The sequence below is a fragment of the Nannobrachium achirus genome, assembly GCF_963921795.1.
Source record: "Nannobrachium achirus genome assembly, chromosome: 24".
Classification (NCBI taxonomy): Eukaryota; Metazoa; Chordata; class Actinopteri; order Myctophiformes; family Myctophidae; genus Nannobrachium; species Nannobrachium achirus.
This window is the reverse complement of record NC_137831.1, coordinates 28434292-28722649: the sequence shown is the minus strand read 5'-3', so window position 1 is coordinate 28722649 and position 288358 is coordinate 28434292. Positions and strand designations below refer to the sequence as shown.

The following is a 288358-nucleotide window of genomic DNA, read 5'->3' as shown; positions in this document are numbered from 1 at the left end:
ACTTGCACTAATTGGTTTGGCCTAGTTTTATGTCTTTGTTGATTGATTGATTGATTTCGTGTGTGTGTGTGTGTGTGTGTGTGTGTGTGTGTGTGTGTGTGTGTGTGTGTGTGTGTGTGTGTGTGTGCGCGTGCGTGTGCGTGTGTGTGTGTGTGTGTAGAGAGAGAAAAAGAGATAGCTCTGTCACTCAGATATGTATGCTCAGAGACTTGCGTCTATCAGCGGCTGCTGTACCTATTTTCAATCAGTCCCCTGCTGCTATTCCAGTCTTCCAGACCTGTACTGATCCAGGAAAATATCAAACATGTTTGAAAAGAGTCGGGCAACCCCCGATCGTCCTCCGAGCCACTCGGCTGGGCTCCGAGTGGATCTGTCAGACCTCACGCTAGACGACGTTCATGCCCGATAGTCGGGCCCGTTTCAGTCGGAGGCAGCCCGATTGTCGGGAGGGTAATTAAATAGCCCGATTAAATTATTAGTGTGCGGCCAGCTTAAGGGAATTTGGTGGAATGCATTCAGTATATTTAATATACCTGCTACACCTGCTGCACCCATCGTGTAGTGTCCGACCGATTTTTTTGTGAACCGATACGATCCGATAGAAGAGAGGGGGGCCCATCACCGATACAGATATACAAAAAAAATATATAATATATAAAATAAATAGGCCTTTTACTCAATATGTGGATTGTGTAAAGGTTTTGCACCAATATGATTATGAAAAGGTACAGTGACAGTCATACTACAGATCCAGACAGCTGCTTTCTTAAACCAATGTCTTTATTAAATACTTTTTTTTTACTTGTCAGTCAAGGTACTGTTAACTTTTAACAATTGGCCAATTCAAATAGCCTACTCATATCTTGAAATGATCTGCTTTTTAGTTTGGAGATCGCGTTGTGACGACTTTGTCATTCACGCCGCGGCCATCGCTACACCTCCCCCTTATTAAGTGTGCCTGCCATGCAATGGCAAAACACTTATTGTAATCCGCCATACTTAAGTCAGTAAGTCGGTAATGTTCTTGCAAATTTCGGCACGTAATAACTGCCTCACAATTTATAACTCCATAACTCCACTTCCCAACATGTTAATGGTCTCAAACTCGGTGGGTGGTCCCACAGTCCCAACGGCTAACTGCTAATGCTAACCGCTACTTTTGCGAATGCCAAGCTGAAGATGCTAATGCTAACACATGCTAATGCTAACAAATGTTAATGCTAAAAATGCCAATGCTAACCCATGCTAATGCTAACACATGCTAATGTTAAAAATGCTAATGCTAATAAGCTAATGCAAAAAGGTTAATGGTAAAAATGCTAATGGTAAAAATTCAAATGCTAGCTAATGCTAAAAATGCTAATGTTAGAAATGCTAATTCTAAAATGCTAGCTAATGCTAAAAATGTTACCGCTAATGTAAAAAATGCTAATGCTAATGTAAAAAATGCTAATGCTAATGCTAAAATGTTAAAGCTGGTGCTAAAAATGCTAATGTTAAAAATACTAATGCTGATGTTAATGTTAATGCTGAAAATGTTAATGCTAACACCAACCACTACACAAGGTTGCACACACTTAGCGAGCTGCAGGCACACTTAAAATTAATTCGAAATTTTCTTTTCTAGTTTGTATTTTATTTTTTTGCGGATCTGCACTGATCTCATAAATAGCCCCTATGGAATCCTCAAGACTCAAATCAGTCCCCAGGACAGAGAACTTTAACCCCTGCGATAGCTGAAATTCCTGTTTCTGTAACATGAAGCAGCTTGATATTCAAGTACTGTACATGCCGTGGACATGGCACCAGTATGTTGCAGGGACTTACCCCGAATCCAACCCAGGATGCTCAGTGCCGATTGTAGTGATGCGCGGAAGCGGGGATTGAACCCGGTATTCCCACTTGCCAGTCCAATGCACAAACAGTCGTGCTAATAGGGCTCAGCCCGATTACCAGGGCTGTTGTCGCTGGTGGTTCATGGCTGGTACTAACTGTGGGGGCTACAATCACCCCCCGATCTTTAGAGGACGCCCTCGCGCTTCACACTTCACGCCGCGGACCGCCGCACACAACGTGGACCTGTCCCTCACGCGAGTCGCGAGGATACCACGCCCCTCATCCTGCCGACAACGCCAGATTGTAGTGATGCGCAGAAGCGGGATTGAACCCGGGACTCTCACAGTTAGTAACAGCCAGGGGGCAGCGACAACAGCCCTGCTGATCGGGCTCAGCCCTATTAGCACGACTGGTTGTGCATTGGACTGGCGAGTGGGAGTCCCGGGTTCAATCCCCGCTTCAGCGCATCACTAAACAAGCATTGGGACATTGGGTCTCATTTAGTCATTGGTTTTCAGCCCTACCCCCCCCCCCCCCCTGCCCCTTCTTTGTATATACTTACTGTTTGTTCAGACTCACTGTTTTCTTCTTTTTATCTTTCATTTTATTTTTTATTTACATATCTACTGCATAGTACTGTGTTCTATTCGTCTGTCATTCAAAGTTATATGAGATACGTAAATGGTTTCCTGTAGAAATAAGCTTAGTCTTTTCATGGATCTCCTTTTAGTAGACCTTGTACCAGTGAAATGTACCGTCATGAAACTGTACCTTTTCCTATGCAAACTTCTAATAAAGTCTTCAATCAATCAATCAATCAATGGTATGACCCAGACAGGGATCGAACCCTGACCTCCCAGTCCAAGGGGGGACGACATGCACCCACCAACGGGGGGATGACATTTATTTACCCCATAGCATGTTTTAAATCAAATAAAACAAACTAGAATAATCAATGTTTGACATTGCATCAGTGAATTGGTTTGGCATAAATATCATACTGTGTACTGTAGTACAAGATACAACCAGGAGACATGTGAGTGTGTGTGTGTGTGTGTGTGTGTGTGTGTGTGTGTGTGTGTGTGTGTGTGTGTGTGTGTGTGTGTAGCATTAACATTTTGAACAAGATAAGACCTGTCCCCCTCTCTCTCAAAGCACCCTGAGAAGCACAAATCCCCCCCACACACACACGCACACACACCACACACCACACACACACACACACACACACACACACACACACACACACACACACACACGCATTCTCTAGCAAGCAATACTTTATTTTGAGGTCGGGTCTATAATAATGCTTTATCATCACATTTAAAGGAGTAGTTCACCCCCAAAATGAATTGTTTTCTATTGATTAGTCATGCCATGGAGAGTAGAGTTCAATAATATTTTTATCGCATTCCTAAGACAACCCCCATTCGTTCCGGATGGGGACCCGTTTCGAAACGGGTCCCCATCCGGAATCAATGGGGGTAAATTTACTCAAATCAAATTTGTGTCTTAGGAATGTGACAAAAACCTAAAAATATTTTTGAACTCTACTCTCCATGGCATGACTAATCAATAGAAAAAAAGTCATTTTGGGGGTGAACTACTCCTTTAAGTGCCCTCCAGACGATACGCGGTCACCACCTCCTAGTAATTCATTTTCAATGAGAGGCGGGCGGCTATTTCGGCCGTGCAGCGAAGTTTAGAGGCGGCGAGGCAAGCGGGCGCAGTCCCGCGAAAATCCCCACGAGCGTGCTTGTTCGTGTATGCGCATGCAGGCGGTGAGAGATAGATTGTGTTCATCGTTGTGAAATACCGCGTGGCGTTTACTCACTGACTGACTCTCTATACCCACCCACCAGCTTTCAGTAACAAAATGTTTTATATCCACTACTAACGCTACTCCTCCTGAACATGAAATATGGATAACATGCTAATTTCAGCAAATTATGTTTTGCCAGAGAATACATTCATTCTTTAAATGCACACAGTTGTGCCTTATATAGGGATTGGTAGGTGGCTCCCTATGGTAATATGCAAATTAGGATATGGGGAAGGTATGGGGCTTGGGATTCTGTTTGGGTTTCGATTGTAATATAGTTCAGGCCTCTTGGAAAACTCCAAATCAGTGGTTCTCAAACATTTTCATATCAAGGACCCCCAAAATGACATGTATCTGCAGACCCCCATCTGAAATATTTTCTGCCAGGGAAGTTTTCAAGATTAATCAAAACGAAAATAGCCCATCTACAAGCTCAAACTGGGTAGTAATGGTATGCATTGTGAACTTGAAGATCGGCCATTTTCAAACAAATTATAACATAGGGTTAAAGTGGTAAAACGGTTCCTCATTTTTCTGTGGACCCCCTTGAACTTCCTAAAGAACCCCTGGGGGTCCCCAGACCACACTTTGAGAACCACTGCTCTAAAGATATGATAAAGATTTTATTGTAAAATTAATCATATATTACTGTAGAATTGAAGAAACTAAGAAGCGCCATTCCCACTGGGCACGACAACTATAAAGATAACTAACTATATCGTTCATCATTGTAGAATAGTTGAACACTGCCATTCACTTGCCTCAGAACGATTCTCAAAACAATATATTTTTCATAGTTATAGTTACTAGTCCTGTGCCCGGGGGTGTGCTATTTTCCCCCTCTGGCGTAAGTTTAAAAGTCTCTTTACGAGCATTATTGTGGAGAGTAATTCGTCCTCCTGTTGTGTGTCAAGGTGCTGGGGCCAGGCGAGTGATGTGATGACGACAGACAGGCAGAGCAGCAGTGGCAGAGAAGTATTGATGGGCTCACACTACTCTTTCTACATGCTGCATTCAAACCTGAAGCTATTTCTTTGTTTCTAGACGCCTCAATCGCTTCACTTTGGTCGTGCTGGTCAGCATTAGAAAAAAACATCAGAATCATATAGACCGTAAAAAATATGGACATGGGAACCGCCACGTGACCCACTGGTTTCTATCAAAGCGAAAATGAAGCTGTTTTTGCCCTAGTAAGGGGGTCCGCCATCATTGTATTAATGGTTCCCAGGGCTATTGGCTGCCAACAGTCACGTGCAACCGCAGGGATACTTGGGAGAATGACTTGAGCTTGCCGTAAATAAAGCACACGGAGAAGAAGCGTTGGATCAGAATCATCACAAGATAGCTCACGCCCCTCCTAAAGCACACTCTGCTTTAACATCAATTATACAATTAATGGGAAAATATTTTCACAAAACGCATACAGTATCATAGTGATTGAAACGAGACTTTAAACTAGTGACAGGAACCATACAGTATTTATGACTGTTTATTAAGGCAATAAAATCTAATGTAAAGTTCGGGTGAAAATTAATGGAGTCCCATGCTGCTTTTGGTACCAGAACAGCGCAAATAGCGGCCAATCCTTGGAACACTTAGTACCGTGTTTGCTTCATGTTAAATCTGGAGAACTGGCCCCCTGGTCAGAATCAAGGCGAAACACCTGGAAAAAAGAGAGTCCCAAAACCAAACTCAGGGGGAAGCGAAGGCCGCTCACCCCGCCCCATTCGTATGGTTCGCGACTAAGCGCCGTGCCCATTCACGCCGTGCCCGGTCGCGCATCGTCTCGTCTTTGCATTCACTTTGTGTGTAATCGCGCCGCTCGAACTATCCAGGTTTGAACGCGGCATAAAGGAAAGTTATCACGCCAGCGTGCGTGTGTTGTGCAGTTTGAAAGTGCCGGTTGTCATTCATACCGTTCTCCTCCTCCAAGAGCTGGCACTGGATTCGCAATGGATTCCGCGGTCTGAACTGGACTGGGCGCCTCCTCACTGCTGTGGTGAGACACAAAACCCGGGTCGGAGTCACCACAGGACTGGACTGAACTGTCGGTATTTCTAACCTTGTTTTGCTCCCTTCCTCCCAGTTTTATATCGAATGTTGCTTGTTTTTACATTGTTGCATTGATGATTTCAAAAGGTTGCTTGCTATTTTATTGATGTATTGATGAATTGAAAAGGGTACTCTTACTGTACATGCATAATTGTTTGTGATATTGTAATAAAAGGAATATATTTGTATACAATTCATTGAGTTGTGTCATTCACTCTGCATTGGTGCAGAGAGGTGTCCGAGTAGTAACAACTCTCACACAAAGACCTGTTACACACATGGCTTCCATTATAACGCAACTTTTCAGGAATAGAAAGCCTACAGTTTCTATTAGCTTGGATTCCCCATCGATGATGTCTCTATGTTAGACTGATTTCTGAACTGCCCACAGCCCTCCTATTAGACAGAGTATTTCTTTTTGACATTAGTATTTCTTTTTGACATATTATCATGAACATTGGTGAGGACATATGAAGATAGGTCGAAAAGTGGTTAAGTTGTCCTTTAAGGTGTGGAATAGGAGAATAATAATTGGACTAATTAAGACAGCACAGAATGACTAATTTTAGGACAATCCACATAGTCACCTTCATGACGTGAAGGAATAGCTACAGAGAAAAAAACAAAACAAACTACTGTAGTCCTTCAAAAATGATATAATTATTTTTAATGCGCTAGATGTGAGGGGAAAGTGACACGTGTTCGGAAAAGCGTTCTGATCAAACATTTAATCTAGCCGATTTTGTAGCTATATTGGACACAATGGACAGAGCCATCAAACCCATAATGCAGCAATACTGGCAGCACCTTAAAGGAAATGTTGCCTCACTTCCCTGAGGCGGATGCTGACAGAACACAACACAACACAACGCTCCATATGGCCCCAGTTTAGCGCAGCTACAGTATAGACCAAAACCACCACGGTGTCGGTGTGTGAATGATCATAACCCATGACCCACTTCACAATCACATTGTCCCGTTAGGCCTACTAACTAATACAAAACACATCAGAGCCAGTCATTTCATTTTAGTCATGTCAATTCTACCACTAAAATTACTCATCGTCATCATCATCATCAAACACTTGGATTGTGATTCATTCAAATCCAGACAAAGCAAAGAAGCTGTTTTTCTTCTTTTTTACCTTCATCTGCAGAGATGTTCAAAGAAATGATGCTGCTGAACTGATCCTCCTTCAACAATACAGAGCGTCTGACTTCAACTGTTGTCAGTAACATCCTCAAACTCCTACATACTGTGGAAAAAAAACACCCGCCTGAAAAGGCTGCTGACAATTTAACACATGAAGAGTTCATTTGCAAAAACAGATAAAAGCCATTTTGGAAAAAAATGAGATGACTATTGTAAATAACAGTTAAGTTAGAGTTTTATTAGAATATAAAATCAATTTTGTTGTTAAGGCAGATATATCCCATTCTAAACGCCCTCAAAGATCAGGTTTTGTAGCAAAAACAGACAAGTGACATAGCTCTTTGTTTGCAGAAACAGATACATCCATTGGGCAGCGTGTTTAGACCATGTGATCCAAGATGGTGCCCCATTATGCACCAAACTTGTCTCAAACATTGTTCAGGGGTCTGCCATGAGGATAGTCAAACCAGGGGCCATGTGTGGCCCCCAGGGGCCATGTGTGGCCCCCAGGTGCCTCTGGGTGCCACAGGCGCACTGTTGCCCCGTTTTGCACCAAACTTCTCTCAAAGACTGTTCCAGGGGTCTGTCATGAAGATAGTCACACCAGGGGCCATGTGTGGCTCCGAGGGGGCATGTGTGGCCCCCAGGGGCCTCTGGGTGCCATAGGCGCACTGTTGCCCCATTATGCACACTGTTGCCACCATTATGCACCAAAAGTGTCTCAAACACTGTTCAGGGGTCTGCCATGAGGATAGTCACACCAGGGGCCATGTGTGGCTCCCAGGGGCCATGTGTGGCCCCCAGGGGCCTCTGGGTGCGATAGGCACACTGTTGCCTCATTATGCACCAAACTTGTCTCAAACACTGTTCCAGGGGTCTGCCATGAAGATAGTCACACCAGGGACCATGTGTGGCTCCCAGGGGCCATGTGTGGCCCCCAGGGGCCTCTGGGTGCCATAGGCGCACTGTTGCCCCATTATGTGCACTGTTGCCCCATTATGCACCAAATGTGTCTCAAACACTGTTCAGGGGTCTGCCATGAGGAAAGTCACACCAGGGGCCATGTGTGGCTCCCAGGGGCCATGTGTGGCCCCCAGGGGCCTCTGGGTGCCATAGGCGCACTGTTGCCCCATTATGCACACTGTTGCCTCATTATGCACCAAACTTGTCTCAAACACTGTTCCAGGGGTCTGCCATGAAGATAGTCACACCAGGGACCATGTGTGGCTCCCAGGGGCCATGTGTGGTCCCCAGGGGCCTCTGGGTGCCATAGGCGCACTGTTGCCCCATTATGTGCACTGTTGCCCCATTATGCACCAAATGTGTCTCAAACACTGTTCAGGGGTCTGCCATGAGGAAAGTCACACCAGGGGCCATGTGTGGCTCCCAGGGGCCATGTGTGGCCCCCAGGGGCCTCTGGGTGCCATAGGCGCACTGTTGCCCCATTATGCACACTGTTGCCCCATTATGCACACTGTTGCCCCATTATGCACCAAAAGTGTCTCAAACCCTGTCCAGGGGTCTGCCATGAGGAAAGTCACACCAGGGGCCATGTGTGGCTCTCAGGGGCCATGTGTGGCCCCCATGGGCCTCTGGGTGCCATAGACGCACTGTTGCCCAATTATGCACCAACATTTTCTCAAACAATGTTCAGGGGTCTACCATGTGGCCCCATGTGGCGTGTGGCTCCCAGTGGCCCCTGATATACAGGGGCCCCTGATGAGGCCTGTGAGGTGGCCCCTGGTGTGACTATTGTCATGGTAGACCCATGGACAGTGTTTGTGCCATATTTGGTGCAGATCAGAGCAGCAGTGCGCCTTTGGCACCTGGGGACCCCAGGGGCCACTGATATGGCACACTGGGGCCCCTGGTTTAGCCCTTTGTGTGACTATTGTCATGGCAGACCCTTAAACAGTGTTCATGCTAAGTTTGATGCAGATTGGAGCAATGGTGTGCCTTTGGCACCCCGGGGCCCCCGGGGGCCCCTGATATGGTACACTGGGGCCCCTGGTTTAGACCTTTGTGTGACTATTGTCATGGCAGACCCTTAAACAGTGTTCATGCTAAGTTTGATGCAGATTGGAGCAATGGTGTGACTTTGGCACCCTGGGGCCCCCGGGGGCCCTTGATATGGTACACTGGGGCCCCTGGTGTGGCCTGTGAGGTGGCCCCTGGTGTGACTATTGTCATGGTAGACCCCTGAACAGTGGTTGTGCCAAGTTTGGTGCAGATTGGAGCAATGGTGCACCTTTAGCACCCCAGGGGCCCCTGAGTTGTCCCCTATTGTGCCCCCTGGTGGCTACATGTGGCCCCTATAAAAGTACAGACTACTTAAGTATGTTGTCAAAACTTTGTTTTTGCTCTCCTGTAAAATTCTGGAAATCTTTTTTGCGTCCTCGATATGGCAAAATTCAATGGTGAAACATCAATTGTGGAGTTATCTGTTTTTGATAAAAAACGACTGTTGGAGTTATCTGTTTTTGCCCAAAAAATAAGTTTAAATTAAAAGAAAAACTATTTTCTAATAAAGTTACATTTTTTATGATACATCTATTTTGTTAAGTCATTTTTACTTAGTCAAATCCACCCAACTTCAGTTTGATTGATATTACTTTGAGTGCACAATAAAAAAACTGGATTTGTGAACATTTATAAAAACGGAGTTATCTGTTTTTGCAAATGAACTCTTCACATTTAAAGCGTAGGCTACAATTTAGGCATTAGCAGATGCTCTTAACCAAGAGCGATTTACAATAAATAAGGACAACACAAGATAAATAGCCTAGTAACTTGGATCATAGGTAAACCAAGAACCCATCATCAGTATTTAATAGAACGCCCCAAAAATCTATAATCTGTACATGAGATAAAGATTAAAGATAAAGAAACTGTATTGTCCATTAAATTTAACATAAAATGAAAATGTGCCTTTGGCACAGATCAGGCAGTCAGTATACAACAATAAAAACAACAGTATACATACACACAAAATGCATAAAAAAAATACTATGCAACTAAAATGCATTCCCATAACACAGCAGCAATGATCATGGGCTGTAGGGATAGGTGGTAGAGCTATTTAAACATGTTCTTATTTAAAATGTCCACTGCTGTGGTTAGTTGGCACACGGCCCCTTGGGTTTCTAACAATGCAGCTCACAATTTAGCTGAATAGCCCTGCTGTAGATCATGTTTAGCACTGAGAATTGACAGATGTTGAAACCAAACTACACCCATCTCTCTGCACCATATCTGCAGTCTTTGATGACGATTTGTGTTGGCTGGGAACTCAACAACAAGTCACACACACATCAACCAAGTTGTAACCCCTTAATGACTGGCAGGCTACAGTTCTTAAGAGATGAGACCTTTTGTGACAGGCAAAGAATTCGGTCCCATCCTCTTTTACAGTACACTTTAAGACATAATAAGACAGAATAAGACAGAATAAAGCCATAATAAGAAATAATGTGTTGGTAATTAGAGCTAATATATTTTATTAGACAGAAACAAAGACAGAATAGTAGAAAGAGCGAATACATTCTCTGGCACCGTCACCTGCCGCAGAACTGCAGCGGCAGACACTGCCGCATGACCGCTAGTTCGACCAGCAGTCGCACTGCATCGCCGGCGATAGGACCAGCAGTCCCGCCAGTAGGACCGGCGGCCGCCGCACGGACCGGCAGGTCCCGTAGCGGTAAACTGCCCGTCCGTGCGGTGGTGGCTGAGACAGAATAGCAGAAAGCGAATACATTATCTGGCACCGGCATCGCTGGTAACTGCCGCGGCAGCCACCACCGCACGGACAGGCAGTTTACCGCTACGGGACCTGCCGGTCCGTGCGGCGGCCGCCGGTCCTACTGGCGGGACTGCTGGTCCTATCGCCGGCGATGCAGTGCGACTGCTGGTCGAACTAGCGGTCGTGCGGCAGTGTCTGCCGCTGCAGTTCCGCGGCAGGTGACGGTGCCAGAGAATGTATTCGCTCTTTCTACTATTCTGTCTTTGTTTCTGTCTAATAAAATATATTAGCTCTAATTACCAACACATTATTTCTTATTATGGCTTTATTCTGTCTTATTCTGTCTTATTATGTCTTAAAGTGTACTGTAAAAGAGGATGGGACCAAGAATTCTCTCTCTCCACGGCTTTGAGAGAGAGAGCGAGAGAGAGTTTAGGCTATATTTCAAGTCAAAGATAGAATTTGATTATTGGCTGATGATAAAACTAAACTGGCACTAGGAAATGTGTGAGTATTCAACGCATTCTGTGACCTGATGATTGTGCAACAGACAAAACGAAACTGCAGCTAAATGATCTGTATGGTGTGGTGTAGAGATAAGCATGAGAGGAGAGGATGTGGTCACAGAGCAGGCTGTAATAATAATAATAATAATAATAAAACGTTATTTATATAGCACCTTTTAAAACAGTGCTTAACAACATCAACAGTGAATCATAATCATAACAATTTCAGTAACAATAAAATAAATATAAAAACAACATACAGCAATGGTAACAGTAAGAAAAGATGCACTTTGCAGTTAGGGGGTTAGAAAGGCCTTTCTATAAAAATAAGTCTGAAGTTGAGATTTAAAAACATTTACTAGCAAATCTGAGGGCCACTGGAAGGCTGTTCCAGAGCGTGGGGGCCCTGACCGCAAAGGCCTTGTCGCCCTTGGTTACCCGGTTTGTAGTGTAGATCATGTGATGAGAAATAACAGAAGTGAAACCTTCAACCTAACCACTTCCCTGTGCCCTGCAAAGAACACTTGAGTCTCTGCAGCCACCATCTCTACAGTCTTCTGTACTTTTGAAAAGAGTGAATTGTTCAAAAGTACAAAGTTCTTTTTAATTTTGATATCAATGCATTGCTTTTTGTAAATAAATATGTGTTTTAGTTTACTTGGTATGAAACGCAAGAAACAGATTTCTTTGGTTGATGACTATTTTCAGGAGTACGTGCATATGAGTCATGAGCCCCTAGGCACGGATGTGTACTCCAGAAAATGTGTACTCCCTCCTGCACGCCTCCCTCCTGCACGCCCCATACCTTCCGCACGCACGCACGCATGCACGCACGCACGCACACGCACACACACGTAATCTAGTACAGCTTCTGTACCTCAACAGGATATAGTAGCCTACATACATACTATTGACAACAAACAGTCTTGTGTGACCAGACTGTTGCCCCACACAATTTGCAAACACTTCCGTCATACAGCTCTGATCATGAGTAGGCGATAAACAGATGTGAAGGATGTGAAATAAATAAAATTACAAAATAAATCTAAATTACAGCCCAACCCAAAAAGACCCGGTTGAGTTCAATCCCAAATCCCATATGTACCCCATAAACCCCCACCCCACCCACGCTCATCAACCTCCAGGTGGCTCCCTATATGCAAATTGGGATATGGGGAAGGTATGGGGCTTGGGCTTCTGTTTGGGGTGGATTGTAATAGTTCAGGCCTGTTGGAAAACTCTTAAGCAGTGGTTCTCAAACATTTTCATATCAAGGATCCCCAAAATGAGATGTATGTGCAGACGCCCGTCTGAAAATATTTTCTGCCAGGGAAGTTTTCAAGATTAATCAAAACGAAAATAGCCCATCTACAAGCTCAAACTGGGTAGTAATTGTATGCATTGTGAACTTGAAGATCGGACATTTTCGAGCAAATTATAACATAGGGTTAAAGTGGTAAAACTGTTCCTCGTTTTTCTGTGGACCCCCTTGAACTTCCTAAAGAACCCCTGGGGGTCCCCAGACCACACTTTGAGAACCACTGCTCTAAAGATGATAAAAACTTCATTGTAAAATTAATCATATATTAATGTAGAATTGAAGAAACTTCAAGAAGCGCCATTCCCACTGGGCACGACAACAATATAAAGATAACTATAACTATATCGTTCATCATTGTAGAATAGTTGAACACTGCCATTCACTTGCCTTAAAACAATATATTTTTCATAGTTATAGTTACTAGTCCTGTGCCCGGGGGTGTGCGATGAGGGATTGAATGTATGAGTCTCAGAAGTAATGTTGGAGAACCCAGACTGGGGCCCGTTGGGCACAATAGTCACCGACATCGGTGTCCAGTTGTGCAATACCCGTTGTATCCGTCTGTCTGGCTGGCACTCTTTTATGCCCAGGTGTTCCGTGTCCAGGACAGTCTGTGATGTCGTCTCCAAATCTGGGCACCGTAGTGATGTCAGTCAGTGATGTCAGTTGGGCTTTGTTAATGTCAGTTGGGAATTGTTACCATGGCGGTGGCACTGTTTAGTATCAGTGATGTCGGCATGACAGACGGTCAGACGGAGGACGGACCGACAGACATTCGGTAAATTAATAGTTAGTGCTCAGTGCGAATGGCCCCTAAGAGTGCTCTTCAGTGTGTGTAGATTCTGTTCTTACTATGCCAAAATCTTCTTAAACACTTCCTCTAAGAAGAAGAAATATCTTGGAGAATGAGGCCCATTGTGCATAAGATAGATGCAGTACTGTAGACAGATAGACTCACGCACGCACGCACACTCACACACTATAGCAGAAGCAAACATTGTAAGAGGAAGTTCATCACACTCAGCAGAGAACGCAGTAATGTGCAGTAATGTGTAGACAGAGCAGTTAAGATTGCAACTTTAAATTGTAAAAAAAGAAATAAAAATAAGAACATTGTACGTAAATTAGATACAGTACTACAGACTGACACTCTCTCTCACACACACACACACACACACACACACACACACACACACACACACACACACACACACACACACACACACACACACACACACACACACACACACAGTATGCTAATCAATGGTGAGGGGTGAAAATAGAACGGAGCATATTTATACAATCTATAAAAGTATAAACAATAGCAGAAGCAAAGTTTCAGACACACTCAGCAGAGACAAATTAACTAACATGGTTGTATAAGTGCATTGTGGTTATTGTACTATTTTATTCACTGATCTTTTGTTCTTGTCTCTAATATTTATCATGTTGCTCTTTTTCCTTGTCCTGTAAAGTACCCTGTAACGTGGAAAAGCGCTACAAAAACATTATCATCATTCATTTTGGCTCACTTAAACTCACAATCTCAGCGAGAAAAACTACCCAAAATGCTGTTACGGTGGTCAGACCAAGTTCAGATGACTGGGGTCAGATCAGTGGTTCTCAATGAATTTGGGCTCAGGTGACCCCTGTAAATATAATCTTTTCATTGTTACTTTATAGCACCTTTTGTGTTATTAACAGTGTAAATATTTAAATCTTTCACCAACAAAAAGAAGCCCTGCTCTATAGTCAGTCAGTCAGTCAGTCAGTCAGCCAGTCAGCCAGCCAGCCAGCCAGCCAGCCAGCCAGCCTGCCTGCCTGCCTGCCTGCCTGCCTGCCTGAACATTCAATGAATCATTTCCTGTTGCTGTAACATGAGGCAGCTATATACAAGTACATGGTACCAGTATGGCCCTGGACATGGTACCAGTATGGCCCTGGACATGGTACCAGTATGGCCCTGGACATGGTACCAGTATGTCGAAGGGACTTACTCCCAATCCAACCCTTGATGCTGAGTGCCAAGCATGAGGGCATTGGGTCCCATTTCTGTTGGTATGACCCGGACGGGGATCAAACCTCGACCTCCTATCCCAGTCTCAGGGAGGACGACATGTCCCCACCAACTGTGAGATGACATTTAATCCCCCCATAACATGTTAAATCAAATAAAACAAACTAGATTAATCAATGTTTTTAAAACATCATTGGATCAGTGAATTGGTTTGGCATAAATAAGCTATTGTGTAGTTGCGACCGTAAGGTCGCAGACGCAGTTACTATCAAAAACTTCACCGGCTGTCAGTCAGTCTGTCCGTTACGTCATGACACACTTTTGCCCAACTCATATCTCTGCCACCGTTGCCCCCATCCATGCCAAACTTTGCACACACTCCTTGGCTGCCAAACCACAACCTCCTCATTTGTCACATGGCCCTCTTCTAGCGCCATTTCCCATATTCCCTCCTGATTGGCTACCATTGCCTTCGAAAGGTTGTGTATGCGACGTGGAAGGCGCTTATCTCCCGATTAGGGAGATAAGACTATACTGGTATAGTCCAAGTTACAACCAGGAGACATGTGACGTGTGACCTGTGTGGCCTTCCACTCCAAAGTGCTCATTCAGCTCATGTGCTGAGGCTGCTGACATGAGGAAAGAATGAAAACAGAAGTGAGAGAATTGTTACATGAATGTCTAATTTCATCATGGGTTTTCCTGGAATAATCCGTTTCAAGGAAGAGAAGAGCAGCTGTTTCCACATGAGAGGCACTACTTTACATAATCTCTTTAGTTCAGGGCTCATCACCATGTCAGCTCCTGTTGGACATTTTTCATAATTTCATTTTTGCCACACATCCACACAAGTGGCCAATAATATTAGCAGAAACCAGGGGTCGCCAACATGTCCGTACACAGAAAGATGTGTCTCTACGGGGACTGCCCATAAGTCAGAATTGTATTAGTCCTACATCTCATTAGTCCGAATTTAGTTAGGGTTAGGATTAGGTTTAGGCATATAGTTTTATTGAGGTTAGGGTTAGGTTTAGGCATAGTTTTACTGAGGTTATGTTTAGGTTTAGGCATAGTATATTTCACCAGGTTACCATCACCAGATTCTGACTAATGGGATGTAGGAATGAGATTTCTGACCAATGCCATGGCACCGTCTCTACAGTGCGCGCTCTCTCACTATGTGTATTTTTTGCTTTGCTTTTTATCTGAGTAGCAAGCACTTTGTAACTTTGTTAAGAAAGGTGTGATGTAAATAAAGTGTGTTATCATTAACCCTACACTTGAGTTAATCTATGGTTCCCTTCCAGATGCCATTACAGTATGTTTTTGGTCCAATAGATCAAGACATCCTGCATTAGGCATCCTGATTAATGCAACATTTTGAGCTTCTAATCATCCAGTGGTCAAGCAAAGAGGAACCTTATTGTGCTCTTTGCTTGAGGACAGACAGCAAGAAGTAGTGGTTACACATCTGTGAATATTGCCACATTTCCTCAAAGTTACATATTTCAACACTCTTTAGAAAATTGACATTGACACTTTTCTTCCCTCTCTCTCTGCTGATATGCTGATCAGTCCATATATAAGTCGATATATATATAGTCTATAAATAAAACATTAATCATTTTGCAGTGGCTCAGTGCAGATTGGCAGGGTTGGAACAGAAATATTTACTCTGTTGGGAAGATGGGTTTTGAAACACATGTAGTGACATTACCAATTCTGGACTGAAAACTGTTGTAGCTTCTTAATTAGGTTGGTTACTGTACGTCCAACATTTAGTATAAAACAATAAAGAGACAGTGATTATCCTTTGGATGCAACCTGGTTTGTTTATTCACCATGGATCAGTCAGTCACATACTGGGGAACCCTGCCTGGCTTGTGTCGCCCTCTAGTGATTTATACAAGCACCAACAGGTGTCAGCAACTACAATCACTATAGAGACACAAGGGCGCCTACAAATATTGCCGTCCTATTGTAATAGCGGCCCCACTTCGGGTAAGGGAGAACGGTGCACTGCAAGCCAGCCCTGAGCCCATAGAAAGTCATTGCAATTCAGCTGTGGTTAGCCTAATATTAAAATAATCCTACACGAACTGCAGACTATCTTGATTTGAATAAAAATATGTTTCCAGATGTATGGCCTGACCCTGACAACATATCTTCTTGTTTTCTAAATACATGATGTGTGTCACATTTAATTTGCCACTTGAATGGATTACCCATAATGTTAACAGAGAAGAGGGGAAACGGCAGACACAGAACCTGTCGCTTTTCAGTGACATCACTGTCTTTACTGCTGTGCGTTTATGAGCGCCGACTTTGAAGATCCCGACCTTTTCAACTACAGAGTGGATTCTCCAGGTTAGTATTAATCCAAAAATAACCTGCAAGACTCCGTTTGGAAAAGGCGAGATGCGATCATTTCCCAAAAATAAACAGCCTAATTATACATGAGAGACGAGCGTATCTGGGTATAGAAAACCTCAAGGGATGCGTCCATGACGTGTGTACCATGCGACGAATACCAGTAGAGTCGCCGAAATGAAGGTGGCCCGGAATGGTCGCCGACAAGTGTCGCCGACGTGTTTGGAATAGTCGCCTGGCGTTATAGAAAACTCATCCAGGCAGTGAGAAATCTCATCGAGAATGGTCGCCGACGTGTTTGGAATTGTCGCCTATATTTATAAACCATTATAGACAACAAAGGTATAAAGGGAGTGAGTGAGTGAGTGAGTGAGTGGGGTATATATTTATAAACCATTATAGCCTACTTAGCATTTAAAACACAAAGGGAGCGAGTGAGTGGGGTATTCAAGTGAGTGTTCATATGTCATATGGGTAGGCTACCCTACCCATATGTCACCCATTCACATGTTACAGTAGTTGTACCTGTGCTATTTAGAGAAACTATAAGCGTATATAACTGTATAAGCTTATATAACTGTAGCTGTACCTGTCTTCTGTTAAACATCCAACTGCCCCTCAACGTGTTGCTTTAAACACATGAGCTAAATTGCGGTTACGACGCAGCAGCCAGCCAGCTTTGTACTATGACTTCTGTTAAACTACTCTGCATTCTGCCCTCCGTTAATCATCCAGACAACGTTGCAAAAGTTGTCTTGGTCCCATCACAGAAGCGAAGCCTACTCTGATTTCAGCCTTCCGTTGATTCCACACAACGTCGCGGAGGTAGTTCTCCTCACAGAAACGAACACAGACGAAGCATCAGTGGCTTTACCGTCTCAGCATCCCATCACAGCTGCGGAAAGCGAGCCAGCCAGTGGTGTTGCCAGATTGTCATTTGCGAGAGAAACAAGCAACCATGTCTATAACAATAAGCCAAAAATAAGCAACTAGGGCATGTCAGTCAAACAGGACACGGCAACCTTGAAATGATGCCTTCGGGCAGACGCTACAGGGCGCTACCCACGAGGACAAGTAGGTACAAAGACAGCTTCTACCCGAGAGCCATTGTGGCACTAAATGACAACTTGCTCTCTGAGAGGGGTAGGTAAGATCTGCAAGCTCGCAGCGCCTCGCATCGCGGGGCGCTGTGAGCTTGTAGATCAGCTGCCACCTTGGATGTGCACCTGGGTCTGAGTGCAATATACGGAAACCCTACGCTGGACTGTGGACATTGGCTGTGACAAAAACTGTGCAATACAAGAACTGTGACTGTAAGGAACCGTGTCAGCCGGGCTGACCAAGAGACTGTGAAACTGTGCTAATTGTTGGTTATTATTATGATCACTACGTGATTTTTAACTTATCTTTTATTCTATTATTATTATTTTTGCACTGTGTATGCACCTTGTGGGATTGGGCTCAAATTTCGTTATTCACTGACTTGTTCTGTGTAATAATGACAAATAAAACTCTATTCTATTCTATTCTGTTTTAGAACAATGGTTCTCAATCCTTTTCATGCCAAGAACAAGGACCCCCAATGTTTACAGAGTACTTTACAGAAAGAAGATGTACTTATAATAAAGAGATTTGGCAACACAGTATAGCCACAAATCCTCACTCTCTTCTCCTTCTAAATGTATTAGATAGTAACTAGGTACATAATAATGTTTGAAAAATAGCAGATCTTCAAGCTCGAGCTTGTAGATCGGCTATTTTCAAATAAACTAGGGCTTATCAAGTGGATTGATTGATTATGTATGTTTGTTAATGTCATCTATTAGTGATCTAAAAGCACAGTATTTTTTATTTGTGCCCATTCTCTCTCTCTCTCTCTCTCTCTCTAGTGACCCCACTGCACAGACCTGGGTGAAAGGTCCACCACTTTAGTGGTGTCTTACTCTTACTTTGCTTGCGCATATGGACAAAGCGCAAAGTGGCATTTGACATATTGAAATGTCTTTAGTCAAGTATCTGTTTCACCAAACAGAAAGATTAATAGCCCACTTTGAAATTCAAAGTAGGCCTAAATACAAAGTGCATTTTGTATGGACATTCAACAATCATAGGCCTATTAAGAAAACAATCCGAGGCCAGTATGAACATTAAATGAGAATAGGCGCAGTTTTTTTCTCTTTATTTTTTTAAGATTCGATTAATATATATACATCAATGCATTCTGATAGAGTCTCAGAATGCATGTCACTGGTATCAAATAGAAATAATTTACTAAATGCCACAACTTAGACCTGACATTATAGAGTAGGCTAACACATGAATATTATAGCTTTGCGAAGTAGGGATTAGGCAGGGGTTGACACTAAGGTCGCAGAGGAACTTGCCCATCGGGCAAGTACAGGTCATGTTCTACTTGCCCGAAGGTAATGCCCACTTGCCCGAAAAGTAAATCGTCCTTTATAAAATGATAGGTACGATTTTAATTACCGCTCAATTTAACACTTATTTCTTTACTTTCTGGGCCTGCGCGATAAAATGTCATACCTCAATACCTCCAAATACCAAATACTTTAGCTATGATTGAATATGTCTATGGGTTCACACTTGTTATTTTTTATTTTTAAATGTAGCAACAGTAAAAACAGCACATTATAGGTAAATAGTGCTCTTATTTTACATTCCACAGACCAGAATTGAATTGAATTGAATTGAAGACACAGCGCACTGGCCACGTTCAGGTGTTTAGACAGATATCTCATGTTTATAGACATTTGTGTCCCCTCTCAAATGAGCACTTGCCCTGTCGGGCAACCTGAAAGCCAACTTCACCTGCCCTGACGTTTTATTTACCTGCCGGGGGCAGGTGGGCAAGCCTTAGTGTCAATGCCTGGATTAGGGGAACGTTTAGAGTTCACATCATCACACTTGTAGACCTAATATTAGGCCTACATCCCAGCCAATTATTGTAGGCTATTACAATAGGCCTATAGACAATTTGTGTCGGAGATAAATCGCCGTCTGATATGACGGTAAAAAAACGATTCAAACTCAGCCTGCACAGGACCTGCCAAACTAAACGGACGTAGGTACCCTTTTAATTGATTGACTGATCATTTACAGCTGATGGCTTTGATTACTTCTACATGGCCCCGTATAGAGAAATCTCTCTGTCCATATGGCAATGGCAAAACGCAATTAAATGGGCTGGCATTACGCACGACGCGTAATGCGTGCCATGTCTCTCCATTAGTGTTCCATACATCATTGTTGCATCAATTGCTATAATATAACATGAATGCATTTTTTTTATAAATTCATAAGTAAAATGTATAAGCTAGTCATATCTGTCAAATATTGTTTTAGATCACTAATAAAAATAGTATGAAAGCAACTTTGTTATATAAGGTTATGCACACCCGTTGTCTTAAAATCTTTTGCAAGAAATATAGCCTAACCCCGACTGCAATAACTGTCGTCTGTCAAATTATCTTTTATTTCAAGACAAAAGCTAGGCTATAGCTAGGCCTATATATAGTACAACAGGTCCAGTGTGTAGGCTATATGATGCCTCCTCTGTGCATCAGTTCACCGATCGTCCGCATGATTATGTAGGCCTATTATTATTTTCAATCAAGCAAACACATCTAAGAAATTCCATAAATAAAAAAAATGAATTATGAAGTAGTGAAAATAGCCGATCTACAAGCTCACAGTCACAGCATCGTGAAGCGAAGCAATGTGTTTTGAGCATTCCATTTTAATTAAAAAGATCTTCTGTGAAATGTAATTTACTTATGTTGTATCAGCTATCATGAGTGTTTTATATGGATATGGGGGAATCACAAATAAAATAAACTCGTCCCTTGGTTGAAACATCAACAGAAATGTAGGCCTAATTATATCAAACTATATCCACAAAGTTTTATTTTACTGTCTGACAGCATCATGTTGCGAGCCGCGACTCAACACATATAGTGGCACGTGCACACATTAGACATCAAAGGGGGCTTGAGCCCCTGCCCTTTTATCCACCTGTAAAAAGTGCCCTCTCCAGTCTAGACCATGAATGCAGTTTTTATGGTGAAAGAAATGCAAGCGCCCTTTTCCGTGCCATACATGAATGCAGCTCCTGAACTTGAATGCAACATCTTATGTTGAAAGAATTGACCTATTTGTACCCTGTATATATATAAAATGTCACAATGCGATATAGCTCTGTTTACACAATGCTGTACCCCCTCCAACTGTATGTTCCCCATTTTCAACTGTTTTTATTTTATTTTATTGTATTTGTGATACTTGCTTTGGCAATGTAAACGTATGTTTTCTCATGCCAATATTTCATGAATTAGTAATTAGTAATTTCATATACTTTGAATTGAATTGAATTGAATTGACCTCCTTTAGAAGTGTCAGCCCCTGCCTCTCTAACATTCTCTGCACGTCCCTGGCACACACTGACAGCTGCACGCACAGTTTACCTTGTGTCGTCTTGGTCGGAGGCGCGAGCATAGGCTCGGTTGAAGTAGTTTGTGTCATGGAGGATGAAATGGATTGATTGAAGACTTTATTAGAAGTTTGCATAGAAAAAGGTAAAGTTTCATGACGTTTATTTCCAAAGCCACGTACCACCGCACCACTGTGGGAGTCGGACTACGAGCGGTTTTAATCCCAACGAAGCGATCTGTGCAGTCAGACATGCTGCTATTAAATCTACAGATCCAATACGTTGTAGTCGTTGGTCAGAGACAAAGTTGCCAGCAGCCAGCTTGTACAGTTATAAAGCTTATAGTTTCTCTAAATAGCACAGATACATGTTGTAGCATACTGTAACTATTATTTAGGGTAGGCCTAATTGATCTGCAAAGTGGTGGACACTTGTGCAAACGTTATGTGTGAATGGGTGACATTGATATGGGTAGGGTAGCCTACACTCACTTGAATACCCCACTCACTCACTCACTCACTCACTCACTCACTCACTCACTCCCTCCCTTTATAGTCTACCTTTGTTGTCTATAATGGTATAAATATAGGCGACTATTCCAAAAACATCGGCGAGAATTCCACCGAAATTGGTGAGCCTTCCTCGGCGACTCTTCCACGTTTTCCGGCGACCTTCATTTCGGCGAGTCTACCTGTTACCCCATGCGACCACCTAAACTTAAGATTTCCAATGCTAGCACTTTTGACTCACAGATGAAGTATATTAAAGCAAACAAAACGAGGAGGAAGGTCAACACGTCAAGCACTGAAAATGAAAGTATAACAATACTTTCCTGAAATACCAAGAGGACAACAGAACAGAACTGTCAGAACAGGCCAGTACAACAATCATGTCCACAGAGTAAGCCAAAACCAATGGGCTGAGGTAGACTATTCAGACCCTGACATGACCCAGGGGTTTATTATGCCCCATTCTTCTGGGTGTCACTAAATACAAGCACTGACAATCACAATACATGACCAAAACAAGTCTGATTACATTACTTGTTTAAGCACTATTTCAGTGGACTCCGATACAGCAAACAAAGCCAAAATGAATGTGTTCCCCCTGGACTTTAAAATGCCTTTATACCCCCCCCCACCATGAAATCAAATCACCAGTTGTTAGCTTTACCTGTTTAACTATTTTTAACCACTTTAAACCTTAATAAATGTACACCTTATTATGAAATCCATATGTAAGCAAGTACACAAAACAACCAGATGTCCTTTGTAATTTTATGTCAAAACATTAATTCAAATATATATATTTTTTTACAGGAAATACAAATAAAATGTGGTCAATCGGGTACTGGGTTCAGGTTCAATGCAATTCAATGCTTCACATTCAAGGAAAATGTACTTCAACACTTTTACCTCTGAATGTATTCAAATGAAATCACCTTATTGACAGCCCCCCCTCCCCCCAAAGGACTGATTGTCCACAAAATATAAAGCTTCACTCTCTGCAAGCAAAAAAGGGCAGCACTTACAGTCCAGGAGATGGCGTGAGGGCTCTGTGTGAGTGTCTTTTGTGCACGGGTGGTCTTACGTGCTGGTGGTCCGTGCGCACGGTACTTTTAGGAAGCAAAGTCTGTTAGAGATGAGGGGCGCCACAGCAGGTCTCCTCCTACTACTATATACTGTCCAGCTAACGCACATTCACCAGTCCAACACTTGTAACTCAGTCTACAGACTGCTTTGTCACCAATCTGAAATACACTGTTCATGAAATAAAGTGTGTTACGTTAATTTCCTCATCAAACATTTCTCTCCTTCACACACCGCCTCTGCTCTGTTTCAACTCCTCTCTCCATTCCTTCATTATCCTCATGCCCACACCTGTGCCCAATAGAGCATCGCAGCGGAAGTGGTTTACTGGTGCCACTTAAAAATCGTCATTAACTTTCCCCATAGACTTTTACAAAAATATTTATAACAATTATGTTAAGCCAGTAGAACCACGCCATTCATGAATCATGACCATAAAACCTTTGATCCTATGTGAAAAAATATTTTAATAATACATTATTTTATATACTGCATTTAATAACACTACCCTTTGTTTAGCGATTATTCAAAATGTTCTTTTCATAGAAACAAAGGTTGGATTTCACTGCCATCCTGGATGGCTTGGTTCTAGGCTTAACATAATTGTTATCAATATTTTTTTTAAGTCTATGGGGAAAATGAATGACGATTTTTAAGTGGCACCAGTAAACCACTTCCGCTGCGATGCTCTATCTCACACACGCACGCATGCACGCAAATACACGCACACACACCTTCCCTTCCCTTCCCTCAGATAAGTCAAAATAAAACCCTTTACAGTAACAGGAAAATAAAACTTTGCAAAAAAATAAATAAAGGGGTGAATATACACTTTTTAAACAACAAACATGAATCCCACACTTATAAATACCCAACACACACAGATATTATATAATTTACTGCTGGTCATAATGCATTATAAACTCAACAGAACAGCTCATTATAACTACCAGGTAACACTTTACTTAATTTAAAGGTCGGGTCTATAATGCATTATAATAACAATAACACTCAATGCACTACACTGGCAGCTGATAGACAGACCAGAGCTGACTTCAAGGTGCTGCTCCTGACCTTTAGCTCTAAATGGTCTTGCCCCAACCTACATGTAAGATTTAATAGAACCATACATCCCAGCGAGACCATTAGGATGCCGGTCTGCTTAAAGGGATCCCTGGCTAATACGACAAATATGCCTTAATACATTATAATTGTCCTCTATAACTACAATGTAAAATTAAAAACACCTCAATTATTTTATTTCTTCTAGAAAAAGCTAATCTTTCACTAAATAGGGGAAATGCCTGTCGCAAGTCGATGTCATAAATGTCATGTATGATCGATCCCTATGGAATGTATGGCATGCATGTGCAAATAAAACTAGACCAGGTCAACCTGGTTGTGCCAGACCCCGGTTCTGCCAACCCTCTGGGCCTATAAATTTAATGGTATTTATAGGCTGTCTGTCCCTTTATAGGCTGTCTGTCCCTCCCTCATGTCATCATCATTTGTGACATCATTGTGACCAAATATGGAGAAAAGAGGGAGGGACAGACCGACAGACAAAGCCTTTTGCTTTGTCTGTCGGTCTGTCCCTCCCTCATGTCATTGTGATGACATGAAGGCTTTGTCTGTCGGTCTATCCCTCCCTCATGTCATCATCATGTCATCATCATGACCATCTATGGAGAAAAACCGGACAGACCGACATTTGCTTATGTAGGCCTACCCATTTCATGGGTCTGGCAAACAAACTTAATACTTCCTATGGTTAATATGAACATGAAATCAATATTAGTTTGTGTTTTTTTTGCACATGCATTCCATAGAGATAGATCACACATGACATTTATGACATCATCAACCTGCGACAGGCATTTCCCCTATTGAGTGAAAGAATAGCTATTTCTAGAAGAAATACAATAATTAAGGTGTTTTTAATTTTACATTGTAGTTATAGAGATCAATTATAATGTATTAAGGCATATTTGTTGTATTAGCCAGGTATCCTTTTAAAGTCACAAATCACAACAAAGTAACAGTTGGGGGAAGAGCATTCACACATTGAGCCCCCTGTCTTTGGAATGCACTCCCTCAAGCTGGCAGGGATGCAGAGACTCCTTAGACATTTTTAAATCTAGATTAAAAACGTATCTATTTTGCCTACACTACAGTCTGCCTTAATCTCTGAACTTCACTTATATGACATAACCCTGCAGTGTCTTTTACATTGTGTTGTTTTATTTTATCCTTTATTTATTTATTTTTATTTTGTTTCTTTGCTAACTTATACATCTTCGGCTGTGTACTGATACATGGAAATTGTTTGACCATGTGTGCTGGCACTTTTTAATGTTTTTATTTTTTATTCTTTTTTTGGCTATTGTGTCTGCTGTTTGCCTTGTTGTGAAGTGCACAGAGCCCTTGGGGTGATGTTGCACTATAAATAAAACATAAACTGAAAATAAACTGAAACACATATAATGCTTCACAACATTCGTATAAACTTTATTATTGACTATAAGTCAAGGTTGTTATAATGTGATGTTTCACTGACAGTATGACCAGCACTTATAACACATTATAAACATTGTTATAAGAACCTGTTGCCTAAAAGACATCAGTTGTAATCTGTCTCCAAAATGTCTGTCCTGGCCAGATTCTCACTAGAGGTCAAAGATCATACACAGAAGCCTACTCTGACAGATAAAGAATGCTCAGAAATACACTCTCTGCACAGAAGACACACTGAATTAACTCCTGAACAATGATTTAAGGCTATCTAAACATTGTCATTCATTAAATTAAGGTATTCAGTTTTCAGGTTTTTTGTCATTCTGATTCTGTGTGGCTCTACTTTGTTCAGTCTCATGCTGACCTCTGGAGCAGGAGTGATAACTGATAATTACTTTGATATGAAACACATTGAACTGTGAGTATTATTTGATGTGTTAGGCCTACAGCATTACAAATAAAAACGTAATTGACTTGTTTATATAATGATCCTTGATTCATTATGACTGAGATTTTACTCTACATAGATATATTGTAGGGTAGGCTAATGTGTATGACTGTTGTTCTGTTTTATTTTATGATCACTAAGAAGACGTTTGTAGTGGCTCGGTGGAACTGTGCCAGGTGAGATTGTGCTTGGTTTAGAACACTGGTCTACACTAGATGAAGAAAAGTGACATTTTGAGGACAAACTATAAAATCTGGTCAAACATTGGCCAAATTGTCAAATAATATAAGAAAGAGGAAAAATTGGTGAAAGTAGCTGATCTACAAGCTCACATTGAAGGGTACCTATTGGTACCTATACCTACCACATCGTGAGAAGAAAAAGAAAAGAAAAAAGCGGGACATGACTTGTAGTATGAAGTTGGTTCTTAAAGTGGGGTCCTCCAGGAGGGGAGCGATCTTATCTCAGTCATGGGGGTCCGTCCGCTGGCTAATTAATATCAAGTTGGTGGTCCTTTACATGAAATCGTTTGAGAACCACTGGCCTATGAGAACAAAGACATTTAATATGAAGTCAGACAGTGCTGTGCTGTTTAGCTTTGGTGAGTAAAACTACTGTATTTACTCAACGTTATATTGCCCTCTAGTGGTAGAAAAACGCAATGAAGGGCCACATGCTGGTGTGATCATCCACACTGGATCTGACCTGCAGTGCCAAACAGTGGAAACCTCCATGACTTTATGTCTTATTGTAGGCTGCTAATTAGAATAATACAAACATAGAAGTGGTTAATTATTAAAAGTGCTGTATAAGTTTGTTTGTTTTTTAGTTCAAGTTCTATTTTCGGATAGAAACCAAATCAGAGATTAATATAAAGTGTTTGTTCAGTAACAGGGGTCCCAGACTCTCTTGCTCTTTAGTAAACAAAGAAACAAAATAAAACGTAGGCTTACATTTTCAGGTGGTTCACCTTTTTCATCCAATCAGGACTCAGAGAGTCCATTTATCAATCCAAATTGTGTCAGCTTATTTTTCCTGTCATCACTTCCAATTTAATTTAATTTGTTTATCCTGTGTCCTATACGGTTTTGGCTCCTGATTTAAAATGCATTCTGTTTACTGAAAAACTGAAGAAACAGAGGGACCCCCAGGCCTACTGGACCAACACCCTAGAACACTGGTTTTCAACCTGTTTCATGTCAAGGTCCATTATTTATTCAGCATTAGAGCCACGGACCACCAATTGATTACATTTAGCCTCTCAGACCCCAGATATTGTGTTGTCGTTGGATACGATTTTGTCCACAATTCCATGCTGTATTGATGTGGTTCCATAGGAGAGATAACAGGCAGACGTTGATCATTAAAAGAAGAAAAAGATAAATCTATAATATCTAATTGTGTAGACTTCTTTGTAAATCAAGTCATGCAGATGTTTAAGCATAATTTAACTCTTGAAAGTGTAAAATGAAACCAAATGGACCCGTAAGGTCCATTTGGTTTCATGTTACGCTCTCAAAGGTTAAAGATCTGTAAGGGTCCATTTGGTTACCAACTCTCCTTCATTTAGCTGGAGACCACCAGGAACCCCCTCAAGTAAATGGTGGTCCCCAGACCACTAGTTGAGAACATAATCTCGCTAGGCCAACCTGCTGTTTGAGGAGAAACTGTGTATCTTTGTATATGAGCTTTGGATATTTTCAATAGTTTTAAAACACTTTTTAAAGTTAACGTGAAAGTGTTTGCTGGGGGTCCCCGGTAAAAATAGAGTAAATACAGCATTAAATCATTTGAACCACTTCTATCCATTTATACGTTGTTGGCTATTCATAAATAGCAGATGTACAAGCTCACAGCGTGTCACTTTGTGCCGAACTGTGAGCTTGTATATCTGCTACTTTCTTTTTTTCCTTCCTGTTTTCTGGGGGTCCCTGGCGCTACACATTTTTCAGATGGGGGTCTGCGGCCAAACACTGTACAATGTGGGGGTCCTTGACATGAAAAAGTAACAGTTTTGGACATACAAGGTTTCCACCTGACAGCAGTGATGTTCAGCAGATAGTGTTCCTCTGAGGCCAAGGGCTTTCACACTCTTTATGGCAAGGACCCCCATAATTATATGGATTTGGTTGAGGACCCCCATCTCAAAGTATTTTGTGCCAGGGACCACCAGATGAGAAGACTTTTGTTAGAAATGTTTTGTTTATTTTTTTATATAAAAGAAATCTTCAAAAAAGATTTTTCAAAAATAGCATATCTTGTAGATCTGCTATTTTTGAATAGCCAAAGCATAAAATATGGTTAAAGTGGTTAAAATGATCGTGATGCTATATTAGCCAATTATACTGGGGACCCCCTCATTTTCAGGTCGGGATACCAATGTTATCCAATCAGGATAGAGAACTCAGTCAGGATACAGATTTAACAGCTGTAATTGAAAGTGATGACACCTAATAGACATGAGCAGACCAAAGTGGAAGTGGAACAGTATAAAATGTAGAGGGAGGTCAGTTCCTTTAGAAAGTGAAATATCCCTTTAAGCCACAGATCCTGCATGTTGCTAAGCCAGAGGCCTAGCCTAGGTCATACATTGCCCCTTCATGCCCTGAATGAATACTCTTTTATATTATTGACCTAAATAATGACAATATCATAGATCTGTAATGCTCTAAGAACGGAATATTATTTGTGATATGATACGTATATATCCTATGCCTAAAATATATGATGAGACCAAGACGTTTAATATGAAGCTATTGCTGTTCTGTTCTGTTTAGCTTTGGCTGAGAGTAACTATTTACTCAATGTTCTGTTGCCCTCTAGTGGTACCAAAACGCAATAACAGGCCACATGATCACAGACTCGTCTTCCAAGGCTGGTGTGATCATTCACACTTGATCTGACCTGCAGGGCCAAACAGTGGAAACCTTCTGTCTTATTGTAGGCTGATAATTAGAATAATACAACTAAGTGGTTAATAATTAAAATTAAAAGGTGCTATAAACGCTTTTTTTAGTTAAAGATCTATATTTTTGATTAGCCAAAGCATAAAATATGGTTAAAGTGGTTGACATGATAACCAATTATGCTGATTTTCAGGTTCGGAATACAAATTGTATCCAATCAGGATAGAGAACTGGTGACATTGGAAGTGATGACACCTAGAAATGAAACATTGGAACGGGAACAGTAGAAGGTTGAAGTTGCATGAACTCTTTTATGATTGGAAAATATATTTCTGTTTACTGAAGCGTTGGAGAAATCGGGAGACCCCTGTTATAACCCTCATCGATCCACATCCACACACTCTCGTTGCGTGGATCGCGTGGATCGGATCCCCCCGATCGCACTCTCCACCTCTTTGCACCCCCTCTAATGCTGATTAATATAAGAAAATACTGTAGCCTATAGTGCTTTAACCTTCTCACAAAATACTGTAAAGTGAGGTTTTGTTTTCACCAAAAAAATATCACTTACCCTGCAGTACCTTTACATTTATAATAGTTAAACATAATACTATAATTATTTTCATAGCTGGCATGTCCAAAGACGTTCCTTAGCAAAAAATAGATCTATAGGCACAGCACAAAGTGACGCGGTATGAGCTTGTATATCTGCCATTTTGAATAGCCAAATATAAAATGTGCTTAAAGTGGTTAAAATGATTGTGACACTATGTTAACTAATAATTAAAAGGACACCTGGGGGTCCCCAGACCCCACTTTGAGAACCAAATGCTTTCAGTTTTTAAATCAACAGACATAATCAGTACAAACTCTGCAATTCATTCTAGACAAAGGATATGAATTATAATTATATTAAAAAATACGCTTTTCAAAGAGAATTAAAGTTGGTTTATTGTCATAAAAGTTGATAACAATGTACATACATCTTTAGCAGTCATGATATTCTTGTCCAACTCAACATTTATAGACAATATTTACTCATTACATTTTCTACTGTCCTTGACACTTCAAGGAAAAATACATCCAAAACCAAGTACTCACACAACATGAATGTAGAAAATCAGAGCATCTTTATAATATAGAACATCATGTAGTTTATATATGACAGAGTTTAAAAAGCAACAGCATGGCATAATACATGTCTTATTGACTCTATGCATGCTTGATTCTTATGTGAACATGTGAAACAAACAGCAAACATCACATAATTGTAGCTCTGAACAACATATCAACCATCATTTACAAGCTCTATACAGTCTGGCTCATATAGTCTGGCTCCAGCCCAGGGGCGTCACAAGGGGGGGAGTGGGACTGAGTTACTAGGGCCCAAGGTGGAGGGGCCTTCATTATTTTATACTTTAGCTCTTGAAAAATAGCAGATCTACAAGCTCATAGCGCGGCACAGAGTGCCGCACTGCAAGCTTGTAGATCTGCTATTTTTTTAAACGTCGTGAAAATGTGTGCAAGTCTTTGAATATATGCATTTTTAAGGGAACATTTGTAAATTTTGCTTCTGGGGGGTCCCTGGAACGAAATATATTGACATGGGGGTCCGTGGCCAATCATTTTGGGGGTCCTTCAAAAGTTTGAGAACCACTGACAGAAACATAGGTTTTTAAAAAAGAAATTGAAGGATTTAGAAAACATTTATAGAATCGGGTCAAAAATATTCAAAGAGCTTATCTGCTATTTTTCAATATTTAAAGCATTAAGTAATGCATAATAATGCGTTCCCAATCTAAATGGGTTAAACCCCCTATGAAGAACATACATTGGGGCCCAAGGTGGAGGAGCCTGTAATTATTTTATACTTTAGCTATTGAAAAATAGCAGATACACAACCTCACAACCTTAAACGTTGTGAAAATGTGTGCAAATCTTTGAATGTATTTTTTAAGTGAACATTTGTAACTCAAATTTTGCTTCTGGGGGGTCCCTGGAACTAATTATTTTGAGATGGGGGTCCGTGGCCAAATACGTATCATTTTGGGGGTCCTTCACATGAAAAGGTTTGAGCACCACTGACATAGAAACGTAGGGTTTTTCAAAAAACCTTAGAAGGATTTGAAATATTCAAATACTAGCACAAACTTTCATGATTAAAAATAAATGAGCAGATCTACAAACTCGCAGCGCGGAACTCGGTGCCGCACTGTGAGCTTGTATATCTGCTATTTTTCAATAGTTAAAGCACAAAATAATGTGTAATAATGTGTGGGTTAAACCCCCTATGAAGAACATTCCCGCAGTGAATCCTTGTACCCAGGGCCCAAAATTTGGTGCGACGCCCCTATACGGTAGTTACTTTACAGATAAAATTATTACAAAACATAAAACGTAACTGAGTTACTAGGGCCAAAGGTGGAGGGGCCTGTAATTATTTTATACCGTAGCAATTGAAAAATAGCAGATCTACAAGCTCACAGTGCGGCACCAAATGCCGCGCTGCGAGCTTGTAGATCTGCTATTTTATTTTACATCGTGAAAATGTGTGCAAATCTTTGAATATATGTATTTTTTAAGCGGACATTTTTAACTCAAAGTTTTATTCTTGGGGGTCCCTGGAACTAAATATTTTGAGATGGGGGTCCATGACCAAATACCTATCATTTTGGGGGTCCTTCACATGAAAAGGTTTGAGCACCACTGACATGGAAACGTAGGGTTTTTCAAAAAACCTTAGAAGGATTTTAAATATTCATGAAAAAAAATAAATAGTTAAAGCACAAAATAACGCGTCATAATGCGTGGGTTAAACCCCCTATGAAGAACATTCATGGGGGGCCCGCAGTGAATCCTTGGTGACGCCCCTATACGGTAGTTACTTCACAGATAAAATGATTACAAAACATACTGTCAAAGGGTACAAATTAAACCAAATTGATCCTAACCTATTTATCAGAGGGTGCAAATTAAACCAAATTGATCCTAACCTATTTGTAAATGTCAGAGGGTACAAATTAAACCAAATTGACCCTAACCCATTTGTCAGAGGGTGCAAATTAAACCAAATTGATCATAAGCCATTTGTCAGAGGGTGCAATTTAAAACAAATTGACCCTAACCCATTTCTCAGAGGGTACAAATTAAACCAAATGGATCGCAACCTATTTGTAACCGTAAGAGGTTACAAATCAAATGGATCGCAACCTATTTACTGTCAGAGGGTACAAATTAAACCAAATTGACCCTAGCCCATCTGTCAGAGGGTGCAAATTAAACCAAATTGACCCTAACACATTTGTCAGAGGGTATAAATTAAATGAAATTCATCCTAACCTATTTGTAAATGTCAGTGGGTGCAAATTAAACCAAATGGACCCTAGCGCATTTGTAAGAAGGTACAAATTAAACCAAATTGATCCTAACCCATTTGTCAGAGGGTACAAATTAAACCAAATTGTCCCTAACCTATTTGTAAATGTCAGAGGGTACAATTTAAACCAAATTGACCCTAACCATTTTGTCAGCGGGTACAAATTAAACCAAATGGATCCATTTGTAACCCTAACACCTAACCACCTTGTCGTCGTTGTCGTGGCAACCCTAACCTAACCCTCCTCCTCCTGCTGCTGCTCCTCTCTCTGACACAGAGACACTGAGTCGCCTTTAGAATACACCCAGAACCCAGCATAGAGCGGTTCAGTGAATTTGGACTGGAAGGTATGTAGGTGTGTCAGTGAGTCAGACAACACTCTGTAGAAGGACAGAGTGCCGGCAGGACAGTCCAAATACACTCCTACTCTGTTGGAGCCAGAGGGTCTGACAGGGAGGACAGTGTACTTGTCAATGTGCCACACTCTGTAACTGTTATCATCACCATCACAAACCAGACTCCAGGACTTGTTATTGTGTCCAAAGCTACAGTTACCACCCTCACCCTGTCTTTTGATTCCTCTGTATGACACTGCCATCTCAACCCCTGAACCACTCCACTCCACCTCCCAGTAAGATCGTCCAATCAGACTCTCTCTACACATTACCTGTGGCCAGTATGTAAATCTGTCTGGATGATCAGGATACTTCTGATCCTCACCCACACTGGTCACCTTCCTGTTGCTGTCAGACAGAGAGAGCTCGCTGTGTGCCGTGTTTGGATCCAGTGTGAGTTCACACGCACCTGATGAGAGAACGAGATGCAACACAACAACAGTTTACAAACAAATACAACGTAATAATGACGTACAGATGTTATTATTAATAATAAATGAAAAGAAGATAATAATGAGGTACAGATGTTATGAATGCCCACAATTATCCATTTTCCAGTTGGCCAGTGCCCATCTATTTGACCAATTTGACTCATCTTTCAAAGCCTACAACCCATGTTGTACTATTACGATAATGCCATACAGGCATTCAAATGAAAGAGGAAAATGTGTACTTTCACCAGCAACAAAGAGCAAGCTTTTCGCTTTTACGGTTCTTGAGTTATTTAGCAAATGAAGATGAGTCGTTTCACCAAAAACGGAACATGAGGAAGTGTCCTCAACAGGATACATGAGATACATGACACAAAGCTGTACTCTGAGCCACAACAATGTTTATTTATTTACATTTCTTTGCATATTTATTTATTTATTTTTGCATTTCTTTATTTATAATTTCATTTATTTATTAATTCATTCATTTTGAATAAAGTCATTTTTCGTCCTCCATAGTTTTTACACTTTTCTTTTCGGGGTTGCGTGTGTGCCTTGCATGAGTCTGCCTCCCCTAGTCTCGCGTAGCCAGACAACTATTCCACAATCTCTGAATGCTATATAGAGTCTGGAACAGCAGCTTCCGAACGGCGAGTAATGGAAACGGGCATTACCGTTCAAGAAAATATATTTTAAAATGTAATTTCTGCTAAGCAGGCGCAGCACATGCTTATATGATTTTTATTTATATAATGATAAATGTGTGCGATGTGAGACTGAAACGGAAGTGACGTGGGGGCTTCACTTCCGCTTTCATCTCGCACTCATTTTTATCTTTCTGCTTTGCCAGACTGTATGCTGGGAGCATTTGACCAAATCTGGAGGGCACCGTCTGGCCACGCGAGACTAGCCTCCCCAGGCTCAGGGCCGCTCCACATACACACCCATTGTAACTTCAAACTCCCAAAATAATGGGTGTTTTCAATGAATCTATCATGGTTAACCATGATAGATTCATTGAAAACACCCATTATTTTTTTCTGGTGACTCATGCTACCCTCCTAATGCGTGAGCAGGCTGTGTTTTCTCAATAACTTTTTTCATTTATTTTTAATAATTTTGTTTTGTATTTAATTTTTCTAATTTTCCCAACGAATTATTAAAAAAATAAATGAAAAAGGTTATTGAGAAAACACGGTCTGCGCACGTATTAGGAGGGTAGTATGAGTCACCAGAAAAGAAAATGGGTTTCAATGAATCTATCATGGTTAAATTAAAATGGAGTTTGAAGTTACAATGGGTGTGTATGTGGAGAGGCCATGAGCCTGCAACATTTACATCAAATATGTAAATACTGAATATAGTAAATTAAAAACTGTCCAGGGTGTTCATAAAAGCCTGATTAGATGATAAAGTGACCAAACGTTCCCTTTAAGCTGTTCAAAAATAGCCGATCTACAAGCTCACAGATCGTCATACCGCAATGCCCTGTGAGCTTGTAGATCTGCTATATTTTATTTTGTTTTATTTCTTTCACCCTGAAAATGTAGAACTACCTTCTGTAAATTGTCTACATTTTCCATATGTACATATCACACCGTATAATCCTTAGTGTTAATTTTACTCTAAAAAGTAGCCTATGAATATTATGCTAACCCATGTTTAACTATGAGAGGGTAAAATGGAACCAAATGGGCCCTAACCCATAACTGAGAGGTACTCATTTTACCAAATGCACACTAACCCATTTACTTGAGAGTGTGCAAAAGTAACCAAATGATGCAAACCCATTTGTAACTCTAAATGGGTACAAATTGAACCAAATGGACCCTCACCCATTTGTAACTGACAGAGGGTACAATTTGAACCAAATGGACCCTAATCTTTTTGTAACTGTCAGAGGGTGCAAATGGGACCAAAATGATCCTAACCAATGCATGACTCTGAGACGGTACAAATTTAACCGAATGGACCTAAACCCGTTTGTAACTACCAGAGGGTACACATTGAACCCAATTATGGACCCTAACCCGTTTGTAACTACAAGAGGGTACAAATTTAACCAAATGGACCCCAAAAGGGTGCAAATGGAACCAAATGGACCAACCCATTTATACATCTGAGTGGGAAATGTAACAAAATGGACCCGAACAGCTCATCCGCCCTGCCCGTGACACGAGCGGCGCGATGCGACTCGAACAACGAAATCTCATTAAAACACGTTTGTTTCAATGAGACGTCGTCCACCCCTCCTTTTTGCTCACAGAGTCTCTATTGAGCAAGGTTTTGCGGCGATGTCCATAGAGGTAAATAGCCATGCCCCGCCCCCAAACACTTTTTATTATTGTTCATGTATTTGATTGGTTCAGGCTATGTCGCTCGCGCCGCAAGCACCCAGAACGGCTTGTAAATATTGAAGCAGCCGACCCCTACTGGCCATAGCTGGAACAGCAGGCGGGGGAAACTACATGCATGAGCATACGAGTTCAATGACGTCTAGTGACGTTCGTGTCTCGATGTAACACATTTTGGCACATTCAGATCCACATCCGGATTGGCACATCCATTTCAATTCAACTTGCATTGAAATTAGCGGGGCTATCTGCTCTCTATTATACTCTATGGCTATAACCCATATTATCAGGGGTGTCACAAGGGGGGGCAGGGGGGGGAGTGGGACTGGGTTACTAGGGCCCAGGGTGGAGGGGGCCTTAATTATTTTATACTTTACCTATTGAAAAATAGCAGATATACAAGCTCACAGTGCAGCACCGAGTACCGCGCTGCGAGCTTGTAGAAAGTCGTAGAAAAATGTGTGTAAATCTTTGAATATATGTGTTTTTTAAACGAGTGAACTCAAATTTTGCTTTTGGGGGTCCTTGAGATAATTATTTTGAGATGGGGGGTCCGTGGCCAAATACGTATCATTTTGGGGGTCCTTCACATGAAAACGTTTGAGCATCACTGACATAGAAACATACGTTTTTCATCAAACCTTAAAAGGATTTGAAATATTCAAAGACTTGCACACATTTTCAAGACTTTTAAAAAATAGCAGATCTACAAGCTCGCAGCGCGGACTTGGTGCTGTGCTGTGAGCTTGTAGATCTGCTATTTTTTATAATAATAATAATAAACATAGCTGCAAGCAGCGATAAAGTGGCCAAAACGCCTCAAATCATGAACACAGCCTGCGATGTGTGTGAAATTTTGCACGCACATTCCCACTAGGTCAAGGAACAGATTCCACCATTCTCACAGTGGCCTGTTATAGCGCAACCAGTGGGTCAACTTTTGCATAACAGGTTTTTGGAACAAAATGCCTCAAATCACGCATGGCCCAAGAACATGTGGCACCCTTTGTAACGGAGAAAACCTTTTATTGTGAAATGCCTGCCCGGGGGCACCGGAAGCGCACTAGCACATTGGAGCTAAATGACGGATGAGAGTCAGCCAGCGTCAGCTGTGGAGGAAAAGTTTGTGGCTGGTCACTGGTCCGAGCGACAGAAGCTTTTAAAAGTGTAATATGGAACAAGGAAAACGAGAATAAACGACTGGACCACCAAATGGAGGCAAGTAGGAGCAGCTAAAAATGGAAATGTAGTAACTTGAAATGAGAACGTTATGAGAAATTAAATGTATCATATTGTTTGTAGTGGCACACGGAAGGACGGACATGCCTAGAGTGGAACCCAGTCTCGGATATATAGCGCCTCGCTGGAGAAGGGAACAAGGTGAACATTATTTCTTAGTGGTTGGTTTATAATGTGGGATTTTATTGTTGGGCTTGTATTTTCCCTTTCTTGTACTTTGCTATGTTTTGTAGGTTTGATATATGCGCATTTTATTGTTTAATGAGGACAGGTGTTGACTTATTATTGTTATGTTTTTGTTTTTAGTTTCACATTGATAAATAAGGTAACTTCACATCATCAGTCGGACTTCAACTATTATTCCAGCTGGGGTTTGCTACACCCTTTTCACATTGGCCTATTATAGCACCACCAGGAGGCCAAAAAAATCTACCTGACCTGCCGGAGACCTGTTTTCGGAAGAACACTGCTTCTAGTTTTTCTTTGATTTCTTTTCCCAATTTTCTTGCTTTTCTTGCTTTTTTCCGCTGCTTTTTTGCTTTCCTACTTTTTCCTGGCATGGCCACTTTATCGCTGCCTGCAGCTATATTATACCATTGTTTTTTGGCTTAAAGCGAGCCCACAATTGTTTCAAAGGAACAATATTTTCCAATATTTGGTATTGAATGAAGGGGGAATTCTTCAGCAATCAAAAGTATCGAATAGGGTTAATAGGGTTAATACCGGGATCCTGGGATCCGGGCTCCCCCGCGGGCAGAGTGCAAGTAATATCCCGCCCAGGAATTGGCTGCGGGACCCGTCGTCCCGGAGTTTATGTTTTTTCTTGTTAGAAAATACAATTTACTAGAAACGCGGAGGCAATTAGACTGCCTGACACGTTATCCTCGCCAGCCATGCTTGTAGATTGGCTGTTTTCACTAGGCTAGGCTACGTCTTAAAGTGATGCAGATAAAATAAACACTGCCAGATGATATGATAATGACACATTTACTTTCTTATTGCTGCATTAATTATGCTCTTAACATTTTTTAGTTTTTACATGAGAATCTCTAGCTAAAAAGAAAAGGGAAACAAATATCCTACTACAATCAGCTAAATGCACGCACGCAGTTCGCGAGAAGCTGCGGTGCGGTTGCGGGTCGCGCCCTGTGAGCTTGTATATCTGCTATTTTTCTATAACTATGAAATGGGAGATTTGCCATAAATTGCCAAGATATATACAGTAAATGTAACCACCAATAACGCATGCATTATTGATGTGTCCTCTCCACTCCAATTGGACTCACAAATGGCCACTCTAAATATGAAATAGGCTTGCCTACTCTGTTGGTTTATATTTCCACACAATATATATTAATCAGAATTAAAATATCTGCCAGCACTTTGTGACAGTTTATGAATTGTATTGGCGTAGGCCTACCTTTCAAAATGAGTGGGATGGTTGCACGCTTATTTGCTTGAACAGAGAAGCGCTATTCTGGGCACAATGTTGCTCTCTGCACACGAAGATCATCTGCGTGATATTTTATTTTTATACAAGTGGGCGCAGAAAACGTCTTTTCACAGAGATACTGTATGTGGAAGGCAGTGTTGCCGTAGTATTGGGTCGCGCGCCCCCGACGACCAGTGATCATATCTTTCTAGTGGGCACTTTTTGTCTCCGCCAGGCCAAGAGGAATCGGAGACAGATTTGAGTTTTTTTAAATATAGATATTTTTCTTAACGGGACATCCCGGGAAGCCCGGGCTAAGGTCAGAAAACTCCCGGGATTTAAAATGAGCTAAATCCGGGAAAAATATTAAACCCTAGTATCAAATATGTTCATAACATCTGATGGGAGAACACAATACAATTTATACAGCACCAGTTTACAAAGTATAAATCATACTATATCCTATCCTATGTCCTACAAACCTATCCTAAAATTCCTACAATCCTACTATTAATTGAAACCTCTGGCTGGATGTGATAGCTGGATGTTGTGCTGTTTTGATTTAATGAATAAATCAATATACACACTTACTTGCTGGACACTTCTTTAAACCTCGTTTCAGCCAACACACTCCACCATGGTCAACACTGGGGGTGAGGGAGAGACATAGTCAGGACTGTCTTTTCTCTTTGAAAATAGTATCAATATTTTATAACAATTTCACACGATTAAACATTCAACAATACTATACAGCATTAGCGTACTGTAAACCTTCTAAGGCTGCGATTAATTTCATAATCGATTAATCTGAAGATTATTTAAACGATTAATCGGATAATGGCACTTTTTTGCAATTACCTTTACGATTTAGCTTGAAGTTGTTTTAGGCATTTTCTAACCAACAATAAAGACATTCAAAATTAATTCTTCCTTCAGAAATACTATTTTATTACAGCTTTCTTGACTGTACATATCGGTACTTTTTTATTACATTTGGTAAAAAAGGAAAGACATTTGTCAAGCTAAATTGTAACATATCTCTAACTCAAATATTGTATTTACGGTATTTATTATTCATTCACATATTTTATTTAACATTAAAAAGAATAATATTCTAGCCCAGTGGTTCTCATATTTCAGGGGTTCCTTTTAGGGGGTCTAAATTGAGTCTGTAACTCTGCATTAATTGTAAACAAATGAAACCAAATGAACCCTAACAGGTTCGATTTGAACACTGTCAGAGTTAAGGGGAGACCTTGAAATGTAAAGTTTTGAGAAACACTTCTAGTAATTTCATGTTCTTGATTATTTAATCCAACAGGCAGAATGGTGTATGTATTGCCTTGGCTTTAATATGCAGGAAAGCCTGGTTTCTAGTATTTACTGCTCAGCACTGAAATCCTGTCTAGAGCCTGCGTACTGTATCTGGTAAATTACACACCGACATTCGCACGTGTTTCCGCCCAAGACCAGATCAGCAACCTGCTAAGAGAATTGGTCCCATACTAGCGTTCGCGTTTCTTTCAATAGCGTAAATAGAGCACACAGGATGATTAATAAGACTGGACCTGACCAGTACTGGACGGAAAAAATAAACCAGGTGAAGAGTAGTTAATTTTAAATCCAAAGCCAAGACAACTCTGTCTGGAACCGGCAGGCAAGCTAAGTAGCTAAACAAGCTAACCAACACTCCGATGTGCTTTCTCTTGTTATGTTCATTCGTTGTGCTCCCATGCCAAGCAACGTCTATCTTGCAATGTTTGCATCTTACTGTTTTGCTTTAACAGTGAAATGCTCCGAGCTTTTAGACGTTTTTTTTTGCCGAATAATATCAATAATCAAATTTGTTGGCAACAAATTTTGTAATTGATTTTTATCGATTGAATCGATTGGTTGTTGCAGCCCTAAAACCTACTAGAGCACATTGACACTGAGTGGCATCAAGTTCCTCCATACCTAAGAGTCTCAAGGCTGCAGTGAGGATCATTCTGTCTAGCAGACAGCAACGCCACCCCTTGGTCTCCTGGATGATTTTTTCTGAGGTTCAACACTTTCAAATGGGAGGGGTTGGAGATCAGAGCTGAGTCGAGAGAAGAACAGCCTTTATCTGTGACCAGACAGCCTGACAAACTACACACACACACACACACACACACACACACACACACACACACACACACACACACACACACACACACACACACACACACACACACACACAGAGAGAGAGAGAGTAGTGCAGTAGTCAAATGCCTGTTGACTTGTTCTACCTGTCCAGGCCATGCTGTGTGTGACCTTTCACTGTGAGCTGTGATAAAAGCACACACACCCATGCACACAGAATATTTAATTACCTCAGAGTGGGTTATTATGAATGTGCACTTTATTTTTCTTTACCTTTGACTTACTACAGTTATAATTCTTAAATATCTTTGTTAGTGTTATTATTTCTGCTATAATAATGAGGAAGTGGCAAGAACCAAAACCACTCGTACTATGAGATGTACACATTTATCTTTAATCTTTGAATTATTTCATCTGGAGTACATAAACATTGCCTCCTCTACACTGACATGTTCCTATGATGGCTGTGTATTGTGTGTTGTGTATTTTGTGTATTGCAGTGTGTTGTGTATTTTTCAATTTTTGCCTGGCAGTCTAATACTACCAACATTCAATCTCAGCACAAATATGTGAGCATAAAATATGATCACATGATACTTACTGACCTGAGAGTTTCCAGTATACAGTCCTTACTCGCCAGTCCAGTAGAAAGCAGATCCACGCCATTATCCTGTAGATCGTTGTTACTGAGGTCAATCTCTCTCAAACTCAAGCTGGAGCTGAGAACTGACGATAACTCCTTACAACACCTCTCTGAAAGGTTACAGCCACTCAGCCTGAAGAAAAAAGAGCAGAAAAAAAAAACATTATTGTATTTTATTTTCTATTAAAATAAAACAACACAATCTTGAATCTAACAACTCATTGTCAATGCACTTACAGGGCTCTCTTGGAGGCTTTGACAACTGGCAACAGCCTCAGAAGACACTCCTCTGTAGCAGAGTATTTCTTCAGGTCAAACACGTCCAGTTCCTTTTCTGATGACAGCAAGATGTAGACCAGAGCTGACCACTGAGCAGGAGAGAGCTTGTCTGTGGAGAGACTTCCTGAACTCATGGACTGTTGGATCTCCTCCACTAGAGAATGGTCATTCAGCTCGTTTAGACAGTGGAATAGATTGATGCTCTTCTCTTGAGAGGGATTCTTCCTGATCATCTTCTTGATGTACTCAATGGTCTTATTATTGGCCTTGGACCTATTTCCTGTCTTCACATCAAGCAGTCGTAGTAAGAGAGTCTGATTGGACTCCAATGAGAGGCCCAGCAGAAAACGGAGGAACAAGTCCAAGTGTCCATTGCGACTCTCTAAGGACTTGTCTACAGCACACTGGTAGAAGTCAAATTCCTTGTCTCTGAATGGCTTTGGCAACTTGGAGGTTGCTTTTGGTTTTATCAGTACATTGTCACCTTTGTTGATGAATGACACATAGGCATAAAGAGCGGCCAGAAACTCTTGAACACTCAGATGGACAAAGCAGAACACCTGGTCCTCATATAGCCCATACTCCTCTTTCACGATCTGTGTGAAAACTCCTGAGCACACAGCGGCATCTCTGATATCAATGCCATACCTTTTCAGGTCTTCTTCACTGAAGATCAGGTTGCCATTTTCCAGCTGGTCAAAGGCCATTTTTCCAAGAGAGAGAATGACATCGCTGTTCTGTTTGCTGTTGGTATACTTTTCATCTTTCTTTTTGGATTGGTCCACTGTGAAATGGATGAACATTGCAGCCAGGGTGTTAGGTGTTGCTCCTTTCTCATCCTGTTTTCCTTCCCTTAACGCATTCTCCAGAACGGTAGCAATGATAGAGCAGAATACTGGGATGTGGCACAAGATGTAGAGGCTTAGTGATTTCTTGATTTGTGAGAAGATTGTTTTGGCCACATCCTTATCACTGAATCTCTTCATGAAATACGCTTCCTTTTGAGCATCAGAGAAGCCTTTGACCTCTGTCGTCCTGTCAACATAATCAGTCGGTATCTGATCAGCTGCAGCAGGTCGAGTGGTTATCCAGAGTTTAGCAGAGGGTAGCAGGTCCCCCCTTATGAGATTTGTCAGCAACACGTCCAAGGAGGCACGTTTTGTGACATCGGTCAAGATCTCATTGTCCTCGAAGTTTAAAGGAATCCGACTTTCATCCAATCCATCAAGGGTGATCATAACTCCGGACCCGTCGGGGCCACAGATTTCTTCCATCTTGGTTTCACCAAAGTACTGATGAAGGAGCTCCATCAAGCTGAAAACCTTGTCCTTCTTCTTATTCAGCTCTCGGAAAGTGAATGGAATCATGAAGAGGACATCCTGGTCGGCTTTGTCTTCTGCCCAGTCCAGAGCACGCTTATTTGCTAAGACTGTTTTACCAATGCCAGCCACTCCTTTCGTCATCACTGTTCTTATTGGGCCCTTTTCTCCAGGTAAGGTTTTGAACATGTCCTCCATGCTGATGATCTTGTCTGGTTCTGCTGGCTGCATGGATGCTGGTGCAATCTGTCTGACCTCATGTTCTTTATTGACCTCGCCACTCCCACCCTTTGTGATGTAGATGTCTGAGAAAATGTCATTCAGAAATGTTTTTTTCCCTTGTTTTGTAGACAAAACCTGAAACTTCTTCCTCAGTCTAGACTTGAATCGTTGTTGATACACAGCAGGAGGAGTTTCTAAAGGACCAAAGAGCAAAGGACATCATTAAGGGCATGTAATGGTAATTATGGAACTCAAAATGAGAAGGGTTGGTGATTCTCAATTTAACCACTTAAATTCTACTTAGTTGACCTATTCATATGACCTTGCAATTTAGTTGACCTGATTTCAGAGGGCTAAACTAAATTTTGCTTTGCTGAAAATAGATAGAAACTCACAACGCATCACAGTGGTGATGCTGTGCGGTGTGAGCTTCTACACTGCTCAAAAAAATAAAGGAAACGCATGATCATTGCAATGTAACTCCAAGTCAATCACACGTTTGGGATATCAACCTGGCCAGTTAGGAAGCAACACTGATTATGAATCAGTTTCATCTGCTGTTGTGCAAATGGAAAAGACAACAGGTGAAAATGAGGCAATTTGCAAGACAACCCCTAAAAAAGGAATGGTTTTGCAGGTGGTGGCCACAGACCATTTGCCTGTCCTCATCCTTTCTGGCAGATTTTTGGTTAGTTTTGGATTTTGCCAGTGCCCTGACCACTAGAGGTAGCATGAGGCGGTATCTGCAACCCACAGAAGTTGCTCAGGTAGTGCTGCTCATCCAGGATGGCACATCAATGCGCACTGTGGCAAGAAGGTTTGCTGTGTCTCCCAGCACAGTGTCCAGAGCATGGAGGCGATACCAGGAGACAGGCCAGTACACCAGGAGACGTGGAGGGGGCCGTAGGAGGACAACAACCCAGCCGCAGGACCGCTATCTGGTCTTTTGTGCAAGGAGGAACAGGAGGAGCACTGCCAGAGCCCTACAAAACGACCTTCAGCAGGCCACTAATGTGAATGTTTCTGCTCAAACTGTGAGAAACAGACTCCATGATGGTGGTATGAGGGCCCGACGTCCACAAGTGGGGCCTGTGCTCACAGCCCAACACCGTGCAGCCCGATTGACATTTGCCAGAGAACACATTGACTGGCAGGTCTATGTTGGGTTTTTTGGGTGTTCCTTTTATTTTTTTTCAAATGTTATCATGTGCTGCCGTCACTTTGTGATATTGTGATGAAATGCTGTAAATTAAGACGTTCTTACTGCTCTCGGCAGGCTTGTTAGCTTCGGATGGCTGTGCAGATCCTGCATATGGAGAAGACGATAATGATAATGAAACTCAGTGAGTGGACATGACAATCATGAAATGGGACTTTCTTCATTATGGCATTATGCCAATATGACATTCATATCTTAACAGTAGAAAATATCACATTAACCTACATTGTTCCTCTTGTGGAGCAGACTAAAATATGTACCTCTGTCTCCGTCTGATGTGGAGCTGACATTGATGTTGACAGAACCACCAATGTGACCAGAGATGTTAGGAGACATCACTATGCCTCCACTCTGGGCGTTGACTTGAGCTGGAGGAACTGCAGGTAACACTGAAGGACCTGCACAATACAATCATCAGTGTTAATAAAATTGTAAAAATTGTGTAAAGATTATCCCATTAAATGTCACAAACTTTCAGAGACACCAACTAAATGCAATAACTTCAGTTTTACATGACTAACACAAATGAATGCACTTTGTAAAATCAGAGGAGGATTTAAAACAACTTCTGGGCTGATAAAATACACATACAGACATTGAACAAGGGACACACACATTCATATGAATCCATGTAACTTATGTAGCTATACAGCATTTTTGAATAATTCATTTAACTGTTCCTGAAAGAAAATCAAACTCTTTCTTATAATAATGTGTCACAGTAGTCAGTAGTGTCACTAGGCTTATTTTATTCTTAACATAAGATAGGGTAATGTATTCTTTCTTTTCAAATATCATTGTTACCTGGACAGTCCTCATCTGACTTTTCAGAAAGTTGAAGTTGCTCCATTGTGTTCAGGATCTCCACTGAGGACAGCACTGCTGGTCACGTGTCTTCACTCTGTCACCCATTGATACACATTTACATTTACTCAATTGATCTCTTAGACATAATATAAAGGGGAAATAAATAGATATAATATATACAGGATAAAAAGCCATAAACAGTCACTCACTGTTTCCATTGGCATGATGTTTATTGTAGTAGGTCAGGTGGTGTAGTTCTACAATATGTCCACTAGATGGTGCACATTGTCTACATTGAATAAGAAAGATACAAATAGTGAAAGATCAAACAAAGTTATTTTTTAAAGTAGAAATATGGATTGTTGTTGAAGGGGGTTGTGTAACATGGTGCCTCTTTGGTCCTGAAGCACTTCTTATTTATATTTCAAAACCGTTCAAACAGTCATTAAATAAAAGCCTTATTCAAATATAGTGAAAATAACAGATCACAACTCACAATGTGAGGCGTTGCGAGCTTGCAGATCTGCTATTTTCACTATTACTGATTAAATTCCACCAGGAGTGTTGCATTGTGTCACCGCAATCGCTTCCTTTAACTTGATGTTCCACCTGCTCCTGTACTTTTTTCAGAGAAGGCACAATATTTATGGATTCATGCAGCTACAGCTTAATGTGGCCACATTGAGTGGTGCTAGTTGTTGTAATAAATGTATATCTACTTAATATACTGTACTTAAAGGACCTGTTCAACCATTTCCAAACTATCTTCATATACTGTTATTGGTCCTAATGCTCAATGTAAGATGGCATGGCACCCTTTTTGTCTTTCCACTCTGTCTCTGAGCAAGGCTGAAACCCAGGGCCGGTTCCTGGCATAAGCAAGGGCCACACCCACTAAGGGCAGCTACATCACAGGGAGAAGGTGCATGTCATTCAAAGATGCCCGTATCTGGCCGTATCCAAAAAGAAGAAACAAAGAGAAAACAAAAAAACTAAAACACAAACATTTTCAGTGGGGGAGCCACCGAAAATAATCCCCCTCTCAATTACTGACTTGCTACTGAGCTGAAACTATTCAGTAATAGAGGGGGGGGGGGGGATCTATTCCCTCCCACAGGGGAGAAATTCTGGGATCTCTGAGGTGTGATTTCTGACAGCAGCCCCAGCAGGGGGCTCACGAATACTAATGTTGGGTACATTTTGGGCGTCTGCTGAGCAGGAGATGGAGTTAATGGAGAGATTTAATTCAGTCTACACAACCGTAAACCTTGTTTTTTGCGCAGTGAACCTATCCTAGCCAACAACGTTTTACTCCAATACAATTATTTGACACCTTTAGTTTCTGCGTATTTAATCATTAATAGCATACAAAAACACCCATTAAACATTTAAATCCTGTTTTAAATGTTGGCCATCTGAGAATAGACAATCTTCAGTGCAATGTGTCCTGGGCTTGTAGATCTGCTATTTTTGAGAAGGTTTTGCAACTTTGGTGGCCTACATCTTTGACAAATGTGATTATTTTAACTTTGGTACTTCCACATTACAAGGACACTTTCTGGCCCCAGTGTGTGCTTGGACTTAATGCAAGTACACACTCATCAGCTCATGCATCATTCACTACATTTTTTAAGCGCTGCAAGCTTGTAGATCTGCTATTTTTGAAAAGTCGTGAAAATGTGTGCAAATCTTTGAATATATGGGTCAGTGACGTGACGCCCCAAAAAAATTGTTTTAAAAAAAACTTTAAATTGCAGGCCTAAAAGTTATTTACTTTTGTTCTACTCACTCTCAACCTTATGGAAATACATTTTGTTTTTAGATATTTTATTGGAATCAGACTTTATTCAGCAGTTTGTTGTACTTGTGCCTAAAATCGTCATATGGTGTGACATGAAAATAATTGTTCATAAAATGAAAATGGAGTACATCTTTCTTAAGTTACTCACTTTATCAAAGTCCTTTATCATAACTAACCAGTGATCCACTATAGTTTTTTGAAAATGTATTATATCTGTATATTTTTTTCATAATCGACACTCTGTGTGAGGCCCATGTTCATGATCTTACAACATATTTTAAATGTATTCTGTCAAAACTTTCTCTAAAATTACACAAATATTTGTGACTCTTCCTGATAATATTCTCTATGTAATCCATAAACATTTTTTTGGTTTAATCATTAATAAAGGTATGATTTTTCACTATTTGGAATGTCACACCAAATGATTTAGTGTCACACCGTATGATCATATCTTCATGTTTCAAAGCAAACTGTGTTTTAACCTACCTATTAGTGAGTACTGAACTTTACTGATTGATTAAACAATTACCCAGGATAACATGGCCTTAATATTTCTGAACAGGATATTATTGTAGGGCTTTAACATGGGATAAGAAATAATTGTAGTAGTAGATGGATGATGAGGATGTGCACAGGAATGCTACACACACCTAAGTCTTCTGCCGGCCCACGGCAGAAGGATCCTAAAGAGACAATAAGGCGCATAGCCACACTTGGAGCCAAGGCAACATTTTATTAACACCAATTAGTGGAAACAGAACTCAGCATTCAGGTAAATTGCTTTTTTCCGAAGTCTCCTGAACTTGAACACAGCATTTTGTGTTGAACAAATGTAATTAGGAATCATGACATTACACCACATCTCCACTAGCTAAAGAGTGCTGGGTTGCGCAACTCCGAAAATAGCTGATCTACAAGCTCTCGCAGCACAACGTGTTGAGAGCTTGTAGATCAGCTATTTTCGCTAGTTTTGTCTCGGGTCCTACCTTAACACTGTCCACTGTCCAGTCCAGTGAGTGAAAGTACAAAAGTATTAGATCAGATTAGATTATACATTTAGACTGTATTGTACATCAGCCAGTCGTATTTGGTGAGGGTAGCAAACCGGCTGCCTTGTTGCGGTTCTGCTATGCCACAGACAACCTCCTGCTCTTCGTAGAAAATGCAGTCTCGCCCCTTTGGCTCCTCTCTCCTTGCTGGGTCATTGTTTAGTTTCTCCCTGTACTTTCTCGTTCTCTCAGCACTTGTCATTTTCCAGCTGACAAAAGAAAATGGAATGTATAGTTTAAGACAAAGAGAAAATATTCTTTAGATTGAAACAATATGTTAAGGTTTCTGTGAAGGGGTTTCTGCTCTGTCTGATGAATTTGAAGTATCACTGAATGAAGCTAAATTACATTTTATGTAAAAATGTTTAAAACAAATGTTTAAATGTACAAAAGAAACATGGAACTTTGTTATTTATTGTTATATCTGTAGTTAAATACAGTATAAATCATATGGTGTGACAATCAAGTCATATGGCGTGACAAGCAGACATGTCACACCATTATGATTAAGTGTCACACCATATTACGTTTTCTGCATTTAGGTTTACCTTGAGGCTACTATGTACACATTAGCATGCTAACAGCATGCTAGCTATATCAAAGCAACCTAGATCTACATGGAAATATGACCAAAACTTCAAATAACTTAAGCTTTTTTTAATGAAAGGGTGTCACACCAACAGACATCCAAAGTGGTGAGTTTGTCAAAGTTTCAACAAGATGGCATTTCATGAAAATGTTAAAATCTTAACTCACCTCAGACACCTGTCTTGCAGTTGTGCTGGGAGTGCTGAATAGCCTTACAGAAGAAGGACCTCTCTAGCCAATAGGTGTCCAAATAATTGCCTGTTTAATTTGTCCAAACTAGTGTCACACCAAATGATTTTGGTTTGGGGGACAAAATGTTTTTGATCAGAAATGACTGAAAACATTATGCTTTGACTTTGAAAAGATATAGGCTCACAAATAGACATTTCTTTAGCCTAAATTCATTTTCAAATGATTTTTAGCAATTATTTTTCTTAGTTTTATTCAAGTTCCCACTTTGAGAAACAAGGTCAGGACAGTCACACCATATGAGTTTTGCCATGTTTGGTTGAAAATTCTGAAGAAATGAGGAATGAAATGTTTTAATCTTGAGTAAGTTCACATAAAGCTTAATGTCCTGCACAATATTCAGAAGGTTTTTGACAAATATATTTTTTATTTATACATGTTTGACACCGAGGACAGCGAAAACGTTACGTCACGTCACCCACCCATATGTAATTTTTAAGCGAACAATTCACCAGTACCGGGAGCTCCGCCCCCACCTTTCCCTCCACGTTACTGCTTTGAAGTCCGAAAAAAAAAACCTTTTCTTTTTCAAAAAAAAATAAAAATAAAATAAAATAAAACAGTAAGGTCAGTACTGTACTGTACTGACAGACAGGAACAGATCGAGAAGGGCACTGTTGTGCAGACTAGAGACACACACACACACACACACACACACACACACACACACACACACACACACACACACACACACACAGGGTATAGCTGCTCACCGCTCCACTTCAAACCGAGGTTTGATTTTTTTCTCTCTACAGACACATTTACAGAAAACATCACACTGATAAGAACCAGTACAAGCGCACAAGTCAGAGGCAAAAAAAAAAAAAAAAAGACCGCTCAAGTTGCAATGTAAAAGGGGTTACCAGCCTCATGTGTAAAAATGCATCCCATTAAACTTTCCGATACTGTTTTTTTCCCAGTGTGGAGGAAGAATGCTTTGGATTGAAATAAAATCCTTGGTTTCTGTTGTTTGTAAAAAATACTAGTGATTCAAAGCAGATGTTCTCAAAACCACTCCTGCAGTCACTGTCATCAGAACGGAGGGTGCGCTGCTCATGATCACAGCACCAGAGCTGCTGACTGTTGCTATACAGCTGGATCCCATCAAGCCTAATTTATGCTCCATCCGGCCGAGAACATCAGAAAATAGTAGACCTCCAAGCTCATAACACTCACATCTGTGACGCTGTTGTGAGCTTGTATGTCAGCTGTTCTCTGCACGGAATACCATTGCAGGGTGAAGTATAGCCTATACAGTATGTCTGCTAGCAGCGTCTCACCAGCCAACACACCAGAGGAGGTTGAATGAACATGAAACCAGAGATCCCCAAAACAACAGCTTTGGGGATCTGATGGGAACTGATTACATGAAACAGTCACCTGAAGAGGCATTACTTATGCTTACCTGCCACAGATGTCTTGTAACAGCTGCTCTGCATTAGCAGGGGTGTTGACATAAATCAGAATGGATTTCACAGAACAAACTTCAGAGGAAAAATGGTCCAACGTTCTGCTCTGTCTGCTGGTAGAAGAACAATGAGAAATGCTTTCGTTTTCAACACCACAGGATTCCCACACGATAGCAGGATGTCATCTCTGGCTGTTCCTGTGAACATTATGAATGACAGATTCATATGTAAATGTACACAACAAATAAAAACGTTTAATTAATCAACAGATCATGAATGGATTAAAAAAGCTGAGATTTATAAGTCTGATAATGATGTAGCCTACCTGTGCATGTTCACATCATGAGACAGACCATTTTTCAGATGATATATTTTTTTATCATTTTTGTATGTGTTTTTTTCAGACATTTAACGACTTAAAACTCAATACTTGACTTCACCTTTGCTCGGTTCTTGGTCTGCTCTTTTGTCCCAGGACACCTATTTGTTTGTGATAGACCAAAATTACTTTTTATTTACACGCAAAGTGTGAAAATAGCAAATCTACAAGCTCACAGCGTCTAACATTGTGTGATGTGTTGTTGTGAGCTTGTAGATTGGCTATTTTTAAAACATCCAAAGTATAAAATAGAGTTAGAGTGGTTACACTGATTTTGCTGGGGCTCCGTTGAACCCCCTCAAGGCCCCCGGGTGGTCCCCGGACCCCACTTTGAGGCCCATTAAGAGAATATATTCTTTCATACATGTACAGTATACCCTAGCATCTTTTCTAGGTTGTGGTCAGAGTTGGAAGTGGAAGTAGAAATGATCTGTAAGGAAACCACAAGTTGAGCTGCTTGTCTTTCAGCTCACTTCATCCTCCTGCACTCTTAACACGTTGCAGTCCGAAATAGAATGGGGGTTGGTAGATTAGCCGTGAAATTTCTATTATTGTATTGTGATCTGAGACATAATATTATGTTTATAAACATGACCCCGCAGCCCCTCCATCTTGAACAGCGCCGCTGTTTTTTCTTTTTTTTTTTCCCCCAGGCCAGTAACTCACCATGATTTTCTCGATCTCCGTTGGGATAGAATGGGGGTTTTGGCCGATCGTCGATGTCCCCGTGCGTTTCGCGTGCGCGATCCTTTCACGTAAATGTCCCCGCAAATAGTCCATGTGTGACTGAAGAACAGACCTGAAAAGTTTCGCTAGCATAGCCCCAAGCATGGCTGCAGGAGGAGCTCGAGTGTGTAGACAGTAAACGGATGGGTGGAAGGTGCCTTGGAGAAGGAGAGGCGCTGACGTCACCTCTGCTTCATGCACGGTCTGCATGAGCCATCAGTGCACGAGTGGTGACTAGGGAAGGTTAGACGATCGCCGATTTTCGGATCAAAAGCTTTTATTCCGGTTTTAAAGACAAAGTCCGGGAATGTGCGACGTGGCTGAGAGTCCCTGGGGGGATGTGCGATATAGTACGGTTTTAACATTAAGGGGCTCCCCTTGGCTTAGAAGGTGTTAAAAAAAAGCCAGGGCACTTTGCATTCTTCTGTGGAGGTTTAATATTCATGTGTGTGTGTGTGTGTGTGTGTGTGTGTGTGTGTGTGTGTGTGTGTGTGTGTGTGTGTGTGTGTGTGTGTGTGTGTGTCTCGCAGGGCCGGACTTACCATTGGGCTAGGGTGGGCCGGTGGGCACGCGCCCGGGGGCCTCAGGGGAGGGGGGCCTCAAAAAAGAATTTTTTTTTTTTTTTTTTCAAATTTCTTTCTGGACCCCCAAAAATGTAGTAGGCATGATCGCAATCGCGAAATTCCATGTCTAACCCCCATACCAACCCCATCTTTCAAACATGGCAGCCATGTTTGTTTACATTTCAAGAAAACATAATGGCTGCTAGCTCATGAATGCCTGAACGGATTTCCATTTGGATTTTTTGGTTTGAAGGCTGTGAACAGTGTGCACACACGTGGTGCATGATCTAGGCATGGGCGTGCATGATCCGTGCACTATGAATTACATGGAAGTCTATGGAGAGGGAGGCGGTGTGGAACTTGGAAGCCATTTTGAAAAGACCCTGAATGAGTTAATTTAATGATGACATTTTAAAGTATTGCAATCCAAATAAAGTGATATTTGTGTTTAGTTACAGTACATTTTGTTTTATTATTGAGAGCTTCTGCTCTGCTGGCCGCACTGCATATAGCTGCTCTGAAAACTTAGTGCAGTCTAAAGCCCGCCCACTCTATGTATCCGGTACTTTCCACACACGTAGGCTACACACATGCACGCAAACTCCAATTCTGTATCTGTGTGTGTGTGTGTTTCGCTGCATGCTAAATAAATAGTAACAGCTATCTGCAGCTCCTTGTTAGACTGTTGTGTGGGGAATAAACACCCGAAATTGATATAAAAAGCACCCAAAAACAGGTAAAACCCCAAAAAATTCGCACCGGCCCTACGGGCGGGTGGATACACTTCATTCCTTGCAACACCCTAGATATTAGTCAAATTACGCCTCTGCACACAGTCACATTATGCATGGGCCGGTCCGGAGGTGAGGTCACGGTGTGGTCAGGTGGACCGGAGGTGGAATTTTTGCGCGCGCACAAGGGCCTCTTTATTTCCCCTTGCCCAGGGGCCTCATGTCATATAAATCCAGGCCTGACCCAGAGCCTCGAAATCTCTTCCAAATCCGTCAACAAGACCTGGCATGAAATTAGAAAAATATGTAGCCCTATTAAAACAAAGCAGCAGAGAATACAGAAGCTCTCTGCTGGTTTCAGAGCCGTTTTACACTGACTCGGAAAGATTTAAATATGAATACACTGTATTGGCTAAAAATGGCTCATGACTATAACACCAACACCTTATTTGTTATGTTAAATAGCTACTGATTATCCCCCTTGGGATAATAAAGATATCTATCTATCTATATATCTATTAAGTGGCCTGCCTAACATAAGCCATAAGCATACTACCATCATCATTATCAGCACAGACTTTATTTGTTTAGATCGATTCATGCCATTATAATGATTAGTGTTATTGACCTGGGCAGAATATGAGTTACTTTCATCAAGTCATATGAACTGAGAAAATATGTGTAGGCTACTCATTTATACCAACACAAACATTGTATGTGTTTATATCAAGAAGCACCAAGGAATAGGCTACTTCATCTGATATAAAGCAACTTATCACTGGACTGGACAGTTGTGTACATAAGGTAAGAAAGACAACAACCTAATAAATATACCTACCAGTGAATTTGACGCCTAAACGGCGTGTTAATGTATTTATTTGATCTGTGATGATGGTGTTTAAACTTTAAACAGCCTATAGCGACGAATGAGGTAGGCAGTATCCTACTCTGTCTATTTCTCTTATTTCACAACAACCAGAATAAACTGCTTCAAATGTAGGCTAGGCCTACATGTTTCTTATCATGCCGATTGCTTATAAATGAGATCTCTGGCGTTAAAACGTCTTGATTCCGAAAAGTTTTAGAGTCGCAAATATAGCCAAGGGTGTCGTCGCACCAAATTCTGGGCCCTGGGTACAAGGATTCACTGCGGGCCCACATGAATGTTCTTCATCTGGCGATTTAAAAAATAGCAGATATACAAGCTTGCAGCGCGGCACTCTCGAGTTTATATATCTGCTATTTTTCAATAGCTTAAAGCTATACTGTGTAAGTTGCTCAACTGGTGGTCTGTAGCAGTATAGCAAACCGCGGTTGCGTTTGCTTTTTTCTTTCTTTTTTTCGCCGCGGACGGGGCCGTCAGACCACCGCGTCCGCCTCGCCTCGCCGAGACGCTTTCAATGAGGTCTCCCGTGTCTGTCTACGAGCAGCGGTTGGGGAGTTACATGCTAGACTCCTCCAGTGTAAACACTGCAGTGTACTTCCTGAAGGCGTGTTTCCTAAACCCACCAGAGAGCCCGGCAGTGTATAATCTGCGCTGTGATTGGCCGGCATTGTATAACCCTCGCTGTGATTGGCCGTTAGTGTGATGACACAATTTTCCCGCGAAAGACCGCCCCGGTCACTGCCCAGTAGAAAACATATAAAGAAAAGGCTTTCAGAGCTGAAATTCACGGAGTGAGGGTTCTAAAACTTTAGCGATGTAACAGTTAGGACAATTTTAAGATTTGTTTTATAAAAAAAGTTACATAGTATAGCTTTAAGTATAAAATAATTAAGGCCCTTCCACCTTGGGCCTTAGTAACTTAGTAACCCCCCTCTTGTGACGCACCTGCACACATCCTGCTGCATGTCAGAAATACAATACTTTGCGTTGTTCATTCATCATTAGGCTACTTTATCAGTAGCTATTTTACATAACAAATAAGGTGTTGTAGTCATGGGTCAATGGCCTTTTAGCCAACACAGTGTACAGGTATTCATATTTAAATCTGCTTTTTTATATAAAAAACGTCGATCTGTGGTCCAGCAGACAGGGGCTTCCTCATTCCTTTTTTTCAAAACCGAGGTTTGATTTTTTTCTCTCTACAGACACATTTACAGAAAACATCACACTGATAAGAACCAGTACAAGCGCACAAGTCAGAGGCAAAAAAAAAAAAAAAAAAGACCGCTCAAGTTGCATTGTAAAAGGGGTTACCAGCCTCATGTGTAAAAATGCATCCCATTAAACTTTCCGATACTGTTTTTCTCCCAGTGTGGAGGAAGAATGCTTTGGATTGAAATAAAATCCTTGGTTTCTGTTGTTTGTAAAAAATACTAGTGATTCAAAGCAGATGTTCTCAAAACCACTCCTGCAGTCACTGTCATCAGAACGGAGGGTGCGCTGCTCATGATCACAGCACCAGAGCTGCTGACTGTTGCTATTAGTAGAGGAGCCTATCAATTTCCGTAATTTTGGAATGTTAATTTTTGGAGACATGTATATCTTGATTCTTGAGGTTCTCAGAATGCCAAAAAAACATGTCTCCAATTTTTATTTTGGGGTTTAGCATGTGTAATTAGCATAATTAGCCAATTTATTGCCCAAAACAGGAAATGGCAATAACTTTGCTTCTAGGTAACTTATAAAGGTGATCTAAGAGTCTAAGTCCATGTTTGTGAGGTCCAGAAATTCATCTGTTACCATTGTGAAGTCATACAACCTTTCCTAATTATCATAATTAGCATACATTATTCAAAAACGGGTGAAAATAAGTAAATTGCTGCATTTTAGTCAACTTTGAAAGCTTCTCACAAACTCTAAGATGTATTTTTTTACAAGTCATCAATTATCATCATCCTATAAATAAATCATGTAACCCTTTGTCTGTGTAATAATTATGTAATAATCACACCCAAACGAGAAATAGCTATATTTCTTTGCTTTAAGTTAATTAATAAAGATGATCTTACAGACAGTGTAAGTCTGTTTGCATGTCTAGAAAATATTCTCTTTCCATAACTAGGATATCTAACCTTTCATTATTAGCGTAATTTGCATATTTATTATAACGACCCTGCAAGAGATCGGGCCGTAACTCGCCATGCCAAGCGAGCTGCTTGCCTTGTCTGCTGAGTGGGGGGCTGGGGTTCGCTTCCCGGTTTGGGAGCGAACCGCCTCACTCAGTCTGCAAAACGCTACATTAGTCAGACGGGCAGGCACGTGGAGCGTGCCTTTGCGTGAGGGACGTGAGGGACTCGGCCGTGGGCAGTGAAGCATGAGGAGGGGGTAGTGTAACGACCCTGCAAGAGATCGGGCCGTAACTCGCCATCTTGGCGTTGCGGGTTGCTTGCCTTGTCTGCTGAGTGGGGGGCTGGGGTTCGCTTCCTGGTTTGGGAGCGAACTGCCTCACTCAGTCTGCAAAACGTTACAATATATATAGGCCTATATATACTGTATATCCCTCATATAAAATAAAGAACAATATGAGAAATGGTCACCGATTGATTGATTGTTCTAATATTTACAGAAAGTTTTGTAAACACATTTAAATAGAAGGGTCTCCATCTTTGTTGTCATCATCATCAATCCCCAACAGATGTGCCTTGCTTACATTACAACACACCTATTCATCTGCCCCACACATGCATATCTGAGAGCAGTTACACGTTTGAGATCGACAAGAACAATGTGACATGCACTGGGATTTCAGTTGGGTAATGGTGGCTCGAGCTGGGGGATCATGTGTTGTGACTAGCACCAGTTGATTTCCCTCAGCCTCCCATCCATATTCAGTTGCTGGTGGTATCTGTGGGTGTATGTGGTCCTGACTCCTCATACCATACAAATGCCTGGTAATGGGCACGGGCAATGGCTTGATGTAATGCTCCTTGTGTAGGTTGCAGCTTATCTGCTTCTAATTGTTTCTTTGTGAATAACCTCCACCTGAGCTCACCAACATCCACAAGATTTGTACCGGGATTGTATTTGTAGCTGGAAACAATGCTTCAATCTTTTTTTCTGTGTCAGAACTGAGCTTGTTTGCAGTACCTAGAGTAGCAAATGCAGATACCACCTCCACAGGACACGGGTGTAGGGCTTGCCAACAGGTTAACTTTCCCTTGCCAGCAAAATGGCCTGGCTGGTCAGCTCCAGAAATAGCATGTAACCCTGGTAAGGCTGAAGTCCTTGTTTTACCCAGTGCACTACTGGCTCCAGTGAGATGATACGTTTTTTGTTCCCCACACCGGTGATGAAATGGGGGTCCTTGTACAGCTGATGGTAACCCACACACAGCAGGCTGTGCAGGATTATCCTTGTGTCAGCCTCTTCCTGTGAGCTGTGGAGATGTTTTACATTGATAGAGTTTGAGTGGACATGTTGCCTTGACGTGATTATGAAAATGTTGGGTTTCCCCTGGAAGTGTTGGAGGGCTTTCTTAGCCAGATAGACAGTCAGCTCATCTTTGGTGTGGATACCTGACAGTTTTTCTGACTCCTTCCCTATCAGTGTGTTGTCTTCCACATGATAAGTGGTAGGGGGCTTGCCACCCTGGCATCTCTTACATGTGGCCTCCCCCAGTGAAGATGCAATGTCATGGCGGTCAAATACTACATGGGTCTCACTATGTTCTTTGGTCTTCCTGTCCAGTGTGGCTATGAAGTGGTCAGCCCACTGGGAACATCTCTTGATCCATTATGGCTTTCCCATTTGCATTTGCTACTCTAGGTACTACAAAAAAGCTCAGTTCTGACGCAGAAAACAAGATTGAAGCATTTGTTTACCAGCTGTACGAGCCCGGTACAAATCTTGTGGATGTTGGTGAGCTCAGGTGGAGGTTATTCACAAAGAAACAATTAAGCCGAGAAGCTGCAACCTACACAAGGAGCATTACATCAAGCCATTGCCCGTGCCCGTTACCAGGCAATGGTATGGTATGAGGAGTCAGGACCACGTACATAACCCACAGATACCACCAGCAACTGAATATGGATGGAGATCAACTGGTGCTAGTCACAACACATGATCCCCCAGCTCCAGCCACCATTACCCAACTGATCAAATGTGTCTGCGAAAAATCCCAGTGCAAGTCACATTGTTCTTGTCGATCTCAACATTTTAACTGCTCTGAGATGTGCATGTGGGGCAGATGAATAGGTGTGTTGTAATGTAAGCAAGGCACATCTGTTGGGGATTGATGATGACAACGACGAAGATGGAGACCCTTCTATTTAAATGTGTTTACAGAACTTTCTGAGAATAAACAATCAGATAATTCTGTGACCATTTCTCGTATTGTTCTTTATTTTATATCACTTCACTGCCCACGGCCGAGTCCCTCACGTCCCTCACGCAAAGGCATGCTCCACGGGCCCGCCCGTCTGACACTAATGTAACGTTTTGCAGACTGAGTGAGGCAGTTCGCTCCCAAACCGGGAAGCGAACCCCAGCCCCCCACTCAGCAGACAAGGCAAGCAGCTCGCTTGGCATGGCGAGTTACGGCCCGATCTCTTGCAGGGTCGTTACAATATATATGCAAATTAAGCTAATAAGGAAAGGTTAGATATCCTAGTTAAGATTATCTTTATTAATTAACTTAAAGCAAAGAAATATAGCTATTTCTGGTTTCGGTTTGATTATTACATAATTATTACACAGACAAAGGGTTGCATGATTTATTTTAGGATGATGATAATTGATGACTTGTAAACATACATCTTAGAGTTTGTGAGAAGCTTTCAAAGTTGACTAAAACTAAAGAAATGCAGCAATTTGCTTATTTTCGCCTCGTTTTTGCATTATTTATGCTAATTATGCTAATTAGGAAATGTTGTATGACTTCACAATGGTAAGAGATGAATTTCTGGACCTCACAAACATGGACTTAGACTCTTAAATCACCTTTATAAGTTACCTAGAAGCAAAGTTATTGCCATTTACTGTTTTTGGCAATTAATTGGCTAATTATGCTAATTACACAAGCTAAACCCAAAAAGAAAAATTGGAGACATGTTTTTTTGACATTCTGAGAACCCCAAGAATCAAGATATACATGTCTCCAAAAATTAACATTCCAATATTACGACCAACAGAATCTGCTCGATTGGCTCCCCCACTATATACAGCTGGATCCCATCAAGCCTAATTTATGCTCCATCCAGCCGAGAACATCAGAAAATAGTAGACCTCCAAGCTCATAACACTCACATCTGTGACGCTGTTGTGAGCTTGTATGTCAGCTGTTCTCTGCACGGAATACCATTGCAGGGTGAAGTATAGCCTATACAGTATGTCTGCTAGCAGCGTCTCACCAGCCAACACACCAGAGGAGGTTGAATGAACATGAAACCAAAGATCCCCAAAACAACAGCTTTGGGGATCTGATGGGAACTGATTACATGAAACAGTCACCTGCGTGTGCAGTCTCGAATGTGTAAACAATAAATCCGTCTATAACTATCATTCTTTCCTCCAAGAACATGAGAGACAGACATTTTGTTTCAAAACTTTTTTCAGCCTCGCCCTTCACTGGCAGTAAGATAAATGTAAGTAAACATCTTTAAAGTGAATGAAGAGGCATTACTTATGCTTACCTGCCACAGATGTCTTGTAACAGCTGCTCTGCATTAGCAGGGGTGTTGACATAAATCAGAATGGATTTCACAGAACAAACTTCAGAGGAAAAATGGTCCAACGTTCTGCTCTGTCTGCTGGTAGAAGAACAATGAGAAATGCTTTCGTTTTCAACACCACAGGATTCCCACACGATAGCAGGATGTCATCTCTGGCTGTTCCTGTGAACATTATGAATGACAGATTCATATGTAAATGTACACAACAAATAAAAATGTTTAATTAATCAACAGATCATGAATGGATTAAACAAGCTGAGATTTATAAGTCTGATAATGATGTAGCCTACCTGTGCATGTTCACATCATGAGACAGACCATTTTTCAGATGATATATTTTTTTTATCATTTTTGTATGTGTTTTTTCAGACATTTAACGACTTAAAACTCAATACTTGACTTCACCTTTGCTCGGTTCTTGGTCTGCTCTTTTGTCCCAGGACACCTATTTGTTTGTGATAGACCAAAATTACTTTTTATTTACACGCAAAGTGTGAAAATAGCAAATCTACAAGCTCACAGCGTCTAACATTGTGTGATGTGTTGTTGTGAGCTTGTAGATTGGCTATTTTTAAAACATCCAAAGTATAAAATAGAGTTAGAGTGGTTACACTGATTTTGCTGGGGCTCCGTTGAACCCCCTCAAGGCCCCCGGGTGGTCCCCGGACCCCACTTTGAGGCCCATTAAGAGAACTAGAAGCTTCGGGCGGCCCAGCGTCTAGTCGGCGACCTGGCCAACTCGGGAACGATGTAAATAGGGAATGAATCCCCCGCCCTTTAATGCAAACCCCATTATACCTGTTGTCATAGAACCCGTTTTGACCATCTGTTTGCCTGTGTCCATTTATGCCCATATATGGAGATATCTGTATCTGTCTGTCTGTCGGCGTCCATTTTATGTCCATATATGGAGATCACTGCAGATATAGTTCTGGGTCCATTTTATGCCCATATGCCCATATATGGAGATATCTGTCTATTTGTGTCCATTTTATGCCCATATATGGAGATCTCTGTATCTGTCCGTCTGTGTCCCTTTATGCCCGTATATGGAGATATCTGTTTATCTGCGTCCATTTTATGCCCATATATGAGATCTCTGTCGCTTTTTGTTTGTTTCTTCTTTAAGCAGAATACACAGCCTGCTTAAATCTGCATCATTCAAGTCATCCTCCCAGTCCCACGCTTTGTCGCTTGTCTTATGTTTGTTTTTGTCTCTTTTATTTTCTTTTTTGGAGCGGACCCCATGAATGCCCCATCCTTTAATGCAAACCCCAATATACCTGTTGTCATAGGACCCGTTTTGACCATCTGTTAGCCTTTGTCCCCACCCTTTAATGCAAACCCCAATATACCTGTTGTCATATAGGACCCGTTTTGACCATCTGTTTGCCTTTGTCCCCTTATGCCCATATATGGAGATCTCTGCACACACAGTACCGGTTGCGGAAAACTCTGATGTCAGACATCAGCTCCGCATTCGGGGATTCATTTTATGCCTATATCTGGAGAAAGCGTGTGCCGGTGGGAAGAACGGTTCTCGAGATTCACATACATACATACACATTCACAGAGATTTTTTGTTGACTCATGTGGCGTACGTGATGTCACAGCCTTTTATGAAGTGATGTCACAATGAGTCAGCGCTTGCGCCGATTTCCTCCGGAACAGCCTGATGTCAACAATCAGCTCCGCATAAGGAGATTCCGAACGTTTTGCGCCGGTTTCGGAAAACCGCGAGTCGGGTCGGGTCGAGGCCCTGCACTGCACTCCGCGCGGCGGCGGGGAACGCGCGTGCCGAATCTGAAGCCGGTGGGATGAACGGTTCTCGAGATACGTGGATTACAAACAAACAAACAGACAGACAGACAGAGATTTGTCGCATTTATAGATAGACTAGAAGCTGGGCCGCCCTTCGGGCGGCCCAGCGTCTAGTCGGCGACCTGGCCAACTCGGAACAACGTAAATAGGGAATGAATGCCCCGCCCTTTAATGCAAACCCCATTATACCTGTTGTCATAGGACCCGTTTTGACCATCTGTTTGCCTGTGTCCATTTATGCCCATATATGGAGATATCTGTTATCTGTCTGTCTGTCAGCGTCCATTTTATGTCCATATATGGAGATCACTGCAGATATAGTTCTGGGTCCATTTTATGCCCATATATGCCCATATATGGAGATATCTGTCTATTTGCGTCCATTTCACGCCCATATATGGAGATCTCTGAATCTGTCTGTCTGTGTCCCTTTATGCCCGTATATGGAGATCTTTGTGATTCTGCGTAAATTTTATGCCCATATATGCCATTTGCGTCCATTTTATGCCCATTTATGGAGATCTCTGTATCCGTCTGTCTGTGTGTCTGTCTGTGTCCCTTTATGCCGTATGAGATCTCTGAATCTGTCTGTCTGTGTCCCTTTATCCATTTTATGCCCATATATGGGGGCATTCATTTTATGCCCATATATGGAGAACGCGCGTGCCCGTGGGACGAACGGTTCTCATATGGGGGCATTCATTTTATGCCCATATATGGAGAACGCGCGTGCCCGTGGGACGAACGGTTCTCGAGATACGCGGATTACCTACATACATACACACTCACAGAGATTTTTTGTTGACTCATGTGGCGTACGTCTGCCCATATATGCCCATATATGGAGATATCTGTCTATTTGCGTCCATTTCACGCCCATATATGGAGATCTCTGAATCTGTCTGTCTGTGTCCCTTTATCCATTTTATGCCCATATATGGGGGCATTCATTTTATGCCCATATATGGAGAACGCGCGTGCCCGTGGGACGGAACGCGCGTGCCCGTGGGACGAACGGTTCTCGGAGATCTCTGAATCTGTCTGTCTGTGTCCCTTTATCCATTTTATGCCCATATATGGGGGCATTCATTTTATGCCCATATATGGAGAACGCGCGTGCCCGTGGGACGGAACGCGCGTGCCCGTGGGACGAACGGTTCTCATATGGGGGCATTCATTTTATGCCCATATGGAGAACGCGCGTGCCCGTGGGACGAACGGTTCTCGAGATACGTGGATTACCTACATACATACACACTCACAGAGATTTTTTGTTGACTCATGTGGCGTACGTGATGTCAGAGCCTTTTATGAAGTGATGTCACAATGAGTCAGAGCTTTCGCCGATTTCCTCAGAAACAGCCTGATGTCAACAATCAACCCCGCATAAGGAGATTCCGAACGTTTCGCGCCGGTTTGGGAAAACCGCGCGTCGGGTCGGGTCGAGACCCGGCACTGCACTCCGTGCCGTGGCCATATATGGGGGCATTCATTTTATGCCCATATATGGAGAACGCGCGTGCCCGTGGGACGGAACGCGCGTGCCCGTGGGACGAACGGTTCTCGGAGATCTCTGAATCTGTCTGTCTGTGTCCCTTTATCCATTTTATGCCCATATATGGGGGCATTCATTTTATGCCCATATATGGAGAACGCGCGTGCCCGTGGGACGGAACGCGCGTGCCCGTGGGACGAACGGTTCTCATATGGGGGCATTCATTTTATGCCCATATGGAGAACGCGCGTGCCCGTGGGACGAACGGTTCTCGAGATACGTGGATTACCTACATACATACACACTCACAGAGATTTTTTGTTGACTCATGTGGCGTACGTGATGTCAGAGCCTTTTATGAAGTGATGTCACAATGAGTCAGAGCTTTCGCCGATTTCCTCAGAAACAGCCTGATGTCAACAATCAACCCCGCATAAGGAGATTCCGAACGTTTCGCGCCGGTTTGGGAAAACCGCGCGTCGGGTCGGGTCGAGACCCGGCACTGCTTTCATACATGTACAGTATACCTTAGCATCTTTTCTAGGTTGTGGTCAGAGTTGGAAGTGGAAGTAGAAATGATCTGTAAGGAAACCACAAGTTGAGCTGCTTGTCTTTCAGCTCACTTCATCCTCCTGCACTCTTAAAAAAAAGCCAGGGCACTTTGCATTCTTCTGTGGAGGTTTAATATTCATGTGTGTGTGTGTGTGTGTGTGTGTGTGTGTGTGTGTGTGTGTGTGTGTGTGTGTGTGTGTGTGTGTGTGTGTGTGTCTCGCAGGGCCGGACTTACCATTGGGCTAGGGTGGGCCGGTGGGCACGCGCCCGGGGGCCTCAGGGGAGGGGGGCCTCAAAAAAGAAAAGATTTTTTTTTTTTTTTTCAAATTTCTTTCTGGACCCCCAAAAATTTAGTAGGCATGATCGCAATCGCGAAATTCCATGTCTAACCCCCATACCAACCCCATCTTTCAAACATGGCAGCCATGTTTGTTTACATTTCAAGAAAACATAATGGCTGCTAGCTCATGAATGCCTGAACGGATTTCCATTCGGATTTTTGGGTTTGAAGGCTGTGAACAGTGTGCACACACGTGGTGCATGATCTAGGCATGGGCGTGCATGATCCGTGCACTATGAATTACATGGAAGTCTATGGAGAGGGAGGCGGTGTGGAACTTGGAAGCCATTTTGAAAAGACCCTGAATGAGTTAATTTAATGATGACATTTTAAAGTATTGCAATCCAAATAAAGTGATATTTGTGTTTAGTTACAGTACATTTTGTTTTATTATTGAGAGCTTCTGCTCTGCTGGCCGCACTGCATATAGCTGCTCTGAAAACTTAGTGCAGTCTAAAGCCCGCCCACTCTATAGCCGTTTTCCAATCCGAAGGGTTCGCACTTTGAAGTGCGCATATGAAGGGCTATGACGTCACTGGGCCGCGCCTAGTGCTGTCCCATTTAGTAGACTGCGTTAACCTAGGGTAACCTACCCTTGGAATGTGCACTACTCCACAATGCAACGCGCCTCCACGATTCAACCCGGATCAAAACAAAAACAACAGTGTCTGCTGTCCATCGCATAACTTCTTTTTTATCCACTTTCATCCAGCTCTCTAACTTCTTGTTTGGTGCCACAGAGTTTAATTGTAAGGTGTTTTAGGTATAGTATTTAGTTGTATAAACTTCATAATTAATCATGACAGAGCCTATTTAAAAATATGATCGGCGTTGTCGGAAGGTTCCGAGAACCGCAGTGTCTCGTCTCGGGGCGGGCAGCTCTACGCATCGAATCCCTCTGAAGGCAACTTGTTCTCGGCTCCACGGCTCTGCTCCCCTCCCTTGGAATTGGTGGTGGAACATGACTGACAGATTTGTTGTTGTGGCTTAATTAACAGGCAATCCATCAAATTGTTTTCTTAATATGAATAGATATGAAAGAAACCGCCTCTGTATAATGCTTGGTTGAATGTTTTGTTTTCAATGTTTTCAAGTAACATGACGAACTCATATACCATTCATTGCATATTCTACTGAGCATACCGTTATTAATTCAGATTGTCCAGTGTATTGTATATGTGCGTTATGTTATTTCCAATTAAATAAACAATCTAACTACCACTGAGTTCCCGTGGCAAAGAACTTCGAGCATCAGGTTTGGTATTTGAGTGTTGTTTAAAATAATATAGGTCTATAGCCTATAACAACGTGTGAACGTGTCCACTAATAAACGAGGAACCAATTCAGAATATAATCAAACATCAGAATGAACTGTAAATAGAAATGGATAGAGAGTAGGCCTACTAGGCTATGGCAACATCAAATCGGGAATAGAGTATTTCCCTTAATTACAGATGTTATGAATAGGCTACGTGAAACAATAATAGCTATTGACATAATGTGTGATTTAGTCCTAAATTCGCATAGGCTATAAATAAATAAACGTTAACGATGGGGGAACAATTATTTTTGCTTTATTCTCCACTGCTCTGTAATATACAAAACAGAGGCTCAGAACTCAAATGACATTTAGTGGAAATGTTTTATTCTCTCACCTTCACACACTTCAGAACATTTGATTATAGGCCTATCCTAGTGTAATATCTGTGGGTTAGAACTCGGCATTCAGTCTTCACTATAATAACTAAATAAAGCTTCAGATCTTTGTCATATTTCCGTAAAAAGAATTACCGGTACATTATGCGTTGAAGCCATTTGAATGTTTGCTTTATGATTTACTATGAATTATGCCTGACCATGATATGAAATGTTGCATTTTTATTTTGGGGCTTGTATTGCTTAAAATTGCTGCTATTAATGATGATGATCAGATTACGGTGATGTGACAGAAAGGCAGGGCAAACACATTTTCAACCACAAACATATCACAGAATATACGAATCATTTTATTTTGTTTAAAACGAAGGTCGGGCTTTTCATATTTCTCTCTGTCAATAAATGACCTGAAATGATGTTAATTCCGAAGCCGCTTTTACATTATGCATAATATGAATATCATGAGATACATGTTGTTACAGTGTGAATTGTAATAGAGCGTGTTAATAAACTGTTATTTGATTTCATGATCTTGTGCTTCAGAACAATCTCATCATACAATTATGTGACTGTCAGACCTCAGACCTTTAATTATGACAAAACCAAAGTTTCTTTAATATCTAATCAACAGAAAACTATTTGAAACGGGTTGTCTGAAAGTTGTAGCCACAATAAATCATATCACAATCATGTATAGGTCTATAGCCAGTGTTTCCCAAACTTTTTAGCCTGTACGTGACCCAAAAAATAAATTAATTTGCCCTGGATTCAAACTAGTGAAAACAGCAGATCTACAAGCTCACAACGCGTCGCTTTGCACCGCGTTGTGAGCTTGTAGAGCAGGTAAGCAACAGGACATGCAACGCTCATCCCAAGCCGAAGATCGAATGCCTTGGACGGATGACATGACTCTCACTGCCTGCCTCGGTTCGAGTGATGCTGGTTCTCAATTCTCCTCGAACGTCAAAATAGCTGTGAATTATTAGGTGACCCCCCAAAAAGTTCAAAATATCCTAAAATGTCTTAAAAGTTAATTCCGCCTCACAAAAAAATAAGTTTGGACGTTTAAGAAGGTAAAATACGTAGTTTAAAAGCACCACGGAGGAAAAAATGGCGGAGGAATGATTTTTGCAACCGGAAGTTCTCGGCTATGGACTTGGTAGTGCTGTCCCATTCCACAGGCACTGTGGAGTGCACTTCATAGGACAAGCCCTACACATGGCACGGCCCAGTGACGTCATAGCCCTTCATATGCGCACTTCAAAGTGCGAACCCTTCGGATTGGAAAACGGCTTATGTATCCGGTACTTTCCACTCACGTAGGCTACACACATGCACGCAAACTCCAATTCTGTATCCGTGTGTGTGTGTGTTTCGCTGCATGCTAAATAAATAGTAACAGCTATCTGCAGCTCCTTGTTAGACTGTTGTGTGGGGAATAAACACCCGAAATTGATATAAAAAGCACCCAAAAACAGGTAAAACCCCAAAAAATTCGCACCCGCCCTACGGGCGGGTGGATACACTTCATTCCTTGCAACACCCTAGATATTAGTCAAATTACGCCTCTGCACACAGTCACATTATGCATGGGCCGGTCCGGAGGTGAGGTCACGGTGTGGTCAGGTGGACCGGAGGTGGAATTTTTGCGCGCGCACAAGGGCCTCTTTATTTCCCTGTGCCCAGGGGCCTCATGTCATATAAATCCGGGCCTGACCCAGAGCCTCGAAATCTCTTCCAAATCCGTCAACAAGACCTGGCATGAAATTAGAAAAATATGTAGCCCTATTAAAACAAAGCAGCAGAGAATACAGAAGCTCTCTGCTGGTTTCAGAGCCGTTTTACACTGACTCGGAAAGATTTAAATATGAATACACTGTATTGGCTAAAAATGGCTCATGACTATAACACCAACACCTTATTTGTTATGTTAAATAGCTACTGATTATCCCCCTTGGGATAATAAAGATATCTATCTATCTATATATCTATTAAGTGGCCTGCCTAACATAAGCCATAAGCATACTACCATCATCATTATCAGCACAGACTTTATTTGTTTAGATCGATTCATGCCATTATAATGATTAGTGTTATTGACCTGGGCGGAATTTGAGTTACTTTCATCAAGTCATATGAACTGAGAAAATATGTGTAGGCTACTCATGTATACCAACACAAACATTGTATGTGTTTATATCAAGAAGCACCAAGGAATAGGCTACTTCATCTGATATAAAGCAACTTATCACTGGACTGGACAGTTGTGTACATAAGGTAAGAAAGACAACAACCTAATAAATATACCTACCAGTGAATTTGACGCCTAAACGGCGTGTTAATGTATTTATTTGATCTGTGATGATGGTGTTTAAACTTTAAACAGCCTATAGCGACGAATGAGGTAGGCAGTATCCTACTCTGTCTATTTCTCTTATTTCACAACAACCAGAATAAACTGCTTCAAATGTAGGCTAGGCCTACATGTTTCTTATCATGCCGATTGCTTATAAATGAGATCTCTGGCGTTAAAACGTCTTGATTCCGAAAAGTTTTAGAGTCGCAAATACAGCCAAGGGTGTCGTCGCACCAAATTCTGGGCCCTGGGTACAAGGATTCACTGCGGGCCCACATGAATGTTCTTCATCTGGTGATTTAAAAAATAGCAGATATACAAGCTTGCAGCGCGGCACTCTCGAGTTTATATATCTGCTATTTTTCAATAGCTTAAAGCTATACTGTGTAAGTTGCTCAACTGGTGGTCTGTAGCAGTATAGCAAACCGCGGTTGCGTTTGCTTTTTTCTTTCTTTTTTTCGCCGCGGACGGGGCCGTCAGACCACCGCGTCCGCCTCGCCTCGCCGAGACGCTTTCAATGAGGTCTCCCGTGTCTGTCTACGAGCAGCGGTTGGGGAGTTACATGCTAGACTGTAAACACTGCAGTGTACTTCCTGAAGGCGTGTTTCCTAAACCCACCAGAGAGCCCGGCAGTGTATAATCTGCGCTGTGATTGGCCGGCATTGTATAACCCTCGCTGTGATTGGCCGTTAGTGTGATGACGCAATTTTCCCGCGAAAGACCGCCCCGGTCACTGCCCAGTAGAAAACATATAAAGAAAAGGCTTTCAGAGCTGAAATTCACGGAGTGGGGGTTCTAAAACTTTAGCGATTTAACAGTTAGGACAATTTTAAGATTTGTTTTATAAAAAAAGTTACATAGTATAGCTTTAAGTATAAAATAATTAAGGCCCTTCCACCTTGGGCCTTAGTAACTTAGTAACCCCCCTCTTGTGACGCACCTGCACACATCCTGCTGCATGTCAGAAATACAATACTTTGCGTTGTTCATTCATCATTAGGCTACTTTATCAGTAGCTATTTTACATAACAAATAAGGTGTTGTAGTCATGGGTCAATGGCCTTTTAGCCAACACAGTGTACAGGTATTCATATTTAAATCTGCTTTTTTATATAAAAAACGTCGATCTGTGGTCCAGCAGACAGGGGCTTCCTCATTCCTTTTTTTTCCTCCAAATATTCCTCTGCGGTTTTGTTCCATTCGCCGTGTAGGCTACTACACCTTCCTCCAACGCATGCCATGCCCTGCCGACAGACCAGGAAGAGATTTCGAAGCTCTGGGTCCAACACTGAATTAGTATTTAATGTGTAAAATGTGTGTACAATCCGCCGTATTTCCCATTCAGGTGAATGAAGCCAATAGCGGCGCGCTGTGATAGTGTCGGGCGTAGCTTTCGAGTGCTTGACAGCTTGCCTTGTATATCTGCTATTTTTCAATAGTTAAAGCACAAAGTAATGCGAAATAATGCGTTGGGAGAGTGTTTTCTGCTGGTGTTTCAGTCCGAGTGTATCATTGCGCTTGGAAATGCGCACCGGGTGTGTGCTCAGTGTAGTGAGTGCCTAAACCTAACCCTAATCCCAACCCTAACCTCAGTAAAACTATGCCTAAACCCAACCCTAACCCTAACCTCAGTAAAACTATGCCTATAACTAACCCTAACCAGAACCAGTGCGCATTTCCGAACGCACCCTTTGATACACTCTGACTGAAATACCAGCAGAAAACACTCTCCCATAATGCGTTTCCAGTCTAAATGGGTTAAACCCCCTCCCCCCATGAAGAACATTCATGGGGGGCCTGCAGTGAATCCTTGTACCCAGGGCCCAGAATTCGGTGGGACACCCCTGGACTCAGCCATGATCAAACCCAGCATGGCAGTAGGCTATTTTTACATTTAAAGGGAACAATGCCTCACTTCCCTGAGGCGGACGCTGACAGAACACAACACAATGCTCCATATGGCCCCAGTGGAGCCCTGCTACAAGAACAAAACTACCACGGTGCAGGGGGGCAAGAGGGGAGTCGCCAGCTCACATGGACCACCTTGCCACTCCCCCACGTATCAGTGAAAACGGTTATACCGAGTTGCAAATAGTCGAAAACAAAGGCGACTATACAGCAGGCGTTGTAGGCGCAACGTGGAAAGGGACCTTCTGGCGTAGTACAGCCGGCTGCTACGGCGGCAGGTTGATCTATCGAGCACTGATCATTTCCGGTTGGCGTTGTCATCTGCCGTCACCGTATTAAGCTTAAATAGCCTACTGTCTTCTGGCACCGGGCCTGCCACGGTGTAGGTGTATGAATGATCATTACACACGACACGAGCCACTTCACAATCACATTGTCCTGTTAGGCCTACTATCTAACACATGTACAAAACACATCGGAAGCAGTCATTTCATTTCAGTCACCATTCTACCACTTAAATAGGCTACTCATCATCATCGTCATCATAGTGATCATCAAACATTACATGTGGACCGTGATTTATTCAAATCCAGACAAAGCAAAGAAGCTTTGTTTTTTAACCTTCACAGTTAGCCTACTTTTAAAATAATCCTACATGAAATTAATTTAGACAATATTGATTTAAATTCAAATATGTTTCCAAATGTATGTACTGACTCTGCCAACATTTCCTCTTGTTTCCTAGATAAATGTCACATTTAATTTGACACTTGAATGGGTTACCCATAATGTTAACAGAACAAGACAGCAGACAAAGAACCTGTCGCTTTTCAGTGACATCACTGTCTTTACTGCTGTGCGTTTATGAGGGCCGACTTTGAAGATCCCAACATTTTCAACTACTAGAGTGAATTCTCCAGGTTAGTATTAATCAAGAAGTCTTGCAAGACGCCAGATGGAAGAAGCAAGATGCGATGATTTCCCAAAATAAATAGCCTAATATACATGAGAGAAGCGTATCTGCGTATTCAAAAATCAAGGGATTTGTCTGTGACGTTTTTACCATGCGACCACTTAAATTTAAGATTTCCAAAGCTAGAACTTTTGACTCACGGATGAAGTATGTTATAGTTGTTGTGGGTTGTATATTGTGATGACAGTTATATCACTTAAAAACTGACATATCAAACAACTGTGACACATTATTTAGAACACAAATAAAATCCCTACAACCTCAGTATTCAACCAGTGAAATTACGGTATTTTACAATGCCTCTCATAAGGATCGCATTGACATCTGCAGAACACTGTTGTCCCTTACCCGAAGTGGGGTCGCTGTCTCACTTGTGGGCGTGAATTTGTAGGCGCCCGTGTGTCTCTATAGAGCATCGCAGTGGAAGTGGTTTCCGGGCTCCACTAAAAATCACCATGTTAGTGTGTCCTTAGACTTTTACAAAAATATAACAATTATGGTAAGCCTAGAACCAAGACATCCAGGATTCCAGTGAATCACAACCATAAAACCTTTGATCCTATATAAAAACATATTTTTATATTTCATTATTTGATATACTACATTTAATAAATACCCTTTGTTTAGCGATTTTCTAAATTTTCTTTTCATAGAAACAAAGGTTTCTTTCTTTCTTCACTGTCATTCTGGATGGCTTGGTTCTAGGCTTAACATAATTATTATAAATATTTTCATGAAAGTCTATGAGGAAATGAACAGGAAAATTAGTGGAACCAGTAAACCACGCCTACTGCGATGCTCTATTCACCTTATTCCTGGCCCCAGAGGGTGCCATTGCCTTTTACAGAGGGCGCTAGAGAGTTTTTCTCTGTGTGCTGCTTCAAAAACATCTTTTCACTTCCTCCCAAGAAAGGGAGTGACAGGGAATTGTCTGTTGCCAGATTTTACCAAAGAAACAAGTGGCCAGGTCTATGAAAAGCTACTTTGCATTCATTTGAAAATAGCAGATCAGCAAGCTCACAATGTGTCACATTGCGACACATTGTATATTTGCTATTTACATATATATATTTTTGAAACATTTTAACAACACAAATCTGTGTGGAGGTCCCTGGCACCACATATTTTCAGATGGGGGTCTACGACTGTGGACAAATATGTTAATCTGGGGTCCTTGATATGAACATATTTGGGAACTGGTTTAACATATATTAGAAAGTAAGCCCAATAAGCAACTACACTATTAGCTTAAGCAGACATGGCAACACAGGTTCATTCAGAGACCAGAACACCATCTACTGACCCATGAATGCAAGGACACAGGAAACCAAATTATGTTTAGGGAAAGAGGCAGTATGTCACAAGAAACACTGGGGATAATAATTGTTTCCTTTAGAACAGACTGAAAATAACTTGTTTACTTGGCGTTTAAAGGAGGCATCCAGACCAAAACACATATAGGGTTAAATCTGCCTTTTATCTTACACCTTCATACCTGCTTTAGTCGATTTCTTTTCATAGCTGCCCCTGTTGCTAGATTTCGGCTGCCCCTGTTGCTAGATTTTGTGGGCCCTCTCATAACTAACACAGTGGATTGTCCTCGAGTGCGGTTATATCTTTAGCTTCAAAGTTAGTATTTTTCTATTGGATTGTGTTTAGACAACGTTCTGAGACCAACAAAACCGCTGTTTGGTTGGTCTCTCCTCTCCGCTCTCCTCGCTCCAAGACTACCTGGCTGCAGACACTAGGGTCCTGTTGATGTCCACGGGAGACAGGAACATCAACAAGTGGCAGGAAGTGACCTCACACCTCTTTCTTGCTCTACCCCATGGAGGTTCTGTTTAGGGTTAGGGGGTAGAGTTGGGTTGTCTAAAAGATAAAAGATAACATGTACACATAGCGACAATGCGGCTCAAAGGGACTGTAGTGCCTTGGACTGCAAGGCAGAGACGTCACGTGACCTCCACAAGCGGCATGAAGTCACTTGACACTGTGAGGTCACTTCCTGCCACTTGTTGATGTTCCTGTCTCCCGTGGACATCAACAGGACCCTAGTGTCTGCAGCCAGGTGCTGCTCCCTCTCTCTGCTCTGGTGCAGAACAGAAGCTGTTTGACAAGTAAGGGTGCCTGTGAGGTCAAAACAGCGGTTTGGTTGGCCTCAGGACGTTGTGTAAACACAATCCAATAAAAAAATACTAACTTTGAAGCTAAAGAAATAACCGCACTTGCCTGAGGACAATCCACTGTGTTAGTTATGAGAGGGCCCACGAAATCTAGCAACAGGTGCAGCCGAAATCTAGCAACAGGGGCAGCTATGAATCGACTAAAGCAGGTATGAGGGGGTATGATAAAAGGCAGATTTAACCCTGTATGTGTTTTGGTCTGGATGCCTCCTTTAACCCCTTGAACGAAAGCATTCATTTTCAGGGGGTAAAATTCAGCAAACAGCAGATCTACAAGCTCACAACACGTCACGCTGTGACGCATTGTGAGCTTGTTAGATCAGTTATTTTAGAGACTATAGGTGTAGCCTACCATTGGCTGGAAAAGAACATATTAATAGACAAGTAAATAAAACAATAAAATAATACAGTACAAAACACAATTGACCAAAATAAGGGGAGCAACAGGAACATAAGAAATGAACGTAATAAACAAACAAATAAATAATGCACCAGCCAGGGCAGGAATTTCAGGGAGGCCATGAAGGCCATGGCTGTCGTTGCCCCTCAGTTTGGCCTTGTGCCCCTCAAACCAATGGCATGACCTGAGGCCACAGTGGCCTTACTCCAGCTGACTGTACCCCTATCCCTATAAACTTCTTTGCCTTTTTTTTTATATTTTGGAAAACATTTTAAAATACTTCAAATAGCCGATCTACATCGGCAGGGGTCATCAACATGTCTGTACACGGACAAACGTTTCTGTGGCAGGACATGGACAAGTCCGTGGCACATTTAGTATTTTGGTTATCATGTGTACATAATCTATCCTAAACATTCAATAATAATAATAATAATAATAAAGCATTTGTTTGAATTATTTTGGGGACTGGTAAAGTGTCAGGATGATTAATAAGTCGTGTTGGCTACATGATTGCATCAGGTGAGGATGCAATGCAAGACAAGACAAGACATGAGTTTGGCAAAATACAAAAGAATAAAACAATATTTGTTGATGGGTCAATGAATTGCAAAAACTATGCCACGATAGTGAAGAAAGGGAACTTGGAAAGACTCTTTCTGACCAACCACAAATCATTTGACTGCTAGAAGGAAGTGAAGCCTTACGTATTTGTGTACCATACATGGAACTGGATGGAGCTCTGTCAAGTATTTGTCTCATCAGCAAGATGGTGAAGGAAGAGAACTTGCGGACAAACCACACATCATTTGACGAGACATTTCCAGCAGACAGAGAACTGAGAAAAATAAATAAACTAAGGAACTGAAATTTCAACCATTTAGCCAAATATGATACAGTCTTTTGTAAAATTATTGGACAGATATTTTGTATGTCCGTGACATAAATAAAATATTTATTAAAATGTCCATCACAAGCTGACATGGTGATGAACCCTGTACATCGGCATGTTGTGAGATCAGCTATTTGAAATATTCAAAAATGTTTTTCAAAATGGTAAAAAAAAGGAAAGAAAGGTTTAGTGATCTTGAACCAATGCTAACACATGTTAATGCTAAAAATGCCAATGCTAACCCATGCTAATGCTAACACATGCTAATGTTAAAAATGCTAATGCTAATAAGCTAATGCAAAAAGTTTAATGGTAAAAATGCTAATGGTAAAAATTCAAATGCTAGCTAATGCTAAAAATGCTAATGTTAGAAATGCTAATGCTAAAATGCTAGCTAATGCAAAAAATGTTACCGCTAATGTAAAAAATGCTAATGCTAATGTAAAAAATGCTAATGCTAATGCTAAAATGTTAAAGCTAATGCTAAAAATGCTAATGTTAAAAATACTAATGCTGATGTTAATGTTAATGCTGAAAATGTTAATGCTAATGTGGCATAGTGGTATATTTAAGTTAATTGCCAGACAACGCCACCGGTGGAATTGCGCCACCAGAAATAGTTATTATTAAACACCTTAAAGTCAATATAGCACACAGGTTCGCTTTACAGTAAATCAGGCAGAAACGTGTTCTACAAAAGTACAAAACCGTTCTTTATTTAGATTAGGCAGCTTATTTCAGTCAGCAGATCATATATTTCTTTTAATAGTCAGTTTAACAATAGAGCTGGTAATGGTTTAAAATGGGAACAGTGACATGAAGCGAATCAACAATAAAACACTATTGGACTATCTATGGGCCAGGTGCATAAGGCAGGGGGAGTAGGGACAAGGCGACCGCCCCAGGGCAGTGGCTCTCCAACAAATCACAGCAAATTAAATATAAACAAAATCATATAAATCAAACACAGCAAACGGGGGGATTACCACAACCCTGGGCGGCCGCCCCTGTCCCACCGTAAGGCCCCAGCACCGTGGCCTGCGTAATAGAAAGAGACAGGTGTTAGAATGAATGATTCACAGTAGTTTCAATATAGGACTGGTTTCCTAGTGAAACTAAATATTGCCGTCTATATATATATACTGGCCTAGTGCCGGATAGTTGTCAGTAAATGAACCAAATAAACAAAATAAACTAAATAATCCAACACAATAAACCATAAAGCAAAATAACAAACATAAAGCTGGCCTTAAAGCCGGGCTATGGACCGCCGGGTAGGACGGCTGTAAGGAGCCGTACAACGGCGTGTCTTCGTGCCGCCCGCCAGCAACTTTATGAATGGAGGAAGAGTGGTATGGTATCAGACGTTGGCTTTCTTTAATGGCTGGTGACCGTAAAAGGTCCGCAAAGCAGCAGCTGCCCTGGCCCTGAAACAGGCAACAAGCGGCCCGGTTAGTTTACTAATTACACTATAAAGTTCACAGAAACAGGAACAGAGAGATGCACACCTACCACTTTAATGCGAGCGGCACTCACAGAGTCCCGTCTCCGCAGCGGCCCCCGGGAGGACGTTAGTAACTGGAATAATACAAATACCATGTTTAGTCTGGTGAAGACACCAAACAAAACTATACTGCGGAGAGGGAGGACTGTACACCTACCTAATGTGCGTGGCACTAGATCGCCTCACAACCAAAGCTCCTGACAGAGCGTTTGTATCATCAGTAGCATCAAGGCTAAAAAGACAACAGTCACAGTCAAGTTCAAGTTCACCATGCAACGTACAAAGGGTATTTACTTGAACAGCAAAACCTGGGAACGTACCTTTACTGAGCAAATGAATGTGTAGCTGCTGGAGCCCATCAGGCCAGCGCGAGCTGGAGGGCACCTTCAGTGTGCCCCACCAGCGAGAGGAGACAACCATCTAACTCACAGCTGAAGACCATGCTGCTTAAATACTGGTTTCAATCAGGCAGCTAACAAGGGGGAGGAGGATGGGCAATGGGAACCGACGCCCATACTGCTACACTAACACCAACCACTACACAAGGTTGCACACACTTAGCGAGCTGCAGGCACACTTAACTCATTGAGTGCCAATCCCGAACTAGTTCGGCTTTATTAGCGTATCGCAGAGTGCCGATCCCGAACTAGTTCGGCTTAAAAAAAAAAAAAAAAATGTTTTTTTTTTTTGAAAAAAAAAAATTTGATTTTTTTTTTTTTTGGACCCCATCAAATCTAGTGAACATGATTTCAATCGCGATTTTGCATGTTCCACCCCCATACAACCCCATCTAACATACAGGGCAGCCATGTTTGTTTACATAACATGTAAAACATAATGGCGATTATCTCAAGAATGCCTGAACGGATTTCCAATCGGATTCTTTTGTTTGAAAGCTGTGAACAAACTGCACAAATCCACTCCAATGCAATCCAGGATTGCATTGGATTTTTTAGAGCTCATTCTTCTCTGTTTTTTTCCCATGCATGAGGTGTGCAAGGTTTAATCATGGCTAAGTTGACGAAAATAAGGCTTCTAAAATGCTTGGTAGCCAATAGCTAACTTCAAGCTAACTTCATCCTCTTCCTGTACATGCACAAAGGAAAGTGTTCAGGCAAGTCATGGCTGCAGGGCTTCTGCATATACCAGCATATCTCTATGGGATTTTCTATGGCCACTGGGCGCCCTCTAGTGGTGACTAGGGTGGCACTCAAAGAGTTAAAATTCATTCGAAATTTTCTTTTCTAGTTTGTATTTTATTTTTTTGCGTATCTGCACTGATCTCATAAATAGCCCCTATGGAATCCTCAAGACTCAAATCAGTCCCCAGGACAGAGAACTTTAACCCCTGCGATAGCTGAAATTCCTGTTTCTGTAACATGAAGCAGCTTGATATTCAAGTACTGTACATGCCGTGGACATGGCACCAGTATGTTGCAGGGACTTACCCCCAATCCAACCCAGGATGCTCAGTGCCGATTGTAGTGATGCGCGGAAGCGGGGATTGAACCCAGTATTCCCACTTGCCAGTCCAATGCACAAACAGTCGTGCTAATAGGGCTCAGCCCGATTACCAGGGCTGTTGTCGCTGGTGGTTCATGGCTGGTACTAACTGTGGGGCCTACAATCACCCCCCAATCTTTAGAGGACGCCCTCGCGCTTCACACTTCACGCCGCGGACCGCCGCACACAACGTGGACCTGTCCCTCACGCGAGGATACCACGCCCCTCATCCTGCCGACAACGCCAGATTGTAGTGATGCGCAGAAGCGGGGATTGAACCCGGGACTCTCACAGTTAGTAACAGCCAGGGGGCAGCGACAACAGCCCTGCTGATCGGGCTCAGCCCTATTAGCACGACTGGTTGTGCATTGGACTGGCGAGTGGGAGTCCCGGGTTCAATCCCCGCTTCAGCGCATCACTAAACAAGCATTGGGACATTGGGTCTCATTTAGTCATTGGTTTTCAGCCCTACCCCCCCCCCCCCTGCCCCTTCTTTGTATATACTTAATGTTTGTACAGACTCACTGTTTTCTTCTTTTTATCTTTCATTTTATTTTTTATTTACATATCTACTGCATAGTACTGTGTTCTATTTGTCTGTCATTCAATGTTATATGAGATACGTAAATGGTTTCCTGTAGAAATAAGCTTAGTCTTTTCATGGATCTCCTTTTAGTAGACCTCGTACCAGTGAAATGTACCGTTATGAAACTGTACCTTTTCCTATGCAAACTTCTAATAAAGTCTTCAATCAATCAATCAATGGTATGACCCAGACAGGGATCGAACCCTGACCTCCCAGTCCAAGGGGGGACGACATGCACCCACCAACGGGGGGATGACATTTATTTACCCCATAGCATGTTTTAAATCCAATAAAACAAACTAGATTAATCAATGTTTGACATCATTGCATCAGTGAATTGGTTTGGCATAAATATCATACTGTGTACTGTAGTACAAGATACAACCAGGAGACATGTGAGTGTGTGTGTGTGTGTGTGTGTGTGTGTGTGTGTGTGTGTGTGTGTGTGTGTGTGTGTGTGTGTGTGTGTGTGTGTGTGTGTGTGTGTGTGTGTGTGTGTGTGTGTAGCATTTAACATTTTGAACAAGATAAGACCTGTCCCCCTCTCTCTCAAAGCACCCTGAGAAGCACAAATCCCCCCAACACACACACACACACACACACACACACACACACACACACACACACACACACACACACGCATTCTCTAGTAAGCAATACTTTATATTGAGGTCGGGTCTATAATAATGCTTTATCATCACATTTAAAGGAGTAGTTCACCCCCAAAATGAATTGTTTTCTATTGATTAGTCATGCCATGGAGAGTAGAGTTCAATAATATTTTTATCGCATTCCTAAGACAACCCCCATTCGTTCCGGATGGGGACCCGTTTCGAAGCGGGTCCCCATCCGGAATCAATGGGGGTAAATTTACTCAAATCAAATTTGTGTCTTAGGAATGTGACAAAAACCTAAAAATATTTTTGAACTCTACTCTCCATGGCATGACTAATCAATAGAAAAAAAGTCATTTTGGGGGTGAACAACTCCTTTAAGTGCCCTCCAGACGATACGCGGTCACCACCTCCTAGTAATTCATTTTCAATGAGAGGCGGGCGGCTATTTCGGCCGCGCAGCGAAGTTTAGAGGCGGCGAGGCAAGCGGGCGCAGTCCCGCGAAAATCCCCACGAGCGTGCTTGTTCGTGTATGCGCATGCAGGCGGTGAGAGATAGATTGTGTTCATCGTTGTGAAATACCGCGTGGCGTTTACTCACTGACTGACTCTCTATACCCACCCACCAGCTTTCAGTAACAAAATGTTTTATATCCACTACTAACGCTACTCCTCCTGAACATGAAATATGGATAACATGCTAATTTCAGCAAATTATGTTTTGCCAGAGAATACATTCATTCTTTAAATGCACACAGTTGTGCCTTATTTGGTAGGTGGCTCCCTATGGTAATATGCAAATTAGGATATGGGGAAGGTATGGGGCTTGGGATTCTGTTTGGGTTTCGATTGTAATATAGTTCAGGCCTCTTGGAAAACTCCAAATCAGTGGTTCTCAAACATTTTCATATCAAGGACCCCCAAAATGACATGTATCTGCAGACCCCCATCTGAAATATTTTCTGCCAGGGAAGTTTTCAAGATTAATCAAAACGAAAATAGCCCATCTACAAGCTCAAACTGGGTAGTAATGGTATGCATTGTGAACTTGAAGATCGGCCATTTTCAAACAAATTATAACATAGGGTTAAAATGGTAAAACGGTTCCTCATTTTTCTGTGGACCCCCTTGAACTTCCTAAAGAACCCCTGGGGGTCCCCAGACCACACTTTGAGAACCACTGCTCTAAAGATATGATAAAGATTTTATTGTAAAATTAATCATATATTACTGTAGAATTGAAGAAACTAAGAAGCGCCATTCCCACTGGGCACGACAACTATAAAGATAACTATAACTATATCGTTCATCATTGTAGAATAGTTGAACACTGCCATTCACTTGCCTCAGAACGATTCTCAAAACAATATATTTTTCATAGTTATAGTTACTAGTCCTGTGCCCGGGGGTGTGCTATTTTCCCCCTCCGGCGTAAGTTTAAAAGTCTCTTTACGAGCATTATTGTGGAGAGTAATTCGTCCTCCTGTTGTGTGTCAAGGTGCTGGGGCCAGGCGAGTGATGTGATGACGACAGACAGGCAGAGCAGCAGTGGCAGAGATGTATTGATGGGCTCACACTACTCTTTCTACATGCTGCATTCAAACCTGAAACTATTTATTTGTTTCTAGCCGCTTCAATCGCTTCACTTTGGTCGCGCTGGTCAGCATTAGAAAAAACATCAGAATCATATAGACCGTAAAAAATATGGACATGGGAACCGTCACGTGACCCACTGGTTTCTATCAAAGCGAAAATGAAGCTGTTTTTGCCCTAGTATGGGTGTCCGCCATCATTGTATTAATGGTTCCCAGGGCTATTGGCTGCCAATGGTCACGTGCAACCGCAGTGATACTTGGGAGAATGACTTGAGCTTGCCGAAAATAAAGCACACGGAGAAGAAGCGTTGGATCAGAATCACCACAAGATAGCTCACGCCCCTCCTAAAGTACACTCTGCTTTAACATCAATTATAAAACTAGAAATACTGTTCCTTCGAAACAGTGTGGGCTCGATTCCAACCCAACAAATAGGATACTTTAAGGTACTGTAAGGTACAGTACCCTACAGTATTGTACTGTACCTTACTATACTGTACTGCACCTTACTGTACTGTACTGTACTGTACTGTACTGTACTGTACTGTAACTTACTGTACTTTACTGTACTCTACCTTACTGTACTTTACTGTACTCTACTGTAACTTACTGTACTTTACTGTACTCTACTGTACTTTACTGTACTCTACTGTACTTTACTGTACTCCACTGTACCTTACTGTACTTTATTGTACTTTACTGTACTTTATTGTACTTTACTGTACTCTACTGTAATTTACTGTACTCTACTGTACCTTACTGTATTGTTTTGTACTTTACTGTACCTTACTGTACTTTACTGTACTCTACTGTACCTTACTGTACTGTACCTTACTGTACTTTACTGTACTCTACTGTACCTTACTGTACTGTACTGTACTGTACCTTACTGTACTATACTATACTGTACTCTACTGTACCGTACTGTACCTTACTGTACTGTACTCTACTGTACCTTACTATACTGTACTTTACTGTACTCTACTGTACTTTACTGTACTCTACTGTACTTTACTGTACTCCACTGTACCTTACTGTACTTTATTGTACTTTACTGTACTTTATTGTGCTGTACTGTACCTTACTGTACTTTACTGTACTCTACTGAACCTTACTGTAATTTTACTGTACTCTACTGAACCTTACTGTACATATTCTATGTGTTTCAGAGGTGTATATTGAGTGCATATACTGTAGGTTAACAATCCCAGATCACATCTGTCCTCCACTATGTCTATAACCAAGGCGTTCTTCTATGTGGCCACTCCAGACTGAGGAGTGGAGCATGACTTTTATTGTGTTTGTGGATCTGATTTGAAAATGCATTGGTTGTGATATCTCCCTGAAAACCAACAACAACCACTAATACGGCTGATTGTCCCTGCGGGTTCTAGGATATATACTGTAAATCCCATTGCCCGGGATCCTAAAACCTTATTCTTTTTAAGTAAAATTTCTAAAACACTACAAAACATGTCTCAAAGACAAATACAAGCAAACGTCTCCACAGTAACACAGTAACAGTTGTTTGTGTGTGTGTGTGTGTGTGTGTGTGTGTGTGTGTGCGTGCGTGCGTGCGTGCGTGCGTGCGTGCGGGCGCACATTGTAGATCAACTTCATAGCAGTATTAAGTGGTCCATCTATGTTTTTTATTAATAATAAAATCTGCAAAGTAACAAGTAACTGAGGCTGTCAAATGCTGTATTTATAGTAGAGTATATGTAACAAAAATGGAAAGTAGAGTAAAAGTACCTCAAAATTGTACTGTAGGTACAAGTACTTGTATATACTAGAGTAAATGTACTTGGTTACTTTGCAGCACCACAGAACAGCCAATGACAGACAGGCCTTTAATCACAGCTGTCTCAATCAGTAGAGTGGAGAGGGACATTTATAGATATTTGTAGTTTTAACTCAGAATATATACATCACAAAGCTTAGATATTTGGATCAAATCAGAGAGCAGACCTGTGTGAACGCAATGATATAGATAGCATATCTGAAGTGTGAACACTGCAGCCACAGCGCCTTAACATAAACATGGGTCTATTATCCTTCTCTCTACTCTGTCCCCACTCACTAAACCCATTGGAAATGCATTGGGTGCTTAAAGTTAAACATTTTTATTTTTTTATATTTATACTACAAAACATTTCAAAACCAAAAATACAAGCACACTTGTCCTCAGTAAGCTGAACACATAAAAATTTGAATGGTGTTGAAAGGTGTAAGCGTTTAAGAGATGAAGCGCGCCAAAGTTTTGAGGAGATACTGACTAGTATATAAATAAATAATGAAGATAACATACGTGTGCTCGCCTTCCAGGCGAGCCCACAATTAATGGGAACATATTTTCACAAAACGCATACAGTATCATAGTGATTGAAACAAGACTTTAAACTAGTGACAGGAACCATACAGTATTTATGACTGTTTATTAAGGCAATCAAATCTAATGTAAAGTTCGGGTGAAAATTAATGGAGTCCCATGCTGCTTTTGGTACCAGAACAGCGCAAATAGCGGCCAATCCTTGGAACACTTAGTACTGTGTTTGCTTAAAGGAGCTATAGTCAAATTTTTCTTGAAAAACGGATGCTAAAATAAAAATAATGTTTCGAAAATATTTTATAAAAAAATAAGCTTCATATATTATGTGTTTCCATTCAAAAATGACCACAAAAAGAAAAAATTATGATAAAATAATCATTTTGGCCATTGTCAGACCAACACTTTGTTTACATCCTAGTCTATAGACTAGGATGTAAACAAAGTGTCGGCCCTACAATGAAAAAGTTGACTATAGCTCCTTTAAATCTGGAGAACTGGCCCTGGCCTGGTCAGAATCAAGGCGAAAAACCTGGAAAAAAGAGAGTCCCAAAACCAAACTCAGGGGGAAGCGAAGGTCGCTTCCCTTGGATTTTTCCAACTGGGGGCGAAGACACCGAGGCGACCAGTCACGCCGTTCACCCCGCCCCATTCGTATGGTTTGCGACTAAGCGCTGCGCCCATTCACGCCGTGCCCGGTCGCGCATCGTCTCGTCTTTGCATTCACTTTGTGTGTAATCGCGCCGCTCGAACTATCCAGGTTTGAACGCAGCATAAAGGAAAGTTATCACGCCAGCGTGCGTGTGTTGTGCAGTTTGAAAGTGCCGGTTGCCATTCATACCGTTCTCCTCCTCCTGGCACTGGATTCGCAATGGATTCCACGGTCTGAACTGGACTGGGCGCCTCCTCACTGCTGTGGTGAGACAAAAAACCCAGGTCGGAGTCACCACAGGACTGGACTGAACTGTCGGTATTTCTAACCTTGTTTTGCTCCCTTCCTCCCAGTTTTATATTGAATGTTGCTTGTTTTTACATTGTTGCATTGATGATTTCAAAAGGTTGCTTGCTATTTTATTGATGTATTGATGAATTGAAAAAGGTACTCTTAATGTACATGCATAATTGTTTGTATTTAGATATTGTAATAAAAGGAATATATTTGTATACAATTCATTGAGTTGTGTCATTCACTCTGTATTGGTGCAGAGAGGTGTCCGAGTAGTAACAACTCTCACACAAAGACCTGTTACACACATGGCTTCCATTATAACGTAACTTTTCCGGAATAGAAAGCCTACAGTTTCTATTAGCTTGGATTCCCCATCGATGATGTCTCAGACTGATTTCTGAACTGCCCACAGCCCTCCTATGAGACACTGTAGGCCTATTTCTTTTTTGACATATTAGTATTTCTTTTTGACATATTATCATGAACATTGGTGAGGACATATTATATGAAGATAGGTCGAAAAGTGGTGAAGTTGTCCTTTAACCCATTCAGGCCGGGTACACATTTTAGTGTATGGGAGGGGCTTACAGTACAGTATGTATCAAAATATTTGTTTTTGTAGGCTAATTTCTGATTTGGGCCTAACTATAGGTTAACTAAATGGGTTAAGGTGTGGAATAGGAGAATAATAACCAATTAAGACAGCACAGAACGACTATAACTTTAAGACAATCCACACATAGTCAACCTCATGACATGAATGAATAGCTACAGAGAAAAAACAAAACTACTGTAGTCCTTAAAAAATTATATAACTATTTTTAATGCGCTAGATGTGAGGGGAAAGCGTTCTGATCAAACATTTAATCTAGCCGATTTTGTAGCTATATTGGACACAATGGACAGAGCCATCAAACCCATAATGCAGCAATACTGGCAGCACCTTAAAGGAAACGTTGCCTCACTTCCCTGAGGCGGATGCTGACAGAACACAACACAACACAACGCTCCATATGGCCCCAGTTTAGCGCAGCTACAGACCAAAACCACCACGGTGTCGGTGTGTGAATGATCATAACCCATGACCCACTTCACAATCACATTGTCCCGTTAGGCCTACTAACTAATACAAAACACATCGGAGCCAGTCATTTCATTTTAGTCATGTCAATTATACCACTAAAATTACTCATCGTCGTCATCATCATCAAACATTTGAATAGTGTTGTGATTCATTCAAATCCAGCTTTTGTTCTTCTTTTTACCTTCATCTGCAGAGAAGTTCAAAGAAATGATGCTGCTGAGCTGATCCTCCTTCAACAATACCGTCTGACAGTGTCTGTTACTGTTGTCAGTAACATCCTCAAACTCCTACATACTGTGAAAAATAACACCCGCCTGAAAAGAAGGCTGCTGACTATTTTACACATTTAAACCGTAGGCTACAATTTAGGCATTAGCAGATGCTCTTAACCAAGAGTGATTTACAATAAATAAGGACAACACAAGATAAATAGCCTAGTAATAGGATCATAGGTAAACCAAGAACCCATCATCAGTATAACAATAGATGCCCCAAACATCTTTAATCTGTACATGAGATAAAGATTATAGATAAAGCAACTTTATTGTCCATTAAATTTAACATACAATTAAAATGTGCCTTTGGCACAGATCAGGCAGTCAGTATACAACAATAAAAACAACAGTATACATACACACAAAATGCATAAAAAACTATGCAACTAAAATGCATTCCCATAACACAGCAGCAATGATCATGGGCTGTAGGGATAGGTGGTAGAGCTATTTAAACATGTTCTTATTGAAAATGTCCACTGTTGTGGTTAGTTGGCACACGGCCCCTTGGGTTTCTAACAATGCAGCTCACAATGTAGCTGAATAGTCCTGCTGTAGAATCTACAGCAGGACTATTCAGCTTGTGTGCTAAACATGATCTACAGTGTAGATCATGTTTAGCACTGAGGATTGACAGATGTTGAAACCAAACTACACCTGCCTCTCTGCACCATATCTGCAGTCTTGGATGCCGATTTGTGTTGGCTGGGTACTAAACAAGTAAGTAAGTAAGTAAGTACATTTTATTTATAAAGCACCTTTCAAAACAATGTTACAAGGTGCTGTACAATGGACATCAATAAAACAAGCAATACAAACAATAAAAACAAGCAATAATAACAAATAAATGGTTAGAGCAAGATAAAACAAAGACAAAAAACAAAGACAGGGCCCATAGGGTATGTAAAAACTTCATGACAAAAAATGCATACGAAACAAGTGAGTTTTCAGCAACATCAATTGACTCAGCATTTTTTACCAATAGCGGAAGGTCGTTCCATAAAGTGGGAGCAACAACTGCAAAGGCTCGGTCACCCTTGGATTTTAGGTTGGACCGAGGGATGTCCAGAAGGCCTTTGTTAGAGGACCTGAGGGATCTAACATCAGATTTTGCGTGTAACAATTCAGTAATGTACAGTGGGGCCAGTCCATGTAATGCTTTGTATGTTATTAAGAGGATTTTGAAGTTAATTCTGGATTTTATGGGTAACCAGTGAAGTGCAGCCAACAAGTCAAACAATCAACCAAGTTTTAACCAATTTAATGACTGGTAGGCTACAGTGTTCTTAAGAGACGAGACCTTTTGTGACAGGCAAAGAATTCTCTCTCTCTCCACGGCTTTGAGAGAGAGAGAGAGAGAGAGAGAGCGAGAGAGAGTTTAGGCTATATTTCAAGTCAAAGATAGAATTTGATTATTGGCTGATAATAAAACTAAACTGGCACATTAGTCCGTAGGATAATGACCAGATTTTAGTTGAATCGTTCACTTTCTCATACAAACGTGAAAATTGGTACACTTGTACAGTTTGGGGCCCTGAACATTTTCAGATATGGAGCCATCGCAAAAACGCCCCCTGGTGGCGATGGCGGCCATTTTACTTTCCGCCATTACCAATTAATGTATTTTACATCATAACTCCTGAACTAAACATGATAATACCGAATATATGAGGTCTAGACCTATGTTTTGATGGTCAAGGATTCCATTGATATCATGTACAACATCATAAACTGTTCAGGTGAATAGTTAATGGTCATTTCGGTGATGTTTTGAGGTAGTCTGCTGGTTTTGGTCGAACATTTTTCACTTTTTCATAAAAGTATGAAATTTGGTACACTTGTACAGTTTGGGACCCTGAACATTGTCAGATATGGAGCCATCGCAAAAACGCCCCCTGGTGGCCATGGCGGACATTTTAATATCCGCCATTACCAGATAATATATTTTGCGTCTTATCTCCTGAACCATACATAATAATACAGAATATGTGATTTCTACACCTATGTTTTGATGGTCAATGATTCCATTGATAATGTGTACAACATCATAAACTGTCCAGCTGAATAGTCAATAGTCAATTCAGTGATGTGAGGTTTTTAAGAACTTTGATTACATTGTGTTTTTTCTAGATATATATACATTTGCATTTGTTATATTGTTGATGATGTACTGACATATTATCTTGTTTATTATTGTGATGTTATCTGCTTATTGTAAGTCGCTTTGGATTAAAAGCGTCTGCTAAATGCCTAAACTGTAAACTGTAAACTCTATGTGAGATGGAAATCACAATATTTCGTGTCTGTTGCATACATGTTGTTTTAGAGTTTTAGCTTTGCCCCTGATAATACAGTGAGAGCAGAGCAATATTCAATATGACAATAACAAATTAGCTTTAAATAATGTATTATTATTATTATTATTAAAGGTTTATTTAAAAGATTTTATTTCAGAAATAGTTGGTTTTGTTGTTAGAACATTTTGGTTTCCTTGTCTTTCTAATTGATTTCTTAAGCACATATATTTCATTTCATATTTTTCCTAGTATTGATTTCATGTTTCATGCATGTTTTTATGTTTGACTGATTTATTGTTGTCGTTGTTGATGACAATGAATATATTCTTCAATCTTCACTGTCTTCTTCACAGCCTCCTCCACATTGACACTATGCTGTGCACTAAGGAGGCTTTTTTGCATTTATTTGCAGCCTTTCTTGCAGCCACAACTCAAGAGCTCAAGAGCTTGGCTTGCCTGTGGAAGAATTGACCACAATGGTCTCCAATTAAGTGGGTACGTCCAACCCTAGTCTGTTGGAGATGGTATATCTGGTGCCACCTCAAATGTTTGTCCCCAACAGTGTACTCCTTGGTACACTGTTATTTTGAGGTGCTGCAACAGTGCATCCTTAGTTGGGGGTATATGCCCCATCACTCTTCCTTTTTTTGTGAATAATTCAAGATGAGCTTGATTGATGTCAAGTTGGCTGCTGGTGCGATCGTAGGCGAGAATCCAGCCTTTGTTAGCCTCCTGGTTGGTCCCTGACTGACCAACCAGCAGGCTCTAACTGCCTTGTCCCGCCCTGGTTCCGCCTTTTTTATGTTGAATTAGCTAAAACATAATTTTTGGAGAAACAAAAACATTTAAAAACATGCTGATTCACTATGCTGCCACTGAGCAGCTCCAATTGACTGAAACAAAGTTTGAAATTAGAATTGAGCACACAGAATAACAATATGAAGCAACTGAATTAACATGGCAGTGGATGGAATGTCCCACTGAATGTCCCACCAAGACACAGCAACCAATGGGTGTGGAGAGGGGCAGGACAATGGGCGGGACTTGACAAAGGGTGAATTGTGTAGCGTTCCATAACGGAAAGGACTTGCTCTGGAATTGGTTTTAAAGCCTTTGACAGAGCCATGAAGGCCTCTGTTTCCATGTCAAAGGCATTCCAGGTTTCCCATGCTTTCTTCTTTCCCCTGGTTGCAAATGCAGATACTGTGTCACAGCCAGCAAAGGCATGGAACACAGGAAGAGTTTCATCAGATCTACCAGTAAGATTCCCTAATCGGGAGATAAGCGACTGTCAGTCGGTAAGGTTGCCTTTAGAAGGCAATGGTATCGTAAAAGAACATATTAGTACAATATGTACTATAATGTTAGTACATGTTAACTCTGGTCTGTTTTCCAAGTATAGAGGGTCTAAATGGTTAAACTGAATTGATATTGATACATTCCAAATATTATGAAACTAATATTAGGTACCCCTGGACTTGCATCAAGGCACCCTAGGGTGCCACGGCGCCCACTTTGAGAGACCTGGCTCTATAGATATTTAATTTGACCTATTAGTATTGCCTGCATCCATCATGTGCTGTTTGGTGCTGTTGCATGTCTGTCTGTCTGTCTGTCTGTCTGTCTGTCTGCCGATAGCTCAACATTCGATGAATAATTTCCTGAGTGAGATGGTCCTGTTGCTGTAACATGAGGCAGCTTGATATACTAGTAGGCCTACACGCCCAGGACATGGCACCAGTATGTCGCAGGGACCCCCAATTCACCCTTTGTCAAGTCCCGCCCGTTGTCCCGCCTCTCTTCACACCCATTGGTTGCTGTGTCTTGGTGGGACATTCGGTGGGACACTCCATCCGCTACCATTGTAATTCGGTTGCTTCGTATTGTTATTCTGTGTATTCAATACTCATTTCAAACTTGGTTTCAGTGAAATAGAGCTGCTCAGTGGCAGTATAGTGACTCGGCATGTTTTTAAATGTTGTTATTTCTCCAAAAATTATGTTTTAGCAAATTCAACATAAAAAAGGCGGAACCAAGGCGGGACAAGGCAGATAGAGCCTGCTGGTTGGTCAGTCAGGGACCAACCAGAAGGCTAACAAAGGGTGAATTCAACCCTTGATGCTGAGTGCCAAGCAGGGAGGAGATGGGTGGGGGCAGACCTCCATTCAGAAACACCCCCACTTAGAAACGTCCCCATTCAGAAATACCCCCACTGAGGTCAGGGTTTCGGTTAGGGTTTAGGTGACACCTCCATTTAGAATGATGGAAGTCATGTGTAACCGCGCTGGGTCCCATTTGTTGGTATGACCCGGACGGGGATCGAACCCCGATTCCCCGTCTCGGGGGGGACGAAATGTACCCACCAACGGTGAGATGACATTTAATCCCCCCATAACATGTTTTAAATCAAATAAAACAAACTAGATTACCGGTAATCAATGTTTTTAAATCATCATTGGATCAGTGAATTGGTTTGGCATAAATATCATATTGTGTAGTAGTCCAAGTTACAACCAGGAGACATGTGACGTGTGACCTGTGTGACAGTGGGGTTGACGTTCCACTCCAAAGTGCTCATTCAGCTCATGTGCTGAGGCTGCTGACATGAGGAAGGAATGAAAACAGAAGTGAGAGAATTATTACATAAATGTCTAATTTCATCATCTGGGGTTTCCTGTAATAAGCCGTTTCAAAGAGAAGTGCAGCTGTTTCCACATGAGAGGCACTACTTAATAACCAGTAAGACTCCCTAATCGGGAGATAAGCGACCGTTGGTCGCTTATCTCCACAAATAGGGCAAGAATTTGTTTTTCCAAAATCTTCCTGATCCATGTTGATGACATGAGTGTAGACATACTGTGTAGTGGTTTTCGTGATTTTAGGGCAAAATCTGTAGGAGCAGTGTCCAAAAATGTGTTTTTAAAAATCGGCCTGAAGGTGGCGCTATATGGGACAGATTCATGTTGATGGGATGAGTGTAGACATACTGTGTAGCGATTTGCGTGATTTTAGGGCAACAATTGTAGGAGCAGTGGCCAAAAATGTGTTTTAAAAATCGGCCTGAAGGTGGCGCAATATGGGACAGATCCAAGTTGATGAAATGAGTGTAGACATACTGTGTACCGATTTGCGTGATTTTAGGGCAAAAATTGTAGGAGCAGTGTCCAAAAATGTTTTTTTGCAAGAATCAGCCTCATGGTGGCGCTAGAAGAGGGCCATGTGAGAAATGAGGGGTGGGGTCTCCGCGTTGCCTTGGCGGACGAATAGGTACCGGCCCCGGCTCTCCCGGACGCTCCTAGCCCGAGTTACGGCATTTTATGTGAGCTGCAGTGGAGGGGGTCCTCCACTGGGGGCGTCACCACTTTTGCATCCGTTCTGGAGCACCAGGAGTGGGTGGTCCCCGGGAATTCCCCGTTAGCAGCCCCGTTGGGGTTGTCATTTGGTCATTTTTGCACATTTGGTCATTCTTTACAACTGGGGGTCCCCCATGAACCTGGGGGTCCCTGGAGCTCCGGGGGTCCTTGGAGGTTGTAGTTTGCCAGGTAAGGAGTGTGTGTAATCACTTTAGTTCAGGGCTCATCACCATGTCAGCTGCCGTTGGACATTTTTCATCATTCATTTTGCCACACACATCCACAAATCACAATAATCAGTAATTTTCAAGTAGCTGATGCGGCGATGCGTATAGTTTTAAAGTGCTCGTGTGGCCTAGATATTGTAGATGATATCACTTTTTTGGGGCTTATTTTCATACACCTGGTCCTTACTGTACTGCAAAACGGTGTGTTTTCCGGCTATACCCGCATTTTTGCTGCCAATGAGGGCATGTGAAAACACCCAAAAAACTAAACTCCCGGAAAGTTATGCTAATTATTTCACAGGAAAATGTCCAGAACTGTAGTGAAAACATGCCTTAAGTGGCCAATAATATTAGCAGAATGCAGGGGTTGCCAACATGTCCATGTCTCTACAGCGCGCGCTCTCTCAGTACTATGTATGTGTGTTTTGCTTAGTTTTTTTTTTATCTGAGCATGCCATGCAAGCACTTTGTAACTTTGTTAAGGTGGGATGTAAATAAAGTGTGTTATCATTATCCCTATTCTTGAGTTACAGTAATCTATGGTTCCCTTCCAGATTCCATAACAGTACGTTTTTGGTCCAATAGATCAAGACATCCTGCATTAAGCATCCTGATTAATGCAACATTTTGAGCTTTTTATCATTCTTAATATTGTGGTTATGTTTTTACCCTGCACCTGAAGCCATGGGGGTTGAATGCGCACATCACTTTTTCCAGCTGTCTCTGTCTGTGTGGTCAAGCAAAGAGGAACCTTATTTTGCTCTTTGCTTGAGGACAAACTGCAAGAAGTAGTGGTTACACATCTGTGAATGTTGCCACATTTCCTCAAAGTTGCATATTTCAACAAACACTCTATAGAAAACAAATGAGGAAGAAACATTGACACTTTTCTTCTTTCTCTGCTGATATGCTGATCATATATAGTCTATAAATGAGACATTTGTGACAAAACAAATCTACTATCTACTGAACGTAGCATAGGCTGGTACACGCTACATCATCAGCAACCTGGCTAGAGTTTTCAAATTCTGCCGAACCCGACCCTACCCGACACACACACACACACACACACACACACACACACACACACACACACACACACACACACACACACACACACACACACACACACACACACACACACACACACACACACACACACACACACACACACACACACACACACACACACACACACACACACACACACACACACACACACACACACACACACACACTTTCAAATCTAGATAAGTCAGAAAAAATACTTCAGGGGCAAACAAACAAAATGTGGATTTTGTAACCTAAATAATTTATTCTCAACCTTAACTGTGGTTTGTGCATTAATTGTCCATGCTGAGACATATATATCATAACACACAATATTAATGCCATTATTGTTTGTGTCCAGCTGTGTTTACTTGTCTATGAAGTGGTGTTCTGATGACACCTGGTGGCTTAATAGGGTAACAACAGCCTACAAGTTGATAATCATTGCTGTATAGACTGTAGTAGAGCTTTTACTCAGTAACAGTGTGAAATAGTGTTAAACATTGTGCTAGTAATCATTGCTATAGACTAGAGTTTGTTCAGAAACAGGGGTTTCCCCGTCTCTCCCACTCTTAAATAAACAGAAAATACATTTTCAAGTCAGTATACCAACTTTACTCAGAGAGAACTCACACATAAATTGGCATACAACATTGGACCTGGAACACGTATGAAACTGAAGAGATCAAAATAAAAAGGAAATGTGGCAGTCATCAGGGATATTGTAGACATATACATTAAAAATAAAATAAGGCAAAATATCTGCCATTAAGCTGTATCTCTCACTAAACAGTAAACAGACTAACAGTATCAGTGTAAGGCATCTGTACATTTATAAAGTCACCATTTAAAGCAGTAGGTTCACCCCCCAAAAAAAGACCATCCTGTGCACCCTACAAATCAGAGGCTTCAGCCTATCAGCACCCGGGTATCACCCTGTGCACCCTGCTGATCAGGACCTCCAGCCTATCAGCACCCAGGAGACACACGTCCAGGACCCACACCAGAGGGGTCTCTTTCAGGTCCTCTGCCGTCGACACGATGTCCTCTGCAGGAAAAAAAATTACAAATAAATCAGTCAATAATAATAATAATAATAATAATTAAATGCATGCATAGGAGTCAGACATTGAAATTGAATGAACAACAAAAGGACTGCTAACGACCTCTCTTGCTCCCTCCACTCCATATATACTGCTCAAAGAAATGAATTAATTTATTTGAATTTATTTGAGTATAGTAGACTGTAGTAGTGCTGAAAGAAAGCTCAAAGAATTAACATTTTGTAAAATACAAGGTAACCACAAACCTCTTGTGACATTTTGTTCCCTTCATTTCTTTGAGCAGTGTAGTATGGGCAGTCCATAGTTTGCATACAGCACGAAGCTGCTAGGAGTGTCACAGAAAAAGTGAAACCAAGAGCCACTTTTCCAACAGACAAGTACATTTTTAATGAGCTTGTCCTGAAGCCTGAAGGATTTATTACTTGTCCCGGACAACAGGACAAGCATTAGTGTCATGCCCTGCCTGGTGTATCTTCCTAAATTACAAATATTTTCCTGGATGTCACTATGATGTCACTTCCTGGGACAGCAGTGAGTACCTGGGTGAGGAGGGGTCTCAGGGTCACCCGGGGGGCGCAGGAAGCCAGACATGAGGCAGGACAGCAGGGTGTTGGGCTGGGGGTCCTCCGGGGGGTCCTGAAGCATCCCCACAGCTCTGGGGTCCTCACAATTCACCACGGGAAGGAAGGCAGCGTCTACGGCGATGTCCCTGTTCAGGCCTGTTCAAAAACACACACACCATGGAACAGTGATATATCATCTTACACTAAATACATCCAAGATAAACAGTATGCAAGGCACTCCTGGTTAGCGTATGCGTGTGACATCATCATCATACCTGGAAGTTATGCGGGAACGCCTACTGAGTGGCAAAAAAAACGTCTTTCTGGCCTTGACAGCCCATACATCTAAATAGAAAAGTCCTATCTGATAGAATTAAATGACGTTAAACAATGTTAAACTGACTTTGCCCCTCACTTTGCCTCTCGATTTGCCATTCACTTTATGCATGCACATACCCTCTATACTGCCTCGTCAAAGTTGTTATGGTGACTTTATACATTGTCAGATACTTTAACGTGTCCTTATATTATCATCACTTTAACCAATTACGGCTCAAGTGGAGGTTTTTGACCAGTGAATGTGGAGATAGTTGTTCTGTCCATCATTGATTAGATTGATGTCAGACGGGAAAAAATAACCCTGAGTTGGAGTTTGACCGACAGTTTGAGGAGTCAGAAGTGCTTTTTTATACATCTTATTGGTTCAATATTTGTCAAATCTGCACACACAGAAGTAAATGGTGTTCAATAGCACTAAAATATATTAACCCTCGTAGGATCCTCGTGTTTTAGTCACACCCAGGGCCTTCGGGTCACTTTGACCCGGCTCATATTAAACCATTCTAAAGTATTTAGAAATCCCCAAAAATCATATTAAACACAATTTGATTGTCATTATTAACTACTTTACTAACAATTCAATAAATATTTTGTATTATCCCTGCCAGGCCGGGATGGCCAAAGGTGAGGGATTATGTTTTCACTCCTCTGTCTGTGGACAGCTAATCTCAGGCAAATTGGACCAATTAGTGTGAAACTACATACATACACTCCCGGGAGGCCTAGGAAGAACCTCCTCCCCTAATTCTTCACATTTGCCTCTTATAGCGCCACCATCAGGCTGTTGTGTGAACAGCTAATCTCAGGCACCACTTCAGCATCAAACTTGGCACACATACGCCCAGGAGGCCTAGAAAGAAACTCCACTAGAAATCTTTTCCATCTGTCATTTATAGCACCACCATGAGACTGATCTTTGCAAAATATCTTGTTGGTATTACAATATAGACTTTGTCCAAATCTCACACCAATTGGTACATATTATCCCTATTGTCATTTGATCAAGAACTATATGTCAAATATTTCTTGTCCCATTCTGATTTGCACAAAGTGCTACAGGTGCTCTGATGGCACAGTGTCACTGCCACAGAGGTTGTGGATTTGAATCAATCGTGGGGCATCTATGCAAACACAATTGTTGTTCGAGGGAAGGGAAGCTGGGCGGAGAGGTTGATAATTGTACATGTATTCCTACAGCCAGGCTGGGCGGCAGCTGGTTTTGGGAGGGAGGAGTAGGACGAAGGGCGAAGGCCCTACGTCCACTCGGTGGGGGGTCCTCACTGTCAGGTGATTCGGTAGGATACAACAGCAGTGACAACATAGGGGAGGAATCAATTGGCATAAGGACTGGATTGGGGAGAAAAAGAGGGTAAACCATAATTGGCTACTCAAAAAAAAAAAAAAAAAAAAAAAGAAATGCTACAAATCACGTCGGAATGCTGTGGAACTTGGAATTTGTAAAGTGGCATAGGGATGAAGTTCCCATTTGGTAGCAAAATGTGCCACTCCCGCAAAAATCGTAAGCATCTTTGGAATCGTGGCCAATCTGAATAGAAAATGTGACACATACTGTAGGCCATGACATTGATCAAATGACCAGAGAAAATCGGTATTGTAAATATCCCCCAAAACTTGTTTTGCTCAATTCTGCCTCATGGTGGCGCTATAACAGGACAATTTGGGGTTCTTCCTAGGCCTCCCGGGGGAGTACATGTAAAGTTTCACGCTGACTGGTCCAGCGGTGACTGAGATTAGCTGTTCACAGACAGAAGCAAGGAAAACATAATCCCTCACCTTTGGCCATCCCGGCCTGGCGGAGATAATATTGAATGAATTGTTATCAATGTAATTTGTAATGGTGAGCAAATTATGTACTCAAAAATCCATATGTCCAATGTTTTTTCAGAAAGAAATGGTCTAAATATTAGCCATTTAGCATACACTTTGAATGGCCGGGTCAAAGTGACCCGAAGACCCTGGGTGTTATATGTTGATACAGGGGGGTGTTGCAAATGCATGACATGTACCATTTTCATATCACATGTTTAGTACAGTAAATAAGCCAAGCAGAAGAAGTTTCATGGATAAAAACATATTTTAACATACTTTTTCTTGATGTTGAAAATTGAAAACCGGGTCAAAGTGACCCGAAGACCCTACGAGGGTTAAAAAAATAATAATAATAATTGAGAAACAGATCTGCCTGACACAGTTTGTAGGCATCGGGCATTTGAGGCATGAGCTACACAGCCAAATGTGTGGGTAGCGCTGACCAAGATTTTGCCAAAATGGCTTGCAATACTGTTCTGCTGGCATTTACTCTCATTTTGGGCTTCCCTGACACCGAGCTTAACATTAACAAAGGGTAAAAATGGCCAATATGTGTTTTTTTTTTCTTTTCCTTATTACTGTGGGAGAGAGCAATCACTCTATGTTCCAAGCAACAAAGGTGAAAACCAAAATAACAGTATTGCAGGCCTGCCAGGCCATTTTGACAATTTTTGGAGGGGAGCTAACCACACGTTTGGCTTTGTTGCTCATTCCACGAATGCCAGATCCTTACAAGCTGTACCTCGTTGTAAAGGTGACTAATCAACGATAACAATGCAAACAAATCAAACACAATACCATTTGGCATAATTAAAGAGGGGGGGGGGGGGGGGGGTATAATGTTATATATAATGTTACCTAGTATAGTGACTTGGTAGTATTCCGGACACTTATATAACATATAAAAAGTATAATGTTACCTAGTACAGTGACTTGGTAGTATCCAGGACACTTAACAACATATAAAAAGTATAATATTACCTAGTATAGTGACTTGGTAGTATCCAGGACACTTAACAACATATAAAAAGTATAATATTACCTAGTATAGTGACTTGGTAGTATCCAGGAGAGTTATACATAAGTAATGTTACCTAGTATAGTGACTTGGTAGTATCCAGGACACTTAACAACATATAAAAAGTATAATATTACCTAGTATAGTGACTTGGTAGTATCCAGGAGAGTTATAAATAAGTAATATTACCTAGTATAGTGACTTGGTAGTATCCAGGAGAGTTATCCATAAGTAATGTTACCTAGTATAGTGACTTGGTAGTATCCAGGAGAGTTATCCATAAGTAATGTTACCTAGTATAGTGACTTGGTAGTATCCAGGACACTTAACAACATATAAAAAGTATAATATTACCTAGTATAGTGACTTGGTAGTATCCAGGAGAGTTATAAATAAGTAATGTTACCTAGTATAGTGACTTGGTAGTATCCAGGAGAGTTATAAATAAGTAATGTTACCTAGTATAGTGACTTGGTAGTATCCAGGAGAGTTATCCATAAGTAATGTTACCTAGTATAGTGACTTGGTAGTATCCAGGAGAGTTATCCATAAGTAATGTTACCTAGTATAGTGACTTGGTAGTATCCAGGACACTTATATAACATATAAAAGGTATAATGTTACCTGGTATAGTGACTTAGTATCCAGGAGAGTTATAAATAAGTAATGTTACCTAGTATAGTGACTTGGTAGTATCCAGGAGAGTTATCCATAAGTAATGTTACCTAGTATAGTGACTTGGTAGTATCCAGGACAGTCCACATTGGAGCAGAAGTGTGTGGGCTGCCCCGGGGTCCAGTGGGCAGGGTGCAGGTTGGTCCAGTGCAGCAGACAGTCCTTGTCATCGTAGTGGAACCTCTGTGTGAGGCTGTCCTGGAACAACCCCCCTCTGCATAGGTGGTCCGACAGCTCTGCTCTGTGCCGCGGCCACGAGGCACTCTCCCAGGACGGCCCGCCGTCACCTTCTGTACAAAGACGCACACACGCGCGCGCACACACGCACATATAAATACCATTACAGTTGAATGAAGTGCACAGAAGAATCTGGGCCAATGTGAATACTGGCCGGCGGGGAACAGGCAATCGTTTTCAGGAACAGTTCGAATCAAGAACAGTTCGAATAAATCGGACTGCAGTGTGAATCCGTCCTTAATTACAGAGGTGATGTGTCTGTCTGTTGCTCGGTTGCGACGAGTGAAAAAGTCACAAATTGACACGGAACCAGATTATTATGAGCACAGTATTATGGTGTAAGTAAAGGCTGGGAGAGTGGGTTGTTACTGTTGTGTTATGGTGGTTTGAATTATAGTTTGTGTGTCAACACGACTGCCGTAAAATAAGAATGGATTGATGAATTAATTACAAAATTGGGGTGCACGTGCCCCGCACAGGGTAGCCAAGGAGTAGGCCACCAGTAGGCCAAGGAGGAATCTCCACCCATCCTTGGGTTCTTTTAAATGTGCCAATTATATAACATCTATAGCTAAAATCTAAAATGTCTCGGGTTCAATGTGCTTCATAAATACTGTATATTTGACTTGACAGCTGAGGTCAGAGGTCACAAACCTCCTGGGTCTTCTGTCTCCCTCCTCCACTCTTCCTGCTCCTCACCCTCCATGCTGTGGCTGGAAATGGAAACGAGTTAGAACAACCTGATGGACTCGCTGGTGGAAAGTAAGGAAGTACATTTACTAAAAAAAAAAAAACCTTTGGTGTCATTTTGGACACAGCTTTCAAATTGGATAAACAGGTTAGCTCTGTTATCAAAACTAGCTTCTTTCACCTTATATTACTAGCAAAGATCAAACCATGCCAATCCTGCAATGACCTTGAGAAGGTCATCCACGCATTTATTTCATCCAGATTGGACTACTGTAACTCCTTGTATGTCGGAATAGATCAATCATTACTCAGACGCCTACAGTTGATCCAGAATGCTAGAGCCTGCCTTCTCACCCGCAAAAAGAAGTCTTAGCTCGCTCCACTGGCTCCCTGTCTGCTTTCGAATTGATTTTAAGATCTGAATGTATGTTTTTAAAATTATAAATGGGATGGCACCCCCCGTCAGTTGCCGATCTCATTACCAACTACTCTCCAGTCATAGCTTTGAGGTTGGCTGACCAGCTGCTGCTAAAGGAGCTAGCTCTGGAATAATGTTATCAGAGCCGCCCAGTCGATAGCTATTTTTAAATCCCTGCTAAAAACATATTTCTTCTCCCTGGCTTTTAGTGACGCTTGATTTCCCTCATTGGTGCTAATGTTTGTCTGTGTGTGCTTAATCCTACGGTATGCAATAGTTTTGTTTTTTACTGCATTGTTGCTTTTTGTTTTAGCTTGTACAGCACTTTGGTCGACTTGTCATGTTATATGTGCTATATAAAAAGTTGAGTTGAGTTGAGGGCCTTTACGTCATTTGCGGAGCGGTTGCAAACACACGTAACTTGGTAACTCGGTAACTCGGTTTCATTTCAAGCACAAATGAAGCCCTGGTCGTGGCGAGAACTGAGAACTTTAATCCAGGTGACACTGACCTGTTCTGAAGTTTTCGTTTTTTCGCCAAGACGTTGTGGGTTGGGGGCTCCTCTGTCCTCTGGTCACCGTGTGGGGGGGGCGACACCCCTCCTGACTGCTCTGTCACCTGGAGACAACAAGATGCTTTCATACATAGAACAGGGCTCTTCAACAGGGGGTCCGGGACCCCTAGGGGCCTCCAGGGATGGGACGATATGAACATTTCATATCACGATTATTGTGATTGCGATTTACGATATGTTTTACTCAAACACGGATGTGCCAAATTTAGTAAAAAGGCACAATGCGATCTGCAATGTGAGGTTGATGTTAAAGGGTAAAAAATACATTTGTAGTTGAGTCACACATAGATGTGCGTGGGGAGGAATCCAAATTACCATAACAATTGGGGAGAAAAAAAGAATACAATGATAAAAAAAGAAGAATACATTTTTTATCTAATCTAAATAAAATATAAATAATAAAATGCCTATAAATCAGGGGTCTTCAACAGGGGGTCCGGGACCCCTAGGGGTCCTCAGAGTTACTACAGGGGTTCCTCCGTGTGATAGAATTTTTTTTCTCCTTTATTATATGCATACACTTGAACCCTAACATCCATATTCTGAGAACTTTAGACAAAAATAGCAGATCTACAAGCTCACAATGCCTCGCGCTGCCAAGGCGTTGTGAGCTTGTAGATCGTCTATTTTTGACAAAGAGGTTTGGTGTATAAAAAGGGCAGACTAAGTATAGAGTGAAATGTCAAGTTTTGACGGTTCAAGTGGTTAATTGAAAACACAAATTTACATGAATCCAAAATACACGATGATAGATAGATGATTAGATAGATGATTCTGCTGTCAAACTATATGGAAACTATATGGAATCTGAAGAGGTTGTGGGGGTCCCTGCTTCATCTGTCTCTCAACTAAGGGGGTCCTTGGCCTGAAAACGTTGAAGACCCCTGCTATAAAATGTACACAATACCTGGTCCTGGTCAGGGCTCTTTGGACAGGTCAGGTATGTGACAGCCATGATGTGTCCCTGAACTGCAAGTCTTCTATGCTCTCTGTACTGAAGAGATTCTAACTCCAGCTTCAGCTCAGCTGCAGACACCAGAGGAATAGCAGCTGGAAGGAGAGAACAGAACCCTTAAAGACCTGGAACGCATTATTACTTTAACCATTATTTTATGCTTTAACTATTCAAAAATAGCAGATATACAAGCTCACAGCGCGGCACTCTGCGAGCTTGTAGATCTGCTATTTTAGAAAATCCGCGACAATTTTGTGCAAGACCTTGAATATTTTTGACCAGATTCTATAAGTGTTTTTAATAGTATAGTTTGTTGATTACTTTTGATGCTGTAATGGTATTTCTTCCCTTTTAGGCAGTGGTGCTTTGGGATTTTTTTTCCGGGCGGACGGTCATTTATTGACGTCACGTGCACGCGCCTCTAGAGGCTATTTAGATTAGATTGAAAGGATGTCAGCAGATCTAATGGTGGGAAAACAATAGTTTTCTAGTCTTAATTACATTTGCATTGTTACTTAAGATTGTATGTTCTACTTTCTTTAAATTCATTTAGAAAATACAGCGCTGCAGTAGGATAGAGAAACAAAGTTTGCCTTGAACGAATCTCAAACACTAAATACCACAGTAATGGATGAGGACACCGACACACACACATCGACACATGCACATGCAGTCACAGCTGGAAACCTAAGTAGGCTATATATCCATATGAATAGAGGCTTGAGGACGCTCACACATTCACCACTAGAAACCTGTTATGCATAGTAGTAGCCACTGATTAAAGTATTGCTTGTAGTTATCGCGGATTCGCGGGGTGGGGGTTGTCGCGGCTCTCGCGGGGGGGTATGCACGCGTTTACACGGTCGTGCACCGTTCGGTGCCGTCCGTGCGCGTGCATGTGGGGAAATATTTCCGGCCACACGGCGTCCGGTCGCGTCCGGCCCCCAAAGCACTACTGCTTTTAGGTAATACAAGTTCTTAAGTCTTTAAATGGTCACTTCACTGTCACCTGGGGACCCCCCCTAAAATCATGACTAGGGAGGGACTTCCCTGGGGTCCCGACCCACAGGTTGAGGACCCACTGACATCAGAGTACTGAAGTCGAACCCTGGGTCACAGAAGTATTTTTATTTTTGTTGTTTTTTATGTTTTTGTTTTTTGTCGCATTCCTAAGCCAATAGTTTGATGACCAGCAGTGGTTCCCTATGGAGACATAAAGAGCCTGCTTTGTTCCCTATGGAGACGCAAAGAGTCTCCTGCGACAAAATCCATGAATTCTAGTCTCCATGACCCCATTGAGTAATCGATAGAAAATAATGTAATTTTAATTTTAGGGGTGAACTATCCCTTTAACGCAAGGATACCAAAGTTCTGTATAAATAAAAAAAAGCTAAATCCACTACATAAGCTAAAACACATACACAAAGAAAAAGAACTACAGCAATAAACACAGCAAAATAAGAAATACGATTAAACAACAACAAAAAGAGACATCAGACATTCTTTTGAATGGGATAATCTGTGTCAAAGCTAACCTGAGCCACCGTCCACAGGCTGGGTGAAGGTCTGCGGGGGGTGAGGGAAGCAGTAGTGACCTCCCAAAACGCACTTGTTAATCATGACGCTGTCTTTGAGGGTCTTGGTCCACTGGAGGAAACTCTTCACCCTCTGGTCTGACACGTACGCCTGGCCTTTGTGACCTCCTGTTGTAGAACATATCATCATTGTCAGGCAGAAACCTTGTATCTCCACGTTTCAAATTTGTATGTTTTTTCGCAAAGTAGTCCTGTTTCATCATACAAGGCTGTCGCACAAAAGTTGTGAAAACAGCAGATCTACAAGCACACAACGCCTCGCGGTGCGAGGCGTTGTGTGCTTGTAGATCGGCTGTTTTCACTAGTTTAAATCATTTTAAAAATGATAAATACAAAACAAACGGTTTTGGACATACAAGGTTTTCATCCGACAACGACGATATACTGTATCAGTCACTGTTCATTTCATCCACTAAAACAGTGGTTCTCAACCTTTTCAGGGCACAAATCCCATACTATGAACTGGGGACCCACCCCAAAATAATCATGTTTGAACTTTACGAAGTAAACGTTATCGAGTAAAAACGTACTCTTTGGGAGCAGCAAATCGGTGTACACAGCAGACTCTTATTTCTTTTTTTCGTACACTATTTATTAGTCCATCCCCCAGCCTACATGGCCTTGGATGTGCATGACCTTTTGGTTGTATTTCAGCCTCTTTATCAACAGGGGACTCCCCCCAAATAATCATATTAGAACTGGGGAGTGGGGACCCTAGACAAGCACTTGGAATTGCAGGTGCAATGAGGCATTAAGTTTACTTTACATTTTTGTCGACTACCTTTTTTCACCGACTTAAGCTAAATAATAATAACTAAAACTATGACTGAATATATTAGTAATTTCATCAACAAATAAAAACCAGACTAAAATGTTAACACTTATGTTGCAATGATTTTTTCTCTTCAATGTCTCGCGTTGCCATGGTTACCATAGACTTCCATGTAATTGTGCAAGTGTGTAAAAAGTGCACGCCCATGCCTAGATGATGCACCACGTGTGTAGATGCTGTTCACAGCTTTCAAACAAAAAAATCCGCTTGGAAATCCGTTCAGGCATTCATGATTTATCAGCCATTATGTTTTCTACAGATGTAAACAAACATGGCTGCCATGTTTGAAAGAATGGGTTGGTATGGGGGTTAAACATGCAATTTCGCGATCGCGATCATGCCTAATACATTTCTGGAGGTCCAAAAAAAAATTTTGAAAAAAATATTTTTGAAAAAAAATATATATTTTTTTTTCAAAAACGGCCCAAACTCGGGAAACTCGGGGTTGGCACAGCACTAGTACCAATACAAACTCGGGAAACTCGGGGTTGGCACCATATGTGTTAAGGGGGGACTAGAAAATAGAACCAGTAGAACTAATATAAGTCATTCTATGCTTGGTTGCGTGCAGGTGCCAGATTTAAATGTACTAAAACTAGACTAAAACATTTCAGATGACTAAAATGTGACTAAAACCTAAATGGAATGACAATGACAAAAAAAACTAAATCTACTGTACATGTGCCATAAGAATTAACACTGTATCAGTGTGCTGTCACACATACCTCAATATTATGTTAAATCTTACTTACCGGTAATGTACATTTCGGTCTCACAGCTGCTTGTCAGGTACGGCAATGATCCATTCACCGGGCAAAGCCTCATCTGGGTGCAAACCAGGTATGTCACTGATAAGAAGAGTAAACAACACATAACAAATCATGTACAGTATGTCATTGACAGAGTAAATAACACATGACAAACTAGTGGAGAAGGGATCCAGTACAACTAATCCATATTTTGGGGGTCTAGTGGAGAAGAGATCCAGTAGAACTAATTCAAGTCATCATTGGGTGCGTGCATACATGATGCCATCGAAAATTAGCCATTAGCTAAATACATTTTATTCGACTAGAAGAAACTGTAGATTTACTAAAAGTAAAACACTTCATTCAGGTGTCAAATCATGACTAAAACTAAACGGAACTGTATTCAAAAGACTATGTGACAGCACACTATCAGCATGTGCTGTCAGAATTACTAACACCGATGTGAGGTCAGTGTTACATACTGGGACAGACGGCGTTGAAAACATCTGGGCGAGAGGGAGAGAACAGCTGTAAGATGAAGGGATGCTGGGACGTGCCGTCCACTGCGTGGACCCAACGATACGTCCAGTATTTGTCTGGACCTGAAACAAACACATCCATTTTATTTCAAAACATTTTCAAAAAACTATCCCCAAAAAGCTAAGGTTTCCATGATTAATAATAATGAATAAGAAAATGCAATGATTTTCCTGAGTAATTTCATTCATACAATGAAAGCAATATCTAAGAAACTCCATAAATTAGAAAACAAATGTTTAACAAGTAGTGAAAATAGCTTATCTGCAACCGCGTTGTGTGCTTGTAGATCTGCAAATTTCTCTTTTGGGTCACAGGCTAAAAAACACTGCTCTAATAACCCATTAAGAACTGAGGCCAAAAGAAAAGTCTTTCAGAGAAAAAAAACATACTATATATATATATAAAGTGCTAAACAGAGCAGCTTACAGCTTAATGTGATGTGATATCCTACCTGTCTATATAATCAACTTAGACCTACTTCTAAAATACATACAGTACATATAGTACGAGACATGCCACAAGAGGGTGCTATTAAGGCTCTAAAGCCAAAACAGGGTCAATGCAGTTGATGAAACAGGCTGCCAGATCAGATTACCTCCTTTTCATTCAGTGCAAACAATCAAATCCTCTCAATTATAAAACATTATATTGCCAGTGCACTTTCTTTACCGTGAGCTACCGACAGACAACCACAAAGACCACACAAGACAGAACATACAACAACATAACATAATATACTTGAGCAGTGGGATGAAGAGCCCAACATTGTCATAGGTAAGAGTAAAAAAATAACAAAAAAAAACAAACAAACATGGAAAAAAGAAATGAAACGCAAGGAGAACAACAGTAGGCCTATTAATAACAACAACCATAAAAGAAGCAGAGAGGAGGGGGTGATCTCTCAGCGCATAGGGGTCAACTATAACATACTAATCTTTACTACCAACCGACGCCGGTGTAGGTACAGAGGCATAATAATCCATTTGGGGTTGCCAAACGTGCCGAAAGGCCTGCTGTTTATTCTTAATATTGTAATGAATTTTGTCCAGAGGAGTGTAACTGGATAGTTCATTTAGCCAATGTGAAAATGTAGGAGGAGGGATAGAAGACTTCCAATGTATGGTAATACATTTCTTCGCTGACAGAAAATCTAAGACCATGTATTGCTTTTGGTGTCTGTTCCAGCCATCCTGCCGGCCAGTGCCAAAAAGGCACAGGCGAGGGGAGTGGGGGACAGAAATCCCCAAGCAAGATGAGACTGCATTTACAACTGAGTGCCACAATGATGACACAACACTGCATGACCAAAACATGTGGATTTAATTCCCGCCTACCTCTGTTTTTTACACTTCCGGCAAAGAAAAGACATCTCACTGTTCATCTTATGCAACTTCTCTGGCGTGTAATAAACTTGATGTATAGTTTTGAAATGGGATAACTCATGGCAGAGTCCTATGGGTTATACTAGGAACAGGTATGTATTTTACCAAGACCAAGAAGACCAGCTGATTATTACTAAAGAAAAAAACTAAATCAAGTTTCAAAAGACAACTGAAGAGGCATCTGGTAGAAACCCAAAGATTGTAAGGCAATACATTATTACACATTTAACACGCACGCACGCACACGCACGCGCGCACACACACACACACACACACACACACACACACACACACACACACACACACACACACACACACACACACACACACACACACACACACACACACACACACACACACACACACACACACACACACACACACACACACAGTGACTCTGAAGAAGCCCCTGTAGTAACTCTGAGGACCCTATAACCCTGATGAGGGGATGTAAACATGAACCCAGTTCTTACCCTCGTTCCCTTTAGTCTTGCTGGTGTCCCTCACTCTCTCAACTCGACTTACAAACGTCACCAGACCGATGACATCACAGGCGGAGCCGCTGGACACACTGTCCAAGTCTGACCTGAAAGGAGCGAGCACGCACACACACACAAAACCAAACCATTAGTTCTGAAACTTTTTTGCAATTAAAATAATATTAAAAAAACATCACACAACTGTTAAAAGATCTACATGCTACATGCTCACAACGCCTCACAACGCAATGTAGATCTGCTATTTTCACAATAGAACCGTGTTATACAAAATGTAATGCCTCAACTCTTGTCAGGGTGGGGCTGGGGGGTGATTATTTTGGGGGTTGGCCTGAAAAGGTTGAGAACTACTGCTCTAGAACAGGCTATAGTGGGATGAGAGGAGGGGGGCCTCATCCTTACCTGCTGGTAAACTGGTAGGACACCTCAGGAAGACCCCACTGAGACGGAACACATCTGGGTGGGACCACGGTAATGGTTGCAGTTGGACTCCAAGGATTCAGGCCGATCTCTGCCACACACACACACAAAGAGATATTACACTGGGGTGGGCCTGGGGGGACAAGATCCTACTATTGTCATAAACCCAACAAGTCATTTGTGGAAGGTTTGTAGTATGTAATTTAGTGCTTACTGCGCTTTCATTTTGAAAGCATATTTTTACTTCAGTCAGTCTATTGAATGAAATTCCATTTGGTTTTAGTCATATGCAAGTTACTATCAAAACCTCCACCGGCTGTCAGTCAGTCATTCAGTCAGTCTGTCAGTCACATGTCATACTTTTCCCCTACTCATACTGTATCTCCGCCACCGTTGCCCCCATCAATGCCAAACTTTGCACACACACTCCTTGGTTGCCAAACCACAACCTCCACCCCTCATTTCTCAAATGGCCCTCTTCTAGCGCCACCATGAGGCCGATTCTTGCCAAACACATTTTTGGACACTGCTCCTACAGATTGTGTCCAAAAATGTCCCATATTCCCTCCTGATTGCCTACCATTGCCTTCTAAAGTTTGTGTATGCGACCTGACGGTCGCTTATCTCCCGTTTAGGGAGTCTTACTGATTTAGATTTTTTAATAGCAGATCTACATGCTCACGTTGCGAGGCATTGTGAGCATGTAGATTGGCTGTTTTCACAATTTCCTTAAATTGTCACTTTAGAAATGTGCATATACCCTCTCTGTACACTTAAACTGTATGTTGGTTTGTTTACTGTTGAGTGAGAAAACAATGTTGCACATGAAGTTAATCATCTGGGGACCCCCACAAATTATTTGGGGACCCCCCCCCCCAATTTGTCACGGACGCATCAAGGCTATTTTTGCTGCGGAGCATTTCTTCCATAGAAGACATGCTGGCTTCTATGGAATCCAAATTCGTCGTGGCGACTGAGAGATTTCTTCCATGCATAACGTACCTACTGAGTGAAAGATCTTCATCCGGTGATGCTGCATCTGAGGCCGGGACCTCATGGCGTAGCTCTCCTTCAGGATGTAGCCCTGCAGATACACCACCGTCCCCACGCCCAGCCTCTGGTACCACTCTGGACACAGCTCATTCCACATGACCAGGGACATGATGCCACTCTGGTCTGCAACCTCAAAGTACGCCTGAAATAAAAATAGAATGATAAATGATAATATATTATGATATAATAATATAATACCAGTAAGACTCATATGTGAGCTTGTAGTTCGGCTATTTTCAGTAAAGAGGTTTGGTGTAGAGAGGAAACAAGACCAGACCAAGTACAGAGCCAAAGGTTAAGTTTACTAAGAATTGGTGGTTTATAATGAATTGCATTTTTTTTTATGTGCAACACAATTTTACATACAACAGTGGGGGGTCTCTGCTTCATCTCTCAGCTAAGAGGCCCTTGGTCAGGAAAAGCCTGACTGACAGTAGATCTTCAAATAACCCATTAACACTGGTAAAGCATGGGCCAAAATACATTGTGGGGGTCCTTACCTAGAAGAAGTTTGAGAACTACTGATTTAGAAGGCATTATCTAACTTTTTTGCTGCCATTTTAAACATAGCTGAACTAAGCAACTGCCAAACTGTCCTTACCTTTCGACGGTGGTAGCAGGAAATTAGTTAATGGATTGAAATGAAATACTCTTTGATTTCATGCACCTTACCTGGTAAGGGTAAGGGATCTTGTGTCCAGGCTTTCCATAGTAGCGCAGTCTGGACTTCTGTAGGATCCTTACGAGGAGAGGAGGCATTTTGCGCTGGTATCCTGCACAGGACTCCAGCTCACTCACCAGGATGATCTTAGACACTGTTGAAGGACAGACCAGGGACGTGCAGAGAATGTTAAGAGAGGCAGGGGCTGAAACTTCTAAAGGGGCCTTTTGGTGAAGATATCGAAAATAGCAGACCTCCAAGCTCACAACCGGCAATTTTTGGTACTTCATAACACACTAAACTAAGCATAAAAAAGGCAATACTGGAGATGTGGTGTGGATTTCTGGACAGTGAGGGCAATTCTTTCAACATGAGATGCTGCAACATGAGAGTTTGCCAAAAAATAGCCAATCTACAAGCGTACAACTCGCCACAACGCAACGCCTTGTGAGCTTGTAGATCTGCTATTCTTTTGGCTAATGTTCCGCCCCTGGATAATGGATGTTAGGGATATTTTGATTATCGTGATAATATCGTAAATCGCAATTTCTTCGGTCTACAATAATCGTGACATGACATTTTCACATCGTCCCATCCCTACTACCCATCCATTCATTGGTTCACATCATCTCACCATCCAGCACCACATCAGAGGGGGGTCCGTCATGAGAAGCCCCCCACCACATGCTGCCTTCAGGGTCCTCGTCGTTCCACAGAGAGAGGTAGTGCTTCCTGCTCACCTGGAGGGGCGTGCTGTCATGCTGCAGAGCCTGTCACACACCACAGCATTTCACCTGTTAAGACCTTAGGCCTTCTCGAAAAATGTCAGTTTTCTGTTCAAAGATTTGTACAACTTTTTATGATTTGTCAAAAATAGCAGATATACAAGCTATAGCGCTATGAGCTTGTATATCTGCTATTTTTGAATAGCTAAAGTATTAACTGCTGGTTAAAGTGGTTAAAATCTAAAGTGACACAGACAGATGATTTCCAGATTTAAATTGGTTCAGATCTGAGGCCGACTCTACAAATGTCTTCTAAATCCTAACCGTTTCCTGAAAAACCTGTGTTTCTATGATAGTGGCGCTGAAACCGTTCCATGTCAAGGACCCCCCCCCCCCCCCACACACACACACACACACACAAGATTTGTGTTAAAAATGTTAGCTTTTAAAATATCCATCCAGGCTAATATTCGCAACAGCCAGGCCTTACCCCCGCCGACGTTCCGACACCGTTCCCTCTGGCCGCCACCAGGGGGAGCGAGTTCACGTCCGTCACGGTCGGCAGCACAGAAGACGAAGCACAGACCGTGAGCTTTGTGATGCAGACGTGACCTTGTTGGCCCACTCTCCTCTCGTCGTAAACGAATCGGCTCTCAGTGACGATGACGTCGATGCCGCTCCGCAGCGCGTTGGTGTGAACCAGGCGGTTCAGGCTGGGATGGAGGAGGCATTTGGCTCGACACGCGCCGTCGGTGAGCGTCACATCGTAGCAGGTGTGGGCGGAGTCAGACTGGTGCTGCTGAGGCCTAGGGCTTTGCAAACATTTACAGTTGACGATTAATATTTTTCATACAAATAACTGCGATTATGACGATTATATGCAAAAGTAACTGTGATCATCTCAAATGATTGCAATTAGACGATTGTGTAATAGTTGTGACGTACTGAGGCTGAGGAGGGGACAGGTATCTGTGGAGCCCGATGACAGCCACAGGAACCTGATGCTCTGGTTCCGTACGCAGTGACACAGAACCACTGGGACTGGAACACAGCCAGCGCTGCAGGAAAGACACGGATGCTGCTGCTGCTGGATTATCTGGAAGCTGGAATGGATGGGTGGATGAATGGATGAATTCATTATTGGGTGGGTGAGTCTCTCTGTGTCACCTAAGCGGATCAAGTTTTTACCCCTGTCAAATCCTTTTTGAACACAGCTCATGATGAGGGGCAGTAGAAAATAAAATGGGATTCTATCTCAACGTCATTAATGGCGGTGGTTCTCAAGGTGAGGTGTGGGGAGCCCCAGAGGGTCTTTGAGGGGGGGGTCCAGCAGGGGGTCCCCGGCGAAATGAAATGATAGATAGTTAGGAACCAAATGGACCCTTACAGTTCTGTAACTCTGAGCGTGTATAAATGGACCCTTAAGCCTCTATCAGAGTCCAGGGTGAAGAGCTATTCACTTCACCGCGTTGTAGTTTCCTAGCCATCACCTAGGCTTTGTTATGTATTTTCAGGTGATAGCTAGAAAACTACAACGCGGTGAAGTGAATAGCTCTTCACCCTGGACTCTGATAGAGGCTTTACAGGTCTGTTCTAACTCTGAGAGTGTACAAATGGAACCAAATGGACCCTAAAGGCTCATTCATACATTTTAGTTGAGTAGCAACTCACCGTGGTGTAGTTTTCTAAAGTCAGAAAACTACTGCAACATTACGTCACTCACCACAGTGAGTAACAACTCACCTCTCACCCTGACAGGCTGACACATCTCTCTGTTTTTACTGACCGACACAAGGTGAGTAGCTACTCAACTAAAAGTGAGTAGGCTAGCTACTCAGCTCACCTTTGAGTGTGAATGAGCCTTTACCGGTCTGTAACTCTAAGATTTGACAGTATAAGCTGAAGTCTAAGCTATAAAGAAATGCTACCAATTGGGGGTATGTGGTCTAATGAATCAAACTGGGGGACCTTTGGTATTGTGGTTTTCTTATGGGGGTCCCTTGCGTATCTTTTCAAATGGGGGCCCGTGGGCTAATACATGTCAATTTGGGGGTCCTCGACATGACTGTTGTAAAGTAACAATAGTAAATGTACTCATACTGTACAAAATATTGTACTTTTAATAAACCTAGACTGTGATCATCGGACTCACCTGTAGAGCCAACAGTTTATTTTTTATGGACTTTTACTTGCAACAGATTATTTCCACATTGCTGTATTGGTAAGAAGAGATGTGACTCATGAGTACTTTTCTGTGTGAAACATACCTGGAACGTTCCCTCCATGTTTACAACTCTGCTTCAACAGTAGACTACAGTTGTAGTATTATATAATCCTCCTCCTGCAGGTATGTAGTTGTTGTACAGTCACACACACACCCGCACACACAAACACGCATTCAAACAAAGTACACGTTTATAAGTTTTAACAACACGACTCATATCTTAATCTAGTTTTCTTTCTTGTTCTCAGTGTTTTTCTTTTTGTACCATCCGCCATAACAACAACGCGACCGCCTACCGGGCGCAGTTTGTTGGCGTCACGTCCGGCTTTCTAAATGTTCTTTTGGCGAATATAAGCTGGAGAATATCAGAATCCCGTTGGTCAATCTCTTCAGAATAAGAGTATACCTGAGGCAGTTGAAAAACGATCAATTTGCCCATGTGCACATAAGCGCATTACAATATAGATTAATCATTTAAACGAACATATTGATAAAAAAAATTGATAAATGCTGTTCATTGGACTGGAGTGCATAGCCTTTACAAACTGGACGCTGGAACGGACAGACCCGCCCCCAGCTATTCAATGCAAGTTGCTCAGTGACGTTTCGAAGCACCCAGAAGAAGCAAATCCAGGTACTTATGGAAATAAGAAAATTGAAGGTCCAGACAAACCCAATCAAGATAAGTATTCCAATTAGTTTCTCATGCTCTGAAGCCAGCGGCGGGAACATAGGGGGCGCGTGAGTGCTTGAGCGTACTGTTATGAGAGCCCATTGATTCTCAGTCGTTCGCCCCAAACTGGCCAAACTGCATTCCTGGCACTCGGCCGATATCACACGTCGGCTTTGTCCCTTTCGAGGGCGTCACCCAGCGTCATAGCCCGCCTCCACATCCTGGCTGTATGTCTACTCTGTGTGATGTAGCCATGTAGCTCTACAGTATTCTACCCCCACCTCCAAAATAATAAAAAAAAAATCTCAACTGAACTGTTCTTATGCCTCATTCACATAGGGAGCAGCAAAGCTAAAGTTTTGCTTGCTTGGTCAATGTTATCTCAATGGAAACCAGCTTTAAAGATACAGGAGATACACAGAACAAAGCTTTGAAAGCTTTAAAGCTGGTTTCCATTGAGATAACATTGACCAAGCAAGCTAAACTTTAGCTTTGCTGCTCCCTATGTGAATGAGGCATTATAGTATTTTATCATGCCAGTAAAGCTCCTTTGAATTACATATAATTGATGTAGCCTAAAGCCTATTTGATTGATTGAAGGCTTTATTAGAAGTTTGCATAGGAAAATGTACAGTTTCATGACGGTACAGTTCACTGGTACAAGGTCTACTAAAATGAGATCCTGAAAAGACTAAGCTTATTTCAACAGGAAACCATTAAAGTATATCATATAACATTGAATGACACAGACGAATAGAACACAGTACTATGCAGTAGATATGTAAAGAAAAGAAAATGAGAGAGAAAAAATATATAATAAAAGAGAAAACAGTAAGTCTAAACAATCAGTAAGTATATACAAAGAAGGGGAAGGGGAAATTAAGTCACCCAGTTAAGGTTACAGGACAGTAAGAAAAATAAAAAGGACTGTTGTGTACAGCCGAGTGTCGAGAACAGTTTGAAAAAAAAAAAAACACAACACAACAAAGAATAGTAGTGCTTAACGTTTCTATAATGGATTGCAATTTTAAGTGACTTTTCTAAGCATATTGCAAACTCAAATAACTTACAATGGTCCATTCATCCAAACATTAGGAACTACTTATCAACACAGTGCCAAAAAAATATAAATACACAAATATACAGTAGGTCTATACAGTATAGACCTAAAGCCTAGCTTTTCCTTTTTGTAGGCTTTTTATGTTATACCAATACTTTTGGACTTTTACTCAAGTAAGCATGCCAGCATTTTTAATTCAGGACTTATATTTGTAACAGAGTATTTCTATATTGTAGTGATAGGCCTACTAACTAAAGTGATACTAAATAAAACTTTTTCCCCCCACTGATCAGCAAAGCAAACTAGCGTCCAATCCTGTGCCGAGGTGCCCTTGTCCTTTAGAAATGCTAATGTATGGCATTGTCTTAACCTGGCAGGTAAAGGATAAAAAGACAGCAGTGTAGCCTATCTCTCACACATTATTGTCCAGCTGACTCAGCAAGACAATATGCCTCCAGCAAAGAAGAAGCAGAGATTCACCCAGAAGACCCTACTTTTCACCACGCCTGCCAGCCGGACCCCAGGACCTGTCGAGGCGGCAAAGAACAGCAGCGACGCCGGCGAGACCAACCTGGCACCACCAGACCTAGAAGAACCAAGCGCCGGGCTGCCGTCGAAGACGACACATTCCTTCTTCGCACCCAGGCCCCTCCTGCACAGCAGCAGCAGCAGCAGCAGTGCCCGACCTCTTGATGACCCCCCTGTCGAGGCTGACAGCACCACAGCTGAAACAACAAACGCCCCTTCTGTACCGAGCGACAGCAGCAGCAGTGCCCGCAAAGACGTGCAGAGCAAGGGACCAAAAGGCCGTACATATCAACTGTCCTGGAAAGAGAAGTTCCCGTGGATCACGTATGACTCAACCAAAAACAAAGTTTTTTGTGCGATTTGCACCCAAGCTGCAGAAAAGAACGCCGCACTTCCGAACCAGATGCATGACCAAGAGTCCTTGAAAGCATTTACAATCGATGGATTTTCCAACTGGACTAAAGCACTCGAAAGATTCCGTCGGCACGAAAAAGGTGAGCTGCATCGTGCTGCTTCTATTTTCGTGGCAAATGTTACTGCTGGTGTAAACGTTCTCGCTGCCATGTCGACTGGTAAACAACTGCAGATGGCTGATGCAACTATAGCGTTACGGGGGACGTTATCTACTCTTCGGTGGCTGGCAACCCAGGGACTGGCCATCAGAGGCAAAACAGATGAAACGTCAAATTTGGTCACAAATTTAGAAATGCGTGGCGAAGAAGCTGAGCCACACCTCCAAGCATGGCTACAACGCAAGGAGAATAGATGGTTGTCTTCTAAGATCCTCAACGAAATGCTCGAAATTATGGCTCATCATTTGCTCAGAACACTAGTTATGGAAATACAGTCTGCTGAGTGTTTCTCTGTGCTGATGGACGAGACAGCCGACATTACAGTCAAGGAGCAAGTGTCAATCTGTTTTCGTTTTGTGGATGAGCAGCTGGACACTCAGGAATATTTTGTTGGATTTTATGAGACCTCAAAGACCACAGCAGACACACTGTTTCGGCTGTTGAATGACGTCTTTGTACGGCTGGGACTGCCAGTAAGCAACTGCAGAGGACAATGTTACGATGGTGCTGCAAACATGTCTGGCATCAGAACAGGATTACAAGCCCGCATGCAGGAACTGGAGCCCCGAGCACTGTACGTTCATTGCACCGCACATGTTTTGAATTTAGTTGTGCAGGATGTAGCCCAAAAAATTCCATGGTGCACTGTCACATTGGGAATTGTTCGTGACCTGGTAACCCTCATCAGAGATTCGCCAAAGCGACTTGCCTGGTTTAAGGAATACCAAGACGAAGACGCACCGTCTCTACAGCCCCTGTGCCCCACACGCTGGACCACGAAAACGGCATCGCTGCAGTCCATTGCTTCCAACTACAGTGCACTCATGGACTTACTCGAGGACATGGAGCTAAGCGGGGATAAGGCAGGCAGTAAAGCCCGTGGCACGCGTATGCAGCTAGAGACTTTTAGCACGTTTTTTGGTTTGAAACTCATGCTGAAGTTTTTCTCTCGTGTGGAAATGGTCAACACGTCACTTCAACACCACCAGTTGAACCTCAAGAAAGCTAAAGAGATGGTGGACTCACTCCGAGGGGGAATTGCATCTCTTCGTGAGGATTTCCAAACGTTTTGGGAAACCACTACTGCAGAAGCTGAAACACTGGGTTTGCAGAGCCCACAAGTGCCCAGACTAAGGAAGGTTCCCAGCCGCTTTGACGATGGAGGCGCTCCTCCACACATCCAAACGCCAGAAGAAATGCACCGACAGCAATACTTTGAGGTGATGGACACAGCATCATCATCTCTGGACAGCAGATTTAGTGCTGCTGTATACACACACATGCAAGATGTGGAGGATTTTGTTGTCGGAAACAGCGACTGCAAACGCATGATGCAATTCTATGGAGACGACTTTGATGAAGCCAGGCTGACACTGCATCGTGACGTTTGCCTGGAGATGGCAAAGACCCAAGGACATCGCCTGTCTACCTTCAATGATGTCGTCAACTTTTTGAAGGGTGACCAGGGAGGCACCAGGAGAGGTGTTTGTGAAGAACTCACAAGACTGGTGAAACAAGCACTGACTATCCCTGTGACATCATGCAGCTCAGAAAGGTCATTTTCTGGCCTACGGAGACTGAAAACCTATCTGCGATCCACAATGGGGCAAGGAAGACTCAATCACCTTGCTCTGTTAGACTGTTACAGTGATTTGGCAAGGAAGATTGACCTGGATGTCATAGCCAATGACTTCATCTCAAGAGGAGCCCAGAGGAGAAACACGTTCCTGATAAATAAATGGTAGGTACTAAAAAACTAAAAAATACTGTACTGCATGATGCAAGGTTTACTATAATAGGCTAATTGTAATTTACTGTAGCAATATTGTTGTCAATGTCATGGTTGTAATACTTTTTTTTTTATTCCCCTCTCCCCCTTTTCATTTATAGAGATCCATGATGGCCAAGCAGCACTGCAGCAGGCACAGTGAAGGTGACAGACCGCGATCAGGGAGGGAGAGATGTTTCATCCACATTTTTTTTGACAATATTTATTAGGGTTTTTTTTTTCTTTTTCTTTTTACACAGAAAATATTACATAAAAAAAAAAAACATGTTCCTCCACAATTAAAATAGACAAAGATCTTGGGAAAAAAAGGTCTGTTTCTGCTTGTAGCATGTTAATGTAGGTGCAATATCATGCATTAATTACTGTGTTAAGATGTTGAAACACACTGATTGCTGAAAAGTCATGATTGCTCGTGTGTCATAAAAAATTCCTACAGTGCATTCATTTTATGACATCGTTATCGTACCACTGTACTATTGGCAAACTGTAAATAAAGTACTCAATGATGGAAAAAAAAATGCCTTTTCTTTTGCTGACATGAAATGGGATATTTTGATACCAATACGTTTGTACATTTACAGTTACTCAAGTATAGGCCTGTCTGCATTTTTAATTCAGGCTGCTCTGTTTCATTGGTTTTCAATTAAATTCAAAGGAGCTTTATTGGCATGATACCAAAGTGTCACAAAACTGCTGAAAATGGGGAACATATTAGCGTTGTGGGTTTTCAGTGCCCTCTAGTGGCCAAACATAGCAATGGTCATTATCATTTTGTCTAAGCGGCTGGCCGAGCAGGCAGGCAGGCGGGCGGGGGCGGGGGCGGGGGGGGGAGGGCGGGGGGGGGGGGGGGGGCGGGGTCAAAAACGAGCACCCATTTGAATATTGAAACGTCACCGCCCCTGTCTGAAGCCATGAAACAGACACCAAGTTTGTATTTCTAGCCTATCTGGTTCAAATGTTATCGCCAAAGCTATTTTCTGATAGGGGCCAATATTGAGGCGGCCACCAGCAAGTTGCTGGGTCATGGATATTACTATAATCTTATTTTGAAGGCAAATCAATCAAACCGGAAGTGTTATATTCTACCTGCTCATAAACCGGATGTCCTATATTCGCCTAAACCTCTGCATGCAGCAGAGAATTCAGCAAAGTCATTTTCGCAAAGTAAAGACAAGGTAATATGATCTATCTATCTCTCTCTCTCACACACGCAAAACCCTAGCCTAGGTCTGAAAAGACACCTACAAACGGCTACTATTCGAAACTTGTAATAAACTAAACCCATACCAACCTTTTTCCTTTGTAAATATCCCCTATTTCACTTTATTAGCCTACTATTGTTTCTTTTTCCCTTGTTGTTTTATTTTTTATGAGTGCTTTTTATTTTCTCCCATTGTGTTACTGACAATTCCCTATGCAAAGTACAGACATCCGTCTGTAGGCCTACATGTTATATGTTATGAGATAGATAAGTGGTTCCTGTGTAAATAAGCCTAAAAGCTTAATAGGATCTCCTTTTACCTTGTACCTTGTACCAGTGAATTGTACTGTCATGAAACTGTACTTTTCCTATGCAAACTTATAATAAATTCTATAATCAATAAAAACACACACACACACACACACACACACACACACACACACACACACACACACACACACTTTTTTAATACCGTCTGTCCGTCCATCAGGTTGTATCATGAATCCCGTGATTGGTTTGGGATTTGGAAATTAAAAGTCCATGGACAGGAGCGGACAGAAGCAGGTGTGTTTTATATCAAACAGCAGAAACAAATGCTACCAGTCACAGACTGGGAACAGTCTTGCTTTGCTCTTGCAAGTCAAAGTACACGCCTATTTCCTAAACAAGCCTGATCTACAAGCCCTAGGCCTACAACGTGGCACAGATGGAACACGTTGTGGTCCTGGAGATCTTGTATGTTCTGCGTGCTACTCAGAAGAGGCCTTCACGGGTCCAATTTGACCTACCCGAACCCAAATCATATTTCGAATTATTATTATTAGAAATATGAGAACCGATACCCGAGCAGCACCGAGAGATGTCGGAACAGAGCCGAACAGACTCAATTTCCCCTGCCCCCTCTTTGTATATACTTACTGTTTGTTTAGACTTACTGTTTTCTCTTTCTTTTTTTCTCTCATTTTCTTTTATTTACATATCTACTGCATAGTACTGTGTTCTATTCGTCTGTCATTCAATGTTATATGAGATACTTTAATGGTTTCCTGTTGAAATAAGCTTAGTCTTTTCAGGATCTCCTTTTAGTAGACCTTGTACCAGTGAACTGTACCGTCATGAAACTGTACCTTTTCCTATGCAAACTTCTAATAAAGCCTTCAATCAATCAATCAAACTCAACGGAACCGGCCATTATTAGAATTATGAGATCCGATACCTGATTAGCACCGAGAGATGTGAGAGCCGAGATCCGAAATGACCGAATGCCAGCGTTATTATAAAAAGTTGTATATTATCATTAAATAGGACTTTTTCTTTCTTACCGTTGCTTGGTGCTGCTTGCCCCTGGTCATTAACATATTTCCCATTGACGTTGAATAAATCCACATTTTCTTTAGATGTGTAATCTTTCATCTGTCATACGACGCAGCAGCAGTTATTGTAAAATATTAAATCTCACACATTCACAAAACGTGATCTCGATATGCCTGTTGCAATCAATCATTAATATATAGGACAAATTGTATTTGATTTTAGTTCTTTTGAAATTGTTCGCCTATCCTGGCACACCTTAAATAGCGATTCCAGGTTGAACGTAGTCAAGTATTGCTGTCTACTTCAGGGGGGAATGGTCCATATACCCAGGGGGCAAAGGAAGGTGTGCTGCATTTGCCCCGACATACAAAGTTGTCCACCAGAAATATTATCTATGACCCAGTAGGATCACAACCTATATGGACAACCCGGTCAATTTGTACAACAAAGTCCAATATGGCCGCCTTTAGTTTTAATGGGGGGTGAATAGGGCAAAATTTTAAACTGAGGGATATTTCCACGAAACTTCACAGGGTGATCAATGGTATACATATGAACATTTTTTTTATTGCAAGTTTCCATGAAATCCAATATGGCCGCCACAATATGGCCGCCATAATGTAAGGACCCAGAAAATAGATTTTGCCTCTAACTTCTGAACCAGATGAGCTAGAAACGCAAACTTTGTGTCTATTTCATGGTGTCTGACCATGGGAGACTCAATGGAATAGCAAATATTATTATTGGGTGTGTCTGGACCTTTATTGTGCATATTTGCAAGATGGTGGACTCCCAAAATAGAGCTTTAACATAATTTCTACCATGATTGTTGACTGCTTTTGCAAATACATGCAATATGAATCCATTTGCTAAGATTTATGGCACAGAAGGGACTTATACCTGTATTATTCTTGAGTTTGCATGTTGTCAAAATGGCTGTAAACGAGATATTATATTTCCTGTCCGATTCTACTGTATGTAGTTGGAGCAATGACTTCAGATAAAATCAGAGACCAAAACAATGTATCTTAGAAATTATTTTTTAATTAAAAAAAAGAGAGATTATCTCAATGAAATGAATGCAACTGCCTTTTTGGGTCTTTCACACATAGACATGCACATGCTTTCCAACAACTTCAGCTTCAGGGAAATTATAATGAACACATGATTAAAACAGGCTGTATTATAATGCAAATAATTGCTAGTCACTATCACTGTCATGTGTACCGGTACCTATCCTGCTGCATCTTGTCTCCAGTCCTTGGCAACGACACCCCAAGTAGCATGCAATTCCCTTCTTCGCACATGAACAGTTTTTCTGGCAGCCTTTGATACAGCTACATGATATTGCCTTGTCCATTGATATAGGCCAGGCTGGCTCTGTAGATGGACAGGGGACTGCCTTCCCATCACTGAGAGACCATATTCAGTGAAGCAAGGGATGTCTGGCTTCGCGATGTGTGCAGTTTTATCTATTATGGCTGCTAGAGCAGCTCTTTTCAGGTGCAGGCCAAAGGCATTTTCTGTAGGTGGCAGCAGCTTCAACAGGGTTGATCGGTTATTTAGGAACTTGTACACTCTCAGCTTTGCCAGGTCAAAGTCCTCCGAATGGTCAGCTTTTGATGCATATACAGCTATTGTGAGGTCTCTAGCCTGATTCTTGACATCCTCTGAGAGGGAATAAGAGGAATTTTCACCAAACTCCTGAAGTGCAGGGAGATCTAGACCCATGCTGGTCTTGAACCATGCCTTCTTTCCAGTGAAAAAGGGATAGCTGGTGGTATCTCTGCCACTCAGGCTGTGAATAAAGGGCAGGGCACGACACTGTGCGAGCCCATGGGCTGAGACCATGTGATGGATAGGAAGATATGCATCCTGCTCTGTTCTCACCCACAGCTCTGGAAGGTCTAGGAGGTGGGTGGCAGCATGATATAGGCACATGATGATGATGTCTGTGTCATTAGCATGGATGACAACAACTTTGTGAGCCTGGACACTGTAGATGGTGTGTAGAATTACCCTTGTGTCGGCCTAGGGTTAGGGTCAGAGACAGCAAAAGGATGCCATGTATGCCATCCGACATTGGTCCTTTCAGAAAGGTGAAGCCTTTGGAGCAATCGCTGAACGGTACCAACGTCTGCTGTTAAAGGATGTGCCGGCCAACACAGACATCATCAGAGTTGGGATCCGTTACTCCAAAAAGTAGTGCACTACATATTACATATTACCTCTGAAAAAAGTAGTGCCTTACACTACTTCATTACTTCCTGGAGAAAGTAACTCGTTACACTACTCGTTACACTACTTTTGTGTTACTCCATAAAAAGCCTGAGATGCATTGCCAACATATATTAGATGTATTAAATATTTATTATATATTATTATAATATCTAATACAATACAGTTATGTTGTTCAATGAAGTGAGCAGGGCTCACTGGTGGTCATTTGAATGAGTCTAATAATAATAATAATATTAATAATACGAAGTTATAATAATTAATCAAAATTATAATAATTAAATTATTTCTGAGCCCCTGTGGCCTTATTTAGCTCACATATGAGTTTATTCATTTATTTATGGACATACATGGTTTCCACCTGACATTATAGCCTATAGTTCTGTATCCATATGTCAGTCAGTTTAAGCAGATTTCATTCCATTTGGCTCCTATGAATTTTCCAGTCCAGGGGTGGACATGACCTGGCGGAGATTCTCCCCCCACAGAGCGCAGCAGGTCATATAGTAATTATTATAATTTGTATTAGTAAGTAGGTAGTTCTGTAGTCAAATACAGCTGGGGAGCTTATTACCCCAGGGGGGGCCTATTCCCCCACTCTACCCTACTGTAGCAGGCGAAAGTGATGGAACTACAATGAGATGACTCCGTGTGCAGCAGAAGCACTAAAACAATGTCAAACTAATTCTAGCAGCGGAAAACTTCCCATTTGCTTAAAAAAGCAACATGCAGCGATGGTTTTGCATAAGGAATTATTAATTGTCCGTCATCATCAGCTCATGTCAGAGTCTCAGAGCAAAGGTGAGGTGCTCTTTTTCCCTCTCTCTCTCAGCCTACCGTACATTTCCAGTAGGCTAATTCATTCTTGTGGCTCGCTGGATATTTAATACTCACTATTTGGGGGTTTTAATGTATCTTGTCACGTGTAGGATATTAATCTAGGCTGTGATTCAAACGTCGGCTTTGCGCACCTCGTGATGCGCTGCCGTGCCACTCTTTTTTTCTCTTTTCTCTCTCTCTCTCCCTTTCTCTCATGGGCAAAAGGTAACTCATTTCTTTGCTTGATATTATAAATATCCGTATTTGGGGGGTTTGCTGTTTTTAGTCCCTTGTATTAATCTATATGCGATGGTTATCAAATGTCGGGTGGCTGCTGGCTGCGGCTTGATTGCCACAGTGTCACCGTGACCTGCTGCTCGCTGACAATCAAATGTGTTATCAAATGTGTTTGATTACCTCTTCTTTGGTTAGTTATTTTAGATAAATGGCAGTTCCAATGTTTTAAAAGACAAGTGATGATGTTTACAATCGGTTCCTGCTGAAGGCAGAAGCAGAAACTGCAGGCACGAAAGTAGCGAGTAGCGAGTAACGCGACCAGGCAGTATTTGTAGTGTTATTATTATTTCGGAGGAGTAGTACCGTTACACTACTCGTTACCGAAAAAAGTAGTATTATTACAGTAACGCGTTACTTTGTAACGCGTTACACCCAACTCTGGACATCATACACTTTTGCTGTGACCGGTACAGTGGACCCAGTTTTAAGACAGCTGAGCAGGAAAACAGGTATGTCCATTCAAAACCTGCAAAAGAATATGAAGTCTCTGCACAATATACAGCTCCTGATCCTCAAGAGTTTTTTGCTGTCTCTGAAAACAAAGCAAACCTTCTAAGATTCCTCTGTGAAGAATGGTGTCAAAATGAGACACTTAAGTCTGCTCTTGGTACAACCCATCTTTACCTGAGTGGAGGATTTAAAGAAGAGAAAAGGAGTGTGGTGATCAAGGAGGGGTGTGTTGTTGATGTCCCTGCACTAGAGTCAACACAACAGGAGGCCGACACAAGGGTAATTCTACACACCATCTACACTACAGTGTCCAGGCTCACAAAGTTGTTGTCATCCATGCTAATGACACAGACATCATCATCATGTGCCTATATCATGCTGCCACCCACCTCCTAGACCTTCCAGAGCTGTGGGTGAGAACAGAGCAGGATGCATATCTTCCTATCCATCACATGGTCTCAGCCCTTGGACTCGCACAGTGTCGTGCCCTGCCCTTTATTCACAGCCTGAGTGGCAGAGATACCACCAGCTATCCCTTTTTCACTGGAAAGAAGGCATGGTTCAAGACCAGCATGGGTCTAGATCTCCCTGCACTTCAGGAGTTTGGTGAAAATTCCTCTTATTCCCTCTCAGAGGATGTCAAGAATCAGGCTAGAGACCTCTAGCCTGAATAGCTGTATATGCATCAAAAGCTGACCATTCGGAGGACTTTGACCTGGCAAAGCTGAGAGTGTACAAGTTCCTAAATAACCGATCAACCCTGTTGAAGCTGCTGCCACCTACAGAAAATGCCTTTGGCCTGCACCTGAAAAGAGCATAATAGATAAAACTGCACACATCGCGAAGCCAGACATCCCTTGCTTCACTGAATATGGATGGTCTCTCAGTGATGGGAAGGCAGTCCCCTGTCCATCTACAGAGCCAGCCTGGCCTATATCAATGGACAAGGCAATATCATGTAGCTGTATCAAAGGCTGCCAGAAAAACTGTTCATGTGCGAAGAAGGGAATTGCATGCTACTTGGGGTGTCGTTGCCAAGGACTGGAGACAAGATGCAGCAGGATAGGTACACATGACAGTGATAGTGACTAGCAATTATTTGCATTATAATGCAGCCTGTTTTAATCATGTGTTCATTATAATTTCCCTGAAGCTGAAGTTGTTGGAAAGCATGTGCATGTCTATGTGTGAAAGACCCAAAAAGGCAGTTGCATTCATTTCATTGAGATAATCTCTCTCTTTTTTTCTTTTTTTTTAATTAAAAAATAATTTCTAAGATACATTGTTTTGGTCTCTGATTTTATCTGAAGTCATTGCTACAACTACATACAGTAGAATCGGACAGGAAATATAATATCTCGTTTACAGCCATTTTGACAACATGCAAACTCAAGAATAATACAGGTATAAGTCCCTTCTGTGCCATAAATCTTAGCAAATGGATTCATATTGCTTGTATTTGCAAAAGCAGTCAACAATCATGGTAGAAATTATGTTAAAGCTCTATTTTGGGAGTCCACCATCTTGCAAATATGCACAATAAAGGTCCAGACACACCCAATAATAAAATTAGCTATTCCATTGAGTCTCCCATGGTCAGACACCATGAAATAGACACCAAGTTTGCGTATCTAGCTCATCTGGTTCAGAAGTTAGAGGCAAAACCTATTTTCTGGGTCCTTACATTATGGCGGCCATATTGTGGCGGCCATATTGAATTTCATGGAAACTTGCAATACAAAAAATGTTCATATTTATACCATTGATCAACCTGTGAAGTTTCGTGGAAATATCCCTCAGTTTAAAATTTTGCCCCATTCACCCCCCATTAAAACTAAAGGCGGCCATATTGGACTTTGTTGTACAAATTGACCGGGTTGTCCATATAGGTTGTGATCCTACTGGGTCATAGATAATATTTCTGGTGGACAACTTTGTATGTCGGGGCAAATGCAGGTTTCCTAAAAAAAGGCTGGTTTGCCCCCTGGGTAATATTCATAAACAATATACTTCTCTTTCAGGTATCACCATGGATTCCAGGGAGGTTATCGTACGGAACAAGATAGAACTTCAAGACATTCTAATGGCCCACATTATCTTCGTCATAGATTGTGTATACCAAGCAACTCTACTCACGAACAGGCAGTACCTCGCACTGAAATGCTGTGCTCAGTCTCTACCAGTGAAGGCAACCACCGACCTTGTGGACACAATGCACGGCAAGGGGGAAGAAACTTGCAAGTCGTTCCTGCGTCTGCTACAAGACACAAAACTAACCGACGTGCTTCCTGCTCTGCGGACAATGCCATGGTACAGCCCCCCTGTCGCCACTTCAACTGACCCGAACACAACTTGCCTTGATGCCACTCAATGTTGTCGTCCTGTTCAGGTCGTTGATAATGTTAACACGGCTCCTAAGGCAGGCCTTGGTACAGGTATAGCAACTTACTAAGTTTTCTACCATTCTTACTTTGTGTGCAACTTGTATAATGTTATTACCAAGGAATATATATTTTTGTATAAGTATAAGTCACATTTTTTTTTTGTCATTGTTCCCGTTGATCCTGTATCTCTATTGAACACCTGGTTGCACATTACAGTAACCCTGATTGTGTTGTCCTTTCTTTCCCCCTATGGATTAGGTACACCGATCCAAGAAACTGGAAGATGGTAAACTACAGTATACAGTAGAAGTCTATAGCCTCAAAGCAAATGCTTCACTTTTTACTTTGCAGTTTATGTTTGTGTGGATTTACTTTAGACATTTCACAGTATTTTTGGGGCTGATATCGATCACCGATCAACTGGAATCAGTATCTGCCGGTACCGATATTCCCGTTCACAGTGTCGAATCCATAGATTATTATTTATTGTGTTACTGTAGCATTATTTATATATTTAATGATTCTTCTTAGAAAACATTGACATTGTATTTAAGTATAAACATTAGGAGATTGCAGGCTGAGGTCCTTTAGTATCCAATTAAACTTGTAGGAGTTGAAGCTGAGGTTACATTCATTCTCACAGATAAATATTGTGAAAATAGCTGATCTAGCTTGTAGATCGGCAAAGCCGATAGAGGCAAAGGCGATACCAATCAAAGCCGATAGAGGCATTATCGGCCGATCGCGATCACTCACCGATCAATCAGCAAATCTCTAGTTGTTTATAGCCTGCTCACGGCCATCAAAGTAGCTTAGCTTTGCGATTTTATAGAAAAATAGCCATCCATTATTTCCAATCACGGTCTTGTGTAAAAGACGCCCATTACGAAGCGAGACACTCCTCTTCCCCCCGGTTTGCTCCAGTTTTCAGACATAGAAAATAGAGAAAGGCTGAGATCCAGGCTGAGAAAACGACCAGAGGAGTGATCCCGGCCCGCGCGCTGAAGATAGCAGACTAGAGTTTACTGTTGCGGCTTCTGCTGCAGACACCCACGCCACCCTCTGATCTGCTCATGCATGCTCTGGCGGGGAAAAGAACGAACGCTCGGTATGGCACAGAGGACCCGTGAAAAAAGAAACAAGGGCTCGTTCGGCGGCAAAAGAGTTTTTAATATGTTTATGTGTTTGTTTGCGTTGCGTAGGGTCAGTGATGGGCAAGCTACTTGGAAAATATAATAAGCTACACTACTAGTTACTCTTGATTAACACATCTGGTGCCAACCCCGAGTTTCCCGAGTTTGTATTGATACCAACGCTGTGCCAACCCCGAGTTTCCCGAGTTTGGTCCGTTTTTGAAAAAAAAAACATTTTTTTTTTTCAAAATGTTTTTTTTTCAATTTTTTTTTTTGGACCTCCAGAAATGTATTAGGCATGATCGCGATCGCGAAATTGCATGTTTAACCCCCATACCAACCCATTCTTTCAAACATAGCAGCCATGTTTGTTTACATCTGAAGAAAACATAATGGCCCATAAATCATGAATGCCTGAACGGATTTCCAAGCGGATTTTTTTGTTTGAAAGCTGTGAACAGCATCTACACACGTGGTGCATCATCTAGGCATGGGCGTGCACTTTTTACACAATTGCACAATTACATGGAAGTCTATGGTAACCATGGCAACGCGAGACATTGAAGAGAAAAAATCATTGCAACATAAGTGTTAAATATAGCTCAACTACACTACAAGCTATCCCCAGAGAAATTAAGCAAGTTACACTACAAGCTACAAAAGTAGCTAGCTACATCAACACTACTTTTTCTTTTTTTTTCAACTTTCCACCAAACAAATGGGCAGGCAAAAAAATGCAAAGTTTGATTGTTTATTATAAAACAGACTGAAACAGAAAACCCTCTGTCTGGCTTTAAATTAAATGTATACCCCTACTATTTGGGACACTATTGTAATGACTGGTCTATTTATTTATTTATTCATCCTGACCATGATGGCCCGGATACTAGTAGCTACACTACTAGTTACTCTTGATTAAATATAGCTCAACTACACTACAAGCTATCCCCAGAGAAATGTAGCAAGTTTCCGTTAAGCTACTTAGAAATGTAGTTAAGCTATGTTGCTAAGCTACTTGTAGCTAGCTACTGCCCATCACTGCGTAGGGTAGAGTGACATGTCAACTGAAAAATAGTGAATGCTTAGTTATGTTATTTAAGCTGATTGTGTAATTTATGTTTATATTTTACTGTTTCACTCACTTGTTTGTAAAAGTTGACCACCGGAATTCATTAAAAGCAAACTGAGATTAATCCTGACCTTTATTTTTTAGCAGAGTTTGGCTGAGTGTTGATTTGTGTCAACACCCTGAGAACATACAGTGTTGTATTGCTCAGTCTGGTCGTGTGGGTTGTCGCCGTCCCGGATCTTTTCTGAGCACTCTCACGCCTCTCACGCACACGGACATACATTGATGCCAAAACAACCCCCAAGTTCACACCTTGACAACGCTTTAGTGTCACAACAGGGTGTTTTAACAAAGAAACAAGCCTGTATGATGTATGCATATCAACAGACCTGTAATGACGTCATGAAAGTGTGTGTGTGTGTGTGTGTGTGTGTGTGTGTGTGTGTGTGTGTGTGTGTGTGTGTGTGTGTGTGTGTGTGTGTGTGTGTGTGTGTGTGTGTGTGTGTGTGTGTCTGTGTCTGTGTCTGTCTGTCTGTCTTTACGACATCCAATGGGGAAAACCCTTGAAAAAACACAGGTTGACGTCATCCAATGGGAAACCCCTAGAAATAACAGACTGTTTCAACTAGGTGATGACATCACCATCATCGCCATTAACAGCCAATCACCATTCTTGGTGATATGGAAATATATGGTCATCATAAAAGGAACAAACAGACAGTGAAAGTCCTTTTCACACGTTTTTGAGATGTAGGTGCGATTAGTACCGCTCAGAAATCGTTTGGGCACAACATCGAATGGAGAGGAGGAAGAAATACCTAATCTATATTCTATCTATAATCAGGGAAATCTACGTCTGTGTGTGTGTGTGTGTGTGTGTGTGTGTGTGTGTGTGTGTGTGTGTGTGTGTGTGTGTGTGTGTGTGTGTGTGTGTGTGTGCGTGTGCGTGCGAGCGTGCACTGACGTCATCCAATGGGAAAACCCTTGGGAAAGCACAGTGACGTCATCCAATGGGAAAACCCTTGAAAAAACAGAGTGATCATCGGGTGATGACATCATCACCATAAAGGCTAATGAGGGACCACCATCAATAAGTGTACCCTGATATAAACGTAGAGGGTGATGTCATAATATTGAGGGATATAGTATATAAGGGCCATGAGAGGGGCCGTCTATGCCCATAGCATAGCATATGCCAGATGGGCATAAACAAATAAAATGGTGCCATTGTTGTGCATGATGCCCAAATATGTGTATTTTTATTTACTAATTGTAAGCCTTGCTGCAGGCCTTTGTTTAAGCAGCATAAATGTGACATGGTCACTGGTGTCATTGACTGCTATTGCTCTGTGCAGCTATCAGTTCTTACGGGAAACGTGGAAACGGGACGCTCAATGTAACCGGCAGGTCTGTGTCCTCGTCCTGGGGGACATTGGACGCAGTCCTCGCATGCAGTACCACTCCCTGTCCCTCAGTAGACATGGATACTATGTCAACTTTGTGGGGACTTTAGGTACCAAACCTCACCGGAACATACTTCTAGATGAGAGGATAAGGATAGTACCTATTGCAGAGGTGAATGGCATTCGAGTGGGACCCAGAATCATTACATATGTGACAAAGGTCATTCTTCAGTCACTACAGATTTTCCATGTGCTGATGGGTATGGACTTACAATCACACATTCTCATGCAGAATCCCCCAGGCTTGCCTAGCATTGCTGTGGTGTGTCTGGTGTGCATTGTGCGTGGAAGCACATTCATCATCGATTGGCACAACTATGGCTACACCATCATGGCGCTCTCCCATGGACAGACACACCCTGTTGTCAGACTGGCCAAGTGGTACGAGCACTTCTTTGGCCCCCTGGCCACCCACCACCTCTGTGTTACCAACGCCATGAAAGATGACTTGCTGAAGAACTGGGGAATCAAGGCAACCACTTTGTACGACAATCCTCCTTCCATATTCAAAGAGACTCAAGTCAATCTCCAGCATAAGCTCTTTGTGAGACTAGCCGAGAGCTATCCTCAGTTTCAGCCTAGTGGCGTCAAGCACGTGGAAGGGTCGGTGGAGAGGACGGCCTTCACGGGTCGCAACCTTGCAGATGACACCGTAACCCTGGCCTCAGACCGACCTGCACTGTTGCTCAGCAGCACCAGTTGGACGGAGGATGAAGACTTCTCTATTCTTCTGAAGGCTCTTGAAAAGTACGAAGGCTTTATTAGAAATGGAGCTTCCCTGCCATCTTTGCTCTGCGTTATCACAGGGAAGGGCCCACAGAAGGAGTATTACAGGAAACGGATAGACACTCTAGTCTTTGAACATGTGAAGATCTGTACTCCCTGGCTGGAGGCAGAGGACTACCCTGTCTTGTTAGGTTCAGCTGACCTGGGCGTCTGTCTCCACAAGTCCTCCAGTGGTCTGGATTTGCCCATGAAGGTGGTGGACATGTTTGGCTGCTGCCTGCCCGTCTGTGCCATCCGCTTCAACTGTTTACACGAGCTGGTAAAGCACGAGGAGAATGGACTGATCTTCGAAGACCATCAGGAACTGGCTCGGCAGCTGAAGTCCCTTATGTCCGAGTTCCCTAGTACTGAAGGCAGACTGGCCATTTTCAGGAGCAACCTCCGAAACAGCAGAAGGCAGCGCTGGGAAGACAACTGGGACCAGAAAGTACTGCCTCTGATCAGTGGACAGGGACCCAAAATATAACAAGCGATATTCCTTAAGTGATATATTCCTTTGTTAAAATAAGATGAACTAGTACTGCACTCTGTCAAGGTGCCAACTGCACAAGTAGGCCATCTATGGCCTACCTGTACGCCAGCAGAGCGCGGCGCCATGAGGTGCGCTCACCACTGGCAATGCTGGTGATATCACCACTGGCATGCTGGTCCCTCATTGGCTGTTAATGATGACGTTGCCAGAAATGCTAGTCCCTGTTTGGGCTACGGGCTTAAACAAAGAAGGACACCGACATACATACGCAGCCGAATGCAATACGCAGCACTCTGCTGGTGCAAGTAATAAGAATTAATAACTTGATTACCATCAGAATAATAATCATCAGAATAATCATTGCTATATAGAGTGTTTTTTCAGTATATAAACCTGCCACAAAAAGTTCGGAAATCTAACTTTGGTCAATTATATCTCCCCTTTAATAAACCCAAATGGTATTGTGTCGTTGTATCGTTGATTTGTCACCTTTACAACGAGGTACAGCTCGTAAGCATCGGGCATTCGAGGCATGAGCTACACAGCCAAACGTGTGGGTAGCGCCGACCCAAAATTTGCCAACATTCGGTCCATTATATCCCCCCTTTAATTGTGCCAAATGGTAGTGAGTTTGATATCATTGTTATCGTTGATTTGTCGCCTTTACAATGAGGTACAGCTTGTAAGGATCTGGCATTCGTGGAATGAGCAACACAGCCAAACGTGTGGGTAGCGCCCCTCCAAAAATGGTCAAAATGGCCTGGCAGGCCTGCAATACTGTTCTTTTGGTGTTCACCTTTGTTACTTGGGGCATTGAATGATTGCACTCTCTCACAGTAATAAGGAAAAGAAAAAACTACATATATTGGCAATTTTTACACTTTGTTAATGTTAAGCTCAGTGTCAGGGAAGCCCAAAACGAGAGTAAATGCCAGCAGAACAGTATATTGCAAGCCATTTTGGCAAAATTCTTGTCGGCGCTACCCACTGTGTTTGGCTGTGTAGCTCATGCCTCGAAAGCCCGATGCTTACAAGCTGTACTTCGTTGTAAAGGTGACAAATCAACGATAAAAATGATACAAAAATACAATACCATTTGGGTTTATTAAAGGGGAGATATAATCGACCAAAGTTAGATTTCCGAACTTTTTGTGGCAAGTTTATATGGGCAGTATATATAAAGAGCTGGAGAGACAGGTGGACTGTCTCTCCAGCTCTTTAATATACAGAAAATGCATTTTCAGGTTGGTATACCAATTATCCAACCAGGAGAGAAAACCATACTGGATACAAGATAAACTAAATGCACTCTGTTGAGGTGCCAACTTGCACCTCGCTCACAAATAGGCCAAAATGGCCTATTTGTGAGCGCTGCAAGCAGAGCGTGCCATGAAATCACCGCTGGCATCACTGCTTCCAAAAAGGAAATGATATATTATGACCAATGGCATCACCAGGAGTACTGGTGGTCCCTCATTGCCACTAATGATTATGTTGCCAGAGATCAATCAATCAAACATACATACATACACACATACACACACGCGCGCGCGCACGCACACACACACACACCCAGCCGATCACCGTACTTGCGTGCTCTGCTTGCGCAAGTAACAAGTGATATTGGAAGTGATGACACAGAAATGAGCAGACAAAACTGGAACAATATGATATGAACACACATGAACATTTATTTTCTGTTTATTAAAGGGCTGAACAAACGCTCTAACAATGATTACTACTAGTACTAAAACTTATCACTTACCTTTAAATACATAGGCCTATGTGTTTATGAAAAACATAAGGTGGTATATAACCTGGACTAGTGTGGTGTTACTTAAATCAAATAGAGTAGTATTGTCTGAACTCTGAAGACCAGCACACACTCACCAAACAGTGTAGGCCCAAGCCTTTACACACACTGGGTGTGATTTTTGGATGTGAAGGTTGGATGTGATGGTCTACGAATGGAAATGCCTGCTTGATAGTGAAATATAAGAAGCACGATATTTAAGCCATAAGAGAGTGACAGTAAATTAGTGATACCAGTGGTTCTCATAGTAGATTCCAGGGACTCTGTGGGTTCCTTTAGGGCAGTGGTCTTCAACAGGGGGTCCGGGACCCCTAGGGGGTCCTCAGAGTTATTGAGTCATAGAAACTTTTTTCTCCTTTTTTATAATAACCGCTTGAACCCTAGTGTCCATATTCTGAGAACTTTAGTCAACAATAGCAGATCTACAAGCTCACAACGCCTCGCACTGCGAGGCGTTGTGAGCTTGTAGATCGGCTATTTTCGGCAAAGAGCTTTGATGTAGTAGGGAAAAAGAGCAGACTAAGTAGGACAGAGTGAAAGGTCAAGTTTACTAAGTATTGATGGTTCAAGTGGTTAAATATCTGAAAACACAAATTGACATGAATCCAAAATAAATGCTGTCAAACGATGAAACTACAGTAGGCCTATATGGAATCTGGGGGTCCCTCCCTGCTTCATATCTCTCTCAGCTAGGGGTCCTTGGCCTGAAAAGGTTGAAGACCCCTGCTTTAGGGGGGTATAAATTGACCCATAGGCCTACAAGTCTGAAACTCGGATTTTGATTCCATTTGTACACTGTCAGAGTTAAGGAGAGACCCTTGAAGGTTTGAGACAGACCCATTATTTCCTCTGCCTCGTTTCTGGGAGATTTCTTTGACCTTTTAAGGAGACTTGCCAACATCCACCGGTAGGTGTCACTGTTTTGCCAACCAAGGCGCCAGCATCAGACCGGGAGGATACGGTGTCTGAAATGGGACACGTCGCGATTTGATTTAGGCAAAACAAAAATTTTGAATAATACACGTTACGAATTCTTAAGGACGACTTTGGGTTTATTCACTCAACCTTAAATTCGCCCTAAAGCGGCGTCACAATGACCTGCTAAAGCGGGGCTGCGAGCTCTAGCAAGCGAACCAACGTCCTCTGACTTATAACCACCGGTAGTTTTTCTTTTTTCCTTTTTTTTTGGAGCCTCTTTGGACTTTTTTCTTGAAGCGAATCAATCGATCAGAGAGCGTCTTCGAGCCGTCCATGCAGCCTGTGTGTGTGTGAGTGTGATAGCACTGCACGGGAGCGGCGGCAGGTAGGCTATGCACCGTTATAACGTCTAAAGTCACTGCAACACAGGCTCGTAAAAAAAAGCTCCCCAAACAATAACCTGGCGTTAGGTTGGTGTGTTTATAATAGCATGCTATGCTATATGGCTAACATTAGCAGGCTGGAAGCTAAAAGGGCTAACCAGAATAGTCATTTGTTATGATAACAAAGCATGTATAGCGCTATAACAGTATAATAACGTTACATAACCGACCAATGGATGCGTTTAATAGATGGATATGCTGTTTGATGTGAACGGTCCTTGACTGTTACATTGAAGCTGGCTTCCTTTGGATTAACTTGAGACTGTCTGAATGACTTCCTATGCAACTGTTTAGTGAAATGTTTTGGTTTCTTTTTCATTGTAATGTAAACGTGTGTGTATTTAGGGATTGCCTCCTATTTAAATTCATGACAGTTGAGCATCCATAATGTTTATTATTTTTGCACTGTATCTCTTAATGCTCTCTGCCTTGTGTAAAGCAGTGTTTCTCAAACTTTCAAATTTCAAGGTCTCCCCTTGACTCTGACAGTATGCAAATGGACCAAATGAACCTGTTAGGGTCCATTTGGTTCCATTTGTACACTGTCAGAGTTACAGACTTGTATGGGTTGTATTTAGACCCTCCTAAAGGAACCTACAGAGTCCCTGGAATCCACTTTGAGAAACACTAGCACTTTTAATTGACTTGCTCTTGAAATAAACCCGCCTTGACTTGCAGGAGCACAGCCACTGAAGAATGAAGCGAGGAAGGGGAGCAGCCCTCATCCACAGGACATGTCCAATCCCCACACTGGCTGCAGTTGAACTATAAGATAAATAAATTGTTGCACAGAATAGATATCCTCCAGACATCCCTCGACGGTTCACCGCACCCACCCCACCACCACCACCACCACACACCCCAGAGAGGCCTGCCATTGGTGGGTGACTGGGACTGTGGGGCAAAACGACTCGGGTTCGAGAGTGCTGGGAGGGGGAGGAGAAGAAACCCCTGGAAGCTGCCGAGGTTGTGGTCTTGGAAGGTTTCCTGTGCGCCAGAGAATGCTGCGCACGTGCCGGCCCGCGCCAGAATAATCTTAAAAGTAGTCTTCAAGAGACAAGAAGGTAGCCAAAGTGCCAATACTAAAAGTACAAAAGGAATAGGTATATCGACCTTCTTCAGGGGCGTTGAAGGTTCCCCGCGCACACACACACAGTGCGGAGTGAGTCCCCCCGTGGCCCTCGAGTCCGCCGAGCACCACGGAGGCGACAGGCAGCGGCGGAGGAGGAGGAGGTGACCTGAGCCGCGGCGATGGAGCAGTGCGTGGAGCAGGTGATGCAGAAGGACCTGGGCAAGAGGCTGCAGGCGGGCCAGGAGCTCATCGACGGCATCCTGGACGAGGAGAGGACGCCCGACCTGGAGCAGGACCAGACGGCCCTGGACAGGATGGTGGACGGCGTGGCCAGCTCCTGGGTCAACGCCAGTAACTTCAAGGTGAGAAAGGGAATGTCACAAGGGCGGGGGGAAAAGTGGGACTGAGTTACTAGGGCCCAAGGTGGTGGAGGGGCCTTAGTTATTTTATACCTTAGCTATTGAAAAATAGCAGATATACAAGCTCACAGTGCTGCGCTGCGAGCTTGTAGATCTGCTATTTTTGAAAATTCGTGAAAATGTGTGTGCACATCTTTGAATATATGTATTTTTTCAGCGACTGTAACTCCGATTGTGCTTCTGGGGGTGGGTCCCTGGAACGAAATATTTTGAGATGGGGGTCCGTGGCCAAATACATATCATTTTGGGGGTCCTTCACATGAAAAGGTTTGAGCACCGCTGATGTAGAAACATGGGTTTTTCATAAAAACCTCAAAGACTTGCACAAATTTTCAAGATCTTTCAAAAATAGCAGATCTACAAGCTCGCAGCGTGGCACTCGGTGCCGCGCTGTGAGCTTGTATATCTGCTATTTTTCAATAGATAAAGCACAAAATAACGCAGTGAATCCTTGTACGCAGGGCCCAGAATTTTGTGCGACACCCCTGGGGGAGAACCACGGTGGCTTTTGGGGCAGCGCTAGGCAGCCTACTGGTCCTTGCTAAACACTGCCGGTAGCAGTACCGAACAGAACAGTGGTTCTCCTCTAATGTTTTCATCTCTCAAGCACCTCCATAGCCTCCATTTGTACTTCTCAGTTGCCCTCTCTCAGAGTTACAGACCCGTTTACGGGTCAATTTGTAACCCCCCTCAAGGAACCCTGAGGGTCCCTGGCCTGGACCCCTGCTTACTTCCCCCTACAATGAATACGAATAGCAATTATAGCCGGTCTACAAGCCCCCCCTCCCCCCCACACACACAACACGCTTCGCATCACGCTGTAAGCTTGTAGATCTGCTGTGTTTGACAATGTTTGACATGCCCAAAGTAGGGATGCCAGGTCGAAAGTGATTAAAAAAGTGGTTTGATTCTTCACACCTTCCTGACCCCCCCCTCTTGTCCTATCTAAATATAGCAAAAGCAGTGTTCAAAAAAAGAAAAGAACGTCTGTGAAAATCTGCTGGGATAGCGCAATTGTTCTATTTATAGCAGCCAAAGTGCTCTTGAGCAAAGAACGTTACCCCCCCCCCCCCCCCACACACACACACACACACACACACACACACTGCAGTGACGACTAACAACAGTAGAATACTGTACAGTCTGTTTACATTAGTGATGTAAAAACAGCTGCTTGTGTCATCATGGCAAGTTGGCAACACAACCTTTATAACCGAGAAATAAATGTAGAGAAATGAATCTTAAGCATTTTATGATGTATGTGTTCACTGAATAGCAGTTTGCTATGTGATGTCACTAAATTGCGTAAAAGAGAGTGATTTTATAGTCATATTATGCCAATTACTACAGAGCTGTCATGTTTGCACGTTAAAACATCTGCATCGGCATCGTTCTTTAAAGCCACTTGGGCTGGTAACTCCCTGATGTTGCCGGAAAAAGTGCAGACAACCTTTTTGGGGGGCATTTAATCTGCTGCAATAGAATTTTCCTGTTACAGAATATTAAACAGACCTACTGAATAGGTTGCATTACATAATAATGCACACTTGGGAGCAGCATGCTAGTTGTGTACCTGTGTAGTAGGTAGGTAGCTTGAATATTTCGGACACTGTCACCATCTTCAAAAGTTAGGAGATACCCCAAGATCTATACACTGATGAAGGCTTTTTAATAATATTTGACATTTTTCAGAAAACTTAGGTCACCAACACCAACTCTTGTGAGCTTGTAGATGGACTATTTTCAACAAAATGTTTCCCCCAGGACATGGACGCTGTAGGGTTCAAGTGGTTCGATCACATTACCCAAAACTTTCCAAGTCAAGGAGGACATACCGGTAATTCTTTCTTTACTGATATTCATAGAAACACACACTTTGTCTTGGTGTTTCAGCAAAGAGCCCTCAGAGTTTCTTCAAATGCTTCTTGACGAAAAACATTTGCATTTTTGTCTAACGATTGGCTAATGATTTAGATTACATTTGTGGCGATCGATCGAACCTGCCGTGGCTTCCTGATTAAGGCTACAATACAGCCCTAAAGCAGCTAGGGGTCTTCAGCGTTTTCAGGCCAAGGACCCCTTAGTTGAGAGAGAGATGAAGCAGGGACCCCCACAACCTTTTCATAGATTCCATATAGTTTCATCCTTTGACAGCACAATCATCAGTGTATTTTGGATTCATGTTAACGTGTGTTTTCAGATACTTAACCACTTGAACTGTCAATACTTAATGAACTTGACCTTTCACTATTTAGTCTGCTCTTTTTCCCCCTCACCAAAGCTCTTTGCTGAAAATAGCCGATCTACAAGCTCACAACGCCTAGCAGCGGGAGGCATTGTGAGCTTGTAGATCTGCCATTTTTGGCTAAAGTTCTCAGAATATGGACATTAACTTAGGGTTCAAGTGGTTAATATAAAAAAAAGGAGGAAAAAAAAGTTTCTATCACACAAAGATTTGGAGGACCCCCTGTAGTAACTCTGAGGACCCCCTAGGAGTCCCGGACCCCCTGTTGAAGATCCCTGCCCTAAAGCACCTTGTTACGTTGACTTTTATATTCTCTGCTTTTACCTGACACTCTCATCCAGTCAGAGGGCCTCAGAGCCAGTTGGCAGGAAGGATCTTGTCAAGAGGGAGATGACAGTGTCCTGGTCAAGGACACATTACCAGGCCACATACACTTTGATGTTTGCTTCTCTCTTATTACCACTACAGGGTTTCCAGGGCAAAATAGTTGAGCGTGATTTATACTTCCCCGTACGCTGACGTGAAAATAGTCAATCAACAGTACACTAGGTTTGCAACGGGACGCGTGTGAGCTTGTAGATTGTCTATTTTCGGCGCACGACACCCGAGTCCTATGACTCTTCCTCTCTTACAAACAAAGATTTCTCATTGTATTTGAGCGCAGCTTGTACAGCTAAAGGCCAATTCGTCTTTTTCATCACTTTTGAAATTACATCACTTTCTTCAGTCTTTTAAGTCAGAGCAAGGCAGAGCTCTCATTTGTAACTGAGAGCCTTGACCCCCCCAGAATCCCCCTCTGAGGGTGGGTAGGGGGGGATGGTGCAGCTCTCATGCCGCACTGTAGCATGATTGGATTTGACTGCAGCCAGCGCTCTCACCGTGGCGCGTTGACCCACTGGAGTGGTATGATTGCCATCGCTCCTTAACTGGATTCAAGTCCTCTGGACAAACTGTCCCCTGAGGAAGGCTGCTCACTAGCTTAGCTTGCAGAAAAGGCTTTTTTCATAATTGATGGGTTGTCTGAGTGGCAACAGTGGTTGCATGCAAAGCATGCTGCACACAGAGGCTCCTCCTGGCTGTATGGTTGCTATGGGTGGATAATTCAAATGCCATTTATCTTAGTGTGTGCCTGTGTGTGTGTGTTTAATGTATGCTGATGTGATGCTGCCGCTGCCTGTTAATCAATACGTTGAGATCAAAGTAGCGAGAGAAGCTCAGCAGCACTCCAGTGTATGTCCTATATGACCATATATAGGGGATGATATGCAGTGAATCGTCTATGTGTACTATACAGTAGCTTCACTCTGGTATATCCACATGAACCGTAACGTATCTATTCTGGGAGTGGGCGAACATTCAGCGAAAACAAGACAATCTACAAGCTCGTAGATCGTCTATTTCTGACGAAGAGATTTGTTAGAATAGATCCCTCCCCTGGGGGACTCTGGTCAACAAAGAATACAGGGTTCAAGTGATGTGTCGGCACTCAGCAGACAGTATCGAGGCACTTCATGTGACATTAGGATGGCTGAGTGGGACAAATGATTGTGAGTCATAACAGTACAGATGGGTTTTATATTCAGTTAACTAACAATCAGTTTACAGTTTCAGGCATTTTAGCAGACGCCTTTGTCCAGAGCGACTTGGACTTACAAGGGGCGAAATCAGAGTAAATGTCTTGAAGCCTGGTTATAACAAACGACAGGGTAAATAGTCACGCAGAGTGCAAAGAGAACAATGTAGTGTAGTGCTTCAAAGACACTAGGATACCAGCCACCCTATCTGTTTAAACAACTTGCTATCTAAATAACATTCTTAACAGTTCCTAAAAGCCTCAGTCCTCCGGAGAATCCCAATGATATCTCGTAGCTGTCGTGTGGAAACCTCCTATCGCCGTTTTTAATTTTTCCCTTCTGTTTAACGAATCAACGCTATTAGTGAACCTGTACGTCTGTCGGTAGGATTTACAAATATTTAACCGGCGAAAAGTATCAGCTCTTGTGACTAAATCTCATAACTCCCTTAGAGCCATTGGGACAACACTGTATTTATTTCCTGAAAAGTAGAGAGGTTTCTCTACCAGACAGAAATGATGCGCGAGTCTCGATGTGCATCTGTTTTTGTTTTGGCGCTCGCTCCTAAAGATTATCTGCCTCATTAGCATGCACTTGACTTTTCTTAGGGTGGTGAACTATTTCCCTCTTTTATCATTGTATAATGTGTGCAGTATTATGCATGCGTGGTAGTTATGAATATATGAATATTGAGGAAGTAAACTATGGTTTACGGAGACTGAAGAGCTTTGCATGATCACTGAGAGAGGTGTGCGCAGACTATGCACACAGCAAAGAGGAACATAGACACAATCACACCTACACACTCGCACACACAGGCATGGATGGGCACACACGCGCACACACGCACTCACACACCACATCACACATTATCCATACATCCAATCACAGCACTGCATTCTGCGCTGTCCTGGAAATGCAGCTCTCTCCGTCTCCAGTCGCCCCGGTGATGGCTGTGTCCCAGTTATAGGGACCAAGCTCCCATGTGATGAGGGAGAGAGGGAGAGAGAGAGAAGGGAGAGAGTGGTGGTGATGTGAGCTCAATTTACCGGCACTATTAGCCCAGATCTGGTTCTGGTATCACTAACACTTACGCGCGCACACACACACACACACACACACACACACACACACACACACACACACACACACACACACACACACACACACACACACACACACACACACACACACACACACACACACACACACACACACACACACACACACACACACACACACACACACACACACACACACACACACACAGAGCCTTGTGAAGCATGTCATAGGAAAAGGTGACCTACAGTACGGTCCGATTTGTCTGGGAAGAGAAAAGGGGTGGAACAGTTAATTGAATCAATCAGTTTGAACTATTATGAAACAATCAATTTGTGACATGTTGAGAGATGAGTAAGCAATGGAATAATTGCTAAGAGAATAATTGGTAGATGCATGCAGCCCTATTTCAGTTGTTAGTTTTAACTTTAATTAATTGTGAACAGTTATAATTAAAGTTGTACCATGTAACTTTTTTTATAAAACAAATCTTAAAATTGTCCTAACTGTTAAATCGCTAAAGTTTTAGAACACCCACTCCGTTATTTTCAGCTTCTGAAGCCTTCTCTTTATATGTTTTCTATGATCCTGGCCGTGGACCGGATTTCGCGCCAAAATGACGTAATCTGCATCATCTGTATACGTTGTGTATACGTTGCCCAATCACATCGCCGATCATGCACACATGGTACACTACCGGCCAATCACAGCGCATCTTGAAGTGGGGTCGCCATATTTGTAGTCACCCGTGTGTCTCTTTACTCAAAAGGTAATCTCGCCTACCAGGCAGGGTGAAGTAGTCCGTTTCTCCGGAATGCCTGAACGCACAGGAACCAGGGACCCCTCTAAAGATAGCTCTCGGCGTTGTGGAGGCAGACGCGGGGGTGTGAAGGTACGAAAAACGGGCGAAAGACGCGAACGCGACCGCGGTTTGCTATAGGGCTACTGACCACTAGTTGAGCATCTTACACAGTATAGCTTTAAGGTAGATACTATGAATAAGCCCCTCTGGGTTCCTTTCTTGTCTCTCCCTGAACTACAGACAAAAATGGCAGATCTACAACGCCTGGCGTTGTGAGCTTGTAGATAACAGCTTGCTATTTTCCTTTTTTCTTTTTTCCCCTAAAAATAAACTAGACAAGTGGGCATCAAGGTATGCGAGTGCTGCACCCAGTAGTGCTTTCGAGGCTGGACGTGACCGGACGCCGCCAGGCCAATATATTTTGCACATGCACGTGCAGGAACGGCACAGAACAGCGCATGCTAGAACCATAGTTATAGGGTTATTTAACACCTACTGTAGGTTTCCAGCGGTGACTGCACCGTTAATAGGAAAAGGATCAAGTCACAGTATTGACTGCTGCAAAAAAAAGCTGCAATCTTTATTGTGGAAAAGGAAAACTGAAGCGGGTGGGTATTTAAACTAAATTAATTGGGTGGCCATAGCTGAGAGGTTAGTGAGCCCGCCTGGGGAGCCAGAGCCCCTGACTGTCCCAGGTACGATTCCAGACCAGGCCGGCAATGGCTGCTCACTAGGGATGGGACAATATGAACATTTCATATCACGATTATTGTGACAAAAGAAATCGCGATTTACGATATTATCACGATAATCAAAATCCATTATCCTGGGGCGGAACAAAAAATTGCAGATCTACAAGCTTGTAGATCGGCTATTTTTTGGCAGACATTTGATAGAGAGTGGGAAAAAAGGCTGTATTAAGTACGTATATTATATTATTATTTGACCAATTATAGAGGGTTTAAGTGGTAGCGGATATGCAACTCGGCAAATAAAAGGTGAATTGATCCCAGTGCATGACGGAGGACGATATCACGATGAATTACATCTCCACGATACGATTATCGTATTATCACGATAAGCGATAATATCGCTTATTGTCCCATCCCTACTGCTCCTAGTTGCTATATGATGGGTAGGTGCAGAGGAAGAATTTCACATATGTGCATTATACACAGTGAAACACCACAAGGAGTGGGGACTATTCTACTATCCAGTTCTCAGAGTTCAGATGAGTGTGTTTTGTGGTTTTAGGGTGGATTGATGTGCTAATAATAAAAATTCTCCCCACTCAATATTGTCTCTTAACGGCTCTGTGGCTCACGAGAATGTGGTCAGACTGTCTGGGCTGCGTCCCTTGCTTGCCTGCAGCTCTTAAAACGGTATACTTGCAGTAGTTGACCGGTGTCCCCCTCAGGGCTCTATGTTAGGGCCGCTCCTTTTTTCCCCCACCTCAACACTCATTGCCTAAAATAGCAGATCTACAAGCACACAACGCGTCGCAACGCGAATGTTATGGAGGACGTCCTGGGTTGATGTGGTTAAAATTCTGTTGTTAATGACAGTGTACCACTCATGCTCGTGGAACCACAGATTATGCAGCGGTTGCACTCATTTCTCTCAGCCTGAAATGTAAAACGAAGTTGCGTGCATCAGTAGTCCAGCACATGTCAGATTAAAGAGAACATATCTTTACGGGGCTTATGTGTTGTCTGGCTTCCTGTTATGCAGCCCCGTCTGTTCGAATCAGGTTTTAAATATATAGAGAGAGAGTCTACTGACTGGATCGGCAAAGCATGCCCCAACACCAGAGCTGTATTTCTGTGTGAGGGGGAGAAAGAGAGCCTGGCTGCCCACTCAATACGCTAGCATGAAAGGGACGTATGTGTTCATGTCTGCAGAACATACGCTGCAAGCGTGTGTGTGTGTGTGTGACATGAGTGGGAGGTGCATGTAGTGGGCGGATGGTGAGAAGGATTCACTGCAGCATGTTCACATCAGCCCCTGTGTGTGTGAGTGTGCGTGCGTGCGTGCTCTGTGTGCACTCCCGCCTCATTTGATGTGTGAGTGATATTGCTGCCGTCTGTCTGATGCTGTGAGGATCAACACTGAGGCTAATGCTAATTGCTAAACTGCGGGCATGCAGCCAGCACTGTCAGATAAATTCAGGCTGTTTTACTACCAACAACAAGACGAGATGAGCTGCAAACCCCTCCTCACAGCAGCAGTAAAAAGCATTTCCTTGTAATCCCAGTGGCACACACATCACATTTATATTTCCATAAAGATGCCATATTACTTTCCAATCTAATCTATTTTGTTAACGTGATGGAGGAAGACTGCAGTATTTTACTCGTATTGTGTACAAATATGTAGATTGGGATGGTGCTAAAAGACTATCAGAGGTCTGCTTGTTCAAACACTACACTATGTCATCCAGTTGAACAAAAAAGATACATGTTGTAATATTTAGAGCCCGACCTACGGCAGAATTTTGGGTCAGATGCAAATGCATATGAGCTTTTAACCTCTTATGTATCTCCGGGTTTCTCTGGTCAGCTGACTTGAGGCTACTGTAGTTGTCACAACAAGAACTGTACACACGCTCAGGGGTGACCACGCCTTTGCTGTCGCAGCCCCTAGAGCCTAGAAGACTATTCAGCATTCTCCTCCATATCGGTTCTGCTCCCTCCATTGAATCCAGGCTCCAAGACTATACTCTGATTCACTCACTAGCTTTTGAATTCCACTGATATGGTTGATTTTTCAATGATAGTTTCTTGTTGTTGGTGTTTGGTTATAATGTATTTTGCACTAGTACTAAGCATAATGAGTACTATTGCATTTAAAGTAAATTGGAAGTATATTTATACTGTTACTTGTATTTACTCAAATTCCTCTTGTATAAAGTGGAGATTTAAATGCAGTTTCATCCATCTCCCAGTAGATGGCAGCATTGCGCAAGTATAATTATCTTTTGTCACATTTTTAATGATTCTCTTATTATTAAGAGGTTCCAAAAATTGCATCATAGCCCAGACACAAGGTCCAGGTGATGCGTAAGGTGTTGTTATCATGGTGTTAGCATGGTTGCTCTCGCTATACGCTCATTGAGTAACCAATATCACCCCAAGACAAGGAAAGTTATATATCTGTCCGTGGAGTGAACCTATGACATTCTGTGTAACAGTTTCCATTATGGTTGCTCTCAGTGGCCGCAGTTCATCATCCATAATGAAAGATCTTACATATGTCTGTGCTATTTGAGTGATTAAAACCATAGATCTTGTTTCCACAGTGTGATATAAGAGGAAAATGTGTGGTTTTGTCAGGTTACCCACAATGCATTGCAGCGCCTACATTAGAATGCATTGCTCTCATTGGTCTGACTCCATCTCATGTTGAATTTAACACAAATCCTCTGTTTCCTTTCTTTCCTTTTGGAATTTGTTTGGCAAATATGCATTTTAACGTATTATTTTGTGCTTTTCAGGTTGTTTTGTTGGGGATGGATATCTTATCAGCTCTAGTCACGAGATTACAGGAGAGGTTTAGGACACAGATTGGAACTGGTAAGATGTTGCTCACTTCCATAATTCCTAAACTAGATTAATATAACTTACTTAAATATGATTTATTTATTGATTTATTTCACACACTACCCCAGGGGTCTTCAACGTTTTCAGGCCAAGGACCCCTTAGCTGAGCCTGAGAGAGAGATGAAGCAGGGACCCCCTCTACATAATGTATAAATGTTGTGATGGAGATTCTCATCGATTTCATAGATAGATTCATAGACTTGTTTGACACTTAATCACTTAGAATCTTAAATCGTCGATACTTAGTAAACTTGACCTTTCACTCTGTACTTGGTCTGCTCTCTTTTACCTCTACACTAAACCTAATTGCCAAAAACAGCTGATCTGCAAGCTCTCAACGCCTCGCAGCGCGAGGCGTTGAGAGCTTGTAGATCTGCTATTTTTGTCTAAAGTTCTCCTCAGACTCAGAATATAGGGATGCAAGGTTTCAAGTTGTTCATATAAAATAATTATCTTATCACACAAAGATTTGGCGGCCCCCCTGTAGTAAGTCTGAGGACCCCCTAGGGGTCCCGGACCTCCTGTTGAAGACCCCTGCACTACCCGATAATAGTTCTCTCTCTCTACCACTTTTTCTTTGAAAATGTGTCTTGGAATTGAAGTTGTAATGTTTGATTGTGTAATACTTATTTTCCTTGCTTTCTTTTTTCTCTCCTCTCCTCCTCCCTTCTTTAATGTTATTATAGAAAGCTAGTGTGTGTTCCAGTGCTGTACTAATATGACGTGTTTGCGTGTTTGTGTTTGTAGTTCTACCCAGCCTGCTAGATCGTCTAGGAGACTCCAAGGACCAAGTCAGAGACCAGGACCAAGCTCTGCTACTGAAGATTATGGACCAGGCTGCTAACCCACAGGTACTTGTACACGAATGCACGCACGCACGGCACACACCCGACTTAATTATTACAAAAATATTACAAAATGTCTTCAGTATATTACTCCACAATAGAATATATCAGCCAGGTGCAAACCAGTAACCAATAACCTCTGTTCGTCTTTCTCTGCCCCCCCCATCTCTTACTCCTCCCTCTCTCTCTCTCTCTCTCTCTCTCTCTCTCTCTCTCTCTCTCTCTCTCTCTCTCTCTCTCTCTCTCTCTCTCTCTCTCTCTCTCTCTCTCTCTCTCTCTCTCTCTCTCTCTCTCTCTCTCTCTCAGTACGTGTGGGAGAGAATGTTGGGAGGCTTCAAACATAAGAACAACAGGACCAGAGAAGGCCTCTGTCTCTGCCTCATCTCCACATTGAATGTGTAAGTAAACAATGTTCACTTAATATATGGGTTTTGTAGAAGTAGTCGTTCGCTGAAAGTTGCCATTCTGTGTCTAAAACACAGGCTTGTCATAATTATCCACCAAGGAATTGGCAGGCCTGCTGGCTCAGCCAGTTAGTGTAGTAATTAGTAGAAACAGTTGTTTTTCAGTCTACTACTATATAATACACTATGTATAAACAATATAGACAGTATAAACAAAGTCGACAGTCTATGTATTTAGTAATGACTGAAAAGGGACAGGCAGAAGCAAAATGCTTATTGTACAATATATGCCTGTCCTATATTTTCATCAAATTAAGCTGCCCACCAGAAAAAAACATTAAATTATTCACTATTTTTACGCTCAAAAATAGATTTTAAAATAGGGGAAAACAACAAAGAAATGTGTTACGCTTTCTCATGTGTATAATAGCACTAGTCCCTGATTTAAACCCAACAACAGAAACATTTGAATATACCTCCTCTTAAATCTCTTTAGCTTTGTGTGCAATAAACGTACAAACATCTCTTGCGTCGGCCAGTGCACTGATCATGTGCTCCTTGTGTGAGTCATGAGGACAATTGACATTTTAGTCATTTAGCAGAGACCCTCATATGCAGAGTGACTTACAAGTGCAAGATTGGAATACACAGAGTAAGCATGAACTCAAGTGAACAAACAACAAGGTAAATAGTCACATAACGAGAGCGCAGAGACGACATTGTAGTGTCTCAGAAGTAGCTAGGACACCAGCTAAACAGGTAATATCTAACATAGCAATGTGGTCATCTGTCACTTGTTGGTCAGTACTTTGACTGAAAGCCATCATGTGAGAAAACAGTTGTTATGGAAACGAGACTTTCTTTGGGCAATACTATCTGTCTGTCTTGTTGCTGGTATATATTCTTTATCCTTGTTTTCCTCAGTTCACTATCGGCTGGAAAATTGTTGTCAGATCGTAATTTTCCATTTAATATAACTATTAAAACAACAACTATATCTCGGTTCTGCTAGGATATAGATGTCTTCCATCTCATGGCGTCTCATCTCGAACTAATTCTCAATACTGTTTGACTTGTTTCGTTATCTGTGGTTGAAAAGTATTAGTAGCCTATTACCCAATCTACTAAACAGTAAACACACAGGACACACAGTATTATGCTAATTTTCGCTGTGCCACTCCCAACTCCCCTCATATGAGTGGGTGGGCGGTTCACATTCAAACCAGCACGCTTGATTGAAGGATTAGATAGAGGATTATATGAATGGATATTTTGTCTTTTGTTGTTTTCAAATTGCTGTGTTTGACCAAAAAGTCCCTCAGTATTGACTAGTCAATCTTGAAGACATACTGTAGATGTCCACAGCCATACATGTGTATAACCAAGGATTTAAAATAACTTATTGTACTAATCTTAATTAAGTTTTAGGATAACTTTATTTTTTGCCTATTTTTTAATTTTAATTAATATTAGACATTTGAATGGAAGGTTCCAAAAATTGCATCATAGCCCAGACACAGGGTCCAGGTGATGCTAATGTGTTGGATATGGTGTTAGCATGGTTTCTCTCACTACACGTTCATTGAGTAACCACTATCACCCCAAGACAAGGAAAGATAATGTAGGGGGCACTGGAGTGAAGCTATGAAATTCTGTGTAACACTTTCACTCACTGGTTGCTTTCCATGACTGCAGTTTATCATACATAAGGAAAGGTCTTACATACTGTATGCCTGTGGTCTTTGTCTGATTGAAACCATTAATTTTGCTTGTGTGGTATAAGAAGAGAAAGTGTGGTTTTGTCAGATTACCCACAATGCATTGCAGCGCACTTCATGAAATAGAATAATTACTCTCATTTGTCTAACGACTCTAAGCCTATCTCATGTTGTATTTGTATAGACTACTGTATGTTAACATACTGGACTGGTAACATATATTGCTGTATTGTTTATGAAGTCCCATAGCTGGATTTAGTTTTACAACATAAATAATAAGTACCTGAGACGAATAACAGTCTACGTCCATATTTGGATTTGTTTGAATAGTTTTTGATTTACCAGACTATAAACCACAAACGAGTCATGCTTAATCTGTTAAAGTGTTAATGCACTCCCCTCTCATTTTGTTCAATTGTCTGTTTTAATGTTATCTGCTCCCTTTGTCTACTGAATATTGCTTGTACAGACTTGTTGGAGATATACTGTTTTTCCACTTTCCAGAAGAATTGTCTTATAATTCCTTCTATATATGAGTTAATAAAAAAAAATCTAATTTAACAAAATGAGGGGGGAGTGCATTAAGAATTTAACGGATTAAAAACTTCTAGTTTGTGGTTTACAGTCTGGTAAATCAAAAAAAATATTTTTAAAATATGGACTAATGCCTCATTCACACTACAGATATATAGTTGAACGTTTTGCTTGGTAATTCAATGTAATCTCAATGGAAACCAGCTTTAAAGGCTGGATTCCAAGGACAGCCGACACGCCCAGCCTTTAAAGCTGGTTTCCATTGCGATTACATTGAATTACCAAGCAAAACTTTCAACTATATATCTGTAGTGTGAATGAGGCATTAGACTGTTTTTCGTCTCAGGTACTCTATTGTTAGAGAGTTAGAGAGTTATATGAATAAAAAGAATTTGCCTTTTTGTCTTAATGGTGGAATGGAAGTCACTTAAAAACAAATAAAACAAACTAAAACAATTATTATATGTCCTTTCAGCTATGGATCTCAAAGCCTGACGCTCAGCAAAATTGTGCCGCACATCTGTAATCTCCTGGGAGACCCTACGAGTCAGGTTTGTGCTGCTTCGTGACATTCATAACCATGAACGTTGACTGGTCAATTTGGGCATGCTTGGATTGTTGCACACTGCTTACACAGGGATCCTCTGTGCAAGGCTGGCGAAGTAGGGGAAAAAAACGCCTTTGAAATGGAGAGAATATTAATATAACCGTTTATCTTCCTATCATATCGTCGTTGTAGGGTGGAAACCTTGTATGTCCAAAACCGTTTGTTTTGTATTTATCATTTTAAAAATGATTTAAACTAGTGAGAACAGCCGATCTACAAGCACACAACGTTTTCTGCTTGTAGATCTGCTGTTTTCACTACTTTTGTGCGACGGCCTTGTATGATGAAGCAGGGCTTTGCTTTGCGAAGAAATGTACAAATTTGAAACGTGGAGATACAAGGTTTATGCCCGACAGTGACGATTTGAACCAGACACTGCACTGAGCAGGCTCAACCAAAATCTTCTCATCTAGTCAAGAAGAGTTACCATGAGGAAATGGGGGAAATTTCACTCTTTCGAACGACCATCATTTCGACAACGGGAGGGTTAGCCACTCACCTCACGGAGGTTAGGGCTAGGGTAAGGGTTAGGTTTGGGTGTCAAAAAGATGACACATAGAAACAGTGAAACGCTCCAGAGGACATGTAGTGATAGCTGTATTATTGGAGATAGACTGCCATCTACGGGTGAATTGCTGCTACAACACTTGACTGCACTGCACTTGGATGATGAGGCTTTAATAATCTACTTTAAATGTATTGCATTGTATTAATATTGGGGCATTTCTCCTCAAGACATGCAACTTATTCAATCCCTTGCTCAGGGGCACCTCGGACAAATAATTGTTGATGGCTGAACGAAGTATTTCTGGAAGCGAACGCGTGACCTCCTGAGTAGAGGACAGTCCCACTTTAACCCGTAGGCGACATTGCTTATGAATCTGCTGTCCAATGATAAGCTGAAAGGACCCATCATCACCGGACAGACTCTTCCTGTCCAGAACAGGAAACCATGCCCAGAGACTTCCCTTTCTGACTGTGCAGCACACACTCAGACACAGACGCAAACAGACAAAAGCATTTTTCTTGCTCATTTTGCAAATAAGACTTTTTCATCCCCTTGGTGGGCGCTAATATTCACCATTCAGCATTTGGCTGGCGTTTATTGCCCAGATACATTATAAATGTATATATTGTGAGCTTAGACACATTTCTTTCTTTCAAAACAAGTCTCCTTTTCACATATCTTTGAGCCATACATTCATTGCATCAATAAAAGTATAACATTTCATATTTGGTTGCTTCCAAAAGTGCAATGTGCTTCAGGCGTTTAAACATAAAACGGTTTGCCTTTGTTTTCTCTTCTACTCAACACTGTTTTGTGTGTGAGGTTAGACACATACTGTAGGAGCATTTACACACATTATTACAGGAGTTCCCAAACCTTTCCGTGTCAAATAGCCATAGCCTCAGGCCGTGGCCCCCCTAATGCGAAATGGCTTTTTAAAACACACTGAAAATAGCTCATCTAGTTAGTGAGCTTGTAGATCTGCTATGTTTGACAAATTTGGAAAATGTTTGAACATTTTGGAAAACGTGGGATATTGCCAACAATCTTATGAATTTAATTTCATACATTTTCATCTCCTTTCCAATTGGCACCCCTGTGGCCCCCACTTTGAACACCACTGCATTGTAGTGGTGTGAGGTCCAACAACTAGGGGTCACTGGCAAAGATTGTAAACATGGACTGTTATCGGGACATAGCATCAATTACCGTATATCAACCAAAACAACATGCGATTCATGTTGTTTTGGCTCAACTAGGAAAAGGCAAACCTAATGGTTGGCAATCCCTCACGTCCACCACTCTTCATTGAACTCGCGTTCCCCTAGGAGGGGCTGTAGGACGCCCAGAACAACAAAGACATTTTTTTAAAGCGTCCTTCATACCTCAGTCACTGTACTTATATTAAAAGAACAAAGGCGACCTGAGTGCACTAGTTTAGAGTTCAAAAGGTGACAACAACTCCAGTCCAGGTGGTGAAGAGGTTGCTTGCGAAGTCAAAAACGAATCGTAGATGAAAGGAAGCCCCATGGGCGAACTCGAAGCACACTCCAGACAAGCAAGGACATAGGGCTTTAATGAGTCAGGGCGAGTGCGAAGACAGGGGTGTCGCACCAAATTCTGGGCCCTGGGCACAAGGATTCGTGAACATTTGTGCAAGTCTTCTAAGGTCTTTTTTGAAAACCCTATGTTTTTATGTCAGTGGTGCTCAAACCTTTTCATGTGAAGGACCCCCAAAATCAAATGTAATTGGCCACGGACCCCCATCTCAAAATATTTAGTTCCCCCAAAAGCTAAATTTGAGTTACAAATGTTCTACAAGCTCGCAGGGCAGCACTCGGTGTCGCGCTGTGAGCTTGTATATCTGCTATTTTTCATTAGCTAAAGTTGATATAATTAAGGCCCGTCCACCTTGGGCCCTAGTAACTCCCCCACTCCCGCTCCCCCTTCCCCCCCTTTGTGACGCCCCTGTACAAAGAAATATGGACGTTGGACTGTGAGTGACGTGAACGTGACGTCACCCATTGATTCCTACAGACCCGTTTTGAAGCTGCTAGTTCAACTAAAAACGTCTACGAGTGCAACGGCAACCAGTGTGTGCTATTGTTGTGAAAGGGAGCGATGTATCAGTAGAACCCGATCGCAAGCCCTGAAAGCATAGCCTGATTTATCATCAATTCTAAAATGAATGGGACCATGATTTACAATAACGCATGTCGTGCGGTGTGAAGGGAGACTTGAAATAGCGATTGAAAACATGAAAGTCTTTATGAAAAGGTGTAGGCCAGGGGTTCATTGAAGTTCCCACTGACTTCAATGAGTCAGTGGAGTTTGCCCATCGGGCTTCGTTTCATTACTATTCTGTGTTCTCATTGTTAGGGTTGTATCAGTCTGGCTAGCCATCGTCAAAGAAAAGTTCGGTCCACTTTCACTTGCAGCTCTGCAGAAGTCTGTAATCGAGAGACTAGGGTTGTATTGACACAGGCCTGCAAATTGTATATTGATTGTGTACCGCTGTGTATATCTTTTGGATGTAGCCTACTAACTGACTACTTTGATTACTGCTGTGGACAGAGCAGACAATAACATTCCTATCTTACGTTAATAAGACACATGTAGTGCAAATTGTTTTGACACAGTCCAGCTATACAGTTTCAGTTTCATCTTACAACGGTCTGATTGATTTGTGTGTGTGTGTGTGTGTGTGTGTGTGTGTGTGTGTGTGTGTGTGTGTGTGTGTGTGTGTGTGTGTGTGTGTGTGTGTGTGTGTGTGTGTGTGTGTGTGTGTGTGTGTGTGTGTGTGTGTGTGTGTGTGTGTGTGTGTGTGTGTGTCAGTCATAGTGTCTGATACAGTACAACAATATAGGCCATCTAGAGCAGCAATGTATAAACATTCAAGATTGTTACCAAGAATGGTTTAATTTTACTTGTGATTTCTTTGCTAGCATCCCGAATACAATTACCTGTTTTAAAGGAGTAGTTCACCCCCTCTCCATGGGGTGAGTAATTGATAGATAAAAAGTCATTTGGGGGGTGACTAATGACTATTCCTTTAATAAGTTGTTTTTGTTGACACCAGTCACAATTCACCAATAGGTCCTGATTCTAGAAGCAGGCTGTGTTTTTGATTTTCACATGGGCCAGGCATTCCAAGATATACATTCAACAAGTACCAACCATTACTTAGAATCATAACAAACTTTGGTACTAGGGAATGATGTAGACCAGGGTTCCCCAAATAGTTTCCCCCAAGGTCCGAATTATGTCTAGGGTACCAAGCAGAGGGCCACAACATTGCAAGGGGCGACGGTGGCGTTCCCACTACTCCAGTGACAGTTCAGATATCGTCGTTGTCGGGTGAAAATCTTGTATGTCCAAAACCGTTCGTTTTGCATAAAAAAATGATTTAAACTAGTGAAAACAGCCGATCTACAAGCACACAACGCCTCGCACCGCGAGGCGTTGTGTGCTTATAGACCTGCTGTTTTCGCTACTTTTGTGTGACGGCCTTGTTTGATGAAGCAGAGCTTTAAGGCCGGACTACACCAAAAAATGTGCGCATACGCGCGTACTGTCCGTGAAGACGCTCGCGTATGCGTAAACGCTCCAGGCTACACCAAGGAGGGAATATATGTGAGGAAGGCCAGATAGTCTGTGTACAAAATGCATACGCGTGCTTAAAAAATAGAACCGATCCTATTTTTAGGGAATGCGTATCCGTGGTTTGCGCTATCCGTACGCCTGGTGTAGCCGGCTGAATTAATATACATTGGATCCATCCAAAACGCGCATACGCGCGCACGACCCGCATACGCACGCATACACACTGACAGGCGGAAAACGGCTTGGTGTAGCCCGGCCGTTACCTTGCGAAAGAACGTACACATTTTGAGATGTGGGTTTTCCACCCGACAATGACGATATACAAGTTTTGTACTGGGGTTGGTGGGGGCCAGACAGTGGCCCCCCGCGGGCCGCCTATTGGGGAACCCTGATGTAGACTCTGCATACTCAGTGTGTTGTGTGTCCATCCATCCTGCAGGTGCGAGATGGAGCCATGAACTGCCTTGTAGAGATCTACCGCCACGTAGGGGAAAGAGTAAGGATGGACCTGGGCAAGAAAGGTCTACCTCAGTCACGGTCAGTTCCTCTACTGCAGCCTCTGTGTTACAGCCAGGGGTGAAGTGTTTTTTTTTTTTTGCAACCTCACCTCCACACAGCCACACTCATGCACGTACGTGCACGCTCGCTGATCGAAATAACTAATTTAATTTGTAGGCCTATTAATTATTAACCCACAATATACTATACGGTATATCGAATTGTATTCTCTTGTACTTGCACAATGTGGATGCTTTACAATGTTGTCGTCTGTACCGGACAAAATAATTATCCATTTGACCTGCAGTGCTCTGTAAATGCAGGTCATTCATAAATCCATCAGCCACTGCACGTTAACCAAAATATCCTTGGACTGCTTAAAACACACTTGGTGCCAAACACGAGTTTCCCGAGTTTCGGCCGTATGTGGTCACTCACTGGAAGATTGATATGCAGCAGTCAATCCTGTGTTAATTAATTTGCCCCGTTGTCACTATGCAACTTTTGTCAGCCGGTGTGAGTTGATGTTTTTGACCAATATGGGTATGCATGTGTGCATTTGTGTGCGTGTCAGGTAGAAGCTATTGTTAGAAGTAGGTTGAATGAAGTCTCACCTGTGGGCACGTGCCTGCAGCTCAGTGTTGATTTCATAGACTAAAACTATGACGAAATATCTTTGTCGACTGCCTTTTTTTCACTGACGAATACTAAATAAAAACTAAGCTATGATGATAAAACTAAGACTTTAATTAAAAATGTAACTTTTCCCAAATATGGAGATGGCTGACATCATAGATGTCTGACATCATAGACCACATGAGACTGACACAGTTTGCCCATATATGGGCTTACAGGCTTAATATCGATGACATCAGGGATCTCCATATATGGCCATTAATTTTTTCGTGAATACATTTCCCCCATTGACTTGAATGGGGAAAATGCAACGCAACCCCACACATATTTCTAGTTGTGTACCGTACCTTGGCGTGAAAAAATAATTAAATACTGACACCACTGTCGCGTGAAGCAGCCGACCAGTGCACCTCTGCCACCGGCTATGGCAACTTGCCTTACTGCAGCCTCATCAGTGCGTAGCTCATTCATCTACTGCAGACTCTGTTATCAGTGCATAGATCATTTATCTACTGCAGTACAGCCTTTGTTATTGCAGCCTGTGATTATGGGGACACATAATGAAGAAGCAAGGTTTTTGGGGATTATTCTCTCCTTATTATCTAGTATAAACTAGGGCATTCACGAATAGTGATTTTTGGTATTCGAATTATTCAACCTCAAAGTATTCGAATAGTCGAATATTCGACAGGACTGGCCAAACTGTCAAATATTAAGTAAGCAAGAGGCGAACATTGTGAAACTTTGTGAAACTTTGATATTCGAAAATTCGAATATTCGAATATTTGGTGAATGCCCTAGTATAAACTAATCGACACGAAGACATATTAATTATATATTTACATTTTAATATCTACTAAAACAAGTCTTCTTCCTTCGTGTGTCATCGTCGATGATTGGGTGGCGACATTTGTTTCACAAGATTTTCTTGTTACTTGAAGGGGAGGCCACATAGAGGCTGTCGTCTTCTCCCCAACAAGTCTGACTACCCACATAATGCTGCATTATACGTGGTCGTAATGTGGTGTTGGACAAAAATAGTGAAAATGGCAGATCTACAATCTGCTATTTTCACGCACAAAAAGAATTGTTCATTAGGGCCTAATTGTAATCGAGGTAAACATCGTGATATCGATTTTAATAGCAGATATACAAGCTCACAGCGCGGCACCGAGTGCCGCGCTGTGAGCTTGTAGATCTGCTATTAAAAGTCAAATCATCCAGCCCTAGCGTGAATCATTGCAAAATGCAGGGAACTCACTTCAAAAGGCATCGCATGAACACTAATGTTAAAGAAGCATTTAGACATTTAGGAATTACCACAGCCCAAATGTTCCTGCTAGTATGAATATCCATTCTTATTAAGTGGCACAGCAAACACTTTTCACACACACATTTGAATACATGAGGTCAATTATTAACCCAGGAGGGTTAAATGCAACTACGTTGAAACACGATTCAAGTTAACCAAGTTAAATAAGTAAGTATTTTCAATCCTGATATGAAGTCAACCTGTGCTTACATTTGACCCTCACACTGGGTTAATTCAAGAGTGAAAATCCTACTGGTGGTGCATGGCTCAACCACTAAATGTGTTGACCACTTAACTTCTGGGTTCGAATCTGGGTCAAGGACCCTTTTCATGTCATATGCAGTGATGTTACTAGGTTTTCAATGTAATGGGTCCCGGGGCCCACAGGTGGTCATTCAAATGGGTCCCAGAAAAGTTTTATGAGTCCGACCTCAATACAATGTTTTCGAGCGCTGTGAGCTTGTAGATCGGCTATTTTCAAAATGTTTGCCTATTTCTTATATTTATTTTACAATTTGGCTAATATTTGAACTTAGAACTACTAAAACTACTAAAACATGTGCCCCTAATGAATTCGGGCGCGCAAAATGGCGTCTGACGTCGGTGGAATCAAAACATTGACATTTCTATCGCCTGTTTAAGACTTTCTACTTTTAAAATGTTTTTCTTTTACCGCGACCCGGTAAATTATTTTAACATGGACTCCAATGGAGGCGCATCCCCGGGACCCCAGGACCATGACATGAATGAGTCCCTGGGCGACTTGAATGAGTTTTTGATGCGGGATGCGCACGTAATGACATCACTGCATATGACATATTTTATCCCACCTGAATATTTCTCAGCACCTGTCTAAAAACCGTCACTATTCAGATTGGTTTGACTGGTGGCTAGTATTAAGCACTGAAGCACTGTATGCTTTGTTGTACGTCAATAGCAAAAAGTCCATCCACTAGCCGATCTAAGGCGCTCTACAGACGGACAGCGGTTGCCGCCGGGGCTCCCGCTTGGATCTGCGAGGACCGCGCCGCGGTGATACACAAACACACTCGCTCTTTGAGTAAACGCTGCGCGGTATTTCACAAAGATGAACACAATCCATCTCTCACCGCCCACGTACGCATGCACAAACGAGCACGCTCGCGGGGATTTTCACGGGACTGCGCCCGCTCGCCTCGCCGCCTCTAAACTTCGCTGTGCGGACGAAATAGCCGCCCGCCTCTCATTGAAAATGAATTACTAGCAGGCGGTGACCGCGTACCGTCTGGAATCCCCTTAAGTATGGTCTAAGTATGGTTTTAGATGGCTATTGTCACCAAATGGTAACCTGCCTTTGCCAAATGTTCACCTATTATGACGTGACCAGAATCGGCATGCTGGGGTTCATGTGGTTAACTTTCCACCTCACATTGTGTCTTCCGGAGATATGAGCCAGAGTGTTTTCCTTTTTTTTACACGGGTCCAGGAAATAAGTCTGTGTATTTTTGGACACACAGACTCTGTTGGTGATGAGTACAGCGTCTTGACCTATTTAATAGTTCTCCTGAGAGCCTCCAGCTGTCAGGAATGAGCCCGTTTTGTGTGACAGAATGACTGCCGGACCCAAAGGCATTCTGACAATTCCTATTGTGATTTCAACTTGTTAGGTCTTTACACGCCGGGGGTGGGGTTTTTTTATGCGATCAATTCACCAGATTTTTTTTCCAAACTGTTGTGTCACACTGTTGTTAATATTATATTATGCCGTAAAAAAATGCCTTTATGCTTACATAAAGACATCAACCTGTATGAACTATGTGAATAGTTTTGATGTGAAATACTTTCCAGTGAGTTTAACATTATTGTGACTTGAGAATGTCAGAGTGATATTAATATTGTCGTGATTTGAAGTTTCAACATGTTAGAGTGATTTTAAAAGGACGTTAACTGACCCTTGCCCAAATACACTATCTTCTTACTTTGTCACAGTTAATTATATAAACATGCTATTATGTTATGTATTTCTGTTTCATTTAGAAAAGTAGAGCTCTCACTCCAACTTCATGGTAAGGAACAACTTCAGGTCAATTCCAAATCGACCTGAAGAAGAAGAACCATTGTGTTGTTTACGTTGTCAAATGTATTCAACTTAAGTTGTTCTTTAGAATGAAGTTTTGGAGTGAAGAGTCTACTTTTCTAAACGTTAGTCTTTTTGGCCCAGCACCCATTGTCGATGAGCGTACATTTAACAGGGTTCCCACGGTCATGAAATTCATGGAAATATTTTGAAATTAGATTTTTCCAGTACTGGAAAAGGTTTGGAATTGATCAAGGGTAGTGGAAGGTCCTGGAAAAAATAGCTATGCATTGTTTTTGGTTATTGATTTTGTTAATTTACTGCCAGTCTGCCAACATGAATCGACTTTGAGGGTTCCCTGTCACGATTTTCTTTTGACGTGTGCACGTGCACGATCTGCATGCACGCCACGGTCCGTTCGCACTGCCTGTCTTTGGGCATTGCACATAGGAGTAAGCGACTTGTTATTGTCCTGGAAATTGGGTTAAATATCCTGGAATAGTTTTGGAAATTCATTGGTAAAAATGTGTGGGAACCCTGATTTAAGCATGCTTTGTGTTTCATAGCTGCATCTGTATTCTTTTTCTTCAAAATCTTAATCGTCAACTGTCTTGTCATTCTTCGCCCTCAGGTTGAATGTGATCTTCAGTAAATTCGACGAGGTCCAAAGATCAGGGAACATGGTCCTGTCTCCCGTCTCAGGTACGTCGGAACCCTGCTTCTTCCTCGGCTCAGGGGCGTCACAAGGGGGGGGTAGTGGGACTAAGTTACTAGGGCCCAAGGTGGAGGGGCCTGGAATGATTTCATACTTTAGCTATTGAAAAATAGCAGATATACAAGCTCACAGCGCGGCGCCGAGTGCCGCACTGCAAGCTTGTAATATTTTGAGATGGGGGTCTGTGGCCAAATACATATCATTTTGGGGGTCCTTCACATGAAAAAGTTTGAGCACCGCCGACATAGGTTTTTTCAAAAAAACCTTTGAACTATTCAAAGACAAACACACATTTTCAAGATTTTTCAAAAATAGCAGATCTACAAGCTCGCAGCGCGGCACTCGGTGCCGCGCTGTGAGCTTGTAGATCTGCTATTTTTCAATAGTTAAAGCACCCAGGGCGGCAGGGCCCAGAATTTGGTGCGACGCTCGGCTCTCTTGTCAGGCACCAGGCCAGTAATGATCTCATGCAGGCTTTTGTGTAGGGTGCGTTTGATGAATACCTCCGAACAACGCGCCGCGTATCCCCTGTGCACGGCATGGGCCTTTCGTCTTGGTTTCTACCGGTCAAAACAGCGGGGCGTGTTTGACGTCTTTCACTCAGGGGAACGCAACCCGATCCCGCGTCTTTGTGCTCCTCCGGGAGGCGATGAGGCTTTCATCCCCTTCTCGCTGGCAAGAAAAATGACCCCGCACAACTGTGCCGGGGGGGTGGTGTTGAAAGGAGCCTGAACACAAGTGCAAAACAGTCCCCGTTCCCCAATGTACAGTATTTCATAAAGCATTGTTAAACACTTTTTTTTCAACCTGGCATCTCTTTTTTTGGGGGTGCATGTCATTTTCAAAATGTTGAAAGTGCATGAAAGTGGCATGACCGCGTTGTCGCCTTGTAAGCTTGTAGATTTGCATTTTCGTGCGACGATGTAGTGAAAGACACGCACGCACAAACGTGTGCGTGCATTTGTGCATGTACAACTGGTTTGGCCCAAGTCGACCCTTGTGGGTCGGTCGGTCCGTTGTTGCATTCTCAGAGTCACTCAGGGTCTTTGCAGCGTACACTTTCCCCAGAAAGTGGTGTGTGTGTGAATGGTTTGAGAGTTGGATTCAAACTTTAGGAGTAGACCAACCTGGTACAAAACTTCATCTGTTGAACCGTCATGACATGACCCCCAGTTTGCATAAAATGTAATCATCATGCACCCCTTTAGGGTTGCAATAGTCTATCGAACTAATCTATTGAATCAATTCAAAAAATAAAATAAAAAAATAAATAAGATTTGGGGGTGAAAATTTGAAATGTAAAAAAGAAAAACAGAAATTTGTGTTGTGATCTTGAAGATTTGCTCTTTTCCCCTATTTTTGCTCAACACCTTTGTGCAAAGTCCCCAAAATAATGCTTCACGAAAAGTAATCAGTTGAACGATGGCTAAGAAGATAACCGACGGTTGCACGCCCTTAAGGCTGGAACACACTGCAAGATATGGAAGTGGTCGGGGACCCATCGGATCGTTAGTGTCCTTCTTGAAAACGGCTGTCATAATATCGTTGTGGTTTTTCACTACACTATTGATCCCAGAGAAGGGATCACACATTGCACGACATTTCACAGGACTCATAGCTGAGTTGTAGACGAGGCGAGAGCTTTTGGCCAATGGGAGGGGGTGATGTTGGGAGAATGGACATTAGCAGAATGACGCTAAGGGATTTGGTTGTTGAGAGGGATGTTTTGGTGTCTGCGCTCAGCCGCTCACTCAGTGCGCTGCTGGAAGTTTGTGTGAAACTCAGTGAATAAAGTTGGAATGATAAACTGAGCTTAACATCTCTGCCAGACGTCAACCTGTCGATCCTCCTTTTCTTGTGTCCATGATGTGTTATTGTGTTTTTTTTTTCTGCGTCGCTTATTTTGGAAACATGCTGCATCGTCTTCTCCCCTGTTTGTTTTGGTTTTGATGCACAAAACAACACATGGACCCAAGGAAAGGAGTAGGATCGGCTGGTACTGTTCTTTCACTGGTTGAAACTGATGCTTCTCGCTGCGCTTATCGCAGCCCAGTCGGCGATAGAGCCAAATATCTAACCTGCCATATATTCAGAAAGGCTCGGGAAGCTCTCGCCGAGCGCCGGAATCGTGCAATGATCTTGATCGCAGAGGCTTTCACACACAACAATCCCGATCTTGCATCAGTTCAGGGTTTTTTTTTTTCTTTCGGCAAGTGCCAAAAATGGTCAGCGACAGCATAATCCTAGAAAATATCTTGCAGTGTGTACGAGCCCAAAGTCCATCCACCGCGCTCCCGACCTCCGGTGTGACCATCAGGCTGTCCCCGCGGGGAAGCGCTAACCCCCGGTCGGCGGCCGGTCGGCCGGTCGGCGGCGGCAGCGTGCAGAAACCCTTGCTGGGTGACACAGGATAGGCCTGTGAGACCTCTCTCTCACCCTATTGTTCACTTTCCACCCTGAATCCCCAACCCTGAGCGCCGGCATAATCTCTGCGGTCACAAGGCTCGGCTTTCATCCCCCCAGGGGCCCCTCCTCACCCCCCACCCCCACCATTAAAAAACAGAGAGGAGACGGGACACTTGTGTGCCTTTTTGGACGACACCTTAATGTGGGTTAATTTCTCCGCGCGCAGCCCGAGGACCCGGGGGGGGCGCACAATCAATGCGCCTCTTCTCTTGCCTGCAAATGGGATAATTTGATTTGGACGACTCTGTTTCGCACCCAGCAACAACAAGGCTTTAACTCTCTGCCAATAGCTTGTTTGTCTACAAGGGGTGTTAAACATGTAAGCTCCCTCTGTGCTCTATTTAGTGTTTATGACCTTGTGTGTGTGTGTGTGTGTGTGTGTGTGTGTGTGTGTGTGTGTGTGTGTGTGTGTGTGTGTGTGTGTGTGTGTGTGTGTGTGTGTGTGTGTGTGTGTGTGTGTGTGTGTGTGTGTGTGTGTGTGTGTGTGTGTGTGTGTGTGTGTGTGTGCGCGTGTGTGTGTGTGCGAGGAGTCCTTTCACACCAAGAGGCCTCCGGAAGCCTTTTCTAAAGGTCTGTATGTATGCGGTATGTCAGGACCGCTAGACAAAATGACAAGGTCCAGAGACATGACCTGAGCAGGGGAATGGAAAGAACCAGGATTGTCTGGAGTCCAGGTTAGAGAGAGAGACAGAGACCCAGACCCAGAGAGAGAGAGGGGGGAAAAGGAGAATTTGATAGAGGGAGATGAGGGGCAGAAGAATATCGTCGTTGTCGGGTGGAAACCTCGTATCTCCAAGTTTCAAATTTGTATGTTTTTTTTTTCGCAAAGTAAAGCCCTGCTTCGTCACACAAGGCGGTCGCACGAAAGTAGTGAAAACAGCCGATCTACAAGCTCACAACGCCTCGCGGCGCGAGGCGTTGTGTGCTTGTAGATCGGCTGTTTTCACCAGTTTAAATCATTTTTAAAATGATAAATGGAAAAACGAACGTTTTGGACCTACAAGGTTTTCACCCGACAACGACGATATAATACAGAGAGAGAGAGAGAGAAAGTAAGGAACAAAAAAAAAAACATCAACACGAGAGAGAGAAAGAGTCAAACGCACTCTGACGGCAGCACCACCACAGAGGAAACCCAGGACTCTTTAGTCACCAAAACAACAACCGGCCGGGGGCGGCCTTTTATTTTGAAGGAGGAGGAAGGGGGTGTGACAGCAGCTGTCGGACGTGCAGTCACAAGACCAGGTTGTAGCGGAGCGGAGAGGAGAGGAGAGGAGAGGAGAGCAGAGGAGAGGGGGAGAGGTGCAGGGACATTGCAGTCAGTGCAACAGCAGCACCACGGGACGGCTACATTTCCTCTCCGCTGGAGCTGTCAGCTGTGTGTGTGTGTGTTTGTGTGTGTGTGTGTGTGTGTGCATGCGTGTGGGTGTGTGAGGAGTGGTGTCGAGCAGCTCTGTTGCAGCCATGACCACAGGAGAAGGTACTGTCTGTCTGCCCTCTGCCGGGGTTTATTTTGCTCATTAACGATTGACGCCACTTGTCAGGTCCTTCAAGGAATGCTGGTCAGAGTCCAGCTGACCCTCTCTGCAGGTAAACGCAACGCGCGTATCTGTCTTTGTTCTACGAGTGTCGTCGCCTCGTTCCGGCGCTGTTCTGGCTCGTCTGGGACGTGTTTGTTGGTGTCGTTTGATAGGAGCATACTAGCTAACACGTTGTGTGTTGTTGTTGTAAAGAGGAAAGGTGCTACATGAAGTTGAGCTCGGATCCTGCAGGTAAATGCATCGATTTTCTCATACTTAGTCATTCTTTGGCTGCACACATACGTCTCCTATAGTTATATATGCATGCAAGGCAGTTAATGCATTTCACCTCTCTGGTATACATAACATAGTAGTAACTGTAATGAGACTGACCCTTTTTTTTAGATTCTATGGAGAGTTGTTCATATAATGGACAAGGTATTTGCCAATATGCTTCATATTTTTATGCACCACACTTTAATGAAGGTGAGGCGAGCCTCTACAGGTGAAGAATATCAGTTATACACAATGCATGTGTTTTTGTGTTGATGCAAGCCTTGCTACAGTAATTTACTCAGACGGACCTTTAGTTAATTGAGTAACTGAGTTGAGGTGAACCTCAGTCTTCTTGTATAAGATATCAGTGGTTCCAGCAGGTAAACATATCAGGTCGTGGTGGTTAATATTTGATACGGCTATGGGCCTTTGCGTCATCACCTAGGTATTCCTAGGTGTTTTTTCTGCCCTTTTCCCACTCCTTTCTGTTTCAATTGTTGTTGCCGTGATACAGCCAGAGCTAATTACACCGGAATTACCATGTCGCACTTTAGTCAAACATAATTCATTTAGCAGCTTAAATTATGTCACATCCGTATGCCATTTAAAGCCGGCACTGGACCGAAATAAGACGGTAATAAAACGTGAAACGAGGTCTGCACACTGTAGATCTAGTTTATTGGCACAGCCACCGCTGGTGGCTGTGCCAATAAATTCACATTCACAGTGTGTAGACCTGCTTTCATGTTTTATTAAAGAATACACAAAAATGCCAGCCATGCAAAAATACTGCATATTTCTGCACAGATTAAAGAAACAGAGTCCATGCAGAAGGTCTTCACGATAGTATTCATGAAAAAATACAGTATAGAGAGGTCTTTTATTAGTGCAGGGCGATATTAGAATCTTCTGTTCAGTCCGTCTTTGTGGTGCTCAGGGGACAATGTGCCGTCTTCCTGGCGAGTCCCTCCAGTGTACCCCATGGCACTGGGAAGCAGTGGTGGATAGTAACTAAGGACTTTTACTCAAGTACTGTGCTTGAGTACAATTTTGACATACTTTTACTTTACTTGAGTATTTCGATTTTCAATTGGAAATTCTACTCCACTACAACTCAAGAGGCAAATACTGTACTTTTACTCTCCTGCAATTATTTGAAAAGTTAAGTTACTTAGGAGTTAGATTTTGAATATTATTACAAAAAAATACAGTGACCACTTCAGCCCTATATACATTTTGGGCATTTGAAAATAGACGCTGCGACTCGATTAACCCTTACTTTTGTACTTTTACTCAAGTAGGTTTTTTATTATGGACTTTTACTTTTTCTACACTGCAGTATTGATACATTTACTTATTAAGAACATCTGAGTACTTTTTCCACCCCTGCAGAGAAGGACATAGAAATAGCTTGGAATCCAGCATACATTATGCAGGCTTGCCTTGCCTTCCAACCCTCAGGCCAGAGTTTCCCAAACATTGTCATGTCAATATGTATTTGACAGTGGACGTCCGTTTGAAAAGATTTGGTGTCAGGGACCTCCATAAGAGATCATTTCTTTGTCAATGACCCGAAATACATTGCATCGTGACACATTGTGAGCTTGTATACCGGCTATTGTCGAAAAGCTGGAAAATTAAGTACGCTTTTAATACTGTTCCTGATTTTGCCCTGAGGCTCCCCGGACCTCACTTTGGGAACCAGTGCCTTATGCTGTGTTGTGTGTTTTTGTCCTGTTTACATGACGACATTAGCGTACATCCATTGTCTCATACAATGATCAATATTAGATAAGTTCAATGGGGCCGTGTTTGCTGCATGTGCTCATGCCGACAGCCTTGACTTGTCTCGTGATTATCGATCAAACATCATGGCCAACAATCCATGAAGAATTGAATGCGTAAACTGATTACGCTCACTGTAGGCAGAGTACTGGATCAGTGTTGATCAAACTCGTGGCATGTTTGTGGCGGATGGACATTACAGTAGGTCGCTGGGCCGTTGCTGTGAGCTCGCTGCACGCATTGATTAATTGACCACAGTGTGGGTCATTGTTCGGTATTGATCGGGTGTAAATGACTGGAGGCTGCTGTCATGCCGATGCATGCTGGTCACGCAGAGATAAAGCGACAGACATCTTAACCTAGATATCGTCGTTGTCCGGTGGAAACCTTCTACTATGTCCAAAACCGTTCGTTTTGTATTTATCATTTTAAATATTTAAACTAGTGAAAACAGCAGATCTACAAGCACTTGTAGATCGGATATTTTCACTAATTTTGTGTGACAGCCTTGTATGGTTGGTGAAGCAGGGCTTTACTTTACAAAAAGAAAAAAACATGCAAATTTGAAACTTGGAGATACAAGGTTTCTGCCCGACAGTGGCCGGCTAGGGCAAGTGCTAAGGGCTAAGGTGGCATATGAAGAGATGGGTCTTGACTCTTCAGACCACGTCGTAAGATTGGGGGTGTGTCTGCAGTTCTAACTGCAAATGGGAGTTCATTCCACAGTTTGTCATTCCACAGGAGGGAGAAGAGTCTGAGAACAACAAGAGACCCTAACCCTGACCCGGGTGTTTTAGCGTAGGTTCTGGCAGTTTCCTTGTGTTAGCAGGAGGGGTTGTAGGATTGGATCAGGCTTTGAAGATATGGGGGTGCCATACCATTGTACAATTTAAATGTGGTACAAATGTGGTTTCAGATAGCAATCATTGCTATAGAGTGATCAGTAACAGAGATCTCCTCATCTCTTATATAATGTATAAAGTATATTTTTTTATTTAACAGAAAATATATTTTCAGGTGGGACACCAATTTCAACCAATCAGGTAGAAAGAACCCCACAAAGACCATTCTTCAGCTTCAATTTGATAGCGTTCCAATTCACTTTCTTTCTTGCTCATTTGTGTTTCATCACTCCCAATTTAACTAGTTTATTGTTTTTTCGTATGAGTTATCTCTCTTGATTGGATGTAATTGATATCCCAACCTGAAACGGTATCTCTGTTTACTAAAGAGCTAGAGAGATGGGGAGAGGAGACCCACTAAACAAACACTATAGCAATGATTTTGTAAACAAAACATATCGCTTCCAGTTCTGGCACCAAGTTCAGAATATGGAGCTATTTAGCACTTACTTTAACAGCACCGCCCTTTAACTGGACCTGAGATCTTTGCTGAAGCGTAGCCTATACCCGCTGGGTCTGAATAAATAAGCTGCCGGGTCCAGATGACGCACACAGCCCCAGGAGGGCCTGTGGTGCGGCGGTGAGGGATGACAGGAGCTGCCCAGGGCCAGGCAGGAGTGTCGTACCAAATTCTGGGCCCTGGGTACAAGGATTCACTGTGGGTTCAACCCATTTAGACTGGGAACACATTATTACGCATTCTTTTGTGCTTTAACTATTGAAAATAGCAGATATACAAGCTCAAGCTTGTAGATCTGCTATTTTTGAAAAATCATGAAAGTCTTTGAATATTTCAATGTTTCATGTTTCTATGTCAGTGGTGCTCAAACCTTTTCATGTCAAGGACCCCCAAAATGATATGTAATTGGCCACGGATCCCCATATCAAAATATTTATTTCCAGGGACCACCCAGAAGCAAAATTTCAGTTACAAATGTTCACTTAAAAATACATATATTCAAAGATACGCACACATTTTCACGACTTTTAAAAAATAGCAGGTGCCGCGCTGTGAGCTTGTATATCTGCTATTTTTCAATAGCTAAAGCATAAAATAATTAAGGCCCCCTCCACCTTGGGCCCTAGTAACTCAGTCCCACTTCCCCCCCCCCTTGTGACGCCCCTGGGGCCAGGTTGCAGACATGGTGCCCTCTTGAATAATGGACACCGGGCAGGAAAGGAAAGACTGAGAGCTGAGAGCTTTTCACTCTGCCTCTCTGGGGTTATTCTCTGGCCAACGACTGACCTACACAAACTCGGGTCCATTTTACAGTTTTCGTGCAGGCTTGTTGAGAGACGGACATCTGCGGCGCTACTGTTGGAGAATTGATCTTAATCAGTTCAGAGTCTGTGTTGTTGGCATTAACTATGTCGCCATTAGGTGGCAGCAATCCTGTGATTTGACACTGGTAGTGAGAGATACACACGGCAAAGCTTCCCTATACATTTTGTCGTATGATGAATAGCAGAAATAGCTGACCTGCAAGCTCACAACTGTGCTGTGATCTTTGCTATTTTGTCATTTGGAAAGATTTTGCCGATGAATGATTATATCTATAACCAAAATAGGGAGTCCAGGTTGAAAATGCTTAATCATGTGAGGACATTTTGTTTGCTGGGAAACCCATTATCCGTTTGTTTATCATCTTTGTGCCTGCTTTTGAAATCGAGTCAACGCATAATAATACACATTGTCTCATATGTATTCTCCCTCTGTCCTTGTGGTTTCCCCTGAACTCCTTTCTCCATTAAAGCAGTGTAGAAAAGCGTCCTGAACAGCATTTTTTACTCCATAACAATGAAACGCTCCAGTTAAACCGGGCGCTAATGACATTTCTTACGGTGGGGGGTGTTTTCTCACGTATTGAGTCAGCAGCTTTGGCTGTAACCGAAGACGTTCTCCTGCGTCGGATCGCCCGGTTGCATGAATGGATGTGTACGTGTCGGAGGAGGAGGAAACCGTGAATGGGAAGCTTGAGCTATGTGAGAACCTCGTCCTCCCAGATGACTGTGCTGATCCTGGGTGAATTACTTGGGCGTTCCGTGCCAAGCTTTCTCCTTCTTCTGTATTGTTCCATAACTGTAGTGTAGGTATATGGTGCGGTATCGCCGAGAGAAAGAGAGACGTCCCGGCTTTTGGAAGGGAAAAACAAACCTTACCTAATCCAGGGGACTTCAACAGGGGGTCCGTGACCCCTAGGGGGTCCTTAGAATAACTGCATAGGGTCCACCAAATCTTTCTCTGATGAATTGAAAATAGTAGATTCTCAAGCTCACAACGCCTCACAGAGAGAGTTGGTGTAGAGGGGGAAAACAGCAGACCAAGTACAGAGCCAACGGTCAAGGTTTGTTTCACGTGATTACCTTGCCCACTTTGCAGACGAGCTCGTCGCGGAACGTTCAGTGCCGTTGCAGCCGATGCCGATGCCAATTATTTGTGTGACACTTAATCGTTGCGTAAAAATGTCATAATCGTGACAGCCCTATGTGCTGCACATGCTCCCTGTCCACACAATAGGACACAATCCCCTGTCGGTTTCTCATTCGCCGACACTGACAATATTGTGTTTTCTGGAGTGCCCGGCCAATCTGACTGAGGAACTGCAGGCCTCTTAGGCGGTGTTCTACTACGCTACCCCGGACGCCCCGCGAAACGACCACCGCTTAAAAACATGTTTCTCATCTCACATACCTGATTATAATCTCATAATCCTACCTCTCTGGCAGGGGGAGCCTTTCATCCCTGCCCCAGTGACGCAATGCAACGCCTCACCTCTTCCTTGGTCAATTTTGTGAATTAGCAGCAGAGAGATCTCCTGTCAGAGTCTGTTAGGGCCCGTTCCGCCGGGCTTCCAGACCACGCCAGGCTGCGAACTTGTGACCTACAGTAGCCGCTGGCATTCAAAACAGATCTCAGTTCAGTGTTTTCATAACATGGCTTCGAGTTGTGCGGAAGACAAACCATACCATATGATATGGGTTTATTGTAAGGCGTACATATCTCCTTACATACCGTATCTCAGTGGAAGGATCAGTTTCCCTGAAGAAGGCCATCTAAGGCCAAAACATGTTTTTTGTTGTTCTGTGATGAAGTAGCCTTTTTTTATTAGAGCTAGTTTGCTTTATGAAGAGTACATTTGAACGTTTTTATTATTATTTTAACTTTAGAAGCTTACCCTTTTGAACCAAAGTACTTTCCAAAAACATTTGTATCTTTCGCTAGTCAGCAGAACGGCACAAACCTCCTCTTTTTCTGTTTTCATGTTGGAAACACACGTTCATGCTTCTGGTGAATGATGTAGTCTGTCTAATGCATAAGGAGACCATTTTTAGATTAGTCATTTCATGCATGGACTTACGCGACTCCTTCATGCAACATTGCATTCCAAAAAATATTAACAGCAATCACAACATGATTCAAAATCCATGAGAAGGACAACGTCAGTCACTGGAAGCAAGGATGTTTGTTTTACAACGAGTCTCACATGGAGTTTGAAGTTGAAGGGGCAACCGGCTCAGTGGCCTTATGAGTGAGATTGAGAGGTTGTGGTTCAATATACCAAAGACTATAAAAAGATGGTACCCAAAGCCTCCCTGCTTGGCACTCAGCATCAAGGGTTGAACTGGGGGTAAGTCCCCTGTGTTATAATAGCGTCATGTCCAGGGGGTGTACTTGTACAACATGCCCGGGGGATGTCTTGTACTGTACATCAAGCCGCCCCACTCTACAGAAACAGGCGATAAGCTCCTGAGTCTGACCATATGGGCCACATGGCTCTGGTTCCCAAGGCTATAGGAGGGGGCATGTCTGATCAAATGAATCTAAATGCTGAACCATGCAACTTAAAAAAGCAACTTGGGGTGCACACAAAAGAGTAGATTTGAAAATGACCACTAGAAGTATTTTTAAGTGAAATACCCCTTTAATTGTGAGCTACTGTAGTAAACGCTTGTTGTCTAATAAGAGATATATTTATTCTATTTATGATTGAGTAAACAGTTTGTTTCAGAGACCATAGCTGTTTGTCACTGTTTTATGTTACCCTGTAAGACAAAACAACATGTAAGCAGTGCCATCTAGTGGATGAACAGGTTATCTGTCAATAGGACTGTTGCTGTCCTTATATTCTTATTATCAACACACATTAAACCAGATCAACGGCCTTGTAGTTAGGAGTGTCTGCCCTGAGAATGGGAGGTCTGGATTCAAACCCTAGCTGGATCATACCAAAGACGAAAAGAAAAGCCCAAGGCCAGTGCCTCGCTGCCCAGGGTGACGAGGCTTTCTCAGTTGCAACTCGTCCCCACCTTGACCATGTTAAAAAACCTTTTCAGACTTGCATTTTCTACCCAAGTCAAGACAACTCTCTCTTTTAATATTTTACATTTTAGTGTTTTTTACCTTTTTAACTAGTTATTTTTAAGGAAGTTGATCTTATTTCTTTTGTTTTGTAAAGTTACTTTGAGTATTTAAAAAGTATATAAATTGCATTTTATTGTTATTACCTCAAGCTGCCTCACATGGCTCTGGAACCCTTGGTTTTCAAGATTATACTTTCTTTATAATAATAACAACACAGTTAAGTGTTATGAAAGCAGTGAGTCATTATTATCTGTATGAACATAGCATGGTCCTGTGTTGACCATCTTTCTCATAGATTGTTATCTTTATAAAAACACACACGGCATGGTGCTGTGGTTATAGAACACATAGATTAGGATCTGTATGAAAAGTCACAGCGCGGTTATGTGTAGTTATCCAACACATAGATCAGCTGTCTGTAGTGTTGATTTTGGCAGCAAATCTTCCGTTTAGTTATTTTAAATATAATGTCATTTAGTTTTAGTCATATTTTAGTTATCTGAAATGTTTTAGTTTTAGTCTAGTTTTGAAATGTTTTAGTTTTAGTCTTGTTTTAGTCGACTACATATCATAAGATTTTAGTTTACTAAATCTACAGTTGATTTTGTTGACAAAAAAAATGGCGGGCCTTGATGGCATCGTAAGATGTGTTGTGAGCTTGTAGATCTGCTATTTCCAGAGCCCAACCAAACATAAAATGACTTCTCTTTTAGTTCTTCTGGATCTCTTCTCCACTAGACCTCCCTAACAAGTTTTTATTTGTTGACAAAATTGTCTATATTTAATCTTAGGTTTAGTCATCATTTTTTTATTTAATTTCTATTTAGTTTTTGTCAGTAAAAAAAGGAACGAACATTTGTGTCATAGTTTTAGTCGACAAAATCAACACTAGCTGTCTGTCTGTCTGTCTGTCTGTCTGTCTGTCTGTCTGTCTGTCTGTCCATCATGCCTCCACTCTCCCTTCCCTCTCTCCTGAGTCATGATGACATCACAGCTGTCCCGATGCACCGCCCACATTCTCCTCCTCTGGGATTCATCCCCTACATCTCTCTCCTCTCCTCTCCTCCCCCTTTTCTGTCTGTCTGTCTGTCTGTCTGTCTACCCTCCCTTTCAGTCTGTTCTCTCTGTCCCAAACATCCATCTCTATTCCTCTGTATTGTCCCTCGTTCTATTTGAGAGGCAGCTGTATCAGTCACCTACTTTTTAAATAAATTGACACCTTTGTAGTTTTTCCTATAACTTAAATATGATCTAATGAATGAATCACATTTACAAGTGAAATACAATCTATAAACTGTGCAAAAGACGCCTGCATAATACATTCCCCAGGCAAATGTATTATTTCATAAATGCTGGCAGATAAATGGGACGAAAAAGGAAACAGTCTAAAGTGGCCTAAAAGGATTTTCTTTCTCAATAAAACCGTGGAGAAAGACTCAATAGTCAGCAGACTTTCTACAGGCTCTTCCCGCACAGCGAAGCATTCTCTTCTCTTCTCTTCTCTTCTCTTCTCTTCTCTTCTCTTCTCTTCAATTGTATCATGTTGCACGCTGGTCTTGAGGTGTCCCTCAACGCTGGGAGTCAAGCGACCTCTGCCTCTCGGCACACAACAGCCACAATGATGCCTGTGTTCATTATAAGCAGAGAAAAAGTGTGTGCGTGTGTGTGTGTGTGTGAGAGTGTGAGAGAGAGATACAGAGCGAGAGGGGAAAAGTGCAAGAGAGAGAGATATGGGGTAGTAAAGGAGAGGGGAAGAGGGAGACATGGAGAAAGGGAGGGTGAGAGAAGGAGGAGAAGGATAGGTATTGTGCGTGTTGCCGGCGCACACGTGTGTGTATTTATGCACGCACGCACGTATGTGTGTGTGTGTTTGTGTGCGTGCTCAGCGGAGGAGGGGAGGATGTGACACGTGCTCCCGGTCTCTGTCAAGGGAGGGAGGGGCAGGCGAGCGGATCAGTTCCCCTCCCTTCTTCTCCCTTCCTCTCCTCTCCTCTCATCCTCTCTTCCGCTCGCGTCTCCTCGGCTGCGTGGCCGCTCGCCGGGGCCCCTCCGTCCCGACACAACGATGTGAGGACCTTAACGGGAGCGAGTGCTGAAAGGACCCCGTCGTACTTGTCTGCGTGTCCGTCCGTCTGCGCGTCAGTCCGTCCCGTCTGTGTCTCTCTGCCGGCATGTTGAGGAAGCTGGTCTGCCGTCGCATTTGCTCCTGTAAGACTCTTGTTTCTCTGTGTGTGGATGGAGGGATGAGAGGAAAGGAGGGATAGAAAGAGAGAGAGAGATTGAGAGAGAGAGGGGGGGAAGGAAGGAGGGGTTGTGGTGAAGAGGAGGAAACGTCGGAGGAGGAGGTGGATACGGCGATCATTGATTAATGCAAGCTGCGGTGTGTGTGCGTCGTCCGGTGATGAATGAGAGAGCGAGCAAGGGGAGTCACCTCTGTAACAGAGAGAGAGAGAGAGAAAGAGAGAGAGAGAGGTATGTGTATGTGTGAGAGGGTGTGTACAAGCAGCATGGCAGTATCTGTAGATGAAAGAGATTCATGCCACTGACCGTCGTAAATGTAAACACAGCATGGCCTGCTTCTGCCGGCGTCTAGAAACAACCAGCAGTGTAATGGATCTGTCCCTCATGGTTATAGGAACAACTAAATTGCATAGCAATGTAATGGAACTGTCCCTTGTGTGTGTGTTTTTTGTTTGTTTTTTTAACTAGAAGTCTATGTGCAAAGGTGTGGTGCGGGATGCATTGGAATGTGTTATTACTAATGTTGCAAACTGTAAACATTGCATGTTAATTGAATCAGTGGGCTTATAGATGGAGTAGGTAGGTAGATGGGTAGATTGTAAATACATCAGTGCCTACTGCCTACAGCGACCACGGTTTTCCCAGTGAACCTGAGCGCAACGGTGGGGGCCGATGGGCAAGGAGGGTCGCGAGCTTATGAGAAACAACTAAATTAAGATCTTAAAACCTGGCGAAAACAGTTGTGTTCATTAGCGCAAGATGACGATAAAGGAAATCATTCAATGGAAAACATTAAATTAACTTCTGAAAAGCGTACTAGGCCTTAAAACCTGGTGAAAACAGTTGCATGCATAATTGCATATTGCAAGATTAGATGAGTATAAAGGAAATCATTAAATGGAAAACATTAAATTAACTTCTGAAAAGGCTTCTAAGCCTACACTAGCCTACTAGTAAAACTAGTGGAACGCAATCTTGCCACACGTGAATAATTGTGGTTGTAAACAATAACACAGACAATATAAATCCTTAGTCTAGTAGTGGGAAGAAGAGGTTATCATCATGGCCCCAAATAACTTTAAAATATCTTGCAATTGGCGACGAGTCTCTTACGAAATCGGTAAGAGTGCCTCTCAATACATAAAGCTATATACAGTAACCTCTCCATCATCGGCAATAGTCAGTGGTGTGTGTTCCCCACACTACCGCGCCCCCACCGTTGCGCTCAGGTTCACCGGGAAAACCGTGGTCGCGTGCCTACTTTGTTGTCGTCCTTTTGCTGAAGTGACATCAGGGACAGCACATGTCCTGTAATTGTCCCTCCCTTACTGTATGCTTGGAAACTAGAGTGCCAACTGTGTGCAGAGCCCTGGCTTTGTATGTACAATAAGGAAAAAGAAAGTGTATGTATTGTAAATGTGAGCCATGCTGTATAACTTACTGACCTGCTTTTGCTCTGCTGTAGAGTATAATATATCATTGCTGTCACGTGGAAACCATGTATGTCCAAAACCATTCCTTTTAATTGTTGTTTTAAAAGAAAACATGTATATTTAAAAAAGTGAAAATAGACAATCTCCTGTAGATCAGCTATTTTCACTCCATTTGTGCGACGAAGTACAATATTTATTTACGGGGGAAATACGAGGTTTGTGCCCGACGGCATACATTAACTCTGATGTGAAGTGTGGGGGGCGGTACTGGTTGTGGCTGCTCAGGAGGTACAGCAGCCGATTGGGAATCGTAAGGTTCCCGGTTCGATGCCCCGGCTTCCCCTGGGTTAGGGACGAAGTGTCCTTGAGCAAGACACTGAACCACTAATTGCTCCCGATGAGGGTTGGTGCCTGCCTGGCATGCATTCCTCCGTTTGTTGTCGTGTGAATGGGTGAATGTAACCGTAACGTACATTGTAATGGGAGTTGGATATAAAAGCACCATTTACCGTTGGGTATCCAGTACCTACCAGTGCTGTTAAACTAAGACGTTTGGCTGTTCACCCATTTAAAGCCAGGATAGCATCTGTGTCACTTTAGGTTTTAACCACTTTAATTTTTTTTTTTTTTTAAACTATTTTATACTTAGGCTACGGTATTCCAAAAATAGCAGATATACAAGCTCATAGCGCGTCTCTTCTTGCCACGCTGTGAGCTTGTACATCTGCTATTTTTGAAAAATCATGGAAATGTGTGCAAATATTTTAATAGATTTATGTTTCATGAAGCGAACAAATCTTTGCTTCTGGGGGTCTCTGGAAGAAAATATTTTGATGTGGTCGGCCAAACACGTATAATTTTGGGGGTCCTCAACATGAAAAACTGACACCACTGATATAACAACCTATGTTTTTTCAGAAAACTGTTAAGATTTAGAAGACATTTGTAGAACCGGCCTCAGGTCTTAATGGGTTAAACTAAGACGTGTGTATGTGCAACCTAGCCTGGATGCTCTTGCTAACAGAGATCAGGGTGGGTCAGAGACAGAGACATGTCACTTGTTGTCCTGGAGTGTGAACCTAAACAGAGCACGATGGCCTCCTGGCTCTGCCCTGCTGCTGTCACAGTCCCTTTTTAACTGTCACCATGAGTAGGGCTGTCACGATATGACATTTTACATGACGATTAATTGTCATTCAAATAATTGGCGATTAGCTATTTAATTGTGTTTTTGTCGTTGATAATTAAATTTCTGTTTGGCTTTTAGGCTTTGAAGTTGCATATGGTAGATATGACACATAACCTAAATATACAAAGAAATTACTAACATATTTGACAACTTTATACTTAAAAAAGAACATTGATAGTGGAAATAGCCGATCTACAAGCTTCTGCTATTTCCACTATTTTTGACATGGAAACGATTATGACGATTATGAAAAATAATCACGATTATGTCAAATAATCATGATTAGACGATTATGTAATAATTGTGACAGCCCTAACCATGAGGCTTCATGGAGCACCAGCGTAGCAAACCTGCCTCGCTGTATGTCAGAGGGAAACTGTAAACAACACGACACGTTTACCTGAGAGTGTTTGGGATGTACTATTATGACAGCTGGTGGATGCTTTTATCCAAAGTCTTCTGGTTCAGTTGCTTTATTGTACCGAGTAATTTCCTCTAGCAGCCAGGAGTAAAAACTTTCAATACAACAACATAAATTATTTACAATGTACGCACTAGTACACACTTGCCATGTCATGGAGGCCTGCCCTACACTACATAAACTGAACTAAATACAATCTTAGCCGACTGTTAGTCATAGGAATTTGTTGACCATATTGATTAATTGTTTGCTGCATGCAGTCATGCAGAGAGCAGCCTATTCAGGTCGAAGAGATTGAGAAGTGCGGTAAACATTCTGATGTTGATTTCACGATCACTACTGGCTATTGAAAGTTATTGACTGGCTGAGGGTTACATCTATGCATGGGGAAAAAAAAGACAAATCAACTAACAAAGCCTTGGTCGACTAAGACCAAACTGGCGATTAATCCATACATTGACTAAAAAGAGGCATCCCTAGTAAGCAGTACCACGAAGGCATGTATTTATAGCACAGACAATTCACAAATGTAATTCCACCTCTATAACACGGTTCTGTTTAACTACTTAAACCCTGTATACGGTGCCTTCTCCTCTTTTCCCTCTACACCAAACTCTTTGCTGAAAATAGCATCTACAAGCTCACAAAGTGTTGCAACGTTTGTATGTTGGACGAATGTTGTTGGCCCACCAGAATAGGGACTCTAGGTGTTGTTGGTGTTAAATCTTCTGTGATGGATAAAGGAAAAAGGATACATGTCTACATATGACATAGACAGTCAGGTTTATATGACACCAGAGAGCCTATACTGCAGCTCTCTGCTGAGGGACAGGTGACAGGCAGCTTTGTACCTTATGTCATTTATGAGCTGAGTGAGTTTCGTGACCCATAAAGTGACACAATTTGATAGATCTCTCTCTGTGTGTGTGTGTGTGTGTGTGTGTGTGTGTGTGTGTGTGTGTGTGTGTGTGTGTGTGTGTGTGTGTGTGTGTGTGTGTGTGTGTGTGTGTATATATATATATATATATATATATATATATATACGTTTATACCGACTGTGACATGGAAAAGGATATCTGTTTCTTTGTTCCTGTGTTTGGTCCTGCGTGCGTGCGTGCGTGCGTGCGTGCGTCTAACTGTATGATCACAGACCTGTGCCCATAAATCCAGATACCACATTTCCACTGCTATTACTGACGGCCTATGGTGTAATTATTGACTTCACTGGACTCATGTTCGGATCCATTAATAAGTACTCCGCAAGCATGCATTAGACGCACATTATGAATGTTTTGGTTGATATTCAATCAATTTCCCTCCATTAGAGAGTTGTAAACATTCTTCTCTCTCTGAAAAAAAAATAAAAAAATCAAGTTGTGTTTTTCTTTTATGTTAAGTATGTTTCCTGGAGACTGCCAGGTTTAAGTACCGGCAGAGTTTTCTCACACAGACAGACTTGGCATTTGGCCAGCGTCAATGTCGGTTGCACTATCGATTTGGTTTCATTTGTGATTTAAGGGCACCCTTAGCCAACTAGTTTAATGTTGCTGGGTTTTACGTTTGTATCTGTCCTACTGCCTGCAATGCACTTGAAGCTGCAACATACTGTAGGTTCAATACAAAAACAAAATGTTTATTTAGACATTTCAATCAGAGGATAAGCCCCTTGATATGCACCATCTCATTTTCAAGGGTAGTAAGAGGGGGTCCGAAATCTCATTAGTCCTACATCTCATTAGTCCGAATTTAGTTAGGGTTAGGTTTTAGGCTTAGGTTTAGGCATAGTTTTACTGAGGTTAGGGTTAGGTTTAGGCATAGTTTTACTGAGGTTAGGGTTAGGTTTAGGCATAGTTTTACTGAGGTTAGGGTTAGGTTTAGGCATAGTTTTACTGAGGTTAGGGTTAGGTTTAGGCATAGTTTTACTGAGGTTAGGGTTAGGTTTAGGCATAGTATTTTTCACCAGGTTAACATCACCAGATTCTGACTAATGGGATGTTGGAACAATGAGATTTCGCAACCAGGCTAGTGTTACAGAATGTACACTCTTACTGGTGCCATGGCATTGGTCCGAAATCTCAATGTTCCTACACTCCATTAGTCAGAATCTGAAATATGATAAACCTTTTTTTCATCTTTCACTTTTCATAATATAAAGGTGCAATGTTGACTTTGAAATCAGGGCACTTTGATGACCCCCCCCCCCCTCTCTCTATCTCTCTCTGTCTCTGTCTCTCTCTCTCTCTCTCTCTCTCTCTCTCTCTCTCTCTCTCTCTCTCTCTCGCTTTCTCCTACTTTAATGTTTAAAGCAATGTTCACTGTTCATCTGCTTAAAGCATGAAATGCCCAAAATAAAAACCTCCCTTCGGGCGACCACTGTCGCACTGTGCTCACCCTGTCAGCTTGTGTTAACGTTTAGCAGTTTTGTCCAAACCATGTGACGTGGATGTTCGGCAGCAGGTTTTCATTGCAACCAAAACACAACACAATGACCGATGAATTCAGCATTGTGTGTTATTGTGTGTTGGGGGGTTAAAGCTCTATTTTATACTTCCACAAATGTGCAAAAACAGCTAGAATAGCTTATGTTCTATTTTGAAAATCACTGAAAATGTTTATATAATAATTACATTCCCAAACTAGGGACGCCAGTTTGAAAGCGGTTAGAGTTTTCAAACCAAATCTGTAAAGCCTCGTCAGAAATAATGAATTGGGCTTTAATCTACGCTATACTGTGATTGTAATATATTCAACAAGTGACTGCTTTTAACTTCTCTCTGTTTGGAAGCAGCTGTGTGTGTAGTGTAGTGTTTGGGTGGGTTGAAAAAGCATGCATGCTCTCGGCTCCCTGGACACCTTTGTGTGTGTGTGTGTGTTGTGTGTGTGTGTGTGTGTGTGCGTGTGCGTGTGCGTGTGTGTCACTGTTGGTGCGCCTTGTGTGTGTGCAGAGGGCACGGTGTCAGATCGGGGCTGTCGTCACACACACACACACACACACACACACACACACACACACACACTCCTCGACAGAGCCGGAGAGTCACCTTGCATTGATATTGAGCGGGGATGTCGCACCGTGCTTTGATAGCACACAGGGGGATGGGGGGGGGGGGGGGGGGGGGGGCTGCTTGCTGATGGCCGAAGACTGAGAGCCTGGCACGCTACCTTGCTTGTGTGAGACAGCAAGAGAGAGAGACTGTGATTGTACGGTATGCTTGTGTGTCCATGCAGTCTCGCGTTTACAGTATATACGGAGCACGATGGACGATATGCTGTATGCCGGGGGGTCTTCTACGTTTTCAGGCCAAGGACCCCTTAGTTGAGAGAGAAATGAAGCAGGGACGGACCCCCACAACCTTTTCGTAGATTCCATATAAATTAGTTTCATCGTTTGACGGCACAATCATTGGTGCCGTCATCAGTGTATTTATGTCAATTTGTGTTTTCAGATATTTAACCACTTGGACCGTCAATACTTAATAAATGACCTTTCACTCTCTACTTATTGCGCTCTTTTTTCCCCTCTACACCAAACCAAAAATAGCAGATCTACAAGCTCACAACACCTCGCGCTGCGAGGCGTTGTGAGCTTGTGTATGTGTGTGTGGGTGTGTGTATGTGTGTGCGCGACTGCGCATGTGCATCCTTCAAATAATTCATGAAGATGGATTGCTGGCCTGGCAGATTCCTGGGCCTGAGAGACCCACGTGGTTTGGGTTGTCCAGGATGGGAATGACTTCCTCTGGGTTTACCTCTCTCTTAGAGCGCCACAGAAATCACAACGGTCTTGTCTGCCGGTCCTGCCAAATCATTCACCTAGGGCTGTCACAATTATTACATAATCGTCTAATCGTGATTATTTGACATTATCGCAATTATTTTGTCATAATCATGAATGTTGAAAAATGTCAGAAATAGTGGAAATAGCAGGTCTACAAGCTCACAGCGCGTCGCATCGCGACGCGTTGTGAGCTTGTAGATCGGCTATTTCCACTTTCAACGTTATTTTTTAAGTAGTAAGTTGTCAAATATGTCAGTAATTTCTTTGTATATTTAGGTTATGTGTCATATCTACCATGTACAACTTCAAAGCCTAAAAGCCAAACAGAAATGTAATTATCAACGACAAAAACACAATTAAATCGTTAATCGCCAATTATTTGAGTGACAATTAATCGTCATGTAAAATGTCATATTGTGACAGCCCTAGTAGAGAGAACTTAGAACTTGTTGTTTAACTTGTCATTTTTTAGCTCGGATGCATAATGATAATTATGATGAACGATACAATGCAGGGGTCTTCAATAGGGGGTCCGGGACCCCTAGGGGGTCGTCAGAGTTACTACAGGGGGTCCTCCAAATTGTTGTGTGATAGAAACCTTTTTCTCCTTTTTTGTTATATGAACCGCTTGAACCCTAGTGTCCATATTTGGAGAACTTGAGCCAAAAATCACAATGCAAGGCGTTGTGAGCTTGTAGATTGGCTTGGTGTAGAGGGGAAAAGAACAGACTAATTACAGAGTGAAAGGTCAGGTTTATTGGGTATTAACGTTTCAAGTGGTTAAATATCTGAAAACACAGATTGACATGAATCCAAAATACACTGATGATTGTGCTGTCAAACGAAGAAACTATGGAATCTACAATATGAGAAGGTTTTGGCTTCATCTCTCTCTCAACTAAGAGATGGTGAAAATATTGAAAATTGAGCTTGGAGGTCGGCTATGTTCAGTACTTGTTACCACACAAAACTAAGCATAAAAAAGGCAATATGTCTTACAGCATGGGTTTCTACACACAGAGAGGGCAATTCTTTCAACATAAGATGCTGCATTCTAGTTCAGGAGAGTTTGGACAAGGCAATTCTTTTGAATGCAGCCTTCAGTTGCATTTCTTTTGAATGCTGCCTTCAGGTCTTTTGCATTTCTTTCCCCACAGTAAAAACTGCATTCATGGTCTGGAGAGGGCACTTTTTACAGACGGATAAAAGGGCAAGGGCTCAAGCCCCCTTTGATGTCTTATGTGTGCACGTGCCTGAGCCAGAATGTGGCAGACTCCCAGGAACGCTAGTGGGTCTTTTTCTTAGACTCCCCTGTCTTTGATTGATTGAAGACTTTATTAGAAGTTTGCATAGGAAAAGGTACAGTTTCATGACGGTACAGTTCACTGGTACAAGGTCTACTAAAAGGAGATCCATGAAAAGACTAAGCTTATTTCCACTGGAAACCATTGAAGTATCTCATATAACATTGAATGACAGACAAATAGAACACAGTACTATGCAGTAGATATGTAAAGAAAAAGAAAAAAGAAAACAGTAAGTCTAAATAAACAGTATATACAAAGAAGGGGCAGGGGAGGGTAGGGTTGGGCTAGGTTAGTTTTTTACCAGTTGCGAATGGCTGCTGCCTGTAAGTGATTCTTCAGGGCAATTTTAAAGGATGCTAGTGATCCACACTCCTTTATGACCTTCGGTAAGGCTTTCCACATTTTGGTGGTATAGCAGAAAAAGGAGTTTGACCCTTTGTTGGTTTTGACTCTGGGTTGAAAGTGATCTGTGGCGCTGCCTCTGGTGTTGTAATTATGGACATCCTTAATGTTTATAAAGTATTTTGACAGGTACTTGGGTATCATAGTGGTGTAGTGTATCTTGTACACCAGGCCCATTGCAAGTTGCTGTACTCTGTCATCTACTCTGAGCCACCCCACTCTTAACTGGTGAGTAGCGGTGAGGTGAGTCTGATAGGGAAGGTGAAGTAGGACCCTAATTAGTTTATTTTGGGCTGTTTGGAGTTTAGTTTTTAGGGCTTGTGGGGCGTCACGATACCATACGTGGACTCCGTAGTCAAAGAGGGGCTGGATTATTGCACCAGCTATGGTCTTCAGTGTGTTGAAATTGACCATTGGGGCGATCCTCTGTAGGAAACGAGTTCGTTGGTTGATTTTATTTATTACTTTAGAAGTCATCTTTTCACTGGAAAGATTAGCTTCATGTCTCATTAGACATGTATTACTGGAGGCGCTGATCATCCATACATGCGCCTATTGTTGTCAGTCTTTGTATTTAAAGTCATTCTGCTGTTTAGCAAGTCGCTGCGGGATGAGATTTGTCAAACTAAAATGCTTCCGAACGCTGAATGTGACAAATGGAATGACAGTAATGCCGCGTCCCAGGACCACCTCCGCCGACCAATAACCCTGACACAGCATCTGCCATTCAGTGTGTTCAGGGGCGTCACAAGAGGGGGCAAAGTGGGACTGAGTTACCAGGGCCCAAGGTGGAGGGGCCTTAATTATGTTATACTTTAGCTATTGAAAAATAGCAGATCTACAAGCTCACAGCGTGCTGCGAGCTTGTAGATCTGCTATTTTTGAAAAGTCGTGAAAATGTGTGCACATCTTTGAATATCTGTATTTTTAAGTGAACATTTGTAACTAAAATTTTGCTTCTGGGGGGTCCCTGGAACGAAATATTTTGAGATGGGGGTCCGTGGCCAAATACATATCATTTTGGGGGTCCTTCACATGAAAATGTTTGAGCACCACTGACATAGAAACATAGGTTTTTCCAAAAACCTTAGAAGGATTTAAAATATTCAGACTCCGCACACATTTTCACGATTTTCCAAGAATAGCAGATCTACGAGCTCGCAACGCGGCACACGGTGCCACGCTGTGAGCTTGTATATCTGCTATTTTTCGATAGTTAAAGCACAAAATGTGAGTGAATCCTTGTACCCAGGGCCCAGAATTTGGTGCGACACCCCTGAATGTGTGCGCAACGTTGTGGAGGAGGATGGTCACAACAATGTTATGGAGTAGGAGTCCTGCCTCCTCAGTCACATCGTTGGCATTGCTCTCCCATAATGGCCCCCTTTGTGTTCTTGTCCTAAAGCGGCCAGCAGCGCTAATGTCTCTCTTTGTTTGATTAAAATGTCAAGCGTCTTGGCTGCGGGTCTTGAAATGACAACCAAGAGCACTTGTGAAAGATGAACTCTGTGCTCCTCCATGCCAGCCAGAAGCATCTCGACGCTTAGTTGTCGGGCGGAAACCGCGTATACATGTCCTCCTTATTCAGTCACAAGCTCTTGTTAATAATTTGTATTGATTCAGTCGTTACAGTACCGTATATAAAACCCACAGACAGACTTAACCGCTTTCACTTAAACAGATCTAAAAGCTCGTAGATCGGCTATTCTCGCTTACTTGACATACAAGGTTTCTGCCTGACAGATATGGTTTGCCATTATGTTTCAGCTACGTACCGTTGTTCCCTATCGAGCTTGGCAGATTTCCTGGGGCAAACTGCCCAGATCACACGTGTCAAACGTGTCTTCTTATGTTTTCACTCTCAAAAAGCTCCTGAAATGTAGTGCATTTGACACTACATTGCAGTGCACATCATGGGGTGATCACTGCTTGCATCCTGTGAATTGTTTTAGTTTATTTTTTGTTTATTTTCAGTTTATTTCGTTGCTGAGTGTGGTCAGCAGGCAAAGTGACGTGAGTGAGATGAAGAAACATGGGTGAAATGTGCTAATCTCAAGAGGAAACAACGGTACATGTCCTCATCATCAGGCGTTTGTCGTGACGAGTTGGGTTGTTTCTGAGTAGGGGTGTAACGATACATTTTAATAGCGATTCGATACATATCACGATACATGGTTGACGATACGATACATGGACGATATTGATTTATTTATGGCGATACGATACGATTCGATTCAATGATTTAAAATCGATATAGTAACTATTTAGCAAAGAAATTAAATCTGTGTGAAAGGTGTGGATAGTGCAGGTTTTTAAGGGAAACATGTATTATTATGGATATAAATAAGTAAACGCTGTGATTATCTGCCAAATACATCTACATTGTATATTGACAAACCTGCACCTTGACATGAACCCAGAGATTACACAAATGTATCGATAGACCAGTGTAGCTATATGGAAAGGAAAAGTAATTAACCCCATCCTTTTAATTTTTTCTTCTTAAAAATGATAAATACAATGCAAGTAGGTAGTATCTATACAATCGATTCTTTGCACTGCCGATTCGATACGATACAAAATAAAACGATACGATTCGATTTTAGCAGTTTTCATTTAGATATACTTCGATTTTTTAAGTTAAAAACGATATTTCGATACAGTTACTTTATCATTACACCCCTATTTCTGAGCCAGGAGTTCTCAAATCCTTTCATTCCAGGACATTCAGTACATGCTTTAAACAGTGGGAGCAGATTAGCAATGTGCAGACTATTGTTTAAATGCAGGTTTTCTTGTTTGTCCTGTCTGCACCTGGATTACCTTGGAGTGGATTTGCATGATTGTTGTTTAGTTACCTTGCAATGATGTAAAACTATTGAAGATATCTTCAATAGTTTTTAAAATTGTATGCCGGTTTTCTTGTTTGTCCTGTCTAAACCTGGATTACCTTGGAGTGGATTTGGATTGTTGTTTAGTTACCTTGCAATGATGTAAAACTATTGAAGATATCTTCAATAGTTTTTAAAACATGATGATCCAGCATATTCTCCCCATTTACTGTGCACGGCGACACTGGTCTCAAATCCTCAATTTCAGCAGATAAACAAAGTGGATTCTGATCATGTCTCGGTGTGTCTTTTTCCTTCTGTTTATAGTGATTGGTAAAGCTATTATGTTGTTTCTTATACGTACTTGCAGTAACAAACATGATGTGATTTGGTCAGATTGAACTGGAAACAGACAAATCTGCTGCCAAGCTAATCAAATGAAGCTTTAGGAAATATGACCAGGAACAGGAACCCCGGGAATACACTTGTGCACAAAGACAATTGGATCATTGCGGAGACACACCACCAGTATTTGCTGTTGCATCATGGCAGTGTAACTACACAACCCAAACCTCTACCAAAGTTTAAATTGGTAGATCGGATGATTAGATTTAGCAGACCTAAGGGCTTTGCACACAGGCGCGATTTTCAACCATTGTGTTTTTTTTTTTCCGTTTGCTGCATGATTAAAACGCATTGGATTTGGTGTGCAAGGCTGTCCGGAATCCACACTGCGGATCCAAAAGGGAGTCATAAAAGGAGTCAATGATTTTTTACCGCATGCGACAAGACGCACGAATCGAACTCGGTTCGATCGTGGGAAAAAACACACTGCTGCGGCCACCTGTCGCATGGCAAATTCAGAGCCGGTGTGCATGAGGTCATAGAGAATCATTGTTTTCTTTAAAAAAATGAAATCGTCCGTTTTTTCCATGCGGAAAAAACGCGTCTGTGTGACCCTTTACTCACTCAGCTACTGCTCTTTGGGCCTGCCAGGGAAGTTAACCCCGTCAACCCTGGCATCCCTGTCCTGACTCCTGAGCATGACATAATAGGCGAAAATCTGGCAAAAATGAGAGCTCTACAAGCTCACACTGCGGTTGCAACATGTCGCGTTGTGAGCATGTAGATCTGCTATTTGTTTGCAAAGAGATTTGATGTACATGTGGGTAAAGTCCCTGGTCAATGAAGAATATTGCATTTAAGTGGTTAACAACATTATTAGTGTGAGAATAAACCAACATGCTGATGAATGAATGGCGTATTCACTGTATAAACCACCCCCCAGTGACTAGAGCGCTTTGTCTCTCCTATCTCCCCTCTCCCCTTCCTCCCGTCCCCTCCTCTTCCTCCTCTCCAGATAAGAACTTTGACGATGAGGACTCGGTGGACGGCGGACGCTCCTCGTCTTCCTCCAAGGCCGCCTCGGTGTCTGGGAGGAAGAGCGTGAGCATGGGCTCCTTCCGGCGGCCCGCCTCCTCCTCCAGCGCCAAGTCCACAGGTCAGCGGTCCTTATCCACGTCTCATGGACCGTTGTTTTCAACTCTCCTGTATTCTGTGATCGTTTTACTTCAGTGATGCTCGACCTGGATATTGCAAGTGGGACCCCAAATAATTGGAAAACACAAAATATTTTAGTAAAAACGTGCACGTGTAGACGCTAGGGCTGTCACAATTTTTACATAATCGTCTAATCGTGATTATTTGACATTGTAGCAATTATTTTGTCATAATCGTCATAATCGTGAATGTTGAAAAATGTCTGAAATAGTGGAAATAGCAGATCTACAAGCTCACAAGTTGTGAGCTTGTAGATCGGCTATTTCCACTATCAACGTTTTTTTTTTTTTAATATGTCAGTAATTTCTTTGTATATTTAGGTTATGTGTCATATCTACCATGTGCAACTTCAAAGCCTAAAAGCCAAACAAAAACACAATTAAACCGTTAATCGCCAATTATTTGAGTGACAATTAATCGTCATGTAAAATGTCATCGTGACAGCCCTAGTAGGCGCTATACAAAGCCGGATGCACCACGGTGGATTCGACCTCTGCGGCACGAAATGACGTGCTATGTATATCTGCTATTTTTGCCAGACCCAGAGGGTCGGCCTACAAAAGGCTTTGTCTGTCGGTCGGTCTGTCTGTCGGTCTGTCCCTCTTTTCCTCACTGTGCACACACAGGTGACGGCACTCAAGGCAATCAGCCGAGCAAGGGAGGGGCAGATGCGTGTGTGTGTAACACACACACACACGCACACGCACACGCACACACGCGCACACGTGCACACGCACACACGCACTCACACGCACACACGCACGCACTCACACGCACGCACTCACACACACACACACACACACACACACACACACACACACACACACACACACACACACACACACACACACACACACACACTCACACACACACACACTCATAGTGTGCACACACAGGTGACGGCACTCAAGGCAATCAGCCGAGCAAGGGAAGGGATGGGCAGATGCGTGTGTGTCACACACACACACACACACACACACACACACACACACACACACACACATAGTGTGCACACACAGGTGACGGCACTCAAGGCAATCAGCCGAGCAAGGGAAGGGAGGGGCAGATGCGTGTGTGTCTCACACACACACACACACACACACACACACACACACACACACACACACACACACACACACACACACACACACACACACACACACACTCATACACAGCTGCACCCCTTCCTTGCATTCTGATTTTCATTGCGGGTCTGGCAGAACCAGGTGACCTGGTCTAGTTTGAATAGCCAACCAATGTGCTCTAAATATAGCTAAAATCTAAAATGACAGATGCTTTTTTGAATTGGTTTAACGCTTGGTGCAAGCACTCTGGACGTCATATCCAAAGTGCTCCTCCACTCACGAAAGTATGTCTGCGAACACGGCCCGTGAAAGATCCTAAAATACGGTGATTACTAAACCTGCGAAAGGTGCAGTAAACACATTCATCAGCCAGTATTTCCAGTAGGAATACTGACTGATAACTTTGTTTACTCGGAGACGCCGCACAGTAAAATCCACAGTGTTCATTTAACGCAGGTAGTCGGTGTACACATGGAACAAAATTATACCCACTCAGGATTTGACTGTGTGGGACAATTCCCACTGTATTCCCCACTGGTGGAGAAGTGTCAGCCTTCTGCAGGTGTGTGGCGTTGATGTTTCTTCCTGCTATGTGTCTGCAGGGAGAGATGGGACCAGCGTGGGGGCGGTGGATGAAGAAGACTTCATCCGTGCCTTTGAGGACGTTCCCGCCGTGCAGGTACCGCCATATCGTCGTTGTCGGGCGGAAACCTCGTATCTCCAAGTTTCACATGTGTTCGTTCTTTCGCAAAGTAAAGCCCCGCTTCATCACACAAGGCCGTCGCACAAAAGTAGTGAAAACAGCGGATCTACAAGCACACAACGCCTCGCGGTGCGAGGCGTTGTGTCCTTGTAGATCGGCTGTTTTCACAAGTTTAAAATCATTTTCAAAATTATAAATGCAAAACGAACAGTTTTGGACATACAAGGTTTTCACCCGCCAACGACGATATGGATAGAACGTTGCAACCATTACCAAACTGGTTACAAACCAGTTACAACCAGGGGTGTGGTGCTTTTATTTTTTACTGGTGGAACGCTATTTTAATGACCTCTCAGATGCACACCCGCATGGCATGCACATTTTATTTTACCATAATGTGTATACACAGTTGGAGGCATCATTGTATAGGAAATTATATTTTTAGCTTAGTTTGTACTTTGTAAATCTTCTCGAGGAATGCCTTGAATTATAGGAGCTGAACACACAATGCACACAATGTTAGCCTATATTGCTTCAAGGCATATATGGGTTCAAACTTGTATTGCACTGTGTTAAGTGTGACCGTTCTTAAATTCTCTTTTGAGAAACAAATCTTTTTTAAAGACACATGTATGCATGTCATTTCAACCAACTTATGTCCTCACATGAACTTATGTCCTCACAGAATGAAGGACATGGATAATATGGATTAAATACAAGGAATAATACCCTCCCCCAACTCTCTTCTCTCTCTTCTCTCTCTCTCTCTCTCTCTCTCTCTCTCTCTCTCTCTCTCTCTCTCTCTCTCACACACTCTCTCCATCCCTCCAGATCTATTCCAACAGGGAGGTAGAGGAGGCCATGACGAAGATTCGAGACGTGCTGTCAGATGACAAGAGGGACTGGGAGCTCCGGGTGGCTGCTGTAAGTCATTTAATCTCGTATATGCAACGTTTTGGTACAAGGCCTCCTTCAGGGATATCATGTGCCTGAACAAGGTCTTGTGCCGAAATGTTGCTATCAAAAATTAAACAGGTTATCTATTGAGCAAGCTTAGACAACGTGTGGATGGTTTTTATTTATATTCATTTTCGTAGAATCTTGGCTCCAGAAGAGGGATGCTAGGGTTCATGTTGTTAAAGAAGGCATCCAGACCAAAACACATACTGTAGGGATAAATCTGCCTTTTATCAGATCCCTTCATACATGCTGCAGTTGTTTTTTGAGCGGTGGTAAACCGCTCCTAAGAGTGGCTGTGCGTGTGTCTGTAGCCACTTTTCCTCAGCGTTTTGCCATAGCAATGTGTTTTCCTCAGCGTTTTGCCATAGCAATGTGTTTTCCTCAGCGTTTTGCCATATTACATCACCAATTACATCCTAGACCTATATCCTAGTCTTTTTCTCAGCGTTTTGCCATAGCAATGTGCGTGTGTGTAGCCTGTATTACATCACCAATTGCCAATTGAAGACGTTATGCAAGCACGACCACCGCTCACTTCACATTGGGTGTGATTGCCAGACCCATGAAATGGGTAGGCCTACATAAGCAAATGTCGGTCTGTCTGTCCTGGTTTTCTATATAAAGGGTATATATGATGATGACATGATGATGACATGCCTACAAAAGGCATGATGTCATAAATGATGATGACAGACAGGGGGTCTGGCACAACCAGGTTGACCTGGTCTAGTTATTTTATATACATGCCCCTGTTCTGCATTTTCCCCAACCATCCACAGCTAAAGTGTGTATTTGATGAGTAGTACTCGTCATTTCTGCATGAACGGCTGCTAGGGAGGGACAAACAGTGCATCTGTGAGTCTCATGAGACGGTAAATACACAATCCATTAAAAAAAGTGAAGTTTGGATGATAGAAATAGCCGCACCTCTTCAAATACCCCCGTTTTAGCTGTGGAGGGGTGGGGAGAATGCAGAACAGGGGCATGTACCTCCTTTAATAGTTCAATAAAACATGTCTGCACTATAAGTAACAAAATAAAGAACTGGTTGATTTGACCATTGCCAATAGCAATTCATTGGTTTAATAATATATTTGCATTTATTTATTGTTATACCGCAATGGACACAAGCTGTAGGTTGAGAACCACTGACCTAGAGTATTAAAATAAGACTATATAAAGACTTGACAGTGCAGCACTGTAACATGTGTCATGGCGACTCTTTCAGCTGAAGAAGATCCGCTCTCTGGTCCTGGCCGGTGCGGTGGAGTTCGACTGCTTCTCCCAGCAGATGCGGCTCATGGAGGCCGCCTTCAAGCTCTCTGCCAAGGACCTCCGCTCGCAGGTGGTCCGAGAGGCTTGCATCACCCTGGGGTACGCCGGCGCCACATCTCTACTCTACTCTAGTTACTGCAAAGCAAAAACCCTGCGCGTAGTCTTAGTTGAACTCTGAGAATGCCCTTGTGTAAATGGACCCTTGCCCTAAGTGTTATTTTAACTCGGGAGAGTTTGAAAATGGATCCTTGTGAAAAGGCCAGTGGTGGAAAAAGTACTCACATTTTGTACTTAATGGGGCACTCCACCACTTTTCAACCTACGTTCATATAATTGGTCCTCACTCAAAAATACTTTTTTTTTTTTTTTTTTTTTCTCAGAGGAGGGCTGTGGGCAGGTCAGAAACCCATCGTCTTGTGACATCATCGATTGCCAATCCAGCTTATAGAAACTGCAGGCTTTCTATTCCTGAAAAGTTGCAATTTTAAAGTGGAAGCCATTGTTTGGGGGGGGAAAATGATGATGTCACAAGACGATGGATTCTGAACTTCCCACAGCTCTCCTAGGAGACTTGGACTGAGTAGATTTTTTTTTTAATATTTTATCATGAACATTAGTGAGGACCTATTATATGAAGACAGGTTGAAAAGTGGTGAACTACTCCTTTAAGTAAAAGCATCAATACTGCAATATAGAAATGATGTTACAAGTCTTGAATGCAAAATTGACTTGAGTAAAAATATAAAAATATTGGTTTAAAAATGTAGTCAAAGTACCAAAAGTAAAAGTAGAAAATGTTTGAAAATAGCAGATCTACAAGATGCGTTGTGAGCTTGTAGATCGGCTATTTTCAAATAGCCTAGATATAAAATAGGGCTAAAGTGGATTAATGTATGTTTTATAATATCATCATTTATATCTGCAAAGTAACTAGTAACTAACGTTTTCAAATAAATGTAGTGGAGTAAAAGTACAGTATTTGGATCCGAGATGTTGTGGAGTAGAAGTACAAGTATTGGAAATTGGAATTACTCAAGTACAAATAACTCAAAAGTGTACTTAAGTACAGCACTTGAGTAAATGCACTTTGTTACTTTACACCACTGGAAAAGGCCACCCTTGCAAAATAGTGGTTGTTAATTTAAACTCTGATAGTTGGATAAGAAACCCTTACAGGTAAATATTTGCAGATTTTTGCATTTTTTTGCAGTGAGTTGAATCTATGCAACACAACAAGGTTGTTCCTCTTTGTCAGACACCTGCAGACAGCTGGTACACTGGGAACAATGGTTAGCAGTGTTGTGCTGTAGGTCTCAGCCCACAGCACAGCTGGTTTTCTATCAAGCTGGATAATAACCAAGGACTACTTTAGATCTGGGACACCAGCTGAAATTAATTCCCACCCGTCTAACGGTTAGTTAGACTGGGATATACTGAAAACTAGAAAATAATAATCTGAATAAGTTAGCTACCTCCTGGACTTTGGAAGATTAATATCTAATGGTGTAGGCTATAATTAGCTTATATGCATGGCTCCAGCAAAGAGCAGTAGTTCTCTACATTGGTCCTACATGATGGTTAATTGCAATTATTACCCTATAAATTACATGCGTAACCCAGGTCTAAATTGCCCCCAGACCAAATCCAATGAGACGGCAAGAAAGAATTAAAACTAAGTTGGAAGGTAAACAGTGTCAGTTTTATGGCACTGATAGTGAAAATTATATATTAAAAAAAAACTTTAATTAGTAGTTACTGTCAATGTTAAATTCCTTGATCAGTAACAACATCTGAAGCTAAATCATAATACAGCATTACAATAACTGTGCATCTGGGAAAACTCGAACTGACAGGAAATGCATGTGTCTCTGTTGCAGCCACCTGTCATTAGTCCTGGGCAGTAGGTTTGACCATGCAGCGGAGGCCGTCATGCCCATCCTGCTGAACCTGGTCCCCAACAGTGCCAAGATCATGGCCACCTCTGGCATCGCCTGCGTTCGCCTCATCCTCAGAGTAAGTGACAACATTCTCTCTCTTGCCAAAAAAACCCTGATGTACAAGCGGCAAGTGACAAGTTTTGTACATATTTGTGACTGGAATGATTGAACAGAGCTCTGCAGTGTTTATATTCATGTTTGCACCTCACTCTTCTCTCTCTCCCAGCACACCCACTACCCTCGTCTCATCCCCATCATCACCAGTAACTGCACCTCCAAGTCTGTGGCCGTCAGAAGGTAAAACATCATGCTTATTAATCTGTCTGTGCATAAATGTATGCCGCCGCTCGTTCCAAAAGGGTCATCCACGATCCAATTCAATTCAATTCAAAGGAGCTTTATTGGCATGAGAAAACATGCAGTAGGTCTAGATGTCAATCCATGGTTTGTAGTCCTTAGGGTGGTTGTGTTTCTAGCCTTCTTTTGTCGCAACGGTTCTTGATGCTGTGTTCGTTTTATTTCTCCCAGTAGGTATGGGAATTTTTCATCATTGAGTTTTTCATCACCGGTACAACATGAGTAATATCCTGTAGACAGTTGAAACCTTTGACACAAAGTAATGATGACAAACCCATTGAAGAAGACGGATTAGACTCTGTTGGTGTCTTTAAAAATGAATGAAGTGCGTGTGCGTGTGTGTGTGTGTGTGTGTGTGTGTGTGTGTGTGTGTGTGTGTGTGTGTGTGTGTGTGTTTGTGCGTGCGTACGTGAGAAAGAGAGCGAGAGAGCTTAACTGAACATTTACAGTGATCAGGTTTCAGTTTTCGTTAGGATCATGATCACATGGCTGTTATTGTAACCATTCTGTCCCGTGAATCCAGGCGAAGCTACGAGTTCCTGGACCTGGTGTTGCAAGAATGGCCCACCAACTCTCTGGAGAGGTAACGTTATTATGACAATTACAATTACAATTTAGCAGACACTGACTCTTATTAATATATAAGTGAGATTAAATGACACAAACCCTAATCAACAAACCACAAGGTAAATAGTCACATAAGTAGAGAGCAAAGAAAATAGTTTTAGTGCTCCATAAAACTAGGATACCAGGTAAACATCTAAATACAATGTTTAGCATTTGTAGAATAAATCTAAATATCAAAACATAATGTGTACAAGTAACCAACATCTTGGCATTTGGGCTTATTGGTATAGAGGCAAACATTTTCAAAAATGGAAATAGCAGATCTGAAAGCTCACGATGCGTGTTTAGGATTGTGATAAAAAAAAAGTTATTAAATGTTTTTGTCGATCGATTCATTGATATATAAAAACTCATATGAATTGTATTACAGTGTTTTTATACTGTAAAACCGTGTCTCACTTTTAAAATACTGTATCCTACAGTATCCTGCCCTGTATATAAAACCCTATAGCAAAGCAGTGCACACACACACACACACACACACACACACACACACACACACACACACATACACACACACACACACACACACACACACTCGCACACACATCAGGGAATCCGAGACGAGGCTAGCCGAGGGTGTGTGGAGTCTGGCTCAGCAGTTGCCATGGCGATAGCCACGGGTTGTCATCTCAGACTGTCTCTGAAGCGCCCCGGTGCGTTCCGGTGTGACCACATCCTGCTTCCCCAGTGGTCACACTGAGGGAAACCCGATCTGACCGGGCCGCACCGGGGGAGCTCTCCTCTTCTCATTGATCTGACCCTGCCTCTGTCTCACACACTCTCTCTCTCACACACACACACACACACACACACACACACACACACACACACACACACACAAACACACACACTCCAGTGGTGCCATGTCTGCTTATAATCGACTTTTGTGTCGTTAGAATATTCTTCCAAATCTTCCACATTTAATTTCAAGATTAAATACCAGATCTACAAGCTTGCAATGTGTCAGATCGCAACGCGCTGTAAGCTTGTTTATCAGCTATTTTCAAATATTTTTTCTAATGTATGCATAGGTTTAAAGTGCTCATGTGTTGCCTATAGTCGCTTCTTTTTGGCTTGTTTTTCTAGACCTGGTTGCTTATTTCTCTCACAAAATCTGGCAACACTGACACACGCACGCAGGCATGCACGCGCGTGCGTGCGTGCGTGCGTGCCTGCGTGCGTGCGTGCGTGCGTGTGTGTGCCTGTGTGCACACAATTAGGATACACCACTTTTTGAGATTGTGATAGCCCAAAGTATTGATCAGATCCATTAGTGTGCTTTTAGTAAATACAATGTTTTTTTGTGGTCCACACACTTAGTTGAATTTGATTAGTTTGCATTTTTTTGTATTTAGAAAAATCCTCCAATAGTGAGTGATACCATATTTGGGGCTGGACTCTATTTCAAGTGTTTGTGATTGTGAGATAATCCTTGTAATAATCTTTCAGTCAGTAATTGTCTTCTTGTGTCCTCCTCAGACATGGGACGGTTCTCATGGAGACCATAAAGAAAGGGATCCATGATGCTGACGCAGAGGCTCGATCTGTAGCCAGGAAGTAAGTCAAAACCCGCACTTTGGTACTGTACTTGCACAGTAAAATCCACCACTCACAGAGGCTACAAATCGTTGTTGTCGGGTGGAAATCTTGTATGTCCAAAAACGGTTGTTTTGTATTTATCATTTAAAAAAATATTTAAACTAGTGAAAACAGCGGATCTACAAGCTTGTAGATGGGCTGTTTTCACTACTTTTCTGCGACGGTCCTGTATGATGAAGCAGGGCTTTACTTTGCGAAAAAAGGTACAAATTTGAAACTTCGACGAAATGGTAAATTTGTACCCTCTGGGAGTTACACATGGATAAATCTACCCTCTCCCCTAGAAATCATGTTGTTTTCTTTTAAGCTTTCCATGCAAATCGTGGCAGTTTCTTGTGCTCTACATACCTAATAATAATGATAATACAATATGAAAGCATGAGCTTTATAACTAAACTAAAACTCGGACGGTCATAGGTTGAAGGCCTATTAGAGCGTCGCTAAATGCATGCATTAGTCAATGCGGATTATTAAGTGACTGGCTTCTTATGTCTTCACCACGTTGCGCTTGGTGTTCATATTTGGGTGGATACTCACTGGATCACCCAAATGTTGGAAGATCAAATATATACATAGGTAATGGGTAGGGCTGTCACGATTATGACATTTTACATGACGATTCATTTTCTCTCAAATAATTGCGATTAACGATTTAATTGTGTTTTTGTCGTTGACAATTACATTTCTGTTTGGCTTGTAGGCTTTGAAGTTGCACATGGCAGATGTGACACATAACCTTAAATATACAATGAAATTACTGACATATTTGACAACTTTATACTTAAAAAAGAACATTGATAGTGGAAATAGCCGATCTACAAGCTCACAACGCGTCGCGATGCGACGCGTTGTGAGCTTGTAGATCTGCTATTTCCACTATTTTTGACTTTCTTAAAAATATATGAACATTTTTCAACATGGAAACGATTATGACGATTATGAAAAATAATCACGATTATGTCAAATAATCACGATTAGACGATTATGTAATAATTGTGACAGCCCTAGTAATAGGTCCTGGAATACTAAACGATGGCAAAGACAGTGTAGAGATAATGTTGCGGTGAAAAATACTTGACCTTTACATTTATTTAACAGGGAAGATTGTAAACCACTCCAGGGAACATGTGGACGGGTACTTTAATTCTGTTACGTTTGCACCCTCTTATAGTTGAATGGATAAATCAAGGCTGAGGATTTTATCGAAACTGATAGGGTGAGAAGTTCAGTCACCCGAGAGACACTTGGAGTAGAACCGCTGCTCCTACACTTGGAAAGGAGTCAGCTTAGGTGGTTCGGGCATCTATGCCCCCCGAGCGCCTTCCTAGGAAGGTCCTCGATGCACGTCCCACTGGGAGGAGACCCTGTGGCAGACCAAAGACCAGATGGAGGGATTATATCTCCAAACTGGCTTGGGAACGCCTCGGTATACTCCCTGAGGGAGTGGAGGAAGTTGCTCGGGATAAGGAAATCTGGAGGTCTCAGTTGGAACTGTTACCCCCGCGACACGATTCCGGATAAGCGGTTGAAGATGGTTGGATGGATGGATGCATTTCGGTTCACAGCCAAAAAGATTGAGAAGCCCCTGAAACATTAAAGCCAGAATTAATGAGATATTTGAATCAAAGCTCCTTGATTTGACCCCTCGTCCAGACTTTTCTATGGCAGACCAAGCTGTGCTTCAGATGCATTCATCATAGTCTAGCGCCCTTGTCATAATATTATTACAGCCAAATTTCCACTTTTAATTCTGCCCTTGAAACTCCTCAATAAGGCTTTGCGCAAATCGCCCATCCTCTCCTTTACATATCGTTATGGGTGAGTCATAGTGACGGGGTGGTGGTCGCCCATCTGACCCCTTAAGCCGGGTGTATTTTCAGAGCATGTCAACTTTTTCCCGGTTTTAAAGGAGAAAATACTATGACATTTGATTTACATAAATGTATTTTTATTCATGTTATATTTTCATAATATCTTCGCGGCCCACCAACAGGTCACCGGGCCAATGGTTGGGAACCACCGCCTGGCGCCCTACATACTTTTATAGGGGTTAATCTCCTCTTGTGGGGGCTGCAGCTAAATATACCTAAATGTGCGTCGCTTGGCTGCTTGCAGGTGTTACTGGGGTTTCCACGGCCACTTCAGCCGGGAGGCGGAGCAGCTGTTCCAGAGCCTGGAGTCGTCCTATCAGAAGGCCCTGCAGGCTCACCTGAGGAGCGGAGACAGCCTCATGTCGCTGCCCGCCTCCGACCGCTCCTCCTCGTCCTCACAGGAGAGCCTCAAGTAAGGACTAGGGCTGGCACCATTATGACATTTTACATGTCAAATAATTGCGATCAACGATTTAATTGTTTTTTTGTCCTTGACGATTACACTTCTGTTTGGCCTGTAGGCTTTGAATTTGCACATGCCACATGGCAGATATGACGCATGACCTAAATATACAAAGACTGACATATTTGACAACTTTAAACACTCAATAGTGGAAATAGCCGATCTACAAGATTTTTCAACATGGAAAGGATTATGGCAAAATAATTGCGATTATGTCAAATAATTGCGATTATGTCAAATAATTGCGATTAGGTCAAATCATTGTGATTAGACGATTATGTAATAATTATGACAGGCCTAGTAAAGACCCAGACGCCCTGTCCCCACCAGTATTGATTTGACTGTAGCCAATTGATTCTTACAATTGTTTGATTGATTTGTTATTGATTCAGAGGATGTGAAGAAAGAGGGAAGAGACAATGGGCATGTGGAGTGAGTGCATGAGTGAGTGAGTGAGTGAGTGAGTGAGTGAGTGAGTGAGTGGGTGAGCGGATGAGTGAGTCAGTGAGTCAGTGAGTGAGTGAGTGAGTGAGTGAGTGAGTGGGTGAGCGGATTAGTGAGTCAGTGAGTCAGTGAGTGAGTGAGTGAGTGAGTGAGTGAGTGAGTGAGTGAGTGAGTGAGTGGGTGAGCGGATGAGTGAGTCAGTGAGTGAGTGAGTGAGTGAGTGAGTGAGTGAGTGAGTGAGTGGGTGAGTGGGTGAGTGGGTGGGTGAGTGGGTGAGTGCAGTGGTTCTCAAACCTTTTTGAGCAGTGCTCTGGAAAGAGCTAAGCTCCGACATCTGGCTTTGTCCAAAGTTTGTTGTACACCCAGGGTCACATTGGCCAAGCTTCGCGGGACGCTTAATGAAATTAACTCATCGATTGCACCGTTCACAATAGGTGTGATCTTTTTTCTAGTTACAGACCTATAAACAGTGGTGGAAAGCAACTAAGTACATACTCAAGTATTGTACTCAAGTACAATTTTAAGGTACTTTTACTTCTACTCCACTACTTCTCAGAGGCAAATATTGTACTTTTTACTCCACCACAATTTAAAAAAGGTTGAGTTACTAGTTACTTGATTACTAGATTTGAATTATTATTTCAAAACTTACATTAACTACTTCTGCCTTTAATTAAACTAAGTAAATACAGTTTGTACTTTTTCCACCGCCGCCTATAAATGTCCATTTGGAACCCCTTCAAGGAACCTGGAGGGTCCACGGAGCTCACTTTGAGAACCTTTGAGTGAGGTGAAAGATTGAATCTGCTCACCGCCAAAGAACTAGGTTTGGAAAAAATCCCAGACCAATAAGCTATTTATTTCATACAGTATAGTGCCTAAACGAATAGTCTTCAGTGGATTGCAGACTCAACGAGCCCTATTTGATTCCCAGCTACTTGTTCAGACTAGCGCAACCGGCATCGCTGTCTGAACTTTATTGAATGACTGGGAAACGTACCCCCTGTCCCTGGAGGGTAGACAACACAAGACTTACCGCTCGCTCACACAATGCGGTCTCCAGTTGCGTGCAGTACAGTCCACGATAAACGACACAACAGAAAATGACTATGCTCTTATCACAGACGCAACGCAAGCATGACCTGTGGTAGAAATATTTATAGAGTAACAAATATGTGTATTATATACTTGTTTTTCAACCTTGCATAGGGTTTAAATTGCATCTAGTAATATATTTAATAAATCAATACCACAATGATTGTTATATGAATTTTGCCACCACTGACCGTACTCCATCATTCACGTTTTATTTTCCTGTCTTTCTACGTGTCTATGAGTTGGTTTTTCATTTAGTTCTCCTTGCATTCTTCAGTAATCTCCCGTCTACTTTATCAGCGTATCCATTACGCTTGTCAGCACTAGTATTGGTAGAGTTATTGATCCCAGTGTCGGTTATCTCATCAATGTTTTTTTTTCCCGTGCCGTTATTTTGCAGCTGCTAAAATGTACAAATCAATCTCCTCCCTGACCCACAGAACAAGTGGTATAAGTGGATATAAACATCATTCGGGTTTTATAATGACTGTTTGTGTTTGTGTGTGTCCACAGTCGCCCCCTGCCTGCGAAGAGCTCCACGGGAGGAAGCATGGCCCGATGTAAGGACACGCCCCATTTCGTTTGACCATATATGGACTGTCGGTGTCGTTTCCACTTATTCATGATTAATGTGATTACGTCAAAGGGCGTGGAATCAACCACACAAATGCTAGAAAATCCTTCACTTTGGTGTCTAAATTTCTCTGTGAAATTATTCATGGGTTGCAAATGTAGTCCTACACCCACCATGTTGAGGACCAACACAGTATCATACAGATTGGTCGCACCACGTTTTATTCAATAAAATAAGTCTCGGATTGTAGCTGTAACAATGCTGGTACAATACATTGTTGGGCTTACCTGCTTTACTCATTTGGAGACACTGTGGTGTTCTAAAACTACCCTTGGGTAAAGTAACCAATGAACACACAGCTTAAACCAAATCCAAACCACAAGTAAACGAATAGTTGGCTCTGTGCTTGGCCGATCTACAAGAGGTTCTCGATCTGCTATTTACACTCAATGTTCGATCCCAGAATTCTAATCGGTTTGAGAACCGTGATTAATGTTTTTTTTTTAAATAGAAAATTCATAAACATAGTCAATCTACAAGATCGTGCCATGTTGTGAGTTTGAAACCATACTCAAAATGTTGCCGGGTTGAACATCGTAAAAAATCGGTACACATTTGCATAATCACAGATAGCGACGTCGTCAAAAAAACAAAGTCAGTGGCTCTACTAAAAATAAACAAGCCTCATCAACACCATACCGAGTGACACAGTGTGGTGACAGCCGTAGATGCAGAGACGGACAGTGTCCTTGACAGTTAAACCCCCCCCCCCCCCCCCCCCCTCTCCCCTCAGCCAAAGTCACTCAGCCCGGCAGGACTCCAGCTGCGACCGCGGCGGCGTCTCCGGGCTCCCTCCAGCGTTCCCGTAGCGACGTGGACGTCAACGCGGCGGCCACCGCCACCGCCCGGACCACCCGGATGGCACCCGTCACCTCCGCCATGAGCGCCGCCACGCCCTTCAGCTCGGCCGCCGCCCTGCCCCCCGGTTCCTACGCTTCCCTGGGTGAGACCGCCACACACGCACACGCACATACACATACTGTGTACACACGTTTACTTTTATTATTATTTTTATTCAATTTTTTTTGGCATAGACGCTTCATATTAATGAACACTTAACTCATTTAGTGCCACCCCTTTCACCACTAGAGGGCGCCCAGTGGCCAGAGAAAATCCCATAGAGATATGCTGGTATATGCAGAAGCCCTGCAGCCATGACTTGCCTGAACACTTTCCTTTGTGCATGACTGCATGTACAGGAAGAGGATGAAGTTAGCTTGAAGTTAGCTATTGGCTACCAAGCATTTTAGAAGCCTTATTTTCGTCAACTTAGCCATGATTAAACCTTGCACACCTCATGCATGGGAAAAAAACAGAGAAGAATGAGCTCTGAAAAATCCAATGCAATCCAGAGTGGATTTGTGCAGTTTGTTCACAGCTTTCAAACAAAAAAATCCGATTGGAAATCCGTTCAGGCATTCTTGAGATAATCACCCTTATGTTTTACATGTAATGTAAACAAAAATGGCTGCCCTGTATGTTAGATGGGGTTGTATGGGGGTGGAACATGCAAAATCGCGATTGAAATCATGTTCACCAGATTTGATGGGGTCCAAAAAAAAAAAAAAAAAATTCAAAAAAATTTTTTTCAAAAAAAAATTTTTTTTTTTTTTTTTTTTTTTTTTTTTTTTTTAATATCCCGAACTTGTTCGGGATAGGCACCCTGTGATACGATCATATATCCCGAACTAATTCGGGATAGGCACTCAATGAGTTAAAACATGATTATGACGAACCCGTTAAGACCCGATAGTCGGTAATAAAAAATTATCCACGATTTTTGAAGCGGTGAAAGCCACTTCCAAGAAGTGGCTTTGTCTGTCCCATACCTGTTTTTTGGAGGATTCCCATAGATTCTCAAGGAGTGAGAATGTCTGTCCCGTACATGTCCCGTACCTGTTTTTTGAGGATTCCCATAGATTCTCAAGGAGTGAGAATGTCTGTCCCGTACATGTGACACATGACAATTTGGCCCTCCAGACAAAATCATTCATTCATTCAGAATTCACAAAAGTATAGAACTAAAGCACATAGATCTAGAACACAGAATGTATAGATCTAGAACACAGATTTCATAGCTCTTGAACACATAGAATAAAAATTCACCGCTTCACTTCGAACCGAGGTTTGTTTTTTCAAACATATTCTACATTTTTCAAAAATGTCCAAAAGTAGCAGATGTACAAGCTTGTACAAGTAAATCTGTTATTTTTGAATGCTTTCCCGGTTATATTGGGTTAACATACACATGATTATTTATAAATGTTATGCTTTAGTATCCATCCAAACATAAAGAAAACTAAGAAATAGAAACAGCAATAAAACACATACTTTTCAAAACAATCAATTGCATTTGAACAGAAAATTGTTTGTTTTTTTTCTTCTTAAAAAACTGTTTAGATTTACATGCACTTGTATTCTGTTGTGTAATCGCAGAGAAGATTCCTTATTTTCAATGAAAAGGACCAGTGTTTTTTACTCCCTCAGAGCACCCAGAAGTCAAACATATTTTCATCTTTTCAGCAACAGATCGCCTCACTTCTAATTGTGCTCTCAGTAGAGCAGATCATGAGCCCTGACCGGCGGCCATGTGCTCAAAGTCACGCCTTGATGACAACATTTGCCCGTAGGAAGTTTCAAACGTGCTTCGTCGCGGCACAGATTCATGTGTTTTCATGGAAGGCGCTTGGTGTCTAATTGAATTATTTGTGTTGAGGGTCAGTAGCATGACATGCATCAAGGGTAACAGCATTACATTAACCCCTGAAAAGGGTTAATGGAACCTGAGGCTGATTTTGTAGTTTGTTATCCAGTTCAGGTTAAAAACTAAACCAGCGTAAAAACTGGCTGCCTTAGGCTTGCTTATTTTTCTATTCTTTAAAAAGTTTTATCCCACGATTTTGTAACCCATTTTTCACCCAGTGCCAATTGCCTTAGCTTTAATCCTGGGCGCTGCTCTCCCTCTGCCAACCTGGGGAGGGCCCCAAACTGAACTCATGCTTCCTTCAGTGCATGAGGAGTGAGCAGGCCGCATTTTTAGACCCAGCGCCTTGGCGTTTTCAGCCACGGAAAAAACGCCTTGGTGGACCCTTAGGCATGGCTGTACTGTCTATGCTTGCGCATTGTCTGAATTGTAAAACAAATCAGCCTATGGTTTCACGACCCACAAACAAAGTTTGAGGATCGTCTAGTTTCAGCGAACATTTTTAATGTAGCGTTAAAACAGAAAAGGTCCCAGCATAGAGCCCTGAGTGACTCCGCTCAACAACGTATGGGGTTTAAGTGGTTGTGACAAACTGAAACACTGCATTCAGTCCTATTATCACTCTCCCCTGGCCTTCCAGTTAACATTTTAACCCCTAACCCAGTGGTTCTCAACCTTTTTTCAGACCGTGACCCCCAAAATAATCATATTTTAACAGGGGACCCCCCACCCTGACGAGCACTAAGATTTGAGGCATTACATTTTGTACAATCTGGCTAGCCATCGTCAAGGAAAAGTTTGGTCGCTCTTTTCACTCAGAAGCGTAAGCTATCATGACTCTGTCTCGAGAGAATGCATTTTGTATAACACGGTTCTATTGTGAAAATAGCCAATCTCCATGTAGATCGGCTATGTTCACAAGTTCTGCCTCTTAATATTTGACAATTTGGCCAATGTTTAATTTGTCATTTTAGAGGTATTAAAAAGTCTTTAAATTGTCACTTTAGAAATGTGATACACACTCTATACACTCAAACCGTATTTCGGTTTGTTTTACAGTTGAGTCAGTAAACAATGTTGCACATTAACCCATTTAGAACGGGTACACATTATTGTGTATCATTGTTTTGTGCTTTAACTATTGAAAAATAGCAGATATACAAGCTCACAGCGCGGCACCGAGTGCCGCGCTGCGAGCTTGTAGATTTGCTATTTTTGAAAAATCGTGACAATTTGAATTTTGACCCGATTCTATAAGTGTCTTTTGAATCCTTCTAAGATTTTTTGAAAAACCCATGTTTCTATGTCAGCAATCTGGCTAGCCATCGTCAAAGAAAAGGTCCTTTTCACTTGACTGGAGCTCAGTTAGTCTGTTCTTGAGAGACCACTATGTCAGTGGTTCTCAAACTGACATTTATTTGGCCACGGACCCCCATCTCAAAACATTTAGTTCCAGGGACCACCCAGAAGCAAAATTTGAGTTACGAACATTCGCTTTGAAAATACATATATTCAAAGATTTGTACACATTTACACGACTTTTTCAAAAATAACAGATCTACAAGCTCGCAGCGCGGCACTCGGTGCCGCGCTGTGGGCTTGTATATCTGCTATTTTTCACTGGTTAAAGCATTCAATAATTCTAGGCCTAAATCATCCGGGGACCCCTTCAAAATAATGTCTAACCCTAACCCGACCCACAGGTTGAGAACCACTGCCCTAACCTAATAACCCCCTGTATGTTGTATCTCTCCCGGGCTCCGCCTCCCACGTTCTGGGCCTCGTTCAGACGGCTCGTCGTCTGGTATCACGGAGGGTAAGATGAGAGTCTTTCATACCTGGAGGAAAAGGGAGAGTCTAGTCTCCTGGTTGCCTCTTATACCTTTGTCTTGTTTGACCCTGTGGAAAAAAAAGTGAGTGTTGGACATCTTGTGGTGGAAGTGTCTCTGCATGGACATGTCTTTTTGCATGTTGTGTTACCCTTAAACTCTTTCTAATAAATGTGGGACAGTAGCGGTATTCTCAGTCACCTCACTATTTAAAGGAGTAGTTCACCCCCAAAATGACTTTTTTTCTATTGATTACTCATGCCATGGAGAGTAGAGTTCAATAATATTTTTAGGTTTTTGTCACATTCCTAAGACAAAAATTTGATTTGAGTAAATTTACCCCCATTGATTCCGGATGGTGACCCGTTTCGAAACGGGTCACCATCCGGAATGAATGGGGGTACATTTATTGTTATCACATTTTTGTCTTAGGAATGCGACAAAACCTAAAATTATCATTGAACTCTACTCTCCATGGCATGACTAATCAATAGAAAAAAAAGTCATTTTGGGGGTGAACTACTCCTTTAAGCTGTCATTTCACTGGGTTCTAGGGTGGGCACCCTGTGTAGAAGCCTGGTCGTGTGTTTATCAGTGTTGGTGACAATCAGGGATGCTTAATAGATTTGAGGAAAAGCCAGTCTAGGAAGCTGAGTCCAGTATCCCAGAACCACTCTTTGCGATGTTTAAAACTCTGAACTGTGGTACTACCCTCTAAGCTTGTTTATTTTAACTCATCTGTAGCCTATCCCGAAGATCTTCGGGATTAATAAAGTCATTAAGCCTTGCCTATCCCGAAGATCACCGGGTTATATACTGTATAGACAGAAACGTTGCGGTCCTGGCTAAACGCTGGCAGAAGTCTGTGATTTCTTTCCATCGCACATCCACGTGCACGCAAAGTGCTCCCGTGCCATTGAAAACAATGGCTCTTCTGATCTTTAGAGTCCATTTACTCGAAAAAAAGACTTTTGATGCCAATGCTGGCATGTTTACTTGATAAAATAGCACTCGGATGACAACAACAATCCTCCATCTTTGATCACCCCCTGAACGGGGACTAGTTCGGGTGAAAAAGAAATTGTCGAGTTGAGATCGGTGAGCTCGATCACTTCCGGTCCTTCAAAATAAGAGAGTGGCCGCCTATGGAAGAAAATCACTGCACCAGCGCCCCCCTTCTGCCCAAAATAATTATTGCACAAAATGGGTTAATGTTTTTGACCTGGGTACTTCAAATAGACACTGGAACATACTGTAAGATACCGGAACATTCATTTGAAGGCCCTGACACACTAGAAAGCACCACTGATGCAAATCACGCAAGTCCGTCTGTATCGTTTATTTTATTTAAAATCAGACTCGTTTCTGGAAATTAAAACAAACATACAGTATATACACTCCAATACAACTTTGAAATAAAAAAGAGGCTACAATACTGAGTTTCTCCAAATCCTTTTGGATGGTCTGTGGTGCTCCAAAAATGGAACTGAGCTCCGGCAGACGCGTCAACAGGTTTGATGTGCCTCCAGTGTAGCAACAGCTGTGGTAAACAATTTATAGTTTGATGACGTGAATATCTTGATGCTTTCAGTGTCTCGAGGCCTTGTTATTAAGTCTGCATGTTTATTGCAGGAGGTGACTGACTGATCTTTCAACAAGCACCCTCCTCAGAGTCTTTTTGACTCTGAGGAAGATGCTTAACCCATTTAGAACGGGTACACACATTATTGTATATCATTGTTTTATGCTTTAACTATTGAAAAATAGCAGATATACAAGCTCACAGCGTGGCACCGAGTGCAGCGCTGCGAGCTTGTAGATCTGCTATTTTTGAAAAATCGTGAAAATTAGAATTTTGACCCGATTCTATAAGTGTCTTTTGAATCCTTCTAAGATTTTTTGGAAAAACCTGTGTTTCTATGTCAGCAATCTGGCCAGCCATCGTCAAAGAAAAAGTCCTTTTCACTTAACTGGAGCTCAGTTAGTCTGTTCTTGAAAGACTACTATGTCAGTGGTTCTCAAACCTTTTTTCCTGTGAAGGACCCCCAAAATGATATGTATTTGGCCACGGACCCCCATCTCAAAATATTTAGTTCCAGGGACCACCCAGAAGCAAAATTTGAGTTACAAACGTTTGCTTTGAAAATACATATATTCAGAGATTTGCACACATTTTCACGACTTTTTCAAAAATAGCAGATCTACAAGCTCGCAGCGCGGCACTCGGTGCCGCGCTGTGAGCTTGTATATCTGCTATTTTTCACTGGTTAAAGCATTCAATAATTCTAGGCCTAGGAGTAGTCCACCCTAAGAAATATATATATTTTCTGTCAATCACACACCCCACGAAGCCTTGAATACATGGAGTTTTTGTTTTGTTGCATTCCTAAGCCAATAATTTGATGACTGGTGGAGTCTCCAGTACTGACCGATGACCCAAGGTTCTCGCTTATACAGTCCTTTACTGTTGAGCACCAAAACCCTTTCATTAGAAGCCACGGTATTCCACATTTCAGTACAGTACGAAAATCAACATGGAACAGCGAGTGGGGCAGCGTCGACTGGTGTTCACAGAATGAGAGCAGAGTTATTGACAATAGCCACAGACAGACAGACGGATGGATGGATGGATGGGCAGACGATGACATATGGACAGGCAGATCGAGAGGCATTGATCCCGTGACTCTACACTAGCACACTGTACATTGATTGAGGCGACAGAAATGCAGGAACATCCACAGCACAGACTCGGATGTCATGCACGCGCACGCACACACACCCCAACTGACAATCAGTGAATATCTTATCGTCTGGTCAGCAGCCCATGTTGCCTCTTAGTTCAATAAACAACAGCATGGCCTTCATGTGGATCTCCATCGTTATGTTGACGATGTCCTGTTGACATTGATTGGTGATGCCATATTGACCTCCAGATGGAGTTATTTGCCTCTCCAGTATTCTCTTCTATGTGGCTTGCCATGCTGTAAAAACCATGGCTTGCATCATTGGAAGGTAAATGGTAAATGGTGCAATAAATATAAATGTATGTAGCGCTTTTATTCAAAGTTATTTACATACATTGTGCATTACATTCACCCATTCACACACACACATCCATAACCTGATGGCGGAGGAAACCATGCAAGGCACCATCCTGCTCATCGGGAGCAATTAGGGGTTCAGCGTCTTGCTCAAGGACACCTCTAAACTAACTCTGGGGGCACCCGGGATCGAACTGGGAACCTTGCTGTTCCCATCCGGTCCGCTCTACCGGCCACTCTACCCCTGAGCCACTATCGCCTCGAAATGCCCCCGAAAGTTATTCATAGTTCTGTTGTAGTGCTTGTTGCCCTGGACAGATTCATCTTCATGGTCCCTTACACATTCACAGTCGCACCCAAGAGCTGAGACAACATACTGTACCTCTACATGTGTTTACTGTCGATTGATCTGGACTGGATTCACACATTTCACACAGGGCAAAATGTGGGTTGGGGATAATAATAATAATAAAACTTTATTTGTATAGCACCTTTCATGACATGAAATGCAGCTCAAAGTGCTTTACAGAGCATAAAATGAAGCACAAGTGCTTAACAGAGAAAATGTCAAATAAAATTAAAAAAATACATAAAAAAGAAATTATTGAAACGAATACAATAAAGCAAGAAAAAATAAAAGCATAGAACATTGAAGAACAATTTCAGAGCAGTGCGGACGTCAATAGCAGCACAGGGATTAAAAAAATTCAGCTAAAAGCAAGAGTAAAGAAATAGGTCTTGAGCTGTGCTTTAAAGCTATCCACCGAGGCTGCCTGTCTCAGGTGTAGTGGAAGTTTATTCCAAACTGTCGGTCCATAGAAGCAGAAAGCTGCTTCACCATATTTTTTATGTCATTGTTGGCGCCTCAAGTAGGTCTGCACTAGAGGACCTGAGTGGGCGGGTTGGAACGTATCTATGCAGGCAGTCATAGAGGTACGAAGGTGCCAGACCATTAAGAGCTTTATAAACAAGTAAAAGAATTTTAAAATCAATCCTAAAAACAACCGGGAGCCAGTGTAGCGACGCTAAAACTGGAGTAATATGTTCTCTTATCTTAGTTTTTGTTAAAACTCTGGCTGCTGCATTTTGAACAAGTTGTAGTCTGTCAGTTGTATTCTTTGGCAGACCAGAGAGAAGTGCGTTGCAGTAATCAAGCCGAGAGAAAACAAAAGCGTGGATCAGCGTTTTTGCATCGTTCAGCGACAGATAGGCTCTAATTCGCGCAATATTTCTAAGGTGAAAGAAGGCAATCTTCGTGACATGATTAAAGTGTGTATTAAAATTTAATTCAGCATCAATGATCACCCCCAGGTTCTTTACAGACGTGTTACTTTCTTTAGCCAGGTTACCAAGTCTATTTATTATTGATTCTCTCTGGGCTGTAGAACCTATTATGAGAACTTCTGTCTTGTCCTCATTTAGGATGGATGGAAGTATTCAGTGCTGGTGAAAACCTTGTTGAATCCGTAGCCAGACAATCAGAGATCTCCGCCTGCCAATGCGTTGCCGGTGTTAATTTCGTAGACTAAAACTATGACTAATAATTTTTTTGTCGACCACTTTGTGAGCTTGTAGAATGGCTATTTTCAGCATGCCACCAAGTGTAAAGCCATTATGACGCCATCAAGGCTCGCCAAAATACATTTTAAAATGTAATACATTAAAAAATACAGTTAACTGTAGATTTAGTCGACTATGATATTTACTAAAACTAAAACCAGACTAAAACGAAAACTTTTCAGATGACTAAAATATGACAAAAACAACACACAAAAAAGACTCTGACTTACAACGACGTACAAGTAGGCAGATATCTCTCATTGTCTGGCTGCACGGGACTATAGATTATGTTTATTATACTGTATATCTGCATGTGTTTGGATATGAATGGATTCCTCTGTGTTTCTGTCATGGTGTATTTGTATGGTCACTCACTGGGACTGCACGACACCAATAAATAATCATAAGTAAATTGTTGTTGTTGTTATGTCTCTGGTGAATAGTGTGATTTTAAGACGTGGAGTTGTGATACAGTATGTGTGTCCACACAGGTTTCTCTTTTACAGACTGAACACCGGGTGTGACGAATAAATGATACGAAAATGGTTGACGAATATTATGCATCAAAACTATTCATGTAATTCATGCAGGTTCAGTGAGGAATCTCTGAAAAATCATCACTCATCAAAATGACACTCAGACACGTGTATTATTCGTGTTATGTGTGAATTTACTCATCATAACACAAACAACACTTTGGTAAAATATAATTTTGGACAAATAAAGCGCACAGTAAAAGGCCCAGATGTGTAGGGGCCATAATAATGTGCAAAATGATTGGTTTGGGCGGAGAGAAAATGACACACCAGCCACTTTGGATGATGCTATTCCAAATGGAGTCCATTCATTGATTAATAACTTTTGACCTTCTCATTTATTTTGATCCTTTCTTTCACTCCTCTACCCCATCTAGTTAGTTATTCTAGTAGTCACTTTGTTGGCATGACTGTTTGACACACATTCTTGGTTATTTAGCATCACTCATTCTATGTGTCTCTTCTCTCTCTGTTTGTCTGTCTCTCTCTATCTTCCTCTCTCTGTCTGTATGTCTCTCTCTCTCTCTCCTGTTCTCTCCTCAGGTCGAGTGAGAACCAGAAGACAGAGTTCAGGAAATGGCCCCGCGGTGACAGACAGCCGAGGGCGGAGCCGAGGCAAAGTGGTCTCCCAATCACAGCGTGAGTAGCTCTTTATGTCACCTGCACAACGTGACGCCGTTCTGGTTTCATACTGAAGACGTGGAAACTTTGGAAAGGTGCATTTGTCCGCATGAACTGCAAATGAATTGCATAATCCACTAGGAACGCAGTGGCTCAACTACACACACCTCTACGTAGATCACTGGTTCTCAAACTTTTAGATTTCAAGGACCCCCCTTAACTGTACGCTGTAACTGGCAGTATACATGGGTCCACACTGGTTATCATGAGACAGAATTTATTTGCAAGTGTGGTTGCTGTGACGCAAGTCACCCTCCAAATTAATTCTGTCTTGGCCATATATGAAGGCGTGACTGACTGACTCAAATGAGCTGCAGGTTTTCATAGTAAATGCGACCTATGGTCGCAATCAAGGTGGGGGTCCATCACATGAAAATATGAAGAGAACCACTGCTATAAGCATCCCCACAGACTAGTACATCACCAAACGTTTCAAACCAAACATGTCAACTGTCTCTAACATCAGCCTACTGCATATCCATTGTCTTCATTTCAGCGGGCAGTCGCTCTGGCTCCCCGGGGAGGCTGCTCAGCACCACGTACGGCCGGATCCCCCGGCCCACCATGGGCACCGCCACCGTCACCAGCACCCCCAGCATGGCCGACAAGAGCAGGCCCAGAGGACCAGCTCGCAGCCAGGGCTGCAGCAGAGAGACCAGCCCCAGCAGATCAGGCATGGGTAAGATCTGGACCCGCCACTGCACAATATAATACATAGTAATACACACAATAAGCATAGGCAAGGCATGTGTGCGCACACACATTCTTCCTGTGTCTTGTCATGCACATACGGTACATCCTCGACACATGTAAACACACACACACACACACACACACACACACACACACACACACACACACTTGCAATATTCAACCACCTTGCATTCTCTTAGTCAAGGGGTTCACAACCCTTTCCATGCCAAATAGGCATAGCGTCTGGCAGCGGTAAATGGCACGTCTAACGATCTGCTTTTTTTTTTTTTTAAATATGAGCAATAATGTCTTTCCCAAAATAGGGACGCCAGGTTGGAAGTGGTTAAACTGGCACAATAATCACCTGAATTGAAAAGAATTGATTGGAAATTTGACTTAAAAGTGGGAAACCCCCACATTAAAAGAACAAAACAAACAAAAACACTTTGCTCTAGTTCTTCTGGTCATGCTAATCAGTGTATCTAATCCACAGTCTCTAAGCCCCGTCCTGTCTCCCTGCCTGAACTAACCAACTCTCTGTGTCTGCACAGTGGCCTCAGACAGGCATGTCACTGTCTGACTGTTTGTGCTAAAAGCTAAACCTCTTCCTCCTCCTCCTCTTGCGCTGCTGTCTGTCTCTCTGTCCTCCCTTCTCCCCCACTCTCTCTCTCTCTGTCTGCCGCCACGTCACGTCACGCCTCGCCACGTTGTCACTCCCCCCCTCACTACTACCACTAGCCCGGAGTCGAATCCCCCGGCCCAGCATGAGCCAGGGCTGTAGCCGCGACACCAGTCGCGAGAGCAGTCGGGACACCAGCCCCGCTCGGGGCTTCTCTCCTCTGGGTGAGTATCTAACTCTCTCTAACACAACAGCCAAACACTGCCCTCTGCTGGCCCTGGAGACTCCCTGCACGCAACCGCATGTCTTCTTGTCACTCTTTAACTGTACTCTAATACTCCGTTGTTCTATTGTGTTCTACTCTACTCTGTGCTCTTCTGTACTACTGTACTATAATCTATGCCAGTGGTTTTCAAACGTTTATTTTTATTTTTTATTTCAAGGAGCCCCTTAGTTAACTCTGACAGTGTACAAATGGAACCAAACGCACCTGTTAGGGTCAATTTGCTTCCATTTGTACACTGTCAGAGTTTCAGACTTTTTTCAATTTAGACCCCCCTCAAGCCCTTTCCTGAGAGTCCCTGATGTAGAGCCTAGATGTAGTACCAAGGTTCCAAAAAGTGGCATAACCTTTTCCTGTTCTTGTTCATTTTCCCATCACTTGGTTTGAGCCGGAAACACGCTCAGTGCGAAGGTTTTTATATTCGTTTCATGGTTCCAATCTGCTTCTCATCCAATCAAACAAAGCTACGGGAAAACGGGTATGCCACCTTCTGGAAACCCAGGTCTATACAGATAAGCTCTGCGCATTCACACCTACTGTACCGTAACTATGGGTCCAATAGGTTTGACTCAGGCCAGGAGAGATTAAATCAGACAGCCACCCCCCACAGCTATTCTATTCTATTCTATTATACTACTCTACTTTCATTCTTTTCTGTTTTTTTTTGTTTTTTTTCTCGATGTTGTTCTGTTTGACTCCGTTCTATTCACCATACTAATTGAGTGTGTTGTCAGTGACTTACAGTATGTTAAGTACACAGAATGATAGATCAGAAGGCTGTTCTGTAGCCTTTTGCTACGTGAAACAAGATCCTGAACCTCTACATGCGTCGTTACAATTTGTACTGTCTCAAGTCATTTAGTTTTGTTCTCCTGCTGTAGTGTTGTTACTCTGAATGGTAAAACTATCGTAGTACTGGTGTTGCTATATACGCAAGTCGTTATGGCACGGTGACATCCATGGGGTTAAGTGCGAACGCCATCACGTGACCTCACTTCCTCCTGTCCCAACCCTCTACTTCTTGCAGTGACTCGCCGTCACTCCCGTTCTACCAGTGCGCTGTCCTCTGCAGAGTGCTACTCAGGTGACCGCCAAGAACGCACGACTACTCAGCTGCCGGCCAGTTTTATAAAATAAATGGATTTTATGCTTATTAGAATTGTTCACGGACGTCCACAGTCCACACCAGACACAATAACTATACTCGGGTGGAAATCTTGTATGTCCAAAACCGTTCGTTTTGTATTTAGCATTTTAAAATGTTGAACTATTGATCGCTATTTGAACTAGCGATGAACTAGCGATCGCGAGGTGCAAAACGCGAGGCGTTGTGTGCTTGTAGATCGGCTATTTTCACTAGTTTGGTGCGACAGTCTTGTATGATGAAACAAGGCTTTACCTTACAAAGAAACACACAAATTTGAAACTTGGAGATACAAGGTTTCTGCCTGACAGTGACACTATATACTAGTTATAGTTATAGTAAGTGGACTCTGCCGTCCACTTACTGGAAGTAAGTAAATTATTTTAACTTTACTCTTGATTTATAAGGGTCTCATTGAAATTCCTAGAATATACTGTATGCAATACCTCAAACAAAGAAAAAAAAGCCTTTTAGTACACAGGAAAAAGCATCAGTGTTACATTTGTATGCGCTCTGAGCTACAAAATGGATAAATTAACACTGAGGATTGACAGATGAGGATTGACAGATGATGTGATCAATGTCCTCGATTTAATTTGACGCATTGTTCAAAGCATTTATCAAATGCTGGGTTTGACTGTTAACCTGGCCTGGCTGAGTGGTCCTGCTTTATGAAACACATTCTCTTGCATGGAGAGCAACACACACACGCACGCACGCAGGCACGCACACACACACACACACACGCACACACACATACACACACACGCACCCACGCACACACACACACACACACACACACACACACACACACACACACACACACACACACACAGCCAGAGATAGATGTCTACTGTGTCTGTCTCTGGTCTCTATCGTCCCGGTTTGTGAAACTTAACACCAGCCACCAGCCAAAGGTCTCTCTGTCGCTCTGCACTAATGTTGCTTTCCCAAAGCATAGAAACGACTCGACTATACTGGCCTTTTTTGTGGGTATTTGGCAGATGGTTGAACCTCGCTATGAGGACCAGCTACATTGAAGGTTCCAATGAGCAGTTGAATATTATGGAAAAGTACCATAATAGCGATCCAGCCAGACGCTTTTCTATTCTAAAAAGCTTCTTTTACGGCTGGTAAAACAGTCAAAGTGGCTGTTGTAAATGTTGCAGTCAATCAACCACTGAAGCTAGTGGATTAACCAGTTGAGGCAGGAAGAGTAGAAAATCTTCTCGTCCTGTTAAATGCCTCATCACTCAAACAGACTATTTGACAGTAGCTGTGCCAGTGTGACGTTTGGTTAAGGCAGAGCGGACGGACATAAGAGCCTTTAGGTGTCTGATATTAATTTCTCACGGTGGTCCACATTGAACAGAAAGCTTCTCCCTCCCATAGCCAATCCCTTCACTCCAGCAGCCAGGACTTTGCGTTGCCTCAACATCCCTCAGTGATTTGCACTATTACTGCCATCATAATTTTCGTGAATGCTATTTATTTTGATTATGTCCCTGTTACATGATGTTAATTTTGCTCTTTGTGTAATGTGAGGGCTGATGTTATAGATTAATTTAAAGGAGCTATAGTCAACTTTTTCTTGAAAAACGGACGCTAAAATAAAAAGAATGTTTGAAAATATTTTATAAAAAAGACCATTTCATATATGTGTTTCTATTCAAAAATGACCACAAAAAGCATAAAATAATGGTAAAATAATCATTTTGGCCATTGTCAGACTGACTTTGTTTACATCCTTATCAATCCATATAAAAGCATAGAAGAGGGATGTAAACAAAGTCGGCCTGACAATGGCCAAAATTATTATTTTATCATTATTTTACGCTTTTTGTGGTCATTTTTGAATAAAAACACATATATGAAGCTTAATCTTTTTTATAAAATATTTACGAAACATTATTTTTATTTTAGCATCCGTTTTTCAAGAAAAGGTTGACTGTAGCTCCTTTAAGATGTGTTTATTTGTCTTTTTTAATTTATCTGCACTGCTGAGTTATCTGACTGCCTATGCACTGTTCATTGCACATTTTTTTGCATTTTCTGTTTACCTTTGCAGGGAAAGATTTTATTGCTGGCTTCTTCTGTTTTTTCCTTAGACATTTTTCTTTTTAATGATGTATGCAATTTATGTGATAATGATAATAATACCTTACTGTATGCCGAGCGTTCCTTGGTTTGTCCCCAAATCATCCATGCACAAAGCTCAGTTTTTGACCCATTTGCTTGCAGGGGATCAAAGTTGAGTTCATTCAAAATGTCACCAACACATTATATTTAACCACCTGAACCCCATATTCTGCAGTTGACAGGGGTTCCCTGTGGGTCTGTACTTGGATCCCTCTTTGTTCCCCTCTACACCAAATATCGTTGCTCAGTACGTGTCACATTGCAACACATTGAGAGCTTGTAGATCGTCTGTTTTCGCCTACCCGCAGTAGCGATGCTGGGGTTCATGTGGTTAATCATCCTTCATTATGTCCTTGCCACATGCTCTCTGTCTCTGGGGTGTCGCACCAAATTATGGGCCCTGGGTCTTAAACTATTGAAAAATAAAATAGCAGATATACAAGCTTGTAGAGCTTGTAGATATGCTGTTTTTGAAAGATCGTGAAAGGTTTTTGAAAATTTCAAATCCTTCAGACCTTTTCATATGAAGGACCCGCAAAATGATATGTATTTGGCCACGGACCCCCATCTGAAAATATTTAGTACCAGGGACCCCCCCAGAAGCAAAATTTTAGTTACAAATGTTCGCTTAAAAAAATACATCTATTCAAAGATTTGCAAACATTTTCACGACTTTTCAAAAATAGCAGATCTACCAGCTCGCAGCGCGGCACTCGGTGCCGCGCTGTGAGCTTGTATATCTGCTATTTTTCAATAGTTAAAGTATAAAATAATCCTAGGCCCCTCCACCTTGGGCCCTAGTAACTCAGTCCCACTCCCCCCCCCCCCCCCCCTTGTGAGTGACGCCCCTGCCTACTGGGCTGGGTGTTCAGTAGAAAACCCACCACAACCTTCCCCTAACCTTCTCCCCCTGTCTCCCCTGTGCTCCACCTCAGACCGCCTGGCCCATCAGGCTCGTATCTCGGCCTCCGTCAACGCCATGAGGATCCTCAACACTGGCACGGAGGTGGAGGCCGCCGTGGCCGACGCCCTGGTAAGAACATGGATGATTTATACCCGTTAATGTCTTCTAAGTCTAAAACAGTTAAAGAGTTTTTCTGAGAAAAGTATGTTGCTATGAATCAGCGGTGCTCAAACCTTTTCATGCCAATGACCACCCAAGATTATGTTTTTTTGCCCGCCAACTGTTTCCTCCATTTAGTTTTTTTTTTTTTTTGTTAAATATTTTCAAAAATGTGTTTCCCACAAAGGTTTTACAAATTTAAAATTAATAAATAAAAATAAAAAAAATCCATAAATACAAAATAATTGTTTATATCTGAGATAGTGATAAGTGATAGCCGATCTTGTGAGAGTGTACATCGGCTATTTTCACTAGTTTGCATCCCGTGGAGACGAGGAACTGGAACTGAAAAGTTTGGGAACCACTGGTCTACACGCTCTCCCCAAGACCACGCAGTAGTTGTTGGCAGTGACAGAGACTACATGTGGGACTTGGGAATTGGCATATCGACAAAAGTGGGAGAAAAGTAGAAAAATACTTTTTTTTTGTATCCATTTAGAACGGGTACACATTATTGTGTATCATTATTTTATGCTTTAACTATTGACAAATAGCAGATATACAAGCTCACAGCGCGGCACCGAGTGCCACGCTGCGAGCTTGTAGATCTGCTATTTTTGAAAGATCGTGAAAATTAGAATTCTGATTCTATAAGTGTCTTTTTAATCCTTCTAAGGTTTTTTTTGAAAAACCCTATGTTTCTATGTCAGCAATCTGGCCAGCCATCGTCAAAGAAAAGGTTCTTTTCACTTAACTGGAGCTCAGTTAGTCTGTTCTTGAGAGGTAACTATGTCAGTGGTTCTCAAACCTTTTCATGCCCAAACTGATATTTATTTGGCCACGGACCCCCATCTCAAAATATCTAGTTCCAGGGACCACCCAGAAGCAAAATTTGAGTTACAAACGTTCGCTTTTAAAATACATAGGCTATATTCAAAGATTTGCACACAATTTTCACGACTTTTTTCAAAAAATAGCAGATCTACAAGCTCGCAGCGCGGCACTCGGTGCCGCGCTGTGAGCTTGTATATCTGCTATTTTTCAATAGCTAAAGCATTCAATAATTCTATGCCTAAATGGGTTAAAAGATTTGTAGAATACGTTTCCTGTCACAGTGCTGTAATTGCAACATTAGACTTTCCCCGGGGCCTGTTCATTGTGATGTAATTGACTCTCTACTCTTCTTCCTCGGGTCAATCTCAGCTGTTAGGAGACTCCAGGAATAAGGTACATACGTCGACAAGTTCATTCCTCCTTCTGTTGCATGCAAAGCATGTCCCGTCACGCAAATGCACAACGTTTTCCTTCCACATTGTCACATAATGACGTCAATGGTGTCAGGGTTCCTACGCAAAAGTATTTATGAATGAGATCCGACTTCATCCCAGTCTTTTCAATTTTAAGAATTAGACAAACTTTAGTAGCGGTGAAGGAACGTTATTCAATGATTCATGAATGTTTTCTAATAGCTGTCCGTTAATTCTATGTCTGTGTAATACCCTGAGACTTTCTGCACAGAAGTGTATGGGAACCCTGTGCATGAATTGTCCCGTTCTGGCACCAAGAGGATTGATTGTGTTGTGGGGTCCTTGCTCCGTAGATTAAAACTCAGATGTAGCCGTGACGTACTGAGTTTTAAGCCCACTCATCGCCTTTGTTGGCTGTTATCACCTACAGTATGTCTCTGTCCTCTTTTCCTAGCCATAAAAGCACTCAAGCCCTATTTACTTTATCAGGCGATAAATGGCAGAAATAGCCAATCTACTTACAACGCATCGTATCACAATGTGTTGTGAGCTTGCAGATCAGCTATTTTTAGTAGGTGTGCCAGGTTGAAATTGGTAAAAATGCACCATTATTTGTGTTGAGCAGAGCAGCTTGCAGGCCATTGATCTCTATAATAACATTACATGTCCGAAACCATCACCAGCTGGCATGCTGCCACCATGCAGCGGCGTCTGCATTAAAGAGCAAAGATACTAATTGTAACAAAGCGCAGCGACACAGGAATCGTTCAAATACTGTACACCAGGGGTCTTCAACGTTTTCAGGCCAAGGACCCCTTAGTTGAGAGAGAGATGAAGCAGGGACCCCCACAATCTTTTCACCTTTAGTTTCCATATAGTTTCATTGTTTGACAGCACAATCATCAGTGTATTTTGGATTCATGTCAATTTGTGTTTTCAGATATTTAACCCCTTGAACCGTCAATACTTACTAAACTTGACCTTTCACTCTGTACTTAGTCTGCTCTTTTACCCCTCTATACCAAACCTCTTTGCCAAAAATAGCCGATCTACAAGCTCCCAACGCCTCGCAGCGCGAGGCGTTGTGAGCTTGTAGATCTGCTATTTTTGGCTAAAGGTTAGGCTAGGGTTCAAGTGGTAATATAAAAAAGGAGAAAATAAGTTTCTATCACACAAAGATTTGTAGGACCCCCTGTAGTAACTCTGAGGACCCCCTAGTGGTCCCGGACTCCCTGTTGAAGACTCCTGCTGTACACTCAACCCCTTCAGCATGGCATGAAACGCATTCCCTCTGTGTGCCCGGCATCCCTTTGGAACACAGCTGCATGGTAGACGTGAGGAAAGCAGTGCTGTGCCTTGGCTGTGGAATTAACATAAAACATTCTAAAAGAATGACATACCGAGAACAGCACAATAACAACAACACATATGTTTTAAAACGGGAGAGTATTTTTTGCACGTCTTTCAGTCCAAGTGTATCAAAAAAGTAACTGGGTTAAGCAACGTTGGTCTCACCAGGTTAACATTCACCAGCGTCAACAGGTTAGCATTTCACTGGTTAGCATTCACTAATGTTAGTTTTACTGGGGTTAGGGTTAGGTTTAGGTGTATCTCCATCCCCCCGACTTTCAGCACCTCCACGCAGCCAATCACAAGCTTCCGCTGCCTTAACCTAGTTGCTTTTTTGATACACTCTGACTGTAAGACCTGCAAAAAACACTCTCCCGTTTAAAATAAGACACCTCTCCTCCTCCATCCCTCTGCTCGCTAGTTAGGGGTTTTAGATGATAATGCATGACCGCTGTGAGCTCGCAACCCTTGATGACATATTTGTGACATTATTCAATATTTATTTACTCTCGAAATTACAATTACGGATGTCACAAATGTGCCAAAAACAACAGATCTACAAGCTTGTGGATCTGATATTTTTGGCGAGCGACAACGCCGCACAGCGAAGCACACATCGGGTGTTACGCCAACTACCGTCTCCACCATCACCTCTTATTTCATCCCCTTCCTCCTCCTCCTCCTCTTCATCTCTCTCAGCGGCGGCCGGCGAGGCGTCGGTTTGAGTCCCCGGGCATGTATTCGGACGACGACGCCAACAGCGACGCGTCCAGCGCCTGCTCGGAGCGCTCGTACAGCTCGCGGAACGGCGCGCCACACTACATGCGCCAGACGGAGGACGTGGCGGAGGTGCTGAACCACTGCGCCAGCTCCAACTGGTCCGAGAGGAAGGAGGGCCTGCTGGGCCTGCAGAACCTGTTCAAGAGCCAGAGGATGCTCAGGTACTACTTAGTAACTAAGTTATGTAGTTAAGTACAGGATTTTTACTTTACTGGAGTATTTCCAATTTTCTGTACTTTTACTTCTGCTCCATCTCAGAGGCAAATGTTATACTTTTGTGTTGTGAGGGTCTGTAACTATGGGTACAATTTGAGAAATAGTTATTGTGAGGACCATTGTCCTTGTCCAGAGAATTGGTTGTTTTATGGTAAAATACGATTTGGCGTTTATGCATTGTGAGCTTGTAGATCAGGCAGCTATTTTTGGTGCAAAAAGTCAGTGGTTCGAGAACCACTGACCCAAACCCCTTAAATGACAAAATGAGGCATGAATTAGGATAATCTCACATTCTCCATCTTTCCTTCTCTCTCTCTCCCCTCCTCTCTCTCATAGTCGTGTGGAGTTGAAGAGACTCTGTGAGATCTTCACCAGGATGTTTGCAGACCCACACAGCAAGGTAAGGACCCCCCCCCCCCCCCCACACACACACACACACACACAGTGCATGCATCACACATGTCCTCTCCCCCTCCAGGTTGCATGACTGACAGTTTGTGTTTCACAGCAGGAGGTCAGACTAATCAAAATGACTACAGTAACTAACGTTGTGTCTTTTTGTTTTTTGTCACATCGCATGTCTGTCTGTGCGTCGCTGTGGACTCTTAACCCCAGAGAGTAAGTGTCCACTCACATTTTTAGTTATTATTTTTGAAACTTTAGTTGATCTTTCTTAACGGTCCTGCTGTCTGACTATTCATTTTCCCAGCTTAGGTCATCATATTGTGGGTTGTACTGGGAGGGATAGATAGATAGATAGATAGATAGATAGATAGATAGATAGATAGATAGATAGATAGATAGATAGATAGATAGATGTTGATTTCCCAGTTAGCGCTTGACACACAAACACTTGTAAAACATGTTACGTCACTTTGTTGCATCGTCCTCACTATAGGATGATTCATGGGTTGCATTTGTAGTCCTAAACGGCCATCTTGAGGACCAACACAGGTGTTTGAATTTGTGTAATTGGCATAGAACTAATGTTCTACACCAATCAGAACACCTGTGTTGGTCCTCAACATGGCCTACAAATGCAACCCATGAATAGGTGGAATTTGCCCTTTAATGTAATACTAATGTATATTCTATCTAATGTCTCCAACACTCACCTGTCTGTTTACCTGCTGGGGCTAACAACGACTTGAACATACTTCATCTCCTTGTCTGTCTTCTATTGTTTCTGTCTTTCTGTTTGTCCTATTCCTCTTCTCTCTCTCTCTGTCTCTGTCTGTCTCTCTCTCTTTGTCTGTCTGTCTCTCTCTCTCTCTCTCTCTCTCTCTCTGTCTCTGTCTGTCTCTCTCTCTTTGTCTGTCTGTCTCTCTCTCTCTCTCTCTCTCTCTCTCTCTGTCTCTGTCTCTCTCCTGCAGGTGTTCAGCATGTTCCTGGAGACGCTGGTGGACTTCATTCTCCTGCACAGAGAGGACCTCCAGGACTGGCTGTTTGTGCTGCTCACGCAGCTGCTGAAGAAGATGGGCGCCGACCTGCTGGGCTCCGTCCAGGCCAAGGTGCAGAAGGCCCTGGACGTCACCAGGTGAGAGAGAGCAGTCGGAAACATGCGTGGGAAAATCTCGAAAATGATTGAGGACTACGTAAGCAATTTACCCCGAGTGAGAGGACATTATGCTCTGATAATGTCCTGTGTTAGGGTGTTATCGGACGAGGCGAAGCCGAGTCCGATAACACCCTAACACAGGACATTATCAGAGCATAATGTCCGACCCCGAGTGGTAAATAGCTTTTCTACCACTTTTTCCCTTATACATGAAAGAAAACACATAGTTGTAACTTGCAAGGATCTTAAGTTACAATCATTATTGCCTATAAAACTTCCGCGAGACAGCAGATAGTTCCACCAACAACATCTTCTACTCACCAACAGATGGCGCCAACTCCATACTAATCCATGCGTCTAGCTTACAGCTAAGCTAACGTCAGTTAAAAGCACCGTTCCGGCCGTAAATAGAGGCTGTTCGCTTCCAGAAAGGCATAGGTTCAGAGAAAAGGGGCTTTAAAGTTGGCGGATTGCATTGGATCCAAATAAATCGGCGACGATAGTACGCACGTTAGTAAACATAGGACCGCTGCGACCTTCATTTGTTGGTTGGGGGAAAGGTGTTCCGACTACCTCCTGAAGTCCCCGGATGTACACTGAGGCGCATTGATCTCGGACAAGTCCTCACACAACTTTGCGGCAGTTGTCCTCTCATAACCTCCGGAATTTAGCCAATCAGAATCCAGTATTTGAACACGTGACTCGAAAAAGTGGTAGAATACTGATTTAGAAGGCTTTTGTAGAATCGGCCCCACGTCTTATAACCCATTTAGACCGGGAAGTGGGAACGCATCTGTGTGGCTTTAGATTTGAACCATTATTTTATACTATTCAAAAATAGCAGATCTACAAGTAGTAGATCTGCTATTTTTGGGAAAATCATGAAAAGGTGTTCAAATCTTTGAATATAATATATATACATATATTTAAAGTGAGCATTTGTGACTAAAATCTTTGCTTTTGGGCGTCCCGGGAAACGGAATATTTTGAAATGCGGGTCCGCGGGGCGCCCGCTGTCCTACTGGTCCAGGCGCATACCACTTAGGCATTGCCGCATAGGCATTGATGCCTGACGGCGTCGCCGGTTCGATTCCCGATCCGGACGACCTTTGCCGCGCGTCACTCCCCATCTCTCCCCAAATGTCCTGTCAGTCTACTTTCCTATCGAATAAAGGCATAAAAGCCCCAAAAAACTAATCTTAAAAAGAAAGAAATGGGGGTCCGCGGCCAAATACATACGATTTAAAACGTTTGAGAACTACTGATGTAGAAACATACGTTTTTCAGAAAACTGTTAGGATTTAGAAGACATTTTTAAGAATCAGCCTCAGGTCTGTAGTAACTTTATCTCTCTCTCTCTCTCTCTCTCTCTCTCTCTCTGGTTCCCTCTCTCCCCCTCCATCCAGGGATTCGTTCTCGTTCGAGCAGCAGTTCAACATCCTGATGCGCTTCATCGTGGACCAGACCCAGACGCCCAACCTGAAGGTGAAGGTGGCCATCCTGCGCTACATCGAGGCCCTGGCCAGACAGATGGACCCCGGGGACTTCGTCAACTCCAGCGAGACGCGCCTGGCCGTCTCCCGCATCATCACCTGGACCACGGAGCCCAAGAGCTCCGACGTGCGCAAGGTACAGTGACATAATGATGATAATTATTATTATTATTAACAATCTCAAACTTTAAAAACTTCAACGTCTCCCCTTAACTCTTGACAGTGTACAAATGGAACTAAATGGACCCTACAGTAACGGTTTCATTTAGTTTCAGGGTTCCCACGGTCATGAAATTCCTGGAAATATTTTGAAATTAGAAAAATTGTTTTCCAGTACTGGAAAAGTTTTGGAATTTATCAAGGGTCCTGGAAGGTCCTGGAAGAAATAGCTATGCGTTGTCTTTGGTTATTGATTTTGTTAATACCTCTGAAATGACAAATTAAAAATTGGCCAAATTGTCAAATATATAGAGGCAGAAATTGTGAAAATAGCCGATCGCAGATCGGCTATTTTCACAATAGAACCGTGTTATACAAAATTCCTCAACTCTTAGTGCTCGTCAGGGTGCCGGGTCCCCAGTTAAAACATGATTATTTCGGGGGTCACAAGGTTGAGAACCACTGGCATACACTACCTGTCTTTGGGCATTGCGCATAGGAGTAAGCAACCTGTTATTGAGCTGAATTATTGTTATAGTCCTGGAAATCGGGTTAAATATTCTGGAAAAGTTTTGGATACGTTTTGGAAATTAATTGGTAAAAATGTGTGGGAACCCTGTAGTTTGTACTGTATACTGCCAGGGTTACAGACTTGTAACGGTCAATTTAGAACCCCCAAAAGGAACCTCAAAAGTCCCTGGAAACTTTGAGAACTGCTATAATAGATTGGTTTTCACACATTTTTATATGTATTTGGCCATGGACGCCCATCTGTAAGGATGTTGTGCTTAAGAGAAGTCGGTTTGTTGGTGCGCTACCCATAAAAAACTGAGCTTTGTTCAGACCTTCTCCATCTTGGTCAACGATGGCGAGATCCATCGCTTGGAAAGATGGCCTCCTTGTTGTTCGCTTGGTTTGCAGTTTTTCTTTGCATTTAGTGTCCGTCTTTAGGTTTTGTGTTAATTCTTCATTCATATAAGCTTTTCATTTCATGTGTCCACTGGGAACGTCTCAGTTAGTATTCTAACAAGTCTCAAAAGGGTGGGTTTCAACCGACCAGGATTGTGTCGGTACATCGAGCTATAGCAAAGAGCTAACCAGTGGACGCTGATGTATAGCTACATAATACACCCTCTATTGTGTTCGCTCCCTATCATAACTAGTGGTGATAGGTTCATCAACACTAGCTCTGTTCGTTTTGTTATAAAGGGGCACTTAGACGATTTTGCACCCAAATCCTGTTTTGCTGAAGCTGAGGACATAAAGAAATAAACATGATGCATGAGTGGTGTGAGTGGGTTGAGAAATCACAAAACAGTCTAAAATCTTAAGTTTTTGGGTGCCACAGTTGGTTGCAAAATCGGCAAAGTGCCACTTTGTCACTTTTTCGTTCAAACCCCACGTTTCTCCTTTCATGATCTTTGAGTTGCATCATCCTCTATTCAGTTTCTGTTTTTTTTATTTATTTTTGTGTTGTGTTGTCATTATTTGTCCAACGTCCTGTTTCTTTGTTTCTGGAAACCCTCCTCCTCCTCCTCCTCCCAGACCCTCCATAACTGGGCTGGGGAAGAGCTGCGTCCCCCCAGCACCGTAGCCTCTCTGCCTGGGGAGGGCAACCTGGAGGAGAGGTGTAAACAGGTAGAACCTCCAGACAACGGCATGAACAACCCCCTATCCTTACCGTTGTATAACCTCCCAACCTCTAACCCGCCGGCTTGGCCTGTGACCTATGCACAGTTTGCACACACTGGGGTCAGCTGTAACCCCAACAACATGGATGTGATATGTGTTTAGTAGGGGTGTAACGATGTAGTAACTGAATCGAAAAATCTTTTTTTCATTTGCAATGATCTGCTATATCGATTTGCAAAAGCAAATATTGTACTGTTTGGCTCTGTATATCGTATCGTATAGAACGCTTATAATCGGTATCGAATCGTTTTGCAATGCAAATAATCTAAAGTATGTAAACTAAGTATTTGTGCCTTGTATTTAGTCATTTTAAGAGAGACTTACTTTTCCACTCCATATATAGCTACTCTTGGTCTGTCGATAAATGTGTGTAATCTCTGTGTTCATGTCAAGGTGCGGGTTTGTCCATATGTCTTGTAATATAATGTCCATATATTTGCTAACGAATCACAGTGTTTACTTACCGGTATTTATATCCATAATAATAGATTTTTACCTTAACAAACTGCTCGTATTGACACGTTTCACACAGATTTAATGTCTTAAATAGTATATCGATTTTAAATTATTGAATCGAATCGTATCGTATCGCCATGAATGAACCAATATCGTCCATGTATCGTATCATCAACCATGTATCGTGATGCGTATCGTATCGTTGTTCAAATATATCGTTACACCCCTAGTGTTTAGCTTGTTGTTTTGAATAAACACAGGACGGGATATCTGGATCACGGCAGAGTCGAAATGAATGTGATCGGAATGAACTAACTGCTGACCTAACAAATGACCAGTGTGCTGCCTGTATACGCAATATGTAACCTGGTGCATTGCATTATCTTATGAATATAATATTAAAGAAAACAGCCAAAACTGCAATTTGCTTAACACGTCTGTGCTCGTGATTCAGAGGTTTACCCTTGTTCTCTTTCAGCTGTGATGGCAGGCGCCAGTCAAATAATTAATTATGACCAGGCGGCAGTCAAATACCGCTGGCGATGCATTTTATAAGTTAATCGGCACGGCTACTACTGTTCTCTGGTCAGGAGATTATGTTGATACTTATAGTTACTTATTATAAAACGTACAGTTTCCTACCCTGATGGCAGTATGTGATATACCTGCACCTGCATGGATGTTTGGCTGTACCCAACCTTTTTTAATGGCCGTTTGTGATTGACTAACCTGTGCCAAAAAGTTGACCTCTCTCTCTCTTTTTTATAGCAGCTGAGGGGCTGTGCATGAGTCGTAACGGTTCATTTCTTATCCAACGGCAGTGACATAATAAATCACCGTGAAGAATCGTAGATTATCTGGGGCTCTGTGACGCTTTGTGTCTGTTCTTGTGTGTGTGTTTGTGTGTGTGTGTGTGTGTGTGTGTGTGTGCAGGCAGCTCAGGTGGTGCTGATCGCCCTGTTTGAGCTCAACACCCCAGAGTTCACCATGCTGCTGGGAGCGCTGCCCAAGACCTTCCAGGACGGGACCACCAAGCTGCTCCACAACCACCTGAGGAACGCCAGCGCCAACACGGGCATGGTAACTACTACGCTCAGTAGGGGGTGTCTTACCAAATGCTGGGCCCTGGGTACAAGGATTCACATCAGTTATTTTGTGCTTTAACCATTGACAAATAGCAGATATACAAGCTCACAGCGCGGCACCGAGTGCAGCGCTGCGAGCTTGTAGATGTGCTATTTTTGAAAAATCATGAAAATGTGTGCCAGTCTTTGAATATTTCAAATCCTTCTAAGGTTTTTTGGAAAAACGATGTTTCTGTCAGTGGTGCTCAGACTTTTTCATGTGAAGGACCCCCAAAATGATATGTATTTGGCCACGGACCCCCATCTCAAAATATTTAGTTCCAAGGACCCCCCCAGAAGCAAAATTTGAGTTACAAATGTTTGCTTAAAAAAATACAATTGACGTTTTCAAGACATTGAACGGCCATGAACGGGGGCTGCCACCGAAAATTGGGTAAGAACAATGGGAAAGATATATTTATGGCAAAACTATGGCAGCCCAAGTGTTAATAATGACTGTATTAGAGGTGCTGTTCATCACTGTATATGTATTACTAAAGTCAGCTTTGTCTTTGGTGTCCCTTACAGGTGTCTCCCAGTAACACAGCAGGACGCACGCCTCCTCGGCACCCCAGCAGTCGCAGCAGTCCTCTGACGTCCCCCACCAACTGTTCCCATGGGGGTCTTTCACCCAGGTACGTCTAGTTTACATCCAAGGGTTCCATTTGGTTTGGGGGGTTTCTTCACCACATAAGCTGTATGTCATAGTATGACAAATAGCGAAAATAACTGATCTACAGCACTGGTTCCCAAACACTGGGCCGGGACCCATTTGTGGGTCGTGAACACATTTCTATGGGTCACTTAATATTTTGTCCCTGACATTTTGTTTTTAATTATTATTATATATAAAAAAAAAAAAAAAAAAAACATTTATAAATAAAAGAAAAATCATAGAAATTCCATAAATTAGAAAGCAAATGTTTAAGAAGTAGTGAAAATAGACGGTATACATACAAACTCACAACGTTGTGAGCTGGTAGATCTGCTGTTTTCACCATTTTGGGTCCCGGGCAAACGTCTAATTTCTCTTTTGGGTCTTGAGCTCAAAGGTTTTGGAACCACTGATCTACAGGTATGCTGCCAGATCTGCTACTTCTCAGTTATGCTCCCAGATATGATACTGCAGGGGTTCCCGTGTTTGCTGAATATGGACATTTAACACTATTTATTGCTGCTTTTTCCCTCCAAAATCACTAGAGGATGCAGATGTCCATCAAGGGAAAGAAGTACTTTTGAGAGCGCTAACGTTATAAACTAGTGGTTGTCCGACAAACAAATACGAACAAAGGTATTCATAATAATCTATTTTGACAAAAGTTAAAATAAATCTGTCACATTTCCTGATATTGTTCGAAATACAAATATCGGCCTGATATATTGGCCAATCTGATATGTCGGACTATCTCTAGTCTAAATATCATATTCCGATGATGAAATCAACTTTGGACATTGAAACAGTAATATGCCTTGCATGATTTTAAACGCAATATCTTTGAATGTTTTGTTGTTATTGACTAACATTGTTGTGTTGGGAGTCGACATCCTGACAAACTCTTACTTCACACACAGGAGTTATTTTCTTCCTTTGACCTTTGCTCACGATCTCTCTATATCTTCTCTCCCTGGATCTCTCCTCTCCTCTTTCCCCCGCCTCCTTCCATCACCCTCCTCCTCCTCCTCTGTCTCTCTCCCCCTTACTTCTCCTGCATTCTCTCCTCTTCTGTCCTTTCATCGAACCTCCCTACTACAATTTCTCTCTTCCTCACCCTGTCCTTACCCTCTTCTATCTCTCCCCATACATCCATCCGTCTTTCAAACAGTCGTCTGTGGGGTTGGAGTGCCGACGGTCTCTCTAAGTACCCCCCCGTCCCCTTCCCCACCCCCCCTACCCCCCCTTCCTCCCTCAAAGCTCTCCGGCGCGCCTACTCTCCCAGGTAACCCACCCAGCCCCCAGCCCTACTCCTCCTCCTCTTCCTCTGTCTACCCCTCCCCCCCTTCCCCTTCTTCTTCATCCTCCGTTTGGGGTATCACAGTACAGCGACTGAGTTGGAGGCAGGCACATGCACACATAGAAATCAAAGGGGGCTTGAGCCCCTGCCCTTTTATCAGTCTGTAAAAAGTGCCCTGTCCAGACCATGAATGCAGTTTTCACGACGGTGAAAGAAATGCAAATGCCCCCCTTTCCATGCCATACCTGAAGGCGGCATTCAAGAGAATTGCCTTGTCCCAACTCGAACTTGCGAATGCAGCATCTTATGTTGAAAGAATTTCCCTCTCTGTGTAGAAATCCATGCCGTTACGCCACACCTCCAGTATTGACTTGATTATACTTAGTTCAGTGTGGTATCACACACTGAAAATAGCCGACCTCCAAGCTCACAACGCGTCGCAGCTCGACATGTTGTGACCAGCTGCGACGGCTGGTTAGAGGCAAAGCTATTTACTGACAAATTGATGATACAGTGTTTCTTACACGTTTAAATTTGAAGGACGATTACATTCATACACTCAAAAGTTACAGACCTGTAGGCTAAGGGTCTTTAGAGGTAGGTATTAGGTATGTATAGGGTCCCTGGACTCCACTTTGAGAATCACTGGATTAAATGATCGACAGAAAAGTTTCGACAGGAAGGTCCTGGAAAAATTTGCTATGCATTTTCTTTGGTTATTGATTTTGTTAATACCTCTGAAATGACAAATGAAACATTGGCAAAATTGTCAAATATTAGAGTCAGAAATTGTGAAAATAGCAGATCTACATGCTCACAACGCCTCGCAGCGCGAGGCGTTGTGAGCATGTAGATCGCCTATTTTCACAATAAAACCGTGTTATACAAAATTCCTCTACTCTTAGTGCTCGTCAGGTTCAAATATGATTATTTCGAGGGTTGAAAACCACTGGCATACACTACCTGTCTTACTCTTTGGGCATTGCGCATAGGTAGGAGTAAACAACTCGTTATTGAGATAAATTATTGTCATATAGTCCTGGAAATCGGGTTAAATATTCTGGAAAAGTTTTGGAAAAGTTTTGGAAATTATTTGGTAAACATGTTTGGGAACCCTGTACAATACTTCACCATACTAGCCTGACACTCCGCCTGAATTGACATTTTGTTTCACTCCAAACAAAAATGTAAAGGGGTGTGGCTAGCCATTCAGGGCCTGGGACCAGGCTATCACCATACAGTATATTTCGCTGGATAAACCCATAAAATGTAACGTGTAATGTGTCCGTAATTCAATTCCAGTGGTGTTGTGTCTCAAAGAATGGGAGGTTGATATGTTACATTTCCACCTATTCACTCACTCACACACTTATGCTGATTTTACAAGTAGAACAGGTTTTATGTTAATTACCGCAACTGAAATCCCTTTGAATGCTGAGTACTGTGAAACCCTTACTTTAAGGTCCCCAACGCACTGTTGTCATCTCTGCTTTGAGCGGAGCGACGTGTTCCGTTCATCCACTCACATTGTTGTTGTACTTTCATCCTGTTGTTGTATTTGTGGACGATGTTTAAACATGAAGGTATTCAGCCAGCGTCTGTACTCGGCTCACTCGTCTTGTCTCTCCTTGTGGGGGTTTTGTCAACATGCACACAGCTACAGTATGCATGAACACTGCACCGCACCATACAGACATCCATTATGTCATACATACAGTGTGTGGGCCGTTTTAAATGTGGGGTGAAGTCCTGCCCTGTTGCTCTGCCATGGATCAAGCATGGTGTCTTACATTATTAAAATGTAACTATCAAATGAAATATTAGATTTTGGAAAATATACTGAAAATAGAATGTGCTTGTAGATCGGCTATTTCCTAAATGTTTGTGTTATACCGTTGTAAAACAAATAACTGATCGAATGATTGCTAAGAGAATAATGGAAAGGACAGCTGCACGGCAGTCCCCGAAAACAAGATCACAACTTTTGGTGTGTGACACGGCGCCGTGATAAGCTGTGGCTGTCTCTCTATTTGCGCTCGAAAACTAGACAGACAGACTGAACATCCGACATGACCAATTACTAAAAAAATATTCCACTTTCCATTTTGTCCAGTTTGGCACAGATATGGAAAAGTGTGCCTGGTGAAGATAGGAAGGCTCGTTCCATGGCAGGGTCTGTGGCGTAATGTGCTGTACTGCACTGTACCGTGCTGTAATGTGTACTGTATGTGTTTATATGTACGCTTCAGGGAATACCACACACCACACACCCAGGACCACTGGTGAACATCTCTTCATCTCATCGTTCTGTGTTCCAGTGTTGGAATAAGACCCGGAACTACAGATTTTAACCATTATTTTATGCTTTAACTATTAAAAAATAGCAGATATACAAGCTCACAGCGCTTTTTCTTTTTTTATTATTACATTTGTAACTCAAATATTTGCTTCCGGGGGTCCCTGATACATAATATTTCGAGATGGGGCTCGGCTGCCAAATACATATAATTCTAGGGGTCCTTGACATGAAGTGGTTTGAGAACCACTGACATAGAAAGATGCGTTTTTCAAAAACCTTTGAAGGATTTAGAAGACATTTATAGAATCACAAAAAGTCACAAATATTCAAAGACTTTTTCGTTACCTAAAGCATGAAATAATGGTTAAAGAGGTTCAAGTCTTAACGCAACACAGACGCTTTCCAGGTCTTAATGGGTCAATAATGTTTGTGTGTGTGTGTGTGTGTGTGTGTGTGTGTGTGTGTGTGTGTGTGTGTGTGTGTGTGTGTGTGTGTGTGTGTGTGTGTGTGTGTGTGTGTGTGTGCGTGTGCAGCTTGTTGGAGTACGACAGTGAGAACCTGAACTCGGAGGAGATCTACAGCTCGCTGCGAGGCGTCACAGAGGCCATCCAGAACTTCAGCTTCCGCAGCCAAGAGGACCTGATGGAGCCTCTGAGGAGGGACGGCAAGAGAGACACCACGGTGAGTGGAGGGGAGGAAAGTTAGGGAAATATGGGGGAAATAGAGCGTTACACCCCGCCACTCCGACATGTCTCCTTTCCGACATGTCTCCATTCCGACACTAACCCTATCTCTAACCCTTACCCTAAACTTATGTCGGAATAGAGAGCGATACCCAAATAGAGCACTGGTTCACAAACACTGCAGACAGATTGTTATGGGTCCCTTAATATTGTTTCTTTCCTACATTTTGTTTTTAATTATTCTTATTTCTAAACATTAAAAAAAAACATTCCCAAAAAAGCTTTTACATTTTTCATGATAAAAAAATGCACTGATTTTTCTATGTAAATTCATGAATAAATTAAATGAAAATCTAAGAAATCCCATGAATTAGAAACACATTTTTAAGAAGTGGTGAAAATAGCCGATCCACAAGCTCACAACGCTGTGCGAAGCGACACGTTGTGAGCTTGTCGATCATCTTGTATAGAGCTGATCATTGTTTGGGTCCCTGGTAAACGTCTAATTTCTCTTTTGGGTCTCGGGCTAAAAAGTTGGAGGAGACGGGAGAGGAAAGGAGAGTGGATTAAAATACTTTAATTTGCACATACTTGTACTGTATGGGCATGTACAGTGAATGTTGATGTAGCAGAATATATACATGTAAGTTGAGAGCAGAAGAGAGGAAAGGCAAGGAAAATGTAAAAATAAATGTATACACACAGTATTCCAAGTCATATTTTCAAATAAATAGTGGTACTGTGATTTAAAATAAATAAGTAAATACATGTGAGCTGGTTTTATCTAACCAGCCTGACCAACAACGTTATAACAATATTATTAAATAATATTCAACTTATATTTTCATATGTTTCATAAAGTGAGCAACATCTTACCAGTTTCAACCTGTGTCCTAAACCTCTTCTGTATAACTAGAGCTGATAAGATATCCATCCCCTAAAAAGCAAACAGAAAAACACAAAATATACATTAACACCTTCCAAGCCAAGGGGAGCCCCTTAATGTTAAAACCGTACCATATCGCACTTCCCCCCAGGTCCCCTCAGCCACGTCGTACTTAATCGGACTTTGTCTTTAAAACCGTTATAAAAGATTTTGATCCGAAAATCGGCGATCGTCTAGCCTTCCCTGGCCCTCACTCGAGCATTCATAGCTCACCCAGGCCGTACATGAAGCAGAGGTGACGTCATGGTCCTATCCTTGTCCAAGCAGCTCTCCCAGCCATTTGTTTGCTGTTTGCAGACTCTAGCTTCTACTGCAGCCATAGTTGCAGCTATGCAGGCGAAACTTCTCAGTGTTGTTCTTCAATCACACATGGATTATTTGCGGGGACATTTACGTGAATGGATCGCGCACGCGAAACGCACGGAGACATCGTTGATCGGCCAAAACGCCCATTCTATCCCAACGGAGATCGAGAAAAACATGGTGAGTTACTGCCCTGGGGAAAAAAAAAAAAGAAAAACAACGCCGCTGTCCAAGATGGAGGGGCGGCGGGCTCGTGTTTATAAACATAATATTATGTCTCAGATCACAATACAATAATAGAAATTTCATGGCTAATCCACCAACCACCATTCTATTTTGGACTGCAACGTGTTAAAATGTATATTTGCCAGAGAAATCCCATGAATAAAGTGAAGGATTTGTGTTAAATTCAACATGAGATAGTCAGACCAATGAGAGCAGTGCATTCTAATGTAGGCACTGCAATGCATTGTGGGTAACCTGACAAAACCACACATTTTATCTTATATCACACTGTGGAAAAATAATCTATGGTTTTAATCACTCAAATAGCACAGATATATGTAAGGTCTTTCATTATGGATGATGAACTGCGGCCACAGAGAGCAACCATAATGGAAACTGTTACACAGAATGTCATAGATTCGCTCCAGCCTCATTGGGCTAACCTTCCTTGTCTTGGGGTGATATTGGTTACTCAATGAGCGTATAGCGAGAGCAGCCATGCTAACACCATGATAACAACACCTTACGCATCACCTGGACCTTGTGTCTAGGCTATGATGCAATTTTTGGAACCTCTTATTAATAAGAGAATCTTTGAAATGTGATATAAGTTTGTACTGTTTACATTCTGTGGTATGCTGCCATCTGCTGGACATGGGATGCTACTGCAGCTGTTTCTGCTTATTGCTTTCTGTTCGAACACACTGGTATTATCACTCCATAAGAAGTAAATGTCCTACTTTAAAGTAGAGAATTATTAGGATAAAAATAATCTGAACCTAACACGTATTTGGGTTTCACTTATCATTTAGAAGTTGAAACACAAAGTGAAAAAAACTATTATACTTGACATCAAAAGTAATCGTTCTACTCATATTGGAGTAAAAAGTATAAATTAACATGACATGGAAGTACAATAATTTAGTACATTTATTTACACATTTCCAGCACTGTTATTCTGTACACTGTAACACTGTATCCTGCATAATCAAAGGGGACAGTTGCTGTTGTAGCTATATAAAAGTACAATCCATGTCTTGGACTAAGACAGATGACTTGCCATTTAATCTATTTTTCCCCACATTCATTAATTTTATCCTTTAAGTTTTAGAAATAATGATACAGGATCCGTGTGTTTACATTCATACACACATACATGTGCTGAGTTCACGACACACCATTGTGCTCAACACAATGTTGTGTTATTGTACAAACATACAGTATGATGACTGCTAGAGTCCTGTTGACAGGGAACCAGTTCATCCACTAGATGGCACTGTTGACATATTGTTTAGTTTATTAACTACACTGATTCTCAACCTGTGGGTCTCGGGACCCTCAGGGGGTCCCCTCGTGATTTTGGATGATTTGTGATGTAAGAACTTTTAATTTAAACCTAAATACCGCTAAATGTAAACGTAAAATACCATTACTGCATCAAAAGTAACCAACACACTATACTATAAAAACTGTTCAAACATTGGCCAAATTGTCAAATAATATGAGAAAGACAAAAAAAAGAAAATAGCCGATCTACAAGCTTACAATGCGAGTCAAACTAAATGTGATACCTGCAATTCCAGCAAGTTTGAGAACTATGGTTATACAACACATCTGTACTAAACCTCCCCTCCCCTCCCCTCCCCTCCTCTCCCCAGCCTGGTGGGGGTGCGTCGCTGGACTCAGGAGTTGACATGGTGGAGGGAGGGGGGCGCATGGCCCTGGACAACAAGACCTCCCTGCTGAACACGCCGTCTCCGCGCTCCTTCTCCGGGCCGCGGCTTCGCGACTACAACCCTTACAACTACTCAGACAGCATCAGCACCATGGACAAGGCCTCGCTGAAGGAGACGCTGTACGAAGACGCAGAGCAGATCAGAGACGGTGAGATGCACACACACTCTCAGTGGTGGAAAAAGTACTCACATATTTGCCAGACCCATGAAATGGGTAGGCCTACATAAGCAAATGTCGGTCTGTCTGTCTGTCCTGGTTTTCTATATAAAGGGTATATATGATGATGACATGATGATGACATGCCTACAAAAGGCATGATGTCATAAATGATGATGACAGACAGAGGGTCTGGCACAACCAGGTTGACCTGGTCTAGTTTACTTAAAGGAGCTATAGTCAACTTTTCCATTTTAGCCGTTGTCAGGCTGACTTTGTTTACATCCCTCTTCTATTCTTTTTTTATGGAATCCATATAAAATAATAGAAGAGGGATGTAAACAAAGTCAGCCTGACAACGGCCAAAATGATTATCTTAACATCATTTTATGCTTTTTGTTGTCATTTTTGAAAAGAAACACATATGAAGCTTAATTTCTTTTATAAAATATTTTCGAAACATTATTTTTATTTTAGCATCCGTTTTTCAAGAAAAAGTTGACTTTAGCTCCTTTAAGTAAAAGTATCAATTCTGCATTGTAGAAATACTCTGTTACAAGTAAAAGTCCGGAATTTTCATCAAAATGTACTTAACGTACCAAAAGTAAAAGTACAAAATGAGGCTGAATGTGACTTTTTACATTAGTGGCACAGCTAGTAATGATGAGCATGTTTTTATATGAATATTCTCTCTCTTTGTCTTTGTTTTATGTAACATGTGTTCCTCTGTAGGCCGCAGACAAGACGGTGGTGAAAACAAGAGCATTCACCCCAAGGGCTTCCCTGGTGAGTTCCTATTTTATTACTGATCTATTTTGTATGTTATTACTTTACCTCCATACTATAACGTAGTATCTCTAGACCAGTGGTTCTCAACCTTTTCAGGCCGCAACCCCCAAAATAATCATATTCTATACTGGGTTCTCCCCACCCTGACGAGCACTAAGAGTTGAGGCATTACATTTTGTATAACACGGTTCTATTGTGAAAATAGCAGATCTACATGCTCACATTCACAACGCCTCGCAACGTGGCTCTTTTCACACTTTCTGCCTCTAATATTTGACAATTTGGCCAATGTTTAATTTGTCTATTTAGAGATATTAAAAAGTCCTTAAATTGTCACTTTAGGAGCATGCAGATACCCTCTATAGACTTAAACTTTATGTTGGTTTGTTTACCGTTGAGTGAGACAACAATGTTGCACATTAAGTGAATCATCTGGGGACCCCCCCAAAATAGGGATCTCCATGTACAGTATGGGCATAAAAGGGTATGATGTCATACTGTATGTCATAGACGTCATAGGACTTTCACATAACGAATAACTGAGTAAGCATGTTTGGGGTCTCACAGCATATCTCCATATACAGTACATGGATTTCCATATATGGGTACCAGGGGTCTCCATATATGGGTAAATGATCCGATATATATCACTGGCCAGATGGCAAGGCCGAGGTCGCATGTCAGCAGAACATGGCAGTGGATATTGGCAAGAATCTCACGATACTTGGGTCACGATGCAATAGTATCCAGATATTGCAAATCTTTGCGATATGATACTATTGTGATACTATTATGATATATCAGCTTTAAAAGCTGAAGGCGCTGCTCTAATGTTATTGTTTTCGTCGTTCGAAGCCATTTACTCGAGAGATCTCACTCACTGAACCGTGGGAAGGGGAAGTAGCTACTAATAGTACAGTGACATCTAAAGGCAGCGGAGTGTCAGGACCGGACTTCTACCATTGGTTCCTATGCATGGGAACATATTTTATTTTCCTCAAAGTATCGCGATACTATGGCCTGAAGTATCGATATAGTATTGGCAAATAAACTATCGCGATGTATTGCCATATCGATTATATTGCCCACCCCTAGTAAACGTGTGTTTTCTAATGCCAATAAAGCCCTTTGAATTGAATTGAATTGTGTCCCATGTTCTTCCCCCCATGCAGCGGGTCCCGCGGAGCAGCTGGAGCTGGTAGGGGAGCTCCTGAAGGAGCTGTCCCAGGGCCAGGCAGGCGAGAGGGGGCCGGAGGAGAGGCGGGCCTCCCTGCTGGAGCTGCTGAAGGTGGCCCGCGAGGACAGCCAGGTGATCTGGGAGGAGCACTTCAAGACCATGCTGCTGCTGCTGCTGGAGACCCTGGGCGACAAGGACGTAAGGAGGAAACCACCACCAGGATTAGTTTGAACCCATTTGAACCATTATTTCATGCTTTTAACTATTAAACAAATTGCAGATATGCACGGGGGAAAAAAACAGATCTACAAGCTTGCAGTGCGGCACAAGCTTGTAGATCTGATATTATTTTATCATGTCCACTGAAAAGGTCCTTGTGGGAAGCAGTGGTAAAGCAGTTTAAAGCTACAACCTGTAGGTTTTATGTCAGTTGTTGTCTCCCTTTCCTAAAGGCATAATGTATGTATATAAAATAAAATGTATAAATGGATATTTGAAAGGTTAAATGAGGATAAACAGAGGATTTTGCTGTGTAGAAAAAAACTCTAAACCAGGGGTCTTCAACAGGTGGTCCGGGACCCCTAGGGGGTCCTCCGAGTTACTACAGGGGGTCCGCTAAATCTTTGTGTGATAGGATCATGTTTTTTACATTAACCACTTGAACACTAGCATCCCTATTCTGAGTGGAACATTAGCCAAAAATAGCAGATCTACAAGCTTACAACGCCTCGCAGTGCGAGGCGTTGTAAGCTTGTAGATCTGCTATTTTCGGCAAAGAGGTTTTTTTAGAGGGAAAAGAAGAGCAGACTAAAGTATTTGACGGTTCAAGAGGTTAAATGTCTGAAAATACACATTAGCCTACTCCTTGTACATGATGACAGTGCTGTCAAACAAGTCTATAAGGTGTCTAAGAAATGTATGAACATTTTTAATCTGCACAACACAATTTTAGACACAATTTTAGAGTCGGTCCCTGCTTCATCTCTCTCTCAGCTAAGGGGTCCTTGGCCTGAAAACGTTGAAGACCCCTGTCCTAAACATCTCTCTGTTGTCTACCTCCGTTCTGGCAGCACACCATCCGGGCTCTGTCCCTGCGCGTCCTGAAGGAGATTCTGAGGAACCAGCCGGTCCGCTTCAAGAACTATGCCGAACTGACCATCATGAAGACCCTGGAGGCCCACAAAGACTCCCACAAGGAGGTGAGAGAATGATGAGCAGGGTTCTTTTTAATTAGAGCCAGGCCGATATACGCGTCTATTGACCATTATTATAATTTCTTTAATACCACTGGTATTGCCCATTTGGCAGCTGATCTGTCTCTAATTTTCACAGCTTTCAACCTGGTGTTGCATAAAACTAACTGCATAAAACTAACTGAAAGCACAATATAATATAAATTGCAATGCTCGGTAATGTCTATTTATTTATCTCTTTATTTGAACATTCCTCTCCAGGGGTGTAATGTGGATTGTTTAACTTGTGGAGTGCTACAGTTTGTCACAAGCACATGAACGATCACCGATTGAAATAATTTTAATATGTAGGCCTATTTATTAAGCCACACTACATTTATTATAGTATTCTATTTACTTGCATAATGGGGATACTTAAGCATCATCAAATGCATTTACCCTGCAGACGTCACCTCTGTAATTTAATTAGTTCATGAATCCATCAGCCCCCGTTATCCACGCACGTGTATGTCCATGCATGTGCGGGCACGCGTGCGGCGAGCAGCTCTGAACTAGTGGAGCGCTTTGCCCCACCTCCAGTACAGCCCTGTTCCTCTCTTACAAAGCGGGCCGGTGGTCTGTGTCGCCGTGTTTCCAGGTGGTGCGTGCTGCGGAGGAGACAGCCTCCACCCTGGCGGGCTCCACCCATCCAGAGCAGTGCATCAAGGTGCTGTGTCCCATCGTCCAGACGGCGGACTACCCCATCAACCTGGCCGCCATCAAGATGCAGACCAGGGCCATAGAGCGCATCGCCAAGGACTCCCTGCATTCCCTGTTGCCTGATATTATACCTGGACTACTGCAGGTAACACACACTCCCTGCTGCCTGATAGTAGGGACTTTAAACAAGGACAGTTAGGAAATGGATCAGTGCTCGATAGATAAACCTGCCTGCCATCGCAGCCCTTCCTACTACGGCAGAAACTACCTTTCCGCTTAGTATCTACAACGTCTGCTGCATAGACGCGTCACCATCTGAACCAAAGAGTTCAGTAAACGGTTGCCGGCGGTTGTTTGCTTAACGATTTTGACTGCTACGGCGATTGCTTCATAGCAGCTGTACTTCGGCCTAGCGGAGCCGTCCTGAAAACCGTCCTTGCTTAAATTCCCTAGTATACCTGGATTACTGCCGGCAACTTTCTTTTTAACAAGGCATTTGCCTAGATGAACTGATCGATTTCTTTGTGTGTTTTTAAGTAAGTAATAAGTAAGCCTTGCCTAGCAGGGACGGATTAACCCCTGCTAGGGCCCTGAGGTCGAGCCTATCTCCTGTTTCTGTAGCATGAGGTAGCTAACAGGGAGGCAGTAACAAGTACACCCCCTGGACATGACGCTAGTATGTCACAGGGACTTACCCCCAAATCCAACCCTTGAGGCTGACTGCCAAGCAGTCTTTGATATGACCAGGATCGGAGATCGAACCCCCGACCTCTCAGTCTCGGGGCGGACACTCTAACAACAAGGCCACTGAGCTGGTGTGTTTTTAAACTTTAAACTTATCAGCATGTATGTTTGTGCTTCTGCACATGATAAACAACCTTACTGTACTGTAATGTGCTCCTTAAGTGCACTTAAAAATAGAAAGCAAAAAAGAAAAACATATGAACTAAAAAGATGAGACTGCTGACTCCTGGTCAGCTGACTCTGCAGTTTAGTTTGAAAGAGGACCAAATAGAGGTTGGTTAGGTTCAAATGTATAAATAACTTGAACGTATTTATGCACACAGAAAAGTGTACTTTAACTCTGAGAATGTAAAAATGAACATACTGTACAAGCCGAGTTTTCCTGTGAATGCTTCTCAAAACAGGAATTCATCTCTATATCAAGTCCATGTATGCAGTATGCTTGTTTAATGCGGAGGTTCTCAAACATTTTCATGTCAATGATTCCCAAATTGATATGCGTTTGTCTGCAGACCCCCATCTGCAAATATTTCATGCCAGCAGCAACCCTCATAACGTTCGTCTAGATTTTGCCATTATGGAATGTGACGCATAGGCTTCATAGAATAGTTACTGTGGTTGTCTAAAATCCCTAAGTATTAGTATTGTATATGTATATTATCTTTTTATTATTGTCATTCTGTTTAATGTTTCTTGCTTAATATTGTATTTTCTTCAACCGGTATATGTAGCACAATCTGTGGGACAACATTGTGCTGCTTGTACCTGTATAAAGGGTCATTCCCACCGGGCAAGATAAAGATAAAAAATATCTTTCTCAATTGAAGTGGATAGTAGCTAGCGTCCAGTGTAGACACTACCATCCACTTCAATTGAGAACGATATATTTTTTTAATCTTTATCTTTATCTTGCCCGTGGGAATGACCCTTTAGGCAGTAACAAACCAGTAAGACTCCATAATCGGGAGATAAGCGACCGCCACGTCACATACACACATTTTAGAAGGCAATCGTAGCCAATCAGGAGGGAATATGGGAAATGGGACGGTCGCTATAAAGCGTATTGAATCAGCTATTTTTTAACAGTCGGACAATAAATAAGATAGGCCTTAGAGGTGTTTTATAAATGTTTTCATTGTTGTTCTCATTTTGCTGGAGGACCCCTGGAAACCTCTCAAGGAGCCCTACGGTGGTTTAATCAACCCCGCTGTGTGTTGGTGCTGCGTGACGTTACAGTGTGCTGTGTGTGTTTGCTGTGTGTGGCAGGGTTATGACAACACGGAGAGCAGTGTGAGGAAGGCCAGTGTGTTCTGTCTGGTGGCCATCTACTCTGTCATAGGAGAGGAGCTCAAACCTCACCTGGCTCAGCTCACAGGCAGCAAGGTACGCACGCAACGATTTTTGTTCCATGTATCGCTGCGTTGGTTTCATTTGAGTTCTTCTTGATTTCTTCTGTCATGTAACAGTTAAGCCATTCAGTAGTACAAAGTACAAATTTGAAGAATTTCTACTTCATATATCCAATTTTCGAAACCTTTACTTCTACGCCACTACACTAGGTGTCACGATGCATTGTGAACTTGTAGATCTACTACTTTATAAGGTCTTTATACATTTGAAAACTTGTGAAACAGGACATTCTGCACAATGAGTACTTTCTACTTTAAGTACATTTTGACGTCAATACTTTTGTACTTGTACTAAAGTAAAATTTGAATTCCGGACTTTTACTTGTATAAAATGTGAGTACGTTTTCCACCACTGTGAGACAGGAGGCACTGCTGGTGAGTTTATTTTGTATTTCTAAATAACTGTGGTTGTATTCTCCTCTACAGATGAAGCTCCTGAACCTGTACATCAAGAGAGCCCAGACCTCCACCAGCAACAGCAGTAGCTCGTCTGATATCTCCTCCTACTAGCTTCATGCACTACTTCTATACCTACACATTCATTTCACACCACCAAAACCATCGGCTTTTACTGGCTTGCAATAGAGGGGAGAATAAGGGGAGTCTTGGTGAATAAGGGTTTTTTGAGGAGACGGGTTCTAGTGTTTTCCTTCCTCCTTACGACCTGTATACCTCCATGCCTAGCTCGGCTTTCACTGTCATCGTACCCCCAAGTTCATCTTCCCACGTGGATTGAATAAAGGAGGCGATCGTGGAACCACTAAGAATGAAGGAGACCTTTAGAGAGGAGGGGATTCGGAGAGGCCTCCCACTAGTTTGTCCATAACGCTCCTCCTCGTTTGGGTTTTCAAAGTTCTGAAAACACAAAGGCTGTCTTCAAGAGATGTTTTGTCGACCCCCAGATGATCTCTGTGACTACAGTATCTTTTTAGACGTCAGGCTTTGCGCACCAAAGCTGGCCAAAACTGCTATTCACTCTCCCTCCTCATACTGTTGAGTTTTACAAAGTCATTGAACATCTTCATTCATTGGCCTACGATGGAACCGAAGTGATGTTGGAGATGTTTTTGAAAGGACCAGGCATTATTCCAAAACCCAATGGCTCTAAACCAGCTCCTTCACGCCTTCATTAGGCTTGATTATCAATTTCATCGCGGGACTAAAACATATTATATTGGTTACTGATGGCTCCATTGATCTTGAAGCTCAAAGTAACTTGTTTTAGAAAATGAGTTGAAGCTTGGCAGCAACGGCTTAGCTTAGCAGTAAAGACGGCAATATGAGGTGTTTATACGAGACCACGCCTTGCGCCCCCAAACCTTCTTTTTGCTTATGCCGTGTTCACACTTAGTCGCATGCTGGTGTCGTGCACCGGGGGGAAAAAGCAGATCTACAAACTAGAGCTGGGATACCCGACCGAAAACCCGCGGGCCCGTCGGTACCCGAGGGTTCGGGCTCGGGTTGGACACATTTTCATAATTAATGCTCGGATGTCGTTTCGGGGTAGACAAAAAACTGTCGGACACGCTTCGGAACGTACAGAAAAAAATGGGCCCGATCCCAGCTCTACTACAAACTCACAATGCGTCACAGTGTGATGCGCGGTGAACTTGTTGGTCTCCTATTTTCTATACACAACACCCGCCTGCGACTAAGTGTGACTCGGGCTATCGGGCGTCTTCCCAGAGGAAGGGGGTACAATGTGTACCTCTTCTCCCTCGTCCTCTCATCCTCCTCCAGTGATGAAGGCTGCATTCCTCTACAGGGGTGTTAAAGAAAAAAACTCGCCTGTGTTTTATCAGTATTCTACTTTTATGTTCATTTATAGTACCTTAACTCTACTTCTTTTAACAATATCTTGCTTTGACACATCAGACCTTATCATTTGGTGGTTCCCAATTTCCCGTCCTGCATTGACAATTACAGTTCTGCTGATTTTACTATTCGACCATGGTGATTGAAATGCATTCAACCAGGTGTTCTAGGTCCGAGAATTGGTCCCAGGTCAGACGACGCAAATGAAATCAGGCTGTACTACGAATTGAGAACCACCACTATAGTTTTATTGAATGTAAAAAAGCGTTGGAATGACAATGGGTGTCAGTTACTTTTTATTATTATATGTATTTCTTTCCTCTCCTACACTACTGCCTCGTTGCATCCGGTCTCTTGGATCAATTTAAAAGGGCATTGGATTGAATTCCAATCAGTCGGCGATCGATGAGCATTTTGAAGTGTGTGTGCCATATCGGGCAGTCAAAGGTGGCACTGTAGTTTTGAAGGCTGTGTTTTTCAAGCGGTCCTTGTGAAAAAGAGTAATAGTGGCTGACATTATGGTTCCCTGTTTTGGAAATGTTACATTCATATTTTACTTTCTAAGCATTTAGCTAATGGCGTCACCCTGTGGCATATTACTACGTGTGACAATTTGTGCTTTCTGTTTATCCAAATTCTATTTTAATTTATTTTCAGATCTGCCTTATATTACTGGGCTGCTATTAATAAATCGACAGTAGGATAATAGCTCTGTCTTCCACTGTTAAAAAGAATGACTTACATTTTACTTTGAGAGGGTTTTCTGTTCTACTTGTCGCGCTCTTTTTTTGTAAGGGCAGGAAACGTGAAATCCCAGATTAACCGTCAGCATTCATACTATAGGATCATTTGGCTGGCCAGTGATTGTGTACAGAGAATCAAATGAATGTTTTTTTTTTTCCAGAAAGAACACATCTACAGAAAGAAATTGATGACCGACCGTGTATGGTTTTGTGTGTTTTTGTTTTTCTTTTTAATGACGATGGCGTTTTAGGATCGCAGGGTTTGATGGAAGTTATTTCTTATGTTAATGACTGTGTAACCTATCAATTAGACCAGTGGTTCTCAAAAGTGGGGTCATGCTAACAGGTCTCTAACATTTTGTGTAGTTTCCGAGTTAGGGGGGGCCCTTGAAATTAAGAAAGTTTGAGAACCAGTGGCAAAAACGGGACCTATGTAATATTTTGGTGACGGCAGCGATGTACAGTACTTTATTATTACCCTTTTCACAAGGACCTGAATCAAAGCCCCCTGTGCTTTTACACAGCAGATTCCTGGGTGTTCATTTGTCTCTGAAAGTGTAAAAATGTACCCATTGCAACTTGAGTTAGATGAACCTTTTGGGATTTTGCTGTGTGGGACGGTGGAGGGAGGGGGATATTGGGCGGGGAGGGTTGGGATGGGAGGGGTGATGTCTGCTGTCTTACAAGCTTGTGAATCTACAAGCTGACAAGTCGAGACTACTGTGATTTGTCGAGTTTTGTTCCAAAATACTACATTATTTAACAAAAATGATTTGCTGTACACTATATATGTACAGTATGTGCAGCCTGTCCAAAATACTATGATTAATGTATGTGGAATTTTCCCCAAATAGTACACCACCATATAATGGTAATTATTTCTTAATGCCAATAGACAATAGGTCTATAAAATTACAAGTCTCTTTTAGTCAAAGTATATATTTTTATTTCAGAGCATAAATTGATCAACTGCATTAATTTACCTGATTCTGTAAATCTGCCATTGTATTTTGGAACGAAACTCCTCTTATCCTCATCAATTGTTCCTAAATTGAATGTATACCGCTCGGAGGAGTAAAAATGTGAAATATTAGTGTTATGCTTTTATACAAAAGAGCAAAATGGGCAATACTTAAAATCTAAAAGAGAGAGAGAGAGAGAGAGAGAGAGAGAGAGACAATCTGACTAATGAGAAATGACCTATAAAAGTCAAATCTATTTAGAAATGTTTTAAAAGTGCCAGCAATTTTTGCGGAGTTAAATTCCTGTGGAACAATAAGAGACGGTGAATGAGTATGAGCGAGTATGCTAGGGTCTTTGGAAGTTAGCAATAAATACTCACATTGATCCAACTTGGATTGTCATTTTCCATGTCGAAGCACTGTAAATGTACCATTGTATTCCTATTTTAAGATGCTCTCTCGCTGGTCAATGTACAGATAAGTGTCTTTTTCTCTTTTTTCTTTTGTATTCTTTTTTTTTTGTGCACCTATAAAATGTTATTGCTGCTTAAGAGAACACATTCTAATAACTGCGCCTAATAAACTCCAGTGTATGTACTGTATGTACCGTATCTTGGCAGAATATGTTAAGGCTAATTCAGACCGCTGCGATTTCCTCTGCAACGTTCCAATGCTTGTGTGTGCCGTCGTACGATACGAAAATAGCCGGACTACATGCTGACAACTCGTTGTGAGCTTGTAGGTCAGCTATTTTCGGTGCGTGACAACATCGTACGATGAAGTATAATTCTTGAGGCGAATCTTTGGTCTGAACTAGGCTTTAGCTGCAGTCAGGATGTTGAACGAACAAACACTTCCTAGGGCGGGAAGATGAAATACCTGTTTAGGATCTATTTAAATACTATTCTAAGGGGATTGACTTATCTTGCCTGGTGCAATAGACCCAATCAGATATCCCAAAATGTCTATATACACACACACCCATTTTGGTCCAGATTCAAATTAAATCGTTCTTAATCGGTCTGCCGAACATTGGTGAAATGTATTTAAATACTCTAATGTGATCGATTGACCTTGCCTGGTGCAATAATAGAGCCAATTATGTCATCCTAATTGTCTAAACCCTGCCCAATCGGCACAAAAGGCAGGTCCGGTTAAATGTACTAGAACACTAGACCAGTGGTTCTCAAAGTCCAAGGACCCTTCCAGGTATGTAACTCTGAGAGAGCGTATACGTTAAACCCTACGCTCTCACGAGTTATGGGGGTCATTGAAATGTAAAAGTTTGAGAACCAATGCACTAGACTGAAGTGAGTAATTTGTTATCGGGTGTGTCTTGAAGGGAACGCTTGTTGTGTAATTGACGCTAGACCAGGCCTTATTCTGTCTCTGTAATGCTGTACAACCTTGAAATACATTTCAGACTGTTAACGTACTGTACCAGTGCATGGACATTTAATTTTTCTCAAATGTGAGAACTGGGCAAGTTGTAACCACTTAAAGCTCCATTTTATAAAAAAGAAATACAAAAAATATTCCAAAATGTTCAAAGTTACGACATGTAAAAGCCGTGACCTCTGAATCCATGTCAAAGTAGTCTGTGAATGCATGACATCACAACGATCTTAGATTGTCACATTCCCTGAAATCATTCTGACATCGAACGACGTAGACGTTTGACAGAGTTAGGCGTGTGCTTTGACAGTGTGCTATTAGTTTTAGATCTAAACGTGCAAACAAAAGTTCCTGACCAACACAACACGACAGATATGTATGTTCCTATTATATCGGCAGGCTATACATAAAATTGGCTTTCATGGGGGGGGAGAAAAAGCAAACGACGACTGTTGTGCCTTTCCTTGTGGCAATAGAAATGGATCGGTAATATTTTTATTGCGCTCCTGTTTCTGTGTGGTTTTGTCTTTGGAGTATTTTAACTGCACAGTGTAGCTACTAAAGCACCTAATGAAAATCTCCCCAATAAATGTAATGTACCGTATAATTGAAAGAGTAATGTAATCACAATGACACAATGTAAACACATAATTTGGATTGTGTCACTACATCATTGTAGTTAGTGATGTTCTTTCATAATAGTTCAACATTATTACTGTGCAATTGGAATACTTCATTGGTTCACCCACAGATGAATCTGTGTTAATTTAACTCTGTTTTAAGAATGGAACCATGAGGGTCCATTTTGGTCCTCTGACTTAATTCTCAAATACCTGGAACGCACCCGAGTCGCGTTAGATTGTAACCACTTTAACCATTATTGTATGCTTTAACTTTAGAAAAATAGCAGATATACAAGCTCACAGCGCGGCACCGAGTGCCGCGCTGCGAGCTTGTAGATCTGCTATTTTTGAAAAATCGTGAAAAAAAGTGTGCAAGTCTTTGAATATCTTTGACCCGATCTTTGACCCGACTTCTAAATCCTTCCTCTAAATCAGTGGCTCTCAAACCTTTTCATGTCAAGGACCCTCAAAATTACAGATATTTGGCCACGGACCCCCGTCTCAAAATATGTTTTTCCAGGGACCCCCCAGAAGCAAATATTTGAGTTACAAATGTTCGCTTTTAAGTAGATATTTTCAAAGACTTGCAAAGAAAAATCTAGATTTTTCAAAAATAGCAGATCTACAAGCTCGCAGCGCGGCACTCGGTGCCGCGCTGTGAGCTTGTATATCTGCTATTTTTCAATAGTTAAAGCAGTCAATAATCCTAGGCCTAACTTAAATGAACACTGATCGTTTTTTTGCAGTGAAATCACACTGTAATGAAGTCATTATGGATTGTTACAGCTTGCTCTACTAATCCACTAATCCATGCTCACAGTGAATTCCAGGGTGTCAAATTATCTCTGAACCAAGTGCAAATTGTCAATTTGTACACTTCCAGAGTTACTTTAACACTCGTGGTATTCCTGCGTAGGACAGTATCTATAGGCTGTGACATGCAGCCACTTGAGACGGACAAAAGTGTTAAAATGAAGAGATGTTCTGCTGTAAATAATGCTTAAATGCCACTGGTGTGATGGTAATATTTTCCATTGAAGGCCTTTGGCGGTTTGTACTTTGCTCCTAAAGAAACCACTCACGATGCATGCGTTTATTTTTTAGTTATTAGTATTATTTCATGCTATACAATATTTATATTATGTTTTATGGTTTCCTGTGTAATGACTGTACATATTTACATGTTTTTGGTTCTCTTTCACCTGTGATAGACTTTACGGACCTTAAAGTTGAAAATAAACCGTCAGACTTCTAAACGATTGCCTTTGTCCTTTGTTACGATAGCATAAATTAATGTCACAGAACCTCAACTCAGGAAAGATCTGAATAATATGTATGGAAGGCTAAACAATTAAATGAATTATGTATTAAACCTCACACAACTGCAGTCAGTGAAAAGGAGTGAGATAAACATTACACATACATAGTTAAGTATAAAGATTACAATACCATCAACAATATTGATACAAAAGCATAATACTGTAGCTTCAGAAAATATTCCATTTTAAACAGAAACAGAAAGCTCCCAATAACTAATACATATTCATTTCCCTATTTAGAAACAACCTCTATTTCTGCTGAGCCAGCTCTTTATGGAGGACTTTATGGATGACATACTGTACTCTATGAGCTAACAGACTTCAGGAATGCAGGTAGAAGACCATTTCCTCAAGGGACGGCAGTGGCTCAGGGGTAGAGTGGCCGGTAGAGCGGCTGGACGGAAACCATGGGGTTCCCAGTTCGATCCTGTGCTCCCCCAGAGTTAGCGTCAAAGTGTCCTTGACCAAGACTCTGAACCTTGCTCCTCAGTCCTGATGAGCAAGTTGGTACTTTGCACGGTTTCTTCCGCCATCAGTGTGTATGAATGGGTGCATGTAATGCACAATTTATGTAAGGCGCTTTGGATAAAAGTGCTATATAAATGCACCATAAACCATTTACAGTAATGCAGCAGAATATTTGAATGAATTTGACTGGGATACCTCATCTCATGTCCTATATTTACATGTCGGAATGTGGGCGTTTCGAGACACTTTTTGATGATTGGTTAAAAATGGTTGAAGGACAGCCTTCTTTTCCCATCATCCGCTACCGCTTCCCATGCTCTGGAGGGGCGTTCACAGATGCCGCGCTCTGGAACTCAGACGCTGTAAGCGAGCTATTTGGGCCACAGTGGCCTGGTCACAGCGCTCCTAAGATTCAGTTATCAATTTAAAGGAGAATTTCGGCCTAGAAGGCTCTCTTGCCTTTAGATGTACTTCTATCTCCCCAAAAAGAGGTCCGGGGGGTTTTGTTTTCCATAACAGGCAATTTGGGTTAGGGTTAGGGTTAAATAAGCATGGGGGGTGGGACTGAGTTACTAGGGCCCAAGAGTGGAGGGGCCTTAATTATTTTATATTTTAGCTATTGAAAAATTGCAGATATACAAGCTCACAGCGCTGCAAGCTTGTAGATCTGCTATTTTTTTTAAGTTGTGAAAATGTGTGCAAATCTCAAGCTTGTAGCCTAGCTCTGCTTTTTTTTTTAAGTTGTGAAAATGTGTGCAAATCTTTGAATGTATGTATTTTTTAAGTGAACATTTGTAACTAAAATTTTGCTTCTGGGGGGGTCCCTGGAACTAAATGGGAGTACTTCACATAAAAAGGTTTGAGCACCACTGACATAGAACTTAGAAACTTAGAAGAAGACTTTTTTCAAGATTTTTCAAAAATAGCAGATCTACAAGTTCGCAGCGCGGCACTCGTGCCGTGCTGTGAGCTTGTATATCTGCCATTTTTCAATAGTTAGAGCACAAAATAATGCGTTCCAGTCTAAATGGGTTAAACCCCCTCCCCATATGAAGAACATTCATGGGGGGCCCGCAGTGAATCCCAGGGCCCAGAACTTGGTGCGACACCCCTGGTTCTACAGCGCGCCTCAGCCAACACGGCTAGTCTGGTGCATCACAGGAGCATCACTCCTCTGCATACTGCACTTCTCCCCTCATGATAACGCCCAACATTTGTTTGCCTATCTCCACAGGTGGAACTCATCATGCCTACCAGCTCAACTTGACAGGAAAACGACAACTCAAAATGTTCTGCACACAATAAATGCATTAAACAATAAAATCCTGACTGGGCCTTTCTCTACTGTGGCAAAATATGGCTGTGCAAATCAATAAAGTGCAAATATGCCATGCAAATATGATTCAATAAATAGGGTTAATTTAACCCTATTTATTGAATCATATTTGCATGGCATAAATTAACAGAGAGACCTCTCTCTGTTACATGGTGCCAGCGTAACAGACAGGCGTGGTCAAAATGTAATTTCCCTCCTCCCTGATGGTTGAAGGATACAGAGTGTCTCAACACAAGCAGGACCAAGGAGGTCATGAAACGAAATGCTGGAACCAAAGGAGGATGTGGGGACCTTTTGTCACCTTCTTCTTCAACACACATCACCGCAAACTTTTTGAGGAAACATGTATTAGTACAATCCTTGTGGATGTGCCAAATAATAAATTTCTCTTAATGTGTTGACCTTTTTTATTGCTGATCTCTTGGTCCAGCAAATGTGTCTACTGTGTCGTGAGGACTGAGTGCACAACCTTACTAATTCAGGAATAATCTATTGAACAAACTTTAACAACATCTACCACCTGGACAACTATCGTCATCTGATAGGACTAGTATCGTAAGTGAAAGCATATGAAGGATTATAAATAGCTGTGCGAAAGAAAAACTATGGGTGCAAACAACTCCAAGGTTAGTAAAATGTTTAGATGCTCTGGAATATTCTATGATATGCTGTTGCATAACTTGCATTTGACTTATTTTACTTACTGTATATGTAGGCCTACCTGGTGGTCTCCCTCTTTTGTAACTTTATTTAATGCATATTTATCGTTATTTTGTTGCTTTAATAGACTTTACTTATAAAGTTAAGTGTACTTAAAATGTACTTAAAGTGTACTTAAAATGTACTGTTCCACTGAGTCTACAATGCATTATGACCAGCACTTATAATACCTTATAAATGTTGTTATAAGTTGTCATACGTGATTGATTATAAACATTTATAACATGTGTTCACTTATAATGCCTATAAGTGCATTATAATGAATTACAAATGTGATTATAATGCATTATAGAGGCGACCTTTAATTAAAGTGTTACCCAGTTCTCCTTTTCCGAACCCATGTATAGGACAAGGAACCAGAGCCAAACCTCGGGGACCTGATTGAATTCCAACGTCTAGGGTTCTGCCACTGGGCAGTGTACGTTGGGAATGGGGAAGTGGTCCATGTGGTACCCAATAAAAACGATGGTGAGTCTGTCATTTACAAGGCTAAAATCTGTACGTTTTCTTCAACTCCAGTTCCAGTACAAATGAAATCCAATTCTGGACAAAATAACATTAATTTGAGATGGTGATTTGTTCTCCACCCGTTCGCTCAGATCAGCCAACACAGGGATGTTGACAGAACCCTCCCCAGAACCCTCCTACTAGACAATTTGCCCTCCTGGCCCCCAAACTGTGGAATAAACTCCCTGTCGCACTTAGAACTAAAGACTCACTCCCTAGCTTCCGCCGTGGACTGAGGACGCACCTCTTTAGACTCCACCTAAACCCATAGCATTACTGTAACACGAATTGACCATACATGAAGCTAGTTAGCTTTTTTTAGGTTTTAGAAACGTTTTTTACTGATTAGGTGCATGGTCTACCTATATTATTGCTTTTCTAGATTGATATGCCTATGAATTTGTTATATTGTTGTTGATGTACTGACATATTATCTTGACACATTGTCTTGCATAGTATAGTGATGTATTACCTGCCTATTGTAAGTCGCTTTGGATTAAAAGCGTCTGCTAAATGCCTAAACTGTAAACTATAAACTGTTCTTTTTACCCCCCCTTATCAGCAACAACCAGTACAATAAAGAGAGAGAAGCTTGACGATGTTGCCAATGGCAACAAATGGAAAGTCAACAACAAGCAGGACATAATACATTGTCCGAACTCACCGGCGGACATTGTAAAAGAGGCTAATAAGTGGGTGGGCAAGACTCACAACTACAGTCTTTGGTCTGCGAACTGTGAGCACTTTGTCACTTCGTTGCGCAATAATGAGCCTGTATCTAAGCAGGTACGTAGGTGGAGGTTCAGTTTCTTAAAAAATCACACCCGTGTGAAGTGGAGCTGTGTGTGTGTGTGTGTGTGTGTGTGTGTGTGTGTGTGTGTGTGTGTGTGTGTAGATCATGTGTACCGATTTTTGTGACATTTGAAGAAAATATGTAGGAAAAGGAGCAAAAAGTGTGTTTTGGAGAAAATTCAAGATGGCGGAAAATCTATCCTGGCGCAAATGGGCGTGGCCTATATGGGGAGATGTGTCTTGACCCAAGGAATCCAGGGAAAAAAGAATTTTAATTTGCCCGATCTACGGTTCAAGAGTTACGGGGCAAAACGTAAAGTGGGCCGTTATAGCGCCACCATGAGGCCGAGTGATGTAATTATTTTTCGATTAATTCTTAAAATCATTATGAATCTCCTCTCCGAGGTTTGAAACTGTAGCTCCTATGGTTTACGAGAGAAAAATACTTGAAAGTGATTTCTTGCATTGTCCCATTATAAGTCAATGGGGACAATTAAGCGTCGTTTTTTGCCGATTACGTCGGCATGGTAAGGCGGATCGGAACGAAAGGTAATAGAACACCATTCCCGGCCGAGCCGCACATTTTGATGTATATATTGCGCGAGTGGCGTAAATGGTGCGGCACTAGTTACGCGCCGAAGTCAGGCTACATACACACAGACACACACACAGACAGACAGACAGACAGACAGACAGACAGACAGACAGACCCACACAGCCACGTATAGGGAGCTGCACACAGCTCCAAAAACAATAATTCAGTGAACTCTGGTGAATTAGAGCCCGCTAGTCTGCCATTATTTGTACATTTTATAGACTGATACTTGTATGTTACGGCTCATCTAATTGTACGAGTTCATATGTTATGCTCATCATTATATTTATCACTCATCATTATATTTTATCACTACGTAAATGTATCAAAAGAAAGAAAAAAAAAACAGCCAACAATATAGTACGTCATAGGCCGATGCATACACTTTTGGGGCCAAGTTCAATTCGGTACGTTTCTGGGGGGGTGTCACAACATCTCACCAAACAGCCGACTTAATGAAATCAGGCACAATGGAATGTACGTGGGAATGTTATGTAGGCTATTGTGTAAAACGGGAGAGAGAGACAGGGTGTGACACGCAGCAAAGGCTGTTAGACTTGTGAATGGAAGGGATTCAATCGAATCGTTAAGCTGCATTATAGAGGGGTGATGTAGCGATACAGTAACTGCATCAAAGCATAGTTTTATTTTTTATTTTCAACAATCTACCATATCTATATGCAAATAGCAAAATATCATATCATTTGACTTTAGGGAGTGTGCATACAAAGTTTTATGCAGAATTGAGTTCAACTTGTGCCTATACCAAATTAAGTCTCTCGCTTTATTTTTGTTTGTGTTATCTCCTTGTAGGTACGTGATGTTGCTTTAGGCTTAGCCTTAAGCGGCCTAATTTTGACTGGAAGCATAATCGGAGCCATAATAAGAATTGTGAATGGACATAAAAAGAAGAAGAGGGGGATGAAACAGACTAAATCAAGCAGTGACAACGAAGGACATGAAAACTATACTGACTCAGACGACAGAGTTGTTGAGCGCGAGAGGGTCAACAAAGAAGTACGTGAAAACTATCCGGACTTGGACGAAGATAGCACCGCAGACACCGTAGAAGACACTCTCTTCATCGGAGGGGGGAGGTAGTATGTTTTGACTTTTCTGAAAACCATGTTGGCGGCCGCTTTGGACCTCTTAGGGGGACGCATTTGGCCCCCAAAACCTGAGTTTGACACCCCTGCTTTGTGTAAACTCTATGCAAAGAGCAGTGCCAATGCCTGAGCATACCATAATAGCCTGTGTCAGGGGTGGGCAACTTTGATGATGGTGAGGGCCGCTATATTTCCACCTTCACTCCAGAGGGCCACATTGCATATTACTACGTCCAACTTTGTCATTCTAGTATCTCAAACAAAAGAAGCAAAAATAGCAGATCTACAAGCTCAAAACGCATTGCAGCGCGATGCGTTTTGAGCTTGTAGATCGGCTCTTTTTTCTTCTTTTGAATTGGAATCCTGAATTATATTTTTTTATTTTTTTATTGGAATCCTGAAATCTAACATTTTAATTTAATTTCAAACTCATTTAGTTATATTACTCATGTTAATTTTATGGACCTAAATACAAATACATTGGACATAAAAAAATACATTTTAATACTACAGTACTATACCAGTCATTAAGCTACTAATATAGACCGACGGAATTAAAGCAGGTCATGTTTGGAGTTGTAACAGCTGAAATCAATAATATAACAGTATTCTGGTATTAACCTGAGGGCGGCATTAAGTGAAGGTGGGGGGCGCATGTGGCCCCCGGGCCGCCAGTTGCCCATGTATGGCCTATGTGAATCAAAAACCGTTAGTGCGGAGAAGCAGCATTCAGTTCAGCATTCAGTTCAGGGCACAAATATTGACATATCTGTAACAAAATCCCACAATTATTCAAATGTAGTGTAATTTTACTCTCTTATTTTGTTTCATTTTCTTTTTGCTCTGTGTCCTGTATCATTGGTATATTTTGATATTTAGATTATACCAAGGTTAGTACACAATACTCATACAATATAAGTCTGCCCTTTGAAAGGAAACACATTGGTAATATATTATAGTACAGTATATACATACTTATTCTGCTAGTTGTCCATTAGCCTATATGTCAAATATCACTCCCTATCACAGGCATGTTTATGGGCTGTCGTGTAGCACTGTTCTGTAAAGGAATTGTGACATACTGCTTTTACCAATCATAAAAGTCTTTGTCCTGGTCCTTAAAATGTGTCTTAAAATGATAAAACTGAAAACTCCACTCCAGGGAGTTTTTAATCTCTGTGTTCTGTGGCCTTTTGGATAGCAAAGATAATATACCTAGTCACCAGAGATGGCGTAGTTCAGAGACTTTCATGGTCTGTCCCATGTCATCGCAACCTCCTCGGGATGTGTCAGTCCATATTTGTAAATAAAGAACTGTTTTACTCAAGCTTGTCTCGGAATCTCATTGCTTTTCCTTGTTTACCATAATGTTGGGTGAACATGGCCGCACATATGACATGACGTTGATACCCTTCCCTATTCGCTCATACTAGGACATGACGTTGAGGAAACGCAAAACTGCGTTTCCTCTTCAAATTCGTCACACTCGCCATAGACCGTGCAGTGCAGTGCCTGGCGTCAAGTCGGTCTGTTGGTCTGTTGTCCAGAACTGCCAGAAAAGGCTCTGGCCAGCCAGGACTGGTGAGCATAGCGACATGGAATTAATACTGTTGGTGTTTGGGAATGAGGTGCCAAGTACATATTTTAACTACCTGCCCTGGCTTGATTGGTTAGAAGGAGAATGGTTTCCCCATGTCTGTACGGGCAAGTGTAAGATCACAATCAACAAAACTAAAAGGAAAAGCAACAAGATGGCCTCTGATTTGTCAAAATTGAATTGTATAATAGTTATGACAAAGAAAATAGAACAAATCACCAAGTCCTCCTCTGCCCCTTTAGAAGAGCTTGAGTCAAGCCAGTCCAATAACCTCTGCTACTGTGTAACGATTAATTAAAGCTTCCGCCTAGGCAGGCATATCATAACAGCAGAGCGAGACACCCTGAAGACCAAAAGCCTAATATCTCCCCCACCTACGGTCACAACAAGAGGGTACCCTTTCGGCTAGTGGATAATACTTTCAACTATCCACACAAAAAACCTGTGTTTGAATCCCAGGTGTTAAAATAACATGATGCAAACTTTTGCATCTGATGCTTTAGAAGCAAAATACAAGCTGCCAAAGTGTGTCAATGGAGAATGAATCATGAAGGATATCTCTCTGCAAATGAGGACTGGAGACGGGCATTTTTGGAGTTTTTGATGGAGTAACACCGTAAAAAGGAACTACAATTTGCGCAAAAGTGTTTTTCTGCAAACTTTTTCCGCTTACGTTTCCGACGCTGGAGAGATGAGTTTACATCCTATCGACTAAAGGTTGGTCTCGTTTGAAAGAGCTGAATCTCCTGATGCGTTTCGATACCAAGGTTGTTTGTCTAGCTTACGGGAAAGTGTTTCTATGAGAGATTGCATGTAAATTGTTCTTATATTTCTGGCGTTTGTAAATATTAGACACTATTTTTTAAGATATTATTTATTAGACTAATGTATGGATGGAACATACATTTGCAGCACATTATATATGCTATAGGCCCACTGTAGCTGAATCAACATCGGAATTGTGGTTTTATTAGGTCTCTATTGATTTATTGACTGGTGAAAAGAGGTATACGGCCATTGGGCTCAAGAGGTTAAAGTCTACCACCTGACAACTAGGTGGTAGGACTAGACTAGACAGTATCCAGGGTTTCCTGCAGGAAAAAGTCTTGACCAGGGGGGGATCTCATCAAATTTTTTGATAATTAATTAATTAATTCGAGTAATTAATTCACTTAATTTTTAATATTAATTCTTATTTTTGCCCTATAAAAAAACACATGAATGTGCCCATGATGACGGAAAACACAACTACATGCTATCATTCACATTTATTCAACATTGAATAACTACGTTTTTCACAGGACAGTGTAACTAGTTTTTTTTCCCCCAGGTTAATCAACCAGCACTCGTGCCATATAAATAGAAGTCTACAGCACAGTAAAAAAAAAGAAACATTGGTGTAAAGTAACTAAGTAGATTTACTTAAGTACTGTACTTATACTGTACAAAGGAGATTTTCAGGTATTTGTACTTTACTTGAGTATTTCCTGTTTTCAGTACTTATTTACTCCACTACATCTGGGATCCAAATATTTTACTTCTACTCTTACAAAGTTAACTTTAGTTACTTGTTACTTTGGAGATACCAGCCCTAATGTTTTCTTCAAATGTAAACAAACATGGCTGCCATGTTTGAAAGATAGGGTTGGTATGGGGGTTAAACATGCAATTTCGCGATCGCGATCATGCCTAGTACATTGTTGGAGGTCCAAAAAGTTTTTTTGAGAAAAATTAAAAAAAAAAAAAAATATATATATATATATATATATATATATATATTTTTTTTTTTTTTTTTTTTTTAATACCCCAGGGTTTCCTGCAGCACTTTACAGGCCAGGCGCCCCGCCCGGCCTGAAAACCCCCCCGCCCCCCCAAGGGTATTAAAAAAAAAAAAAAAAAAAAAAAAATCTCAAAAAAACTTTTTGGACCTCCAACAATGTACTAGGCATGATCGCGATCGCGAAATTGCATGTTTAACCCCCATACCAACCCTATCTTTCAAACATGGCAGCCATGTTTGTTTACATTTGAAGAAAACATTAGGGCTGGTATCTCCAAAGTAACAAGTAACTAAAGTTAACTTTGTAAGAGTAGAAGTAAAATATTTGGATCCCAGATGTAGTGGAGTAAATAAGTACTGAAAACAGGAAATACTCAAGTAAAGTACAAATACCTGAACATCTCCTTTGTACAGTATAAGTACAGTACTTAAGTAAATCTACTTAGTTACTTTACACCAATGTTTCTTTTTTTTTACTGTGCTGTAGACTTCTATTTATATGGCACGAGTGCTGGTTGATTAACCTGGGGGAAAAAAAACTAGTTACACTGTCCTGTGAAAAACGTAGTTATTCAATGTTGAATAAATGTGAATGATAGCATGTAGTTGTGTTTTCCGTCATCATGGGCACATTCATGTGTTTTTTATAGGGCAAAAATAAGAATTAATATTAAAAATTAAGTGAATTAATTACTCGAATTAATTAATTAATTATCAAAAAATGTCGGCGCACGCGCTTCGCGCGTGCGCCATGAGATCCCCCCCTGGTCAAGACTTTTTCCTGCAGGAAACCCTGCCCTTGGGGGGGCGGGGGGGTTTTCAGGCCGGGCGGGGCGCCTGGCCTGTAAAGTGCTGCAGGAAACCCTGGTATCGGAAGTGAAAGCATATGAAGGGTTATAAATAGCTGTCACAATTCATCACATCATTTGTGTGAAAGAAAAACTATGGGTGGAAACAACTCCAAGGTTAGTAAAAAGTTTATATGCTCTGGAATATTCGATGCCGTTTCATTTACTTATTTTACTTACTGGTCTCCCTTTCAGTTACCCTATTTTGTAACTTTATTTAATGCATACAGTATAAATCTTTATTTTGTTGTTTTAATAGAACATTTTTTCTTTATTCTATGTCTTCACAACCCTTGTATAACACAAGGAACCAGAGCTAAACCTCGGGGACCTGATTGAATTCCATCGTGGTGTATACAGCCACTGGGCAGTGTACGTCGGGGATCGGGAAGTTGTCCATGTGGTGCGCAATCCAAAGGATTGTGAGTCATTTACAAGCCTGAAATATGTAGGCATATCAAATCTTCTTCAACTCCAGTAAAATAAAAATAAAATAAAAAAAAAAGAAAGAAAAGAAATGAGAACAATTCCAATTCTGGACAAAATAAGATTCATTTGAGATTTGTTCTGCAGGACAAAGGTTTGACTAATTCCATAACATTTACAGGAAATATTGTTATCTCCCCCTCCCTTATCAGCAACATCCTGTACAATAAAGAAAGAAAAGCTGGACGATGTTGCAGGTGGCAGCAAATGGAACGTCAACAACAAGCTGGACAACGAATATCCACCGAACTCACCAGAGGACATAGTAAAAGAGGCTAATAAATGGGTGGGCATGATTCTCCCCTACAAGCTTTGGTCCGAGAATTGTGAGCACTTTGCCTCTTCAGTGCGCAACAATACGCCTGTTTCTAAGCAGGTAAGTGGAGTTTCAGTTTCTTTAAAAAAAAAAGAAGGTTTTCAGTGAACTCAGTTGAATTAGGGCCGGCTAGTCTGCCATCATTTGTACATTTTATAAACTGATAATAATGTAATGTTGGCTCATTTAATTTGCATTATCATAGTTGTGTAATAAGGCATAAGGCCTAATGTTATGTATGTCAAAAGAATGAAAATAATAGGCCCTACAGACACAGCCTAACAATATAGCATGTATGTAATATTCTGGGGAGAGAATTTAGAGAAAATAGCTGATCATCAAGTTCAAAACATGTCACAACACCTTGTGAGCAATAAAATAAAGGGTTTACAACCAAAATGTATACATATTACCAGGATTTTCACATTGGTACGTGGTATGTAGGCTATATGGTCAGGTCATCAAGATGTAAAATGGCAGTTGTCTTTCAAAATTTGTGGGAGAGGGCCGTTGTTTTGGCACAAATCATGGCACAATTGCTTGTGAAATGTTGCACACAGACTCCCAGTAGAACAAGGAACCCTAAATTCTATAAAATCGGCCTCCAGGTAGTGTACTGTATGTGGGAATGTTATGTACTGTATGGTGTGCAGTACATTTAGAGATTATTCATCTGATGTGGTAGTGACAAGCACCAGTAAGGTTGCCTATACAGTGTACATAGTGACATCCATTATGTGCAATGAGGCTTAGATTGTCTCCACTGCTCAAAATGTGCTAAAGAATCTGAGAGAAGCCAAAACAACCTTTACTTTTTGGATACGATGTGTGGTGAAGGTAAGAATCTTGTAATCGTGGCGAAAATTCGCTGGAGAAACCCAATGTGGGCAGCTAACTCCAAGGAACAAAAGGGATACAGCTAGACAGATAGAAACAGACATTTCCATACAGTATATGAGCACTAAAGGGATTGCCTGGCTCCAGCCAATAGACCCGCCCACTCTCTGAGCGGACTGCTTCTCTTGGTCTGGTGTTGCGTAATGAACCTAGAGTTTCTCTGGTCTGAGGCAAGTCCAGGCCAATGAGAGTCGGAGCCTCGGAAGAGGGGGTGGGTCTAACGAGACAGCAAATCAGCAGAAACAGAAAATCAACAGAAACAGTGGAGGGAGGGGGAGCTCAGCCAGCATTCTTAATTGCTCCCTTTGAACTTCAAAGGGGGTTGTGCACACCTCGTTAGTGATCTCTCTAATCAATGAAAACATCAAAGACAACGACCTGTTTGATGCCTGTCATAGAGGGGAGGGGGAGGGGGGAATGTTTTTGTGTACACACAAGTCAAACACAGCCCCTCCCACCAGATCTCTTGTGATTGGGAATTTCACATTTCAAATCCCCTCCCCTTTGAAATCTCAACACAATGGGACAATGTCAGACTCAAGCTCCAGTGCAGAGTCTGAAATCAGGCTACGAAAGGGACACAGACAGACAGGTACAAATGGTACTCTGACAAAGCCTCCGACACTACGACTCAGACATACGGTAGACCCATCTGTCACATGGATCGGCAGCTCGAACTCTAGATGTGAGGGTTGCATAGCAGCCCGAACCTCTAGTAGGCCTAGGGTATATTAATACATTAATTAATTAATTACAAAGCCTGTAATTAATTCAATAATTTTTTTAATCGCATCCCAGCCCTAGTATTTATCCTACTTATATTCAACTTTGCAGAACATAGTCTAAAGCAAATCTCACAAACCAAAGTACTAATTTAGATTTGCCTACAGCTATGAATCCAACAGCCGACATCATCCATGGACTGTGACTTCTATTTGTACTTTGTGTCAGCATATTTGTCTTAAGTGAGATGGTCATTGCAAACTTAAAGTTGTACTATGTAACTTTTTTTATAAAACAAATCTTAAAATTCTCCTAACTATTAAATCACAAAAGTTTTAGAAGATCCGCGCCGTGAATTTCAGCCTGTAAAGCCTTCTCTATATATGTAAACTGTGATCCTTGCCGGGGACCGGATCTCGCGCCAAAATTGCGTCATCACACTACCGGCCAATCACAGCGAGGGTTATACAACTGCCGGCCAATCACAGCGCATCTTGAAGTGGGGTCGCTATGGCTGCCATATTTGTTGTCACCCGTTTGTACCATCCCGTCTCTAGGTAATTTCGCCTACCAGGCAGGGTGAAGGAGTCCGTATCTCTGGAATTACTGAACGCACAGGAACAAGGGACCCCTCTAAAGATAGATCTCAGCGAGGTGGAGGCAGACGCGGGGGTCTGAAGGTACGAAAAACGGCCGAAAGACGCGGACGCGACCGCGGTTTGCTATAGGGCTAATGACCACTAGTTGGGCATCTTACACAGTATAGCTTTAACTAGTCCGCTTTATTATACATGGTACTGTCACTTAGTATAGCCTGTTTATAATATCTCCATTTAGGGAAAGCATCTTTGTGAATAAAAGGTGTCCCATATGACACTTCAGGAGGCTTCTGCCCAAGGGGCCCAAGATGCTTCAATAAATTGTCAACCTTCACCCTGGCTGGATATTCATATTCTTCCATCATACATGGGAAATGTCATCTCTTCAATATCTTAAGGCGACTGCAACATGAATTTGACTCTACACAAAAATGGTACAAAAAAAACTATACTAATGATTATTAAAACAGATCCATTAGCTTCAGTCTACACCAGTGTAGAGTTATATAGCCTACACATTATTCGTTCTTCGTACTTATTATATTACTTATAACTTTGTTATTTTATTTTGCGTGTATTTTCAGTTCAACTCAAAGGCCATCCATAATAAGTCTCTGACTTGATTTGGTTATCTCCTTAAGTAATACAGTACTTGCTTTAGGTGTAGAGGCTGTGACTGCAAGCATCAATGCAACAAAAATGCACAGACATAAAAAGAATAGAGGGAGATTAAACATAATGTCAACAAATATGTCAAATATCACTCACTTGTATCATAGGCATGTGATACACTGTATCACAGGCATGTTTATGGGCAGCTGTGTTCTTCAAAGAATGTTTTAGATCTAAAAGTGCAACCAACACAACAGATCTTCTGATACCAGCAGGCTATACAACTGGCTTTCATAGGTGTAAAAAGTAAATGATGACTATTGTACCTTTCCTTATGGCAATAGAAATGGACCAGTAATATTTTTTATCGCGTTCCTGTTTCACTGGGGCTTTGTCTTTGGAATATTTTAACTGCAAAATTACTTAATTTACCATATAATTTATATAGTAATGTAATCACAATGACACAATGTACACACATTTACATTACATCAATATAGTTACTTCATTTGTTAGTGATTTAATACCTTAAAATACAAACATACATGTTTATATTTGATTGTATAATTATAAAGGTATCTGAACAAAATTATGACATAAAGGATATAGGAAAAATAAGCTCAGATAAGGCTTCAGTCTACACCAGTTTGGAGTTATGATAGCCTACAAATTATTAATTATGATTACTTATTACTAATTACTTGTTTGTAATTTTATTTTACGTGTATTTGGAGTTCAACTTATATGCCTTCCAAAGTAACACTCTCACTCTATTTTTGTTTGTTATCTTGTAGGTGCGTGATGCAATACTTGGACTAGGCTTGATTGTTGTGACTCTATCCATGATCACTGCCATTACCGCCACTGCCAGAAGTATCCATAAAAAGAGAAAGATGAAGAGGATGAAGAGCCGTGTCACACTGTTGACACGGCTCTTCATCCTCTTCATCTTGCAGATGGAAAATCTACTGCCTTTATTGACGATGAGGAATACGCCTACGAGCCGAACGAAATGCGCTATGCCCAAGCACAGGCTTGGTAAACATGAAACCCATTACAAACTTGATAAGAAATGTATTTAGAACCGGTATCAATAAGCTTTGGGCTTATCGAGCCTGTTATCGAGAATAGCAGCAAATGATGTCATGTTTAAACAATCAAGATGAGGCAATCAGGAAATGATTACAGTACTATTCATAATATAAAGCCATGTATTACTTACTTATTGTACATTAATGAATGCTTTAATAAACATTGGATTGTGTGCTGTCATTACATCGTTGTAGCTACTTCGTGTACATGTCTCCTTTCCGACATGTCCCCATTCCGACACTAACCCTATCTCTAACCCTAACCCTGAACTTAACCCATATGGGAGAGTCGCCACTCCGACAATAAGAAGTCAATTGCGGAGTGGCGACATGTCGGAATGGAGAACAACTCCCGGTTCATCCACATATTTAAAAAATGGTCCCTAAGGTTTTTTGCAGTGGAAACACACTAATGAAGTCATTATGAATTGTTTGCTAAATTGCTCTACTAATCCATGCACACAGTAAAACACAGGGTGTCAATTTAACTATGAATCAAGTACAAACTGATGAGTCTAATGAAAAGTATACATCTGTAACAGTGAAATGTTTTCATATGTTTTGGGTGCTGTAATGATTACTGCTGACTGGCAGGTGAGGTGAGGTGAGTGTCTATACTGTTGCTGGCTGTCTGCCCACTGTCAGCACTGTAGTAACCCAGCGAGGAGTCCATTGTCCAACTGCCATGTAACCAATATTAGTACAGGCAATCTAAGACTGATGAGTTTCATCAGTTTTGTGGGCGTTTTCTGGGGCCAAGGAAGGTTTTTTTGTGCAAAACAAATGCTTGCAATGGATTCAGCATCATGACAAACCCCTATAGTAGGGCAGGAGAGAGGGGTCTACCAGCACCCCAATGACATGTTTTCGAAACCTGTTTTTTTTGGACCGTTATGATGTCTAGTTATGATTTCTGCTTGTTGCCGTCGCCAACTAATACCCCATGGGGTTCATTTTTAACCTTTTCTCACAACTATTCCCAATCTGAACCATACAATGGTCATAACAGAAAATGCCATAACGCTTGATGTAAACAACCTACAGGGACAAATGAACACACTTTTCTATATGATTTTGACCCAGGGAATTCATTAAAGTGGTTATTTTTTACATTTAAGCACATCTTGACCCTATTTCAGGACAGAAACGGCGAAGAATAACCCAAAAATGTTCAAAACACGTCTATACTTCTCTTTGTACAGATGAATTAAGGTGTATTCTTTTGATACCACAGGTTTTTTAGGACCCTTATGATGTCTAGTTATGATTTCTGCTTGTTGCCGTGGTCAACTAATGTCCCATGGGGTTAATTTTTAACCTTTTCTCACATATCCCCAATTAGTGTGGGGATTTAGGGGAGCAAATGCTAAATTCGTGCAATTTTGACTTAAAGCGCGAAATTTTGCACAGATGTAGCCCAGGGCTTGCTCTAATGATTTAGCTAGGGCGCCCGAGTCTGCGACCTTCGGGGTCTCCACAGCGGTCAAATCAAGTTGGGCTTCCATTGACTTTCTATACAGGAGGAAAATACCCAGAAAAAGATTTTTTTTCTGGGTATTTAAGGAGGATCTGAGGGGTCTAACTAGGGGTTTGTCATGATGCTGAATCCATTGCAGGCATTTGTTTTGCACAAAAAACATTCAGTGGGCTAGAAATGGCCTTAGAACACAATACACGTATGGGTGAGTATTCATATTAGTCGGAGGCCTTAGGGTTTTTTTTTCTCGTGCTAATCAGACTAAAAGTTCAAGATTTTGCACAGATGTAGCTCAGGGCATGCTCTAATGATTTAACTAGGGCGCCCGAGTCTGCGACATTCGGGGTTGCCACAGCGGCCAAATCAAGTTGGGCTCCCATCGACTTTAGTGATGAAAAGTGATGAGTCATCACTTTTCAGAGTTGTGTGGGTGCAGTGGCGACCCCGAAGGTCGCAGACTCGGGCGCCCTAGCTAAATCATTAGAACATGCCCTGAGCTACATCTGTGCAAAATGTTGAACTTTTAGACTGATTAGCACAAGAAAAAAAACCCTAAGGCCTCCGACTAACATGAATACTCACCCATACGTGTATTGTTTTCTGAGGCCATTTCTAGCCCACAGAATGTTTTTTGTGCAAAACAAATGCCTGCAATGGATTCAGCATCATGACAAACCCCTAGTTAGACCCCTCAGATCCTCCTTAAATACCCAGAAAAAAAATCTTTTTCTGGGTATTTTCCTCCTGTATAGAAAGTCAATGGGAGCCCAACTTGATTTGACCGCTGTGGCGACCCCGAAGGTCGCAGACTCGGGCGCCCTAGCTAAATCATTAGAGCAAGCCCTGGGCTACATCTGTGCAAAATTTTGCGCTTTAAGTCAAAATTGCACGAAATTAGCATTTGCTCCCCTAAATCCCCACACTAATTGGGGATATGTGAGAAAAGGTTAAAAATGAACCCCATGGGACATTAGTTGACCACGGCAACAAGCAGAAATCATAACTAGACATCATAAGGGTCCTAAAAAACCTGTGGTATCAAAAGAATACACCTTAATTTATCTGTACAAAGAGAAGTATAGACGTGTTTTGAACATTTTTGGGTTATTTTTCACCGTTTCTGTCCTGAAATAGGGTCAAGATGTGCATAAATGTTAAAAATAACCACTTTAATGAATTCCCTGGGTCAAAATCATATAGAAAAGTGTGTTCATTTGTCCCTGTAGGTTGTTTACATCAAGCGTTATGGCATTTTCTGTTATGACCATTGTATGGTTCAGATCGGGAATAGTTGTGAGAAAAGGTTAAAAATGAACCCCATGGGGTATTAGTTGGCGACGGCAACAAGCAGAAATCATAACTAGACATCATAACGGTCCAAAAAAAACAGGTTTCGAAAACATGTCATTGGGGTGCTGGTAGACCCCTCTCTCCTGCCCTACTACTAGTTAGACCCCTCACATCCTACTTAAAGCAGATTTTTTTTCTGGGTATTTTCCTCCTGTATAGAAAGTCGATGGGAGCCCAACTTATGTTCCACCATTTCACTATGTTCCACCACTTGGATTTCTTAGGACTTTTGATATGTTATTACTAACATATTTATGAAACAAAAAAAGTTGAAAGAGTTTGTGTTGCAATTTGTTCAAGGTTCAACCCTAGAATGCCTGTACTATATACCGAGTATCTTCCTCTGAAAAAAACTCAACAGCACTATTATAATTCTCCATGCTTCCAGACATTTAGCTGGGCTAAAAGATAGATGATAGATCCCTATACTTATTGTCCTATACTTTTTGTTTGGGGCCCAAAAAACATGCAAAATTACATTGGGTTCAATTCCTCACAATAGACTGCAGAGGGCGCCCTCAAAGCACTATTAGCAGCAAGGACCGCTGTGGTCTGTCTGCAAACCCCATGATTACAGTATGAAGGTTGGGGATGATTACTGGAGTACTTTCATCATCTGTTTACCTCAGTAAGCTTCGCTTTAAGATGGCAGTTTACGGTTACACTCCTACATATTATACATCCCTGGACAAGAGCATCAAGTAAATGCCTAAAATGTAGGCTAATGGACTTTTATGTGGTAATAGTATTATTTATGAAGTTCCAAAGTCCCATTTAGTATTTGTGTCCCCGATTTGTTGGTTTCCCTTGCCTCAATAACCTACTACACACAACACTCTCTCATCCAAAGACTTTTCAGAGGCTTGATCAAGGGCACATCAGTAGTGTCACTGTCACACAAGACAACCTTGGAGCAGTGGTTTTCAACCAGTCGTTCGGGGACCACCAGTGGTCCTTGAGGGGGTTCCAGGTGGTCCCCAGCTAAATGATGGAGAGGTGGTAACCAAGTGGACCCCTGTAGATCTTTAACTCTTGAGAGTGTAAAATGAAACCAAACGAGTCCATTTGGTTTTACGCTCCCAAGAGTTACTATTGTTAAACACCTACATTACTTAATCTTCAAGAAGTCTACACAATTAGAGAATGTAGATTATTTTATTCTTGTCAATTATTGCCTGTTATCTCTCCTCTAGCACCAACATCAATACAGCATGGAATTGTGGACAAAACCGTATCCAACGATAACAAAATATTCTACGTTGTGGCCTGTGGGTCTGAGAGGCCGCTATGTCTCATCAAATTGTGGTCCGTGGCTGAAATGCTGAATAAATAATGAACCTCGATATGAAAAGGGTTGAAAATCACTGCCTTAGAGGATATCGAACCTGTGAACTTCCAATGTTAGGATGATGTCTCTAAATTACTTTGCATTATGGATGGTAAAGGTACAGTGAATGTAACAATGGCCAACCAAAATAAATAGGAAGAGGTTTGTCACATGGTCACGCAAATTTATGTTAGGCTATTAGAGGGGTGTGTGTGTGTGTGTGTGTGTGTGTGTGTGTGTGTGTGTGTGTGTGTGTGTGTGTGTGTGTGGGTGCACGCATGTGTGAATTATTTGCCTATTTAATTTATCGTGACTTTTAGATTTATTGTGTATGTCCAGTTCTGCAACTGTATTTCTGATCAGGTGTATTTTTTAAACAGATTTAGATTTGCATTCTGCGTGCATGAAGGTACATTATCAACTATAAAGGGTGCATCAGAAGAGGATCTTTTCTTTCTCCAAAATCAATGAAGTAAAATGTTGAATTTTGTACCTTAGTGGTCCTAAAGGACTGCAATGGAAGCTTTTGTCAAGCTTTTGTGTTTTATCCTTTTGACATAATGTACAAATATATGGTAATGTGTAAACCGTTATGTTAATAAAAACATCAATTAATCAAAAGGTTCTCAACCCCAGCACTTGAGTCAACGTGTAGATACTCCTGGTCAAATATTACTCGAGTGCATATGCTTTTAAAAGTAGGCTATACTTACTGGTAAGTATTCAAATATGAGAATTACAAAACACATTTCTTTTTAATATCAATGCATCGCTATATTGAAATTTAGAAATTCTCAAAACAAATCAACAACAAAATGTATTTGTAAGTTTGGATCCTGAGGAAGGCTTTCTAGAAATGTAGTGGAGTCAAAAGGACAACATTTGTCGCTGACATGTAGTGAAGTCAAAGTAATAAGCTTCCAAAAAACTACACATATTCAAGCGAGCTATGGATAAGTACGCGATTACAGTACTCAAGTAAAGGCACTTCATTACTCTCCACCCACCGCTGTTAATGTTTGTGAAAAGGCCGCTCAGAGCTGCACTGCTGTGACAAGGGGACGTCGGTCGTCTAATTACAGCAGTGATTAACACCTCGCCAAGCATCTCTTCGCGGGGCTGCTCGGGCCACGGTGTTTAGTTTACAAGCCATAACGCCGTATAAATCTTTAAACAGATCGTTTGGATCACTGACTCCTAATGGAGCATTTCATTTGTAGATCAAGGAGAGGCGGAAGGGGTGGAGTGGTGGAAGGGGGTGTTGGGGGGCATGACGAGACACCGGTGTTAGCGGAGTCGCTCCGCCGCTCCTGGCGGCCTCCTCCCTCACATTTTCATCTCTACCTTGAAAGGGGGGGCTCGTTAGCGGCTCACATCTCTCGGCGGTGGCCACCAGTACACGCCACCGAGAGCCCGCCCGCCTCTTTAGTATGCGCGCCCTGTTGAAAATTAATTTCATTAAAGAGGACCCCACCATTCGGGCCCCCGCCGCCCCGGCTATACCGGCTCCTCCTGTTTTTAAAAGGCCCTCATAGTGTATGATTAGCGTGCATTTCCCCAACCTGGCTGCGAGTGGCGGCTGGGTCGGGAGGTCGCGCAAATGAAAGAGAACGACTTCATTGTGAGATGACTGGCCCATAAATCATCCACCGTTTTCTATAAATCACGGCAGATGGCAGGGAGCGAGCCAGGGGCCCCTGGGAGCTCGTTGCGGCCCCCGGTGCAGCAGGACGGGGAAAGGGAAGTGGGCTCGCTCTCTCTGCGCGCGCGCGCGAGCGAGCGAGCTGCGGCGTATAGCCCGAGCGCTGGCAGAAGCGCCGAGGTCAGTCCCGGTTTGCGGAGACAGAAGACGAGCAGAGGTGGGCCAGAGGCTGAGGGGGGAGGAGGAGGAGGAGGGAGGACAAACCGTGGGGCCCCTCCCGCCCGGTGCCATTCGGGAGGGGACCCCTCTTCCGCTTCTCATGTGGCCCGCTTCAGGGGGCCCCTGGCCCCGGGCCTACCTGATGAGATGCAGACCCCCGGAGGTCCCCGTGTACGCCACCTCTTCAAGCTGGCCCGTCGTTTAGCAGTCCTAATCTGCCTGCTTAACCCGTTCAGAACGGGGTACACATTTTGTGTATCATTATTTTATGCTTTAACTATTGAAGAATAGCAGATCTCCAAGCTCACAGCGCGGCACCGAGTGCCGCACTGCGAGCTTGTAGATCTGCTATTTTTGAAAAATCGTGAAAATTTGAATTTTGACCCGATTCTATAAGTGTCCCCTTTGAACCCTTCTAAGATTTTTTGAAAAACCCATGCTTCTATGTCAGCAATCTGGCCAGCCATCGTCAAAGAAAAGCGCCTTTTCACTTAACTGGAGCTCAGTTAGTCTGTTCTTGAGAGACTACTATGTCAGTGGTTCTCAAACCTTTTCATGTGAAGGACCCCCAAAATGATATGTATTTGGCCACGGACCCCCCATCTCAAAATATCTAGTTCCAGGGACCACCCAGACGCAAAATTTGAGTTACAAACGTTCGCTTTGAAAATACATATATTCAAAGATTTGCACACATTTTCTCGACTTCTTTTTAAAAATAGCAGATCTACAAGCTTGCAGCGCGGCACTCGGTGCCGCGCTGTGAGCTTGTATATCTGCTATTTTTCACTGGTTAAAGCATTCAATCATTTCTAGGCCTACGTGGGTTAATATGGAGACAGCTTCATTCCCCGAACCCCGGTCCCCGAGCTGTGGTGGTGAGCCCTGTCAAGTTGACGTTAAATGTCGGCCCGGGAGGGGGAAGAAATTCACCTTCATTATTCTTCATGATTATTTAACGGAACGGAACTCGCCCGGTTGCCACAGCCAAGAAGTACCAGAATTCCATTCGCGATGGTCTGGTGTAAAGCTATAGCGGGCCTGCAAGAATGTCCGGTGTTGTCATTTTAGTTTCATATTATTTGGTCGTGGACAGAGCAATCGTTGAATGTAGCCTGCGTAAGTCTATAAACGTTTTAATGTCAAGGACCCCCAAACTGAAATGAAGAAGATTTTTATCATTGGGGATAAGATTTGGTACGAATTTTGTTACTGATTTAGTACATAATTCCATACCTGACAGGTATATTACCCACATTAGTATTGAACGTGGGGAGATAACATACGTGGAAAGAGTCAATTTGGTGTGTATCATATGGACTGAACGCAAGATACATGGATTAGAGTGAAACCTATCATCTTAATAGTCATTCTAACACATTCGTCATCCACCCGGTGAAATAACCAAATTAAAAACTGTTCATTTTGCTGGGCACTCCCTGGAACCCGCCATAAACGTTACAAATCCTGCACACTATCATTGCACACTATCATTGTGGTGGACACTTTTGTAAAAAAAAATATTTTTTTTGCCACGGACATACACATTAATGAACAATAATATTACCAGAAACATAAAGAGCTATCCCTGAATGACCACAACAGGTCTGTAACTCTGAGGGTGTTCAGATGGAACCAAATGGACCCTTATGGGTCCATTTGGTTCCATTTGTACACTCTCAGAGTTAAGGGGGGTCCTTGCAAATAAAACATTTGAGAGCCACTAATACTAAATAAGTGTCATACATATTCTGAAGAGAACCTGGACACTTGACATTCGGTAATTGGGTCTTTTTGATCAAAATAAATGTATAATGGCGTGTAAAAAGATGACCCCTGCCCATATGACTGGCTAGGAATGCCAGTAAAATCTAATTAACTAATAAAATCTAATTAACAGATTCCTCTTGAAGCTGTATTATACTGTAGTGTAGGCCATACAGTAAAGAAGATCAACATGTTACCACTAGAGGGCTCCTTAGAGCTATACTGTCAATAACAGCAAACGAGCAGCAGCAGCATGTCTTGTTTTACTACCTGTTGTCTGTTGAGTGTTGTCGAACACTCATTTCTGTCACGTCCCTTCATGTACAGTATTGCAAATGCAAACCAAACCTGTAATGTGAATGATGGACGGATGAGTGCAGTTGTTGGATACAGCATGATAGGTGGGCAAGCTAGTAGGGACATCTGGGCACCTTCATGTGAAATTGGCTATTTTGTAATAATAAATAATAATAATAAAATAAATAAAAATCGGATGTTGGCTATCTGAACAAATGTAATGTAAAGTAGGCTATACATGATGTGAACATGCTCATCATCATTATCAGACTTAATCGTTAATCCTTATCTTTCAACTTCTTGGTTATGCCCAAAATGACTGGATATGGGCCTACAGGTTTTGCAGCAATGTGTAGCTATAGTAGAAATATTAGTCTAATTTACTTTAGCCTACTTGTAAACATTGTCCAAATATTTTTTTTTTTTTACATTTTGTTAGGCAACAATAGTAATTTAATTTAATTAAATATATATATATGATACAAAAATAAACACATTAATTAATATTAATTAATTTATATTAATGATAATAATAATAAAAGAAAAGTGGAAGCATTGTTGTCAAAACAAACGCACGAGTCTGGCAATCAGGGTCAGGTGTGTTTTGGTGACTTCGTTTAGGAGACAGCAGCAAGCATAGCTCCATTTTGGACCATGCATGGTGGTAATAAATAATAGGCCTACTACAAAACACCTAGGGCTTAGGCCTACTCCAAAGTCAAACCCATGAAAGCAACTTTTCAGACAGTTTAAATTATATCAGTTGATATTAGCGAGGAGAAACACTTTAACCGAGGGCCGACACTATGCTCTGCACAGTCTGCAGCCTCAACACGCTTCCCTCCCCCGAAGGACCTTGAAGAGGACGAGTAAATGTAGAAGATAACGTCTCTAAACTGTTACAACAACAGAGAATGATTGAAATACTTACAGCGTCAAACTAGCTTCGGCATGGTCGCATGGAGATGGAGAAAGTTTGTTAATTACATCGTCTGACTTGACCTTGGCATTGGCCCATGTCGCATCATTCTGGCATTTCGCATGTCTGGAGCACTCTGGGTGGGAGAAGATCTCTGCATAGCTGATTTAAGAAGACCAAGGGGACAGAAGGCTCTTCCTGAAACAAAGGGGGACAAAATATGGAGGATGGTGCAGATATGAGAGGAGATTGCAGTCAGCCATCACTCAAGGTATGTGAGTGATTTGTTTTGTTTTCTAGACTCTCTCTCTCACACACACACACACACACACACACACACACACACACACACACACACACACACACACACACACACACACACACACACACACACACACACACACACACACACACACACACACACTCTCTCTCTCTCTCTCTCTCTCTCTATATATTCTTGATGGGTTCATGGGTGGCTGCTGTGTGGATGATGCTGATGGAACTGTGATGATGTCTTGACTCGTGATGCTAGTCTGTGAATGATGTGGTCACAAGACCAACATGGACAGGCCAGCAATATAGGCTGCCTAGGTTTTTCTACCTTTCTTTGACTCAGGGCACCCCTTTAAATAACTTTTTCATCCACGGCACCCCTGAATCACACTGTTAATTTTTAGAATCTTACGTCATATGGGAGAAATATCCGTTTCCATCAGAACTGACTGAACATATTGCTATACTTACTTACGTTTAACCACTTGAACTCCAGCATCCCTATTCTGGGGGGAAGGTTCACCAAAAATCTACAAGCTCACAACGCATCACAATTCAAACTCACAACGTGAGGCGTTGGGAGCTTGTAGATCTGCTATTTTTTGGTGAAGAGAGGCCGTAGATGGAAAAATAAAGTACAGGGCAAAACAGGTCTGTTTTAATAAGCATAGAGGGTAAGAGGTTAAACTGAAGTAATATTGATGAATTCCAAACATTATCAAAGTATTTTGAGAGGCACCCCTGGACTGGCATCACGGCACCCACTTTGGGAAACCCTGGCCTAGACTGTAGGCTACTGTACAGTAAGTCTGACTTAGTGTCATCCTCAACTACTTCCTACATATAGGCTGTGTAGGCCTAGAATTATTGAATGCTTTAACCAGTGAAAAATAGCAGATATACAAGTAGATCTGCTATTTTTGAAAAGTCGCGAAAATGTGTGCAAATCTTTGAATATATGTATTTTCAAAGCGAACATTTGTAACTCAAATTTTGCGTCTGGGTGTTTTCAAAAAACCTTAGAAGGACTCAAAACACACTTATAGAATCGGGTCAAAATTCTAATTTTTCACGATTTTTCAAAAATAGCAGATCTACAAGCTCGCAGCGTGGCACTCGGTGCCGCGCTGTGAGCTTGTATATCTGCTATTTTTCAATAGTTAAAGCATACAATAATGATACACAATAATGTGTACCCGTTCTAAATGGGTTTAATTAGGATGTATACAGTATGTTGCTCTGCTGCTACTTGAACCTGCGTTGCTGTGCAAGTGTGCATATAGTAGTTGTTGTTGATTTCAGACAAGACACACTCATGCACAGGCTCTGGAACATTTCTGGTGGGATATGTTAGTTCTTCTATTCAGTGTGCAGCCACTCACATTAGTGGATGTCTGCCTTGATTCAAAAATATATATAGCCTACCTGTATCTGTCAAAAGGATAGAACACAAAATAGCTTGAGAGCTTATTTCCAATGTAGTCCTTTGAGTATGTCTGAACAGTACTACAGTAACCATACCATGGCATACATTTTTGTCTTTAAACAGACTTAAACAGGTGTGCACTGTGCAGAGGCTAGGCTATTCCAGTGTAAACAGAAGGAGAAAGGAAAAAAGACACGTATTGACCAATAAAACAACAACTATTAATTAACGACTAAGTGGAAACAAGTGGATGTTGTCAGACCATCATCAGTAATACTTCTGATTGATGAAAGTCACTTCACTAAGCTTGTCAACCTGTAGCCAAGAGGCCCGAGGATACCAGTGTTGCATTGGCGATTCAATGTTTGAGGGGGACACGGTTTTAATGATGTCACGTGCACGTCGCTTAACACCTAGATTACAGGTGTTAACGGGTTCAGACAATGGTCTATATGCATGCATACAGGCTCAGCTCTTTGTTGAATCACCCTGCTGTGACACTAAACGTTGTCGAGGTGTGAATTTGGGTGTTATTTTTAATTGATGCATGGCCGTGTGTGTGAGAAGCGTGACACTCGTCGGAAATGATACAGGACGGCGTGTACACACGTGACAGGACTAATGCAACACTGAAGGCTACACAACCATTTACAGAAATATACGGTACATACAAAAGCAGGCATTTGGATGAGTGATCATTGTCATACTATCTACTAAGGAAGAGTGACATGCGGCAAAGGTCGTCCGGATCGGGAATTGAACCGGCGACGCCGCCAGGCATCCATGCCTATGTGGCAATGCCTATGTGGTATGCGCCTGGACCAGTAAGCCAGCGGGCGCCTCGAGAGAACACATTTTATCTGTTTTACAACTTGAGCAGATTTCTACTAATAAAAAGCCCCCAATACTTAAATAATGTAATAGTTAGTACTAATACCTAGTTCTGTGTCCCTCCCTCCTTTATGGACCTCCTTGTTTCAGTCTGTCTCTGTCGCTTTTTCTGGAACACGAGATGCCGTTATTATCTCCATGCAACTGTCTTATGGTTTCATTTATATTTGTATTTATTTTTCCTGGTTAGGTCGTCCCATGTTTCCATCATTAAGTGTTTGGTCACCAAATCACAGACACAGCCATTGGCCACTTCCATTTCAGTGGAAGAATCCCCCAAAATAAGTGATTGAAGAAAAGGAACATTTGGAATTTGAACGCAAGAAATGACGATAATGATAATAATACCAACAGATTGCAATCACAGTTGTCTTCTGTCCTTCCCGATGTGACATGGGATCAGAGCTTACACAAAGTCAGGAGCTTCTTCCTGTCCTGCGCAACAAAGCCGCGGTGCTTTGAAAATGATCCTTAAAGTGTTTGTGTGTGTTTTTTAATGTTGAGCACAAAAAGGCTCACAGAGAGATTTCCCCCTTAACTACTGTCTGTGACTTAAGCCCTATAGTTACTTAAAGGGATATTGCACTTTCAAAAAAACTTTTTGTCATTGTATGGTCTAATCAGGCTTGTATGAACACCCTGAACAGTTTTTAATTTTCTTCATTCAGTATTTAGATATTTGATGTAAATGTTATCTGGCCCTCCAGGCTCAGGGCCTCTCCCCACACACACTCATTGTAACTTCAAACTTCATTTTAACCATGATAGATTCATTAAAAACACCCATTATTTTTTCTGGTGACTCATACTACCCTCCTAATACGTGAGCAGACCGTGTTTTTTCCATAACATTTTTCATGTATTTTTAATAATTCTTTGGGAAAATGGAAAAGATTAAATACAATAAAAATATATAAAAAATAAATGAAAAACGTTATGGAAAAAACACGGTCTGCTCACGTATTAGGAGGGTAGTATGAGTCACCAGAAAAAATAATGGGTGTTTTTAATGAATCTATCATGGTTAAAATGGAGTTTGAAGTTACAATGAGTGTGTGTGGGGAGAGGCCCTGAGCCTGGAGGGCTGGATAACATTTACATCAAATATCTAAATACTGAATGAAGAAAATTAAAAACTGTTCAGGGTGTTCATACAAGCCTGATTAGACCATACAATGACAACAAGTTTTTTGAAAGTGGAATATCCCATTAATGACAGGAGTACCCCAGGGCCTCTGTCCGCTCCCTTTATTCCCTCTACACACCAAATGTTTTCACCGAAAATAGCAGATGTACAAGCTCACAAAGATTGGTCTTGCAATGTAGATCGAGAGCAGGGACGTGCAGAGAATGTAAGAGAGGCAGGGGCTGAAATTCCTAAAAGGGCATTTCTTGGAAATATCGGAAATAGCCGACCTCCAAGCTCGCGACGCGACGCGTTGTGAGCTTGGAGGTTGGCTATTTTCGGTGCGTTATACCACACTGAACTAAGCATAAAGGCCCATTCCCACTGGGACAGATAACAGATAAAAAAATCTCTTTCTCCAGATATTTTTCCATTCAAAGTGGATGGTAGATACAGATAAAAAAATATCTACCACAGATATTTGCCACAGATACTTTTATCTTTGGCAAATATGTTTTTTTATCTGTATCTACCATCCACTTTGAATGGAAAAATATCTGGAGAAAGAGATTTTTGGAGCGGTGTGAAGCACAGCTCCGCTATGAACAGCAATGTGTGTCCAGTGTCCCACAACAATGTGTGTCCAGTGTCCCACAACTATCCGGTTGAGTTTGAACTGTTTTCGCCACCTAGTGGCAGAAGAAATTACCTCTGAGTTTGAACAGGATCTGCGCATGTGCAACTTTACCACACACACACACACACACACACACACACACACACACACACACACACACACACACACACACACACACACACACACACACACACACACACACACACACCGTGATAGCCGCTAGAGTGGAGGCTCACGAAGCATGCACCGTAGCGAGCCACGGGCAATCAAGAATTGACACGTATGTCAATATATAAATTGGTGAAAAAAAAGTCAGGGACTATTCTATTCTCTTCCCCCTGCCACGGGAGGTTAATAATGTTGTCAATCTGTGGGTCAAGACCCGCAGAGAGGTCCCCAAAATATGTATACCCCCCAGATGACAGTGAAGTCACAATTTTAAGACTTAAAGGAGTAGTTCACCCCCAAAATGACTTTTTTCAAATTGATTACTCATGCCATGGACACTTGAGTTCAATTATATATATATATATATATATATTTACCTGGAACTGCTCAAATTCACCGCTCCACTTCGAACCGAGGTTTGATTTTTTATCTGTTATCTGGCCCAGTGGGAATGGGCCTTAAACAAGTCAAGAGATGTGCGTGGGTTTCTACAGCGAAAGGGCAATACTTCAGTAAAAATACTTTCAACACAAGATGCTGAATTCAAGTTCAGGAGAGTTTGGACAAGTCAATTCTCTTGAATGCTGCCTTCAGGTATGGCATGGAAAGGAAGGCATTTGTATTTCTTTCACCATAGTAAAAACTGCATTCATGGTCTGGAGAGGGCACTTTTGGCTCAAGCCCCCTTTGATGTCTATGTGTGCACGTGCCTGATCGAGAGACAGAGAGAGAGAGAGAGAGAGAGAGAGAGAGAGAGAGAGAGAGAGAGGCAGAGTCTTGGCCGTGGGCCTACCTTTCCTCAGATCCGCCTTTACACCACTGATCCCCCCCTCCCCCCTCCCCTTCCCCTTTGACCCTGGGGTCATGGGAGACCCCTGCCCGGGCCCTGATTGGTGATCGCCGCGGCTGTTCCGGAGTGCCGGGCTCTCCATCAAAACGCCGCTGAGCGCAACCTCGGCTCGGCAGCCCACCGAATCCTGCTCACATCTGGTCGAAATTGCCACTCGTGATAATTGTGTGTGTGTGTTGTGTGTGTGTGTGTGTGTGTGTGAGAGAGAGAGAGAGAGAGAGAGAGAGAGAGAGAGAGAGAGATTTGTATGTGTGTGTGGGTTTTCTTGTTTGCGTTTGCGTATGGGTCTGCTCGCGGCCACGACTGCTGTTGAACGCTGGTATTATGGCGTTATTATAGCCGTTTTATGTTTAGTTTTTCTTTTCTTTTTTTTTTAATCGGTGCTCAATTTAAGAGCAGGCATGGGCGTCTGTGATCAAACAAGACATTACAAGGGAAGACCCGGGGTTCAAATTTGCAGAAATGAGTGCTTTTGATGTTGGTTTTTGATTTCCCAAGATGTCTAACAGTATAGGAGACACGCTGACATCAGAGACAAAATGTTTACGTCACAGTGCCTGGTGTAAAATCGGTCTGTCTGTCTATCCATCTCTGTCTATTTGTATTTAGGTCTGTTTTTTACATTACTTTGTAGACACATTTAGACTATTAGAGTGACAGTAAAAATATGAGAATGCAGGAAATGTGACATTTCTACTTTGTGCCAGTGTTGTTTTTGACAGCAAATTTTGGTTTAGTTTTAGGCTTTTGAATAACATTTCATTTAGTTTTAGTAATAATTTAGTCGCCTGAAAAGTATTAGTTTTAGTCTAATTTTAGTTGACATAAATATCATAAGATTTTAGGCGACTAAATCTACAGTTGATTTAGTCAACGTGAATGTATTTTGGCAGGCCTTGATGGCATCATAATGACTGATTTTACATTTGGTTGTGTGCTGAAAATAGCTCAGTACGCAACACCTGAGAGCAACTAAACATAAAATGACTCTCTTCTCCTTAACGTTTTAGTCTAGTTTTTATTTTGTTGACGAAATTGTCAATATATTTAGTCTCAGTTTTAGTCATCACAGCTTATATTACAGTTTTTATTTAGTTTTCGTCAGTGAAAAAAACGCAGTGACTAACATTTTTCATGTCATAGTTTTAGTCGACGAAATCAACACTGCTTTGAGCACAGACTGCACACACAGAACATATCTCACACACACACACACACACATGCAGGCACGCATGCACGCATGCAGGCACACACACACACACATGCGTACACACACACACACACACACACACACACACACACACACACACACACACACACTCACACACACAGTGTTTGAGTTCGGTTGAAACGGGGGATTCTCCACATTCATGTATTCCTCTGGTGCTCCACACTTAAAAGAAGAGGAACTCCATTAGCATCAAACCCTCTCTCTTCCTTTTTCACTTTCTCTCTCTCTCTCTCTCCCTTTCTCCCTCTCTCACTCTCTCTCTCTCTCTCTATCTCTCTCCCCCCCCCCCCCCCCCCCTCCTCTCCATCGTATCTTCCTGGTCCAGCTGGCTTTCGACCAGAAGTTCAGTTTCCCTTGGAGACCTGTTCAAACACTTCTTCTTCATTTTTTTAAAGGGACAACCGTAGAGAAAGCGAGAGAGAGAGAGAGTTTCCTATTCCCCAGCTCTCTCGGGCCTAATGAACACGGCACGACGCTGCCTTGCCGGTTTAAGGGTCTGTCAGAGGGATTTAGGGATTGCTGACCGAGTCGTGGCGCACGGGTTCGAGAGCTGTTCGACAGATGCCGGGCACGGATGAATAATTAGTTGTTTCATTTCCGTTCGGTTCAGTTCGGTTCGCCCCGTTCGAGCGTTGGTATTTGGAGATATTGTGTGAAGTTGGCCGGTTGGCGTTCCCACTCCTCCCGTGGTGACGTGCAGTGAGCCAGCAGGCCCGGGGAGTTCGGGGTCTCGCTTCAGGGGTGTCGCACCAAATTCTGAGCCCTGGGTACTTTTAACTATTGAAAAATAGCAGATATACAAGCTCACAGCGTGGCACAGAGTGCCGCATTGCCCACACTTGAAAATCCGTGCAAGTCTTTGAATATTTCAAATCCTTCTAAGGTTTTTTGACAAACCTATGTTTCTATGTCAGTGGTGCTCAAACTTTTTCATGTCAAGGACCCCCAAAATGACATGTATTTGGCCACGGACCCCCATCACAAAATTTTGTTCCAGGGAACCCCAGAAGCAAAATGTTAGTATAAATGTTTGCACACGTTTTCACAACTTTTAAAAAATAGCAGATCTACAAGCTCGCAGCGCGCTGTGAGCTTGTAGATCTGCTATTTTTCAATAGCTGAAGTATAAAATAATGAAGGCCCCTCCACCTTGGGCCCTAGTAACTCAGTCCCTACTTCCCCCACGCCCCTTGTGACGCCCCTGTCTCGCTTGCTTGAGGGTTCCAAGGGTTATGTCAATGCTGATGGCCAGTGTACACATCAGATGTTATGGCAATCAGAGCGGAGGTTTTCAGGACTCCAGGACCTTTTCCCCTTCAACCGGTTTGGGAATGTCATTATGATGCTGTAACCTAAGGCAGATTCTACAAATGTCTTCTAAATCCTGACCGTTTTCTGAAAAAGAAAAACGTATGCTGCTATGTCAGCGGTGCTCAAACCATTTCTTGTCAAGGACATCATCTGAAAATATTTTGCTCCAGGGCTCCCAGAAGAATTAAAAAAGTTTGCTTTACAAATAGGATTTGCACCAATCTTTAAAAAAAAATAGCAGCTCAAAAATTCAAATTGTTTTTGAAAATGGGGAAGCTCACAATGCGTCTCGAGTTTGTAGATTGGCTATGTTTGTACGGTTTCATTAGGGGTTAAGTTCCCAAAAATAGCGATTTTGCTGAACTACAATCACGGCCGGGCTACACCAAGCCTTTTCACGCGCGTCTGTGCGTACGCAGGGCGTGCACGCGTATGCACATTTTGGAAAGATCCAATATATATCAATGATATCGGCTACACACCAGGCACACGGATAGCGCGAGCTATCCCGGATACGCATGTCGCATGCTGTAAAAATAGGTTCGGTTCTATTTTGTGCACGCGCGCATATGCATTTTGTATACAAACTCCCTGGTCTCCCGCACATACACTCCCTCCTTGGTGTAGCCAGGGGCTTTTCGCACACGCACAGATAGCTGGTGCAGCCCGGCCGTCATAATTTGTGTAAAAGTGCAGAGTCCTTGCTATGGGGCTGAAAGTTGTATGCGTTGTGGTATCAAGCCGTGGTGACAAGCAATCTTCCCCTGGTGTTGATAATGATGAGTCCATGATGGATATAGGGAATTAGGAGCAGGAGAGGAGGGAGCGTTTCAAGGTGGACTCCTCCAAACAGGACAAAGATGTCAAACACACACACACACACACACACACACACACACACACACACACACACACACACACGCACACAGACCGACACACGCATGCACGCAACGCACACGGCACGACACAAAGACACCCCAGAAGCCCGGCATTAATGCAAATTATGCCCTGATAATTTAATAACTTCTCTGGCGTGATCCCGTCCTTTTTATTACAATTATGATCAGAGTGGGGGTTGCGTTCCATCACCGCGCCACAAACACCATCGATCATCCTTGTAATGATTAGCGGGTGACAGGCGGCCCTCGACTCCACGCTCTGCATCGAAATGTCTTCCAAACGCCACGCACGCTCACAGCATGTTGGACCAGAAGGCCTGGTTTAAGGGGGACACACACACCGGCTGCGGAACGGCGCGCGTCAAATCAGCTGTCCCCCATTATTTTCAATGAACGGGGGCAGACCTCCATTCAGAAACACCCCCACTTAGAAACATCCCCATTCAGAAATACCTCCACTAAGGTTAGGGTTTAGGTTAGGTTTAGGTGACACCTCCATTTAGAATAATGGAAGTCAATCTTCAGATGTGTAACCTCAATGAACATGCCCACACCGGCGGCATCAGACGCTCGCAGGTGCGCGTTCATGCCTCGCCCGCCGCTCCGATACGCCACTGTTTTTTTTTTTAATCTCTAATTTTTATCCCACAATTTTGCAACCCATTTCTTCACCCAGTGCCAATAGACCGTTTGTCAGCCTTCTGATTGGTCCCTGAGACTCCCTGACTGGCCAACCAGAAAAAACATTCACTTTTTGCTATGGATTGCTATGGCTATGGGGGTGGAGTTTGTGCAGTGGAGAATGTTGCTTCAGCCTTTCAAAAACTGTCCGCAGTGCGGAGCATGGCAATGCCTGGTACGGCCGCGGCAGTAGGGGGCGATCTCGCTCATCATAATGAATAAGCTTCAACAAACTAGTTCACATGGACCTTATCAATGGTCTAACTAGTTACGATTGGGTACATATCTTCTATCTATAAATGCGACAAATCTCTGTCTGTTTGTTTGTAATCCGCGTATCTCGAGAACCGTTCGTCCCACCGGCTTCAGATTCGGCACGCGCGTTCCCCGCCGCCGCGCGGAGTGCAGTGCCGGGCCTCGACCCGACCCGACTCGCGGTTTTCCGAAACCGGCGCGAAACGTTCGGAATCTCCTTATGCGGAGCTGATTGTTGACATCAGGCAGTTCCGGAGGAAATCGGCGCAAGCGCTGAGTCATTGTGACATCACTTCATAAAAGGCTCTGACATCACGTATGCCACATGAGTCAACACAAAATCTCTGTGAATGTGTATGTATGTATGTAATCCGCGTATCTCGAGAACCCTTCTTCCCACCGGCACGCGCGTTCTCCAGATATGGGCATAAAGTCTGACATCAGAGTTTTCCGCAACCGGTACTGTGTGTGCAGAGATCTTCATATATGGGCATAAGTGGACAAAGACAAACAGATGGTCAAAACGGGTCCTATGACAACAGGTATATTGGGGTTTGCATTAAAGGGTGGGGCATTCATGGGGTTTGCAGAGTTTTCCGCAACCGGTACTGTGTGTGCAGAGATCTCCATATATGGGCATAAGGGGACAATGGCAAACAGATGGTCAAAACGGGTCCTATGACAACAGGTATATTGGGGTTTGCATTAAAGGGTGGGGACAAAGGCTAACAGAAGGCACACAGATGGTCAAAACGGGTCCTATGACAACAGGTATATTGGGGTTTGCATTAAAGGGTGGGGACAAAGGCTAACAGATGGTCAAAACGGGTCCTATGACAACAGGTATATTGGGGTTTGCATTAAAGGGTGGGGCATTCATGGGGTCCGCTCCAAAAAAGAAAATAAAAGAGACAAAGACAAACATAAGACAAGCGACAAAGCGTGGGACTGGGAGGATGACTTGAATGATGCAGATTTAAGCAGGCTGTGTATTCTGCTTAAAGAAGAAACAAACAAAAAGCGACAGAGATCTCATATATGGGCATAAAATGGACGCAGATAAACAGATATCTCCATATACGGGCATACAGGGACACAGACAGACAGATACAGAGATCTCCATATATGGGCATAAAATGGACGCAAATAGACAGATATCTCCATATATGGGCATATGGGCATAAAATGGACCCAGACAGACAGATACAGATATCTCCATATATGGGCATAAATGGACACAGGCAAACAGATGGTCAAAACGGGTCCTATGACAACAGGTATAATGGGGTTTGCATTAAAGGGCGGGGCATTCATTCCCTATTTACATCGTTCCCGAGTTGGCCAGGTCGCCGACTAGACGCTGGGCCGCCCGAAGGGCGGCCCAGCTTCTAGTATTTTAAATGGGCAGAATTACGATTATGTGAGGAGAACAGATTATAGTTCTCCTCTTCCTACCCAAGATGCAATGCACTTTCTATTTCTATACTATTCTCTCTCTGATCCAGAGGATTAAACTAATTAAAACATATATTTTCGGGGGGAAACTACTGTTTTGCTATGTAATTACTGTACCCTTTTCTTCCCTTTTTATTAATATCACGTAGATGTGTTTTTTTTGGTACTTTATATAGCTGTAATGAGGCTATGAACAAAAAAAAAATCCCATCCACTTCCACTATAAAAGAATCTGCAATAGTGATTCTGTCCCACTGGGATTAAACACATTAAAACATATATTTTCGGGGAAACCCCCTGTTTTGCAATGTAACTACTGTACCTTTGTCTTCCCTTTTTATTAATATCACCTAGATGTTTTTCCTTTGGTACTTTATATAGCTGTAATGAGGCTATGAAAACATAAAAAAATCCCATTCACTGCCACTATAAAAACAATCTGCCCAGGGAAAATGTCCCATCATAGTAACAGGGCAGAATGGGGCGGGATTTGCAAACTAGTCTATTGCCTAACCTGTAATCCTGGGTTCTGCCCTTCCCTCTGCCACGCCAGGGGAGCCCCGACTGGCCAGGGGGGAGGCTTTATAGAAACCACAACCAGGATTACTGCATGTTTTTGTGAGGGTTTCTACCCTAGCAGACACGGGGAGAACATGCAAACTCCACACAGAAAGGCCCTTTCACCAAGGAAAAGGGGAGGAGGAACTTTTTTCATAGGCGCTGGCTGAGACTAGATGTTGTCTCTCCCTGCTGTGGTTCCTTTATGTGAGTTTATTACCCGTGCCGATAACCACAACAAGGTCTTTTCTTCTTAGTGCGCCGTGTTCAGGGACGTGCAGAGAATGTTAGAGAGGCAGGGGCTGAAATGTTTAAAAGGGCCTTTTGGTGAAAATATTGAAAATAGCCGACCTCCAAGCTCTGCGACACGTTGTGAGCTTGGAGTTTGTCTATTTTCAGTACTTGATACCACACAAAAATAAGCATAAAAAAGGCAATACTGGCGTAACGGCATCTACACAGAGAGGGCAATTCGTTAACATACATAGGAAACTGCATTCATGGTCTGAGTGGAGAGGGCACTTTTTTTAACAGATGGATAAAAGGGCAGGGGCTCAAGCCCCCTTTGACGTCTATGTGTGCACGCGTCTGGCCGTGTTGTGTTCACAGCCAGGAAGAGGAGAGAGGGGGGGGGGGTATTTTTTCTTCTGCTTATTCTTTTTTTTTTAGGGGGGGGGGGGGATTACGTCAGGAAGTGTCGGCTCCGGCGCGGGGCTCTCCTCCCTGACTCCAGCGTGTTGCGTACCCTGAGCCAAGGCATGCGTCTGGGCCCTGTCATGTCCGTCCAAGAGGGGCCCCCGGTGGAACCACAGCCGCGCGCGCACGCACGCGCACGCACACGCGCACACACACACACACACACACACACACACACACACACACACACACACACACACACACACACACACACACACACACACACACACACACACACACACACACACGCTGTACACACACCCACAGAGTCCTGGCACAGAACGGTGTCTTTTTTAATCAGTGCCCCTCTCTCTCTCTCTCTCTCTCTCTCTCTCTCTCTCTCTCTCTCTCTCTCTCTCTCTCTCTTAATTGCGATGGAAAATGATGCAGCATTTCCCTCCTGTTGAAACAGCTTGTAAAGACCAAAGCAAAGCTGGGTTGATTTATAAACTGAGAATAGGTCTGTTGTTTCATAAGAAAAAAGAAAATAATCACACGTTGGATTTAGGACTTTTTTTATTTAATCTTTTTTAACTTTAGTCTTGGCACACTTTCTTCCTACCATGGGGGAAAGTCCTATTTATTAGGACTTATGGTTCAGCAAGTTGATGATGAATGCAGGGTTGCAACGGTTAATCGAAGTAACCGATTCAACCGATGTATGCCAAAATATAAATATAGGAGTTATTTTATAATCGACTCAATCGATTAGTCTGAATCAGACTAATTGATTGAGATTATAAAAAAAATCTCTTGTTTTTGTCTCCGCTACATCTTTGCCTGAGATGTAGTGGACTAGAGTGCAAGCATTTTCAGTACTTTTACTTACTTACTACAGTCTTAGTCACTAGACTGTAGAAGTAAAAGTACTGAAAATGCAAATACTCCAGTGAAGTAAAAATAGTTCAAAGTTGTACTTACAGTAATTAAAGTACTTAAGTCAGAGGTCTTCAACAGGGGGTCCGAGACCTCTAGGGGGTCCTCAGAGTTACTGCAGGGGGGCCGCCAAATCCTTGTGTGATAGGATAATAATTTTAAATTAACAATTGAATCCTCGCTTCCCTATACTCTGAGGAGAACTTCAGCCAAAAATAGCAGATATACAAGCTATCAGAGCTTGTAGATCGGCTATTTTTGGCAAATAAGTTTGGTGTATAGGTAAAAAAAAGAGCAGAACAAGTACAGAGTGAAAGGTCAAGTTTACTAGGCATCGACGATTTATGATTTTAAGTGGTCAAGTGTTAAACAAGTATATGAATCTATATATGAAATCGATGAGAATCTCCATCAAACAATATGTAGAGGGGGTCCCTGCTTCATCTCTCTCTCTCTCTGCTAAGGGGTCCTTGGCCTGAAAACGTTGAAGACCCATGACTTAAAGGAGCTATAGTCAACTTTTTCTTGAAAAACGGATGCTAAAATAAAAATAATGTTTCAAAAATATTTTATAAAAAAATAAGCTTCATATATGTGTTTCAATTAAAAAATGACCACAAAAAGCGGAAAAATAATGATAAAATAATCATTTTGGTCCTTTGTTTACATTTACAGGGCCCGTAAATGTAAACAAAGGGCCAAAATGATTATTTTATCATTATTTGTCTGCTTTTTGTGGTCATTTTTTAATTGAAACACATATATGAAGCTTATTTTTTTATAAAATATTTTCGAAACATTATTTTTATTTTAGCATCCGTTTTTCAAGAAAAAGTTGACTATAGCTCCTTTAAGTAAATGTACTTTGTTACTTTCCACCACTGATGATGGTACAGTACCTCAGCCAGATGCCTCATGAGCACACAAGAGCTTTTGAACAAAGGTACTGTACGTCATACAGTATGGAAACCCTGCAGAGCGATGCAAGCCCTGATTGCTGCACCGTCGGGCCCTAACACCAACATAATGTATAATATATGATGAATGGTTCAATTTATACACCTTTCACACCTTTCATATTAGTATAGGCTACAAAATAATAGCGTTCGATCCCTGGTCTTTGCCAGGGGTGGGAAGGGGAAAGCGAGCAGCGCGGAGGGGGGTGAGTCAGAGTTGCTCCTTTGTTCACGAAGGCCCTTGATCGCGATGCTTGTTTTTGAAATGCTGAGTGGCTCCGTTGAAGAGCCCTGAGGATCACTTGTTTTCTCTGCCTGACCACAATCGGGGATGTTGTCGTCATCTTCAAAAAACCTTCACCTCTCTTTGTGAAAGACTCAATGAAACGTAGCCCACTGGTTGCCAAAACCTTTGTGGGTTCAGGGCCCACTTGAGTGGGGGCCACGTGCACTTTTTAGAGCATGTTTATTTTCATTCAATTGTGTTCCGGGTTGGAGTCAATGGAGCCGAAGTTGTAAACGTTATGTTGCTCTAAATTGTTATCACAGCGATAACATATTTTTCAAGGTTAAAAAAAAAATACTACAGTATATCATTGGGGGGGAAAAAAAATAATTTTAATATTAATCTTATATCATTAAAATGGTAGTGTTTACTTGGGGAGGGGCATGTACTTGTACAATATCCTCGCGTCACAGCAGTGGTCCCAGGCCCACAGGTTGGGATTCGCTGTTGCAGTGTACAAAACACCAGTAAAACTCCCTAAATCGGGAGATAAGCGACCGTCAGGTCGCATACACAAACTTCAGAATGGTAGCCAATCAGGAGGGAATATGGGAAATGGGACATGATCCATGTTGATGACATGACTTTAGAGATACTGTGTACCGCTTTGCGTGATTTTAGGGCAAAATCTGTACTAGGACTAGGAGCAGTGTCTAAAAATGTGTTTTAAACAAATCGGCCAGATGGTGGCTGTCATTACTCCGCTGCTAATGTTTTGTACCGATGACGGCATCAAAGCCAGTGGAAGCCTTGTGTTTTGTAGGTATTTTGACCATTTAGGGTGGTGATGGTATATGTGTTGCAAAGTGGGCAGATGCTCTGGAGAGAGCCTCTGTTTTCATGTTCTGTTTAACCACTTAAGCTGCATGTAAGCTATAACCTACAGTATGTAGGCTAGTTCTTATCTTCTACATGAAGTTTGAAGGTCAAAATGTGAAAAGCTCAAAGAGAACACTGTGGTGCAGTTACAGTAGCAAGCATGTATCTCAGTGGTAACGTATGTGCTTGCTTCAACATGACCAAGGTCATGGATACAAGCCCCAGTTTTACTCGGAGGAAATCAACTTTTGAGAGCTAGGTTTTGGAGGACAGTTTGGAAAGCTCACTCTGTGACCTGAGAGAATGGGAAACTGGTGTTCCAGGTGTTCGATTATGCAATACCCACTGTACCCGCAGTACCAAGCATGGAACCACTAACATACTATCGATAGACCAACTAGAAAGATCGCTCATGTGCAGAACTGAGAATTTGTTCAAAAGTTGTAAGCCAGAGCTCACAACTTTACTGTGTACCGTCCTCCTGAATCTGATGGCATAAGGCATGCATGGGCAACTGGCGGCCCGGGGGCCACATGCGGCCCCCATCTTCACTTAATGCGGCCCGCAGGAATACTGATATATTATTGGTTTCAGCTGTTAGAATTCCAAACGTGCTAACATGACCAGCTTTAATTATTTCAGTCTACTGTATATTAGTATCTTGATGACTAGTAGCCTACTACTAGTCTTTGTTTTATGTCCAATACATTTGTATTTAAGTTCATAAAGTAAGAAGTAACATAAGTAAGTAACATAAAAACCTGTACATGCATTTGAAAATTACTTTTCAGGATTCTAATTAAAAAAAAGCAAAAATAGCAGATCTACAAGCTCAAAACGCGTCGCATTGCGACGTGTTTTGAGCTTGTAGATCTGCTATTTTTGACTGTATAGGCATTGTGGCCCTCTGGAGTGTGTGTGAAAATATAGTGGCCCTCTCCAGCATCAAAGTTGTGTTTAACGGGTAATAATAGTATATGTATACGCAGGGTCTCATTCATTGATGTCCTACCACAGTATGTTGGTGGCAAAGATCTGTCGATGCACAAAATGATGATTATAAATTTACAGTGGTGGGTTGACTGAAGTGGATCTACTTCAGGTTATGGAGTTTGTGTATAGCACCGACAGTGGTGGAAAAAGTACTCACGTTTTACTTTTTTACAACAAGGGTTATTTTAGAATGTAATTAGAGAAAAGAAAAAGTGAGTGTTAAAATGTTTTCATTTGCTTCGTTCTATTGTTTTATCGCGTTTACCGTGCTAAAATGTGGGGCATGCGAACGCATGGGGGCATGTGTACAAGTGGCTAAATATGTCTTTTTAGACACAATAAGCCCGCAGTTTCTTTATTGCTATTTACTGTAACACGTCTAGCCCCCATAAGTCACATCCAACCATGAAAGGTTTCGTTGTATCTTGGGAATGAATGTCAACTTTGCAGCAGAAATTCAAACTGAATTTTGTGTTTGTTAGTTAGTTTTGGCAGTTCCAAATAAGGCCGGGGTCTTCAACAGGGTGTCCGGGACACCTAGGGGGTCCTCAGAGTTACTACAGGGGGTCCTCCGAATCTTTGTGTGATAGAAACTTGTTTTTTTTCCTTCACTTTTTTATATTAACCACTTGAACCCTAGCGTCCATATTCTGAGAACTTTAGCCAAAAATTGCTGATCTACAAGCTCACAATGCCTCGCAGCTTGTATATCGGCTATTTTCGGCAAAGAGCTTTGGTTTAGATGGGAAAAAGAGCAGACTAAGTACAGAGTGAATGAATGGTCAAGTTTTTTAAGTATTGACGGTTCAAGTAGTTAGAATCACACATTAACATGAATCCAAAATACACTGTTGATCGTGCTGTCAAACAATGAAACTATATCAATGTACAGGTTGTGGGGGTCCCTGCTTCATCTCTCTCTCAACTAAGAGGTCCTTGGCCTGAAAACGTTGAAGACCCCTGAAATAAGCAATAGGCCTTGTTCAGTGCAGACCCAAACTAAACTCACACCTCAGGCTGCCGTCAATAAACATTTGCATGTATGCAGATGGCGTATTTATCAGTATCTAAGATAATTATCGTTTCCATTAACAAAGCCTCCAACATTCCCTCATAGATCACCGCTTATCTGTCTTGGCTCAGGTACCTTCATTTAAATAACGACACCAACTTAAGTTTCACAGCACACGTTTACCTTTTAGGAGGCCAAATTACCTCAAATGTTGCAGTAGTTTTAAGGAAGGAGGGGGAAGGAAGAGAGAGGGGGAGAAAGAGTGGGGGTTGAGAGAGAGAGAGAGGGAGATGTATTGGTTATCTTTGTTTACGGCGGCAGTGGATGAAGGGTACTAGAGGGGCCGCTTGGCAACTGGAAGGTCCCCAGTTCGATCCCGGGCTCCCCCAGAGTACATGTCGAAGTGTCCTTGAGCAAGACGCTGAACCCCTAATTGCTCCCAATGAGTGAGGTTGGTGCCTTGCATGGTTTCCTCCGCCATCAGTGTATGAATGTGTGTATGAATGGGTGAATGTAATGCACATGAATGTAATGCACATTTTTTGTTGAAGCGCCTCAGTTAAAGGCGCTATATAAATGCATATACATGCACCATGTATATTTTTATACTTATATATTGTGTAGTTAGTTTATTTTGAATTAGTTTTCAAGTTTTGTACCTACTACTATAGCCTACTTGTGACAATGTTACACATCTCTGATTACACATTTCTATATTAGGGCTGTTATCTTTTTTGTTTGTTAGGTTGCTTTTATTTCACACTTGCTTTGGCCACGTAAATGTATGATTCCCATGCAGAGAGAGGAGAGTTGGAATGGAACAGGACAGACAGACAGAGAGAGACAGACAGAGACAGAGACGGAGAGATCAGTTTGGGGTTGTGGAGGCGGAAGCCATGCGATGAAGCTTTTTAATGAGGCCTGGTCTCCCCGTAGGAAGCTGGGCCCCCGAGCGGCCAGACCTGGAGGTGACGGAGCCTGACCTCCCCGGGCGTACGTCCTCCAGGAGGAGCCCTGACTCTCTGACACCCCGACACCTCCTTCAGCTGGAGAGCTTCCACACGCTCCCTCTCCCTGCTTTCATATCGTCGTTGTCGGGTGGAAACCTTGTACGTCCAAAACCGTTCGTTTTGCATTCATCATTTTAAAAATGATTGAAACTAGTGAAAACAGCCGATCTACAAGCACACAACGCCTCGCGGTGCGAGGCGTTGTGTGCTTGTAGATCTGCTGTTTTCACTACTTTTGTGCGACTGCCTTGAATGATGAAGCAGGGCTTTAATTTGCGAAAAACGTAAAAATGTGAAACTTGGAGATACAAGGTTTCTGCCCGACAGTGACGATATATCTCATTCCCTCACTTTCTTCGCACCTCCCTGCAGACGGTATACCCACCCCTAAGCCTGGCTGTCACAATTATTACATAATAATCGTCTAATCGCAATTATCTGACATAATCGTTTTTGTTTTTGACGTGATCGTCGTAATCGTTTCCGCGTTGAAAGATTTTCATATGTTTTCAAACATTTTCGAAAATAGTGGAAATAGCCGATCTACAAGCTCACAACGCGTCGCATCGTGGCGCGTTGTGAGCTTGTAGATCGGCTATTTCCACTGTCAATGTGCTTTTTCAAGTATAAAATTGTCAAATGTGTCAGTCATTTCTTTCTGTGTTTAGGTTATGTGTCATATCTGCCATGTGCAACTTCAAAGCCTACAATCCAAACAGAAATGTAATTGTCAACAACAGAAACACAATTAAATCGTTAATCGCAATTATTTTTTTGTGACAATTAATCGTCATGTAAAATGTCACTGAGGTGGGCTCCCTTCCCCCCAAGACCCCATTCAGCTTGGAGGGTTTAACTCTTGAGAGGGGTACAAATGGAACCAAATGGACCCTTCCTCCATTTCTTCTCAAACATTTTTTCGCCCTTGCATTAATATGCGGCCGTGGACCCCGAAGAGAAGATGTGTTTGTAGTTTTTTGAAAATAGTCCTAAAAGAAATGTGATATAGGGCTATTCCTCGTTTTGCTCGGGACAGCCTCGAGGACCTCTGGGCGTCCCAGGACCCCACTTTGAGAACCAGTGCCTTACGGGTCCATTTGCCTTCATTTGTACTCTCTCACTAACCTGACTTTCGCCAGATAGTTGCAGCAGTGCGTAACGCTCTGCCTTACATCTGGGCTCTCTCGGCCAGACTCGATGTAAGGGGCGGGCCATTTTTTGAATTTCTGTAGCAGGTGATTGGATGTGGCCGTTTCTATCACAGTCTGGGAGTGCCAACTCCAACCACTCATATTGGCCTGTCTGCATGACGTTGCACCCAGAATCCGCCTCCTGGGTTTCCACGTGGTCTGCAATCAGACTCTATTGGCTCAGAGCCGCTCAGAGCCCGCCCATAGCTGCCGCTGATTGGTCCGGCCTGGGACTTTACGAGTGTTATCAACTCTGGCCGAGCAAGCCCAGGTGGTAAAGCAGAGCGTTATATACGCAATGCTGCCACCATCTGGCGAAAGTCAGGTAACTCTCTCACAGTTACAAATCAAAAAGTATTACACTGAGGATTTTGCTGTGTAGCTCTACATCCCTCATGTCCCTCGTTCTCGTTCTCTCTGTCTCTTTCTCCCTCCCTTGCTTGCCATACCCTCTACATCAGGGGTCTTCCATGTTTTCAGGCCAAGGACCCCTTAGTTGAGAGAGCAGGGACCCCCACAACCTTTTCATAGATTCCATATAGTTTAATTGTTTGACAGCACAATCATCTGTGTATTTTGGATTCATGTCAATTTGTGTTTTCAGATATTTAACCACTTGAGCCGTCAATACTTAATAAACTTGACCTTTCACTCTGTACTGTCTGCTCTTTTTTCCCCTCTGCACCAAATATCTTTGCCGAAAATAGCCGATCTACAAGCTCACAACGCCTCACGCGGCGAGCGTCGTGAGCTTGTAGATCGTCTATTTTTGGCTAAAGATCTCCGAATATGGATGTTATGGTTCAAGTGGTAACACAAAAAAGGAGATTTTTTTTTCCTATCACACAAAGATTTGGAGGACCCCCTGTAGTAACTCTGAGGACCCCCTATTGGTCCCGGAGCCCCTGTTGAAGACCCCTGCTCTACATTCTCCCCTGCCAAATTCCTCTTTTTAGTCTCAAGCTGAAAAAAGTTTAGGAACCCCCGGTCCCCGAACGTCTTAAAAAAAACCTCCCTGTCTGCTGGAACGGTTTGTGTGATTACCAGTAAATGGTTGTGGAAACGCCGCTCACATGATATATTGCAGATAACGACTACAGCAATTGTTTTTTAATATCTCCTCGTGTCTTTTTTTTCCCCCTCCTTTTTTTCTACAAAGAGACGTTAATATCACAAAGTCCCTAAAACAGATGGTATGTTGTTGGAAAACAGATGTTATTTTGCATAGGAACATATCATGAATATGCATGTTATATTAGTTCATGACACTGAGTCTCTCGCCAATGATTGGCCAGCCCACCAACACCCCTCCCCACCCACCCAACATTGTCAGGGATGCTGTGCAGATACCAGGAACCTGCTGTAGGTTGATCTAAAGATGCAATCCTAAGTATTTTCCTATTTGTAAACCAATTTGTATGGTAGAGTATCGTCGTTGTTGGGTGGAAACCTTGTATGTCCAAAACCGTTCGTTTCTATCATTTAAAAAAATGAACTAAACTAGGGAAAACAGCCGATCTACAAGCACACAACGCCTGTAGTCTGTAGATCGGCTGTTTTCACTACGTTTGTACGACGGCCTTGTCTGATGAAGCAGGGCTTTACTTTGCGAAAAAAGTACAAATTTGAAACTTGGAGATACAAGGTTTCTGCCCGCGTTTCAGCATGTCACATTTCAGCATTCCAGCAAAGGAGGACACACACACACACACACACACACTGACACACACACACACACACACACACACACACACACACACACACACACACACACACACACACACACACACACACACACACACACACACTGTTGAGCAACCTTGCAATGCATGCATTTTACCCATATACCTCACCCAGCAGTGCACAGCCTCTACCGCTCAGTTCACACGGGTGTGATTTCAAGAACATCTCCAAGAATAACGTCTGCTCGCTTGTAGATCGGCTACTTTCACCGCTACTTAAACATTTTGTTTTCGAATTTATGGAACGTATTTGATGTTTGGCATTTATTCATGAAATTATTCTTGAAAAGTTACGTTTTGGGGGGGATTTTCTTTGATTATTTTTAGACAAGTAAAAACAACATGTAGGTCATGAAAAAGATGAAGGGGATATTTACTCTCAAACCCGTAAAAAAAATGACCCGCGAGTCCGCAACCCACAAATGGGTCCCGACCCACTGTTTGGGAGCCGCTGGCGCTGATCTGAAGTACAAGGAGGAACCAGGTAAGTGTATCAACGTGTTGTGGTGCAGACAGTAGACAGTGCTCCGCTCCTCCGTCCATGAACGCCCAGATGTTCCGTCCTTGTTCTGTTCCCACGTCTGTTAGTTTATGTTCTGGACTCACTCCTCTCTTAACTCCAAAAGGATGGTCTTGACAGCTAACATCCAGGAGAACACTTCAAAGGCTCCGGGAGGAACACGTGAAGTGTGCAAGGCTTCTGTGGTGCAGACAGCGGTTGGTCAAATGTCGTCGTCGTCGTCCGGTGGAAACCTCGTATCTCCAAGTTTCAAATGTGTACGTTCTTTCGCAAAGTAAAGCCCTGCTTCACCGTACAAGACCGTCGCACAAGACTAGTGAAAACAGCAGATGGTGCGAGGCGTTGTGTGCGTGTAGATCGGCTGTTTTCACTAGTTTAAATCATTTTTAAAATGACAAATGCAAAACGAATGGTTTTGGACATACAAGGTTTTCACCCAACAACGACGATATGCATGGAAACGGTTTCCTCTATAACGACAATTGGCAGGTTCAAGACCCATGCCATGGTGAGGTACTGGTGCACCACCACAGTGCATGAGGAATCATGATTGCCATGTCATCAGAAGCAAGGCAGTCATTCTTTTGTGATTTGGTTGTCATTCAGGTTTTTCACTTTACACATCCTGGGGGTTCTTTATCAAAGGAAAGCTGGGTTAGTGAGAGATAATAAATTAATACTTGT

At 42.2% G+C, this 288358-nt stretch overlaps 4 protein-coding genes and 1 long non-coding RNA gene across 5 annotated transcripts in view; 3 read left to right on the top strand and 2 right to left on the bottom strand.

Moving 5' to 3' along the window:
* Positions 1–75172, bottom strand: part of LOC308280199 (protein NLRC3-like) — a gene marked incomplete at both ends in the record, with an annotated part of 86268 nt that extends 11096 nt beyond the window's left edge. The window contains 9 exons of the mRNA XM_080720462.1: positions 32336–32899; positions 38538–38593; positions 39903–40076; positions 40676–40846; positions 40951–42616; positions 44013–44150; positions 74235–74286; positions 74517–74578; positions 75073–75172. Coding sequence (XP_080576588.1) covers positions 32336–32899; positions 38538–38593; positions 39903–40076; positions 40676–40846; positions 40951–42616; positions 44013–44150; positions 74235–74286; positions 74517–74578; positions 75073–75172 — 2983 coding nt within the window. The remainder of the gene's footprint in view (positions 1–32335; positions 32900–38537; positions 38594–39902; positions 40077–40675; positions 40847–40950; positions 42617–44012; positions 44151–74234; positions 74287–74516; positions 74579–75072) is intronic.
* A 16150-nt stretch (positions 75173–91322) lies between these two features.
* LOC308280198 (RPA-related protein RADX-like) lies at positions 91323–109874 on the bottom strand. The gene is made up of 17 exons (XM_080720461.1): positions 109695–109874; positions 108373–108485; positions 107918–108239; positions 107337–107472; positions 106714–106856; positions 105991–106183; positions 104971–105079; positions 104545–104657; positions 102632–102751; positions 102153–102248; positions 100509–100676; positions 98926–99068; positions 97956–98062; positions 96991–97049; positions 96150–96389; positions 92214–92393; positions 91323–91658 (listed from the first exon to the last, which is right to left on the bottom strand). The coding sequence occupies exons 1-17, from the start codon at positions 109710–109712 to the stop codon at positions 91528–91530; spliced, it is 2391 nt and encodes a 796-aa protein (XP_080576587.1). The 5' UTR covers positions 109713–109874; the 3' UTR covers positions 91323–91527.
* A 5529-nt stretch (positions 109875–115403) lies between these two features.
* Positions 115404–123372, top strand: LOC308280406. The gene is made up of 3 exons (XR_013961724.1): positions 115404–115448; positions 122614–123027; positions 123235–123372. It is a non-coding gene; the product is annotated as an uncharacterized lncRNA (long non-coding RNA).
* Positions 123373–125544: 2172 nt separating this feature from the next.
* Positions 125545–127893, top strand: LOC308280197 (chitobiosyldiphosphodolichol beta-mannosyltransferase-like; the record flags this gene model as incomplete). The annotated part of the gene is made up of 2 exons (XM_080720460.1): positions 125545–125549; positions 126534–127893. The coding sequence occupies 2 exons, from the start codon at positions 125545–125547 to the stop codon at positions 127891–127893; spliced, it is 1365 nt and encodes a 454-aa protein (XP_080576586.1).
* A 3006-nt stretch (positions 127894–130899) lies between these two features.
* On the top strand, positions 130900–235995 carry LOC308279973 (CLIP-associating protein 1-B-like; the record flags this gene model as incomplete). Its single annotated transcript, XM_080720211.1, has 38 exons — positions 130900–131015; positions 131752–132507; positions 141738–141816; positions 142591–142694; positions 142995–143086; positions 145820–145895; positions 150502–150599; positions 155196–155266; positions 181554–181694; positions 183441–183517; positions 184373–184465; positions 185730–185875; positions 187654–187789; positions 187940–188010; positions 188594–188653; positions 190180–190257; positions 192415–192582; positions 194686–194732; positions 195540–195749; positions 205020–205115; positions 205654–205836; positions 206589–206693; positions 210971–211068; positions 212302–212325; positions 214395–214636; positions 215028–215091; positions 216065–216228; positions 217656–217878; positions 220983–221129; positions 221702–221808; positions 225958–226105; positions 229240–229465; positions 230207–230260; positions 231436–231638; positions 232511–232639; positions 233271–233477; positions 235343–235459; positions 235912–235995. The coding sequence occupies exons 2-38, from the start codon at positions 132325–132327 to the stop codon at positions 235993–235995; spliced, it is 4551 nt and encodes a 1516-aa protein (XP_080576337.1). The 5' UTR covers positions 130900–131015; positions 131752–132324.
* Positions 235996–288358: the final 52363 nt, after the last annotated feature.

Excerpts from the sequence above, each read along its gene's own strand:
- LOC308280198 (XM_080720461.1), bottom strand. Across the intron at positions 106,184-106,713 it reads AGATCCCTTACCCTTACCAG|GCGTACTTTGAGGTTGCAGA; the intron begins GTAAGGTGCATG and ends TTTTTATTTCAG. Across the intron at positions 102,249-102,631 it reads TTTCAACGCCGTCTGTCCCA|TGACATACCTGGTTTGCACC; the intron begins GTATGTAACACT and ends TCTTCTTATCAG.